Source organism: Stegostoma tigrinum, chromosome 6, assembly GCF_030684315.1.
Source record: "Stegostoma tigrinum isolate sSteTig4 chromosome 6, sSteTig4.hap1, whole genome shotgun sequence".
In the NCBI taxonomy this organism is placed as follows: domain Eukaryota; kingdom Metazoa; phylum Chordata; class Chondrichthyes; order Orectolobiformes; family Stegostomatidae; genus Stegostoma; species Stegostoma tigrinum.
In genome coordinates, this window is record NC_081359.1 from 61,461,070 (window position 1) to 61,679,494 (window position 218,425).

The 218,425-nt window shown below is 42.2% G+C and overlaps 3 protein-coding genes across 4 annotated transcripts; all 3 read left to right on the forward strand.

The window, feature by feature from the left end:
• The first annotated feature begins 13,510 nt into the window (after positions 1-13,510).
• LOC125453256 (interleukin-18 receptor 1-like) lies at positions 13,511-37,756 on the forward strand. The gene is made up of 7 exons (XM_048532578.1): positions 13,511-13,532; positions 16,188-16,253; positions 18,857-18,989; positions 24,158-24,303; positions 26,400-26,543; positions 29,418-29,579; positions 36,866-37,756. The coding sequence occupies exons 1-7, from the start codon at positions 13,511-13,513 to the stop codon at positions 37,174-37,176; spliced, it is 984 nt and encodes a 327-aa protein (XP_048388535.1). The 3' UTR covers positions 37,177-37,756.
• Positions 37,757-49,917: 12,161 nt separating this feature from the next.
• Positions 49,918-112,869, forward strand: LOC125453616 (interleukin-18 receptor accessory protein-like). The gene is made up of 11 exons (XM_048533390.1): positions 49,918-49,989; positions 53,493-53,593; positions 55,937-56,192; positions 59,484-59,655; positions 62,504-62,678; positions 68,441-68,509; positions 70,987-71,113; positions 84,190-84,335; positions 95,615-95,764; positions 99,104-99,286; positions 112,229-112,869. Exons 1-11 carry the CDS (start codon positions 49,943-49,945, stop codon positions 112,570-112,572), a joined length of 1,770 nt encoding a protein of 589 aa, XP_048389347.1. The 5' UTR covers positions 49,918-49,942; the 3' UTR covers positions 112,573-112,869.
• A 9,805-nt stretch (positions 112,870-122,674) lies between these two features.
• On the forward strand, positions 122,675-216,169 carry LOC125453493 (sodium/hydrogen exchanger 2-like). Of its 2 annotated transcripts, none has more exons than XM_048533173.2 (12): positions 122,675-123,369; positions 144,458-144,921; positions 154,057-154,307; positions 177,878-178,095; positions 178,696-178,898; positions 183,826-183,915; positions 188,952-189,022; positions 196,798-196,959; positions 197,984-198,080; positions 205,269-205,391; positions 206,799-206,886; positions 212,376-216,169. In XM_048533173.2, exons 1-12 carry the CDS (start codon positions 123,075-123,077, stop codon positions 212,750-212,752), a joined length of 2,439 nt encoding a protein of 812 aa, XP_048389130.1. In that variant the 5' UTR covers positions 122,675-123,074; the 3' UTR covers positions 212,753-216,169. The 2 variants fall into 2 exon arrangements, with proteins under 2 accessions (XP_048389130.1, XP_048389131.1); XM_048533174.2 differs by lacking the exon at positions 122,675-123,369 and adding an exon at positions 123,919-123,976.
• Positions 216,170-218,425: the final 2,256 nt, after the last annotated feature.

Sequence of the window (218,425 nt, forward strand, 5' to 3'; positions counted from 1 at the left end):
GATTAGGGTAGGAATAGGGGCAGTCAAAGACAGAAGTGGGAAGTTGTGTGTGGACCCTGTGGAGATCGGAGAGGTGCTAAATGATTATTTTCCATCTGTTTTCCCTGAGGAACAGGAGAATATTGTAGAGGAGACGACTGAGTTATGGGCTACCAGAATTGAAAGGATTAGGGTTAGTAAGGAGGAGGCGTTATCAATTCTAGAAGGTGTGAAGGTAGATAAATCCCTTGGGCCGGATGGGATTTTTCCGAGGATTGTCTGGGAAGCTAGGGAAGAGGTGGCGGAGCCTTTGGCCTTGATCTTTGAGTCCTCATTGTCTACAGGTTTAGTGCCAGAGGACTGGAGGATTGCAAATGTTGTGCCCTTGTTCAAGAAGGGCAGTAGGGATGACCCAGGTAATTATAGACCTGTGAGCCTTACGTCTGTTGTAGGAAAAATTTTGGAAAGGATTATAAGAGATAGGATTTATAATCATCTAGCAAGTAACAATTTGATTGGAGATAGTCAGCATGAATTCGTCAAGGGCAGGTCGTGTCTCACAAACCTCATTGAGTTTTTTGAGAAGGTGACCAAGCATGTGGATGAGGGAAGGGCAGTTGACGTGGTGTACCTGGACTTCAGTTAAGCCTTTGATAAGGTTCCACATGGTAGGCTATTGGAGAAAATACGGAGGCATGGGTTTGAGGGAGATTTAGCAGTTTAGATTAGGAATTGGCTTTCTGTAAGAAGGCAACGAGAGTGGTGGTTGATGGAAAATATTCAGCCTGGAGTCAGGTCACTAGTGGTGTGCCTCAAGGATCTGCTTTGGGTCCACTGCTGTTTGTCATTTTTATAGATGACTTGGACGCAGGCATGGTGGATGGGTTAGTAAGTTTGCAGATGACACTAAAGTCTATGGAGTGGTGGACAGTGTGGAAGAATGTTGCACGTTGCAGCAGACTTGGATAAACTGCAGAATTGGGCTGAAAGGTGGCAAATGGAGTTGAATGCAGATACATGTGAGGTGATTCACTTTGGGAAGAATAATAGGAAGGTAGAATACTGGGTCAATGGAAAGATTCTTGGTAGTGTGGATGTGCAGAGAGATCTTGGTATCCATGTACATAGATCCCTGAAAGTTGCCATCCAGGTATATAGTGCTGTTCAGAAGGCTTACGGTGTGTTAGGTTTTATTGTTAGAGGGATTGAGTTCAGGAGCCGTGATATCATGCTGAAACTGTACAAAATGCTAGTGTGGCCTCATTTGGAATATTGCGTGCAGTTCTGGTCACTCCATTACAGGAAGGATGTGGAAGCATTGGAAAAGGTGTAGAGGAGATTTACCAGGATGTTGCCTGGTCTGGACCCCTATGAAGAAAGGCTAAGGGTCTTGGGTCTGTTCTCACTGGAGAGAAGGAGGCTAAAAGGGAATTTAGTAGAGACATACAAGATGATCAGAGGATTAGATAGGATGGACAGTGAGAGTCTTTTTCTGAGAATGATGACTTCAGCTTGTACAAGGAGGCATAGCTACAAAGTGAGGGGTGATAGATTTAAGATAGATGTCAGAGGTAAGTTCTTTACTCAGAGAGTGATAAGGGCGTGGAACGCCCTGTCTGCCAATGTAGTTAACTCAGCCACATTAAGGACATTTAAACAGTCCTTGAATAAACATATGGATAATGATGGGAGAGTGTAGGGGGAGGGCGTAGATTAGTTCACAGGTCAGCGCAACATTGAGGGCCGAAGGGCCTGTTCTGCGCTGTATTGTTCTATGTTCTATGTTCTATGTTCTAATAAGCTGGGAAGTACTAATCTAATTATGTATAATGTAGATATGGGAAATGCTAGTCCAATTAAACAACATCCTCGTAGGCTTAACCCAATAAAGGTGGAACTGGTTGAAAATGAGATTGAACACATGATAGTAGACACTATAATCAAAGTGAGTTGCAATGAATGGAGCACACCCATAGTAATGGTGCCAAAACCAGATACTATCCAATTGTCATGTGTGAAGTATTGCAGTGTCAATGCAGTTACAAAATCTGATTCATATCCTATTCCATGTTTGGAAGATTATATTGAGTAAATTGGACAAGGAACTATATTTCAAAGTTGGACTTACTTGGAAGACACTGACAGGTAGCTTTGTCTAAAAGGTGAAGGAAATTTTGGTTTTCGAGACCCGAATGGACTGCACCAGTTTAAAGTCATGCCATTTGGTGTGAAAAATGCGCTAGCCACATTTCAAACACTAACTAATAATGTCATTTTGGGATCACATGATTGTATGGTGTGCATCGATGACCTGGTGATTTTTAGTCGCACATGGAAGGCACATTTGGTGCATCTGTTGGAATTGTTTGATTGACTTCAGGAGCCGAGTTTGATGATTAGCCTATCTAAGAGTGAGCTCACAAAAGCCCAGGTCATTCGTGGGCCATGTGATTGGACATGAACAGAAGGCCCCACAGGATGTGAAACAAAGGCTATTAGGGAGTTTCCTGTACCATTGACAAAGAAGGAAGTACTACAATTTCTAGGACTGAATAGTTATTTTATTGGAAGTTTGTACTGAATTTTAGCAGTGTTGTTGCTCCACTGACTTGTTGAACAAGTGCAGAAAATTTCACTGGACGGAGGAATGTCAGAAGGTATTTGCTGGCCTGAAAACTGGCAGGTATCTTTATCTGAAAGAGTGAAGGAAATTTCACTGGACAGTTTTGGTTACTCTTTCAAATGTGGCTGGTACATTCAAACGATTTTAAACTGGTAGAGCCCATTTGTGTTAACCACTGCTCCAGTGTTAGCCACACCTATTGTGCAGAGCTTTTTAAAGCGGCTATCGATGCGAGTGTGAGTGTTGAGTGCTGTACTCTTCCAAGAGGATGATGTGAAGATAGAAAGACTTAGTGGGTATTTTTTGAGAAAATTGAATAATCTTCATTAGAAATATTCCATAATTGAGAAGGAGACTTGAATTTAGTACTCGTGCAGCAACATTTGAACATTTCAACAGTTATATTGCCAGTAATGTGTCTGAGACAACTGTATATGCTGATCATAAATGCTTAAAGTTTTTGGAAAAGTTTTTAAGGGCAAAATTTCCAGACTATTTAGACGGAGCTTATTATTGCAGCCATTCAATTTGAAAATTATACACATGGCAGGATGAGACAATGTAATAGTTGACATGTCACGACTTTGAAGGGAAACAGAGGCATTCAGTGGCAAGGAAAGATGGGTTAAAATGACTGTAGTTGTGAGTATTTGCATGCTTTAGAATCAATATGATATATATGTATTTTAGTGTACTAATAGTGTAAAATTACAGGCTTATAGATTAAGCTATCTTTGTATATTGATGGTTCGTTTTTAAGGGGATAAGTGTGACAATATTATGGCTTTAACTTTAAGAGGTTTTCCCCTATTATTTATGAAGACAGGCTGAAACAGAAGTATTCAGCTGTCTGCATCAAGCCAGTAAAGTAAACTGCTTGTGAGGATTTGCTGTCTTTTTCTTAAAGTTGGAACAATAGAAGCAGCCTGAACGATGAGTCAAGCTCCCACAGTACCAGGATTTTTTGTTTTGTCTTTCAGTAGTAGTTGCTGGAGTTTTGAGGCTGGATGTGGAAGCACTTTTTCCTCCCTCTGTTACAGCTAAAAGCTAGGGTTCCCTTCCTGCCACTAGAATTGCATGTGAGACAATCTATTTTCATGACTTTGCCAAGGGTATGCTTATGGGACGTTAGTATATTAGATTAGTAAATAAGTAGTTTATTATTTTGTTAAGTATTTTGAAAGAGTTATTGTTAATCCTATTCTTGCCTGCATTTTAACTGTAGTGTATGAATAAAGTGTGTTTTGCCTCAAGTCTGATCAGTCGATCAATTGAATTGCATTCAGAACCTAACACCTGGCATTTGCCTTTAAAACAAAAAAGTTAGGGTCTAGACTATTTCTTTGACATGTTTTGATGGAGCTTGGCCTGGTCCATAATAATAGTCAAGGAGGCTGACTGAATGCTGGCTTTCATATCTAAAGGGCTGTAGTATAGGGATGTCGACATTATTCTGTAGTTATATAAAACCCCACTTAAGAGTACTGTGAGCAGATCTGGGCACACCTTAGGAAGGATGTTTTGGTCCTGGAGGGAGTTTAACACAGGTTTACAATGATGGTACCTGGTCTTCTGGATTAAGTTATGAGGAGAAATTAGACAGCATAGGCCATTATTCTCTAGAATTTAGAAGGATAAATGGTGATCTAATCAAGGTTTTTAGCATATTAACCAGGGAAGACAGGGTGGACAAAGATAAACTATTTCCACTGGTTAAAAATTCTAGAAATAGGGAGCATAGTTTAAGAATTAAAGCCAGGCCATTCAGGAGCAATGTTGGAAAGCACATCTCCATGCAAATAGTAGCAGAGGTTTGGAACTCCCCTCCTCATTATTAATAATGTGCGGCAGTCAATATTTATTCAATTGTTAAATTTAAATTTGAGGTAGACTTTTTTTTATTAAGCAAGGGTTTCAAGGGATGTGGGCCCAAGGCAGACAGTATGGAGTTAGGCCACAGTTCAGCCATGATCTTTTTTGAATAGCAGAGTAGGCTTGAGGGCTGAATGGCCTGCTCTTTTTCCCTAAATTGGCACCTGTGCAGTATTAGCACCTGGATAAAATTTACTACTAAAGAAAATAAAATCTGTGCTTCACAAATTTTGCAGTCAACTCAACTAAACTGGGATTGAATGGAGCTGTCGTAATCTCACAATATTAAGCACAGAGACCAAACCTCTGTGAACAAAGCCTAGATGCTGTTCATAGTGCTTTACTCTTGTTTCTAACAAAGATTTTCCACTTCTGGTTTTAGGCGATCTGGCTAAATGCCGTTTCTATGGGTCTACAACAGTACTTAGTCATGAAGGGGAGCATGCACGTTTAAGGTGTAAATTGTGCAATGCTTCCACTCCACTTGCCTTGAGTGACCTTCAAACACATGGATTTAACATCTCCTGGTTCAGCAACGCATCCAAAGTTGGTCATGTGCAGTTTTCAGGAAATGGAAGCAGAATTACACTTGAAGGAACCTCATTAGGATTTTGGCCTACATACGTGAATGACTCTGGAAATTATTTTTGTTCTGTCTCGTAAGTAGCAATAACGCACAACAGGCCTTACATTTGCCAGCCAGGCATCTGTTGGAGAGCGAGGTGTTTGATCTCAATGGAGCTCCAATTATTTTGTAGTACAATCCATTTTCTTTAGCCTGGATATTGTGTCCCTTGGAATTGTAAAACAGGCATCTGCTTCATATACAGTCAGATTATGGATACCTTGAGGTCCAATTCTATTGTCAAGGATGTTCCTTGTAAAGGAAATCTGTGCACAACATTCCTAGGGAATATGATGGCCGTTGATTTGCAGGGGATAGTTACATATTTCTTGAACTGTCTGAAATAATTTCTGTGAGAAGGGGTGCTGCTGGCACTTAAGACTCAAACTAGTAAGTGGTAAATTCAGCACAGAAATCAGGAAGTATTTCTACGCACAGAAAGTGATGAATGGTTGGGGTTGCCTTTTGGTGGCATCAGAAGATCTTGAATTATTCCAGAGATTTGGGCTGGGATATTCCCTGCAAGCCTCAGAATCCTGTTGTCAGACTCCAATGGGGAAAAAGCATTCCATTTTTGTTTCTTTTCCCAATTTAGTCAGTTGGCCAGGCTTGATGTGGGATGGCAGGCAAGCTTATGATGAATGGGAAACAGAAGGTCTCCTGTTAGAAACAATACCTGCCATGGAATGTTAGTAGGAAGCAGATCTACCCCAAATGGAAGGCATCCTCTCTCCAACCTTCCGATTTGGACTCTGATAAGCAACTGTGCTTTCGATGGAAGATTTGAACATGAACTTATAGACCCTTATTCAAGCTGCCTCAAACCTACCCGTGTCTGCACTCAAGGGGTGGGTTGGACACTGTAAACATTTAGACTGAAAACTTCCATTTTCACAACATTTTTGATTTTATTTTTTGTAACTGGAAGTTGGGATTCCTGGGCAGATAAAAGCCAAACAGCCAGATCCATGAGACGAGTACCTTTTATTGCACTGTTTGAGGGAAAGGAAGAGCAAGAGTACGTTTCGTGATGAGAACCCAACCCCTTCTCCCGGCTCCCTATACCCACTCCCTCCCCTCCCCACCTCTGCTAATGTAAACTTTCCTGGTACTTGAACTGTGCTGCTCTCCCAACTCAACACCTCAATGCCAAGCTGTGTTTGTCAGATGTTGAAATGTACTTAAAAGATGGCCTGTGGTTACTTTCTGCAAGGCTTGAGGGATGGATAGGATTTCACGTGCAGAAAGCCCCAGCCACTTTGGCCTTCCCTGCACCAGCTTTCCTACCTTGCCCTCCACTTCTGTTCCAGGCTCGAACTCACTATTGTGGGCACTCTGCGTGAATTAAAGCTGTTATCTAATGCTATATAAACAAGCATGGGTAGAAAGGAATGATCAAAACTATTCTTCAAACAGTGAACTTTAAATGCTCGTTGCTTTATTGGTCATATATTAACATGGCTACTAAACTTCTGAATATTTCGCATTTACAGAAACGGAACTTATAACATAGTGAGTGCTGCCACAACTTTGAAGGTAAAAAAAAATAAAGGACTGTGTAATGATGATGTGTACCCTTTCAGTCAACATATTGGAAGATCAATTACGTTGCCTTGTCCAAAACTAGAAGATTATAGTGACAAGAAAGAAAATATTATATGGCTGAAGGTACTGCATAAACGTTCTTATTTATATGGTGGGTGAGTTCAAACTAGGAGACATATTTTTATGGTGAGAGGAGAGAGATTTAAGAAGGAAATGAGGGGAAACTTTTTTGCACAGAGAGTAGCTAGTGTGTGGAATGAACTGCTGAGGAAGTGGTTGATGTAGGTACAACTACAAAGTTTAAAAGACGCTTAGATAAGTGCATGAATAGAAAGGTTTAGAAAGATATGGGCCAAGTTCAGGCAGATGGGACTAGTTTAGTTTGGGATTACGGTCGGCATGGACTGATCGGACTGAAGGCTATGCTTCATTGCTGTATGACTCTATGACTGCATTTGAAGTTTTAAAAGTTTCAACAATGTACATATTGAAGTTATGTAAAAAAAATTAAATGTTTTAAGTAACACTGAGTTAACTCATAGCTGTTTTAGTTAGGTAAAAACAATGTTTGAAATAATTAACTGACTAGTGTACTCAAATTGTGGAAGTACAGGGAGTCCCTGGTTTATGAACATCCAACATAAGAATGCTCATACTTAACAAACGCAGTCTCACACAGGGGTGTAATTTTAAAGATCTGACATATGCGTATTTCCCGTACTAATGAGTGACTATCTTGTATTTTCCTACAACGTATTCCAATTTACATCCAAATCGTTTTGCAAAGGGACTCAAGAATGGAAAGCATTTGCCGCACAGGGACTGCTTATAACAGTTTTTAGAAAATATAAACAGCACAATTTTTGTTAAACTCAAAACTGAGGGTCTAATAAGTATATTGCATTTATAAAAGGCAGAAATTAGTCTGGTAAAAAAAGGGAAGGTAAATGATCAGCAGTCACGGATGGCTGCTCCTCCATTTTCCTGCGTTGTCATTGCATCATGAAGTGTAGTGAAAATAACCCCTAGATTTGTCAGTCATGGTTCCAGTGAACCTGGGTTGGGAATAACTGAATCAAAACAGATGCTTAGTAATGTGAGCAGTCAGTGTTCACATTATTCACAAATGACAATTGGCATAATCCTTGCACAGTGGAACATAGAGACTGTCACAAGGAGGGCCACGGAATGCCTATGCACAAACCTTTAACACAGGGGCATTATTACAATGAATGCAGCACATCATATTTTGTAAATGCAGTAGGCGATTGTACAATGTACTTTTATGAATTTATGATTTGCATAATTATGGAAGGCAATGCAGGCTGTGCTTGGCGCAATAAGTAGCAAGCCTAGCCTAAACATCTAAGGGACACCCCTGAACCCCCATGTTCCTTTCTTCCTTGCATTCCTATCAATATTGTGTTGACTTTGTAACAATGTCCCCTCATTCTTGTTCCTCTTATGAGTGGAAACAGGATCTCTATATTTACTTTATCCAGCATGCTCATGATTTTGAAAGGCTCTATCAACTCTTCTCTCAGTCTTCTTCTCTCCCAGGAGAACAGTCCGAACTTCTTCAAACTATCCTCATAACTAAAATTTTTCATTCCTTGAGCTACTCTTGCAAATTCTTCTGCACTCTCTCCAATGCATTCCTACCTTTCCTTTAATGTGGCACCCACAACTGTACACAAAACTCCAACCGAGGTCTAATAAGTGTCTTGCACAAGTTCAATGTCACCTCCTTGCTCTTGTACCCTACGGCCCTTTCAATAAACCCAAGGCCACTGTATGCTTTATTAACGTTTCTATCCATCTGCCCTGCTATCTTCAATGATCTGTGCCCAGGTCCCTCTGCTCCTACACCCTCTTTGGAATCGTAACTGCCATTTTAAGCATGTTCTTCCTACCAAAGTCCATCACCTCTCAGTTCTCTGCACTGAACCTCATCCACCACCTATCTGCCCACTGAACCAAGCATTAATATCCTTTTGGAGTTCCACACCGTCCACCTCCAGTTTAAAATTCTTGCAAACTTTGTATCATCTGTAATCTTTGAAATTGTCTCCTGCACACCAAAATATAGAGATTGTATATATCAGGAAAAACAAGGGTCTCAATACTGATGCTAGGGAGCCCCAGCCCAAAAAATATCGACCAATACTCTCAGTTTACTATCGCTCAGCAAATTTTGTATCTATATTGCTTCTGTTCCTTTTATACCACGATTGATGATTTTCCTCACAAGTCTGACGTGTGGTGTTAATTAGAATTCCTTCTGGAAATCTGTGTATACCACATCCATGTTGTTACCCTCATTGAGCCTTTTCTGTTACCTCCTCAACAAACTCCAGCAAAGTAGTTAAACATGATTTGCCTTTAGAAATCCATTCTGACTCTTCCTAATCAACTCAATATTTTCCTCATGACTACAAATTCTATCTGGAATAATTGTTTTAGAAGCTTCACCACACTGAAGTTAATTGTCTGTGTTTGCTGGGATTGTGCTTTCAACTTTTCTTGAACAGAGCCAGAATATTGGCAATTTTCCATTCTTCTGTCACCTACCCCAATTCCAGTAAACACCAAAAGTTGATGGCTAGTGCACCACAATTTTTAACCTCACTTCCTTCCATGTATTTCAATATTACCCCTTGGCGTGGCACTACTGCCTTGTCATGCCAACCATCATGCTGCACTGTTGCCCCACCATGGCAAGGGTGGTTGTGCCAAACAATGACCCCATCCCTGCTGACATCAATGTCCACCAACATATTACAATCTCCCCCTTCATAACTATTGTATTCCATCTGCATTCCATCATGAATACACCAGCTTCCCTACCACAGCAATGGGCCCCAATGTACCCCCTCTTGACTTTCATTGGGCTGACCACCATGGACTGACAGTGGGTCCCCCACCCTCATCCTCACCCTGCACAAACCGTCAAGACAGATAAGTGAGCAGGCCTTTGACTGAACTCCCTAAATTTTGACTTAATTCCATTCTTCAGACTGATTGCCCTGGACCTGCAGGACCAACCAGGCCCACTCCCTGGTCTGGAGTCACAACCCCAACTAAACTAAATAAGTTGGGGCTCTACTCACTGGAGTTCAGAAGAATGAGAGGTGATCTCATTGAAATATGTAGGATTCATATGAGGCTTTGCAGGGTAAATGCTGAAAGGATGTTTTCACTCTTGTGGGATTCTCGGACCAGAGGGCATGGTCTCAGAATAAAAGAGCACCAGCTTAAGACTGAGATGACGAAGAATTTCTCATCTGCTTCAGAGACCTTGGAAGACATTGCCACAGAGAGCTTTGGGGCAGAGTCCATGTATATATTTAAGGCTGAGATAGATCCCTGAACAGTAGGGAAATGTAGGGTTGTGGGGAAAAGGCAGGACATGAGGAATGTCGAATCAGATATGATCCCATTGAATGACAGAGCAGGCTTGAGGGACCATAGAGCCATAAAGTCACACAGCATGGAAACAGACCCTTCAGTCTAACCAGTCCATGTTGACCATAATCCCAAACTAAACTAGTTCTGCCTGCTTGCGCTTGGCTCATATCCCTCTAAGCCTTTCTTATTCATGTACTTATCCAAGTGTCTTTAAAACATTGTAACTGTACCCGTATCAATCAGTTTTGCAGTGTTTAATCCATACGCAAGCCACGATCTGTGCAAAAAAAATGCTCTCCATGTCCTCTCTAAATCCTTCGCCTCTCAATTTAAAGTTATGCCCCCTAGGCTTGAAATTGCCTACCAAACAGAAAAGACACCTACCTTTCACCTTATTTATACCTCTCATCATTTAAAAAACTTCCATAAGGCCACCCCTCAACCTCCTATGCTCCAGTGAAAAAAGTCCCAGCTTATCCAGCCTCTGCCTATAACACAAACTTTCCATTCCTGGCAACATCCTGGTAAATCTCTTCTGAACCCTCTCCAGCTTAATAATATCCTCCCTATAACAGAGCAACTAGAACTGGACATGGTACCCCAGAAGAGGCCTCACCAACGTCCTGTACAACCTTACCATGACTTCACAATTCCTATAGTCAATGATCTGAACAAAGAAGACAAGCATGCTAAATGCCTTCTTAACTACCCTCCCAACATATGGTACAAACTTCAAGAAAATCTGTACCTGAACCCTAGATCTTTCTCTGTTCTTCAACACCACCCAAAGCCCTATGTTCGAAGGCACTTTACCTGATGAAGGAGCAGCGTTCCAAAATATTCTGATTTCAAGTAAACTTGTTGGACTATAACCTGGTGTCTGTGACTTTGTCCACCCTGGTCCAACACTGGCACGGTTGCTGCTCATGGAAAATGCCCTCAGATATTAATGATTCCTGTCCAGGATGGGGGTGTGGGATAGCGAGCGGTAGGCTGGAGTCACCAGGTACACCATCTGGCATTTAATGTTGGGAATTGTCATGTCTAATTTCTATCTGACAGGTGGGAGAATACCAAATTGCAAACTAGTGAAGGTATGATTAGGTACTAAAGCATGCTAATTCATGCACATGAACTTCTCACCATGCACTAGTCATATTCTCATCTCGTCCGGCATTCAAAATATGGTTGGAGAATCAGACCTTTATTTTTTCTCTCTCAATGTCAAGAATCTAATTTATGCCAATGTCACCTTTTATCCTAACTCATTTTGATAATGCCTGCAACATTGAGAGACTGAGACAATTCTGCCCTGTCACTCTGAATATTTATTTTTGTCATGATCCACCAGATTAGTGTGCAAGAAATCAAGTCCCATGATATTTGGAGTCATCATAAATGTGAAAAAATGTAGTCATACTTTCCAAAGTGCCCAGTTTACCTGACTGATGAACTCAGATTAAAAGATAATGCTCAACAGGTTTCTGTACTTATAACAAAACAATTATTGATTTAAAACAGAGATTGTAGGAACTGCCAGTGCTGGAGAATCTGAGATAACACAGTGTGAAGCTAGATGAACACAGCAGGCCAAGCAGCATCAGAGGACCAGAAAAGTTGACGTTAAGGGTCTCGACCCGAAACAGCAACTTTCCAGCTCCTCTGATGCTGCTTAGCCTGCTGTGTTCATCCAGCTTCACACCGCGTTAACATTGATTTAAAACAGATTGTTTTTAACCAATAGGAACAGAAGAAGGCCTTGCAATCCCTTAGGCCTGTTCCACCATGCAATGAGATCATGGCTGATATGTGGCCTTACTCCATATACTTGCCTACAGCTCATATCCCTTAATTCTTTTGCCTTATGAAAATTCATCTATCTCAGGTTTTAAATGTGTATTGCGTGTCGAGGTGCCCCCTAACTTCTCTCCTGAACAGCCTGGCCCCAATTCTCAAGACTATGCAGCCTAATTCTAGAATTCCCAATCAGTGGAAGTAGCTTGTCTTTCTCTACACTGTCTTTTTCTGTTAGTATCTTGAAGACTTTGATCAGATCACACCGTAACCTTCTAAATTCTGGAGAAAATGGGCCTAATTTGTATAATCTCTCCTCATAACTTAACTACTGACAGGTAAGAAACATGAGGAACTCTTTAACTTAAATTCTACCCTTTGAACTTTTCCCCTTCACAAAGAGACACACAAAGTCAGACAAGAAATTGACATTAAGAATGGAAAATAACATTAGACAAGCACAATTCAATAGCACCAATCTGGATCACAGGAAGTTTTCTTTCAGTTTCTTCCAACTTCTTTTAGTTCCTTTTAACATTGTTTGCGCCCCAATGTTTATTCTTTCACTTACACGTTCAGAATCATCCTTTTATTTATTTTTCAAATGCATTTTATTCATCCTTTGACCGGGAGTTGTGAAGAAAAGTGTTTGGAAGCCAGCGAGCTGTTACAGGAGATTTTCTGGTATTTCCACACCGGGGAGAAACAGAGAAGAGAGTTTTTTTTTCTAGATGTTTCTGCTGTTCTAACCTCATACAAGTCATGGTCATGTGGCCAGGAGTCCATCAAAACCTTGCTGTCAAGCAATTGTCCCTTAGTTCAGAGCCCATCAGCTCTGTTCTGTCTGCTTTTGCTCTGTTCCAGGAAACATCATTATTGTAAACAACTCACAATGTGCTCTCGTGATATTGAATTTTAAAACTGCTGCCATCTCTTTGTGAGTTTAAAGCAATATCTTTATTTGTTGTAACCAAAGTTGCTGGAAAAGCTCAGCAGGTCTGGCAGCATCTGTGAAGGGAAAAAACAGACTTAACATTTCAGGTCCGGTGACCCTTCCTGAGTTCTGAGGAAGGGTCACCGGACCCGAAACATTAACTCTGTTTTCTCCTTCACCGATGCTGCTGGACCTGCTGAGCTTTTCCAGCAACTTCTGTTTTTGCTCCCAATTTACAGCACCCACAGTTAATAAAATGTGAGGCTGGATGAACACAGCAGGCCAAGCAGCATCTCAGGAGCACAGCACCCACAGTTCTTTTGGTTTTTCTTTATTTGGCCCACAGGCTAAATATAAAAGAAGTGGAAAGCTGTGTAATTTTCACTCAGATCTGGTCTTAAATTTTTACTTCCACAGCTTGCATGCAGGTTTGGCAGAATTGGCCTTTCTCCTGTTTTAGAACCTGCTCAATTTGTATTCTCTTCAATGCAATGGGTTACAATTCTGGTCTCATCCACAAGGGGCAGAAGACCAGTTTAATCAGATATCCACTGAACTACTCAAGTGGAAAAAAAACCCACTGGTGTGTTTGCGTATCTTTCAGGATTGCATGGAAAACGTTTACACTGGGGACATGTATACTATTCAGAAAGTGCAAGAAGAAAGCACTGGACTCTACATGTGCGTACTGCCTTTAGAAAATGATGGAGTTCAGTATAACATTACGAGGATGCTGAACCTGACAGTTAAAGGTACAGTTTAACTTATCAGTAGTACATTATAAATCTAACTGACAGTTTCAATGTGCAAAATATATTTGGGCATGAGCTGGAGCCTCTCCAGTGGGAGTTCAAAACTTTGTGATAAACAAGGATTCTTTTAATTCATTTGGGCCAAGAAAGCTGCGCTTCTTCTTTGAAGGCCACATTAACTTGGGCAGGGACACCTAGCACTGAGGATCCTTTCATAAGCTAAACCTAGATGATCCTGTCATGTACTGTGAATGTTCTTTTTACATACATCTGGGAGCAGGTAGTTCTGTGGAACTGAGAAACTAGGAGAATGATAGCAATGGAGGGCAATATTTCCAGAAAGGGTAATATCAGCAACAGTCTGGGAAATAATGATCCGGATATAATCAGGGTGAGTTGTGCAGTTGAGGGGAGAGTTTTAGATAAGGAAGCTTAGGTTTATCTCCATGTTGTAGAGTTTTCCTGTAGCAGCTGGAGCCATGCCAGTGCCAGCAGGAGGTGTCCCAATGGTATACCCTGAGGTTGGATGCCATGAAACACACTCTACTTTGATGGTTGAGCAGCTGCGGTCATTTTTTAAAAAATTCTGTAAGACATGCTGAGGGCAGCTTTCTCTTCGTCAGTTACCAAGGGCTAAAATTGCATTTTGGGGTCTGAATCCTGATATCAGAATTAAATTCAGGTCCCACCCTTGTCATCTGGCACATTTTCCAGGGAATGGCCAATGATCCCCTCCCTATCTACGTTAAGAAAAATGGGCAGGTTCCTGATGCTGGCTGGTCAGTAGAAGGCCTCCCAGCACTGCAGAAGCTGCTTCCTGCTGATATAACTCACAAGTGGAAGTTTGATGTGATAAGGTCGGAGAGAGAATGAAGTGTTCTAAGTTCACATTCAGTGGAAGTGCTAGATAACAGGAAGTGTGTGGACTGGGACTTGAGAAAAGACTCAAGGCAAAAAACAAATCATTCTGTTGAGTGCTTTGTATCCCTTTGCAGACAGTACCAACTCCTCTGTAGAGTTCAGATGACGTAGACGTCTTTGCCTCGTGTTCTGCTCTCTATTTTGTGCCCTGTTTGAGAGAAATACAATACTGCAAAATCATCAAATTTTATCAGGGTGAGGAGCCTGACAAAATGCTGGAGTATATGAAGGTATTGACATTGGTTTGAGTTTGGCAGTTGTTGGTTTGTGAGGTTATCTGACCAAAGCAGCTGGGACCTCAGTGACCAGGAGTGGTGTTGGTTATATTATACAAATATGATACATTGAGCAGAGTTGGAGGCTGTTGGATCAATTGGTACAAGATGACAAATGAAGTTGTACCTTCTAATATTGGCCACCTATGAGAGGTCATTAGCTTTTTAATGGCACTGTTGATCATCCTTAGGTCCACACTTGAGGAGTTGACCTTCCTAGCCACCAGCTCTCACTCCCTCTGAAAACCTTTTCCAGACAAGATCCACCATAATGTCCATACCAAATCTAAAATCATTGATCAATAGATAATTGGTGACTTTATCAGTGGAGACTGATGATTCTGCTCAGGGCTTTTGTCTGGCCATCTCCTTGCTTGGAAGGATATGTTGTGGCCTGGTCAACTTAGAATGGAGAAGTGAAGCTCAATTTTTCAAATTATTCCCTTTCTGTGGTTTGGGATAGGATTTGCATCTTGATAAGAAGGTTATGCCTTTCCAAGTGCCCGATTTTGCAGCAGGAGGCTTTCAGTAAGGCAGAAAGTTGAGGGTTGGGACTCTGCCACCTCCTCATGTGGGGACGACATGTGGGCAGCATTCCTATTCAGGCTAGAATTAAGGATGTTAACTGGATCATTGTCACAGGGGAGCCCATAAAAGAAAATTCCTTCAGGTGTACTTATGGGCTTCCAGATTGGTTCGCCTTTTTCAAAGTCACTTAAGAGCTTGGTTGATAGGAGCAGGCTAAGACTCACCCATATCGTCTTCCTTCTCACTTCATGCCTAACCATGGCCAGACTCCTCCTTGTGGTCCCACATCCTTCCCTTCCTATCACTTGGAGCCCTTGGCAATCCTAGACCATTGGTGGCTACATTGCCAGCAGGGGCCATTACTCCGGATGATGCTGGCAAGCAAGGATGAGCTTCTGCTCTCTGATTGGCCAGAAGCACTAGGTTGGTATAGGGAGATTGAGATTTCTGCCCCAGAGCCCTAAATCCTAGGGACAACCTGGCAGCACTCAGGTAAATGTGTGATGGACGTAAGAATGTAGGTGCTAGGCCCATCAAGCCTGCTTCTCCATTTAATATGATCAAGGTGATCTCATCTCAACATCAACTCCACTTTCCTGCTTGCTCTCCATAACCCTTTGACCCATTACTCATTAAAATCTGTCGATATCATCCTTCACTTTACTCAATGACCCAGCATCCACTGCACTGGAATTCTCCAGCGGTAGCATTGCAACATACCCACTGGCACTCTAGCTGCCAATTGAGACCCCTATCACCAACATTCAATTCTGCCCATTGTGGATGGTTTTCTCCTCCAGCGTAATTACAGCAGGAGAGTCAATGTGTCGGAAGTTCATTTTTCTTTCCTTGGCGTTTTCTTTTGAAATGTGCAATTATTATGTAAAAGTTAAATTCTCTGAATAAATTTCATGTTCCCCTTTCTTCACAGAATATGTCGTGCCATTCGTACCAAAATTAATTTATCCCATTGATGAACAAATTGAGCTTGAACTTGGTATGTATGCTTTAGAGTAGCTTTAGAATATTAGGTCACTGAAAATTTTCTTCCTTCGTAGGCCAGTGATGCAATTCCTGCTGGTGTACAGTTCCACAGGTTTCGAAAGCTTACTCAAATAGCCATTCCTCCTGTGTAAGTCAATGTGGTTTGAGTCAAGCTTGTTTCTCCCCTATCTACTTGGGTGCATTTGGTTCCAGGAATGACCAGAGAACAATCATGAGCAAGATTCCTGAATCTTCTTCCAATTCCAGGGTATAAAGTCCAACTGAAGTATTCTTAACACTGCCCAAGCTGAGATCTTGTAGTACATCATTGATTGAAAATCAAATTTTGGAAATTCCTTGTGGTTTAGTATCATTTGACCTCAGTTTCCTGTTTGTTGTTTAACAGTGGTATTAGTTCATTTATTTACCCATTCATTTTAAATGGGTTTTGCATTTGCTTTAAAATTGGATCATTCAGAAGATGAGAGAATTATATATTTGTAAGAAGGAGAAATTTCCTAGCATGTGTACTATTAACTCACCAGATGCCCCATACCACATTCTTCTTAGCAGTAACACAGAAGAAACAACTCTGAAGACTGGCATCTCAATTTGTATCTATGAATATAGAGAGAGTGTACATTTACTCATGCTAATGTTTCTTAATACCTGTGGTCACAAATGGGTTGGACATTGAGCGAACTGCCTTCCTAGCAACGTAATATCTAACTGATCTATTGTGTCATTAACAACTTTAGATTTCATGCAATCAGTCCCCAGGTACAAGTCATTACTTTAGACTATAAATAGTTGAAGCTCCAGCACTGAATCCTGACAAGTTGCAACTTGTCAAACTGAAAAAAAAAGAAATCTTCCTGTGCTGTGCTTCCTGTTATCTAACTAATCCTTTTTCAACACTAAAATTGTACCCCTGATGCTGCAAACTATTATTTAGTCTAGTAACCTTCAATGCGGTACCAAATCAAATCCCTTTCAAAAATAACAGTATTTGAAAACAGTTTTTGAAAATAGCTACAGTGTGCCAAATACAGGTTCCCTCTTACCCAACCTGCTAGTTATTTCTTCAAAAACTCTAATAGATTATTTTAACACAATTTTCTGTTAACAAAACCGTGTTGAGTCTGCCTGATCACAGTGTGATTTTCCAAGTATCCTGCTATAAGTCCTATAATAATGGTTTCTAATGATTTCTCTCTGACAAATGTTAGGCATCTGATCTATAGTTCCTTGCTTTGTATCCCCCTGCTTTCAAGAAAAAATGTGTTGAGATAATCCTTTCAGAATCTAAGGAATTTTGGAAGATTTAAGCCAATACCTCCAAAATCTCTGCAGCCATCTCTTTTCAAACCTTAAATGCACAGCACCTAATCCTGATAACTTATCAGACTTTTGGTTTTCAAAGCACCTTTAGGCTATTAAATTTTTAAGTTTTTCCATCCCTTTTGCCTTGTTGGTTTTTGGCAAGTTTCCTAAGTCTTCTACAGTGAAGGCAGCAACAAAATTCCTCCTTCATTTTTCCATTATCAATTTTCTCTGTCTAGAAGCGATTCTAGCATACTCATTCTTTCCCTATTTAAATATTTGTAGAAACTCTATTATTATGTTACTAGCTAAGTTTCTCTCATACTGTACAATTTGCCACTTTTTTCAGTTATTTTTTATTTAGCCATGGATAATGCATCCTTCTCCATTGAGTATGTATTAACAGGGAAACATTTCAAGGCTCTGAGGAAAAAGCAGAGGAACCTAAGACATGTATATCTTTTCAAAGAGCTAGTATATCCACAATAGACCGAGATTTATATCTGTGATTTATGATTCTTGCATTGAAACGTGAGTGATTTAATGATAGAAACGAGCCCTAATGAAAATTACTAACTACATATTGTATTTCCATTAAGATCTAAACACTGCCCGACAAATGCGAATTTTCAGGGCTCCATTCTTTACTCCTAACCATGATCATAATACACAATCATCCTATCAAAAGTATTTATTTCAAGTATTAATATTCACCCACAATTAAGGATAGTGCAGACTGAAGGAAATAACAACTCAGAAGTTGAGGCCCTGCTCCTGAGCTGACAGAAGAAAACTGCATCTGGATTTTTGGTCGCTTTTTGCCCTTCTCCTTAACTCTATCTTGTTCAATGGAGACATATGAACATTGGGTTAGGGGGAGTGGGGAAAGATTGCCTACCACAATAATAACATTGTTAGCACCAGTTTCTGTTCTATAAGGTGCTGATTTTTAATTTTCAGCTGCTAATTTTTAATTCTGATTGCAACTAAAATAATCACCGATGCACTTAAGCTGAGATCGCAGCCATTGAGGATCAATACTAATTGTGCCAACTTGCAAAGTCTGAGGCAAGGCTCTGGCGTAATTTGTAGTCCTTCTGGAAGACCCGCAGGCTTTTAGTCACAATGTGTATCTTTGATCTGTCTGAAGTCTGCAGGGATCTGGGAATTTTTGAAACCATTTAGATTATTTGCATAGTTTTTTTTAATGTTACAAATAGTAAATAATTATTTTACTGGCCACACACCCCTAAACAAAGTAATTGCATTATTGAGTTTCTTCTTTTCTAATAGGTGGGAAAATAGAAATTGAATGCAAAGCTGTTATGGGCGAGGAAGCAGCTGACTTCTGCCAGCTATATTGGAATTTTAATCACAATTGCTTAAGTATCAATGAAGATGAAGAAGTCTATGAAAGTCATAATAGGTAAGAGATGTACTGATTTGTGCAATCTGTGTGGTGCATTGTTATTTTGCACTGAATTGCTTCCTTATTTGTTATTACAGTGGGCAGAAATTCTCCTCCTGAAACAGGTAACAGAGATCTGGACCATTTCAGAATCTAGACAATGCTGCCCTTCTGGCCCCAGTCCCAATGAGAAACAGTAACTGTTCCCAGTTTCCACAGGACGCTCCTCAAATATTAATTTTATTAGCTTGCAGATGAGTTCTCTGTCCAATGAAGGATGGCCAGTGAACACTTGAAGCAGTGTAGCGAGAGGCTGTCCAACTTGAAATGTGCAGCAGTCTGCTGTACAAAGTTAGTGAGGGAGAGCTGCTCTGACTTCAGTTTTTTGCACAAAAAATGGATTTTGTGCCAGGTCACCAGTATGGAGGATCCCTCTATAGGATGGCCTTTGGTTGTTCCTACATGCAGGCATGGAGGACTTTTAGGCCTAACTGGAGTGCTGAATCTCCTTAGATAACAAGGTGTATGGCTGGATGAACACAGCAGGCCAAGCAGTATCAGAGGAGCAGGAAAGCTGACGTTTCGGGCCTAGACCCTCCTTCAGAAATGGGGGAAGGGAAGGGGGATCTGAAATAAATAGGGAGAGACGGGGAGGTGGATGGTTAGAGGAGAAGATAGGTGGAGAGGAGACAGGTTAAAGAGGCGGGGATGGAGCCAGTAAAGGTGAGTCTAAGTGTGGAGTTTAGGAGAGGATAGGTCAGTCCAGGGAGGATCAAGGGTCAAGGGGGGGTGGGAGTTGGGTGATGCGGTTAGTAAGTAGAAGATGGGAGTGGGGCTTTACATGGGAGGAGGGGATAGATGGGAGGAAGGATGGAAGGTTAGGGAGGCGGGGACAAACCTGACTGATGTGGGATGCGGTAGGGGGAGGGGAGATTTTGAAGCTTGTGAAGTCCACATTGATACCATTGGGCTGCAGGCTTCCCAAGCGGAATATGAGTTGCTGTTCCTGCAACCTTCAAGCGGCATCGTAGTGGCACTGCGGGATGCCCAGGATGGACATGTCGTCTGAGTAGGAGGGGGAATTGAAATGGTTTGCAACAGGGAGGTGCAGTTGTTTAGTGCAAACTGAGCGTAGGTGTTCCGCAAAGCGCTCCCCAAGCCTCCGCTTGGTTTCCCCGACGTAGAAGAGGCCACAACAGGAACAACAGATACAGCATACCACTTTAGCGGATGAGCAGGTGAACATCTGCTTGATGTGGAAAGTCTTCTCTCCCTAACTCCCCACTTACACTCACCTTTACTGGCTCCATCCCCGCCACTTTGACCTGTCTGTCTCCTCTCGCCCTCTCTTCTCCTTTATCCATGTTCTATCCTCCTCCCCCTCTCTCCCTATTTATTTCAGAACCCCCTTCCCCTTTCCCATTTCTGAAGAAGGGTCTAGGCCCGAAACATCAGCTTTCCTGCTCCTCTGATGCTGCTTGGCCTGCTGTGTTCATGCAGCCTTACACCTTGTTATCTCAGATCCTCCAGCATCTCCAGTTCCTACTATCTACTGCTGAATCTCCTTGTCTGGTTCTGGAAGGTCACCTGCAAGTATATAAGAAGACATAAATTAGGAACAGAAGTAGGCCATTTGCCCCCTGAGATTATTCTGCCATTTAATAAATAGTAGCCTGTAACCTCAAATCGACTTTCTTGTCTACATCTCATAACATTTCATCCCCTCACTTACCAAAAGTCAATCCATTAAGATCAACTTAAGCTGTCTTTGTTTTAAAAGTATTCAAAGATTCTGCTTCCACTGCCTTTTCAGGAAGAGAGCTCCAAAACTTCTCAACCCCCTGAAAAGAAATTTTACTTATCTCTGCCTTAACTGTGTAATTCCTTATTTTTAGACAGACCTTTGGCTGTGTTTTCTCCAGTAAGAGGGAATGTCTTCTTCTCTACACACCCTCTCAAGACCCCTCACAATCTTTTATCTTTCAATCAAGTTACTTCTTTTAAATTCTGGCAGATACAAGCCTAACCTGTCCAAAATGTCCTCATAAGGCAATTGATCCATTCAAAGAATTATTCTGGCACAATTTGCCTGAACTGCTTCCAACACATTTAAATCCATCCTTAAATAAGGTAAATAATATTGTACACAGTACTCGAGATGTGGTCTTATCAGTGCCCTGTGTAACTGAAGCATAACTTCTCAACTTTTGTGTTCAGTTCCTCTGGCAGTAACTATTTACATTCTTTTAGCTTTCCTGATTAATTGATGTATCTACACATTAGCCTGTTGTGATTCATACACAAAGACATTCAGATCTCTCTGCATATCAGGCACCTGTAACATATCACAATTTAGAAAATAGATTTTCTTCTACTTCTTTCTGCCAAAATGCACAATTTCACATTTTTCCACATTTCACTCCATTTGTCATATTTTCCTCCACTCATTTGACTAATCTCTATTCCAAGTAACCTCATTATGCCTTCTTAAATGCATAGGGCCATACAGCATGGAAACAAAACCTTTGGTCCAACTCTTCCTTGCTGACCAGATATCCAAATTAATCTAGTCCCATTTGCCAGCAATTGTCCCACACCCCTTCAAATCCTTCCTATTCATATACCCATCCGGATGCCTTTAAATGTTGTAATTGTATCAGCCTCCATCACTTCTTTAGCTCATTGCATACACGCACCACCCTTTGCATGAAAACATTGCCCCTTAGGTCCCTTTTGAATCTTTCCACCGCACCTTAAAACAATGCCCTCTAGTTTTGGACTCTGCTATCCCAAGGAAAAGACTTTAGCTATGTTCCGTATCTATGCCTGTTATGATTTTGTAAACTTCTACAAGGCCCCCTCTCAGCCCCTGACCCTCTGGGGAAAATAGGCCCAGCCTATTCAGCCTTTTCCTGTAGCTCAAACCCACCAACCCTGGCAACATGCTTGTAAATCTTTTCTGAACCCTTCCAAGCTTCACAACGTCCTTCTCATTAGCAGGGAGAACAGAATTGAATGCAACATTTCAAAAGTGTTCTTACAAATGACCTCTCAACTCCTGTACTTAATGCACTGACCAATGAAGGCAAGCGTACCCAATGCCTTCTTTACTATCCTGTCTACCTGCGACTCTACTTTCAAGGAACTATGAACCTGCACACCAAAGTCTCTTTGTTCAGCAACAATCTCCTGGACTCTACCATTAGGTGTATAAGTCCTGCACTGATTTGCCTTTCCGAAATGCAGCACCTTACATTTATCGAAATTAAATTCCATCGGTCACTCCTCAGCCCATCAGCCATCTGATCAAGATTCATGATTTACTTTGCAACATTGCATTGTGTCATCAACAAATGTGACAATCATACACTCAGCCCCATCATCCAAGATTAGCTCAGTTGGCTGGACAGTTGGTTCATGTTGCGGAGTGATACCAGCTCTATGGCTTCAATGCCCATGCCTGATGCTACCATGAAGGACACTCCTTCTCAACTGCTCCCCTTGCCTGAGGTGTGGTGACTTTAGGTTAAACTGACCATCAGTTATTTCTCTGTAATGAGAGAGCTGGTCTATGGTGACTTCAGCTTTATTACATAAACCGCTGAGGTCACATTACTGATCCCTATTGTGGACATTACATTTTGCCAACCAGAAAAACGATCCATTTACACCAACTCCGTGCTTCCTGTTATTCAGCTGATCTGCTGTCTATTCCAATACCCCGATAACGCGCACCATTCGTTTTTATTTTCCTCAATAACCTTTGATATGGAACTTATCAAATGACATCTGGAAACATAAGTATAGTGCATCCAACGGTCCCACTTTATCCACAGCATATGTTACTTCCTCAAACAACTCTAATAGAATGGTTAAACATGGCATCCATTTCGCCAAGCCATGTTGAATCTGCCTGATTGTCTTGAACTTACTCAGTGCTGTCTTATAACTTTAAAAATTGTTTCTAAAACTGCCGTTATAAGAGAAGTTAAGCCAACAGGCCTGTAGTTTCCTACTTTCCATTTCCTTCCCTTTTTGAAGAAAAGTATATCATTAACTGTCATCTCACGGTCTAACGGGACCTTCCCTGAATCTAGAAAATTGACTCAGTCGTCACATTCAGGAGACAGTGATGAAAGGCTAAAGTAACCTATGCGAGAGTTACAGATTGGAGATCAGTGTTATGTAATATACTGCCTACAAAAAGGTGCTGAAATCTTACAGAATTTGACCATTGTAGGTGAGGGAGAAACAATTAGGAAAGAAGAGAAAACAAGGAGTACAAGATAGCAACCTGTCCAAAGTGCAGGACAGAACCTCGCTTCCAGCAATGTACACCATGAGGACAGGGCTGGAATGCTCCCTTTGCATTGTTGTGCCTTTCATGAGATCTTCTGATTGCTTGTCTGTCAAGATTTCATGAGATCTTCTGATTGCTGCTGCAGATGCTTCGTATTCTTAAAGTGGTAATGCTCTTAAAGCGCTAAGTTCACTTAAAGTTTAAGATATTTTTATCCTGGGTCAAGTGGAATATTTTTCACAGTTTTACCTTGACATATTTAAGCAACAACACCATTGCTGATCACCACATGAGATCTTGCAGAACTGAACACTACCAGCTACTAGTTGAACAGAGTGCTGCCAATGGTCCACCTTTATCAAATCTATAGGTCAATTTGGTTAACCATGGTAGGGGATAAATTGCTAGTGAGTCTTAAGAATAAGAGGCACTTGACTGGCAACACTTACAAGGTAGCAATAAATAAAAGTTACATTGACCAGTTATACATAATTGTTTAGACTTTCAGAAGATACTTATTGAGATCTGGAGCTCAACTCCTCTTTATGAAATCATCTTATTGGGTAGAGCCTTGAGCAGTCTCCAACATTTACACTTTCAGAATTGTTACCTTCCTTAAGCAACAATGTCTTGTATAATGGGGAAAGTAATTTGTCTATTCTATTTGAGTCTTATTTCCGTGACAATAAGACATCGTTCTTATGAACATTCCTTGAGAGGGAATGGGCGGGGCAAATGTAATCCTTCGACTTTTAATTATTGCAGTCAGTAATTATTAGCATTTCCCTTCTGTTCACTGTTTGGTGAAGTGGAAACTTTATTATCAAAATATTTATTAATTAATATAATTCATTTTTTCCATTGTTCACACATTTTTGAATTTTAGGATTATTACTGAAGATAAAAGAGCATCTATGATCAGAACACTTGTAATTGTGAGAATTAAAAGAGAGTATTTGAATAAAACCTTTAAGTGCTTTTTAATTTGTCCAGACACGCAACAAATCGGTAACATCATTCTTCTGGAAAAAGGTATTTCATCCTGTAGTACTGTTGCGGTTTTGTGTCCTTTTACTTATGCTTTTGGTGGGCCAGAAGCTGGTTAATGCTAACTGTGTAAGTCATGAAGTTCTAAATTCACATCCAAGTCCATGTTAACACTTATGATGAAGTAAGACCATAACAATAAGAACACGAGTATGCCATTTGACCTCTCAAACTTGTTCTGCTGTTCAATGGGATCTTGGGTGATCTGACACTCCTCATGCCCACTTTGTTGCTCTTTCCCCATTATCCTTGATGCCCCCATTGATCAAGACCCTATCTCAGCCTTTAATAAACACAAGGATTCTGCCCACATAGATCTCTGTAGCAAGGAGTTTCAAAAACTGTAAATCCTCGAAAAGAAGAAATTCCTTCTCACCTCAGTCTTAATTTGGCCAAACCTTAATTCTGAGACCGTGCCCTCTGGTCCTAGACTCTCTCATGAGGGCGAGCATCTTCTCAGCATTTACCTCTTCAGAATCCCATATGTTTCAATGTGATCACCTCTCATCCTCTAAAGTGCAGGCTGGGTTATTGAATATATTCAGGTTTGAGTTAATAGCTTTTAGATCTACAGAGGAGTTGGGAGTCATGAGGGTAAGCAGGAATATGAAGTTAAGAACACAGTAGGATCAGCCACGATCTTACTGAATAGCAGAGCAGGCTCAATGGATCAAATGATCTATTCCTGCTCTTATTTCTTATGTTCTTGTGTGATATAGACAGGGGAGATTAGGTGTCACAAGGAAAGAGATGAAAGATGAGGACATGGTGGCACAGAGCTTAGCATTGCGACCTCACAGCAGCAGGTATCTGCGTTTGATTCCAACCTTCAGTGACTGTCTATGTGGAGTTTTCACATTCTCACATGTCTGCATGGGTTTCCACTAGGTGCTCTGGTTTCCTCCCACAGTCCCAAGATGTGGAGTTTAGCTGGATTGCCTATAGTGTCCAGGGATATGCAGTCTGAGTGGATTAGCTATGGGAAATGTGGGGTTACAGGAACAAGGTGAGGAGCTGAGTCTGGATGGGATGCTCTCCAGAGAATTTCCACAGAAGGACTCTAAAGATTATTAAACTTCCTCTTTCTGCTGTTCCAAGTTAAATGCAGTTTGTTCATAGTGTCTTCTAGTTTGCATTAAAGTTCACACCTGAAAAATCACGTCTGTTTTTCTCACAGATATTGTTTGATGTGTTGCATATTCCCAGCAATTCCATCACTTCCAGCAGGATACAACTGTCACTGCCAACAAACACATCGACCCCCTCCACTGTCAGAATTCTGCTGGTGTCTTTCCGCCCATGTCAGCCTGGTTCATTCCTCCATCACTCCCGAAAGTTCATCACCACCTCACATCCCATTGGCACATTCCCATGCAATTGTAAAAGGTGAACGCTTATCTCTCTACCTCCTCCTTTCTAAGTTGCCAGGATCCAAACACACCTTCCAGATGAAGCAGCATTACTTGTGCTTGTTTCAATCTAGTTTACTGTATTTAGTGCTTGCAATGTGGTCTCCTTTTGGATTAGTGAGACCAAACACTGACTGCATGACCCTCCACTCTGTCCATTAGGCATGATTCCAACTTTCCAGTTGCTCGCTATTTCCACAATCCAGCTCGCACCCATGCTTATATTTCCACCCTGGTCCTGCTTGCAGTGTCCCAAAGAAGCTGAATGCAAGCCGGAGTAACAACACCTCATTTTCCACAGTATCTCAGACCCAACTTCACAACGTAACCTCTGTCTTCCAGCTTTGTTACTTTTCCCTCATTTTCTTCCGTAAGTAAGAAGATCTTAGGCGTATAACGTAACTATTGCTTCTCCAGCACTTCTGGTACCTGCTGCAAGTTATGCGAATCTCCAAAGAATATTGAATTGCAGCAACCACTCCTGCCTGATACACTTTAGTCTTGGGTTTGAGGTTTAATCATATATTCAGTTAACACTGACATAGTGGCAGGAATCACAGTGTTTTGTATTATAATATTTATACTATTTGGAAAATACAGGCTGCAACATCTGATTGATGTTCTGAAGTTTTGGTAACCATCACAAATGTTATTTAATTTACTTTCTCATAGGCAAGGGTGACGCTGCTCCAGTAGTCCTACTATTAATCATGGCAGTGGCTGTTTGCATCATTGTAACAGTTGTATATGTCAAGTTCAAAATTTATTTTGTCCTTTGCTTCAGAGACTTCGTTTCCAGAGATGAATCTTTAGAAGGTAAGATTTTAAGAATAAAACCTATATGTCGATTGTATTTTGATTCATGTCAAAGCATACTTCCTACATTCTCAGAAACAGGAACACCTGGACCAGTCTGTGATAGGGTTGCCACCTTTCTTCTTGTGAAATGCGAATGTTGCTGAACTACGTAGCCCAGAAACCCTGGAGCATTGTTTCAAATCCCACTGTGGTATCTGGTGGAATTTAAAATTCAATTCATGAAATCTGGAATTAAAAATTATTCTCAGTAAGGGTGACGCTGAAACTCTCATTGTTGGAAAACCCATCTGTTTTATTATTGTCATTTATAGAAGGAAATCTACCATCCTTACCTGGTCTGGCATTTGCCTGAGTCCACATCTATAGAAAATGATTGTTTTTTCACTTGGGCTCTGAAATAGCCAAGCAAGCTATTTAGTTCAAGGGCAGTTAGGGATGAGGAATAAATTGTAGGCCTTTCCAGTGATAACCACGAACCACAAATTAATAAAATGCCTACTCAAAAACATTAAGAAAAACAAAACCAAAGTCCCCATATGCCTTAAAAAGATGTACAAAGTGGAAAAACACCAAGGTGATTTTAACAGTTCTCTTAAGCTAGCTAATCCTTTTCCTGATGAGAGGTCATCGACCTGAAACAATGGATTGAATTCTCTACCACTTTTTGAACTGCAAGGATAAAGTTGTGAAAATACAATGAAAATGGAAAAATCAGATTCTTGGTAGTGAAAAGAGTGCCAGACTTCCTTTTAGGGTTTAATGGTGTGGTCGGAATCTCACTAATCAGATGCAACTGTCTTATGTCCATATATTTGCATCTGATTATTAGGCTAGTGGTTGGGCCAAGATTTCCTGGTGTGATTCAAGGGGTGTGATTGAATATGATGGAAGTGTATGGAACAGTAGTTAGTTGTGATACAAGAGCAGGAGGGGAGATAAAGGGATCCCAGTGAGGGAGTAGGATGTACAAAGGGCAGGAAAAGATAATAGTTTGGGAGAATGAGGTGTGTGAGAGACATGGCATGGACATGATGCATGCAATATTGAGAGTTGATACAGAGGTATATGCAGTGGCATAGTTAGTGTGAGAGGTAGTCCTGAGTGTGTGATGTAGCAGAGAGAAGACGGTGGCACCTACCCTTACAGAGCACGGGATCATTAAACTGGTTAGAGACAAAAAAAATACTGCAGAGGCTGGAATCCAAGGTAGTCAACTAGGAGGCTGGAAGAACACAGCAAGCTAGGCTGCATCTGGAGGAAAGGAACAGTCAACATTTTGGGTATTACCCTTCAGAACTGGCTGTGTGGGTAGGGGGAGCTGCAGATAAAGAAGGATGGGGATGGTAGTAGAATGGTGGTTATTGGTGGACACCCAACTTCACCTTGCCGAACTAGTCCTCACCCTCAGTAACTTTTCCTTCAATTCTTCTCACTTTCTCCAAATCTGGGGGATTGCCATGTTCACTTGTATTGGCCCCAGCTACACCTGCCTGTTTGTCAATTATGTCGAATAATCCCTTTTTAGTACATATTCTGGTACTGTTCCCCAACTCTTCTGCTGTTATATCAATGACTGCATTGGTGCTGTATCCCACACCCAGGCTGAACCAAACAGCTCATCAACTTCACTAACAACTTCCAGCCCATCCTCAAATTCACTTTGTCTATCTCGGACATCTCCCTCCCCTTGCTTGACCTCTCTGTTTCCATTTATGGACCAATATTTACTATAAACCCACAGACTCCCATAGCTACCTGGACTTCACCTCCTCCCAGCCTATATCCTGCAGAAACTCCATCCCATTTTCCCAATTCCTCTGTCTCAGTTGCATCTACTCTAACGAGGAGACGTTTCACTCCCAAGCATTCTGGATGCCTGCCTTTTTCAAACCATGGTTTTTTCCCCCTCTGTCATCCAGACAGCTCTCTACCACATCTCCTCCATTTCCCGCTCTTAACCACCCACCCCGTTCTCCAAACATAATAAAAATAGGGAGCCTTTGTCCTCTCTTCCCATCCCACCAGCCTCCACATCCGATGTATCATTCTCGAACACTTCAGCCAACTCCAATTAGATCCCACCACCCAGAATATCTTCCATTCCCCACCCCTTTCTGCCTTCCGTAAGGACCATTCTCTTTGCCACTCCTCAGATCGTGCCACAGTCCCTACCAACCAGGTCTTTCCTACGAACAAAGTACAACTATCTCCACCATTCTGTTATCACTCCCTCCCCCTCTCTTTATCTGTAGCTTCCCCTAAACCCCACATCCAGTTCCGAAGAAGGCTAATACCCGAAACATTGACAACTCCCTTCCTCCAGATGCTCCTTGGCTTGTCGTGTTCTTCCAGCCTCCTGGTTGTCTACACAGGCCATTAACCCTCTTCTTGCATTGGTACTGTGGAGCATGAGGAGAAATTCTTGCTTTTCCTAACCATACGTGGGTGAGCAAAGTTCACTTTTGTTATCCCTATTCCGAGGATAGCAAACTGGTACTGGTCAGAAAATATATAGTGCATACTTCCTGCCAAGTTCAAACCAAGAATCGCAAATGGCATCCTACACATGTCATTAGACCCTATCAGCATTTTAAATTATTCTACCACATTACCCAGTGTTGTCTAGCGTACACCTGGGAGAGTATTTCCATTGCTATGCACAGCAATGGTGAACATGGGTAGGTTAGTATCCATTGCCATAAGTTGAGTTTATTTGGGGCAGGAAACTTGAACTTTTTCCAACATTCAAATATTTTCAACTGAAATTTCTACTTCATGCCTTGTATCCATTTATGAAGATATTATTAACGGTCATCTTGTTCTTTCCCTAACTGTACTGACTAATGCTGATCTTTTGAACTTAATGTTCAGACAGTAAAGAATATGATGCATATGTGCTGCTCCTTAAGAGTAATGATGCTCTTCTCAGTGCTAAAGAAGAAACATTTGCATTGGAACTATTACCTGCAATTCTAGAAGAAAAATTTGGTTACCGACTATGCATTTTTGAACGCGATGTTCTTCCAGGAGGAGGTAAGATGGATTTATTACCTTATATTTAATGATAATACTCAATGAATATGTACAGAATGAAAAGTATCTACCACCAGTTTTTCTATTGCCAATCATCAATATCCCTCAATACTACTTTATATTTAATCTGTCCTTGGAAATAGCTGTCCTGAAACTTGTGTTCACACTCCCAGGTGTCTAACTTCTGGCCCTCTGTTTGATGCTTTTGTAGCTGTTTAATTATTTAGCAACATCTCTGTTTTCAAGGCGTTTCTCTGAGCAAAAAAGCTTGACTGTATTCCTTTGTTTCTGCTGTGCTGACACCCTCTTTCATCCCTTGAAGAGCAAGTGCAAATTCTGTCCAATCCAAAAGAAGGCTCACACCTACATCCCTGTGTAATGAGTGCAGCAAGAGATGGGTAACAAATCCTGGATTTTCTATGATGCTCACATTGCATCGAAGCATGAATTTAAAAATATAATCTTTATTTCTCCAGATTCTTTTCTATTTCGATATGTGTTCTCCAAGTTCATCATGATCATGAAACTCACCTCATTTCACATCAGTGATAATGGGAACTGCAGATGCTGGAGATTCCAAGATAATAAAATGTGAGGCTGGATGAACACAGCAGGCCAAGCAGCATCTCAGGAGCACAAAAGCTGACGTTTCGGGCCTAGACCCTTCATCAGAGAGGGGGATGGGGGGAGGGAACTGGAATAAATAGGGAGAGAGGGGGAGGCGGACCGAAGATGGAGAGTAAAGAAGATAGGTGGAGAGGGTGTAGGTGGGGAGGTAGGGAGGGGATAGGTCAGTCCGGGGAAGACGGACAGGTCAAGGAGGTGGGATGAGGTTAGTAGGTAGCTGGGGGTGCGGCTTGGGGTGGGAGGAAGGGATGGGTGAGAGGAAGAACCGGTTAGGGAGGCAGAGACAGGTTGGACTGGTTTTGGGATGCAATGGGTGGGGGGGAAGAGCTGGGCTGGTTGTGTGGTGCAGTGGGGGGAGGGGATGAACTGGGCTGGTTTAGGGATGCAGTGGGGGAAGGGGAGATTTTGAAACTGGTGAAGTCCACATTGATACCATATGGCTGCAGGGTTCCCAGGCGGAATATGAGTTGCTGTTCCTGCAACCTTCGGGTGGCATCATTGTGGCAGTGCAGGAGGCCCATGATGGACATGTCATCAAGAGAATGGGAGGGGGAGTGGAAATGGTTTGCGACTGGGAGGTGCAGTTGTTTGTTGCGAACTGAGCGGAGGTGTTCTGCAAAGCGGTCCCCAAGCCTCCGCTTGGTTTCCCCAATGTAGAGAAAGCCGCACCGGGTACAGTGGATGCAGTATACCACATTGGCAGATGTGCAGGTGAACCTCTGCTTAATGTGGAATGTCATCTTGGGGCCTGGGATGGGGGTGAGGGAGGAGGTGTGGGGACAAGTGTAGCATTTCCTGCGGTTGCAGGGGAAGGTGCCGGGTGTGGTGGGGTTGGAGGGCAGTGTGGAACGAACAAGGGAGTCACGGAGAGAGTGGTCTCTCCGGAAAGCAGACAGGGGTGGGGATGGAAAAATGTCTTGGGTGGTGGGGTCGGATTGTAAATGGCGGAAGTGTCGGAGGATAATGCGTTGTATCCGGAGGTTGGTAGGGTGGTGTGTGAGAACGAGGGGGATCCTCTTGGGGCGGTTGTGGCGGGGGCGGGGTGTGAGGGATGTGTCGCGGGAAATGCGGGAGACGCGGTCAAGGGCGTTCTCAATCACCGTGGGGGGGAAGTTGTGGTCCTTAAAGAACTTGGACATCTGGGATGTGCGGGAGTGGAATGTCTTATCGTGGGAGCAGATGCGGCGGAGGCGGAGGAATTGGGAATAGGGGATGGAATTTTTGCAGGAGGGTGGGTGGGAGGAGGTGTATTCTAGGTAGCTGTGGGAGTCGGTGGGCTTGAAATGGACATCAGTTACAAGCTGGTTGCCTGAGATGGAGACTGAGAGGTCCAGGAAGGTGAGGGATGTGCTGGAGATGGCCCAGGTGAACTGAAGGTTGAGGTGGAAGGTGTGGGTGAAGTGGATGAACTGTTCGAGCTCCTCTGGGGAGCAAGAGGCGGCGCCGATACAGTCATCAATGTACCGGAGGAAGAGGTGGGGTTTGGGGCCTGTGTAGGTGCGGAAGATGGACTGTTCCACGTAACCTACAAAGAGGCAGGCATAGCTGGGGCCCATGCGGGTGCCCATGGCCACCCCCTTAGTCTGTAGGAAGTGGGAGGAGTCAAAAGAGAAGTTGTTGAGTGTGAGGACGAGTTCCGCTAGGCGGATGAGAGTGTCGGTGGAGGGGGCCTGGTCGGGCCTGCGGGACAGGAAGAAGCGGAGGGCCTTGAGGCCATCTCCATGCGGAATGCAGGTGTACAGGGACTGGACGTCCATGGTGAATATGAGGTGTTGGGGGCCAGGGAATTGGAAGTCCTGGAGGAGGTGGAGGGCGTGGGTGGTGTCACGGACATAGGTGGGGATGTCCGTGACACCACCCACGCCCTCCACCTCCTCCAGGACTTCCAATTCCCTGGCCCCCAACACCTCATATTCACCATGGACGTCCAGTCCCTGTACACCTGCATTCCGCATGGAGATGGCCTCAAGGCCCTCCGCTTCTTCCTGTCCCGCAGGCCCGACCAGGCCCCCTCCACCGACACTCTCAACCGCCTAGCGGAACTCGTCCTCACACTCAACAACTTCTCTTTTGACTCCTCCCACTTCCTACAGACTAAGGGGGTGGCCATGGGCACCCGCATGGGCCCCAGCTATGCCTGCCTCTTTGTAGGTTACGTGGAACAGTCCATCTTCCGCACCTACACAGGCCCCAAACCCCACCTCTTCCTCCGGTACATTGATGACTGTATCGGCGCCGCCTCTTGCTCCCCAGAGGAGCTCGAACAGTTCATCCACTTCACCCACACCTTCCACCCCAACCTTCAGTTCACCTGGGCCATCTCCAGCACATCCCTCACCTTCCTGGACCTCTCAGTCTCCATCTCAGGCAACCAGCTTGTAACTGATGTCAATTTCAAGCCCACCGACTCCCACAGCTACCTAGAATACACCTCCTCCCACCCACCCTCCTGCAAAAATTCCATCCCCTATTCCCAATTCCTCCGCCTCCGCCGCATCTGCTCCCACGATAAGACATTCCACTCCCGCACATCCCAGATGTCCAAGTTCTTTAAGGACCGCAACTTCCCCCCCACGGTGATTGAGAACGCCCTTGACCGCGTCTCCCGCATTTCCCGCGACACATCCCTCACACCCCGCCCCCGCCACAACCGCCCCAAGAGGATCCCCCTCGTTCTCACACACCACCCTACCAACCTCCGGATACAACGCATTATCCTCCGACACTTCCGCCATTTACAATCCGACCCCACCACCCAAGACATTTTTCCATCCCCACCCCTGTCTGCTTTCCGGAGAGACCACTCTCTCCGTGACTCCCTTGTTCGTTCCACACTGCCCTCCAACCCCACCACACCCGGCACCTTCCCCTGCAACCGCAGGAAATGCTACACTTGTCCCCACACCTCCTCCCTCACCCCCATCCCAGGCCCCAAGATGACATTCCACATTAAGCAGAGGTTCACCTGCACATCTGCCAATGTGGTATACTGCATCCACTGTACCCGGTGCGGCTTTCTCTACATTGGGGAAACCAAGCGGAGGCTTGGGGACCGCTTTGCAGAACACCTCCGCTCAGTTCGCAACAAACAACTGCACCTCCCAGTCGCAAACCATTTCCACTCCCCCTCCCATTCTCTTGATGACATGTCCATCATGGGCCTCCTGCACTGCCACAATGATGCCACCCGAAGGTTGCAGGAACAGCAACTCATATTCCGCCTGGGAACCCTGCAGCCATATGGTATCAATGTGGACTTCACCAGTTTCAAAATCTCCCCTTCCCCCACTGCATCCCTAAACCAGCCCAGTTCATCCCCTCCCCCCACTGCACCACACAACCAGCCCAGCTCTTCCCCCCCACCCATTGCATCCCAAAACCAGTCCAACCTGTCTCTGCCTCCCTAACCGGTTCTTCCTCTCACCCATCCCTTCCTCCCACCCCAAACTGCACCTCCATCTCCTACCTACTAACCTCATCCCACCTCCTTGACCTGTCCGTCTTCCCCGGACTGACCTATCCCCTCCCTACCTCCCCACCTACACCCTCTCCACCTATCTTCTTTACTCTCCATCTTCGGTCCGCCTCCCCCTCTCTCCCTATTTATTCCAGTTCCCTCCCCCCATCCCCCTCTCTGATGAAGGGTCTAGGCCCGAAACGTCAGCTTTTGTGCTCCTGAGATGCTGCTTGGCCTGCTGTGTTCATCCAGCCTCACATTTTATTATCATTTCACATCAGTGGTAGGTTTGGAAATAATTCTGAGAGAGAGAATTAATCTTCATGTGGAGAGGAAAGGTTTGATGAGGAATAATCAGCATGGCTTTGTTTGAGGGAAGCAGTGTCTAAAAAATTTGAATTTTTTGAGGAGATGACCAAGTGTGTAGGTGAGGGTAGTGTAGTTCATGTGGTTTATGTGAATTTCATCAAAGCCTTTGAAAAGGTACTACATGGGAGACTGACGGACATGGTAAAAGCACGTGGGATCCAGGATAACTTGCAAGGTGGAGACAGAGGGATCATGGTAGAAGGATGTTCATATGACTGGAGGCCAGTGTTCATTGGTGTACCACAGGGATTCGTGCTGGATTGCTTATTGTTCATGATATATATTTATAAATAATATACACAAAAATGCGGAGGGATGATAAGTTGGTTTGCTGATGACACAGATTAGCTGGGTGCTTGATGATGATGAAGAAGGTTTTAGTTAACATGGAGGTTAGCCAGATGGGCATAACATGGAATTTAAACCTGAGAAGATTGAAATGGTGCATTTTGGAAGAGGGAACAAGACAAGGGAATATTCACGGAATGGCAGGCCACTGAGAAGCTCAGAGGAGCAAAGGGATCTTGGGTGCTTGTCCTCAGATCCCTGAAGGCAACAGGCCAATTCACCGGACCCAAAACGTTAACTCTGATCTTTTTCTTCACAGATGCTGCCAGAGCGACTGAGCTTTTCCAGTAACTTCTGTTTTTGTTCCTGATTTACTGAATTCACAGTTCTTCCGATTTTTATTTGGGCAAATTAAGAGAATGGTTAAAAGCGTATATGGGGCATGCCTGTCAACCATGGCATAGATAGTAAGAGTGGGATGGGGGGGTTGGGGACGTTATTTTGGAGCCGTACAGGACTTTGGTTATGCTCCAATGGTAGTACCTTGTGCAGTTCTGATCATCACGCTAAAGGAAGAATGTGCTTGTGCTGAAGAGGGTGTGGAGGAATTTCACTAGGGGGCTACCTGATTTGGACCATGTTGTGAAGAGAGGCTGAACAGGCTTGGGTTGTTTGAAAGGTCAAGAATGAATGAACGTAATGTTAAGATAAAGTGCAAGAAGTTTAGAGGGAATTTGAGGAAAAATCTTTTCTGCCTGAGTTTCCTCTGGGTGCTCCAGTTTCCTCCCACAGTCCAAAGATGTGCAGGTTAGATGGATTGGCCATGCTAAATTGCCTGTGGTTTTCATGGATGTGTAGCTTAGGTGGGTGAAAGGGGATGGGTCTGGGTGGGATGCTGTGAGGGTTGGTGTGGACTTGTTGGGCCGAAGGGCCTGTTTCCACACTATAGGGGTTCTATGAATCCATGAAAGGGTGTTGGGAATCAGGAATGCGCTGCCTGGGAGTCCATTCAAGGCAGGAAACCGCACAACCTTAAATGCACGTGGATGAACACTGGAAATGTCATAACATTCAAGGCTATGAGTTGGAAAGTGGGGTTAGTGTAGACAGGATGGCACAAACTCAATGAACTGAAAGGCATTTTGTGTACTGTATGATTTGTGACTATGAGTCCTACTCCTTCACCCTGACTGCTAATCAGCTAACTTCCCCTCCTGCTTTCCATGCTAGATAATATTTATGGTTCTCTCTTCAGGACAGCCTGCATCTCTCAATATTTTGGTAAATAATTGCTCCATTTTAAATCTCACTTGCCTTTGCATAGTCCTAGAGCATACTGTCACCTCCCAATTCTTAGCCCAAAGCCCCATGTTTGAATCCCTTCAGTTAGATTTCTGCCCCTCCCACAGTGCTCAGTTGGCTCTTATCAAAATCCCAATGACATCCAATGAAACCATGAAAAAGATAAACTATCCTCCTTGGTCCTTCTCAATCTGACCATACTCTTCCAATTTTCTTCCAAATTAATCATCATCAGTGACAGCCCACCCTTCCACCACTCTCCCTGCCCCACCTTCTATTCCTCATTGTACGCTGTCTCTTACAGACATCCACACCAAAATACTGCTGCAGTTTTCACATATATTCTGAAGGCACTCAGCTCAGCCTCAACACCAACTTTCTCAATCCCTCACTATTGTCGAGCTGTCAGACTGCTTTTCTGATGGGAAGTACTAAGCAGAAATTTGTAATTTACTGATTAAATATTGGGAAGACTGACACACTCTATTCCCAGCGACCAACTCCATCCCTTTGTCTGAAAGCTGTCTGAGGATAATCCATGATATTCATTGTTTGATGTCATATTTGACTGTAAATTGAATTCCCAATCCTACATTCATTAATCCATCATTTCCATCGATGTAATATACTCTGACTGCATTTCTGCCCAAATCCTCTGCTTCTGAAACCCTCCATATCCATAGGTTTGCCTATTCCAGTGCATTCTGACTGGCCTTGTAAGCTCTACCCTCCATAAACTTGAGGCTTTCTGCTAGTGTCTTTATACTCAAACCCAGACACAAGCACCTATCATCCCAGTGCTCATTAATGTTCATTGACTCCTCGTTAAGTATAAGGGTCTTACTCCTCTCCACCCTTGTAATCTCCCCCAGCCCCACAACCTTTTGAGATATTGGTGTTGATCTTAATCTGGTCTCTTGAGAATCCTTTCTTTTATTAATTTCATCACGGGGGCTATATCTTCATTTGTCTCAGCCCTAACCTCCTAGGATTCCTTCAACAACATTCTCTGCCTCTCTTCCCTTTCATTTTCCCTTAAGATACTTCTTAAAATCTACGGCTTTGGCAATCTTTTGACCGTTTATCCTATTTTCATCTCACCTGGCTTGGGGACACATTTTGCTTCATCAACTTCCTTGAACTACCTTGGCACATTTTGTTCCATTAAAATGTAATAAAATCCGATTGTTGCTAGTTTATTTAAATTATTTGTTCATCTAAAAATGTTTATTTTGCGTTACAGCTTCTGCAAATGATATGTTGTCCTACATCATCAAATCTAGAAGATTGATTATAATACTTTGCACTGAATGTCTGGCAGAAAATAGTTCTATGTATGAACTGATGACAGGTCTTCATCAAGCTTTAGTCAACAGATTAATAAAGCCAATCCTTATCGAATACAATCCAGTAAGAGACGTTAGATTTTTGCCGCAGTCGCTTCAGCTTATTTTGAGATCAAACAGGAGAGTGAAGTGGAAGAGTACATCTTTCTCACAAAATTCATACTTTTGGAAGAAGGTACGTTACCTCATGCCAGCAAAACATATTTAAACATCTCTCTATTCCCAAAATGGAGGAATCATTCTTTGACAGCAGAATCTGAAATTGCAGTGACCTTGTGGTTATATAAGATGGGAGATCATGAAGATCTCCTAGTGTCTGTTATTAGAGAAAGAATATCTGCTATACTGGAGAAAGAACACTGCTAATAGCCAAATTTAAGATTTTGAACAGTACACTGAAATGAAACCACAGGGGCAATTAACTAATGTGAAAATAATCTCACATGCAAGTGTAAGGAAATAAGGATTGAAGCCTAGAACAAGAAACTGTAATTGAACACATCCTGTTGTTAAAGCAGATTTCTCTACAATTTACACTCTCATGGTCTCTACTGAATAACTTTGATCTCTTAAGGAGATGGACTGGTGTGAGTGAAATCTTCAATTTCCTGAGCACCTGACATGACTCACAGAAATGTTTCAAAGCATATCAGTCAGACATTGTGCAGTTGCTGTTGATTTTTGTGTGAATAACACCATTTTGTCACCAGCATAGTCCCACAAGCAGTGAAGTGGATAAATACCAGGTGGCCTACTTTTTGCAGTTGTAGCAAGAATGTAGGCTCTAACATCAGAAAACCTTCCAGGTCTTCATCGAATAGAGCCATGAGTTTTTAATATCTAACTGAACTAATGGATAATTGGATCTTCAGCTAAGCGTAATCTTTAATTTCATTCTTAACTATTTACCAAGGACTTCAGAAAGAATTACTTGATTTGTTTCTGATGTAAATAAAATGATCCCAGTTCTTGAAGCAAAGATAGGAAGTATTATTACTGAGCCTACAAAATGCTCCTGTGGCATTTAAATATTAATTGCAACATTTTAAGGTATGTAATGAATTGACTGCAGTATTTAATGGTGATGTATGTTTAAATGAGGGATTTCGTTGAAAATGGGTGGTGTGATTACAATGGAAAGTTTTATTCAATTAACAGGAGACTGAACATATGGCTCTCTATCGTTTCAACCAAATCACCACTCAAAATGTGAATTGTTGAAGTGCCAATACTCATCCCTCTGTCATACAAGTAGCTACATTCTGGTAAATTTGAACACCTTGCCAGTATCAGACACACTGTCCTTTTGGGAATAAGGCAGACTGGATTGCTTTCCAGAGAGCCTGTGTCAACTCAAAGGACCTCCTGATGAAAGGGAGTTTATATTGACTGTCTCTAATTATGTATAAAATGACATTATTTAACAATGATTAAAAAGATATTGTGCTCCAGAATTAATTTGCAGATTCATTGGGATGCTTCCTCTTTTGAGGAAATGCCAATAGTCAAGTCCAGATCATTTATCTACATTGATCAATCTTTCATGACATTGCACAGGGCATCAAACCCATTAAAATGGGTTAATTAAAATATTTTGTTTTGATGGGTTATATCATGCTGTGCTGGTTATACCTGTGCAAATGCATTGATTAATGTGAGAAGAGAGCAAAAGTAAAAATGCAGGGATTTAATGCTGAATCTTCATAATAGCGGATATATTACTGGCATCACTTCCAGTCCTTTAACAATCCAGCACTACAAGGAAACTGTTTGATAAAGGACTGCTCTGAGTTTCTGAAGAAACTAGGATCAGACCTTCTCCAGAGATGTGGAGCTATATTGCAACACAGCAAAAATAAAAAGCAATTCTTTGAGAACCCACCCAAGAATAATTGTCACAGGAATTAACTTACTTAGTTTGTGCACCTTCAGACTTACAGTTACACATATATAACAAAGTATAGAGCTGGATGAACACAGCAGGCCAAGCAGCATCTTAGGAGCAGAAAAGCTGACATTTCGGGCCTAGACCCTTCATTCTGATGTCTCAGATTCTCCAGCATCTGCAGTTCCTATTATCTCAGTTACTCATACATGTTGCTTTTGGTTAAGAACGATACTTGAATAAACATTTTACAGTGTTTGTTAATTTTAATAAAAACTTCACCAAACCTGTCACTAGTGCCTCTGTACTTTTTACTGCACTGTAACGATTACTGTTACAACATTTACAATAAAACCGGGTTATCTTAGGTAGCTAGAATGCTGCCACCAATCCTCCTTTTACTAGTCTGAGGTGTTGGACGAAGCATGAATAAGTCTCATCAGAATATGGTCTTGGCTTGAATAATAAGATGAGGTTTTAATCATATATATTATATTGATGGTAATATGAAGAACAGAAGATACGACTGTCTCCATCTACAACTGAACAAGACTGCATTATGCTCCACCAAGTGGCTGCTCTGTAAATCAGAAAGGACAGTTTCAGACTGGTTCAGATTAACCTTTCATATCCCCCATTGTCTTGCACAACATTACTGAGCATTTCCACCTTAGTTAACCCATTATACAATGATACAAATAACTGTGATGAATTTATTACCACTCATTCTCTTTCAAGTTTGACCTCACAAATTCAAATAAACTGGTGATTTGTCAGCTTTTTGAGAATGCCTTCATTTCAGATTTGAAAGATTTGTAGTCTCAAGAATTGCTGACTTTGATGCTGATCACTCCTTTGAGGATCCCTTCATCTACAAATTTTTTTGCAGAGGAACTGGTTGACCACAGATATTTATGTTGTTGTGAGTGGACTGTTAACTGGAGAATGTTTAATGTCATGAATGTCTTTCATGGAAGAATTCTGCTGATGAAAGAAAGTGGTTTCTTCCATAGTGCTACATACTGGACATGTGACTGATATCGCACAAGTGGTTGCATATTGTGGCTGTCATCCATCATGCTAGTTGTGCTGTTTGAGGTCACTCTGTGCTCTCACATTCTTGTATACTGACCTGTCAGTGATATACCGACAAAAATCCATTAATCTTATAATGGCTTTCTATCCACTGTTTCTTTCTCAGAGCCTATCTCAACGTTAACATGAAACACTTGGGCTTTTCATCCAGATAGAAGTGCTCATTTTCTCTCCTTTAGACCCTCAACTCTGTGATAACTTGAAATTAAATGAATACTTTAAAAGGATGGCTGTGTCATAAATCTGATATCCTTAACATCCTTTTTGTCGTGGAGACTGAGTCAACTCAAAGTCACCATGAATGCCCTGCTTTCTCCAAAGTTGTGAACATTGTTCATCATCTTCCCTATAAATCAATCTGGGTTTCACTGTTGCGATAGTAATGAAGCTTTGCAGTCAATAAGAATTTGAAGCAGGTTACATGACCCTCATGTTTATTCCCTTTTACCTGAAGTAGACAGATCCAAAATGAACAAACTTATAAAATTCATGTTTGTAAAGGTTGTACAGATCTTAAGGTCAGGAATGATCTCCCTAAAGCTCTTTAACTTTCTGCTTCTTTTTCTACCTTTTTAACACACATGAAACCTGCCTCTTGTACAAAAATTTTGGTAATCTGACATAGAAACTCCTAATGTGATTCAAGATTACATCTTATTGATTACATTTCTGGTCATGCACCCTGCCTGATTTTCATTTCCATTCATTTCAGTTTTAAATTAATATCAGTATTAGTGTGGATTAAGTTGAAAGCAACACAACTTATTCTGATGAAATTTGTTGAGCTGTTTTTAAGACCTCCCTAATGTACCATCAGGAATCCAAACATGTCATCTGGGTTAATCTGCCAGTTTTCAGCTTCTATCAGAGATTCTGACATGTGTTCGAGTTTTGCCTGCTATAATAAAACCCTTTGTTTTGCTTCTGAGTAGCTTTCTTTTGTAAAATAATGTAAAGGTTGATTCTTAGTTGTAAACTAAATTATATGTTCTGCTGTTTGTTATTTCTGGTGACTAATGTTGGCTTAGACAGCAACACCTGGGAGGGACTAAATGAGTAAGAGGTATATTGTATCACTCACACTAATGTATATGACATCACGCTTATTATGTTATCTCCTAGATTATTATATTTTGGTTCAAAGGAATCTGAGCTCACTTTGAATTGGTCTTTTCCACAGTGCAAGAGAAAAGGTTTCTAAAAATTTCCTAAATTGTAACATTTGCTAATGAATTTGTAATTTTAAGGATAACTATGCTCATAAAACTAGAAGTAGAGAGCTTTTGGCACATCAAGGTAATGGATGCCTGAGAACAGCTTTAGAGATTGGATCATGGTTGAATTTAATCTAGGTGATGGAAGTCTCACTTGCTGGCTGGAGACTTGGTGAGAGCCAGGCTTTACCTCCCTTCAGGAAGGCCTGGCATTGTAAGTTAGAGACAAAAAAACTGCAGATGCTGGAATCCCACATAGACAAACAGGAAGCTGGAATAACACAGCAGGCCAGGCAGCATCTAGAAGAAAGAAGCAGTCACATTTCGGGTGTTACCCTTGCTCAGGAGTACTGAAGAATACTTGAAACGTTGATGCTCCTTCCCTCCAGATGCTGCCTGGCCTGAGATGTTCTTACAGCCTCCTGCTTGTCTACTTGGCCTGGTAAGTGCCCATCTGGCACTTAATAGGGCAGTGCTAGGCTATCCCTGGGATTGGGCAACTGTGTATTGCTCTGATAGCTCCCAGGTGAAGGCTTTCTAACTTGTGATGGTTCCAGGTAGATACCACAGATATTTAAGCTCCTTGGTACATCTACACTATATAAACTTCCACTTTCCCAAGGGCAATTAGAAATGGGCAATTAATGCTGGTCTTGCCAGCTCTGCCTATATCTCTTGAATGAATTTTTAAACAAATGTTGGAGATGAAATTGAGCTGTTTGATGAATTTAAATTTGTATCTCTATTTGTTCTGCTTTTGATGTTGGTCTTAATATTAGCTAAGGTTATGTACCAAAAGAGCGCAATTTGAATGCGATTCAATCGCTGCCAAAATTTGCTATAATATGCCTTGGCTCTAGAATTCTCTGGGAGAAGTCAAGTCCCCCATGTTGACATTAAATAAGTGCGTAGTTTCTGCCCATCATCTTTGACATCTCTTGCACACATGCTGCATTCATAACATAAGTCTGGCACAATTGAATTTCATTGAGTGCTAGTGAAGGATTAAAAAATGCCTGTTAGCTTTGGTTTACAGGAAATGCTTGGCAAGTTCTTCCAGGTTAGGAGATGCAGTATTTCAGTGGAAAAACAGATTTAGTCAGTGACAGTACATGTCCATTATTGGACACAGACATCAATCAGTGAAAGTAAAATTTAATGTCAGTGATGATGTAAATAGGTGACAGTACATTAGCTGCTAACCTATGCACAAATCTGCCTTTCACTGAAGTCACACAAATGAGAAATAATGAGAAAAGAATATCTCACCTTGCAGAGACAGTAAATCTCCATATTTTCCAAAAATGATTATGTCTATAGTTACATTGTCAATTTCAGAGATAAACATAAAGATGAATTTCATAATCCCTCCATGTAATACAAAGTTCAGGTAATTGTTTCTTTGTTGTTTGTGTTATTTTCTGTTCTTTTGCTGATGTTATTAAACTCCATTTGAAGTGCATGGATTTCACCTGTATATGGATGGAATGTTTTATTGAATTAACACAACCAAAACTTGAAACAGAAGATAACACCATTCAGGACTCAGTGTTGATCAAATTACAGTAATACAGTTGTCAACATTTAACACTTTGGCAAATTGTTAGTTTTTTTGGTTCAGGATGAACCAGGGTGCAGATTGTACTTTCCAGGTGTGTACTCCTTACCCAAGAATAAAACCAAATGGATGTCAACGTCAATATAAAATTGGGAACCACAAGGGACAAAAAATACCCAGTGGCCGGTCTTGCAATGTCCTTCTCAATAACACCTGGGCACTGGTGCCACAATTTTGGAACTATCTCACAGACTGGTCATGCAACAATCTGACATAGTTATACTTCCTGGATCATAACTTGCAGCCAATGTCTTACCTCTGTCACTTATGTGTCTGTGCAGGATAGACATGCTGGAGGTGGTGGCACACTGTTGTACAATTGGTAGCAACCTACCCTGACAGTAATCATGAATGACTCCAGGCCTCATGTCAAACATGGCCAAGTTAACCTCCTGCTGATTATCACCAGTGCCCCTCCTCAGTTGATAAGTCATTAATTGGTCCTCCATATTAAACACCAGTTGGTACAAAAACAATGTAATTTCTGTCACCAAAAAAAAGCCTCTACTGATTAAGTTGGCCTAGTCCTGAAGAACTTATCTACCAGACTGGGCTTACAGCAGGTGGTGAGAGGACCTGCAATATGAAGTAAGCTACTTGACCTCACAACTAACAGTCACACAATAGTATCTGTATCTGTCTATGATCTAACTGTATCAAGTATCTGTGACTGACTCCCCTCTTTGAGTCAATTTCCTTTCACCTGAATTACCCAAGAGCCAGCACAATCCCCAATAATTTTGAAAATAGATCACAAAGATCTTTTAAACAATCTTAATTACAGTTATTACAAAATTAGGAGCACTCTCAGGACTGTGCTCCCCTCACCCTGCCAGAGCTGTCATTAACTCTCGACCTCCATTCGCAACCTTAGCAGGGCCTAAACCCTTTGAGTTAGTGACCATGTGGCTGGGTCTGCATCGTCTACTAGTATTTCAATGACCAGATTGTCATACTCTCAAATTTCAAAATATGTGAAACACTAACAGAACAAGTCTGCAATCTTTTGAAAGTAGGCTTGATACTATAAGTCGTCAGCAATTGTAACCAATACACTTACTGCCAGAGCTGGAGATCGGAATGGTTTCGCAATTGAACTGTTCCAGAAAGCAATGATAATGGGAACTGCAGATGCTGGAGAATCCAAGATAATAAAATGTGAGGCTGGATGAACACAGCAGGCCCAGCAGCATCTCAGGAGCACAAAAGCTGACGTTTCGGGCCTAGACCCTTCATCAGAGAGGGAGATGGGATGAGGGTTCTGGAATAAATAGGGAGAGAGGGGAAGGTGGACCGAAGATGGAGAGAAAAGAAGATAGGTGGAGAGAGTATAGGTGGGGGGGTAGGGAGGGGATAGGTCAGTCCAGGGAAGACGGATAGGTCAAGGAGGTGGGATGAGGTTAGTGGGTAGGAGACTAACCTCATCCCACCTCCTTGACCTGTCCGTCTTCCCTGGACTGACCTATCCCCTCCCTACCTCCCCACCTATACTCTCTCCACCTATCTTCTCTCCATCTTCGGTCCGCCTCCCCCTCTCTCCCTATTTATTCCAGAACCCTCACCCCATCCCCCTCTCTGATGAAGGGTCTAGGCCCGAAACGTCAGCTTTTGTGCTCCTGAGATGCTGCTGGGCCTGCTGTGTTCCAGAAAGCAAGCCTGTTTTGTATGCTGTCAGTGGGCAGTGACAATTTCTTAACCGAACAATTCCGTTTCTGACAATCTGCTCCAGTAATATTTTAATAAAATAAATTCCTTCAAAATTAAACTATCTTTTTTTATGAAAGTTGATGTATTTTAAGAGAGCTACGCAGCGGAAGAACTGACAGATTTTGTGTGTATCAGCATCTCTTTATCAGTTGTATTCCAGTGTCACTAAGAGTCTTGTGGTGCAATGGTAGCGTCAGAAGTTGAGACAGAAAGTTCAAGTTCCAGTCCCATGTGAACTAGAGGTGCACTTAACAGTAGGCTGACTGAAAATATTTTCTCCCCCCATTGTTGCTGTGGAGAGAGCAAAAGATCAGCTGTTCTTCCAGAGGCCAAAACACAATATGGTCCTTTTGATCTAAATGTATTGTCATTCAGAGGCGACCAGAGAAACCAACAGAGAAGGGTCTAGGCCTGAAATGTCAGCTTTCCTGCACCTGAGATGCTGCTTGGCCTGTTGCGTTCATCCATCTCTACACCTTGTTATCTTGGATTCTCCAGCATCTGCTGTTCCTGCCACCTCAGGTAATAAATAACCAACTGTTTATCTCATTTCATTGAGTGAGTAGCACCTCTTTTCCAGGTCATCAGAAACCTGACAACTGATCTACATTCTGACAAATATTGTTTCAGACTGACCATTATGTGTCTCCTTTCAAACAACCTCGTGACACGCAAACTCGTAGACAATTCAACAGCTTTAAAACAATATGGCATTGGTTCTCAAAATGATTGCTCTCAATTTGCTACATGTCTGCGGTTGAGTCAACATCTGGCAAATAGTAAGTATATTGGATAACATTGAAATTGGCTGGATTAGATCTCCTGTCTGTATAGATAGCCAGTATATTTCTTCCAAGCAACTTATCTGTAGAATGAATAAATTGGTTGTTTCGTAGCAGTGCACTCTGAGCCATCTGATTTTCCTATCTTTGTCACTCCCTGCGACTCCTGTGTCCAGAATCAGAAAATCTGCTCTTCCAGAGTTTAATTGCTTCAATATTCAATTAATCCCATAATTGGTGTGCTAACCCTTGCTGATTCATTTTTATTTTTCCTGGTAAATACCTGCTAGCTCTTTCTCTCAGAGTTGATTAATCCATAGCTGTTGTTAAAATTTCACAGGCTTCACAAACAACAAGGGGGATTTTTAAAGAAAAGTTTTGCTACCAATTTCATTCATCTTTTTCTGAACAGAATGCAAGGTATGTACTGCAGGAAGGAAAAGCCTGGCAGCTTTGGTTTGTGATTGATTTCCTGTCTGTTTTAACAGCCCCCTCTGACAACATTACAGTCAGATAGTATTGGAAAACTCACCCACATTCTCACCAAGCTTTGAGTGTGGAAATCCCTGGTCAACTATTTTAACAAAGTCCTTAAACCGAGAAGATCAGGAACACTTACATTCTTAATTATCATGGTCAAAGAGGCAATTGGGAAAACAACAAATGGGAAAACAGAAAAGAATTTGACAGGAGAGGAATCAGGGTATCTCTAGCAAAACAATTTGTTATCATATCTCTTAATATTGGGAGAAAGTGCAGTAGGGCAGATTTTGTTGGTTGATGAAGGAGTTTCTCAAGCAGGCAGATTTTTAGTATTTTTAGACATTTTAACAAATAATGATGGTATTAATACCAGACATCCAGTGAATTCATAGCTTGTGTATACTGTGTACTTATAGATGTGTCCTTGATGTCTTTATTCTTTGTATTTGTTGACGGCGTCCAAAAGAGTTTGTGCTTCATGGTAGAGGCCACATGACAACAGCAGATCAGGAAGGAAATTTCTACATCATTTCATTTCAATCCAAACGTTCTCCTTGTCCCAACCAGCAAAACAATTTGTATGCGTAGTTTTTAACAATGAGTTAACCAAATTATGTACAATACAAATAACAGTTCTCATGTATGAGCATTGTTTATCATTTTAGCTATTCCCACTTTCTCCGTTTAGTTATATACGTGGCTTGCATATTCTTTAAATAGTTAGTGACAACATACATGCAGATTGTCATCCTTTTTTCCAAAATCTGCTGGCTCAATTTAGTGCATTAGTTCAGCTTTGAAATATTCTCAGTAAACATTGCTAATTTATGCCATTACCTTAGATGCCTCTTTACATCAGTTGTGGCCAGTAAAGCAATTTTGTTTCATTTTTTGACACTGACATCAATTTTCCTGTGCGGCCCTGCAGTCCGACTCTCTCTGTGCAGGGCTATATTTTGTCCATTAATTAAAGTGACCTGTGAAACATTACAAACTTCTTCTGAAATATCTGTGTTCATTAATGAGTCCGACCTTTTGACTTCCTTTTGCTGAGATGAGTGGCGTTAGTTTCTTGCCTAATACTTGGAATTCCAGAATTTCAGTCTTGTTGTTGCACTGGGCTATAAGATCAGTTTGTTCTTCAGAAGGGAGCAGTGATCCGTCACAGAGAGTCCACCTTCCCTTTGAAGGTTTTACTTTTGGGTTGCTATCTGGTGCGACTTTACGCCAATCTGAAAAACTTAAGATGCTACAGGAAGTAACAATCCATAAGGTCACAACATATTTATTTGACTTGATTTGTTGTTTCCACTACAGTAGTTACAAACCATTTTTCTCTTTTAGATTTGACATTATCCAACTCTTTAAGATCTAAATGGAATGATCTTAAATCATCGTTCAACAATTCGCAAGTAGCTGCACTTGATTCATCTGAATAATCACTCAACGGGCTTCTCCATAATTTTTGCAGGCATAGTTTTCTGTTTGCTAGATAAATACTGACATGCAAAGGGTTTTAGGTTTTTGCAATTAAAATACTGTTTTCACCATCCTGCATATGGCTTTCTTTTGTTTTGTTTGATAATTTCTGCAATACTTGCAGCTCGTCCTTCAACTTTTATCTCTCTACTGGTGTTTCAGAGGACACTTGTTGCCTTTATCCACAGTTATGCTTGAAAGGTACTTTGGTTTGGATGAGAAAATAGGAGGCTTGGTTAGTAAGTTTGCGGATGAGACCAAAATTGGTGGCATAGTGGACAGTGAAGAAGGTTATCTAAGATTACAAAGGTATTTGATCAAATGAGTCAATGGGCTGAGGAGTGGCAGGTGGAGTTTAATTTGGATAAATGTGAGGCATTTTAGTAAAACAAACATGGACAGGATTTATACAATTAAAGGCAGCGCTCTTGGTCGTGTTGTAGAGCAGAGAAACCTAGGGGTTCGGGTAAGTAATTCTTTGAAATTTGCAACACAGATAGACAGGGTAGTTAAGAAAGCGTATAGCACGCTTGCCTTCATTGCTCAGATTTTTGATTGGAGAAGTTGGGACATCATGTCTTAGGTTGCACAAGATGTTGGTGAGGTCTCTTCTGTGCACAATTCTGTCATAGTATAGGAGAGTTCAAAGAGCCATTGAGCCATACAGCACAGAAACAGACCCTTCAGTCCAGCCAGTCCATGCCGTACATAATCCCAAACTATACTAGTTCCACCTCCCTGCCCTTGGCCCATATCCCTCCACACCTTTCTTATTCATGAACTTGTACAGATGCCTTTTGAATGATGTACTTGTACCTGCATCTATCACTTCCTTTAGCAGTCCATTCCACATACTAACCACTCGCTGTTTAAAAAAAGTTGCCCCTTGTGTCCTTTTTAAATCTTTTTACTCTCACCTTAAAATCTTGGAAAACAGGGAAAATTCACTTAATCTATACCCCTCCTGATTTTATCAACCTCTATAAGGCCACACTTCAATATCCTATCTCCAGTGAAAACAGTCCCAGCCTATTCAACCTCTCCTCCTTTCCTGGCAAATCTTTTCAGAACTCTCAGCAACTTGAAAATTTTTTAAAGTTACAAAGCAGACTCAGGGATGAGTTCACAGTACAGTCTATCCTGGGCTGGGACTAACCTGTACACACCATGAGTAGTGGCTCTATTTTGGTGTTCAACAATAAAGAGCACTCTATTCCAGTAGGGCTTCCTGAGTTATTGCAAGTACAGTCAGGAACATAAAGATAAACAATTTATAAGTGCTAAGTATCCTTAATTTGTTACAACCTGAAACCACGCACTGGCAGAACCTATAGGTATCTCTGAGTTCTTCATGTGTGACTATTTCCCTGATATCCTTCATTCTGAGATGATGGTGCTCGCAAGGAGAAATTCTCCCTCTCTGCTGCTCAAATATGTCTGTTGAAATAACTTTCAGTATGTATTCTTGAGTTTAGCTTCACTGTCTTTCAAGTTAGCTATCTAGCAGATGAGCCTTTCATTTCTCAATATGTAAAGTTATTGTACATGTGCAAATTAAACAGGAGATACTAATTTAGTTGCTTTCGATGTTTTTAAGTAAATATGGTAATCTCGGTACAGATGGTTTTGTTTATTTCACATGCATCTCCTGAAGCTTGGTTCAAACTGTCATCAGATGACCTCAGCAGTTATTTTAGGTCCATATCTTTTCCCTGCTAAAAAAAATCTTCATCCATGAAAGGTCTCAGGCATAACCAACAAATGCTAGAAATTAAAAAATTGATAATCCCTTTTTACGACTGTCATAATAGGATGGAATAGTGGCTATGTTACAAAGGCCAGGAAAGGAGAGAAAATCAAAGGTCGGGGAGTAGGATTGCATTACAAATCCTGATGGGGTTATGTGCGCCATGACATCCATAAAGGAGGAGTGCCCACATTTGGGCCAATTATTTGAGGTTTGAGACTAGTTTTCTTTTGTCAGTATCTTCTTCTTTCTAATTTCTAATTAACATACCAAATAAAATGGAAACTAATCAAAAATATGTGGAGGTAACACAATGCAGAGTCCCGTATTTCACACAAAATGAAAATGGAAAAGTGATTCTCTTTGTCTGGAGTTCATGTTCACTTAGCTAACGTAAATTAGGCTGCTGTCTGATTGGCTTCCCTTTCTTGTTTGTTGTTTGTCACATCATTTAGCAAAATTAACGCTGTAAAACATTTTTGGGGCTTTTGTGTTTAGAAGGTGTAAAGCTATCACAGGAAACTGCAACTGTATGGCTGTAACTGTTTTTATCCCCCTTTAGGTGTTATTTTACCAAAAAAAACACACCTCAGAAAGGTACTTTTTTAAAATTCAACATCTTCTTATATGGCAGGGAAATCAAGCAGAAAATCTTTTACTTGAGTCACTATTGATGGAAAAGGAAAGCAAGATGAAGAATGAACATGATTCAGTATGTTTGTTTTTATCTCTGTCACCTTTGTCACCTCCTGGTCTTTCATATTGCGATAAATTTATAATTACTGCTATTACTGAGATAAAGAATGACACACCTAGTTTCATAGTTTTGTAGAAATGTTGGTCAATTCTCAGATGCAATTGTCCTGATGAGATAGAAGCCACGCAGAACTATTTTAAGAGATTGTGGGCAGGAGGATGATTACGTCAGTCAAAGTCAATGTTCATTGGGAGGAAATAAGCTTTGATGAATGTTCGAAGTGATAATGCTTTCAGTGAAAAAACAACAGAAATGTAAGTGTTCTCCATTATTTGAACATGCTTAAAATTTATAGGCAAGTATATTTTATTCTTAAGTACTAAATAGTTGAATGAATCTATAAAAATGCTCAATTCCTATTTTTGTTACCCTAAATATTGTTGCTGTTAAGGTTAGAACTAAATGTTATTCACTGTTCTGGATATAACTAATTAATGTTACTGTTGTTGATTGTATAAGAATTTCAATAAATATCTCATTTTCGTGAAACCAGACTGAGGCATTAATGAGGTACTGTGTTTAGAAATTGAAAATACTTGATGAATTTATTTATGCTTATAAAAGCTATTGGAAATAACATTTTCCCACATTGTTGTGTGACTAATCTGTGAAGGTACTGTACAAAAATGTTACATCGTGTTCCAGCTCTTTCTTCCTTCCCAAAAAAAAGTTGCCAGAGTATTTTTTATCGTAATGGCAATGCCCCTTTAAACAAACAGATCATGAAGCTGATAGATGTTATTCTGACTTATTCTGATGCTGGAACCATAGCAAATCAAAAGCCCGTCATGCCCACACTTTTTGGTGATGACATTGTTTGCTCGTTCCCAATGCTAAGCAGCCTGCCATATCCAGAAGTGTCTTGGAATTTAAGATTGGAATGTTCAATGCCAGAATTACAAGGTGGCTATTGGCATTCCCTAAATCACCGTGGTCTATATCTTAAGGTAAAAACCCTTTTGATAGTACTACACAGGTAAAGCACCATTTTGACGTATAAGGATTGTATATCCTAATGTGGTTAGTGATTTTCTATATGTTAGCATCCATAACATGTACCGCAGAAAACAAGTTCATATTGAGTCAGATATCCAGAAGTTTATTGAGAACTATCTATATACACTAAAAGACATCTCAGGTATTTATATACAGTTTATATTATTTATATATATGTTTACTTAGAAGATTATTATTTTACATCTGTAATTGACTGACTGCGAATGAACTGTATGGAAAATAAGATCCTCTTACAATGTCACATGTTATAATGTCATAGAACAGTACAGCAGAGGATCAGGCCCTTCAGCCCACTACATCTGTGCTGACCTTGATGCCATTTTAAATTAATCCCATTTGCCTGTACATGGTCCATATTCTTCTATTTTCTGCCTGTCCATGTGACTGCCTAAATGCCTCTTAAAGTTTGCTAATGTATCTGCTTACACCACCTCTTCTGGCAGCATATTCCACACTCAGTGTAAAAACACTTTCCTTGCACATCTCATTTGAATGTTTCCCTGCTCACTTTAAACCTATGCCTCCTAGTAATTGACATTTCCCCCATGAGAAAAAGACTCCAACAATACAGCCTGCCCGATGTCTGTCATCATTTTATACACTTCTATCAGGTTGCCCCTCAGCCTCTGATGCTCTACCAAAAACAGTCCAAGTTTTCCAATCTTTCCGTAGAGCTAATGCAGTCCAGTCGAGGACAACTTTCTGGTAAACTTCTTTTGCACCCTTTCCATAGGCTGCACGTCCTTCCTAAGTGCCCTGACCAGAGCTGCAAACAATACTCCAAATGAAGCATAAATAGGTTGGAATATAAAAGCAGCAATGTGCTTCTGAGGCTTTATAAAGCTCTAGTTAGGCCCCATTTAGAATACTGTGTCCAATTTTGGGCTCCACACCTCAGGAAGGACATATTAGCCCTCAGGAAGGACATATTAGCCCTGGAGCGTGTCCAGCGGAGATTCACAAAGATGATCCCTGGAATGGTAGGTTTAACGTATGATGAACGGCTAAGGATCCTGGGATTGTATTCATTAGAGTTTAAAAGGTTGGGGGGGGATCTAATAGAAACTTACAAGATAATGTATGGTTTAGAAGGGGTGGAGGCTAGGAAGTTATTTCCGTTAGGTGGGGAGACTAGGACCCGTGGGCACAGCCTTAAAATTAGAGGGGGTAAATTTAAAATGGAAATGAGACAACATTTCTTCAGTGGGTTTGTGGAATTCATTGCCACGGAGTGCAGTGGAGGCCGGGACGTTGGATGCCTTCAAGGCAGAGATCGACAAATTCTTGATCTCACAAGGAAGAAAGGGCTACGGGGAGAGTGCAGGCAAGTGGAGTTGAAATGCCCATCAGCCATGATTTAAATGGTGGAGTGGACTCGATGGGCCGAATGGCCTTACTTCCACTCCTATGTCTTAAGGTCTTATGGTCTTATAAGCAAAGTCTTAAACAGTTTAGCTGTCTGAAAGGTATAGTGCCTTTCTGAGAAGTATGCAACGTATTCTGACTGACTTACTTCTTTATTTTAAAGAAAAAGTGAACGAAATTGTCTTTGGTAACTTCAGTAAAGAAATTAGGTTTCGAGAAAGCAGCTGATCCTGTGAAAAATGATATTAGCTGAAAGAAACATAATGGGCCAGAGCCAGTATCTATTAAAAAATACTTTGTGGAAACTTTTTTCTGAATACATACTTGATGAGCCAGTTCAAATTCTGAGTGTACTTTTCAAATTTCGACTGTCACTTATGTTTTACTATTATTAACAGTTTCCTGCATGGCTCCAATGGTTTTGCAATCATTGTGAAATATGGTACAGTTTGCACTTAAACTGTCTCTGAGTTTGTTCCAAAATGTCCTAACCATCGAGAAATCTACTTCACTGTGCTCCTAGCTCCGTTTCTTTTATTGAAGAAGCAGCAATCAAATAAAAGCAGTTTTAAGATCTGATATTGCTTACTTGGGTTTGATTCAGTTTAACAAGTTTCCACATGTGGGGGTGTCCAAAACTAAAGGTCATAAATTCTGAAAGTATCACGAATAAATCCAATTGAGAATGCAGGAGCCTTCACACAGAGTAATTGGAACGTGGAATAGACTGCTACAAAGAATGGCCAAGGCAAATTGTGCAGATGCTTTTAAAGGAAACATGCAAACAAAGGAGAAGAAGCAACAAAGGCTACCCCAACCAGCAACACACACAACTTGTGAACCAATAAAACAGAAATAGCACTAATAATCCATTGTTTCATGATTCAAGTGATGCCACCTCCCAAGCATGTATTTTGGATTATGTGCTCTGTATTCTATTAGATTTTATCAACGTATTAAAATCCACAAGAGATGGTATGTTCAATGAGAGAAAATGCCTCACACTTTCCAGCTTCTTAAACACACAGAAAGCACAGTGACTCGATGGCTAGCAATGCTACCTCACAACACCAGGGACCTGGGTTCAATTTCACCCTCAGGTGACTGTGTAGATTTCCTCCTGGTGCTCCAGTATCCTCCCACAGTCCAAAGATGTGCAAGTTAGGTGGATTGGTCATGGTAAATTGCCTGTAGTGTCCAGGGATGTGAAGGTGGATTAACCATGGGAAATGCAGATTTACTGGGATAGGGTGGGATGTTCTTTGGAGGATTGGTGTGAACTGAATGACCTGCTTTACACTGGAGGGATTGTATATATTCTACATATACCAAGGTTATTTGTTTCTTAATTTTTCTATTTTTGCCTTAAATACAGGAGTAATTGGAACTTTTGGATACCCTTCTTTACATTCACTTCATCAGAATTGATGGGTGGGAATCCCATTGTGTTTCCTTTAGATTCTTCAAATTATTCAGGTTAGATGTTTATATTTCCTAGAAACTCAAGCATCCTTCAATAACCAGATAGAATTTACAACTTTACCGCTTTGCAGAACACCTCCGCTCGGTTCGCAATAAACAACTGCACCTCCCAGTCGCAAACCATTTTAACTCCCCCTCCCATTCCTTAGATGGCATGTCCGTCATGGGCCTCCTGCAGTGCCACAATGATGCCACCCGAAGGTTGCAGGAACAGCAACTCATATTCTGCTTGGGAACCCTGCAGCCCAATGGTATCAATGTGGACTTCACAGGCTTCAAAATCTCCACTCCTCCACTGCATCCCAAAACCAGCCCAGCTCGTCCCCTCCCCCCACTGCATCCCAAAACCAGCCCAGCTTGTCCCCGCCTCCCTCACCTGTTCTTCCTCTCACTATCCCCTCCTCCCACCTCAAGCCGCACCTCCATTTCCTGCCTACTAATGTCATCCCGCCTCCTTGACCTGTCCATCCTCCCTGGACTGACCTATCCCCTCCCTACCTCCCCACCTATACTCTCCTATCCACCTATCTTATTTTCTGTCCATATTTGGTCCACCTCCCCCTCTCTCCCTATTTATTTCAGAACCCTCTCCCCATCCCCCTCTCTGATGAAGGGTCTAGGCCCGAAATGTCAGCTTTTGTGCTCCCGAGATGCTGCTTGGCCTGCTGTGTTCATTCAGCTTTACACTTTGTTACCTTACAATTTTACACACTCGGTTTAAGGTTTTGACCATCAAGAACGTATCTAGGCACAGAGATCTGATTGCCTGAGAAAATGTAAGCCATAGATCTGTCTACTAGTAGTTATCCATTGCCTTCAAATGAAAAAGCACATAACTGGAACTCAGGTAGAGTCACATTGGAGTAGACAGGATACCTGTCAAGTCAACAAGCTGCCTTATACTCACAATTTAGATTCAGAAGTGAGGAATGCTGGTTTAGATTATGTGGTTGAAGATGGCATACACTTCTGGAACCAATATCTGCTGTCAGTCAATGGTTTTAAGGCAGGATGGGTGGCAAAGTGGATATCCTCTTTCGGCTATAGGATAATCCCCAAGTCAGGAACCAGAATGTCCAATCAATAGTCACTTTATGATCCCATCAGCATTTCACTCGTAGGAATACTCTTCCTTCAATACTCTGCGATGGGGGGAGTCCAACAGCTTCAAAGAGGTGACCTCTCAATGTCTTCCCAGGGATAGAAGGTCAGTGGATCGGGTCTTCACTGTGGATGTAAGACAACTTCCAACAGAATGACCATCTATGTATCTCTGCAGCTGGAGCAGGAGAGTAAACCTCTACCATTGCTGGGCCAGTCCTAATATCACCTTGTGTGCCTCAGCGAATTGTTAAATGCAGATTTGAAATGCAAATTGTAATTATATTTCAACTTTCCTTTAATCTCCATATGATACTACTGCGCATTAATATGCCAATGTTGAGTTCATGGAATCATAAAATGGGCCCAGTACAGAAGGAGGCAATTCGACTGCCCCAGCTGCGCCAACTTTTCTGCAAGAGCAATTCAGTTATTCCATTACCCCCACCCCCAGTTTCCCTGCAATTCTGCAAACTCTTTTATCCTCAGGTCTTTAGCCAGTTCTCTTCTGTCAATTGTGCAGGCATCCTCTAAATTGTCACAAAATTTAGAATGAGTTTGCATGATATGTCATGTAATGCTGTGCAAATATAGAATATTTGAATGAAAGAGATCCATAGAATCCCTACAGTGTGGAAACAGGCCCTTTGGCCCAACAAGTCCACTCCAAATCTCAGAGCATTCCACCCAGAACACCACCCTCCGCCCCCCAAACTACACATCCCTGAACACTTAGCATGGCCAATTCATTTAGCCTGCACATCTTTGGATTGTGGGAGGAAACTGGAGCACCCAAAGGAAACTCATGTAGACACAGGGAGAACGTGCAAACTCCTCACAGACAGTCACCTGAGGGTAGAATTGAGCCTGGGCCCCTGGCTCTGTGAGGCAGCAGTGCTAACCTCTGAGCCACCATGCCGCCCTCTTTTCATGTTGTTTCCTCCAACGTGCAGATCAGAAAGACTTGCAGGGCTCAGTTAGTAAAAAAGAATTAATGAATTTGCCATAGAAATGTCATGATATTCACAGTTGCAATTATAAATTATTTCTTTCTCAATTATTCAAGTGATTCAAGTGGCTGTGCTAGAGGTGTCGTAGGTACAGCAACATTTTCTGAAAGCAAACATATGCTATTGAGAGTACTTTTTGAATGTGCATTGTTCTACAGAGAGCAATGATTTATAAAAATCTAATATCCAGCTGAGTAAGAAATCTTCAACATTATTTTTAATGCAGATTGTTTCTCAAGAGCACCCCAGAGGTACTATTATGCATTTGTGGGCGATCCCTTTGAATTGGCATGTGAACCTGATTATCTCACTCGTGACAACTCCGTACACTATGCGAACGAATCATTATGGTACAAGCAAAACATGCAAGTGAATTCTGAAAACATAAGTGGCTGGCGTGAAGTTATTAATCAGAGAGGAGAGAACTTTTCGCTTTCCTCAAGCAGCACTGCTGATTCTGGCACTTACCTCTGTTTCCTCAGGTATGGGAATTAATCTTAAAGTTCTGAGATCCAACCCATCAGTACTCACCAGCAGGCTTTTTAGCATTCTGTTATAAATCAGATTTTCTGAAAAATGATTGCAGTTTATGTCATACCAAGTGGAGCTTAAATGTATGTCAAAGAAATTAAATACAATATATGACCTTTCCCATTAATCATGATTTGACAGGTTTGTTCCTGATTACATTCTGCAGAAATCATTAAGTGTCAATAAAATATTTCCAAACTGAGTTTTAATGGGGAGGGAAATTCACCCTTGTGCCAATAATGAGCTAATGGGAAGTTTGCTGGGAGATTTTCATAAATGAAAAGAGGGCCTGCAGCAATTTGCAGAAATAAAGTAGAGGCTAAAATAGCTGCAAATGTGAAATTCTTTCAACAGATGATAATTATTAGGTTCCAGGCTTTACAGTAGTGTGTAGGGCTAAAGCTTAGAGGGATTTGGGCTCATAACCACTAGATGAAAAGCCAATGCCAGACCAATGGTACCCCTCTTTGAGAAGGACCACTGAAGCACACCCCTGGGGGTCTTTCCCCAGGAATCAAGACCCCTGGAGCAGAAGGTCTACCCAGTGAGGATAGTAGTCAATCAGAACAGTATTTGCAAGCAAGTGCCACACTAGATGTGAGCAGGAACATTCAGTTACACACCATACTGCTTCTTCCAGAATAAAGAAAATGAACCCACCCCCTTATACCCATGCTTGCCAGTACATTTATCTCTCTGATAGTCTTAACAAATAACAACTGTTCATCGATAAACTGAGGCCAATGTAATATGAAGTACTTCAGAAATGAAATTTAATTTTGAAAGACACCTGTGTTACTGTTGTGCTCTGATGTTAATGGCAATGGAGTGGGGCAGATGACTTGCAGCTGTATTGAAGATCCTCTCTGTTTGTCCATGACGTTCAGTTAAGCCCATCCATAGCTGCTGTTTTTTTTAAAGTGACAGTGTCTATCATCACTGAAAAGGTTCAACCTCCGCCAAATCACACATGTCTCCCATGCATGCCACCAGAATGTCACATTTTTATTGTAATTATTTGAGAAATGCAACAGCAAGAGTAGAAGTGACATATACCACTGGTTCCACTATTGCGAATTGCACATCTCTGTCAGAATTCCCCCCATGGTGATTTTTTGGAGGGGGTAGGGTTGTAGGAGAAGACAATCAATGACTAGGGCAATGGGCACGTTGTGGAGTTTGGAGAAATGGAGTTTGTGGTGGCCAGGAGGGTGTAAAGTGAGTGGAGACAGGAATGGAGGTTTGTGAAGACTATCATAGAGTTAGGGAAACAGGGCTAATGCAGGTGCGGAGGCTACGGGGAGAAGGGTCACACAAGTCACAGACTCAGGGAAATTTATAGAAACATAGCAACTCAGGAATATAGGAGCAGGAGTAGACCATTTAGCTCGTGAGCTTGTACCATGTTGAAAGAAATGAGGGTTGACACGTGGCCTAACTCCATAAGTCTGCTTTTGCGTCAAATCCCTTAATACCTCTGCTTAACAGAAAGTAATGTTCCTCAGATTTAATGTTGACAACTGATTTAGCATCCACGGATGTTTGTGGAAGAGATTTCCAAATCTCTATCACCCATTAAGTTTAGAGATGCTTCCTAGCATCCCTCCGAAATGGTCTGGCCCTAATTCTCAAACTATGTTGCCTACTTCTAGAATCCCCAACAGGTGAAGATAGTTTATCTTCATCTACCTTATTGATTCTGGTTAATGTCTTGATGACTTCAATCAGTTCACCCTTAGCCTTCTAAATTCTACAGAAAACCGTTTTGACTTGGAAGATATATTCTTCCCTCCCCTAGCCAAAGCATTGTTGTAAAGACTCTCAAACAAATGTAATATGAATGCAAAAGATTGGAATTAGAAAACAAAAGTGCTGGAGAAATTCAGGAGGGCTGGGAGCATCTGTAGAGAGAGAAAAACAAGGTTAATGTTTCAAGTTTGTTGTGACTCTTCTTTAGAACTTTGTTTCCCTCTCCAAGGAGACTGTCGAGTTTCTCCAAGATTTCATATGTTTTTAAATGGATGCAGACTCTCCTCCATTTAACCAGCTGAGTGTCCTGTTGAGACCACTTTTCTCCTCCCCAGAGGGAAAGCAGAGAGTTGCATATGTTAGATTTTGCGTGTGTGTGAAGAAATGGGAAACACATTATTTGAGGACGATGACTGTGAAGAACAGTGATGGTACAAAGCTGAGGGGGGCGTGTCGGCTGTTGGGGATGTGAAGAGTGACAGGAATGGATGAAGCTGCGAGAAGTATTGGTATAAGCAGTTCTGGTCAGGAGAAGGCCGGGAAAGTCTAAGCTTGGAGGGTGACACCTGCAAGTATTTTCTCACTCATCACTCCTGCCTTCCTGAGTTCTCCAGATCACTGTCCTATGATGAAGGGATCCCACTGTTTCCACACTTGGGAGATGTCACCTCATGCAGAACCCACTTCATGACCTCCAGGTAAACCTGAGAGACCCTGCACAGCCTTTTCAGTTGCCCTCCTATTGCTGTGATTCTAGCTGTCCACGAATCCATATCAAGTCAAGACTTCCTGACTCAGTATGTGATTAAGAATCTTTCCGTTGACAAATTTGGTATGCCATCTATGAAGTTAAAATGCAAAAGACAAGTCAAAACATTTTCAGTCATATTCACCCTTCTTCAGAGGCTCCCAGCCTCTCAGATGCCAGTTTTTAGCCAATTCAATTCATACCACATAATATCAAGAAACAGCTGAAGACACTGGATTCTGCAAATACTGTAGACCTTGATTACATTGCAACAATATTACTGAAGGCTTACACTCAAGGGCTTGCCATGTTGCTAGCTGCTCCAGTACAGTGACAGCACTGGCATCTGTACAGCAATAAGGAAACAATCCTAGGTATATCCCATGCAAACCAATGTCCTGACTTGTCCCTTCCTGATGATGATGTGGGAAGGTGAACATCCTTTTCAGGCTAAAGTCAATAGCAACTCTCTGAAGACTTAAGAGCTCCCATACCTTGGCATTTGCTAACCTGCAAATAATTTCACAATGTTTAAGGAAGTGTGCCATATTCCTATGAAATGTGTTACTTTTCTAATCAAGCAACTGGACAGTCCATTAATAGCTCCTATGCAGAGTGATGGATTTCCATGTGTCAGAGACTTAAAAGACTGGTGAACAAAGTACTGATTAAGAAACAAAAGCAATCCAATAAATAGCATGATCCTTTGTCATTTGACTTAAATCTGCTTGTGTTTAATCAACAGAAATACTTGTTTCAAGGTTTATGTATTAGTTGTACAGACGCAGAATGAAACAGACTGTCAAGATGCTAGAAATTGTGAAGTTCTCCTAATTCAGAATACTGCAGATATAATAACATGTCCAGGAATTGAACATTTCAATGCCTCAACAAGATCTCCAGTAAAGTGGTACAAGGTACGTTGCTTGCGTCAGGAGTATTTGAAATGATGCTTTATTCTGGTTATTCTTGGGGAGGAAGATCTGAGAATGAATTCAAATTTTGGAGACAAGAATTCAGAGAAATTAAAGCCCAATTAATCAAAATTAAAATGTAATGTTTCAAACACTCACTAGAAAACAAAAGAGAAATTAAAGCTAATATATTTTTATTTATCTACAGTTGCTGAAAATAATGCAGGAAGTCAAAAACTGTGTGTTAATTGTACTGATCGATTAGTTATGCAAGAAGACAGAGATGATGTTAAGTGATCTCAACTAGATGCTAATGCAGCAGTGTAATTGACTTTAGGTTTTCTGGATTAGAGGAGAGGGCACATTCATTATTTTCCAATAATTTATGGTAATAATTCCAATACAAGATAGGGATACATTGCAATGATGGAGAAACCTAGCCCCATGCTCTGCAAGGATCACACAATTCATTTGAATGAGGTACTGAATCATTGTTGATGATGCGGAATTATAGTCCAGTATAATTCAATAATTGTACAAACAGGTAAAACAGAGTTTACAAGACTAATATTTAAAAATTCAAAGTAATGCTTTGGAGTTTGATAACTCGTCTTAATTTGGTGATCGTATGCCAGGCTGTAGGGGTATATGTTATTGACTGCTGCTTTTGTCTGACCACTTGGTTGTCTTGCTGCTGGTTGCTTATACTCAATGTCACCATTCAATCATCTTTGTCAGAATGTTCTGCTGCACTCTCGCTGTGAATGATTAGTTAGCTGTACACAAGTCCGAATTGGCTCCTGTTCCTTCCTTTTCATGTTCAGTAAAGACTTTGCATGATCTGAGTGGGTGAACTATTTTAGAAATCTTTGCTGTTATGCAAATGTTTGTATTTGTACTTCTAACTTTCACTCTCTGTCCAATGCATAGCTTTGTCAGTTGTCTATCTGCTCACTCATCATGTGTCTGTCTCATTTTCCTCTGCATTTGAAGAAGAAAGTACGTTTCTAGGATGGTTAGACATTTGGTTGCTGAGCAACGCAGTTTGTGCTTGCCTTCTGAGTATAAATTGTGCAGAAGATGGTCATCTCTTCTCCATTAGTGTTGCATGAAAATGCAGCAATGCAATGTGAAAAATCAGGTTTTGTTCCCTGATACTTAATGATTATTCATATGATAGCACGTACCATTTACTCTGCTGTACTGTTGAAATGGGGCTAGTGTGGTAATGATATGATTATCGGTCACTCCCCACTCAGTACATGCCTTCAAACTGTTTGCCAGCATATTGTGGTCCATTGGTGGACATTATCTGATTTGAGACACTAAATGAACTGCAAATAGTGCTCATTGTATCAACGACAGTCATACTTGTTGCTTTGCAAAGTTGTCAAATACAGGATAATACAGAGAAGTAATCCATAAAGCATCCTAAGCCTTCCAGCTGTCTGCTTGCACTGCACTGGTCTTGTGTCCCAGCTCGAGAGTGTGCATCGGACATTTTGCCCCTTTTGCTTTGTAATTGAGGCAAGCTTAGAAACTTGGGTCAATACAGTGTGGAGCTGGAGGAACACAGCAGGTCAGCAGATTCAGAAGAGCAGGAAAGTCAATATTTCGGGTCGATTTTCCTGCTCCTCTGATGCTGCTGGACCTGCTGTATTCCTCCAGCTCCACACTGTGTTGACTCTTAACTCCAGCATTTGCAATTCTTGCTATCGCTGAAGCTTAGAAATTTCCTTTTATCTTAAAAGAACTGACATTCTAATCCTATGCTCCAGTGAAATAAGTTCCAGCCTATCTAGCCTTTCCTTGTAACTCAAACCCTCTATACCCAGCAACATCCTGGTAAAGTTTATAGTTGTGAGGCTGGAAAAGCACAGTTGGCCAGACAGCATGGGAGGAGCAGGAAAGTCAACATTTTGGGCCAAAGCCCTTCATCAGTCCTGCTGTGCTTTTCCAGCCTCACAACTACAGACTCTGGCTTCCAGCACCTGAAATCATTGTCTCCAACGTCCTGGTAAATCTATTTCGAACCCTCTCCAGCTTGATAATATCCTTCAGATAACTTGATCAGAACTATACACAATATTTCAGAAGAGGCCTCATTAATGTCCTGTACAACCTCAACATGACATTCCCAACTCCTTTATTCAAAGACTGAGCAATAAAGGCAAGCGTGCCAAATGCCTTTTTAACCACCCTGTCTATACATGCCACAAACTCTAAAGAATTTTGTACCTGCACCCCTAGCTCCCACTGCTCTACAGCACTGCCCAAGGCCCTACCATTAATTGTATAAACCCTACCCTTGTTTGTTGTACCAAAATGTGATACCTCACATTTATCCAGGTTGAAATTCATCCGCCATTTTTCAGCCCATTGACCCATTTGATCACAATCCATTTGTAATCTTAGGAAACCTTCTTCACTGTCTACAATGCCACCAATTTGATGTCATTCGCAAACTTACTAACTGTAACTTCTATATTCGCATCCAAATCATTTATGTAAATAACAAACAAAAGAGGACCCAGAACTGATCCCTGTGGAACACCACTAGTCGCAGGCCTCCAGTCCAAAAAGCAATCCTCCACTATTACTCTCTGTCTCCTGCCATTAAATCAATTATACTTTAAAACTGCTTATATTTTCAAAAGTACTTTAGCATGTCTCAAGGTTGTGAAGAGCACTATATTAATGCAATATTTGTTTTTTACTTACTGAGCTTGTTTTAAAATAGATCTCACAGGTAACCAAGCTAGTAATCAGATTCACTATGATTGATAACAGCACAGCATTGTAATTACACCGTAATTTCCTGTTATTTACTATTGGCTTTAATTTCTTTCAGAATAAAAGGATATTTGAAGAATATTTTGAACGAGTATCTCTCAAGATAAAAAATGGACAAATTCATCTAAATAGAATATACGAATCTGATGCTGGTATTTACACATGTACCTTTAGGTTTGTAGAAAATAATATCAAATGGGTTGTGAAAAGAACATTTACAGTAAAAGTTATAGGTAAGTCACAAGATTATAAATTATCTTGAATTGATTTGTTTTGTGCTTCTTCTGCTCACCTGCAGAAGCTTAATATGCCCACCCACGCACGTTCCATTATCTACACTCAAACAGCAATCAGCATTATGGGTCAACACTTTGAGGAGGAAGCAGAAAGGAAGGAAAGCAGTACTTCTTAAAAATCTAAATTCAATATATGACAAAAACTTCCCACTTCTGAACAACCCTTCTAATGTTCATTGGGCACAGTGGAGTTTCAATGGTGAAAGTTCTGCGATAAGCAATGTCGTTTTTTTCAGTTTGTTTTAACCTCAGCCTAACCTGAAGACTGTTTGATATAAAATGCAATATATTTTTCTTTAGGCTTGGAGTTGCAATTAGGAAAGGTTTTCAAAAGTATAAGAAACAAAAACCTCTGAGTTGCTTCATCTCCAACAGAGAGAAAGCAAAGTCCTCTTAGTTAAGAGAAACAGATTTTTTGGTGCTTAAGATTAAAGGTTAATGATCACATAGTTTATCTGCCTGGTCCTTCAGGTTACAGTTAAACCATTTCTGGCCAGGACACAGTTTAGAGTCACTGTCAGGAAAAGATTTACTGTTTAATGTTGGAATGAAAATCAATACTCAGTCCAGAATCACATGGACTGAAACTGGCCTACAGAGACATACCACTGCATGATCAGCACTTAAGCATATGCTTTAATAAATTAGATTTGCAATCCCAGGATACATTTTCAAAGCTCTTTTCAAGGCCTGGGCTCCCATCCGACTGAAAAATGGAACTGACATTTGACCATGGATAGTAGCACTCAATTTTCTGGTGATTCATTTTAATGCTTAATTCCACATCCAATTCTTCGCTATCTGCTAGACAAATGAGACGCTACACCAAGAGCAAAACCTTTGACATTTACCCTCTATTTCATGCGGACTGGAGTGGAAATAGATGAGAGGACATTTACCTAAGTTATTGAACACCTGTGGTGTATGCAGTTTGCCAAACTTCAAACTCCTCCAAGTGGATCTACTGCAGGAAAGCCACTCAAGCCAATGTTTTTTTTTCTTTTCCCTGCAATATTCTTCTGTGTGTAGGCATGGTACCTCCATGCTAGTTGGTACAATCAGCCATGCTATTCAAAGCCACTGCCTCTGTTTCTTATGGGGCCTGTCTGTACATTGGTGTTCTAATTTACCTACACAGCAACAATGATTATGGTATGAAAAGTAACCCACTTAAAACATGTTGAAGATGTGATAAGAATCTATATAAGTGCAAGTTAATGTTTTTAAAGCAGAGGGAACTTATGTTTGTGGTTATGTTTGTGGATCTCAATAATCAGGTTGTGGTTCATTTTTCACCCCTCCTTCTTAAGACACACAAACACCAAAATCGGTCTTCCAAGTGTAGTTGCTAGTGACTGGGGAGAAATGGTCTTGTATTGTGCCACTCCTTCATTTGCATTGACCTAGACATAATGGCGGACAGCTAAACTATGTTGTCTTTGCCTTGCTGATTATTTCATTACTTATAAACGCACTGTTTCATTGTCAGTTGTGTGAATGATAACATCAGAAGTAATAAAAGTCATCTAGAAACTCTATGGGCAGGATTTTATGACCTTTTCGCTCAGTGCAAGTTGCATCATATATTTTGGAGGGAATTCCACTATGAGGCATCACACGTGCTCTTGTTATTTCTTATCAAACACATCTCATCAGGGGCCTACCCTGCTCCTGTGGCATGCCTCATGTCTAACCCAGACCCTCTTATCTCGTGCCATTCTTGAAGCAACTCACTACTCACCAATGAACATTCACTGCACAGGGAGAAACGGGAATGGGACACACTAGCAGTGCAGTGAGTCATGCCATCATCTGGTTGTCCCTCATTGAACAGGCTAGCAGGTCCAACAAGAAGCCAGGGCCAGCACCCTCAGAATTTGCTGAACAGATATTGAAATCTGCACTCCATCACTCCAGCCATCTGGTCCTCAGCTCTGAGGACGAACCACACTCACGCGGAAATGATTCTTGGAAGCTAATGCTGAGGAGGGTCCAAGTGCCTCCAAGGCCTATGGCTTCATTGTGGAGCAGGACTCCATCCAAGCAGCGGAATCTTGGACAACGCTAGTGGGAGTGAAAGTCTTCTGAGGGCACTTTCATGGCAGAGGTTACAGTCCACTGTTCCCATGTTTGCATAAATTTTATTTGCACTACATCTATCACTGTAGCCTCAAATGAAACCATGCCAGCACAATGCCTCACTCTATGCCCACACTGGATGTACCATGGGTCAATGTTTGAGTTGAGAGCACTGTGAAAGGACCATGAACAAGGGATACATAAGGGCATAGTGTTTTATTGGCACCATTACCCTTCATGGTCAACTATTTCTGTTCTTTCCCTGGCTCCTGTGGGCGCCTGTCCACTTTCACCCCAGCTAAGTATCCATGCCACATGTGGTTATTTCACTGCCCCTGCCATCCCTTGAAGCCCAGGATGTGGCTGACCATGGCAAACTTCCATCCCACATGACCCCTCCTCATCCAATATTGTTGCCCATTTCACTCTCAACCCTTATCAGCCTCAGCCTGTACCCATAAGTCCAAAAGAATAACCTTTTGAAGTTCCTTTCTGAGGTAGTGTCCCACTAGTGAATCTCCCAGCCCCTTTCCACTTGGTTAATATAAAGGTGCCAACAGATGGGCCAAGACCTACTCGATTGAGCGAGGACAACATGAGACAGAAAGAGTCCAGACCTCTGACTGGTGCCTGTACAACCCCTTGACGATGTTAGTCCTACCCCCACCAGATTGACAGTTATGGAGCGATGAGTTCAACCATGAGGAGGCACGAATCCCCTGATGGAGAACATCCCGACCGGAGACTTAGCCATGGCCAGTCCTTGGAATGGTATGAGAGGCTGCCCCTGACTTACTGTGTTGATGACGGTTGACTCATTGGATTTCAGTGATGAAAAATGGAGCAGTCAGAACACCAAAAGTAAGATTGCCCCAAACCACTGACATTACCTTGACTTTAGAGTGTGTTCATGCTGAATGGGGAAAAAAAAACACAATTGGCGAGAACATATCCTGAAGCAGCAACGATTTCACTCGGGGGATCTCTTCGTGACACCCCTGAGTCTCATTGAGACAGGGGTGCCTTCAGAGTAGCTGCACAGTCAGATTCAGCATAGAACGAGGCATTGTTAGGATTATCAGCTCGGCGTGGCAGGTTCGTGGCCTGTTATGTGGACTCTCGGCACAGCGTTGGTATTCTCTTGATCAGGAGGGTTGATTTCTCAGTGGTCCAGTGTGGCAATCTCTCAGCCCGGCTTGGTGATCTGTCAGCAGTACATAGTGATCTCTTGGCCTGGCATGGCCTCAGGGTGGATCTCTGGTCTCGAAGTACAGTTCCACCGTGGATAAGCACCTCCAAAAGACTGTAATGTTTGAACTTTCAGCGTTATTTCTTTATTTTCTACCGAAAGTTAAGAATGTCTGCAATGTGTAACTTTTAACCTTATTGTGTATGTTCAATGCTATACTATAATTACTGCAATGGTTAACTTTTAACTTTGTTCTTTCTTTCTATCTTGCTGTTAAGTTTCTATACCCAGGTACTTGTACCTAAGATGGTGCCATGTGTGGTGACATTTTACGCTTTTCACTGTACTCCTGTATTTTAGTACTTGAGCATATATGACAATAAAATCAAACTGAAAAAAAATCAAAATCAAATCCCCTAAGAAGTTAAGGATTGGATAACTGCTGCCCATGCTATGTGTTTGCCAACTACAATGCTGGCACCTATTGCAGTTGTGAGTTTGGTGTAGCACACTAATGTATAGCAAGATGTGTGCCCCCTTGACTGAGGACTGCTGACCAGCAAGGCAAGAGGCACTATCCTATAACTCTGCTAATAGGCAATGCAGAGCCAAGCAAGGCAAGACACGAATGAATGTGGCCAGCATGTAGGTTGGTGCAAAGTGAGTGAGAATTAAGAGAGCAAGCAAGTGGCCCTGAGATATTAGGCTGGTCCAATCTGAGAGCTGGGTGCCTGTCCCTCTGTGCAGAGATGGCCCTGCCTCAGCCTTTCAGTGTTTGTTGCCATACTCCCTGAGCAGCCTGCAAATGGATTTGAGAGTGCCATGATGATCGTGAGGGGCTGGTGAGTGCTGATGCCAACATCTGTGGTTGAGGTGTGGGGCTCTGGCAGTGAATCATGCCCCGAGATCCTATTTGAACCTGAGCAACACGGAGGTCCTTTGGAGCAAGTGGTGAGCTGAAGATGCCAGGTAGCCACCCTGAGCTCCATGTTGATATTTCTTGACATCTAGCTTATTGTTGTAGCTCCAGACTAGTTTATGCTTAGCTGTTTCACTGTCCATTCCATACTCCAAGCAATCCTTGATTCCAACCCGATCTTGCATTATACAAACTGCCTATGGCCCAAACTGTTCAATCTGCAATCCAACATTACTAAAATTCCATTGGCCTTGGTGCTGAGGTTTCTGGATTTGAGTTAGCGTATCTTTATTAATTTTTTAACTTGCTGTGAATTGTCATAAAGTTGTACAAAAGTTTAGGAGTGTCTTAGTTTTTGAACCATTAGTGCTTAATTGCTTGATACTGCAGTGGCATCAGAAAAGTAACTTATTTAAATATTACTTTTCCTGAAATAATTTAATATTTTTCTGTTCTTTAATTTATAAATTATGATTCCATCTCATTGTAAAACATAAAATATTTTATTTGGAGTTAAACGATACTGAGACACACAACTGAAGTCTGTGCTGTAACATTGGGGAATGTCATGTGTATAAATGTCAAGAGATTACACATTGCTTGGATGGTTATCATGTAGTTGAATCCCATTTCTTCAAGGGTTCTATATTAAATCTTCAGAATGTTGGAATCCCACACTGAATATGAAATTTACTTTTATGTGTCATAATGTCTGAAAGTTAAATGAATGAGCATTAGATGTGAGTAGTAGTTTGACACCTCCTAAGTTTGTTCCCCCTAGTTGCCCTGAATGGAAGAATGATGTATGGTGAGTTCATAAGGGACACATCATCTTCACATTCTCAGAAAGGAAACTAATGGTAAATGTCAAGTTGAAATTGTGAATCAATTGTTTATGAACGAAGAGAAAAAGGGTGTTAAGACACGTTGAAATCAAAAACGCACTATTTTCTGCCAAAATCTGAAAAGTATCGTCCCCAATTGAGCAACATTGTTGCTCTCAGTGTCCACTTGCCTCCCTGTGCAATTTAAATCCTTATTAAACAGATTACCTACCTGTAAAAGTAACATATACTTCACATACATGTGACTTTGTAGTACATGTGCTGAACTTTGTAACTGGTACAGGTGTCTTTAACTTATGTTAATTTACTGTGAGAAGCTTGAATATTTGCCTGTCGTAGTTTCTGCCACAGCTTAAAAATATGGTGTGGACTCTAGGGAACTCGAATTGGCTTGGTTTATGTTGGTAAGAAAAATAGATAGTAAAGCTTAGACAATCAGGACTGAATGTTGTAACTTAGCAAGGCTAAACTGAAGTGTACATTTTGGCTGTAGAGAGGATCTTGGTTCCTGGTAGTTGGTACATTGTTGATATTGTGCTGGTGGGATAAGATGAGACACCTTCTATTGTAACAACCTGAAACAAAGAAACACAAAACTGCTAGACCATGACATTGCAGCACTCTGGGCGTGACAATTTTACAAATACAATGTGATTATTTATTTCAGCTGATGACACAAGGAGAGCTCCTACTGTTATTGACCCCCATCAAGTAAAAACAATTGAGGTTGAGCTTGGTAAGTCAGAAACATTTGCATCTCTATGCAAATAAATGTACACAATGTTTTAGATTCTGCAGTTTGACATGGCTAGTGGGGAGTGCAATCTGTAATGAGCACATTGTGATTTGGTGGGGGCAGGGGGTGACAAGTGAATGCACATATTTCCATAACTTGGCTGAGTGTCTGGTTTGCAGATGCAGGGTGACACCAACAGTATGAGTTCAATTCTTGTACCAGCTGAGGTCCTTCCTTCTGAATATCTCCATCTGCCTGAGGCATGGTGACCTTCGGGTTAAACCACCACCAGAAGTTTCTCTCCTTGAGAGGGTAGCTCTATGGTCTGGTAAGTCTATGGTGGCTTCACTGCTCCCATTAGGAATGCCAGATCACACATATCCACCGACTTCACCTGTATGTTATCAGCCTGAGTGTCTGAAATTGAATGAGCTGATTGGTTGCTGAACATGTTGTCTCAAGTTTCCATAGCTGTGCAATTGATGGAGAATCTGATAAAGATGGGTCAGTGAGCAGACCTTGGTCCATGGCTCCACCCATTTCTCTCTTCAAATAAGCAGTCTTGAGGCAAATAGAGATTGAGATTTTATCATTGATATTTGCAAGCTTCAGCTAAGAGAATGTTTTATGTAAATATGGCTCATCTCTAGAAATCCCCTGTAGCTGAGTGACTTTCCACTGTACATTTCTCAGCCATTTCACATGGGTTCGACTGGGACCTTGACACCTTAACTGCTGAAATTAGCTTCTTAATGCTGAATGCATGTTATAGCCATCAAAAAGCTGGTTTTAGCTAAACTGTATTGTGATACTTTGGCCAATACATTAGTTTTTTTTTGAACTTATGTTTTCCATTAAAAGATCTTCAGTTGTTGCAAATATTTAAAATATGTTGAAAAGTGACTAAGTATTAACATTCCTAAATAGATTCTGAAAATGCTGATTACTGAAATAAGGAAGAGTTTTGGAAGAACTAGCAAATGCCACACTTGTACTAAATGAATGGTAGGTGCTGTGTTACAAGCACGTCATAACACGCATCATTGACTGCTATCCAAGAAGCAAACATTACGTCTTTGTTGTGATGGTTGAAGGAGAAGAAATTCTGGAAGTGTTAGCCCAATAAGAGAACAGAGCCATCCTTCGCATCCATTGTTTCTTTATTGCACTGAATATGCCTCTAATTTCCTAGAAATACCTCAGCCTGAAAACCTCAACTTCTGCTTGCTGTCCAATGTAAAACATCTGGATCATGAGATCATAGGAGATAGATTCTATTCAGCTCCATGAGACTGCATTATCAAACAATAAGATCGTGGCTGATCTGACTGCAGCTTTAACTCCTCTTTTCTTCCTGCCCCATTACCCTGGCCCCTGTATAGGCCACAAATTTGTACACTTAGCCTTAACTATATTCAATGACCAACCTCCATTACTCCCTTATGGAGAGAATTAACAACCCTCTGAGAGAAGAAACTCTTTCTCATCTCATGTCTTAAATGTGAAATCTCTTATTTTAAAAATTGTAACTCTAGTTCTATATCTACCTGTTAAGCCCCTCAGAATGTTATATCTTTCAAAAAGATTGCCTCTCATTCTTCCAAACTCCAATGAGTATAGACCCAATCGCCTCACTCTTTCTTCAGAAGGTAACCCCTTTGTCTACGGAATCAGTCTAGTGAACCTTCTCTGAGCTGTTCCTAATGAAAATATATCCTTTTTTAAATAAGGAGACCAAACAGCACATAGTCCAGTAGCTGCAAAGTCACTAATGCCCTGTAAAGTAGTGGCAAACCTTTCCTATTTTTTGGGCTCCATCATCCTTGCAATAGAACCAGAGACACAGACTGTAGAGCTTTGAAGAGAACAAAGAATGCTTGAAAAAGTAAGGTACTAGATGTGTTATTTCACAATAGAGATTTTGACATCCTTGATGGATCTTGCAAGAAATGTCTGCAACAGTGAGGAATGCAATGATCTTCCCTCCAAGTATCAGTTCACATCTTTCTCGTTTGAAACCAGATGCAAGCGATGACTTGAAAAGTTCAATGCTCAATGCAGTCTGTGCCTGTGTTTTTGAAAGAAACTAATGCAGAGCCTTGAGTTGGGAGCTACCTCCTTTGCTGTAATTATTGAGAATCAAAAGCAATACTGATGAGTCCTCAACATAACTTCCCTTTTTGTGGCTGGAGGTACTGTCATTGCAAAGTTTTCTTTGCGTAGTCAAGTTTGACGTAAGCCAAATTAACTTGGTTTCTCAGTGTATATAATCTATTTAAATTACATTAAAGATTTCCCATTGAGAAATGAAGAAAAGGCAGTCTAGTGTGTTGCAACACATGTACAGACCATCCCATGCAATGAACCAGTTTACCCGTTATTATTGAGAGTAATCAGGCTCATTCAAGGTGACAGGAATTAGTTGAATACTTTTCACCAAATACACTATTTCTAACAATTTATGTGTTTAATTTTAGGACAATCTGTGCAGTTAATGTGCAAAGTTTATTTTGGGTTCGAAAGAAAATTTTATCCCGTGATCAAATGGCTAATAAATGGCAAAGATGTGACAGAAAATATGAGACTCCGGCAGGGTGAAGTTCAGTAAGTACTAGTTTCTGAGACAAAGTTGTGTGTTTCAATGATATGTATCATGGCTCTGGACTAAAACTTCAATCAATTACTCTTAACTCCCTCCACATGGATTTAGCTCTTAAGACCAAAGATTTCAGGAGAAAAATTCAAGAAAATTGTGTCTCGTGTTAGGGCATTTCAGTGTACTGATAATTTATGCCTGTTAATCATGATGCAATTAAACATTATACTGTCTGCTTCTTATATTGACAATCATGGGTAACTTTTCCTCGTGCCCTGGGGAGACCAGCATCGTATTGTTCTTTAATGTGGGGTCATCAAATTTGGGAAACATTTCAAAGCATTAACTTACATTCAACAAAAGCAAAGTTGAACAGAACGAAACACACTGAAGCTGCACTTCCCCCTTGAAACAGAAATAGACAGCTTTCCTTTCAAGCACCAACAAATTTACAGTCAACAAACGATCACTGCACTCAGTTCTCAATCCACTGGAACCAATTAAGCACTGTTTGGCTTGTAGCTGCCCTGATACTGCTACGCTTTTTCAAGTAGAAGGTGATGTTCTTCTTGCTCAATATTGTTGTTTTCCTTCTAGGGAAGTTGCTCCTGCTCACCCAAATGTTTGGAGTTCATCACATTTTCATTTTTGCTAGTTCCAGCTGTGCATAACACAACATGTTAAAAGTATATGGCACACTTTTTCTGGAGTGCAGACCTATCCAAGCATTGGAACCTCATATTCAGCAGGCCCACAGTCTGCTTCATGGTGGCCCTGGGTGAAGAATGGGCTGTATTGTATCTACGTACACTCAGTCAAGGAGTTGTATTATGGAATGATTAGCCTTGGCTACAGTGGGTAGCCCTTGTTCTCTCATAACCATCCTTGTCAGGAATCCAGCCCTGGACATGCTGCAGGAACCTGAGAATTCTCAACAATATGCATCCTGGTAGATTCCGGGGTGCCTGTCCCAGATTGGGTACAAATGACCAGAAATGACTTGTATATTAGTGGAAAGAATTCTCTTCTTTGGATGAACTCAGCTGCGTTATGAAATAGGTCTCATTATGTGTGTACAAAATATCATATCCTGCAGCTGAGGAAGCCAGATATGTTGCTGATTCTTGCTGCCCAGGATGCAGCGCAGATTTGGTCACTGGGAAATGAGATGAAGTGGTGTGTTCCGGCACAAACTGCATCAGTGACAGCCTTAGTGCACTTTTGTGTTGAGGATTGAAAGTACCACCACAGGAACTAGTTGCATAAAATATAATGTGGCTGTCGCCATGATGGCCACCAACATAGGGTGGCTACACATTCCTTCCTGTTGTCGCTCCCATTCCAGCAGCTGGCATTAGTTCTGTAAGTATGTCCTGGAATGTCAGCAGTTTGTAGCCAGTGTGCCATGCACCTCTCAAGAAAATGGCATCAAGGATGATAGACTCTGGTCCTCCCTGTACCTCCTCCACATTCTGAGGGGACCTTCAGTTGCAGGCTTTTCTGCATCTGCTGGAGGGTGTTGCTGGCCCTGGGTTTGCTGTTCCTGCCCTGTTTCTATGCATCTTTGTTGTAGCACAGCAACAATGACCATAAATCCTGCTTTGGCTGGTCCATCAGTCAGACTTACAATGAGCCTGGAAGTATCTTAAGAAACACAGCAGGCTGCTGGTCAGCATGAGCAGAGAGCATTCACATCATTCACAAAAGACGGTTAGCTATTCCTCTATCCAGTGGGACATGGAACAATCTGACAAGAAGGCCAAAGAATACTTCTACTGGAACTTTGGCATCGGACATTATTCCAATGAGTGCATCACCAGTCATGTCACAAAGAGACTGTAGGAGGTTGCAAATGCTGCATGAGTACTAAGACCCTATCCTAGTCTCACATCACCCAAAGAAGGCATCATTGCCTATATGGGTATGTTGGAGAATGTTTACTGTTCAAAGTGAAAAGGGAATCAGTTCTGTAACCCTGTGCAGCCAATGAGATATTGCAGTATCTTTGTGGCCTAAAAGTGCCACTTGCGGTTGCCGGTGGTTACTTCTGTTTTTCGGAGATGACCCACTTTGAATCTGTGATGACTAACAACAAGTCAAGATTGCTGGTGACCAGCATTTGCACTGTCGTACCCTGCAGGCATTTCACATGCATTCTCTTAATGCAGATGACTTCACCTGCTCTGTGAAAACATTCACTGAAGGATCTCCCATTACACACAGCCGTTATGCTGAGACAGCAACAAACTCTGGCTCCACCCACTCTGGGTGTGGGCACCACCATTTTCTATTTGCTGTGCACATTCTCAAGTCAAGCAAATATGGAATGCAATGCAGGTACACTTGGAAAAATCCTCAGGTTCAGTTTGGTTAAGTAAGGCCCTGTTCACTCCCAAACCCCCAAGTGCTCTTCCCAGACAGGCCATCAGTGCTGATCCTCCACATTCTTCCACTCACCACCTGGAATTACATCAGGAACCCTCATGAAAAGAAAACCTTGGTCCCACAGTGTTGTCATTGCCAACAATTGTGCAGCACATGGTTGAAGCCATTGCTAATAATGACCACTGATAATCCCCATCCTGTAGTAAATCACATCCCACAATGCAGTATCACCTGTGAGTGAGGGCCAAGAGAGTCAGTGAGCAGTCCTAAGATGCACCCTGGCCCAAGGGGTGCCTGTCTTGCTATGCAAAATGAGCTACCAGCTGTATTGCTGCAAAACCATATGGCAAATTTTTATAAGATAACAAAGTGTGGAGCTGGATGAATGCAGCAGGCCAAGCAGCATCTTAGGAGCACAAAAGTTGATGTTTCGGGCCTAGACCCTTCATCAGAGAGCCTCCAGCATCTGCAGTTCCCATTATCACTGGCAAATTTTTATGTTTTGAATTTCCTCCATCAACGTTCTTCGCCCGTCTGCATCCCAGCATGCTGCATCCAGTCCCCAGCAGTGTGTTCCCTAATTTTCCAAAGACAGCACTGTCTCCTGATATCCCATCTTGACTTTTCATTGAGCAGACTCATCACCCTGTCAGGACTGACCATAGACTAGCCCCTTGACCGACTTAGATGGAGAAACAGCTAGAGAATGGCCAATCTCCAGACTGATCACTGTGCAACTCTCTAACTGACTTATGAACCATACGTTACCTGAACTGACCTGTAGGACTTGCCATAGCCCACTCCTCAGAATATCGTGGACACCCTGACTGTGTCCACCCCAAGCCATCAGTGAACAAATGCAAGCTCCTAGACTGAGATGAGCTGACATCCTTCACTTACTGCATCAGGAAAAAAACCGTAGAAGACCCCTATTTTGACCTTCAGACGTGGTCAGTTACTTGAAGCACAAGCAGTGTGTTTGCTGCAAGGGCTGCTGGCAAATGCTGTAGGTGTGAGATTGATGAGGCACAGTGCTGTACTGCAAATTATCTACTGCCTTGAGTGATCACTCTTGACAACCAGGAGAAACTGCCTGGCTTTGTGTTTGTGCTAAGTTGCATAGAAAGACAGAAGTACAGTGATCTTTAAGCTCTGACTAATTGCAAAGGCCACAAGGCAAGGTAAGGCAGGGCTGCTGTGGGTATTGAAGCTGGCACAAAGTGAGTGAGGGCCAAGAGAGTCAGTGAGCAGTCCTAAGATGCACCCTGGCCCAAGGGGTGCCTGTCTTGCTGTGCAAAATGAGCTACCAGCCGTATTGCTGCAAAACCATATGGCAAATGGTTTAGAGATGATGATGCAGTGAGACTGATCGTGTCAGGTACAGAATATTATGACCGGGGCTATGCGTGTAGTCACTGACCATGGAGAGTCCCCTGAAATGTTAAGACCATAAGTCCACAAGACTAGGAACTGAAGTAGTTAGTCCAAAGGAATTTAAGTAGATTGATTTCAGGCACAAAGGGATTGCCTGATAACAATAGGCTGAGTTGGTTAGGGCTGTACTAATTGGAGTTCAGAACAATGAGAAATGACCTTATTGGAGCATATAAGATCCTTAGTGGGTGTGACAGGTTTGACAGGGAGAGGTCTAAAGATGGGCCACTGCACCCAAAACATAATCTCTGTTTTCTCTCCACAGATGCTACCAGACCTGCTGAGTTTCTCGAGCAATTTCTGTTTTTGAATCCGATTCCTAGCCGCTCTAGTTCTTTGCTTTATTTATTATAGACAGGGAGAGGCTATTTCACCTGTTTAGAGAGACTATGACCAGAAAGCATAATCTCAAAGTGAGAAGTCGCCCCTTTAAGATAGAGATGAAGAGAAATATTTTCTTTTTCACACAGTGATGAATCTGTGCATTACTTTATCAGAGAGAGTTGTTGAGGCTGGTCAATTAGCATATTCAAGACTGAGAGACAATTTTTTAAGCAGAGAAGAAATGAGGGGTTATAGGGATAAGGCAGCAAAGTGGAGTTGAGGGTTATCAGGTCAACCATTATCTCAATTGAATGACAAAGCAGACTCATTGGATGACCTCTGGCCCTCCAGCATAGAAAACCACACACCTATGTTATCTCTTCCTTAAAATTCCCAAAATGATAATATGCTATATAACCTTTATTATGAAAAGTGCATGGAGAGGAAACATCTCACTAGGAAATCGAATAATCCTGTCTATATGATGGAAGGTGATGACCTTGTGATATTATTGCTGGACTAATAATCCAGCGCCCCAGGTAATGTTTTTGGGGTGGGGTTTGAATCCCACTGTGGCAGATGTTGGAATTTGAAGTCAGTGAAAATCTGAAATTAAGAGTCAGATATGATCATTAAACCATTTCTGTCAGCAACAGAAAAAAAAAACTACCACGGATATCCTTTAGAGAAAGAAACTGCTGTACATAGCTGGTCTGGCCTACATGTGACTCCAGACCCATATAAATATGGTTGAGTTTCAACTGATCTTTGGGTTATAAATGCAAGTGGTTTTGAAAGAGTTTTGCGATATTCATCGGAATGGATGCTGCAATTCATTACGAACTGCTGTGTCCTGCTCAACCTGAGCTCTCTGTGAGTACAGGCCTTATCACCAGGTAGGTGGTGAGAGCTCCAGAGCTGGAAAAGGAGGAAATGGAGAAACATCAGAGGCAACCAGCACACTGTCCTTCTCATTGTACTATCCATGATCATTTCCGTCAACTAAGATTTCACTGAACACAACCCGAAAACCTTACTGTACAATAGTTCCACATATTGTATCATAGTCATCTGTGGTATCATGGAGTTCATCACCACTTGCACATTGGAAAAAACAATGGACTTCAAACTCTGTGAAAATTCCGAATTGGTCCCATAGTCTTCCATGCTCCTTGTTGGTGACAGAGACTTTCTATCTGGCTTAGCAATGCACCAAGCATTGTTCATGCCCATCAGTCAGCTTAAATATGGTATCCCAGAACCCATTGGCAACATTATTCCCTGGGTAAAGAATACAGTTGGAATAAAGTCAGGATGGGAAAGCAGTTGGTGCATGATTACACCATCGGCAGCTTGTATGTTAGAAGATACCATGAGATGAATGGAAACTGAGATGTGACAAGGTCAGTTAGGTAGTAACAGACCACCATTTCCAATAGTTTCAGTCCCTTCACAAGCCACGGTCTTAGTCATGGCTGCCCCAATAACTTGTCTCTTCAATGCTGATGAGAACAAGTAGCCATGTTTTTCTTTAGTAGTTAGACGCTGCTATTCACAGTTATGCCCCACCTTGTCCTACAAGAGAAGGGCATGTGTGTCAGTAAATGTTGTACAGTGTACATGGCTGATGTACCTGTTACAGTTTGCTCCAATACCAGGTATTAGTACTAGTAGATGATTAGTAATAAGGAGATGAGATTGAGAAATAATCTGTAGGTTTACAAAATCCCAACTTCTCTGTCTGTGGGTAATTAAAAAAAATTCTTTACAGTATGTGCATGTAGCACACTAATGATCTGCTCAATGATGTTTTGTGTGGCAGAATAGCTCTTATTTTACGCATGGTGGCCACTCATGGTTCAGCAGTACAGTCATGGTCCAAGCCAAAAAATGAAGAGTTCTTGTTTCCTAGGAGCCAACCTCTTGTTTGATGTGGTGGCTGAAAGACAGAAAAACCAACAGAATAAATACCCTCTGTTTGCTGCAGAATAGCAGGTAATCACCTAAATGGTGTGCTAAACCTGGTAGAAATGCTCTCACAAGTCTCCTGTTAAGAGCTCTCCCTTCTCATCTCCTCCCTCAAAGAATAGCTTGTATATCTCTCTGTGTCTCCTTTCTTCATATTCCCTCCTATGCTGCAGGTCAAGGCAGAGAGAAGCAATAGCATCCATAACTAGGAGCAGGTACAGAAGCTGTTGGGTCAAAACCAAGGTGTTTCTATATGTGGCAGCATCATCAGTATTAACAACTTTAAACAAATCTGCAAGCCGCAAAGCATTTCTAATCTAACAGAAGTTAACCCAAGAGCAATCAATGAAACTTCTAACTATTGCTGTTGGGGTCGGGGAGAGGCACTTCCTGTTGTTGAATGCATGCTCAGCTGTGTATATTTAAGAACCGGCACTCACAGCATGTTCGAGGTTGGAAATGGCAGTCACAACATCAAAGCAGAACTACATGCAGAGCTGCCTAATCTACATACTTCCAGTGAATGCTTGCTAGTGCCTGAGCAATAATACTGTCCTGCAGGGGCTGTATTGCAATTAAGCATGTGAGGAATGAAAGCCATTTTGGAACCAAACAACACTGCATTGAAAGCATTGTGGGCATTAACTAATCAGATTTTGTTGCCCTCATTTTTGAGTTGCCTACAATGGATACATTCTCACATGCAAATTGGCCTTCTGATATTCCATGCTTTTCATTGAAAACCTATATCAATTCTTTTTAAGATACATAAAAATAAAATGATGATTGCATCTCTCCGTAATAAAAGATGAACATCTGTTCTGAGTACATAGTCAGTATCTGATGATGACAGGGAGATTGTGATCAAAAGCTGTTTCTTTTTGCCGGAGGTTCTAACACAGTCAAATTGATTCACTTGCTCAGGATTAAAATTGGGTGAGTTAGTTATAGTTATTTTCACAATTTCGCATTTTAGGTACAAATTGTGTTGCATCAGAAACTCAGATGTTGAAATTTTTTTTAACAATCTGTCTGTTCCTAACTTTATAGATTTTTGAATGAAAATGCTTATGTGATTTTACATTTTATGGGTTGAACCTTATAGGCATCTGAGTGGTGTGGGCTAAGGCACAACGTGTGGCAGAACTGGGCGACATTTGCAATGACGTCCAACTTGAAATCATGACCATGTCACTCCATCTTTTATGCTTTTCACAAGCAACCGGGTGAGATGCCAATAATAGTGGATTAATGCTTATTAACAGCATTACTTCTTTCATTGAAATTCAACCAGCCATCTTAATAAACTCACCAAATCAGCTTGACATCCAGGAAACTTGACAAGTGAAACAAAGTATGTACCCATTGAATTTCACTGCTTGCTCCGAATGACCTCCATGATGTCCTTGACCAGACTATAGCTCAGGGTACAATCACTGGGCATCGGGGTCATGCACCCGAACTCCATTGGACGTTAGCATCTGCCAATTGGCAACCCATCAAGACCAGCCTAGTACTTCTCTGATGCATTGGCAGTGTGATCTGGAAACACAGTTTTGTATTAAGGAGTGACCCGGCACTGAAAAGCTGCAGTAGGGACACTTTGCATCAAACAGAGGCTCGCAGCTCACAGACTAGATCAGGCTGTGTCTCAGGAATGCTCATTTAGTGCTTAGTGCATGCTCACTTAGCATCTACCCGCAAGTTCACACCCTGCCTTTACTCATTATACCAATTAGAGCGAGCACTAGAACAGGTGCTTGCCTTGCTGCTAAGTAGTCCTCAGTCTAGAGGGGCTGTGGGCTATGTCAGTTTCACACCTACACCATTTGCCAGCAGCTTACTTGACAAACACATTGCATGGGCACCAAACACACAGCCATCTCTCAAAGCCCTAGGAGAGTCATCTCTGCTGAAATCCACAAGAATCTCCAATTAGTCAGAGGTTCCCACACATTAAATCAAGGGGAGGCCCCAGTAACAGTTCAGTACACTAAAAGGTGGGAGTAGGCCTCGGCAGGTTCGTCTTTGGGATGGGGGCTGGACATGTTGGGTAAGGGTGCAGAGCAATTATGAAGGGGGTGGCAGAATTTGCAAGGATGGAGACAAAAGTAAGGCATGACAGGGAAGAAGATAATGCAGGAGAGGGTGGTCATCATCAAAGGGGTGATTGGGAGTGAATGAATACATCAAGCATGGTCACATTATGCACCTTATGGTAGGGGCTGGGTGGGAAAGAAAGGCTGCTGTAGACCTGAAGTAGGTAGGTTGGGAGGAGATTTGGAGAAGTATGAGGGCTGCGGAGTTTACACAATGGGTCATATTGATTTATTTTGTGAATGGCAAGTGGTAAAATGGGACAGAAATCAGATGTGAGGGGCTTGGTAAAATATTTTTGAGATAAGGTGTCAACCTTCATTTGGCCTTTTGGCAAAAAACATCCTCCCAAAAAAATTAAACACAACTCAGATTTTGACAAAAAATTTTGGATTCAGTCCCATCTGTAGATTTTAGCCAAAAACACTTGAATTTTATCTAGGTGAGTTGGGTCATTTGAGGTTGAGAAATGCCAGTCCCAAGCCTTCACTGACCACAGCTTGGTAATTTTACCAGAGGCAGCCTGAAGAGTTACAATCTCAATAAGGATGCTGGGCGAGCTCCTGAGTCGTTCAGCTCAAATAAAGGCCAGTAGTTCCGTCAGCTCAGCAGCACAGGTTGGAGACATGGTCATTCCTGAAGCTAGCAGGTTGGGAAACAAGCTCCCCTCAACATGGGATCGAGAGTCAGAGGGGAAACATCTCCAGGGAGATTGTTGTGAGTTGTCAAAACTCCCTCTCTGCCTACGACCCCACCATTGTGTGTTGAATCTCTGGCTCCAGTGGTCCCCATTAAGTTGGTGGCTTTCCAATGCCATGGGTCACCTTGCTATTACTAAATGATGATGCCTCAGTAAAATGATTCTCAGTAGTGCCTTTTTAATTATCTGAATTGGCTGCTCGTGATCTTGGAATGGGCAACCAATTGGCATTACAGCTCACCACTAGGAAAGTTACCGGTTGCATTTGGTCCCATTTTGACTTGATTCCCCCGGAAACTCCCTCCTCCTCACACACTCTAGGGCTAGTAAAATTCTGCCCAAATAATCCTAAACAGTAATATATATTCTGTTACAAGCACCATCATATCACTGTCACACAAATTTCTCCTTCCTGTGCTCCACCGGGGTCTTTACTCTTACTCATATCAATCCATTCCCAATAATCCCAAAAAACATTACTACCATCACAATATAATAGATAATAAAATGTGAGGCTGGATGAACACAGCAGGCCAAGCAGCATCTCAGGAGCACAAAAGCTGATGTTTCGGGCCTAGACCCTTCATCAGAGAGGGGGATGGGGTGAGGGTTCTGGAATAAATAGGGAGAGAGGGGGAGGCAGACCAAAGATAGAGAGAAAAGAAGATAGGTGGAGAGGAGAGTATAGGTGGGGAGGTAGGGAGGGGATAGGTCATTCCAGGGAAGACAGACAGGTCAAGGAGGTGGGATGAGGTTAGTAGGTAGGAGATGGAGGTGCGGCTTGGGGTGGGAGGAAGGGATGGGTGAGAGGAAGAACAGGTTAGGGAGACAGAGACAGGCTGGACTGGTTTTGGGATGCAGTGGGTGGAGGAAAGAGCTGGGCTGGTTGTGTGGTGTAGTGGGGGGAGGGGACGAACTGGACTGGTTTTGGGATGCGGTGGGGGAAGGGGAGATTTTGAAGCTGGTGAAGTCCACATTGATACCATTGGGCTGCAGGGTTCCCAAGCGGAATATGAGTTGCTGTTCCTGCAACCTTCGGGTGTCATCATTGTGGCACTGCAGGAGGCCCATGATGGACATGTCATCTAAAGAATGGGAGGGGGAGTGGAAATAGTTTGCGACGGGAGGTGCAGTTGTTTATTGCGAACCAAGCAGAGGTGTTCTGCAAAGCAGTCCCCAAGCCTCCGCTTGGTTTCCCCAATGTAGAGGAAGTCACACCGGGTACAATGGATACAGTATATCACATTGGCAGATGTGCAGGTGAACCTCTGCTTAATATGGAAAGTCATCTTGGGGCCTGGGATAGGGGTCAGGGAGGAGGTGTGGGGGCAAGTGTAACATTTCCTGCAGTTGCAGGGGAAGGTGCCGGGTGTGGTGGGGTTGGAGAGCAGTGTGGAGCGAGCAAGGGAGTCACGGAGCGAGTGGTCTCTCCGGAAAGCAGGCAAAGGTAGGGATGGAAAAATGTCTTGGGTGGTGGGGTCGGATTGTAGATGGCGGAAATGTCGGAGGATGATGCGTTATATCCGGAGGTTGGTGGGGTGGTGTGTGAGAACGAAGGGGATCCCCTTTGGGCGGTTTTGGCGGGGGTGGGGTGTGGGGGATGTGTTGCGGGAAATGCGGAAGATGCGGTCAAGGGCATTCTCGACCACTGTGGGGGGAAAGTTGCGGTCCTTGAAGAACTTGGACATCTGGGATGTATGGGAGTAGAATGCCTCATCATGGGAGCAGATGCGGCGGAGGCGGAGGAATTGGGAATAGGGGATGGAATTTGTGCAGGAGGGTGGATGGGAGGAGGTGTATTCTAGGTAGCTGTGGGAGTCGGTGGGCTTGAAATGGACATCAGTTACAAGCTGGTTGCCTAGGATGGAGGCTGAGAGGTCCAGGAAGGTGAGGGATATGTTGGAGATGGCCCAGGTGAACTGAAGGTTGGGGTGGAAGGTGTTGGTGAAATGGATGAACTGTTCGAGTTCCTCTGGGGAGCAAGAGGCGGCGCCGATACAGTCATCAATGTAACGGAGGAAGAGGTGGGGTTTGGGGCCTGTGTAGGTGCGGAAGAGGGACTGTTCCACGTAACCTACAAAGAAGCAGGCATAGCTGGGGCCCATGCGGGTGCCCATGGCCACCATTTTTGTCTGTAGGAAGTGGGAGGAATCGAAAGAGAAGTTGTTGAGGGTGAGGACGAGTTCGGCTAGGCGGATGAGGGTGTCGGTGGAGGGGGACTGGTCGGGCCTGCGGGACAGGAAGAAGCGGAGGGGCTTGAGGCCATGTGCGTGCGGAATACAGGTGTATAGGGACTGGACGTCCATGGTGAAAATGAGGTGTTGGGGGCCAGGGAATTGGAAGTTCTGGAGGAGGTGGAGGGCGTGGGTGGTGTCACGGACGTAGGTAGGGAGTTCCTGGACCAAAGGGGAGAAAATGGAGTCCAGATAGGTGGAGATGAGTTCGGTGGGGCAGGAACAGGCTGAGACAATGGGTCGACCAGGGTAGGCAGGTTTGTGGATTTTGGGAAGGAGATAGAAACGGGCCGTGTGGGGTCGGGGAACAATGAGGTTGGGAGGCTGTGGGTGGGAGGTCCCCTGAGGTGATGAGGTCATGAATGGTGTTGGAGATGATGGTTTGGTGCTCGGGGGTGGGGTCATGATTGAGGGGGCGGTAGGAGGAGGTGTTGGAGAGTTGGCGTTTGGCCTCGGCGATGTAGAAGTCAGTGCGCCATACTACCACTGCGCCACCCTTGTCTGCGGGTTTGATGGTGAGGTTGGGGTTGGAGCGGAGTGCTGCCCGTTCTGCGGGGGAGAGGTTGGAGTGGGTGAGAGGGGTGGAGAGGTTGAGGCGGTTAATGTCTCGACGGCAGTTGGAGATGAAGAGGTCGAGGGAGGGTAGGAGGCCTGGGGGTGGTGTCCAGGAGGAGGACTTGTGTTGGAAGCGGGCGAAGGGGTCAGTGGAGGGAGGGTTAGGTTCCCGGTTGAAGAAGTAAGCGTGGAGGCGAAGGCGGTGGAAAAACTGCTCTATTGGTGCCAGACATAGCCTGTCCCATCCCAGTATGAGCAAAACATACTTCTGTGCTAGGGTACTCTGCTAGCATCAATTTAACCATTCATCTGCACTCCTAGAAATCTCCTGTGCTTCATTCACAGTGATCCCATATCCAAAAATACATCTCTGAGTTTTTTTGTTTATTGTACATTGTAATTTATACCCGTAAACTGCATTATGATATTCCCAGGCTCCAGGAACATCTTCCTAATACCATCCATCTTTATGGCTACACTCACTCCCAGTGATGCTACATGTCGTTCTTGTGATATTTCTCAACAAACATTTGGCTTTTGTATTTAATCATGGTATTCATGTCTGAATGTTATTATCCAGTCATGTCTGGCAGGAACACCAGATACAAATACAGCAAAGGAACAATGGTTAAATATGAATTAAAGGTTAACTGGGTGCAATATATCTAACATGAAACAATAATCAGTGAGGGTGAGTTGTGTTACATGGGTTGGAAGAAAACTCTTGACTGGAAAATGATATGCCTTGACTTTGTCAACCTTCAGTTGTTTATCACTGAATCTACCACTAACATTTCTATCATTCACTTAACAAATGAATATTATTTGTTTTCTACAACCCTTTTAAAATATTGGGGCATATTTTGCAGTTTAAATGCTAGTGCTGTAGTGTTTCAACATGTTGGATTGTGCATTTACACAAACAATCACAGCATCAGGCAAATTCCCATATAGGCATGTAATCATCTTTGTCTGATTTCACTTTGGCGTACACAAGTGATATGATACATCCAAAAACAATAGCAGAAAAATCTGTTCCTTACAGTCTTGTAGGTAATCAGATCACATTTCCATTTACTCATTGTGAGAAAGACTGACAAAGATCATGCTTAAAACTAAATATGAGTGAAATTCTGCTACGCATTAACACCAATCAAGGAGACAATTCATACAATTTGCTTGTAAATTTATTTTTTGAAAAGGTCCGTTATTTACAATAAAAGGTTGGTTAAAATAGTTTCCAACGCAATTTTGTACAACAGTATGATTTCAGCATATTGTGTTAAAGTTAATTAACCCAGTTTAGATTTTAGAATATTTGTGCAAAAATCAAGATCAAAATTTGTCCTGTCACTAAATTAAACTTGTTCTAATTTATCTTCTTTAGGAAGACTAATGATAATGAAGGGTTCATTTTAATTCGGAAAGCCAATTTGAGTAAAGTCACTGAAGAAGACTTTAGTACTAATTTCACGTGCTTCTCCCAGAATTCTCAGGGAAATGCATCTGGTGTGCTCAGACTGAAAGAGAAAGGTAAGAAACTAACAGCAAGTACATTTTTAAGGGGACAACATCTGCCTGAAGAATTCTATCTGCCATCTTTGGATAGGAGCTAATACCAAAGGAAGGGCGATTTTCAGGCACATTTACCCAGGCAGGACAGAAATCCTACTCTTCCCCCTTTTGAAACTCAAGAAAGATGCCAAAAGGCTCTTTCAGATTTTGTCAAGGCTTTAGGTTGTGAAAGAAAAACACATATGTTGCCCATATGCAGGAACTACCACCATTTTTTGGAGCTAGCTGCAGCTGACTGTTACTCAGTACAATAGACGATTGTGATGCTGCAAGAAGATAGTCACAGACATATGAGCCTTCATTGCCAGAGAGCTGTTTGCACCTTACAACACTTGTCGCAAAGCCCTGCCAGCCGTCATCAAAGTCAGCGGGATCTCAAAGTTCTTTGTTTCAGCCTCTTTTCAAGGACCTGCTGCCAGCCTGATTGGCATCTTGGCAACAACTGGAACCACTTGTGCCCTCTTTGCTGGAGATGGGCAGCACATTCATTTCACGACAGAGGAGGCTTCACAGGGACAGATTTTCCTCCATCACTGGATTCCCACAGTTCAGGACATTAATGATTGCACCCATGTGATCATGAGGATTCCCAATAAGCAGCCAGTGAAATCTATCAGCTGAAGTCTCCCACTTCCTCAATGTTCAACTGGGCCTGCAACCTTAACAAGAGGTTCCTACATGTACACAATCACTTCTCTGTCAGTTGCCATGATTCTCCACGAGCCTAGACTGCCTCAAGTCTTTGCTCCTAAGTCTGTAGAAAGATCCTAGGGGACAAGGGATATCACATGAAGAGATAGCTGCGGGCCACCATGTAGGAGCTCCAAACAGAAGTGAGACAAACAATATTGTATCAGAGATAATGGGAACTGCAGATGCTGGGAGAATCTGAGATAACAATGTGTGGAGCTGCATGAACACAGCAGGCCAAGCAGCATCTTAGGAGCACAAAAGCTGACGTTTCAGGTCTAGGCCCTTCATTAGATGATTGGGATCTAGGCCCAAAACGTCAGCTTTTATGCTCCTAAGGTGCTGCTTGGCCTGCTGTGTTCATCCAGCTCCACACTTTGTTATCTGAGACAAATAATACCACTTCTTCAGCTGAACACTCACTGAGCAGACCTTTGGGATTCGGACATGTTTTCCTTAGACCTGGACCAGTCCAATACTCACCCAAAAGGATCTTGCTGTTTGCAGTGGGTCACTGTTCTCTTTGTAATGTGGCCCAACAGGGAGGTTGGAACATTGAGTACAGTGAGCTCCTGTAAGGAGACAGTTGGCTGGGAGGGGAGAACAGAAGGTCAGGGAGAATGAGGACAAAGAAGGGGTAGAAAGAGATGATGCTGAACAGAGAGGTGCCACAGTTATACGATGGGGTGGCTTCCTGCTGCCACTCTCTATCAAGAGACCTCCGCCCATTCACCCTGGGTATCAAACATTCATTCCAGGTCAGCATCGATGAGGTGATAGGCTGCCCCGCTGTGTGCACCCGGCCTCTCACTACACTGTGACAATTTGATTCCATTTTGTACTGCCAGCAGTCTTTGTGATGGCTGCCATAAGGTGTCTAAATGAGTCCCATGCTTCAATTGATCCATCTCTACTCTCACTCCATTCAAAGAATGCAGGAAATCTGTTTCCATACCAATTAAGAGTTCACCTAATGTGGAGATCTTAACTTCAATTCGTTTCTAAGCAGTTTTTGAATTTCTTACACAAAAACAAATCAGCTTCCCATTTCTCATCTTTTTAACAGAACTTCAGCACTTGGACGATATGTAGAAATACACAATAAGGCAAATGTAAGGCCTATCCAGTGTTACCAAAAGACTACTGGCTGGGATTTAATATGGGCAGCTTTTGAAAATAATCACCCTGTGGGATCATATTGCCACTAGTACAGCTCCTGCCTCCTGGGGGCACTTGATCTCATTGGTTGCTGAGCTCACCTTCTGCTCAATTAGACTACACATATTTAGAAGTCATTGGGCCTGCAGCTTGCAGGTTGGTCACAGGGTCAAGATCCAGAACCCTGAGTTCAGGGGTCTTGCTGAGAATCTGGTCTGAAGTGTCAGTATGTGCAGAGATTCCATCATGTCTAAACCTGTAGAGCCGAGTGACCTTTGTATGTTGCCAAGGATTGGACTTTCCACCTTGCCAGATTTTCAAGGGATTTAAACTTGATAGCAATGAGTGTGGGCAAATATTTTGTTGGCATTCAGCAGCGTTTAACAGATTATAGCATCTGTAATTTGCCCTTCCACAGGATTGGTTCCCACTCAAGCTATGGCCTTTTCATCTTTGTGACTGACACATTGGACAGCAAGATTAGGCATTGATGACTCCCTGATGTTGGTGTTGGGAGACCATCCCCTAGCAGTCAGCCTCCAGGATCCATGTTAGCCCAATTCAAAGAAATTAATTTTCATCTGAATGTGTTCCTAACTGGGCCCTATGTAGCCAGCTGCTTTTGTGGAATGGTTTGCGAAGTCTCTTGCAGCTTATCCCAGGAAACCTGAGGGAGATGGAAGAACAGTGTTGTGGTCCTCTCCAGCTGGGGCCTTTCCACTTAATTCCTGTCCTCTGCTGCCAACCTTCTATTCTGGCCTCTGAAAATTCTGGCCAATAACACTAATTAATTCCAGCTTAATTCTGGTTTCCCTAATTACACTGTAAGATTAAACATCTTTATCTCAGTTTTATGAAAGCATTTTCTCCTCATATTCAACATATTTTAAATGCATCATTTTTTTTACACTTCCTGAATTGGCAACGTTTTACCATTGTATTATTATTGAACTTTTACAGAGAATAGAAACTGTTGATGTAGCTCACAGCTTTCGTTATAGTCGAAGGCATCCCTTTAAGATCATTCTGTTTTGATGGCGAGGTCTGCTCAAATGTGCAACACATATTGCAGAAGCTTTGAAAGCAGTGCATTACTAAAACGCTTTCCAGTTAGCCCTCTTCACAATGTGCCACAATCAAAAACAAATTTCTTCTTTGTAACAGATCATAAAATTAATCAGAAAAGCAGCTTAGAACAATTGATCCATGAAAGTCACAGTCAACACTTGAAGGAAAACACAATTTTATCAAATTATGTGACAGTCAGTGATGTCAATTTTGCTCATTCGTTCCAGGAAACATCTGTTCGTAAGCTCTGCTTTCTTTGCAGCAATTCACACTTTAGCAACATTTGACGTATCCTTTCTTTTACTTCATGTGGCAGTGCGCAAACCACAATCATTCTTCCATCAATTATTGCTGAATGTTATTTATTTTTAAAAAAACATTTATTTTGGCTTGCCATATGACCTGTCCCTCAGGTAAATGGTTTGTGCAGAAAAGCACCTTTCAACACAAGTTCATTGGGCACTTGTCCATACATGGCATCCTTGAGGCTCTGCTAGTAAAGGAATCAATGCATCCTTTCAGACGGTGCCTGAGCAAATTTAAATTTATTTGACAAAAAGGTCTCATTGCCAGAACTTTCAAACAAGCACCAAGACATAGCTTAGCTGATGATGAGAATGGATTGCCCTCTCAGATCCATCATGTAGACTAAAGTTTTAGTACCGTTGCAAATTATCATTGAGGTTTCTGTGGTGAGGAACATCGTTGTCTCTGATAATTTGAATTCTAACCAAAGTAACACGTTAACCCCTTATTCCCACGTTCTGAATATATTCAAAGTGGTAAACTTTATTGGTGATGGTGGTATATCTTAAATCAGTATAAGTGAATCTTTACTAAGTCTGTACAGCAATATCAAAGTAGAAATAGGATTTTTCATATATCCTGTGAGGAAGTGTGATCTGCACATCACGATTCCGTCCTTGTACAGTTATATGAGTCAAGGCAACTCCTAACCTCTGTAAAATTTCTGTTCTTGCAGCATCTCTATCTTTTTGTTTCACAGAGTCAATTGAGATGAATATAACCCAGTCATGCCCCCACTGTTATTCAACCAGCCCAATGACAAAATATTTTGTTGAATGTGTAACCACCCAAGCCAGGTCAAAGTTTCAATATCTCTGTCATTCTGTACTCATAAACGTTCCAATCCTAGTGCCTGGCTAAAGCAAGGAAAATGTAATGGCTTTGGTGCTCAACTATGAAGGTGAACATTACCACAGTCTTAGAGGCTACTCTCTTGTTAGAGAGAATTTGATTGGTGAATGTAACCTGAGGGTCACAATACCTCAGGTAAGGGACAAAGATTAAACCTTTATGGTGACCTAAGTCAGTACAGGAATTGAGCCAATGCTCTTGATATAATTCTGAATTGCAGACGAGCCATTTTAAGTAATTGACCTTCGCACTCAACTATTCTGACTCAGCTGTAGATATGAGTCTGCAAGATGCTACAAACACTTTAGCTTGTGTTTTCCACACATTAAGCTGTGTGTTTTCACATTGCCGAATTTCTACTTTTTGACCATTTGGTTCCTTTTACACCCTTCAGGCCAATTTTTAAAAAATTGATCAAGGGTAGCCCAAACCACATTTTCCCACCATTTCAACTTAACCGTTTTTATACACAATGTATCACAAATAAAAATAAAATAACACAGTGTAAGCTCTACCAATGAAATTAAAAGTACCACCAGTTTTTAGGTTAGTTTTCATCAATTAACAAGATAATCCAATGTGGAAATTTCCCACATTTCTCACATCATTTATTTTATTCATTCATGGGATAAGGCTGTTGCTGGCTAGGCAGCATTCATTGCCCTTCCTTAAATACCCAGAGGGCAGTTAAGAGTCAACCACATTGCTGTGGATCTGGAGTCACATGGAGGCCAGACCAGGTAAGATTAGATTCCCTACAGTGTGGAAGCAAGCTCTTCAGCCCAACAAGTCCACACTGCCCCTTGGAGCATCCCACCCAGACCCATCCCCCATAACCCACACACCCCTGAACACTTTGGGCAATTCAGCATGGCTGACCCACCTAGCCTGCACATCTTTGGACTGTGGGAGGAAACCGGAGCACCCGGAGGAAACCCACACAGACACGGGGAGAATGTGCAAACTCTGCACAGACAGTTACCCGAGGCTGGAATTGAACCTGGGTCCCTGGCACTGGGAGGCTGCAGTGCTAACCACTGAACCACCATGCCGCCCCAGATGGCAGTGTCCTTTCCTAAAGGACATTTTCGAACCAGATGAGTTTTTCCTAAATTGATAATGGTCATGGTCATCATCAGACTCTTAATTCCAGATATTTATTGAATTCAAATTCTACCATCTGCCATTATGTGGGCCTCAGGATTAACAGACCAGTGATAATACCATGAGGCCATTTCCTCCTCATCATTAGCCGTCTCCTTCTAGAATGTGCAATTGGAAAAACAGTCTTGAGAGAACTCAGATGGTTTTAATTTGGGTTCAACCTAAGCTACTGACAGGAGTCTTTTCTTCAGAATGTACACTGACATAAATATCAATTGCTGCCTGGAGACCATCAACTTGTTGAAAGATTTTCTTTCTTCATCCTGAAACTTGCTGGTCTTCCAGCTAGTAGGATCCTGGTAGAGACTATTTATATTGAGAGAAACTCAAACACACAGTGATCAAAGGGAGAAACTATGCCACAGGATTCCATGATTTAAAGTGAATGAGTAAACATAGCTAAAGTAATACAGTCTTAGGGAAATACTTACAGTTTACATTAAAAATCAGTCACAAATGTTTGTCACTCTTTGACTATCATTAATTGTGAGGTCCCAGCAATTCCAAAAGTGTAATGCTTTAATTATCTTGGCCTTATATCTTCAATATTTTGAAAATTTGAAATGACCTCTGAAGTATTATTATGAACAATGAGCTGGAGGTGATGCCCTTCAAGGACCATCTAAGTGATGTAACAAAAACAGAAGTAGCTGGTAAAACTCAGCAGGTCTCACAGCATCTAAGAACAAAATATCAGAGTTGACGTTTCGGATCCGGTGACCCTGCCTCAGAACTCATTTCTGAGGAAGGGTCACCAGAACTGAAATGTTAACTGCATTTTTTTCTTCACAGATGCTGCTGGATCTGCTGTGATACTTCTGTTTTCATTTCTGATTTTCAGCATCCACAGTTCTTTTAGTTTTTACCGAAGTTATGTAGACTGGCACATTCCAAGACCCAGACTATGTTTCAGGGGTTTCATTGAAGCTTGATACAAATCCCACAAAAACTCAATGAAGAGTGACAACCACTTAGAGCCTTCCCACCACAGTACACCAAGGAGCTGGAACCAGGTTACAGTCTCAGACTGTGCACATAAGGAAATAAATACTGCAGTGCTAAATACAACACACGTTACTGTCAAGGGAGAACTTTTGATAATTAATCCACTTTTGTAATGCAGAAAATATAGTAGCCAATGTGCATATTGCAAACGGTAATTTTTCATTGAGAGATCTATTCGATAAATATCAACCAGGACACCAGGAAAAGCTCCCTTGCTTTCTAATAGTGCTATCCCCACAAAATTGAGAGCACAGACATGGCCTCAGTTTAATAGAAGCAAAATGCTGCAGATGCTGAAAATCTGAAAAAGAAACAAAATCTATTGGAAATGCTCAGCAGGTCTGGCAGCATCTGTAAAGGGAGGAAGAGATATAATATTTTGAGTCCAGTATGACTCTTCTTCAGAACGTACTCGGTTTCAAAGCTCATCCAAAACATAACACCTTCAGCTGTTTGGTGGAGATTCTCGCACTAGAGTATGACTTGAACACATAGGAACATAGGAGCAGGATTTGCCATTCAGCCCCCACAATCCTGCTCCACCATATTAGATCATGGCTGATAGGCTACTTCAATGCCATATTCCCATTCTATCCCGATTTTTTTTTGCTATCATTCCTAATTAGAAATCTATCAGTCTCTGTTTTGAGTCTATTTAACGTCTTAACTGCCAGAGCCCTCTGGAGTAGAGAATTTGAAAGATTCACTTCCCTCCTCCTTATCTTGGTCTTAAATAGCTTGCCATCTATCCTGAGACTATGCCTCTAGTTCTAGACCCCACATCCAATGCAAACGTCCTTTCTGCATTTGCTTTAAGTATTTTGAACATTTCTAAAGGATCACCTTTCATTCTTTTAATTTCCTGAGAACAGAAGCCTCTGTCTCCCCAGTTTCTCCTAATAGGAATCAGTCTGACAAACCTCCAAAGCATTCCTTCTATAGGAAGTATATGCTTCCTTGGGCAAGGAGACCAGAACTGCCTGCAACACTCCAGGTGTGGTCTCATCAGTGTTCTATACAATTAAAACAAACTTTATTTGCTCCTGAGCTCAAATCCTCTTGGCTTAAAGGCTATTGTACCATTTGCTTCCTGAAATGCTTGCTGCAATTACATGTTAGCTTTCAGTGAGTTATTCAACGAGGTCACCTAAGTCCCTTTGGACATCGACAATTTCTAATACCTTGCGATTTAAAAGATACTCTGCACTCCCATCCCTCCTATGAAAGTGAATACTCTTACGCTCATTCACATTATTTTCCCTCTGTCACACTGTTAACCATTCACTCAGTCCACTTAAATCCTCTTGAAGTCTTTTTGCATCCTCCTTACAATTCCCGTTCTCAAAATAAATTTGTATCATCTGTAGACTTGGAAATATTACAATTAATCCCCACAGACAAATCATTGATATTGATTGTGAACAGTCAGGGGCCAAGCACTGATCCTTACTCTACAGCAATGGTTTGAGCCTGCAAACCTAAGAATTGTTCATTTATTCCTATTCACTGCTTCCTGTCAGGTAACCAATCCTCACTCCAAGATGTTACTCTCTCACACTTTAATTTTATTTACTAATCTCCTGCATGGTACTTTATCGAAACTATCTGAAAATCCAAATACGCCAAATTACCTAGTTATCTCTTATCAAATCTTTAAAAACATCCTCAAAAAACTCTCAGCAATTTTCTTAAACATAATTTCATCTTCATAATTTCATGTTGATTCTGTCCAATCAGAAAATTATTTTCTAAATACCCAGTATTCACATTCTTTATAATAGATTATAGAATGTTGCCTGCTACTGGCATCAGGTTCCTAACTTAGTAGTTCCCACTTTTTCCTTTCTTAAATGGCAGGATTACACATGAACCTTCAAATCTGTAGGCATCATTGCAGAATGAATAGAACTTTGACCGAGGACCATCAATGTTTTCATTTGTTCCACAGATATCAGTTTCAAAACCCAAGGCAGAAGGTCATTGGGTCCTGGAGATCTGTCTATTTTCAGTCCCATTAATTTCTAAATAATACATTTTTACTAATACTAATTTATTCCATACTCTCATTAAATTCTTGGATCTCAATTATTTCAGGGACTTTTTGTTGAAGATAGGCACAAATTACTCCTTTTTCTTTCTCGGCCTATAGTGGACCCATATTTATCTTTGCTAATCTCTTTCTTTTTACATACCTATAGAAGCTTTTCAAATTAATTTTATGGTTTTTTTGCTGCTTTATATTCATATTTTATTCTCTCTTCCTTTCTCAATTTTTTTGGTCTTCCTTTGCTGAACTCTAGAATCCTCCCAATGTTCAGGCTTTTTGCCAAATTTATAAGCCTCCTACTTTGATCTAATGCTATCTCATAATCTTCTGTCTCTAGAGATGAAGTGTGACAACAACTGAGTCAGAGCTGTTACTAATAAGTGCAGCTGCAATCTGCATTGTAGGTGAAAAGAGGCAGACTGAAGTGCCTTGTAACATAATTAACTGAATAGATCATTGCACTTGCACACTTACTGTTTTTTTAAATAATTCTTATGGATAAAGCGCAATTTTGGAGAAGAAGGTCACATACTTTCAACCTCAGTCCAATGCCTAAAATCTAGTGTTAACCAGAAGTGCAGAGTGAATAAAGAGTCCAGATAATTCTAACTCCAGGAAATCAAGTGCCAAAGACTGTCAGCTGCATGCCTGAGACTGCTGAATATAATAACAGGCAGGAGGTGACAGTGGGGTTTTTTGGGGGTTGAGGGTAGGTGTGGGTGGGGAATGTGGGGGTGTTGGGTTGGGGATGAAGTCTACCTGCTAGCAGCAAAAGAGCAATGCCCAGCAATAGAACAAGTTGTGAAAAGATGTATGAAGAAAACCATGGCCCATACACATAGGGCAATCTATACATCACAATCAACGGTTAATTTGGCTTAGGATTCTCCTCCACCACATTTCTCAAAAGTGATGGCAGTATACCTCTATTTCTGTTCTATTCCCATGTACTCCCATTCTCCCAGATTAATTCTACCCTCTGTGAAATTGACATCAGCTATAAGTCAATTATTAGTGCCTCAACTCACAGTGAGACTGCTCCCCAATTGCCCTCATTTTCTTTCCAAATCTACCAATGACCTTATCGCCCGAATAGTTTCTATAGTCATAGATAACAAAGTGTGGAGCTGGATGAACACAGCAGGCCAAGCAGCATCTTAGGAGCACAAAAGCTGATGTTTCGGGCCTAGACCCTTCATCATAAATCTAGGCCTGAAACGTCAGCTTTTGTGCTCCTAAGCTGCTGCTTGGCCTGCTGTGTTCATCCAGCTCCACACTTTGTTATCTCAGATTCTCCAGCCTCTGCAGTTCCCATTATCTCTGATCACAGTTTCTATAGTCATCTCTGGCCTCACAATCCACCAAGATATCGGCACTGAAATTCTAGCATCTTCAAATCCCTGATGTTACTAACCGGTGGCCACTCTTTCAGCTGCCTATGGTCTAATCTCTGGTGTGGTGAGAATGACTATCCTTAACATCAAGGAAACATTCAACTAAGTATGACATCAATATACCCCAGAAAATCTGGGCTCATTGGGAATCAGATAAAAAACATTCTGTTGGTTTGAATCATAACTATCACAAAGTATAATGGTTGTGGATGTTGGAAGTTAATCAGCTCAGCCCCAGGAAATCACTGTAAGAGTACCCAAGGATTGCATCCTAACCATCTTCACTTGCTTCATCACTGAGCTTCCCTCTATCTTAATGTTTGAAGTAAGAATATTCACTGATGGGTGCACAATGCTCAGCACCAACCATGATTTCTCAATTACTGAAGGAGTCTGTATCCAAATGCATCTTTACCTGGGCTGATAAGAGGCAAGTAACAATCATACCACAAACTTTCCAGGCAATAACCATCTCCAACAAGAGACAATCTAATACCATCAGTGGCATTTCATTGATGAACTTCCCGTTAATAATATCAGGGGATTACCATTGACCAAAAAGTGAAGTGAATACATCATATCAGTACTGTGACTACAACAGCAAGTCAGAGACTAGGAACTCTGAGTGGAATATCTCACCTCCAGCCTCCTCAATGCCTGTGCACAATCTACAGGCCACAAAAGCTGGAGTGTCATAGAATACTGGCCACTTGCTTAAGTGGGTGTGGCTCCAATGACATTCAAGAAGCTTAATTCTATCCAGGACAAAACCCACTTGCTTATCACCCCAACATCCACCTTTAATGTTCACCCTGTCCCTGTTCATTACAAACGCACAACAGCAGCAGTGTGCGCCCTCTACGAGAAGCTCTGCAAAATCTCGCCAAGGCTCTTTTGACAGTACCTTCCAAAACCTTTACCATCTAGAACAGGAAGGGTAGAAGCATACCAGAATACAGAATAAGTTCCCCTCCAAGCACTCCATCATAACCTGGAACCTCTTTGCTAGTCCTTCATTGTCACTGGTTCAAAATACTGGAACTCCTTTCCTAATGTCACTGTTGGTGTCCTTACACATCAAATATTGCAGTAGTTCAAGAAGGTAACTTCTGCAGAACAAATAGAAGTGAGCTGGCCTAGCTGGTGATGTCCACATGAACAAATAACCAAAAAAACCCTTCCAATTACCAACTTAACTCTCAACGTTGCTTTGTATCTTTAAAGTATTCCTTGAAACCTATCACTTGGAACAAGTTTTTGGTCATCTGACCTAATATATGTGCATCTGAGTCATATTTTTAATGTATTGTTCCTGTGAAATACTTTGACAGTTTTTTTTAATGTTAAGTGCACTTTATAAGTTGAAGTAGTAGCTTTTGATTAATGCATAAGACAATCTCTGGGTGTAGTCCTGGTTTTAAATTTCACTCATCTGTTTTAACAAACTGAGTTATCATAACAAGTCACATTCAAATATAAATAATGAAAAAAATGTTTGTCTAATTAAGCTGAATACCTAAATGCTAAAAGATATTCTTTTGTGACTCTTTCAGAGTTCAACATCTTTCAAATCAAAGTAATAACCATATCCATATCATTAATGTTTGTGACTTTTGTTTGTGGATGCGTTGGAGTCTTTAAATTTTGGATTGAAATATGTCTGCTTTACCGACATTATTTCTCAAAGGATGAAACCATTGGAGGTAAGGAAAATTCTAGGTTCTAAAATATTGACAGAATTCATTTCCACAAGAATTTAATTTACGTCAGTGGTAGGGAAGCTGCTGGCGAAGATACTGAGGGGTAGGATCTAATCCCATTTGGAAGAAAATGGACTTATCAGTGATAGACAACATGGTTTTGTGCAGGGAAGGTTATGTCTTACCAACTTAATAGATTTCTTTGAGGACGTGACAAAGTTGATTGATGAGGGAAAGGCTGTAGATGTCATATACATGAACTTCAATAAGGCGTTTGATGAAGTTCCCCATGGCAGGCTGATGGAGAAAGTGAAGTCACATGGGGTCCAGGGTGTGCTAGCTAGATGGATAAAAAACTGGCTAGGCAACAGGAAACAGAGACTAGTAGTAGAAGGGAGTTTCTCAAATTGGAGACCTGTGGCCAGTGGTGTTCCACAGGGATCTGTGCTGGGACAACTGTTGCTTGTGATATATGTAAATGAAATGGAGGAAGGTATAAGTGGTCTGATTAGCAAGTTTGCAGACGCCACAAAGGTCGGTGGAGTAGCAGATAGTAAAGGTGGACTGTCAGAGATTACAGCAGAATATTGATAGATTGGAGATAGATTGGAATATGGATAGATTGGGCAGATAAATGGCAGATGGAGTTCAATCTGGGCAAATGCGAGGTGATGCATTTTGGAAGATCTAATTCAAGAGCAAGATATACAGTAAATGGAAAAGTCCTGGGGAAATTTGATGTACAGAGAGATCTGGGCGTTCACGTCCATTGTTCGCTGAAGGTGGCAACGCAAGTCAATAGGGTGGTCAAGAAGACATGCGGCATGCTTTCGTTCATTGGACGGGCTATTGAGTACAAGAGTTGGCAGGTCATGTTACAGTTGTATAAGACTTTGGTTCGGCCACATTTAGAGTACTGTGCGCAGTTCTGGTCACCACATTACCAAAAGGATGTGGATGCTTTGGAGAGGATGCAGAGGAGGTTCACCAGGATGTTGCCTGGTACGGAGGGTGCTAGCTATGAAGAAAGGTTGAGTAGATTAGGATTATTTTCATTGGAAAGATGAAGATTGAGGAGGGACCTGATTGAGGTCTACAAAATCATGAGGGGTATAGACAGGGTGGAAAGCAAGATGCTTTTTCCCAGAGTGGGGGACTCAATTACTAGGGGCCATGAGTTCAAAGTGAGAGGAGGGAAGTTTATGGGAGATGTGCTTGGAAAGTTCTTTATGCAGAGGGTGGTGAGTGCTAGAACGCGTTGCCAGCGGGGTGGTACATGCAGACACAATAGTCTTTTTTAAGATGTATCTGGACAGGTACACGGATGGGCAGGGAGGAAAGGGATACAGACCCTTAGGAAATAGATGACAGGTTTAGACAGAGGATCTCGATCGGCGCAGGCTTGGAGGGCCGAAGGACCTGTTCATGTGTTGTAATTCTCTTTGTTCTTTGTTTAAATGCAATAGCATTTCTTAATTGAATATCATATTTATTTGGAAAAGAAATCCTGTTTCTAATCTCTGCAAATAAACAGTCCTAGAAATGTTCAGAAACATAATATTCTATCTGATTAACATCTTCTTTTAGATTATTATCAATTTTAAAAATAGGTTTCTATACTTTGTCAGATTAATTTGATTATATGAGAAAATAGAACATAGAACATAGAACATAGAACATTACAGCACAGTACAGGCCCTTTGGCCCTCGATGTTGTGCCGACCTGTTATACCAATCTGAAGCCCATTTAACCTACACTATTCCATGTACATCCATACGCTTATCCAATGACGACTTAAATGTACCTAAAGTTGGCAAATCTACTACCGTTGCAGGCAAAGCGTTCCATTCCCTTACTGCTCTCTGAGTAAAGAAACTACCTCTGACATCTGTCCTATATCTTTCGCCCCTCAATTTAAAGCTATGCCCCCTTGTGCTTGCCGTCACCATCCTAGGAAAAAGGCTCTCCCTATCCACCCTATCTAACCGTCTGATTATTTTATATGTTTCAATTAAGTCACCTCTCAACCTTCTTCTCTCGAATGAAAACAGCCTCAAGTCCCTCAGCCTTTCCTCGTAAGACCTTCCCTCCATACCAGGCAACATCCTAGTAAATCTCCTCTGCACCCTTTTCAAATCTTCCACATGTTGGTTTGCAAAGCAGTGTAACGCTAACAGCATGAGTTCAATTCCCATCACCAGGTGAGGTTACCATGAAGGACTCTCTTTCTCAAAATTTCCCCTCATCTGAGGTATGGTAGCCCTCATGTTAAATCTCCTTCAGTTTCTCTCCCTGTTGAGAGAGCAGCCCTATGGTCTGGTAAGACTATAGTGACGCAACTGGGCCTACAATTCAGTTTGCTACTTTTAATACATTTCTTTTAAGCAAACAATTGATATCCTCAGTTATTAATACTATTTGTTGCCATCATACCTGACTTCTTATATAATTGTCAGTGGACAAGGTTTGCCACCACCTTCACAAGGTCGATTAGGCAATGGGAATTGAACTCGTGCTGTTGGCATGACACTGTTTTGCAAAAAAAATAGGAAATATTTTTCAATAATATTTAATTTGCTATCATTTGAACTTCAGAGTGTTTGTGGTGTGATAATTTATACTTTCCAAAAGTTATCATATTTTTAATAACTCATGTCATAACATCCAGTTTATTGCTCATTGTTACAAAATATTTGATGGATAAGAAATAGAAAATTTAATCTCCCCAGGAAGGGAGAGAAGATCATTGCAATAATCAGGAAGGTTCCAACAAACATTGAGGATGACTTTATAATTAACAGAAGATTGAAACCTTCTCCTGTACAATTCTTTAAATGGCAAACCATTGATGATTGTGCAGCTTCAGAAATGAGAATACTTCTTAAATTTCTCTCTGTTGCATTAAGTCACGTACAAACAAATTGGGGCATCTTGAGCTTACTGCTATCCTTTTCACTCCAAGGAAGGGGAGTGGGTTTTGTTCTTGCTCACTAAGAGGATGAAATTGGGTTTAACTCTGGTGGCAATTATGTGGAATCAACAAGCATTATAATGCAACCAAATACCAAATTCCATTAAGTAGATGAAATGAATGTTGAGAATTTCACTGACACAATATCACCTGTTTCACTTTGTCTGCGCATGTCCAATTTAACTTTAACTACATCTAAAATTTCACATTAAATTTAAACAAATGAATCTTGTCCAAATTTACTCCATTTTCATTTGAAATAGCTTCAGAAAGTATTCAAAGTAGCTGAAAGATAGTAATCTCCATTCTCTTTGTTTTATTCCCCCTCATCACCAACCCTCTTACTCTACCACAAATTACTTGTGACCAGATGGGAAAGAATTTGATGCCTTTGTTTCATACGCAAACACCTCTTGCTTGGAGGAGGATGATGGCAGCAACAATTACATAATTACAGAGGAGAGATTTGCTCTGGAACTTCTTCCATCTGTGTTAGAGAAGCAGCATGGATATAAACTGTGCCTTTTTGAGAGGGATGTATTGCCTGGAGGGGGTAAGTGCTCCTTGTATTTGTTTGATTTGTTTAATATACATTGCATTTATTTTACACTGCATATATTGTGAGGACTAAAACCTCAATATTATACGAGACTAGACGAATGGTCAATTCTATTCTCACCTCCCTTAATTCTATTTGATGAACACCACCATAAAAATATGAAATAATCAATATCACTTTAACAAATATTGAGATCCCTACACATCCAACAGGTCCAAAGAAGCATCTATTCACCTCTAAATCATGGAAAATTCACCTTGCTTTCCACAGACATTTAAATACTGCAATAACTGCTGGAGGGTAGCTAACATGAACATTTCCGACTGAAAAACTTTTAGATTGTTAGTTTGCCAAATGTTCCCTAAACTTTAGATCATTATCATTTTTGGATAAGTTAATTCAGATGAGTTGCTATCATTGTTGCAGGAGATCAAAGCATTTTATGAAGATGCAGACTGACACAAATTAGTAGTCCGGAGAATGGGCCATATTCTATCCCAGAATGTCCCTGCTTTAACATATGCCACTATTTCATACAGTTGTGAGTTTCTTTCTTTGAAATGAAACAAAAATATTGCTGTAAAAGGCACCTATCATTGAATTTTTTCATTCTGCACTCATAAGGACAATTTGCAATAGAAGGAGAGGAAACTAATGACTTTTTATTTATACATGGGATCTGGGTATCACTGGCAAGGCCTGTATTTATTCACTTAGCCTTAATTGCCCTGCAGAAACTGGCCATGAGCTGATTTCTCAAACTGCTACATTCCATGGGTTCCAGGATTTTGGTCCAGTGATGATGAAGGGCAATAGTAAATTTTCAAATCACGGTGTTGTGTGACTTGATAGAGAAATTGCAGGTGGTAATGTTCCCTTGTTTTTGCCACACTTGCCCTTCTAGTTGGTAAAGTCGATGAAACTTGGTGAGTTATTGTAGTGCATGTTGCAGATGGCATAAACTGCTGCTGCTGTACATTGGTGGTGAAATTGATTCAAGGTTATCAAAATGTTGCTAATCAAATGAATTACTTTACCTTGGATGGCATTAAGCTTTTTGGGCATTGCTGGAGCTGCAGTCATTCAAACTAAGTGTACAATATTCGTTCACACTCCAGATTTCTGTTTCGAAGATGGTGGACAAGCATTGAGGAGACAGGAGATGAGTTGCTCATTTTAGAATTACGAGTTTCTGGCAATTTCTTATAATTACAGCGTTTATAAGGTTCATCCAGTTCAGTTTCTGGTCAATCATAAACCCCAGGACGTTGATAATGAGATATTCAGCTATGAGTACTATTGAATGCCCTTAACGTACTTTGCACGTAAATTAATCAACTGGAAAACATGAGTGATTTACATAAGGGTGTTAATGGATGAAGCAAATACCATGGGAGATTTGTTTATGGGAAAAAAGCATTCGGTCATGTTTAAGAGCACTTCTGGATATAAGAAAAAGCATTCCATGAAATGACAAAGAGCAATGGTCAAATTTTCTCTTGTTGAAGATGGTCATCGCTTGGGATTTGTGTGGCGTGAATACTAGTTGCCTTTTTTCTGCCCAAGCTTGAATATTGTTCGGGTCTTTTTGCATATGACATAGGCTTTAATTCCTAATTTCCTTGCTCTGTCGGGTTTATTTAGGATATCAGTGTATACCCAATTTTGCTTTATTGAAGTGTCCCCAGAAAAACTGCATAAATAGTACAAGCGAATGAATTCCATTCTTGAGTCCACGTACAAGTTGATTTGTATGCAAGTCAGAACACAAGTAGCACAATATTAAATAGCCTTTTGTAAGTACAGTAAATGTTCTTGTGTTGGATCTTTTGGAGCATTTGTAAGTCAGACATTTGTAAATCGGGGAACTCTGTAGAACATCACAGCGTGTTGCATCTACCACGGTCAGTTGATCTTTCACCCCTGTTAAGACTTATGTTCATTTTTCCTGGAACGGCTTATCTCACGGTTTTAATGAAACTTGGCCCCAGGGCAATCTGCTCATTGCTGCTCAAACAGGCTATTTCCTGACAGCTTTTGTGACATCCAATAAACCGTGTGATATTTACACACCACAGCCCTACCATCAACCACACTTTGTTTTGCTGACAAATGATTAATTATCACTCTGGTACCCTGATTTTGTGTTAACAGGACTTGACCCAGATTTTCCAGCAACTTTGTTTCTCTTCCTGATGTACAACATCCACAGTTCTTTTGGTTTTTATTTAGTATTTAACTCACTGGATTATCTCATGATTGATAGTGTAGGGGGAGGGGCTTAGATTAGTTCACAGGTCGGCGCAACATCGAGGGCTGAAGGGCCTGTTCTGCGCTGTATTGTTCTATGTTCTATGTTCTATATACTGTGTTACTAGTTCAGTCCATCGCCTACTTAATTGGAACACTTACTTTAAATACTCACATCCTTTCAGAAAACACAGGTAAAACTTAAGTTACCATCTGCTTGATCTTTCAATAGCGCAAGCTTCAGACTTCTTTTTCTCATTTTGGCCTACTTAGCTGAAGGGTGACTACTGACTATAGACATGGACTGCTTCAGTATCTGAGGGGTAGCAAATGGTCCTGAGCATTGTGCAATCTTTGGTGAACATCCCCAATTCTGACTTTATGATGAAAGGAAGGTCATTGATGAAGCTGTTGAAGGTGTTTGGACCTAGGTCACTACCCTTAGCAAATTCTGCACAAATATTCTGAAGCTGAGATGACTGATTTACTACAACTATGGCCATCTTCTTCTGTGCTAGTCATAAAACAAAGTCAGAAGTCACATGATAACAACAGGTTTATTTGAGGTCACAAACTTTCAGAGCGCTGTCCCTTTGTCAGGCGAAGTGAAGGAAAGCACACAGGCACAGAATTTAAAGGCAGAGAGATCAATGCACAGAAAGATCATAAAATCATACAAATGGTGCAAAAGGAGGGCTTAGTAATACGTCTCTGAAGGTGATCAAAAGTGTCAGGCGTGTTGTGTAAAGTATCGACAAATGAATAGTAAGTCAAGGGGATGACCTATAATAACCGAGATAGCCAAGTCCCGTGCCCATGAAGACGGCCTCAACAGGGATCTTGGGTTCATGTTACACTACATATTACCCCACCATACTGTTCTGTATCTGTAAAATCTTCCTTACTGTCCTGTTTTAACACCATCACCTTGATAATTTGTTATGGTCTCTCTACCTTAATTAGTTTGTACAGTTTTGGATTATTTGTTACTTTGGTTAGACCATTGGAATGTGACACTTCTACCTATCATGTTATTCCAGCCATTTGGTTTGCCTCCACACCACCTTATTTCCAATTTTTTGTAATTATTACTCTATCTCACTTAATCGGATTATCATCATCTCTTTGCTGGTTATTCAACTGTTGACACTATACTCACAGTCTGACACGTTTCATTACCTGCAGAGACTTATTATTTGACACTTCAAACCAAGTGTCAGAGAACACTTTATTGCTTTGCAAGTACTGCTTGATAACACTGTTGCCAACTCTATCCATTGCTTTAACGGTAACCAAAAGTAGGTAGGCCTGGATTTATCCTGTTTTTTGTGCACAGGACATACCTTGGCAATTTTCCATATTGGCAGGCTATACTGGAACAGCTTGGCTAGGTGAGCGGCAAGTTCTGGGGTGCAAGTATTCAGTACTATTGCTGGAATGGGGTCCATCGCTTCTGCAGGATCCAGCGCCTCAAACCATTTCTTGATATTGCATAGAATGAATCAGGAGCCAGAGACAGACAGCTATGATGTTGGGGATCTATGGTGGAGTCTGAGATGGATCATCCACTCAGCACTTCTAGATGATGATAAATATAGAAGCTTTCAGCCTTATCTTTTGCAATGATGTGCTGGGCTCCCCATCATTGAGGGTGGGATAATTGTGGACCCTCCATCTCTTGTTAGTTAAGTAATTGTTCACCACCATTTATGACCAGACACTGCAGGACTCCAGAGCTTCGAACCCATCCATTGGTCATGGAATCAGTCTATTCTCAGCCCATTACTCGCTCCTTTTTGGTATTTGCTATATAAATAGTCCTGTGTTGAAACTTTACCAGCTTGGCACCTAATTTTTATCTATGCCTGGTACTGCTCCTGGCATGCCCTCATGCACCCTTCACTGAAACAGGATTGAGCCCCTGGCTTGATGGTAGTGGTAGAGTGGAGTATTTGTAGGCATGGGTTTACAGATTACAGTCAAATATAATTCTGTCGCTGCAGCTGATCCACAGTGCCTCATGGATGCCAAATTTTGAGTTTCTAGACCGGTTTGGGGGTGGGGGTGGTGGTGGAGGTGAGGGGAAGGGGTGGTGTAACATACTAGGCTCTAACCAGCAGAAAGTAACCTTACAGATGTTTGGTGTTTCAGTTGATCTGAAGTCAAAATTCAGAACTCTGAGGTCAGCTGCTTTTGACCACATACCATTATGTTACCAGTCTTCAAGGATTTGTCTTTCCAGAAGGATGGGTCATATCCATAGATGGTCTTGGTCATATCAAGGACATTGTCGGACATGTATGACTACATTTGACTGTTGTTTGTCTAGTCTGTGGGTCAGCTCCCTCAATTTTGATATTAGTATCCAGATATGAGTAAGGCGGACTTTGTAGTGCAGACAGAGCTGTGTTTGCTGTTGTTGATTCCAGCACCTACATCAAAGTCAGGTGGTCTGTCCAGTTTCATTTCCTTGTAGCCATTTGATACAAACATGTGTCTTGGTGTGCCCTTTTGGAGGGCATTTGAGGTTTGGGTCAATTATCAGTCAAGCCAGTCAAACATTACACACTTCCTTCCTAAAGGGCATTAGTAAATCAAATGGGTTTTTGCAATAATTGATTATTGTTACACTGACACTATTTGATTTCCACATTTTATCAAATTCAGATTTCATCATCTGCATTGTGGGGAGGTCAAATCCATAGAGTCGCTTGGGTCGCTGGATTACTGGCCAGTGACAATATCACCATCTACTGCCTTCCCCAAGCATGTCAGTGAAAGGGCGTCACAATATGTTTATATTGTATGAGAAGAGAGGATGGAAAGTGGACTGTGATTGGTGGAGTTGCATCCGTGCAGAATGCACTAGTTAGACAACAACTGACAATTAACTGCCAGGCTTTATTTAAATGTATAAAGGCAGGTTCGTTCTCATTGATCAACTATGTCCTGAGGAATGAATGAGAGCATGGCTTTACTTTTCGGTTTGGTGGAGCATTTGATGCAGTATTTGCACAACTTTTTCTATGATCAGCGAAGATCGCGGACCTGACCGTTAATGTATGTCGCTTCCAGTACATGCTAGTGCACTACACTGTGCATTGGGCTAACAATCTTCACTTGGTTATTAATATAATTCTTAGCAAGCCAGCTAATAATTCAAGATCGGTTGGGAGAGTGGCACAGTTGCATGTACTGGAAAATATTTATCTTTTCCTTGCAGACGGAAAGAGCACAAAATTCACAGACAGCCACTGTATGGTTCATTCCTCAGGGCTACACCCTGACCAACTCATCTAGCAAATCTTGACAGTTAACAGTTAGTCATCATCTATTTAGTGCATTCCCCATGGTAATGCCTATGCCAATAGCAGTCCACTTACCAACCAAGCAAACACTATTTTCTCATACAGTATAAATATGTTCTTCTCTGACATTAGTATTTCTTGTAAATTGCCCTTAGTAACACAGGACAAAAAAGCTTTCGCAGAAGTGTCAGAGCTAGTAGGAACTGCCAATTCTGGAGTCTGAGAAAGGCATGCTTTCCTTCATTGGGCGGGGTATTGAGCACAAGAGTTGGCAGGTCATGTTGCAGTTGTATAGGACTTTGGTTCGGCCACATTTGGAGTACTGTGTGCAGTTCTGGTCGCCACATTACCAAAAGGATGTGGACGCTTTGGAGAGGGTGCAGAGGAGGTTCACCAGGATGTTGCCTGGTATGGAGGGTGCTAGCTATGAAGAGAGGTTGAGTAGATTAGGATTATTTACATTACAAAAATGGATTTAGATTGAGGTCTACAAAATCATGAGGGGTACAGACAGGGTGGACAGCAAGAAGCTTTTTCCCAGAGTGGGGGACTCAATTACTAGGGGTCATGAGTTCAAAGTGAGAGGAGGAAAGTTTATGGGAGATATGCTTGGCAAGTTCTTTATGCAGACTGTGGTGGGTGCGTGGAATGCGTTGCCAGCGGAGGTGGTTAGCATCTTTTAAGATATATTTGGACAGGTACATGGATGGGCAGGGAGCAAATGGACACAGACCGTTAGAAAGTAGATGACAGGTTAGACAGAGGATCTTGATCGGCAAAGGCTTGGAGGGCTGAAGGGCCTGTTCCTGTGCTGTAATTTTCTTTGTTCTTTGTTCTTTCTAACTAGGTGTGGAGCTGCAGGAACACAGCAGGTCAGGCAGCATCAGTGGAGCAGGAAAGTTGACATTTCGGATCTGGACCCTTCTTCAGAAAAGGGTCTGAAGAAGGATCCAACCTGAAACGTCAGCTTTCTCCTGCTCCTCTGATGCTGCCTGGCCTGCTGTTTTCCTCCAGCTCTACACCTTATTATTTTAGGAAAAGTGTCTTTTTCAGTGACATTCATGTTCTGTACTACCAACCTTGAACCATGTTGTGTAACCCCAAGTATTCACAATATGATAGATGGCATTACACACTGTTTGCTTATTTGCAAGGCTAGAGACGGTGGGTGCTGAGAGGTAAGAACTTGGGCTTTCAGTTCAGATTTTTCAAGATTAGTATTCAGGAACCAGTGCGTTTTCAGCATTGAATCTGACCCCATATACTACTTTCAGAAACACAGTCCCAGATCTTTGTATATTTATAACTCGTCTGTCTGTCTTTGTGAAAGTGAGCTAGGTAAAACTCCCATGTGGTCCCATATAATTTGAATAACTCCAGCAGTCACTTTTAAGGGTTTCTGGGGTTGTTCAAAAGCCGGAAATTCCTGAGGCCACGAGTTTCGAGTTGATGAGATGAGTGAGTATTTCCTCCTGTTTGAAAAGGTGATTAATTTGCATGTAGCCGCAGTACATCCTGTTTTGGAAGAGTAAATTTCACACTCTGGGCGAATCTTATAATTGAAAGCCCTGAGTGAAGTGGTCTATTACAGGATTTATGACAGAATTGAACAAATTCAGTGAAACCAATCTTGACGTCAGGAGCATCTCACTCCAGCTTTTATGCTTTTCACAAATGTGTGGTGAGTTTCCAATTACAAGGGAATTATTGCTTGTTGAACACCTTGTTCACACAGTATGGCTCATTAATATTCAGCTTCTTCCCAAAATTTCCCAACAATCTAGACATTGAGAAAACCTGAAATGGAAGTCAGTGCAGATAGCTGTCTAATTCAGGTCACTGCTTGTGCTGAAGGACCTCTATGTTAGACACCAGCCACACTATCTTATGTAATACAGTGTGGAGCCGGAGGATCACAGCAAGCCCAGGCAGCATCAGAGGAGCAGGAAAGCTGACGTTTTGGGACGGGACCCTTCCTCTGATGCTGCCTGGGCCTGCTGTGTTCCTCTGGCTCCACACTATTACCTCAGACTCCAGCATTGACATTCTTAGTATCTCTACCAATATCTTAGGGTTTGTTCCAAGGGTACTGGCCACATGCATCTCATGTCTACTGATGTTGGACATCCAATATGTGATAGCCTCGAGGAAACCTCATGACACATTTCTGATCCGCTTACAGTAAGCTACCCAGACTGTGCCAGGAATTCTTATTGTAATGCTGTAGCAAGGATACAGTGCGTGGAGACTCAGCCCCAGCTGATGGACTGGTCCAGGCTGTATCTCTAGGCTCTTTGTTCACTGTCACAGCACTCACTCACTCACTCTGAGCCTGCCTGAATACTCACAGAATCCTTGCTGTGAATTGCATTGCTCTTTGCCCACTCACTCAGAGAAACCAGGCTCCTTAACTGCTGTAATGACTTGCTGTTTAACACAAACACAAAGGCATGAGGTTTGCTGTGCTTGTCAGCAGGCCTCAGTCAAGTCAAAGAGGATCACAGCAGTAAGTCAAGGGCAGCCTCCAATACCAGTCTAAGGGCTTGGAGGCATTTGGTCTGCTGCTCAGGGGAAGGTACACATTCTCCATAAAAAGGATGAGGAGCTGAATGTAGGCAGCTTACCGCCCATCTTGATTCTTTCTGCTTTTCTGTGGGCTGTTTTTGCTTTTTCCCGAAACGACAGCGAGGCGGGTATTAGGGAGATGAAAGCTATTATTTTTGGTGCATCCTAGTGATCGATTTGGCAGCTCAGAAGCAAGCATAGTTAGTGGCATTGGGTGTTGGGGTGGGTGAAAGTAAGTGAGAGAAGATGTTGCAGACAATAATGGAAGGGGTAGATCATAAGTCTTGGTTTGAGATGGGTACAGGAGCAGAGATAGAGCAAGTGAGGTTTCAGAGGGAAAACGGTAAGTAGTCATTGATGTTTTTCCTACAGAACTGCAGATGGCTGAGAGTGCTTTAACATGGGAGACAACCATGGGCCAGATTGACACCGTCTGGTGTCATAGCCTTGACTGCTGGTCCTGAGAGAAAAGAAAGCCCAGTATATGTACTGCACTGTCCAGCAGGACCTCCAGGTCACATCCTGCAAAGGTGGGGTGACAATTTCCCCATTTTCCATTCCTGTGGTAAATCCCAGGAACCATCGAAGGCATCTGTTGGTTAATGGTGTTTGTCGCGATACAGAACGAGCTTTTGAAGATGGTGCCGGCACAAGGGATGCCAGCAATTCTGGGACTTCCAGTTGAGTGGCAACTTGTTCTGGGAACAGTGTGTGGCAAGATTGGGCCAGAATCAGACATGAGGGACTTCATTGGGATGGGTAGGTAGTTAATGAGATATATTTGGTAGGATATCACAAAAAGATTTGCTTGGCCTCATGTTGTAATTGTCCCCAGCATGCTCAACACACTTGGGTGTAGCCAAAAGAAAACCCTCTGTTATTCTGAAGGGAGAGTTAGTTATTGGAAGAATGTAAGGCACCACAATTAATATGGATATCATAAACAGGAGATCATTGGTTTTATGTTATACAGGAATAAGAATTTACATGTGCTTATCATTCTGTCAGCTACTGGATTTTAGGCTTGTGTATATTGTGAAATATTGTCATCTAGGAAAAGGTCCTCAGGACATTTGAAGCTGGTTGCACTTGTAATGTCTAATAAAGTGCATTAGTTTAACTCAAAATTTTGGATTTCAAAGTGAAAACAACTCAGTTCGTAATAATTTTGATTCTCATTTGGAAGCTGTGACGATAATTCCATCAGGATTAGTATCAAGACGCTATAGGAATATTAAATAAAATCCCCAATTTCTTGAAATCTAATATAAAATCAGAGATGGTGGAAATATGTAAGTCAGTTGGCAAACAAAGAGAAATACGAGTTATGAGATTTTGGCATCACTTTGTGACAGGTTCAGACAGGAGAAACACTTGATGTGGAGATTTTGCACAATTTCCTCCTAGACATCAACGTAATCTAAGTGGAATTGAACACAAAGTATGTGTACTGTACCCACTGGAGTACCTGATCTTATACATTTACTCAAAAGTCCATTCATCCCCCAAAGAAGTCTCCACACAGAGAAGTCCTCCCCAAGTCAGAGTGGCAAGTTCCTGCTGATTTCACATAATCTAGCATTATTCATTGATACTTAGATTGGTGAGCTGTTAACTAAATGCTGATTGAGTTCTGTATTTTATACTGCTGCTAAAGACACTTTAAATGACTTGCAATTCAGTTTAAGTTGTTACAAATTGAGTAAATTCCACCAGAGTAGAAGACGCCCATGTGGATTGCTTGTCAGTCTTACCCCTAGCAAGGGCAAATCGAAACAGTCAATTGAAACCAAGTAAAAAAGAAGGCCAAGAGCATTAAATCGTTCAGTTGAAGAATGATTCTGTTGTTTTGTTCCATGATTAATTAAGCTGCTTGATTGCAGTGCTCCATGTGAGATTTTACATTAGGGTTAATAGCTTTGCAGAGAAACAAGAATGTGATCTCATTTTCTCAAAATGAGCATCTAGGAAATTCTGGGAGCACCTTGTTGATTTTGTGCCAAATGGAACCTGCACAGATTTTGGTCCATTAATACTATCCTGGCTGCCAAAGCTATTTAGATCATTCCAGAATAATGCTGGAGGGCTCATGTTCAGTGCAATCATAATAATGTTTGCTGTTTCCTGTGTAAGCCTCATCAAGTCCTCTTTTATTATTCACAAGCACAGTGTTTAGGTCAATGGTACAAAGTTGTGAGTAGAAATGTTAGATCTGCTCAGCAATATTTATGGAGAAACAAAGTTAAAATTTTTATCAGTGGCCTTTCTTTAGAACTGGGACTTACGAATATAACATTATTTGCAGTGTAAAGCTAGAGAATGAAAAGGTAAGAGGCAAAATATCAAAGAAAGAACAAAGAGGAAGATCTGTAATCAGATAGATGACAGGACAGAACTTAAATAAAACAGAGCACAACAGTTCAAAGCAAAAAGGTACAGTAACACAACAATTTAGAAACAAAAGATTGGCCCTGAGGAAATGGTTACATAAATGGTTACAGCAGCAAAATGGGACACTGGGAGTTGGTTAGCTCACTTGGCTGGATGGCTGATTTGCAATGCAGACTGACACCAAGAGCACAGATTCAGTTCGCAAACTGGCTGAAGTCACAATGAGGTTCTTGTCCTGTTGACCTTATTTCTTGCCTGAAGCAGTTTGATTCTCAGGTGACAACACCACCAATCATTTCTCACTGAGAAAGAAGCTATATGGCCCTTTGGGACTATTACAGCACCATGAACCATAGATTGTTACTGAGCAGAAACAGGCCATTTAACCTATCATGTCTACATTAACTCTCTGACCTTTTGTCTTAGTGCTAACCTCTTACCCTTTCTCTGTAACTTGTATGTTATTTATTTTTAAATAATCATTTAATGCCCCCTTGAATGCCTCAATTAAACCAGCCTCGACCATATTTCCAAGTAGTGTTTTCCAGATCCTAACCACTCTCACTATGTGAAAAAATATTTTTCTTACCTTGCCTTTGTTTCTTTCACAAAATACTAAATCTGTGGCCTCTGTTTCTGCGTCCCTATTTAAGTGGGAAGAGTCTCTCCCTATCTATCTTGTTCAGACCCCTCATGATTTTGAAAACTTTACCTACTTGCTTTTGTACACTGCTTCAATTATTGAAGCCCATAATTCTGCATGCTCCATTAACTGCGTTCTCTATCTGTCCTGACATCTTTGATCACCAGGTCTCTATGCTCCTGCACACCATTTAGAATTGTACCCTTATCAGCGTTCCTGCTGATTTTATTTTCGTCTGCAGCATTGACTTCTAATTGGTGAAGTCTTTGGATCAGCCACGCAGCAAAAACAAACATTGCCCCTTATTTCATACTGTCTCTCCATGTTCTTTATAGCAAAATGTATTACCCATGAGAATTTGTGGAATTATATATGTCTGGTGGGAGCAATTTTCCAACAATCTTTTTTACCTTAAACTATTATCTGAGTTTGTGTTTGCTAATATATTGTTATAATATATTGCGTAGTTAATCTTCTGAATTGCTAACAATGTTATGACAGACTAAATTATTACGTGTATGATTTTAAAATCTCAGTAATAAATTAGAAATAGAAGCAATAATTAAAAACATGAAGCTTTTGCTGTAGTAAATTGAAATTACCTCTGGAACTGCAAATCACTCGAGAAAGCAAAACACTGGTGAATTATTGCTCGTACAATATTGATGGGGAGGGTAGATTCAGTCTTTTGTTGTATGAGCAATTAAGAAAGATATAGAAACAGTTCTAAATGCAAATCAATTTTTATAATTAGAATTCATTCTTGTTTGCTGTTGTATGTTTAACCTTGCTTAGAGTGAAGTGATAGAAAGAACTTTGGATGCTGGAATCCAAGATAACACAATATAGAGCCAAAGGAACACAGCGGGCCAGAAGGGTCCCAAAACGAAACATCAACTTTCCTGCTCCTCTGATGCTGCCTGGCCTGCTGTGTTCCTCCAGCTCCACACTGTGTTATTTTAGTCAATTGAATCGCTTTTTGTATTAATTAAATTATTTGTCCTGGAATGCTTTATTTTTGTTTTGTGTATATTGAATTTAAGCTTATTCAGTTGCTTTAACTTGGAGAATAAAGGCTTGTAGTGTGATAGTTTTACACCCAGCAGAAACAACAGATGTGTAAAGCAGTATCCTGTGTTGTTTTTAAAGTGAACTATTCCAACAGGGAAGGTAACTATTAATGCTCAGCCATGTTGCTCCCACTTATGGTATGTACACGTTTGGAAATTATAGCTCAGAAGATACACCAGCTCACAATGAATCTTCAGTTTGCTATGAACATGCTCCGGTTTCCTCCCACAGTCCAAAGATAGGCTAGGTGTATTGGCCATACTAAATTGCCCATAGTGTTCAAGGATGTGTAGATTAGGTGGGCTGTAGGGGGATGGGTCTGCATGGAATGCTCTGAGGGTCAGTGTGGACTTGTTGGGCTGAAGGGCCTGTTTCCACACCGTAGGGATTCTATGATTCTATGAAAAAAGTTGGAAGAAAAGCCTGAGAGATGTTAGCTCCTTGGTTCTTCAACAAAAATAAAGTGATGGAACATATCTGTAGAGTTATCTTCTCCTTTTAATAGGCATAAACATTGCATTGACATCATTGTGAATATTAAACAGAACCTTATCTGAGCCAGCTCCACCAAACATGAATTTACTTTTATTCCCTTCTGCTGGAGATCAAACAAAAGATGATGAGTGTACAGTACTGTAGAATTAAGTAAACTTTACATTGTCATGCATGAAATAGTCATATGTGTCATTGTTTCTTTTCTTTGTGCAGTTTACACAGAAGATGTTATTTCATGTATAAAAAGAAGCAGGAGAATAATAATAGTCCTCAGCCCAAATTATATTGCACAGACTGATTCAAGGGTTTTTGAACTGCAGACAGGAGTCAAGGGCATGCTTGATAATTACAAAACCAAGGTGATTTTGATAAAATTCCGCTCTCTACCTGACATTGTGGATCTTCCCGAAAGTGTAAAGAAAGCCATCACAGTGTTACCAGAGATAACGTGGAAAGGAAAGAAGTCTTTCCCCCCATCCTCAAAGTTCTGGAAGATGCTCAGATACCATATGCCAGTGAAGAAGAATGATATTGTTAAAAATCAGGTTTTCAGCTGAAACCTGCAGCCTAATTGACAAACTTGGACCTCACCGCAGTGTACAAGAACTGGAAGCACTGCAGATGTTGGAAATCAGAAAAATAAAATGGAACTTGCTGGAAAAACTCAGTAGGTCTGGCAGCATCTGTGGAGAGAAATCAGAGTTAATCGGTTAGGTCAAATGACCCAACTGAAGTTTTTGCGTCACTGTATGCCTTCTGTATTTCTATTTAATTGTATTATTGTATTGTATATATCTTGTCAAATGCATATGGAATACACAAACTCAGTCTTGCTCTTAGATTACATGGTGTGAAGTTGGATGAACAGAGCAGGCCAAGCAGCATTAGAGGAGCAGGAAAGTCGACATTTTAGAAGAAGGGTCTCGACCCGAAGCATCAACTTTCCTGCTCCTCTGATGCTGCTTGGCTTGCTGTGTTCATCCAGCTTCATACCTTGTTATCTCAGATTCTCCAGCATTGGCAGTTGCTATTATCTCTGTATTAGTCTTGTTCTTATTGCATTAAACTTCACAACGTCATTCATGGCTCAATAATGGGTCTGACAGTGTGGTAGTTATGTTACTGGCATAGTACTTCAGAGGGCTGGACTTGATCTGGCGGTTTTCAATTCAGATCTGACCATGGATGCCATGCTAAAAATCTAGCATGAAAAACTATTACCTGTAACCATGAACCTGGATTGTATTAAACCTTAATGTCCTTTACGGCAGGAGATCAGTTGTCTTCAACTGGACTATTTATGATGCCACATTCAGAGCAATTTGATTCCCCTTTGATTGTCTTCTGAAGTAGGCATTCAGTTGTCTTCAAGAAGGCAGTTCAGCACCACCTTCTCAAGGACGGTTAGAAATGAGCTAGAAATGCAGGCCTAGCCAGCAATACCCTTGGGGGAGAGTTTAAAAATTCAGTAGTGTTTATGCTCCTGAGTCTAAAGATTGTGGGTTCAGGTTGCACTCCAGACACCTGAGGACCGAGCTGTAGGTAGGTTGACACTCCAGTTTAGTTGCTGAGGGAGTTCTACCCTGTCAGATGTGCTGACGTTTGGATCACATGATAAATTGAAACCTTGTTTGCTCTGTCAGATGTACCTAAATACCCCATAAGGCTCTTTCAAAGAAAAGCCCGGGAGTTATCCCAGTTTTCTTAGTCAATGTTTCTCTTTCAATTGAAATCACTAAAACAGGTTGTATGTTCAATCTCACATTGCTGTGTCTCCTGCATTTGAAAGGTGCAGTTCAATGCTGTAAAGTGTATTGGGGTGTCTTGACGTTGTGAATGATGCTACATTGTTTGAAGACTTTCTATTTATAGTTTGAGATGCTGTGGTGACTTTACATTAGAATAAGTTAAAACGATTTCTGTATAGTTTTTGAGATTAGATTCCCCACAGTGTGGAAACAGGCCCTTCGGCCCAACAAGTCCACACCGCCCCTTGAAGCATCCTACCCAGACCCATCCCCCCATCCCCCTATAACCCACACACCCCTGAACACAATGGGCAATTTAGCATGGCCGATCCACCTAACCTGCACATCTTTGGACTGTGGGAGGAAACCGTAGCACCCAGAGGAAACCCACGCAGACACGGGGAGAATGTGCAAACTCCACACAGACAGTCGCCCGAGGCAGGAATTGAACCTGGGTCCCTGGCGCTGTGAGGCAGCAGTGCTAACCACTGAGTCACTGTGCCGCCCCAAGTTTTGTTGTATTATTGTATTCATTCTCAACTTCCTGTTGTGATATTTTGATTGTGTTCTGTTTTTGATGATATTTTTCTTAAAGCACAAAGCAACTTGATAAAATAATATTGTACAAAGTAAGTAAAAGGGCATGGTCTCAGTTGATTACTTTTCTCCATTCTTGTGAGATAGGAAATGACACAGAGACAAATAAATGCAATTGACTTTGGTGAACTTATATGTTCACTGATGTCTACACATTGAAGCAGATTAAAAATCTGTATCTGGCCCCATCTTACCAAATATTTTAGCCCAAATTTGAGAAGTTGGAATAAGGACATAGAAAGATGTGAAAAACGTAAGGCTGAATATTATGTTTTTTTAGCTGAGTCATGTTTGTTGAAGGGATTGTTAAGGCAGTTCTCTCACCAAACTTGCTGTATTAATTGCCTACCAGCTGTTATGGCATCTCTCACATTTGAGTTCTGTCCCATCTTTACATTGCATTTCCCAGAATAACTCACCAGATATCCACCCAAAGACTGGTGAATCTTGCATCCATGCCATCTTTGAAAGGCCACCATGCGCCCGGACAAGTAGTAGCAAACTAACATTTACCTTCACTGGTGATGTCATGGCCCATCAGCCCCAAAGCCATATAACTAGCCTTTATTTCAGTGATGCCCTGACACCATTGATCTATGCAGGGCCATGTCTTGCCATTGTCCAGTAGAGGATTAGCAAATAAAGACAAACAATCAGACAAATACAAAGACAATATCATGAGCGTTTATTTACATGTGGGAACCAAAACAAAGCCAACAGAGGTCCTACAACCAAATTTAGAAATCGTGAACAAAAAGATGGAACAGTTAACAACTGTCAGCTGCACCCAACTCTCTTCTACTGGAAACAGGTGCCAATAAGGTTCTGTGTGGCGTTTAGTGTCCAATGCAGTTGAGAACTGTAATGAACAATATCAGCTCCCTTCTCCCCAGTGTCTTTGTCTCCTTATGGGAAGATTTCTCCCATTTGCCCAGTTCTTCAGCATCCAGGACATTGCCTCATACATTGCCAACTCTAGTCGTGCAGAGCACAGCACACTAGGATAATGAGGCACAGTCTGTCAGGAATATACTGGAGGGTCACCTACCCCAGACTGATCCAAGCAGTGGATCTGCTTGAGGCATGAACAGTATTAGGCATGTCCTCCCCATCAGTCAGCAGGTAGCCCAATTGTGTCAAGAGCCCTTAAAACAGTCGATAGCCCATGTTCCCCTGTAACTAACCTTACAAGATTCCTGGTCCTTTAAATGCACCAGGTACATGAGAGAGTTCCAGGATGTAGGAATCATGGGAGGTGCCAGGGTAGTGCATACACATCTCCAGGAAGTGGTAACAATGAGTATCTGAATATTAATTAAGTGCAACCTTGCCCTGTTGATGAATCCAACCATCCTTGTCTAGGAGCAGCAAAATGAACTGATGTGACCTCACACGGATGGCTTCAGTTACTGTCCTGATGCACTTGTGCCTACAAGGTTCACTGATCCCACGCATGTCACCCATCACTCCCTGGGAGGAGCCAATCACACAGAACTTCAGTGCTTCACAGCCACTGGGAGATGATGATCTCCCACTTCTGCACCTCTCAGGTCCCATTCCAGCAACTGGCACAATGCCATCCCAACCTACTGGGCCATATGAAGCGTGCTTCATCACTGAGCCTCGCTGATGGCCAGGAGATGGAGCCAAGGCTAGATACTATATGCAGGCACTGGTTAGCTCAGTTGGCTGGCTTGTGGTGCAGAGGGATGAAAACAGCATGGGTTCAATTCCCACACCAACTGAGGTTATCATGGATGACTCACCTTCTCAAACTCTCCCCTTGCCTAAGGCATGGTAACCATTAGGTTAAATCACTACCACTCATCTCTCTGATAAGAGACCACTCTGTGACCACTAAATACCTGGAAACTGAATGCATAAGGAACAGGCAATGCAATAATTGCACATCCAATGTATTGGCAACTTGCAAAGAGCAGCTGCATGCTTTGGTGGTTATACCATACTATTGTCCAACAAACATGTTCCCGTACTTTCAGTCATCAACCTGACATTTACCCAGCTCACCCTGGGCTGAGTTCCAGCCAATTTCTAGTCATACCTTGCCTCCAGAGAAGGGTAAGTGGTGGCTGGAAACACAGATCATGCTGCATATCATTGGCATCAGGCCCAACCTCAATGTCATATGTCACCTTACATTACCTCCAACAAACCAGAACTACCACATTGAACTTCACCAACCATTATGTTCCTTGAGTCTCAACATTATACCTTGATGATGCCCACCCTGCTGCATTACACTAACCTCAGTTGTGGTCTCAGTCAATTACCCCTCTCCATAGTCTACGATGTCCTTGATGCTGTTCCTAGTTCCTCCCCATTCAATTTGAGATTGTCCCCCATCACCATTCTTATCCCCACACCCATAAATGCCTCTGCTTTCCCTGCCCAGTCGTGACTGACCCAACCCTTCTGTTATTGGTGCCCACAGCCCCAAACAGACTCACCCCCAACTCTTTAGAAATATTAATAGATGGTCACCCAGGACTGTAATCATCCCTGACCTGTGACCGATTCTGATGAGTAGTCCCTAGACATGTCTGAGCAGAGCCCTGGCTGCTGTGTTCTGTGCCCAGATTAGAGATACATGATTTCCATAACTGCTTGGGCTAGTCCCCCAGGACTGACCACTGAACACATCCACCCATCCTGAACTGAACTGGGACAGATCCCTGGACCTTGAGGGTCCCAAACAGATGACTGACCAGAATGGATTTAAAGGACAGTGTACAGTTTGTGCCTGTGACTGATGGTATGGCACCCCATGATAGACAGCAAGCCCCCTTTGACTTGACCGAGAACTCGCCTCCAGCAGGTTCTGCCATGTCCATTGGGTTTATGTTACTGTCTCTATGTGTTATATAATAAGATGGTGCAACCAATGCATACCAATTGTGGCAAGTGAAATAATCCACCGAGACCAGTTTCCCATCACAAAGTCACCTTTTGTTCATACGTGCATAGAACTTGATGCTGATGCAGTTTGCTGAGAACTAGCTCCCAGAGTGAACAGAACTCTGACACTCCTATTTATATCTGTCAGCCAGGGATCCCTGATTAGACTAGATAATATCCCCAATCAGGGAAGTCATATTCTATGAAGTCTGACCTTATTATAGTCACTATATCCCTTCACCATCTAAGTGTGGCCTGTTCATTTTCTTGTAGCCTTTTCTGGGGCATTTTTGCACAGGGTCCAGTTCCAACGAATCAGCCTCGGACACGGGCAGCAGTACAAGACCATAGCTTGCCTCTTGTGTCGGGAGCTTCAAGAAATAAATTCCTCCTCTTCTTCAGGTAGTAAAGGCATCAAGGCTGTGATATTCTCTGTATTCATCTTAGACTCCGAGGTTTCTTCAACAGTAGACAGAGAAGGAGAACATATGCATTCTGACAGCCTTTCTGGATATTCTGAGGTGCTGAGTACATTTTATCTCTGCCCTATTTGTGAGTTTGCAGCTTCCATATGGTTCACATCTTGTTCAGGACCACCTCACCTACCTGAACTTTGTATGTCATGGGACCTGATTTTGTGTCATCCATGCCTCTTACCCATGCAGGGCTATTTCTGTGGTTTGGCACCAAACTTCATCATCCAGCGTGCCTCTCTCACTTAGACGAGTCTTGTATCTGGCACTGAATTTCCTGATGCCGTTTCATTCTTCCTCCCAAGTCCAGGAAGCTCAGATTTAATTTGGTGCAGAGTCTTCTCCCCAACAACAACATTGCCGAAGCTATGCCTGCAGTTGCATGAGCGGTGGTCAGTAATTGAAAAGGAACTGGAGTAGTTTGGTATTGAGTGAAGCTGTAGGTTGTTTCTTTAGCCTACTTACAAAGTGATGGCCCTTAAGACTGGACATTTTTGCCTCCACTGTCTAGTATTGTCAGCGGTGACCAGAAAGTTTAAAATCAGAACAGATTCTTCCCATGACGGCACCACCGATGTTGCATCTGCCAGTGGGAGGCAGCTCAAGGTATCTGCATTTGCTCCTTAGCTTCCCAGAAGGTGCTCAACCTTGTAATTGTATGCACTTAGAGCCCATCACTGTTTTCAACCTGAAGCTATGGGTGGCACGGCCTTGTCCTCTTAGAGCAAAGTAGCAGGAGTTTGTGGTCTGTCACTATTACAAATTTACATCTGTAAACATGTTGGTGTAATTTGCTCACACCAAAGCTGACCACCAAACCTTCCTTCTCTATCCTGGCACTCTTACATCAGCCAATATCCAGGAATCATACATTATTGGAAATTCCTCTCCATCGGGCCATCTTGAGCCAACACTACCCTGATGCTGTATGGAGAGGCATTGCATGTCAGCACCAGATCTCACTTGGGATCATAGTGTGCCAACATCAAGACAAGGCTATGTCTCGGCTATAAGGCCATTTCTAAGGCTGACATTTTTCCAATTGTAGATATGAGGATGCCAGGTTAGAGGCCAGGTTACATATCAAATTTCTGTAATAATTCACCAACCCAAGGAAGGTCAGGCCCCTCCACTAGCTTTGTGTACAAGTGAGGGATTGGGTATTTTTCCAGCTGTGAGAAGCGGTTTACCATTAGTTTAAAACCCCCACAAGGGTGAGCCATGCATCAGGCTTCACAGTCAGTAGGACCCATTCCACAAACTGTTCTGGTTTCATGATTACTTCACTTTCCAGCTTTCTGATTTCTGCCCCTACTTTTGACATAAGACAAATGGCAATGGGGGGGCCTTGTAGAATTGTGGAATTGCTCCCTGGTCAACACGCAATCGAAAAATGTCGACAAAGCGAATCTTTCCCAACGAACTTGATGCCATCAGGCTTGGGCCTGAGCATTTTACTAAAATCAGTGGTAACTAAAACAGTTGCTTCTCATATGAGACTCGAACCAAAAGTTGTACCCTTAATCTGTAAAAGTTCCTCTGTATAGCTTATGGAATCATGGAGCCATTCCGCATGGAACAGTCCCTTTGCTCCAACCTGTCCATGTTGACCACAATCCCAAACTAACTAGTCCCACCCATCTGCACTTGGTCCATATACCCCCAAACATTTCTTATTCAAGTACTTATCTAAGTGTCTTTTAAATGTTATAACTGTACCTGTATCCACCATTTCCTCTGGATGTTCATTCCACACACGAACTACTGTCTGTGTAAAACAGTTGCCCCTCATGTCTTTTTAAAATTTTTCTCCTCTCACCTTAAAAATATGCTGTCTGGTCTTGAAATCTCTCACCTTTCGGTCTGCCATTCACCTTATCTACCCACCTCATGATTTAATAAACCTCTATAGGGCGACACCTCAACCTCCTATGTTCCAGTGAAAAAAGTTCTAACCTAGTCCTATCCCGCCTCTCCTCATAACTCAAATTCTCCCAGTAAATCTTTTCTGAACTCTCTCCAGCTTAATAATATCTTTCCTATAACAGAGCAACCAGAACTGGATACAGTACTCCAGAAGAGGCTTCACTAACCATTCAGATAGGATTGCAAGTAATTAGTGTATTGTATTGTTTTGTACAAGAATGGGACTAGATTAATTTAGGATGTCTTGTGAGCATGGACGAGTTGGACTGAAAGGTTTTTTTTTCTCAGTGCTGTACATCTCTGTGACTCTAAGAAGAACAAAGAACAAAGAGAATTACAGCACAGGAACAGGCCCTTCGGCCCTCCTGTGCCGATCCAGATCCTCTGTCTAAACCTGTCATCTATTTTCTAAGGGTCTGCACCCCTTTTCTCCCTGCCTATCCATGTACCTGTCTAGATTCATCTTAAAAGACACTATTGTGTCTGTGTCTACCACCTCTGCTGGCAACGCATTCCAGGCACCCATCAACCTCTGCGTAAAGAACTTTCCACGCATATCTCCCATAAAGTGTAGGCTGGCCAATTAGATACAGAAATTAAGAGATATGAAGCTAACGTTGAAGCAGGACACATGGGAAAGTAACTTCCAAATTCAAGTGTTCAGCTCTGGGGCTGTTTTTGCTGAAGCTGCACGGTGAAGCAAAAGATGTTAGGCTTCCAATTATGTTGAACAGTTTCAGGATTAATCGTTATGCATTCCTGTTGCCATTTCAAAACATAATGTCACAACTTTGCTTGCTGATTTCTTCACAGAAACACAATTTTCACACCTAAAATTCTCATCAATAGAATAAGATCCCTTCTGTCTTTATTAGTCCAGTCTTCTTTATAAAAACAAAAATCTGACATAAAAACAGAAAATGCTGTAGAAACTTGGCAGGTCTGGTAGCTGAGGATTCTGGGTAATCCAAGATGGAGGACAGGAAAAATATTGTGTCTTAAGAGCTGTTCCTTTTTTGAGATATTTTCAGTGTTGGAGCTGATTTCCTCAAATTCTAGGAACACTAATTAGTGTTTTATAAGGTGTTGCTTTGTTTTGGAATTTTGGAGGGGAAAAAGATCAAAGCAACAGCACTTTAAAAAAGGAGGAAAGCAGACAAATACAATGGCAGTGACCACATGGGAAGGGATTCAAACAGAGAAAGCAGTGCTGTGTGACCCTGCACTGAATCTGCACTGCGGTTGTGGCGGGGGCGGGGTGTGAGGGATGTGTTGCGGGAAATACAGGAGACGCAGTCAAGGGTGTTCTCGATCACTGTGGGGGGAAAGTCACAACCGTCCTAACAGGATCCCCCTCGTTCTCACACACCACCCTACCAACCTCCGGATACAACGCATCATCCTCCAACACTTGCGCCATTTACAATCCGACCCCACCACCCAAGACATTTTTCCATCCCCACCCCTGTCTGCTTTCCAGAGAGACCACTCTCTCCGTGACTCCCTTGTTCGCTCCACCCTGCCCTCCAACCCCACCACACCCGGCACCTTCCCCTGCAACCGCAGGAAATGCTACACTTGCCCCCACACCTCCTCCCTCACCCCTATCCCAGGCCCCAAGATGACATTCCACATTAAGCAGAGGTTCACCTGCACATCTGCCAATGTGGTATACTGCATCCACTGTACCCGGTGCGGCTTTCTCTACATTGGGGAAACCAAGCGGAGGCTTCGGGTGGGAGGAAGGGATGGGTGAGAGGAAGAACAGGTTAGGGAGGCAGAGACAGGCTGGACTGGTTTTGGGATGCAGTGGGTGGGGGGGAAGAGCTGGGCTGGTTGTGTGGTACAGTGGGGGGAGGGGACGAACTGGGCTGGTTTAGGGATGCAGTAGGGGAAGGGGAGATTTTGAAACTTGTGAAGTCCACATTGATACCATATGGCTGCAGGGTTCCCAGGCGGAATATGAGTTGCTGTTCCTGCAACCTTCGGGTGGCATCAATGTGGCAGTGCAGGAGGCCCATGATGGACATGTCATCTAGAGAATGGGAGGGGGAGTGGAAATGGTTTGCGACTGGGAGGTGCAGTTGTTTGTTGCGAACTGAGCGGAGGTGTTCTGCAAAGCAGTCCCCAAGCCTCCGCTTGGTTTCCCCAATGTAGAGAAAGCCGCACCGGGTACAGTGGATGCAGTATACCACATTGGCAGATGTGCAGGTGAACCTCTGCTTAATGTGGAATGTCATCTTGGGGCCTGGGATAGGGGTGAGGGAGAAGGTGTGGGGGCAAGTGTAGCATTTCCTGCGGTTGCAGGGGAAGGTGCCGGGTGTGGTGGGGTTGGAGGGCAGTGTGGAGCGAACAAGGGAGTCACGGACCAGTTCTTCCTCTCACCCATCCCTTCCTCCCACCCCAAGCCGCACCCCCAGCTACCTACTAACCTCATCCCACCTCCTTGACCTGTCCGTCTTCCCTGGACTGACCTATCCCCTCCCTACCTCCCCACCTATACTCTCTCCACCTATCTTCTTTACTCTCCATCTTCGGTCCGCCTCCCCCTCCCTATTTATTCCAGTTCCCTCTCCCCATCCCCCTCTCTGATGAAGGGTCTAGGCCCGAAACGTCAACTTTTGTGCTCCTGAGATGCTGCTTGGCCTGCTGTGTTCATCCAGCCTCACATTTTATTATCTTGGAATTCTCCAGCATCTGCAGTTCCCATTATCTCTGATAAGGTTTCGAGAATTATGGGCCAACGGGACTAAATTAATTTAGGATATCGAATTGGCATGGATGAGTGGAGTCTGTTCCCGTTCTGTACAGCTCTATGACTCTAATCATAATACTGAGGTTACTTTCTCGAAACTCGAAGCACTGGCTGTGCCAATGAATGGCCTTTGTGAACTGGTTCTATTATAAAGATTTCTGCATTCTCTGACTGGCATCGACTTCCCGAAAGCGGGAGTAGTTTCTGCCGCCACAGGTTGTTTGAACCTGAGGGCGAAACTGAGTCATGCAGTTGGAAAAGTGTTCGAGGTAATTAAGGGAGTGGTGTGCAAGATCTTCCCCAGTAAGGATGCATTACAAAGACTGCAACTGGTTATGCATCGCCCAGATTGAGCTTGCTGTCTGTTCCCGACGGAACTTGATTTCGCTTGTAGATTCTGTGAGGGACGATCAGGTATAATTGGAGCAGGGAAGTAACCGGTAAACACATTCATTGGCCGGCGCTAGTTGTTCTACCTGTTGAACCGGTTCAGAAGATCAAAACAGCTCGTGTGAGGCCTGGGAGATTTATCAGAGCATGAACTGACTCTAAAGCTAAGAACCCTTGTTTAAAATAATGTGCAGTCACCTGCTTGATACTTTGTGATAAAGAAGTTTTATTTTTAAAATAGTTACACTGTAGCTATGGCTGCTTGGTCTCGGGATATCCGGGAGCTCTGCTGTTTGTTACTCCCTGTATATTTTATTTTGCTTGTTTACCTTTTAAACAATGTTGTGGCCTCTTCTGGAAACGATTCGACTCTCAATGGTCAGAAGATAGAAGATGGCAACCAGCATCTAGATTCTTCCAAGAATCACCTTTCGAGAAGTTTTACAAACCAGGAAGAACGGCTCAGTGTGTTTTCTCTGGATTATTACCATGTGCAGATTCCCTTTGAAATCACCCTCTGGATACTGTTGGCTTCCTTAGCTAAGATTGGTAAGTCTGCAATATCAGAACCTGACACCACGGCTGGAATGCGTACATTTACCGTGTGATTTGAGTACATTACGTTACTGTTACACTGCTTATCCCTTTTAATATTAAACAAGAATCCCAGTGTAAACAGGTTAAATTCCATTCCGTTTTCATTAGCTAGCCATAAATCTACCTGTTACTTTCCGTTTAAATGTAACTTCGCCTCATTACACAGGTAAACCAAAGTGAATTATATTCCCGGAAATTTGCAAAGGGGAAAGTTGCATGCAAATTAAATAGAATAATTTTAAAGTCATAGCATTGGCATAATTCCGAAATTCTAGAAGAAATGCTACAGCACTGTAGCCATTTCTTTGAAGATGGGTCAAGGCCTGAAACATCAGCTTTCCTGCTCCTCTGATGCTGCTTGGCCTGCTGTGTTCATCCAGCTGGACACCATGTTATCTCAGGTTCTCCAGCATCTGCAGTTCCTACTATCTCTACAGCATTGAATGTCTTTTTAAAAGGAGGCTTCTCCCTCGCCCGCGCGATAAGACCATGATCACCACTAGAATGGATCTTTCAACGATTATATATTTGGGGAGAACAATGGTTCACCTACAAAAAGGTAAAACGTGTGTGTGTTAGAAATCTGAAGTGATAGTGTTGGTATCTCCTAATGGGAAAGGTAACAACTGTTCTTCTCTCAATACAGCAGAATTTGAGGTTTGATTTGTCAGTCTTAGAACTGGAAGATGCTATAGCACATTTAGAATGCACAGAGCAAGAATGAGGGAAGTAATCCCCAAAAAAGCAGGAAAATAAATACTGCAGGTGCTGAATGAAAAACAAATGGTGACTAAATGACAGAAGTACTATTACCATGAGACAAGAGGTTGCACTATTGAGGCAAATTTTTAAAAAAATGACATTATTAGTTAGAGGGAAGTAACTAGATGAATTGGAAACCTTAGAAAATGTTTTGAGCACCAGGAGCTTCTACAGTGACTCAGACATGTAGAAAAATCAAAAAGGCATGTCAGCAGCAAGGGCATCAACCATACTGACCTCTCTTTAGTTAATTCACAAATTCATCAGAAAATCAGTAGAGTGTGAGATTGGATGGGATGAAGTGAAGAGCCCAGATATTGTTGTAGTCAGATGTGGACATGTAGAGGGACTATAAACATTTATGTGAAAAAGTGATGGTTGCAGCTAGTGAACTCTGATGAACAGAGCATAAAAGAAAAGATCTCTCTCTCTATAGAAACATACACACTTTGTTAAAACCTATTCTGGCACAATGATGAGTACTTTTTGTGGGTGTTTAGTCTATGCAGTATTATACAATATAATGGACTGATTTTTAAAAAATTTTTAAATCTTAAAAAGTAAACCATAAATTGACCAGTCCTGGGCATTCAATATTTCCGTGCTTTAGAAACTCAATCACACGTCTTCCTGTGACAGTCATTTGGCATCAGTTGGGACAATAAACTGAATAGTAGGTCAGCTTAAGTCAAAATCAGAAATTGCTGGAAAAACTCAGCAAATCTGGCAGCATCTGTGGAGAGAAAGCAGAGTTAACATCTTGGGTCAAGAACTCCGTTCTGAGGAAGGGTCTCTCAACCAAAATGTTAACTCTGATTTCTTTTCACAGATACTGGCAGATTTGCTGAGTTTTTCCAGCAATTTCTGTTTTTGTTCCTGATTTACAGTTCCTGCAGCTCTTTCAGTTTTTATTTGGTCAGCTGAAGTCATTCATTCAAGAAATGATTTTTGTAAGCCACGGTAGCTCACCATTCTGATAAAGCCTAGATATTGTCAATGTTTTGCTGCATATGAATACAGACTGCTTCAGAACACAAGAGATATAAATTGATGCTTAACTCTGTGCAACCACCAGCAAACGTCCCTATTATGTTTGTGGTTCACTATAAACTATAAATAGAACAGCAGGTAGATGGTGCATAACATTGAACAGGGAATATTTTTTATGAATTTTCTCAGCTCAGTCCATTTCAGACTCTTGCCTTACTTGACCATCCATGTCACTTGACCCACTTTCTTAAAGTGGCAACAGAAACTCAACTACATATTATAACAGTCCTTGCTTCTGACGTTCTGATGGAGGGAAAGCCATTGATGAAGTAGCTGAGGATGGTTGGGCCTGGGGCACTACCCCAAGAAACTAGTCCAACGCTGTCCTGAATTACAATCATTGACTGTGATTAATCATAACCATTTTATGCATGTCCACCCACACCTGTTCTCCTCCTTCCCAGAGTGATGCTAATGTTCCCCTTGTCCTCACTTTCCGCCTCGCTAGTTCCCACGTCAAAGGATCATCCTCTGTCAATAATGCCATCACCAAACAGATCTTCCCCTCCCCTCCACTGTCAGCATTCCCCAGGCGCTGTTCTTTCTGTGACACCCTTGTCCACTCTGCTAATAATTCTAATAATCCCTCCCCCATGGCATCTTCTCATGCAGCCATGTGACCTTTCCAAGGCAACCTGTTCCAAACTGTACAGCACAGGGCTGCCATTTCTGATGGGTGCATCCTGTCAGTAGGACAAGGCATAACTGGGGACTGCCTGTAAGATAGGATTTTGTCAATCTGCCGTATGACTAGTCTAGGGTTACTTGCCACATTTTTGGACAAGCACCCAGTTGGGAGGATTATACAAAGTTGACTGAATGCAGTGTGCCCTTTTTTGTTTCCAGTGCCTGTCAATGTGAGGTGACCTGTCCACTTTTTCCTATTGAATTTATTTGTTTATTTTCACCTTTTCTGTAGCACTTTGTATGATACTGAGTGGCCATTTTAGAGGGCATGCTAACCCCTGTATGGGCCTAGGGTCAGATGTCAGCCAAATTGGCTCAGGACAGCACGTTTCCTTTCCTAAATAATATTCTACTCTTTATAAAGCCTGGGATTCTGTCTGCTTTGTTCAACCGTGACCTAAATCTACCCTGTGACCATCAACCAGTTATGTCCATGAATGTTCATATTTCTTTGCTCCACCACGCCCCTTATAGTTATACTTTTTATTTTACATTGGCTCCTCTCATTCCTCCAATAAAAATGCATCTGTTCACACTTTATTGTGCAAAATTTCATCTGCTACATGCCCGCCTGCCAATTTGTCCGAATCAGTTTACTTAATATCATTGCCAGTGTTCAGAATTGTTCTCAGTTTGGTATCAACAGCAAGTTTTTGAAATTGTGCTTTGCACATCCAAACTTAGGTCATTTCATCTAAATCAAGTAAAGCATGGTCTTGTAATGACCATGGGGAATCGCACTGTATGCTCTTCTGCAGTCTTAAAAAGCAACTGTTCACCACTACTGTCTGCTTCCTGTCACTCTATAAATTTTTTGTGTTGCCATTGTACATTTAATGAACTTTAACCTAACTTTAGACTCAGTAATTGATTTTTGGAAGTCCAGGTACACTACATCAACTGCAGCACATTCTTCAGCTTTTTGTTACTTTATGAAAAAACACAGGTGAGACTGTTAAATGTGTGCTTTTAATAAAACAATGTCCTGGCTGTCCTTAATTAATCTGCACTTGCCCGAGACATGTTTGTCCTGGTCTCTCATTTCTGAATGTGTTCCTCTGATCAAGGATAAGTTGACTGTAATTGCTAAGGCTATCCTTAATTTTTGTTTGAATGAGTTACTTCAGAGCAATGAAGATCTTCAGCTTGGCAGCCTGCACACATCTGTAGCAGTTTGAAGAAGTTGTATATGGGTGTGAGCTGATTAGGCAGAAGCAACAATTTGGCTCGAATCAGATTTGCTTCATTTGAGTCCTGAGAAGCCATTTTAGTTGCAACTGACACCAAAGTAGGTGGCATAGTGAACAGTGAAGAGGATTTTCTCCAAGTACAATGGGATCTTGATCATATTGGGCTAATGGACTGAGGAGTGGCAGATGAAGTATAATTTAGAAAAATACGGTGTTGGCTTTTGGTCTGGCAAACCAGGGCAGAAATTGCACAGTTAATTGTAAGGCCATGGGAAGAGTTCCCGAACAAAGAGATGTGGCATACAGGTGCCTAGTTCCTTGAAAGTGGAGTCGCAAGTAGACAGGATGGTGAAGAAGGCATTAGGTATGCTTGCCTTCATTGGTCAGTGCAGTGAGTGTAGGAGTTGGGATGTCATGTTGCACTTGTTCGGGTCAGGCTACTTTTTGAATACTGTGTACAATTATGGCCACCCTCCTTTAGGAAGGATGCTGTTAAATTTGAGAGGGAACAGAAAAGATTTACAAAGATATTGCTGGGAATGGAGGGTTTGAGTTTTAGGGAGAGGCCGAAGAGGCTGGTGTTTTTTGCTGGACTATTGAGGTTGAGGCGTGACCTTTATAGAAGTTTATAAAATCATGATGGGCATAGAAAAGGTGACTGGCCGAGGTCTTTTTCCCCAGGGTAAGGGAGTCGAAAACTAGAAGGCATAGATTTACAGTGAGACCGGAAAGATTCAAAAACGGGCCTGGGAGGTAACTTTTTCACGCAGAGGCTGGTGTGTTTTTGGCACGAGCTGCCATAAGAAGTGGTGGAGGTGGGTACAGTTTAAAGCATTTAAAAAGCATTTGGATGGGTAAATGAATGGGAAGGACTTAGAGGGGTATGGGCCAAATGCTGCAATCTGAACTAGATCAAATTGTAACATTTGGCCAGCGCTGATGATTTGTAGAGTTTGTTTTCGTGCTGAATGACGCTAATTTGGAGTAGCATTGTATATCTGATGGTTTAGTGTCCAATTTGCTCTTTTTCCAAAATTAATGTATTTTTTAAAAAAAATTCCGAGATCTAGATCGGCATCTTTGCTAAAAACTAATCTGTTCCTCCCTGGGCTGTGGGTGACTCAAAGGCAGGTAGAGGGGCAGGTGGTGTTGAGTAAGTCAGGAGGCTGCAGAAAGACTTGGTGATGCCTACGAGATGCAGGGGAGTGTGATGAGTTGTATTCTAAATTGGTCTGTGATGGGAAAACAAAAAGTAATGGTTGACAGATGTTTTTGTGAATGGAAAGTGGTTTCCAGTGGTGTTCCATAGGGTTCAATGTTTGTCCAGCATATTAATGAATTAGATTAAATGTAGGAACCAGGATTGGAACTTTGTGGACAACATTAAAATTGGTAAAATAGTTGGTAATGAAGAGGATGGCTGTCAAATACAGGATAATATCAATGGCTTGGCAGAGCGCACAGAAAAGTGACAAATCGTTCAATCCAGAGAAGAGCAAGGTTGTGCATTTGGTTGGGATCAAACAAAGCAAACAGGGTATTTTGAGGGGTACAGGAAGTAAGACACCATGGAGTCCTTGTCCACAGTTCCCTTAAGGTGGCAGCACAAATAGATCAATTAGTAAGTAAGGCATATGGGATATCATTCTTCAGTAGGTGAGGTGTGGAATACAAAAGCAGTGACTTAGTTTTAGAACTATATAAATTACTGGTGAGGTTACAGCTGAAGTTTAGTGTACAGTTTTGGTGGACGAATCAAAGGAGGACATGATTGTCTGAGGGCCAGTACAGAGAAAATTTGCAATCATGTTACTAGGGCCTGAAAACTGCAACTATGCAGAAAGATTGGATCGGCAGTGTTTCTGTAAGGACAGTGGAGACCGAGAGGTAACTTGATCAAGAAACAGGGAAGACCTGTTTCCCTGAGCAGAGACATCAATTACAAGAGGGTGCCAATTTAAAGTAATTGGTAGAATGATTAGATGGGGCAAGAGAACATTTTTTCACCCATAGGAAGGTGATGTATGGAATTTGCTGCCTTGTTTGCTGGTTAGGGGGAAATAGCCAACTCATTTCAAATGCATGTAAATTTTCACCTGAAACTCTGTGACCTGCATGACTACAAACATGTGCTGGAAAATGGGTTAGGAATAGGTGGCTAATTTATTCTGATGGTGTAGACTCAGGAGGCTTAATGACCACCTTTTGACCTGTGGCTTTCCTATGGTCATGAATCACCGCATTGAAAAGATCTTTATTTCAGAGAATTAAAGTTAGAACAGAATTGCTCAGTCATCTATTTTATTACCTCCATTCTTATCAGATTTCTGTACCATGTCCTTGATTATTGTTTTAACAGTGGTTTCACTTGGCTTCAGTCCATTTCACAAAACTTAAGTAATTGTTATTCTAATTTTGTTTTTAGACAGGCTGCAGAAAGGAAGTTTTTTATCGTTACTACTTCTGTTGTACATTTGGTTTGGATGTGATAGTTTTATGAAGGACTGTTCCTACTATCTCATAGCTTTATGAAGGTCAGCTGTGCTACTTAGCTTACTCCAATCGTTCCAAAGGTTTGCAGCTTGGCTCTTCGACAATTCCTCAATTCTCTTTTGCTTTGGTACTCTGTTTCTCTGTTCTGCTTTTGCACATCCTAATTCCCAGAAAGGTATTTGGTCTCTAGTTAATTACAATGTGACTCAGGTTGAATGTTTAACTGAGCAATGGACCTGACCCTCAAATCCATATCAATGACGTGGTTAAGGAGACTGAATGTATTGTGCAAATTGACGATACAAAGCCAGATGGTGAAGATAGTACATTAGTAACGAAAACAAAAAAAAAAGCTGGAAAAACTCAGCAGGCCTGGCAGCATCTGTGGAGAGAAAGCAGAGTTAAAGTTTCGGGTCCAGTGACCGTTTTTTTGTTCAGATACAAGTTAAGAGGTACAGCAAGCAGTTAGCATTGTTAATGGCATGTTACCTTTAATTACAATGGATTGGAGATGAAACAGCCAGGAAGTCCTGCTGTAGTTATTTAGGAATTTTGTAAAGTTGCATCAAAACTGTACAATTTTAGCCTGATTTCAGTGGTGCTTTTGGATATGATGTTAAACAAAGGGCCCTTGTCAACTCTTCCAGCTGGGTGTAAAGGTCTCAGTGTTGCATTTCATTGCTAGTCATGTCTGACCTAGAGAAGCTACAACGCAGGATACATGCCAAACAGCGCTATCTGCATAAAGTAGATTGGCGAGAAAAAGTTCATGTCATTTTTTTTTAAAAGCTCCCTCCTTGTGTTCTGATCATCTCGGGGATCAGTTAACTCAGTTGGCTGGATGGCTGGTTTACAATGTGGTCTGATACCAACACTGGATTTATTTCTAGCAGTGGCTGAGGTTATCGTGAAGGACTCTGCTATTCAACTCCCTTCCCTCACCTTTGCCTGAAGTGTGTTGGCCCTTTGAATTAAACAACTAACAATTATCTCTCCCTCTCTCCAATGAGAGACCGTCCCTATGTCTGGTAAGACCATGGTGATTTTAGCTTTACATTCTCAGCATCTACCAAGGGCCCAAGTCCAGCAGAAACATCCTTATGGATTTGCTCAGTAGTGAGCTCCTTGTGGTGGTGCATTTTGAAATTTTACATTCTGTGCCCTTACTACACGTGGTATGTTTTCCATGCAGCCTTCAATATGGAGGAGTACTGATGTCTCAGCTGAGGGATGTGCTGTGGTAGATTTAATTAGCAAGAGGTTTTCCTGTTCTTGTTTGGCTTGATGCCATGAAATTACTTTTGTCCGGATTCGACGTTGAGGGTTTCCCTCTATCCTGGCCGCAACCAAGTTCCTTAAGATCAATTCCCGGGGTGAAAGACCGAAAGAACTGTGGATGCTGTAAATCAGGAACAAAAGCAGAAGTTGCTGGAGAAGCTCAGCAGGTCTGGCAGCATTTGTGAAGAAAAAAAAATACATACAGAGTTAACATTTTGGGTCTAGGGATGCTTCCTCAGATTGGGACCCTTTCTCAGTTCTGAGGGAGGGTACCGGACCCATAACATTAACTCTGTTCTTTTTTTTCTTCACCGATGCTGCCAGACCTGCTAAGCTTCTCCAGCAACTCTTTTTTTGTGGCTGGGCTGAAAGGTCTGTCTAATGAGGCGGGTCTGAGTAGAGGGAGTCTACATCTTGAGTTAGACAGGGAAAATGTTGAAACATTCGAACTAAAAGAAGGCTTGCTGAGAGTATTTTGCATTACTGGAGAATTTAGAAATGGGACCCATTGTCTTAGAATAAAAGGGTTTTACTGTTTAGTTCTGTGAGAGAGAAATTAAATCGCTCAGACGGATGTGATTATTTTGGAATTCTGTACCCCAGAAGCGCTCGGACAAAGGGTTTGCACAATCTCCCTGGGTCTGTGTGGGTTTCCTCCCACAGTTCAAAGATGTGCGGGTTAGGTGGATTGGCCACACTATATTGCATGTAGTATCCAGGGACGTGTAGGCTAGGTGGATTAGCCATGGGAAATGCAGGGTTACAGGTTTAGAGTGGAGTGGGGGGCGGTGGAGCAATGGGGCGGCGCGGTTCCAGGTGTGATGCTCTTCAGACGGTCGTTGTGGGCTCAATGGGCAGAATAGCCTGCTTCCACACAGTAGGGAATCTATGATTGTCTTCTTTCAGTGAATGTGGGTGTCTCTAGCTGGGCCGGTATTTATTGTACGTTCTTAGTTGCCCTTGAAAGGTGGTAGTGAGCTGCCTCCTTGACCTTCTGCAGTCCATGCATATGTAGATCCATGATGTTAGATCATGAACTCCAGGACCTTGATCCAGTAACAGTGAAGGAATGGTGATAAGTTCCAAATCAAGATTGTGTGGAACCTACAGAGGAATCTGCAGACAGTGGTGTTCCCATGTGCTTCCTGTCCTTGTCTATCTTGACTGTAGATATTGTGGGTTTGGAAAATGATATCAGCAACCTTATTAGGTTACTGCAGTGCATGTTTGTAGAAATTGCCAACAGTATACATTGGTGTTGGAGGAAGTGAATGTTGAAGATGGTGGGTAAGGTGCCAATTAAGAGGGCTGCATTGTCCGAGGTGTCATCTTGCGAGATATTGGTAGTTGCACTCATCCAGGCAAGTGAGGGGAATTCTGTCACACTTGACTTATGACTTGTAAATGGTGGACAGGCTTCAGGGATTTAGGAATGGAGTCACTCACCATTAAGTTCTAGCCTCTGATATGCTGTGGTAGCCACGGTTTTTATGTGGATCCTGTTTAGTTCCAATGGTAACTGCTGGGATGTTAATAATGGGGGAATCAGCGATAGTAATGTTGTGGTAAGGTGATGTCAGATCGTACTCTAGCACTGGGGAGAGAATTTTCTGCAGGAACTTGCCCCTTTTAAAAGTTTTAAAGGATGTTTACAACATTGAAATGGATGATCCAGTCGATGCAGGTGATTGTGTTCTTCCACAATTCATTCACCTTGCCCAGTCAAACAAATTCTTCTTTCTTTCTCCTTTATTCAGCTGTCTCTCATGGAATTGCATTGATGCCCTTTGACAATTCCATTGTCAGGAGATCCACCATCTCTGAATAAGATTTCTTGTAAATTTTTTAAAATTTGGATTTATTAGCGGTGGTCTCATTTTAAATCCTGGTCAATTTTTGTTTTTTTTTTCTCTTCATCTCAGCCTTTATTCCCCAGAGAAAAGTATCCAGTCTTTTAATGAGTGTTATCTCCACTCAGTTCTGGACTCTAGAATCCCATAGAATTCCTACAGTGCAGCCCATTGATATGTGCTGACCCTCCAAAGAGCATTCCAACCAGATCCACCCCTATAACCCTGCATTTCCCACAGCTAATACATCTAGCCTGGATATTAAGGTGGATTGGCCATGCCAAATTGCCCCATACCAGCACATTTTTGGACTGTGGAAGGAAACTAGAGCACCCGGCAGAAACCCATGCAGACACTGGAGAATTTTTAAACTCCACACAGGCACCAAAGATTGGAATCCTGGTGCACTGAGGCAACAGTGCTAACCCCTGAGCCACTTTACAGCCCATAAATCTGGGTGGGGTAAATCAACAACAGTAAAAATTGGGCACAACAGCCATTGAAGGTTTGCTTTGATGAGACAAATATCTCTTTGTCACTTACTATCTTTCAAGTGATAATGGTACCTTGATTATTAATCTGAATGGAAATTGGCAGGAAAACAAGTTTCTTCATCATTTGTTCGCACTGTAAGTTTCACATTAACACAGCAGTTCTATTTTTGTATTGACGCGATATATGCACTGCAAGGTATTCAAGTTGCAAGGAGGGCCTTATTTCTTGTTGCACTTTTTGCCAGTATTCTGAGGGCTCTGACACTTAGTTCAGGGTGCATTTATATTGCAAGTGTACAGAGTCATTAGCTGTAGGGCACAGAATCAAACCCTTCCATCCAACCAATCCATGCTGCCTATAATCCTGAACTAAACTAGCCTCACCTGCCTGCACTTGAATCCAAGCATTCATTATTCATCTACTTACCTAAATGTCTTCTAAACGTAACTGTACCCGTTTTCACTATTTTCTCTGGAAGTTCATTCCATACATGAGCAACTCCATGTAAAAACAAAATTGCCCCTCATGACTTTTAAAAATCTTTCTCCTCTCACTTCTTTAAAAAAATGCCTCCTAATCTTGAAATTCCCTACCCTAGAGAAAAGACAGCTGCCATTCACCTTATCTATACCCCGTCATCATTTTATAAACTTGTTGAAAGTTACCTGCCAACCTCCTATCTTCCAGTGAAGAAGGTCCCAATGTTCTAAATTTGCTGTTGAATTGTTAGCTGCTACGTTACTTCTAATTTAGTGACTGGGGACAAGGCTAAACTGAAATTACTCCGCTTTTACTTTCTCTGGAAACAGAAATTAGTTTGGCATGATCTTGTTTGATATAGTTGTATAGCTTCCTGGCAATGGCGGAATCATGTCTTTTAGAACGCAAAATTGATACTTGCGTCACAGTGATGGCTGTGGCTTTGAAAGGTGCAGTGTAAATGTAGATTTCCTATTTTCTCTTGAATAGGTATATGAAATGCTCGAGGGGGTTGAAAAAGTTGACATGGTCATGTTTCCCCTTGTGCAGCAATCTATCATGAGAGGTCACAAGTGTCGAGCTGGATGAACACAGCAGGCCAAGCAGCATCAGACGAACAGGAAAACTGATGTTTCGGATCTGGACCCTTCTTCATTTCTGAAATAAAGAAAGGTCCAGATCTGAAACATCAGTGTTCCTGCTCCTCTGATGCTGCCTGGCCCGCTGTGTTCATCCAGCTCCACACTTTGTTATCTCAGACTCCAGCATCGGCAGTTCCGACTATCTCTAAAATGAGAGTTCATACCTTTTTAGGGTAAAGGGTAGCAGATTTAAAACAGGTGGGGTGGAATTACATCTCTCAAATAGTTGTGATTGTTTTTGTGTGTAGAATTCACTACCTCACGGTGCAGTGGATGTCGGGATACTGAATGAAATTGAGCAGGAGAAAGACAGACAGAATTTAAATAGTAATTGGTTAAACAACTCTGAGGAGCAGGCAGGAAAGTAGAGTTGAAGCCAAGGTGAGATCTGCCATGATCATATTAAATGGTGAAGCAGGCTCAAGGGCTGAATCCCTACACCTATTCGTGGCTGTTACCTCCTTAGGTGCCCAATGTATGGATTAGTACACTCAGCAATTATACAATGTTATTTTTGCATCAGTGAGAGAGCAGATTTGCTTGCTAGCTTTAGTGAGAAAGAGAATTTACTTTGGGAGTGAACAGCACTGGTGATGAGTGCAAATATTTTTATCCTCTGTTGATGAGACTTGGGTTAGGAATAGTTTATTTATAGCATGTTGTTAAATCCTGTCATTTAATAGTGTTCAGCATTCTGACCACTTTATCATAAAAGTATTTTACTTTACAGATATGTTGCTTTTCTTCACAAGCTTCTAGCATCAAAATATTAGTTACCTGAAGCATGGTGCCCTGTGCTTGTAAAGATTACATTGTACAAACCTCATAAGGCACTGAAAGGTATAACCAGCATAAGTATGGCCTAGATACAGCAATACGCCACACACTCTAAATTATTAAAATTGTGCCCTTGAGATAAGACAGTTACTAGCAAGATTGGCATATGTCAGACATTCCTATTTGTCCACCCTGAAAGATGGTAATGATTTACCTATCCACAGCAGTCTGTATGGTGAAACTACCCCACAGCACTGTTGGGGAATACCAGGATTTCAGCTGGGCAGTTATGAAGCAATGAGGAATAGGTCCAATCAAAATAGTGTGCGACTTGGGGAAGGGAACTTGAAATTATAGCCTTGTCCTTTTTATGTTAGAGGTCACAGGTTTGAGAGGTGCTATCAGACGTAATCTTGAAGATTTGCTACGATGTAGCAGTCCAGTGCTAGCATAGAATACAATCATGCGGAGATTTCCTTACAATTATAATTAAACATATAACTATGTAGCTTGAATTTTGGTATCTTTCCAAAATAATCTTTCACACAATGTTGGGCCAATTGAACCTTGAGCCAGAATAATGTTCTTGAATTCAAAGGTGATTTAGTGTGACGGCAAACAATGTGTTCTCTTGTTATCTGTTATGTTTGTAAATTTGAATAGCCAAATGGATGTGCCTGCCCACATTCGGGTATATTGTAACTGTCAATGCATGTAGTGTTCCTAATTCTAAAAACAAACTTGCATTTATGTAATACCTAGTCTCACAGTGCTTTGAAATTTTAAACGTGTGAGTTGCAAAGATTCCATGAACTCACATGATGAATGAGCAGACCACTCTTTCTTCATGTTGCTTGGAGGAAGAACACCAGTCAAGCCATCTCTTTGCTCTATATTTCCAATTTACTTGCTTGTCAGAGCACAAACAAAATTCAATAAAATGAGAATAATTGCATTTAGAAGCCTTTGGCGGGTGGAGGGGAAGTTCAGCATAAATTAAATATAAAGTTAATGGCAAAAAATAAAGGAAGCATTCAGAATCAGGCAAAGTGTGAAGAAGAAAAAGATGTAACATAAGAAATGATAAACGTTTTTATGAACATACAGAAATGAGAGGAGTATCTGGAGGTTTGCGAGGGTGGGAGAAGAGGATACAAAAAGTAAATTGATTGTCTCAGTCTTCACGAATGATTATGGGAGAAGGAATGTTGCATGCAAAGTATATCGGTTTTTTTAACAGTAAGTTGTAAAATGTTTAGGTACTTGGTAAATATTATGCAATTTGCTGGTAGTATTTCTGAGATTCGATTTAAAAGCTGCTTATATCAGGAGATGAGTAGATAAGGATCATAAAACTGACTTTCAGAACTGCCTTCTTTTTACAATGAGCATTATGATATAATGTGTTCCTCAAGCCATATTTCATCAGTGGTTTCAATTGGCCTCAGTCCATTTCCGAAACCAGGAAATCATTCTAAAAGTTCTCAAGAAACTAGAAAAGACTGTTGGAGACATTGCAAAACTATTTTAATGAGTTTACTTTTGGGGTGGTTGACAGGTTTGTGATGGAGTTTATAAGATGCCTGACTGTAGAAGTGAAACCTGACCCTCCATAAGACTTCTTTTACTGCTACTGTGCAATCATGACCTTGCAAAGATTACAGATTTTGTTTTGTCCATCTACCATCCTCCAATTTCCTGGCAAATTCATGTCCTCTCTTATTGCCTCGAGCTGAGATTATGTTTCAAAATGGCACTTGCACCCCACTCTATGAAACACAACTTTCTTCCCCCCCCAAACCTGTGTGCTCCATTTGCTTCTGTTTATTTTGTTTTATTGTATCTGCTGTACAATATTTCATAATGAATTGTATACCTACTTCAATAAACAAAGGGTATATGTATAATTTTGTGGTATTCTATTTCTTCAGATATTTGTAGGAGTGCCAAAACTGGTTATGCATTTTGCAGCATAGTCATTGTTATGAAGAAACTGATTTACTTGAATCTTATTTTGTGAGATTTCCTTTATGACCAGGTTTATTTCTGTTGATTTTAGGAAGATGTTTGGCCTCAGCGATTTTTTTTTTTTTAAAAACAAAACTCTGCTGTTTGACTATTCAAGGGGACCTTATTACATAGGCTTGTGAAAGCCGACACGTGATATAAGTAGGTTTTTGAGATTCTGGATGTGAGTTTGCTCGCTGAGCTGGAAGGTTAGTTTTCAGACGTTTCGTCACCATTCTAGGTAACGTCATCAGTGAGCCTCCCGACGAAGCGCTGGTGTTATGTCCCGCTTTCGATTTATCTGGTTAGGTTTCCTTGGGCTGGTGATGTCATTTCCTGTGTTGGTGATGTCATTTCCTGTTCTTTTTCTCAGGGGATGGTAGATTGGCTCCAAATCAATGTGTTTGTTGATGGAGCTCCGGTTGGAATGCCACGCTTCTAGGAATTCTCGTGTGTGTCTCTGTTTGGCTTGTCCTAGGATGGATGTGTTGTCCCAAGCAAAGTGGTGTCCTTCCTCATCTGTATGTAAGGATACGAGTGATAGTGGGTCATGTCGTTTTGTGGCTAGTTGATGTTCATGTATCCTGGTGGCTAGCTTCCTGCCAGTTTGTCCAATGTCGTGTTTGTCACAGTTCTTGCAAGGTATTTTGTAGATGACGTTCGTTTTGCTTGTTGTCTGTATAGGGCCTGTTAAGTTCATTAGCTGCTGTTTTAGTGTGTTGGTGGGTTTGTGTGATGCCTCTTGGCATCAGGGTAGCCCACAAACCCACCAACACACTAAAACAGCAGCTAATGAACTTAAAAGGCCCTATACAGACAACAAGCAAAACGAACGTCATCTACAAAATACCTTGCAAGAACTGTGACAAACACGACATTGGACAAACAGGCAGAAAGCTAGCCACCAGGATACATGAACATCAACTAGCCACAAAACAACAAGACCCACTATCACTCGTATCCTTACATACAGATGAGGAAGGACACCACTTTGCTTGGGACAACACATCCATCCTAGGACAAGCCAAACAGAGACAGGCACGAGAATTCCTAGAAGCGTGGCATTCCAACCGGAACTCCATCAACAAACACATTGATTTGGAGCCAATCTACCTTCCCCTGAGAAAAAGAACAGGAAATGACATCACCAACACAGGAAATGACATCACCAACCCAAGGAAACCTAACCAGATAAATTGAAAGCGGGACATAACACCAGCGCTTCGTCGGAAGGCTCACTGATGATGTTACCTAGAATGGTGACAAATCATCTGGGAACAAACCGGCAAGCTCAGTGAACCAGCTTACATCTTGAACACAATAAAGACCCACTCTCTTGTGTATCGAGAGGAGGAGAGTGCTATCTTGGAGGTGAAAGGAGGACGTCGGGTTGGCTGTGCACCCTTGCGACCAGTGGATCTTAATGCTGGCTTTGGCCTAACGCTGGTTCAGGGAAGCAGCCAACCTGCAACGATGGCTGCGGCAAGTGCTCGTGCCCCAGGTCAGGGGGTCCGGAACACCATCCGTGTTTCTGTAAAGAAGGTGGATGAAGGTGCACCTGTGGACCGCACCTTCTTCGTGAAGAGGGTTCTGTTGGACTGTTGTGGGTTCGCTGCTGCGGACATTTACTGCCTGCAGGATTTCCCCGGAGGAGGTTTTTACGATGTGACCTTCCGGAGTGCCAAGCTTTGCGAGCGCTTCCTGGAGGTTTTCAAGGAGAAAGGAGGTGAGGGCCCCCTCTCTGTATTGACCGCTGTCCCGCTGTGTGTGATGCCAGCGCAGAGGAGCCGTATGGTGACTGTACACATGTACAACCCGCATGTGCCAGCAGTTAATATCCTGACCTTCCTTGGAAGGTACGTGAAGGTGGAAGGGGACCTAACTGACATCGTGGACCCCTTTGGCATCTGGACGAGGAAGAGGCAGGTCAAGGTGACGCTGAGGATGGGCGCAGACAGGAATGTCGCACACCCACCGTCCAGCTTCGCGATCGGCGGGAGCAGGGGCTACCTGACCTATGCAGGGCAACCTAAAGTCTGCCATGCCTGTGGTAGGTCAGGTCACATGGCGGCTGACTGCAAAGCCACCATCTGCAGGGAGGAGGGACACCTTGCAAAGGATTGCCCACGAGAGAGAAGCTGCAACCTTTGCGGGGAAGCGGGCCACTTCTATAGGGCATGCCCGCGGCGGGGTACCACCTACGCCCAGGTTGCCGGCAGGGGAGATGCGGGGCCAGCCCCCCCGGAGGAGAGGAAGGCACCAGGGCCCAGCAAGGACCCCACTAATGTGCAGGAGGGCCAGGCCGTGCAGGAGGGCCCAGCCCTGCAGGATGGGCCCGAGGCCAGCAAAGCACCCCTGCAGGCTCCAATCCCCCCCGACAACCCGGAGCCAATGGAGGCGGCGACAGGCGACCCAGGGGAGTGGACAACAGTCCGGAAAGCGAGGAGGAAGGTGCGTCGACGGGCCCAGGAACCGCAACAATCAGGCGGGAAGAGGCAGCTACAGGGGGGCTATAAGAGCTCCTCTGACGAGGAGGATTCGGAGAGGGCCCACCCGAAGCAGAAGTTAAAGGTCTCGAGGGGGAAGGAAAGCAGCACCCCGCTTCCAGGTGACGGGAGGCGTCCTGAGGCTCACTCCGACACCCAGTCAAGTGCCGCTGGAGCACTGGAGGGCCCCCCGGAACTTCCAGGCGGGAAGGAGGAAACAGCACGTCCCTAGCCTGACCCGGAGCCGGACCCTCCTGCCTCCGCACCCCTGACGGGGGGATGCCACCCGGAAGGCAGCACGGACAGTTTCCTGAGCCCACAGAGCGTCCAGCAGTTAGCCCGGGCAATGGGCATGAAGGGACAGATGGAGGGGCTGGACCTTGGACTTGGGGGGGGTACGAATTGCGAGCATTAATGTGCGCAGCGTCAAGTCAACCGCGAGATGTGTGTCCACGTTGGCCTACCTGACCACCATCAAGGCGGACCTCCTGTTTCTGCAGGAGTGCGGGATACCGCACCTCGGCATGTACGGGAAATGGTCCGGTGCCTGGACCTGTGGGCCTTCGATCTGATCGGGGGGTAACGACTGTCGCTCCTCGGGCCTGGCTATTCTGCTGCGGGGGCACAACTTCACCATCTCTCAAGTTCAGGAGGTGGTGGGGGGGCGCCTCCTAGTGGCTGACATCACCTACAGGAATGCTCTCCTGAGGCTGATCAACGTGTACGCCCCAGCGGTACGGAGTGAGCGGTTGGCCGTCCTGCAGCGGCTTCCACCCCTGCTGGCTTCGTCCAGGCCGGTCATCCTAGGCGGAGACTTCAACTGCATCATTGATGCAGATGGAAGATCCGGTGTGGGGACAGCGGGTGGGGGGATTCAACTGGACGTCATGTCCAGATTCCTGATGGGCACGGTGAAGGACGCGAAGCTGCTCGACGTCTTCAGCACCCCTGCAGACGGAGCGCAGCAGAGGTACACCTGGTCGCGGCCAGACGGGTCTATCCGCTCAAAGATAGTCTTCCTGTTTGTGTCACGGACGTTCTCGGTCAGATCCACCGGTGTCAAGCCGGTGTTCTTCTCTGACCACTGCCTCCTGTTGGCCGACTGTCACTTACAGGACGACCAGCCGGCCGGCAAGGGGACGTGGAAGCTCAACACGACTCTGTTGACCCCAGAGAACGTCAAGGAGCTTAAGAGGGAGTACGCCGGTTGGAGAACCGTGAAACCCCTCTTTGAGTCTCCAGGCGACTGGTGGGAGACGGTGAAGGAGAACATCAAGAGGTTCTTTGTCCTCAAGGGTGTTCAGAAGGCAAGAGAGAGGCGGGGAAAGCTGTTGCGACTCCAGAAAAGGGTCCAGAACCTGCTCCTTCTGCAGTTGATGGGGGTCGATGTCACGGAGGACCTCCGCGAGGTGAGGGGCCAGCAAGCCTTGCTCTTCGCCGCGGAGGCCTCCAGGATAATCTTCCGGTCCAGGGTCCGCTCCGTGGAGCAGGACAAGACGTGCTCGCGTTTCTTCTTTCAGAAGGTGTACAAAGAGAGCTCTGTGCTTAGCCGGCTGAAGGAGGACGACGGCTCGGTGACGTCGTCTCGGCCCGACGTTTTGAGGATCAGCAGATCCTTCTATGCCGGACTGTACGACACGAAGCCCACGGACAGCACGGCCTCCGAGTCATTCCTGTCGTCTATCACGGAGGTCTTAGACGACGGCACGAGGGAGTGGCTGGACCGGCCGATATCCCTGGACGAGCTGGCCAGAGCCCTCAAGTCCTTGCAGAGGAATAGGACTCCCGGAAGTGACGGCTTACCGGTCGAGCTGTATTCTGCTCTGTGGGGCCTGGTCAGCCAGGACCTGCTGGAGGTGTACGATAGTGCGCTTCGGGCAGGGGAAATGTGCAAGTCCATGAGGAAGGGCATCATCACCCTCATTTACAAGAGGAAGGGGGAGAGGGAAAAAATTAAGAATTGGCGTCCCATTTCACTTTTGAACGTGGACTACAAAATCCTGGCCAAGGTCATTGCCAACCGGGTCAGATCTGTCCTGGAGTCAGTGATTCACCCTGACCAAACCTGTGCTGTGCCGGGCAGGAAGATCGCTGAGAGCCTCGCGCTCATCAGGGATACAATCGCCTACGTACAGGACAGGCGGGTGGACACCTGCCTCGTCAGCCTGGACCAGGAGAAGGCCTTCGACAGGGTCTCTCATGCTTACGTGAGGGATGTCCTCTCCAAACTGGGGTTCGGGGAGGGCATCCGCAATTGGATCCGGCTGCTCTACGCCAACATCGTTAGCGCAGTCTCGATCAACGGGTGGGAATCAGACAGTTTTCCTGTCAGTTCTGGAGTCAGGCAGGGCTGCCCACTCTCTCCTGCCTTGTTTGTGTGCTGTGTGGAGCCCTTCGCCGCCTCCATCAGGAAGGACGTGAGCCTGAAGGGCGTGACTATCCCAGGCAGCGGAGGCCTACAGGTCAAGACCTCCCTGTACATGGATGATGTCGCCGTCTTCTGCACCGATCGTCGGTCGGACATCTGCGGCCAGTTTGAACTGGCCTCGGGTGCCAAAGTCAATAGGGGTAAGAGCGAGGTCATGTTCTTCGGGAACTGGGACGACCGCTCCTTCATCCCCTTCACCGTCAGGACAGACTACCTGAAGGTGCTGGGTGTTTGGTTTGGTGGAGCTGGGGCATGCACTAAGACTTGGGAAGAGCGTATCACCAAACTGAAGCAGAAGCTGGGCAGGTGGACGCTCCGGTCCCTCTCCATCGCGGGTAAGAACCTGGTTGTCAGGTGCGAGGGGCTTTTGGTACTGTTGTATGTGGCACAGGCCTGGCCTATTCCCTGGACCTGCGCCGCTGCGGTCACCCGGGCCATCTTCCACTTCATTTGGGGGTCGAGGATGGACCGGGTCCGCAGAGACACCATTTACAAAGACCTGGGAAATGGGGGAAAGGGCGTACCGAACGCCACCCTCGCCCTGACGGCTACCTTTGTGTGTGGCTGCATCAAGCTGTGCGTAGATCCTCAGTACGCAAACACCAAGTGTCACTACTTACTGAGGTTCTACCTCTCCCCGGTGTTGCGAAGGATGGGCCTGGCCTCGTTGCTGCGGAACGCTCCGAGTAGTTGGACCGTTCCGTACCACCTGTCCTTCGTGGAGAAATTTTTGAAAGGAAACACCTTTGACCACAAGGCCGTCAGGCAGTGGTCAGCACGTAGTATCCTTGAGACCCTTCGGGAAAAGGAGCGGGTGGATCCCGTCGTGTGGTTCCCCACGCAGACTGCCAAAGTCGTTTGGCAGAATGCCTCATCGCCAGAACTTTCAAACAAGCACAAGGACATTGCTTGGCTGGCGGTGAGAGGGGCTCTGCCAGTGAGATCCTTTATGCATGCCCGGAATCTCTGCACCACCGCACGCTGCCCTCGAGGTGGCTGCGGGGGGGACGAGACTGTTGATCACCTCCTTCTGGAGTGTGCCTATGCGCAGGAGGTCTGGAGGGGGATGCAGTGGTATTTGTCGAGGTTCGTCCCGAGCAGCTCCGTGACGCGGGACTCCGTGCTCTACGGGCTGTTTCCCGGGACGCACACCGAGACCAACATCAACTGCGCCTGGAGGACCATCAATGCGGTGAAAGACGCTCTTTGGTCTGCCCGCAGCTTGCTGGTCTGCCAGCTGAAAGAACTGACCCCGACCGAGTGTTGCAGACTGGCGCACTCCAAGATCCAGGGCTACGTGCTGAGGGACGCGCTAAAGCTTGGGGCAGCCGCCGCCAAGGCGCGGTGGGGAAAGACCACCGTATGAGCCCCCTCGTCCAGAAAAGGGAAAAGAATCCTATCTGGTAACTGGGCCCAGCTGGCGCCTTCCCCAACTGGTCAGGGGGCCAACTGGGACTGTGCGGGGTGACGACTGCCGGGGCGGTTTCTTTGCTTTGTTTTTTTTTTCTCTGTTTTGTTTGTTTTCCTTTAGTTGGTGTACGTACCCCCGGGTAACCCGGAGTGGCTTGCATGACTGGGTAGGTGTATAAATGTTTTATTTTTTGTACATTCTATGAATAAAGTATATTTTTTCAAATAAAAAAAAAAGTGACGAAACGTCTGAAAACTAACCTTCCAGCTCAGTGAGCAAACTCACATCCAGAACCTCAACCTGAGCTACAAATCTTCTCAAAACTTGCTAGGGTTTTGAGATTTTAAAGACACTTCCTTTGTTTTCCACAAATAGCTGGCTGGCCGCAAGCTTTCGAATAAACTTAAGATCATTCATGAATTAGGAGCATAAAATGTCACTTGGCATTATTACCATTGCTGCAATATAAGGTTTTAGAACTCATAACCGTCAAATTCATTATATTTATTCTATCTCAGAAGACCTCCAAAGTAACACGGAATCTTCTGAATTTATTCTCTTAAATGATTTTCGGTTTGCCTTGGGCCACTTTTTACTACTTCAGCGAAACAAATGTATCATAATATCATGGGCTGAAGGACCCATTCCTGTGCTGTACAGTTCTATGTTCAATGTTTAACTTTATAAGTATCGTTTTGCAGAAGACATCTGTTCTTTTGTAGTGATTTGAGATCTTATCAATGCCTTTTTGAGTTAGATTGCACCACGCTCTTATGTTTGAAATAAGTCCTGATGCAAAGTTAACAGTCTGAAATGCAAACTTTTTGTTTCCCTATCCACAATTGCTATCTGAACAGTCTCAGCACTTCCTATTGACATTTCAGATTTCAAAAATTAGTATTTTGTTCATGGTTAAAATATTGTTAGCCAGACTGTTAATTATCATGTGCATTCATTGTTTGCTTTGCTTTTTCATAGCTGATGTTATATTCTGCCTTCTTTTAGGGTTCCATCTCCATCATAAACTCGCTACAATTGTGCCAGAGAGCTGTCTGTTGATTGTCATTGGATTGTTACTTGGAGGAATCATCTTTGGAGCTAAAGAGAGATCTCCCCCTGTTATGAGCACAGATGTCTTTTTCCTGTACTTGCTGCCACCCATAGTGCTTGATGCTGGTTACTTTATGCCCAGTAGGCCTTTCTTTGATAATTTAGGAACCATCTTGTGGTATGCAGTGGTTGGAACTTTATGGAATGTAATTGGTATTGGTATGTCACTGTATGGAATTTGCCAGGTTCAGGCTTTTGATTTGAGTGACATCAGCCTGTTCCAGATCCTGTTGTTTGGAAGCCTGATCTCAGCCGTGGACCCTGTTGCAGTCCTAGCCGTCTTTGAAGAAATCCATGTAAATGAGCAACTTCATATACTGGTGTTTGGAGAGTCGCTGCTGAATGATGCTGTCACTGTGGTGAGTAGCCCAGTTACATGTATCCTAGTGAAAGAAAATAAACTTGCATTTATAGAGTCATAGAGCTATACAGGATGGAAACAGACCCTTCAGTCCAACTCGTCCATGCCGACCAGATATCCTACCTTACTCTAATCTCATTTGCCAGCATTTTGCCCATATCCCTCTAAAAACCCATTCTATTCATATACCCATCCAGGTGCCTTTTTAAATGTTGTAATTGTACCAGCCTCCTCCACTTCCTCTGGCAGCTCATTCCGTACACACACCACCATCTGCCCCTTAGGTCCCTTTTAAATCTTTTACCTCTCACCTTAAACCTGTACTCTTTAGTTTTGGGCTCCCCTACACTAGGTGAAAGACCTCGGCTATTCGCCCTATCCATGCCGCTCATGATTTTATAAACCCCTATAAGCTCACCATTTAGCCTCTGACGCTGCGGGGAAAATAGCTTTAGCCTCTTCTCCATAGCTTAAACCCTCCAATCTGGGCAGCATTCTGGTAAATTTATTTTCTGAACCCTTCCAAGTTTTGCAACATCCTCCCTACAGCAGGGAGCCCAGAACTGAACACAGTATTCCAAAAGTGGCCTAACCAATGTCGTGTACAGCTGCAGCATTTACTTGCACCTTTTTATGGTGTCTGGAGGTCCCAAAGTGCTTTGCAGTCAATGTGGTAGCTCTGAAGTGTGGTCACTGTTATAATCTAGAGATTGTGGCAGCCAATTTACACACAGCGGGCTTCCACGATCTCTGTGCTCCTTTCCACATGGGCAGTGTAATGATGACTAGATGATCTGTTTTACAGTGTTTTTAATGTTAATATATTACTGTGTAGGGCAGGGATAACTCAACTGTCCTATTTCGTAAATCCTGTAGTAAGTGTTGCTGACCTAAGGGGGCCACAGGCCTTCATTTAATGGTCTATTAAAGGATGGTACTTCAGCAGTGAAGCACAAGTTCTGTTCCACACTGGGGCATCCGCATTTTGATTTCTGTGCAGAGGTCCTGCAATGAACCCACAGCCTCCTGACTCAGGTGAGAATGTTAGCAACTGAGCCATGGTTGACATTGGCTTCTTTAGGATTGACACAATTTGATATCAATCTCAATTGTTTTTTTTGCATTTGTAACTTGAGGACAGTTGGAGATATGCAATAAATGTTGGCCTAGATAGCGAGGCCCACAGTGAACAAGAATTTTTAAAATTTTGTTTATCAGCTTGATTGCAACACATGTTTCTCTCTTGATCCGGAATTGTCGACCAACAGTACCTTCCCCACTGCTTGATGGAGACCTACAATTTTGGCTTCTGCAGCAGCTTGATCATTAACAAAAACAATGGGTGGAATCTTGCCAGACTTTGAGCGGCGTGGGGTTGTGATAAGAGCTAGATTGGGCAAGATGTTTAACAAGATCAACGGTTTTCGTCTTGTTCATTTTTCTCAAGCAAAATGATGGGTTTCAGGTTCCAGTTTGATGCTCATTATAGCTTGTTAACGGTACAACTCATCATGAGTTGAGATCTTGTCAAACTCGCCATCGGGAAAGTTTGACATGGAAGCCAAAGTGTGCTGTTGGCAGTTTCAACTCACTGCTTCCTCAAAAAGACCCCTACCTTGCTCAGTTCACTGGGCCTTTACATTACTCTCCTCTAACACAAGATGTTGGCCATACAAACATTCAGGGTGCCTTTTCTGTGGCCATCCTGAATCATTGGCAGTCTTGGTTGCACCTTCCTGTCACACGTGCTGCCAGGGTGCACCCTGGGATATATGTTCCTGGGCACGCAGCCAAACAGCAGGCAATGATGCTGACAGGGCCAAGGTGTTGGAGTGAGCTGATGCCATGCATATGCATTGCTACCAATGCACCCATATGGTTTATTTGACGCTCATTAACAACTCCAACACCTTATTAATGGCCAAGGAGTGATATCGCTAGATGCTGCAAAGCATCGATAGGGCCAACCACGTGAATGGTGAAACGTGAGGGCTTCTGGCAGGGTAGGGGTGGAGGGGCCAGCCATCTCTGCAGTCCCTTAAGTTGAGGGGCTTGCAAGTAGCTGCTCCTTTGGCTAGATTGCTGTTGGCACTGCCCTGTCTCCTTCTGAGGGGGAAGCACCAGGACATCGTTCAAAGCTCCTTGTCCCACTCTCACCCTGTCTTTACTCCTGTGGACTAGTTTGTGGAGTGACGGAGTCCATGTGTTGTCAACTCTCTAGCAGCTGCTGGGTTTGTCATTGTTTGGCAACCAGCAACCCGACCACAGGGACAGACAGATGGCCGCAGTATTGGCTGTGGTGCTACAGAGTCTTGGTGACCCAGTGAAATTCACTACCACTGAAGGCTGTGGAGACTAGTCCCTAAATATATTTAAATTATCTGTCAAGATGTATGGGGAGAGAAAGAGGGTTTAGTGAAATAGAGGGTCAGCTGTCATCATCGTGGAGGGGGTTTGATGGCCAAATGGCCTACTCCTTCTCCTATCGTCTGTGTTTCTACGCTTCTGCTCCCTGCATCAGCTGAAGCCTTCCAAAAATGCTCTTTGAAATCAGGGAATTTGGAGCATTCTAAATCACCTTGAGCTTAATAGCTACCCAGGAAATGTTAGAGGAGTAGAAACTTGCTCCTACTCTTAGATAATTGATTAAACTAAACCCTGACTCACTAATGAGGCCCTTCTTGCCACCTTTTTGAGATTTGTTTTCTTTCTTCCATTCCACCTCCCCTCCCCCAACCCCCCAGACTTGATGCCCCCTTGCCCTGACCTAACAATCACGACTCGTTCCACTCCCCACCCCCAACCCCATGCCCTCGTCACTTAATTAAACGTCCTCAGTCTTACCTTTCTCCAACACTGTTACATTTCCTCAGTCACCAATAAAGTGTCTTTCAGATTTTAAACAGTGATCCCCTTTAATGCAGTAGCAATTGTCACAACAAAACGCTGTGTCTTGACTTGCAATTCTACTGCTGCCCTAAGTGTATTTTCCACTGGGTTTGTCTGATGATACCATTCAGGATAGGCCAGCCTTGACTATTTTCACCGCCAAAATTCCAAAATTTGAGTTGCCTTCCTTAAAAAGAATGGTCATTTGGTTGAATCTTTTCCAGTGGCAATTGAAGTTTCTGTAACTATACTCTTTGTCATTGACTTGACCTGACACCTCGCATTTCCTTTTACCTTAGTTCTCATTGAAATTCTACACCACTCTATTCTCCTCTAAGAAAATGTTGAAATACATGAAGCTGGACATGGTAAGGTCTCCCTACTGTAGGAAAGAGATTGTTAAGCTTGAGAGGCTGCTGAAAAGATTTACAAGGATGTTGCTAGGGTTGGAGGGTTTAAACTATAGGGAGAGGGTGTTTTCCATGGAGCGTCCGAGATTGAGGGCTGATCTCGTGGAGGTGGCATGTATGGGGTGAATAGCCCAAGGTCTCTTTATCCGTGTAGGAGAGTCCAAAGCTAGAAGACATAGGCTTACGGTGAGAGGGGAAAGATATGAAATAAACCTAAGGGTCAACTTTTTCATGGAGAGGGTGGTGCGTGGAATGAGCTACCACAGGATGTGATGGGGGCTGGTACAAATACAATGTTTAAAAGGCATCCTATGGATGGGTCCATGAATAGGAGGGGTTTAGAGGGATACCAGATAAATGCTGGAAAATGGGACTAGGTTAATTTAGGATATCTGATTGGCGTGGGTGAGTTGAACCAAAGGGTCTGCTTCGATGCTGTGCAGCTCTGACTCTAAGTAAGAAATTACCTTGAATATGCAGATTAAGGAAGAGAACACACTTATTGCAGGTTGCATTTGTTGTGGAGAAGTATGATGCAGATATTTGGATGCAAGAAGGTACTGTTTTCTTGATGATAATGAACTAGGAAGTTCCAAAAATCGAAGGGATTTGCTAATCTTATTTTCAGCAATCACAAAAAGAAGATAGGAAGTTGATACTTTTCTCTCCAAAGCTACCAAAGTTTTGTAGCATTGTCCATTTTAGGCATCGTATTTCAGACCAGAATGGATGTAGTGGCGATTCATCAGAATCATTCTGGGGATTAAAAGATTAAAATGTCAGGACAGATTGCCTACACTTATTTTGTATTCCTTAAGTTTTTACAGCGTAATTCTAATTGTTTAAGACTGAAGGAATTTTTGGAATATAGATACAGAGAAACAAATTATGAATTCAATTTCTAGGAATCGTGTTTGGCAACATCTGTGCTGACTGGCCTGTTGATTAAATGTCAAACCTTTTTTCTTCTAATCCGTTAAAATTGTTGGCTGTTTCCGGTCTGAACGAAACTTGTATTTTTCAGTTTGAGCCAGTCAGACAATGTGAGCTTTGGAAGCAGCATGTGAAGAAAGCTGTTGTTGGTGACAGTACGCAATGAACCACGTTCTCGGTATTACTCAAAGTGAGATTTCTTCGGTCCGCCTCCCAATCTCTCCCTATTTATTCCAGAACCCTCTCCCCAACCCCTTTTCTGATGAAGGGTCTAGGCCCGAAATGTCAGCTTTTGTGCTCCTCTGATGCTGCTTGGCCCCACACTTTGTTATTACAGTGTAGAGGTGGAAGAAAACAGCAGGCCAAGCAGCATAAGAGGAATAGGAAGGCTGATGTTTTGGGCCTACACCCTTCTTCAGAAATGAGCTTCTGAAATTTCCGAAGAAGGGTCTAGACCCGAAACATCAGCCTTCCTACTCCTCTGCTGCTTGGCCTGCTGTGTTCATCCACCTCTACACTGTGTTATCTCAGATTCTGCAGCATCTGCAGTTCCTACTATCTCATTACTCAAAGTAACACGTTCTCTGTGCGCCAACTTCGGTACCAATATTAATGTGATATTTAATAGTAATTTAATATTAAATTAATTAATTTAATATTACTATTTTCACATAAATCCCCCTGCCTCACATTTGTTAATTCAAAAGTCGTTGTTTTAAAATCAAAATTTGAGTAAATGTCAGTAGCCAGTGCTATACTATTAATTATGGGTGTGAGATCTTCGTAAAGTCATCATGAAGTAGGAGAGTCTAAAGCTCATTGCTATATATTTGCATTCCAATAAGCAAAGTGCAAAATGACAATGCTGCTAAATTCCATTGGCTTGAATTCTTAACATTCTTCTGTGGTCCTTTTTGCATTTTAAACACGATCTTTATTTCACCATGGGTCAGGAATAGTCAGTTGCCTTCAGGCAAGATCAAAAATGACTGGATGCCATACTGTGTAAATAGTATGGAGCCATTTATACCTCACATCCCAATTTGTGATCTAATGCAGAATCATCATCTTCCTCCTCATCCTCTTTGATTCCTTCTCTGATTTTATTAAAATACTAGCCTTGCTTTCTGAATCTTGAGGATGGGAGAAACTGGAAATATTGTTTTGTCTATTTTGTATTAATTCTCACTGTTGCGTTCTTTTGTCCACACTTTTGATTTTAATTCATTCACGAGAAGCGATATTTCAGTTAACTCTCTGCCACTCTGTGGATTTGCTTTCAAGCCTTATGTGATCCAAAATTTCTAACTTTCAAACCAATCAACTTCAGTAACCCCAGGTCACTGAGTGCTTCCTATTGCCTACATGAAGGCTTTGCTGGCTATAGCTATATAAGCATATAGGCATCAAATTAAGAAGCAAGCTGTCAAGAGCATTAGGTGACATTGTGGCTCAGTGGTTAACACTGTCCCTCACCGCACCTGGGACATGGGTTCAATTCCAGACTTGGGGCCATGTGCCCTTTCTCCCCGTATCTGTTTGGGCTTCCTCCAGGTGCCCCAGTTTCTTCCCACACTCGAAAAATGTGCAGGTTGTGTGGATTGGCTATGCTAAATTGACCATAGTGTCCGGGGTGTTCAGGATTAGGTGGATTAGCCATGGGAAATGTAAGATAACAGGAATGGGTGGGTCTGCATGGGATGTTCTTTGGAGGGTCGGTGTAGACTCTGGGCCGAATGTAAGGATTCTGAGATTCTATAGCAGTCACCATGGGGCAATTACTTGAACTATGTGCAAATTGGAAAAAGGTAAATAAGATTAGAGAAATTAATATGTGACAGTAGAAGTGGTGCCTAATTTGTCGAGAAACCAGCCTTGCAGAAAGTGAGGGGGTATACCATTGCATTGGCTACAATAAACCATCTTGGGCTGCTGCTTGTGTAAGCTGCAGAACTAGGAGTGGAGCAGATTTTGAACTAGACAGTAGGACAAGATATCAATACTTTGGGCAGATGTGGTAAATCAAAGAGCAGAGGTAACGCAAGAGAGAAAAGTATCAATGTAGAATAAAGATAAATTGCTGGGAAGGTATAGTGAGTATACATCTTTGAATCAACAAATAAATTTGCGGTTATAAACATAATAAAAGAGAAAAACACTCTGAATGCAAAGAGTATTTGAAACAAAACAGATGAACGAATGGTGCAAATAGACGTGCGGTCTGCCATTGCACAAATTTGGCTGCATAATAAAATAAATTAGCGCCAGAATATTCAAAACTCCAAGATATTTAGGACGGACGAGGAGTTAAGAGAAAGTGAAAGGGTGGCTTTGTTAATTAATGATGGTATTAACAAAATAGAGAGGGGTGAACTAAGTTTGGATAGAGATAAGTGATAAAGGTAAGAATTGACTGTGAGAGTGGTGTATAGGACCTCTAACAGTAACCATGTCCAAGGGTGGAATATAAAGGAATAAACAATGGGAATTTTCCAGAATATTATGCTGATGATTAATGGGGCGGTGGTTAATCCTACATTCTAAGCTGGAAAAATCAGACAAAGGTAGCATACTGGGGAAAGGAGAGAGAATTGTTCACTTTGTATTGCTTCTAGTGTCAATTCCCTGGGCACAGTCAGTGCCAGGGGCTTCTAGCTGCTCCACATCATTCTTCACAAATAGCTCTGAGGTAAATAGACAAGTAGTGACCCTCCTGAGTGAACCAATGCAAATCTGCACAAGAATGAATTTTGTCCTTCAGGCATCAGTCAGCATTAGGCTGTGGAAAGACTATTGTGTTATGAGGTGCTGATGTCAAGGGGAAACTTGTTGGGGAAAGTTATTTGAGGATGGAGGCCGTAGGGAGTAAATAGAAAGTGAAGATGCTCAGCAAAATACGTCTACAAAAATGTAACCAACTGAAAAATATAAATTTGATAATATAAGGGAGAATGTGTCTGGATATACAAAGCACAAGCGCAGTGCAACTAGATTGGCAGGGGATTCTTAGGCTTTCTAGACACAAACACATTAAAAGGGTTTCCTCACAAATAGATAAGGGACCAAAGTAAAGATCTATTGATGGACACAGAAGGCAAGTCTGAGTACTAGGTGAGAAGTTGGTATTGACGTTTACTAAAAATTTAGCCAAAGCTGTGGGAAATAAAGAAGTTACCAGGTTAAAAGATGAGATAAATATAGATGAAACAATGGTATTAGAAAGGCTAGCAATACTTAAAAGTGAATCTTTACTCCCTTTGAATAGGATGCATTGTGGATTGTTTTTAAGGAACTAAAAGTAGAAATGATTTTGGTGCTTCGCCACAATCTTCTAATCATTTTTTAAAAATTGGATATATTTAGGCAAAAGAGGAAGAACTGCAAGTTCTTCAAATGAAAGCAAATGGATCAGCATGGCAAAAATAATTGGCTAACTGTTATGAAGTAGAGATCTGCTGAATGGCTGGTGGTTGTATGGACTTGGATGTACACAGAAGCATTCCCAAGGTTTGGCACTAAGGTCACTAATATGATGATTGCACAACAGCAATTTGTAAGATAACAAGGTGTGGAGCTGGATGAACACAGCAGGCTAAGCAGCATCAGAGGAGCAGGAGAGCTGATGTTTTGGGCCTAGACCCTTCTTCCTGAAATGTCAGCTCTCTTGCTCCTATGATGCCACTTGGCCTGCTGTGTCCTCCAGCTCTACACCTTGTTATTGCAGATTCTCCAGCATCTGCAGTTCCTACTATCTCTGAAGTAATTTGTAGGTTCAGGGTTGAATTTAAATTTTCAGATAATTGAAGAGAGCACTTGACTTCAAGAAGACACAGGAAGAAGGAATGACAAACAAATGATAGATAAAATTCTGTGTGGGTAAATGTGAGGTGATGCATTTTGGTGGGAAGAGTTGCTGATTTAACGTGCTAAAAGGGGAATTTTAACAGGGGAGAGGAGAGACCTGGGACACTCTGTGTACATATTTTTGAAAGCTGTCTACAGGTAATGAACTGTTTGGGATTCTGGATTTTATAAAACTCTGGACTTTACATTAAAACAAGCCAGGGTTGTTATGCTGAACCAATTTAGAAAACCCTATTTCGGCTGCGTTGGGGGATCATGTACAGTTTGGGTCACCATGTTTTGGGGATGATTTAAAGACTTCGGACAGAGTAGAAATTTATTAGAGATGAGGGTTTGCAATTGTGTGAGTACAGTGGAGAAATTGGGATTTTTCTTGAAGCAGGGAAGACTACAGAAGAGGTTTTGGACTTTGCAAGTTGGAAAGGGTTGAAAATAAGTAAATGGTGAAACTGTTACTCGTGACTGAAACATCGATAACCAGAGGACACAGTTAAGGTGAATGAACCAGAAGCGGGTATAACTCTTAATGACTGGTTGTGTTTGGAATGAGCTACCTACGTTATTTTGGATATAGATTCAATAGTAGTTTTCGAAAGGGAGCTGGATAAATATTTGAAGGAGAAAACATTGAAAGGGTGCAGAAAACATTGAAAGGGTGCATGGAATGAGTAGGGGAGTAGATTAACCGGATTGCTGTTTGAAAGAGTTAGCTCAGACCCATAACGCATTGTTCTGTGATTCTATGAAACCTGGTTGTGGAGGATGGGATGAAGGAGATTTGAATGGCGCTGTACAGTTAAGTTTTTAATGTACTTTGGAAAGGATCATATTGGAGATCAGACAGTAATTTACCTTAAAACTGATTGTATATGGGCATGAAGACAGCATTTCTATGCTTCTGTTGTAGGATTTCACCATGGTTTGAGCTTATGAACATGCATACTAATTTCCTGTTCTTAAAACAGTCCAGCTGTTCCATTTAGCTGTTTGATTTAATAATCTCTTTTAATAATGTCTCTTTCTTTGGTCCCTTTTAGTGTCTGTACCACTTATTCAAATCCCTCTGCCAGATGCGCACTATTCTAACATTGGATGTCTTTGCTGGAATTGCCCAGTTTTTCGTCGTGGGCATCGGTGGCATAATTGTGGGGATTATTTATGGATTCGTTGCAGCTTTCACCACCCGCTTTACTCAGAATGTTCGTATAATTGAGCCGTTGTTCGTCTTCCTGTACAGTTACCTCTGCTACCTGACGGCAGAAATGTTCCGATTGTCCGGAATCATGGCGTGAGTATGCCACAGTTTCTGTACTGAGTGAATGGAAGATGTTTGTTTTCAAGTAACGTCCTCTTGATGTGCCTTGGTCAGCAGATGAATGGATCAATGTTGCTTTGATAGCTAGAGTGAGAAAGCACCGGTTCAAAGTCTTTTGCTTTGTTCATATACGTTAAAAAGCGGCACACTTAATTTGATAAAACAATGAAAATGTTGTTCTGAAGTATTTTCTTCCTGTTGCTTTTTCTCCTGGTCTTTTTTGCAGCAAGATTACTATATTGTATGTGTCATCAGTAATAGAACAAGTGATATTTGAGGTGCTTAGCAACCCAAAATAACTCAGATGCATGTGCCTCTGAAGGCTGTAGGGTCAGAACATTAGGGCAAGGCATTTGAGGGTCTTGAAAACAAAGATGGAAATTTTAAAATCCATTACAAAGAGGAAGGGTCACCGGACCCGAAACGTTAACTTTGTTTTCTCCTCCACAGATGCTGCCAGATCTGCTGAGCTTTTCCAGCAACTTTGTTTTTGCTCCTGATTTACAGCATCCACAGTTCTTTTGGTTTTTAAAATCCGTTAGTTGCCGGAAAGGGAGTTGATAGAAGTTGGTGAGTGCATGTATGGACAGGACTTGATGTAAGTGAAGTCATCGGCAGAGTTTTGGACAACCACAAGCTGGGGAAACGTGGAAGCTGACCAGGATGATATCAGAATAGCCAGGTCTCGAGGAAACAAGCCTTGCTGAAAGTTTCTGAAGCAGATCAGCTAAGGCGGATGCAAAACTGGGTGATTTTGTGGCAGTAGAAATAGATAGTCCTACTGATGTCTCAATAGTGATTGGATCCTACTTTTTGGTATCAAATATGAAGAAAAGGCAGGATATTCTCCAGACTTGCAAAGGAGGGGACTGAAGTTAATAGCTCAGGGGAATAAAAAATATGTAATTGTGGATCTCTTACATGTGGAGCAAGTTTGAGGTGAGATGGCAGTGTTCAAATGCATCCTAACTCTCCAACTCTCTATGTAAGTTCATGTAATGGTACATGGAAGTAATTGTGCTGCAGTACTGTAAAGTGTTTTACCCTCCAAGTTATTTGATTTGAATTCCGTGCTGCCTACCTGTGAAAAGTATCTGTGCATTGAAATGACCTGTTGGATTGCTGCTTTATAATTGAGGTGCTGTGTGTATTTTGGAGGAGCTTTAACGTTTAAATTAAATAACTTCAAAACAGTTTTACCATTACTTGTATTGGCATTAGCCAGTTGAATACTGTTGCGGAACAATGTGAATTTTGGACTCTGATTTCTGAGACAATAGGTTTCTAAATACCACTCAGAAGCTGCTTGGAGTTTTTCTTTACATGTGGGAAGAGAAACTGGTTGGTACTGGATCCTGCTGCATCAGTGTCGTTAACAGCCAGTTGAAAGTAGTATCGGTTTCATGAAACTAAATTTTATGAACCTAGTTTCATTTGTTCACATAAATATGGTCATTAACCTCCACAGTGGAAGGAGTTATGTGTTAATCTAATGCAAACAGTTTTTGAATACATTTAGTGAAGCCAATGTGCCTCTAAAAAGCAGGTGTTTAAAAACTTAATAGGGCATCATTTTTGATTGGGACATATGAATTGTGGAGTCGGGCAGTAACTTGATGCTTTGAAATGGTAGGAAAAAGGATAGCGTTTGGGGACTGTACTGGGGAAAGATTTGTCTGCACAGTACAGTTTGGTATTACAAGCCTTGTGTTTATCCCCAGGGTAAGTGAAACACTTGCTTCTCCACCATCCCTTACTTTAGAGATGTCACAGAAAACCATCTGTGGTGAACCACTCTGCCACAACTATGGAATTGAAGTCATCTGACAGTGCTGTTTGATGGGAACAGATTTCTGTGGAAAGACCACTTCTATTGGGTGGGTGTAGGAACAAAAATGTAAATTGAGGGAGAATTTGTGCCCAGCTTTACTACAAAACAGAATTTCCATTTTCATTTTGGAGTGTGAGTGTCAATGGTTAATGACCTTTTTTTATTACTGTTACTGCCTAATTTTTAAGCTGCCTACCTTGAAGAGGCCTTTTGTTAGATTATGTTTTTATTGCTTTTGGAAGAAGTATAAACATGTTATTATTAAGTAGCACAGTTTAAAGGTGCAGTCTTAAATATCACTAGAATGTTACACTGTATGTGCTCCTGAATTTGCCCATACCTTTTTGCATACTGTAACGTGAACATACAAATTAGGAGCAGGAATAGAGTACATGGTCCTTGAGTTTGCTTTGGTGTTCAATAAGATCACAGTTGATCTGATTGTTCCCCATTCTCCACCTACCCTTGATAGCCTTTCACCCTTGCTTATCAGAAATCTATCTATCTCTGCCTTAAAAATAATCAAAGACCCTGCTTCTACTGCTTTTCTATTGAGTGAATTCCCAAGAGTCTCGACCCTCAGGGGGAAAAAATAATTCTCCTCAGCTCTGTTTTTAAATGAGTGCCTCCTTATTTTTACACTGCCATCCATAGTTCTAGGTTCTCTGAAAAGAGAAAATGTTCTTTCCATCGCCACTCTGTCAAGACCCCACCTCGGGATCTGTCTTTGCAGTTGCATCCTAATCGTCTTAAACACTGATAGATACAAGTCGAGTTTAATCAACCCCTCGTTATTAGACAATCCATGTTTCCAGATATTTGTCCTGTAAGCTGCCTTTGAACAGCATCCAATGCATTTGCATCCTGTATTAAATAATGAGAGCAATTCTATGCACAGTAATCCAGAAGTGCTCTGTATATCATAATAAATTGTACTTGTTTTCCTAATTATCTGCTGTTTTTGTGATTCATGCTCTAGGGCAATCTGATCCTTCTGCACCTCAACACTCTTGTCATTTTCGTTATTCCTCCTGCCAAAATGGACAATTCACATTTGCCCACGTTACACTCCCATTTTCCAGATCCTTGCCCGCTCATTTAACTTAGCCTCCTCTACATCGGTGAGACCAAACACAAACTCTCTGAGACTGTTTGTAGAGCGTCTGCGCTCTGTTCATGACATATGACAACACGTTCCGGCCATGAACTATTCTAACCCCACCCCCTACTCCCTGGGTGACATGCCCATCCTGGGCCTCCAGTGTCACAATGACAGCAAACTGGAGGGGCAGCACCTCATTCTGCCTCAGGAGCCTACGGTCTGCTGGCCTAAATGCGAATTTTACCAGTTTTAAAATTTCTCCACCCCTGGCCTCCTCCCACGACCAACCCTCCCTCCCATCCCTGCCTCCTTGACCTGACACAACCTGTCCATCTTCTCTACCACCTGTCCACCCTTCCCACCTCACTGACCAATCCCCATCACTGCCAACTTGCACTCACCTATCGTCGTCCCCCCAACCTTCTCCAGCCCCACCCCTCTCTCTCTCTTTCTGAGCTCCCTTTCCCCTCCCTATTTCAGAAGAAGGGTCCCGATCCAAAACGTCAGCTTTCCTGCTCTTCTGATGCCACCTGGCCTGCTGTGTTCCTCCAGCTCTTCGCTACATTATCCCTGATTCTAGCATCGGCAGTTCTTGCTAGCCCATATCCCTTTGTTGCTTCCTTATTTCCTCTTCACGACCGTTATCCTGTGTATGTTAGCATAAGCAGGAAATTTGGCAGCCATTTGTACAAATTGTAAAAATGTTGGTTTGCAACAATGATTCCTGTGATCTGCCACTTGTTAGCATTATATTATTATTCACGTGAGGGATATTGGAGTCACTGGCCAGGACTATCCCTAGTTGTCCCTGAGAAGGCGGTGGTGATCTGTCTTCTTGACCAGTTCCCAGTTCCCTTCACAACTATGAAATGACTGTTTTATGGCTAGCTTCCTGGAAACAGGGATTCTTCTACACGTTTCAGTATGTTACACGCTACACCATGAGCTTTTATTCTCTGCAGTAACCTTTTGATGTCACACTGTCACGAACAAACAAGCCAATGGGATAAATTTAAATTATTAGTGTTTTTCCCATCATAAGCCTGAGACAGTGAGGTATTGTTCAAATTATTCCTTTCCCTTTTTGTTTGCTCCCATCCTTACTGAGGCAGCCCAAAGGATGATCCCAAAACTTTGATTTTTCGGATTCCAATTTTTGAAGTAAGCCCAAAGCAGAAACCTTTTAAGATTAAAAACAAAAGCAAGGTTTATTTGCAAAACATTCAAAATGTGGGGAGTTGCTTTGCTACTTGTGTATCAATCAAGCATTCTAAGTAATAGTTTATGAATGTCTTCAAAAATAAAAGATGTTAGTTTGGTTTAGGTGACTTCAGTGAACCGCAGTTCAGTTGTTGAGTCTGGCTGATCTATTACCAGATCTGAGATATTACCAGATCTTTTCCTGGGAACTGGAAGGCACATGACTGGCATTCACAGGTATAGCAACTTTCAGAAAATTTGTCAATTTGGTAGGAAAAGTCCAGAATTGTTTCTGAAAAGGAGCCTTTTCAGAGAGAGAGAAAGAAATAGAGCGCGTCTTATGATAAGATAATAAAATGTGAGGCTGGATGAACACAGCAGGCCAAGCAGCATCTCAGGAGCACAAAAGCTGACGTTTCGGGCCTAGACCCTTCATCAGACAGGGGGATGGGGTGAGGGTTCTGGAATAAATAGAGAGAGAGGGGGAGGCACACTGAAGATGGAGAGAAAAGAAGATAGGTGGAGAGGAGAGTATAGGTGGGGAGGTAGGGAGGGGATAGGTCAGTCCAGGGAAGACGGACAGGTCAAGGAGGTGGGATGAGGTTAGTACGTAGATGGGGGTGCGGCTTGGGGTGGGAGGAAGGGATGGGTGAGAGGAAGAACAGGTTAGGGAGGCAGAGACAGGTTGGACTGGTTTTGGGATGCAGTGGGTGGAGGGGAAGAGCTGGGCTGGTTGTGTGGTGCAGTGGGGGGAGGGGACGAACTGGGCTGGTTTAGGGATGCGGTGGGGGGAGGGGAGATTTTGAAACTGGTGAAGTCCACATTGATACCATTAGGCTGCAGGGTTCCCAGGCGGAATATGAGTTGCTGTTCCTGCAACCTTCGCGTGGCATCATTGTGGCACTGCAGGAGGCCCATGATGGACATGTCATCTAGAGAATGGGAGGGAGAGTGGAAATGGTTTGCGACTGGGAGGTGCAGTTGTTTGTTGTGGACTGAGCGGAGGTGTTCTGCAAAGCGGTCCCCAAGCGTCTTATGATAAGACAGCAACTGACGTGGAATTCCAGAACAGTACATTTGAAGCAATTCAACAAGCTCTGCTTTCAGTCATGTGACAAAGATAGGCATTTTTGGAGCTGAGGGCACAGCTTGCTAATTGGAAGCTAATGGGATAGTCTTTATCTCTGCCATTGGTGTTGCCTTGAGGTGACAAGATAACTTAAAGCATTCGTGCTCACTTAGCATGTTGGGCCTTGATGGTTTTCGTTGTCAAGAGCTGGGTGGGAGCAGACGGCTTGTCTCCAATTCTGTTATGCCTGCTTGAGTTGAAGTGTTTAAGACATTGAAAGGGTGTTCAGAGGTTTTCAACAAAAAAACTGTCATGGGGGATGGGTCTGGATGTGTTGCTCTGAGGGTCGGTGCGGACTTGTTTGGCCAAAAGGCCTGTTTCCATACTGTAGGGATTCTGTGATTTATGATTTGTCATTTTGCGTCTGGCAAGGTTATCCAGTTTAAAAGAGTCAGAATTTAAATTGAAAATATAGAAGAGAATACCATGCTCTCTGGGAATTTTTTCATGCTCTTTGGCCATGACAGGCACGTTTTATAGAATGCCTTTGGAAATCAAAGTACATTACAATCATTAGGTGAGACCACACCTGGAGTACTATGTGCAGTTTTGGTCTCCATGCTTGAGAAAGGATTGACTGGCACTGGAGGGGGTGCAGAGGAGGTTCACTAGTTTGATTCCGGAGTTGAGGGGGTTGGCTTATGAGGAGAAACTGAATAGATTGGGGTTATATTCCTTGGAATTCAGAAGATTGAGGGGGCACCTAATAGAAACATATACAAAATTATGAAGGGAATAGACAAGATAGAAGTAGAGAGGATGTTTCTACTGGCAGGTGAAGCTAGGACAGGAGGGCATGGCCTCAATATTAGAGGGAGCAGATTTAGGACTAAATTGAGAAGGAACTTCTTCACCCAGAGGGTTTTAATTTGTGGAGTTCCTTGCCCCGTGAAGTAGTTAATGCTACTTCACCTAAAGTTTTAAAGCTAAGGTATATATTTTTTTGAACAGTAAAGGAATTAAGGGATGCGGTGCCAGTGCAGGTAAGTGGGTTTGAGTCCACGAAAAGATCAGCCATGATCGTATTGAATGGCAGAGTGGGCTCGAAGGGCCTGTCGGCCTACTCCTGCTCTTTAGTTCTTATGTTCTTATTAGCTCCCCTTTGTCTGCAGCACATTAACTTTCTCAAAGATTTCTCAATAAATTAGTTGAACACAATTTCCCTCTTACAAAATCATGTTGACCCTGCCTGATTTACTTCAAATGCCATCTCTAAATGCCTTGTTATAGTGTTTTTCGTTGTAGTTTCTAACATTTTTCCTATGGCACACGTTCTAACACGCCTGTAGTTTCCTGTTGTCTCTGACCCTTCGGGTTTGGTTAGCTCAGTTGGCTGAATGGTTGGTTTGTGATGCAGAGTGATGCCAAAAGTGTGGGTTCAATTCCTGCAGAGGCTGATGTTAACATAAAGAACTCTGCTCCTCCAACTTTACCCCTCACCTGAGGTGCAGTGACCCTCTGGTTTAAATCAGTACCAGTCGTCTATCTCTGAGAGAGCAGCCCTATGGTTTGGTAAGACTGTGATGGCTTCATTAGGTAAGGGAAATATTGTTATTTATTGCAAGTGGAGCCTTCCCTGAATCTAAGTAATTTTGGAAATTTAAAACCAACTCGTTAATTATCTCATTAGCCATTTCTTTGAAGCGCTTAGGAGAATATCCATCATGATCTGGGGACTTGTCAGCATCTAGCATAACAGTTAACTCAATGCCATTTCTCTGTTTTTTTGTTATTTTGTCATGTTCCTTCCTCCCTTCAACTTCTGGACTTGCTGCTCCTTCTGAGATGTTACTTATGTCATCTGTAGTTATGAATTATGAAAAACACTTGTGCAATTCTCTCTTTTCTCACATTATTAATTCCCCATGTAATCTCTATATGATCAGTGCTCATTTTGTTAGCTGTTTTCATTGGTGTTTTAAAAAGAAAATGTCTGCTATCTGTTTTTATTTAAGCAGTCAGTCTCGCTTTTGGCTAAACCGTGCTTACTGTTAATTCCTCGCCAGAACAGCAATTTATTCTAAACACTGCCCCATCATTACTGTTGTCTATTATAAAACAGTATAAGCAAATCATCAAAAATTAATGGAACTATCTGTATTGTGAGCTCTTTCTCACAAGAAAAAATCTGAAAATAGTGTTCTTATATGAGTTAAACAGTACAGAACATATTGTGAGTGTATCTACTTAAACAGTCTTCTTGCACTTTGTGAAGTGTACATTCTTGATCTTGTGACTGAAATGGAATCACACATTTCTTGCATGACAAAGTTGCCACTGTTAATTTTAAAGAAGGCTTAATTTTTCATTCTACCTTGTTTTCCTTTTAACAATTCTTTAACTCTCTGTAAAGCCTAGCATTTACATTTTTTTCTCTCCATTTGCCCATACTCTCTTTTGTTATTTTTCCTCTTTTTTTTTGGTCACAGAACCTATACTGTGTTTTGGAAAACAGTCAGGGCTAAAACCTGTCTACTTGTTCCAGGGTCACAAAATTACACCAGCCGTTTTCAAAGCAGGGCCCTGCTGTTACGAGCCAATATGTGATATAAAACCAATATCAATTAAAACCGAGTAAACAGTCATTTTAAAGCACAATACAGAAATCTACAATTAAAAACACAAAATACTGGAAACTCCCCAGCTTGGTAGCATCTGTAGGGAGAGCAGCAGTTAATATTTCAGATTGACTTCTTTACCAACTCTGTCTCTGCAGATGCTGCCAGAACAGATGTTTTCTCCCCCCATCATCTTTTTTTTTGTAAATTGTAATTTATCTCAATTACTATTTGTGGGACCTTTTTCTGTGACACATGTGTTTACAAGTTTGCCTACAACAAGTAGTGTGTGAACTTGAAGTTCTCCAGATGCTGTTGTCAAGGCCTTATCTAGGGTACACTCTCATGGTGACCAAAAGAAGTGCTATGTAGACATGCTGAAGGCTAGACCTTTTGACGTCAACCCAGAATCTTGGGAGGTGTTCACCTAGAGGTGCTGCACTGAACCCAATCAGATCTTTAAAAATGATTTAGTCTTCCCTGAAAGCATATCTGAGGCAGAAAGAAAATTCAAGGAGAGAAACCCTGATTTTAAATGCAACTGTCTGCAACATGCTGTCCCATTTGCAGCACAGTCTTCTGGGTTCAGATCAACCTTACCCAGAAAAACTTTGCCAAATACTTGAGATAAAATCAGAATATCTTTGTTTTGATGATATTGGCTCATTACACCTTTAGAAGGATGAACAACAAAAAATAGCAATGAGTTTTAAATTCTGCTTCATTGGGACTTTTCCTGACTCTGAAATCTGATGTATGGTTGGAGATTTGCTTTTTTTTTTCAGTTTTCTCATTAGCCATTTGATCAGCCTCCTCCTTTCCAATTCAGCTGTGTTACGCCTTTCCCTGTGTCTGCAAACTTTTTGCAAAGTCCGCTTTCTTGAATTTCTCATATCTGCTGTCAATCAGTCTGCAGAGAGCTGTTCTTGAAAATGGATTGCTGAGAAAGTTCAGCATTGTGGCTAAAGGCTCCAGGAAATAATCTATGTACTTAAACCATGCAGTATTTACGGGTGATGGAAACATGTGCTCTGATTTTAAGATGCAAGTTTTATTGAGAGTGCCTGTTTAACTGCTGAGTGCAAATGATATCCATGAATATGTCACTTTGCAATTTCAGGAGAATATGTTTGTGAAAGCATCTGATGAGTTTGATCGGATTCTGTTGCATATATAAAATGAATAAAGAATGCAACTTTTGGATTTTTTTTGCATGGTGGCCTCTGATAATGCACTCCATTGATAGAATCATAGACTAGAAGCATGGGGTGACAAGGTGGCTCAGTGGTCAGCACTGCTCTGTTGCAGTATCAGGGACCCGAGTTTGATTCCAGCCAACTGTCTGTGTGGTGCTTGCAAATTCTCCTTCTATCTGTGTGGGTTTCTTCCCAGGGCTCCAGCTTCCTCCAGCAAGCACATGGAGTTATACAATTATTACAGGTAGATAAAGACCCCTTAGCCGATTTGTGGCTATATTGATTCTCCTATTGAGCAATCAGAGATGTGCAGGTTCGGTGGATTGGCCGTGCTAAATTGCTCCATAGTATCAGGATGCGTAAGCTAGGTGGATTGGCCATGAAAAAAGCAAGATTACAGGGATAGGATGGGGCGGGGGAGTGGGTGCTCTTCAGAGATTCATTTGTGGTCATGATGGGCTGAATGGCCTGCTTCCATGCTGCAGGGGTTCAGTGGTTCAATGGTTGCACTTGCTCCAGGCTTGTACAAAATATTTGATCCAATCAAGCAGTTGAATGCTGTTTGCACTCTCAAATTTGCAGTGGAATGGCTTTGGAAGGTTGCAATTAAAGCAGCCAGATTTATAGTACTTACAGAAGCTAAGTACAGCAATTTTTTTTCACAACTATTTGCATCCATCAAGTTTAATATTCCGACATATCTAACATTCTGAACTTTTTTCTCAGTCTATAGGACATGGGTTTTTAGAACCAGCAAGTACACGGAATTGTACAGTTATTACAGACAGATGAAGACCCCTTGGCCCATTGTGGCTATATTGGATCTCCTAATGAGCTATCAATGAGGGTCATTCTCCTGCCAGTTTTGTGTAATTTCAAAGCCCTATTTAAAGTGCCGGTTTGAACCTGCCCCTACCACATTCTTGGGTTATTCCAGATCTTGACCATTTGCTGCTTGAGAAACCTTTCTCCTCCTGTCACCCTTGCTGCTTTTGCTTTACCTTAACCTGTGTTATGGAGATTGACCCTCAGTGTAACTCATCTGTGCTGACCAGACATCCCAATCTGACCATCTGGGTTATTAATGTTCTTCAGGATGGCAGTTTGCTTCCCTAGCCTGGTCTGGCCTACATGCGACTCTAGGCCCAGAGCAATGTGGTTGACTTTGAGCTGCCCTCTGGACAATAAAGGCTGCCTAGCCGGTGACACCCCCTCATCCAGTTAATGTATAAAAAATGTTTAAAAGAACGCAGTCCTGTTTGCCAACATTTGGCCCTTATCCCTCTTAAACCCTTTACTTTCATGTGCCCATCCAGATGTTTTTTAGATGTTGTAATTGTACCACTTCCACACTTCCTCTGGCAGCTCATTCCATGCATACACCATCTTTTGTCAATGTCCTGTAGCACTGCTACATGACATCCCAACTCCTGTACTCATTACACTGACGAATAAAGACAAGTGTACCAAACACCATCATCTTCACCCTGTCTACCTGTGACTCCACTTTCAATGAACCATGCACCTGCACCCCAAGATCTCTTTGTTCAGTGACACTCCCAAGGGCTTTACCACTAAGTGTCTAAGTCCTGCCCCACTTTGCCTTATCAAAATACAGCGCTTCACATTTATCTAATTTAAACTCCATCCGCTCTCCTCAGCCCATTGGCACATCTGATCTGGGGGTACTCTCTGATAATCCTCTTCATTGTCCAACACACCATCCATTTTGGTATCATCTGCAAACTTATTAACCATACCTCCTATATTAGTGTCTAAATTATTTATATAAATTATAAATGTGGCTTAGTAGTTAGCACTGTTGCCTCACAGCGTCAGGGACCCAAGTTCAACGCCAGTCTCGGGCAACTGTCTGTGTGGAGTTTGCGCGTTCTCTGCGTGGGTTTCCTCTGGGTTCTCAGGTTTCCACTCACAGTCCAAAGATGTGCAGGCTAGGTGGATCGGCCGTGTTAAATTGCCTGTAGTGTCCAGGGGTGTTTGGGTTGTAAGAGGATGGGTCTGGGTGGAATTCTCCGCTGGTTGGTGTGGGCTTGTTGGGCCGAAGAGCCTGTTTCCACACTGTAGGGATTCTATGATTCTATGAAATGCAGTGGACCCAGCACTGATTCTTGCCACACCAATGGTCACACATCTCTGGACCAAAAAGCAATCTTCTACCACCACCCTCTGTATCCTACCGTGAAGCCAATTTTGTATCTAATTGGCTGGGTCCCCCCAGATCCCTTGCTATCTAACCTTGCTAACCAGTCTACAATGTGGAACCTTGTCGAACATGTAGCTGAAGTCAATGTAGACAAGGCACACCTCTCTGCCTTTATCTGTCACCTCTTCAAAAAAACTCAATCAAGTTAGTGAGACATTACTTTGACCACACAAATCCATGTTGCCGATTTCTAATCAATCCTTGCTTTTCCAAATGCATGTAAATCTTGTCCCTTAGAATCCCCTCCAACATACAAAGTACAGAGCACAATACAGCTCAGGAACAGGGCCTTTGGCCCATCATGCCTGTGCCGATTTTATCCCCGATTTAGACCTACCGCTTATTGCCTGTATGTAGTTTCTATCCCTCTATTTACCTCCCATTTGTATCTATCAAGATAGACCTTAAATGTCGCTAACGTACCTGCTTCCACCAACTCCACTGGCAGTGTGTTCTACGAACCCACCATCCTCTGAAAAATTTTCCCCATGCTTCTCCTCTCAACATTTCCCCCCTCACCTTGAACCTGTGCCATTTTGTAGTTGAACTTTCTACCCTGGGGAGAAGAGCAGCTGACTATCTACCGTATCTATGCCTCTCATAATTTTGTAGACCTCTATCAGGTCATCCCTCAGCGTCCATCTTTTCAATGAAAATAATCTGAGTTTATCCAACCTCTCCTCACACCGAATCTTTCCATTGCAATCTTTTCTGTCCAGAACCCTCATGGTTTTGAATATCTCTTGAGCCATTTGGAACCTTTTCTTCAAGAATCACAGTCCCACTTCTCCTCTGTCCTGTGTAACTGAGTTTGCTCATCCTTGGTACCATACTCGTTGATCATTCCTGCGCTCGAAAGTCTTGATATTTTTCTTGAAGTTTGACTCACTCAATTGAATACAATAATCCACTTGAAGCTAGAAGTAGTTTTTAACATGAGCTTAGTATAACCTCCTTTTGCTTTGGTACTCTATTAATAAAGTTCAGCATAATGTTTACAAGTGATTTCCTTTGTAGGTTTCCCATCGTCTTTAGACGGTAATGTATATGAATTCTATTTTAAAATCATCTCTTCTGCCTAACACACCTGATCTATATTGATCCCTCTGTTACCCAAAACCTTTAAAAGTCCTTTCCTTTTAGTCCCACTCTGACTTTGGGCTGGAAACTGATACGGTTGAAACAATATCACCAAGGAGACTTTGTTTCTGAAATTGACCTGTTATATGTTCCCCCCTTGTCTTATTTTTTACTATTTGGCAGAGACTTTAAAGGTTGATCTCAACCTTTCTTTTTGTCTTCCTTGTTTATAAAACAAAAATAACAATCTTTTGGAGCCAGTTTGAACTCTTTTTTTTGTTTTCTCTGCCTGCCCATGAAGCACTTCTACAACTTCCCTTGTGTTAAAGGGACTGTCCTGTATTCTTAGTATGTGCTGCTGATTATTTTGTTGTCCTCGTAATTTGCCTATTTAAGACATAATTTAAAATCAATATTAAGTACATGTATTAAATGCTTGTCCACTAATATTGCAGAGCACTTTTAGTTTATGGGAAACTTTTCATAGTTCATTTAAAATAGAAATTAGTTGCTTAACTCACCCACTAATGTTTGGTGTTTTAATATCTCACCCTCTTACAAACCTATGATTTTAATTGGTGATCACTGGCCAATTAGTGATGCAAATTGTCAGTTGGACTTCTTCTTAGGTACTGAGTTTTGGTTTTGGGGGAAAAAACACTTCTTCAGGGACTGTTTCCTTGAGGCCCCCCTGCTGTTTTTTTTAAACTTCTCAGAAATGCTCCTTGAAGAAATGTAGCCTTTGCTTGAGTTTGACATCAAGTTGTAAAAGCAAAAACCACAAACCGTTTCCTGAAGCTCCTGGTTTACCGACAATTTAATTTGTGTTGGGGAAGGGGAAGAAGAACGTTGATAGGACGTATATTACTAAAGAAACCTTGCTGAGGTGAGTGGGAACAGCACAGAGATAAAAACACTGGTTTAGTAAAGCAGGTTTTTCTCCTCTTTGTTATGTGTCTTAAAGAGAAACTAAACGGTGAGCTGCCCAGCATGAGATAATGTTGTGGTTTCGTCAACCATACTTGCCTTATGTCTCAACTATGTGTTAGTGAGAAAGTGACCTCCTGTGAATGTAATGTTGCTCATGTTGAAACAGTTGAAGTGAGGCGGCACCTGGAGTACAGTGTATAGTTCTGGTCACCCATACATATGGAAGGATTAGATTAGATTCCCTACAGTGTGGAAACAGGTTCTTCGGCCCAACAAGTCTACACTGCCTCTTGGAGCATCCCACCCCCACCCAACCCCCTATAACCCACACATCCCTGAACACTACGGGCAATTTAGTATGGACAATCCACCTAGCCAGCACATCTTTGGACTGTGGGAGGAAACCGGAGCACCCGGAGAAAACCCATGCAGCCGTGGGGAGAATGTGCAAACTCCGCACAGACAGTTACCCAAGGCTGGAATTGAACCCAAGTCCCTGGTGCTGTGAGGCTGCAGTGCTAACCACTGAGCCACCGTGCCACCCCAAATTCATGTTAGTTCATTGCAAGCACTTCAGACAAGGTTTGCTAGAGTAGTAACTGGAATGAGTGGATTGCCTTATGAGGAAAGGCTAGATGGTTTAGGCCTGTATCCTAGAGATAAAAGAGGCAGGAGTGACTGAATTGTAACATATAAGATCCTGAGGGGATTTGATTGGGTTGCTGTTGAAAGGATATGGGGGAGTTGGAGTGAGGCATCATAGCTTTAAAACTAAGGGTCATTTAAAAAGATGATGAAGAAGCATCTTTCTCCCTCCCAGAGGAGCTTTGTCAGCAGCTTTCCCTCTAAATTTCAAAATGGCTGTGTGGGTCTCTGAGGTCAATGCTCCACAGTCACCTCCTTGAAATGGAAGACAATGCCACAATTAGACCACAGTGCCTGCAACTTTGAAACGATGTATCGTTACATAGCTTTGAGGGAATGTTGGTTGAGAGTCTTTGGAATTCCCTTCTTCAAAAGGCAGTGAATTCACAGTCTTTAAATATTTTTAAGGCACAAGTTAATAGATTCTGCACCACCAAGGGGCTGAAAGATTATCAGGGATATTGCAGGAATGTACAGTTGATGTTAGAATCCGTTCAGTCGTGATTTTATTGAATCGCACAGCATGCTTAAAGGATTGAGTTGCCTACTTTTGATCCTTGCTGAAACATAGCTCTCAGGTTAACTGCTGGAAATTATCACATTTGCTTCTGCATTTCTGCAAATCTTGAAAAGAGATTCATTTTTTTGGAAAGTCAAAGGATGATAAATAATCTACTATTTGTACTAAATTTGGCTATAGCTAAAGTTCCCTGGCAGTAATTCCAAATGGATTTGTCTACAAATTTTGCATTGCTGTACTTGCAGAAATTGGCGTTACTTGCGTGAAGGATAGTGAAAGTCATTCTTTTCCAGAAGAATGAAATGTGGGCACTGCTAGTAAGGCCAACATTCAATGCCTGCCCCATACTGGGCTTGAAAAGGTGATGGACAGCTGCCATATGGAACCACTGCAGACCGAGGAGTGTAAAATCCCCTGCTGTTAGGTAGGGAGTACCAGGATTTCAACTCTGCAATCATGAAGGATCGGTGATACATTTTCGGATCAGGCTGGTAACGACTTGGTGTGCTTGGTACTTTAGTGCACCGGGTGCTCTTGTTTTTCTGGGGGGCAGAAGTTACCTATTAGTAAGCTGATGTCGATGAAACCTGATAGATGATAGAGAATGCAGCACTGATGGTGGAGGAGGGAGTGAATGTTGATGGCGGTGGATGAGACACCGATCAAGATGGCTGCTTTAATTTAGATACTGTCAAGTTTCTCGAGCACTAATCCAGGCAAGTGGAGAATATTCCATCACAATCCTGATTGTGCCTAGTAATTGATGGACAGAGTCAGAGTTGTACAGCACAGAAAACAGACCCTTCGGTCCAAATCGTCCATGCTGACCATATATCTTAAACTAATCTAGTCCCATTTGCCAGCAATTGGCCTATATCCCTCTCAAACCCTTCCTATTCATGTACACAATCAGGTACCTGTCGAATGTTGTAATTGTACCAGCCTCCTCCACTTCTATTGTCAGCTCATTCCATACACACAAAGAGTTACCCCTCAGGTCCTTGTCTCTCGCCCCCTTGAACCTATGCCCACTGGCTTTGGACTTGCCTACCCTGGGGCTTCACCCTATCCATGCCCCTCACGATTTTATAAACCTGTATGAGGTGACCCCTTGACCTCCTAATGTTCTAAGGACTAAGGACCCTCCAACTCTGGCAACATCCTTTTCTGAACTCCTTCGAGCTTCACAGCAGCTTTCCTATTATGGGAAGACCAGAGTTGAATACAGTATTCCAAAAGTGGCCCTAACCCATGTCTTGTACAGACACAACACGACTTCTCAACTCATATACTCGGAGTATTGACCAATAAAGGCAAGTGCGCCAAACACGACCTTCACAATCCTGTCTACCTGCGGCTCCAACTTCAAGGGACAATGAGCCTGCACTCCAAGGTCTCTTTCTTTGGCAACACTCCCCAGGACCTTACCGTTATGTGTATAAGTCCTAACGCAGTGTGGAGCTGGAGGAGCAGGCCAGGGTACTAACCCAAAAGGTCAACTTTCCTGCTCCTTTGATGCCTCGCCTGCTGTGTTCTTCCAGCTCCACACAGTGTTATCGCTGACTCCAGCAATGACAGTTCTTACTGTCTCTTTGTACAAGCCCTGCCCTGATTTGCCTTTATAAAATCCAATTATCTAAATTAAACTCCATCTGCCACTCTTCAGCCCATCTGATTGAGGTCCCATTGTATTCTGAGACAACCTTTTTTGCAGTCCACTGCACCACTAATTTTGATGTCATCTGCAAACTTAATTACCACTCCTTCCATATTCACATTCAAGTCATTTACATAAATGACAAAAAACAGTGGACCTAGCATTGACCCTCACAGCAGACTGCTGGCCACGCGTCTCCAGTCTGAAAAGCAATCCTCCACTACCACCCTCTGTCTCCTGCCTCCAAGCCAGTTCTGTATCCGAATGGAGAGCTCACCCTGTATGCTATGCAATTTAACCTTTGTTAACCAGTCTAACATGGCTTTGGGGAAGTGAGCTGATTCACTTGCTGCAGAAGAACCCTTCCTCTATCATTTTCTTGTCGTCAAAGTATTTGTGTCGGGTCCAGTTAAGTTTCTGGCTTGGGTGACCTCCATTGCGTTCATTTTGTTCAACTTTATTTCACAATCATGTGGATTTAACAAACATGCTGAAGGCCAGTATCTGTGTTAGTCTTTCAACATCATGTGGGATCTAGACAGAGTAGATATGGGAATTGTTTTTCCCCATGGGTGGAAGTATCTAGTGCAAGAGGGCACAGATTTAAAGTGATATTTGTTTCTTTTGCCAATAGCGACATGAGGAATCTTTTGATGCAACAAGTGGTTAGGATCTGAACTGCTCTGCTTGACAGCATGGTGTAGGCAAATTAAATGGAGGCTTTAAATTGCTTTCTGAAAAGGAAGAATGTGCGAGGCTACCGGGAACAGGGAGGCCAGCAGCAATAGGTCACTTGTTCCTGTGTGTTTTAAGGGTTTTGAGGTATAGAACACTTTTTTTTTCTTAAGATTTCTGAATTCTTAATTTATAACAGTGAGATGTTGAGTTGTGCCTGATCCAATGTATGTAGATATAGTCAGTGTTTATGAATCAAGTAGAATTTAATAGAATGACTGACCGTGATGACATTAATGTCGTGTTTGACTCAGCAGAGCATCAGTGATTCTTTGTAAATTCGAAGTCAGCAGGTGCTCGCTGCAGTGGCCAGGATCATACCAAGCAGAAAGGAAGATAATAATGGTTTTGGAAGTCAGTCATCTCAGACCCTGTTAACATTTTTATATCCAGAAATGTTCTTGCACGCAACTGATTTTGTTTTCTCCCCTATCACCAAACCACCCTTGTTATTTTTTCATCTGTTAACCACCACCAATAAATTACCCATGCTCACGCATAGATTAGTACTTCTGTTTAGTTTTTTTTAACCTTTTTGTGTATATATAGTTCCTCAGTTTGCTTTTTCTTTTTATTTAAATAAATTTTCAAATCAGGTTCAGAGATGTCATTATACATCGCTGACATTGGTGGGACTGGAACCCAGGCCTCCAAGTTCAGGGATAGGGACAGTACCACTGTGCCACAAGAGCCGCTCATTTGTTCAGTTCATTGCCATATGTTCTACCATTTACAGCTACTTAATCAAAAACCCTTCCTCCTGATACTGTGCACCAATGATTGCAAAGTGTTCGGGTAGTAACGGAGTTCATTCCACAAGAAGCAGTACCTCAACAAGATTTAGCTTTGGTTTGATAAATATTATTGGCAAATAATTGCAACACTGTGCAAAACGTTGACCATCTTAACTTGACATTCAGTAACACCACCATTGCTGCATCTTCTACTATCATCAACCTGGGGGCGCGGGAACGAAAACTGGTTTCGTTTGACCAGAAATTCTATGAGAAACTCGCTGCTCTCTCCCCAGACACCATCTCTTATCTAAAGTATGCAAGTCTAGTATTTGATGGAATGCTGTCTAATTGTCCCGCCCACTGTCGATGTCACTGATGGTGTCACTCACTCCGCCCCCACACCCAGCTCCAATCCAGCCATCAGCCCCAAACCCTGCTGGGTGTTCACCATTCCCCTCCAGACCTCCCCCTCACTGAGGACGCACAGTCAGTCTTCAGTAAAGGACACTACTTCATTCCCCTCCACTCACACATCAATGAATACCACTCACGCTTGGATGTCATACAGTTTTTCCTCTGCCTCCGCACCTATTTCTTTAGCTGCGAGTCTAACCCACCCTTTTACATTCCCCTTCTCCCTCATCCAACACACCCCATCCTCCTGGACACCACCCCAAGGCCTCCTTCCCTCCCTTGACCTCTTCATCTCCAACTGGTGTCGTGACATCGATCACCACAACCTCTGCACCCCTCTCACTGACTCCAGCCTCTTCTCCCACAGAACCTCCGCTCCCTCTGCTCCAACCCTAATTTGACCATCAAATTTGCAGACAAGGGGACGCAGTTGTGGTATGGCGCACAGATCTTTACATCGCTGAGGTCTGACACGCCAACTCTCTGACACCTCCTCCTACCGCCCCTTGATCATGACCCCACCCCTGACCACCAAAATATCATCTCCCAGACCATCCACAACCTCACCACTTCAGGTGACATCCCGCCCACAGCCTCTAACCTCATTGTTCCCCAACCCCCGCATCGCCTGCATCTATCTCCTTCCCAAAATCCACAAACCTGATTGACCCGGCCGACCCATTGTCTCAGACTGCTCCTGCCCCACTGAGCTTATCTCCACTTACCTTGACTCTATTTTCTCTCCCCTGGTCCAAGAGCTCCCACCTGTGTATGGGACACTACCCATGCCCTCCACCTCCTCCAAGACTTCCAGTTCTCTGTCCCAACACCTCATCTTCACTGTGGTCATCCAATCCCTATACACTTGCATTCCCAACACGGATGGCCTAAAAGCCCTCTGCTACTTCCTCCCTCTCCCACAGGCCCAACCAGTCCCCCTGCACTGACACCCTCATCCACATAACCAGACTCGTCCTCACCCTTAACAACTTCTCCTTCAACTCCTCCCATGTCTTACAGACTAAGGGGGTGGCCATGGGACCCACCCCCCATGGGCTCAAGCTATACCTGCCTCTTTGTAGGATATGTGGAACAGCCCTTTTTCTGTTGTTACACTGGCACTATTCCCCCACCTCTTCCTCTGTTGCAACGATGTTTGTATTGGTGCTGCCTCATGGCTCAACGAGGAGCTTGAATGTATAATGAAATTTACTAACACTTTTCACCCCTACCTCAAGTTCACCTGGGCCAACTCTGATATCTCTCCTTCCTGGACCTCTCTGTCTCCATCTCTGGTGACTGCCTCGAAACCGACATCTTTTTCAAGCCCACCAACTCCCACAGCTACTTAGACTACACCTCTTCTCACCCACCTTCCTGCAAGAATGCGATGCCTAACTCCCAATTCCTTTGCCTCAGCCGCATCTGCTCCCAAGATGGGGCCTTCCACTGTCAAACCACCTAGACATCCTCTTAATTCAACTGTGCAGCTTCACCCCCTTCGATGGTTGAAAATGCTCTCGACCACATCTCTTGCGTTTCCCGCACCTCTACCCGCCCATTCCCTCTCCCCAACCCAACAAAACAAAGATGGAGTCCCCCTTATCCTTTATATATCAGCCCCCTAACCTCTGTATCCAACGTATCATCCACCTCCACTTCCACCACCTACAATCCGACCGCACAACCAGAGAGATATTTCCCTCCCCACCCCCATCTGCCTTTCGTAGAGACTGCACTCTCTGTGACTCCCTTATCTGCTCCACACTCCCCCAACCCCACCACCCCCGCACCTTTCCCTGCAACTGCAGGAAGTGGTACACCTTCCCCTACACCTCCACCACCCCCTCTCCCCAAACTACATCTGAAGCCCAAAACAAACCTTTCATATCAGACAAGGGTTCACCTGCACGTCAGTCAATGGGGTCTATTACATCCGCTGTGCCTGATGTGGCCTTCTCTACATTAGTGAGACCATACAGAGGCTCGGAGACCACTTTGTAGAGCACCTGCACTTTGTTTGTGATAAACAACAATATCTTCCACCGTTGCAAACCATTTTAATTCCCCCTCCTACTCCCTGGACGACATGACCATCCTGGGCCTCCTCCAGCCTCACATTGATGTCACTCAGAAACTGGAGGACTAGCTCCTCATATTCCACCTCGGGAGCCTATAACACATGGTCTCAATGTGCACTTTACCAGTTTCAAAATCTTCCCAACCCTCCCTCTCATATCTGCCTCCTTGGTCTGACACAAACTGTTCATCCTTTCTCCCACCTGTCCGCTCCTACCACTCCCTGCCTGCACTCACCTATCACCGTTCCACCCACCTTCCCAGCTGTACCCCTCTTCTCTGTATTTATTTGTGAGCTCCCTCCTTTCCACACACTCCCCACCACCCCCCCACCCCATGCCATTTCTGAAGAAGGGCCCTGATCCGAAACATCAACTTTCCTGCTCCTCTCATGCTACCTGACCTGCTGTGTTCCCCTGCTGTGTGCTGTGTTATCTCTATGTTGCAGATTATTTTCTTTAAGTATTTTTCAATGAAAACTTCTGGCATTTTTAGGAGCAAAACTATGCATCTCAAGCCCATTAAAAATATTTTCTCTCTCACACTTGAAAGGTGATGATGCCAGGGGATCTCCTGATGGTAGAAGCTGCAGAGTTACAACCTGGTTTCTCTACAGCACATTAGCTTATAATTCAGAGCAAGAGTGTAGAACAAGGAAGGTATGTTACTGTTTGACCTGCTGCTCCCCCACATGATGCAAAATACGTCCATTCTGAAGATTTAACCTTTAGATGAAACTTCTAGGTATTGGCTTACCTCATGTAAAATATCCAAAAGCCTTGTAGGAGTTTGCTGATAGCTTACTAGGTCATATTCAACAAAATCTACCCAAAAGTGGTCAGTCTTGGGTAAGATGACTTTACATGACATTTTGTATGCAACCGTTGTTCCAGGAAATATTTTTGCAATTAAGGGCTTACATTTTCTTCTCTTTCACATGATGATGAGTTTTCTGTTCAACAGAATCTCTCCTGTTTCTTCAAAGGTATTTATTGACATGGGTGGGCCTGTGGGGCCAGAGGAGACAAAACATTGTTATTTCAGTTCTGTGCATCATCCTCCTGTGGGGACCAGCTATTTAGCGCATGAATATTCCTTTTGAGTCAATTATATCTGAAACTGCGCTCAGTATTCTGATTGTGTCCTGTCCACTGAATTCCACGTCTTTGTAAGGAGGTTCTTTTGATATTGGCAATTGCTCTACGTTTTGCAGCTAGATAATAAACTTAGCAAATTGCAAATCTTGGATATCTGAAACAAGAATAGAACATGGCAGCCAGAAAATTAAATGCATCCGCATCGAGAAAAGACGGGTAACCATTTAACGAAAGCTTCTTCTCAGTACAATAATCTGAAAAATAACATTACTAAAATCAGCGAGAGACTTTCATTTACACAGTGCCTTTGTATGTCCTCTGGGCATCCCAAAGCATTTTACACCAACTAATTTCTTTTTTGATTTTTTTTCATCACAATCGTAACGTAAATATAGCAACCATTTTCTGCACAGCAAGGTTCCACAAGCAGTGTGATAATGGCTGGACAAATTGTCTTTACTACCATGGACAAAGGATAAATATTGGTGGGAACACAAGCGACATCTGCAATTTCCAACTACAATTTGCCATTGAAACCTAAAGGTAGATTATTCCTTGGTTTAACATCTTCCCTGAAGGGCTGCATGTAAGTATCAACCTGGATTTTAGATTTAACACTGGTTTGGACCTGGGGCTTAAGGGTAGGATGAATAATTTAAGTCAGCATACTTTATATGTTCAAGAATATAGCTTTTAAATTGTGTTGTTCCAAAAGACAATCCATGAAGTTCCTCAGGTAGAAAATGAAGGCCATGCTGAAAATATATTTATTTACTTAAAAACCTTGCTTTGAATCTTGTGTGGTCATACACCAAACTGGATTTGCTTTCTTGGGCTCATTCCAGTTAACAAGAAAATGTTGTATTTATTTCATGCTACAAGAAAATACCCCATGGAGCTTCTTGGGATTATTTCTCAAAATTTGATACCTAGGCACTTAAAAAGTTGAAGCTTGTGACCAAAGGGTTTGGGCAGACAGTTTAGTTTATATGGAGATAGAGAGCGTGTGAGGTTGCAAGACAGAGAATTCCAGAGTTTAGTTTCTTGATAAATCAATTAAAGTCTTGGGGTATTCAAGGCCACTGTTGATAGAGCATAAATATATGGGACATTGGAAGGAATGATGTCATGAAGGGACTTGAAAACCAGGCCAAGAATTTTGTGGCATTGCATAACAATGTGACAACGTAGGTCACCAAACAGATGGGGTAATGAATGAATGGAACTTGGTTTGTGCTGGTATATTGGCAGGATAACTTAGTGGAGGATAGAACAAGGGGCAGGCATCTCATCACCATTCACCCTTTATTTACAAAGAAGGGCCTAGGCCCGAAACATCAGCCTTCCTGCTCCTCTGATACTGCTTGGCCTGCTGTGTTCATCCAGCTCTGCACCTTGTTATCTCTGTTTATGTAAGCATATGTTTTTATTTTAAGTGGCTCACTTCACACTGACTAGTCTCATAATTGTATTCAAGTTATATTGAACTCTTGATACTTGAAGGGCTGTTAGGATGAAAAAGTAAACCACTTCAGAATAAGTAAAAATAGGCTGGCTATGTTAACTGTATTGACATACTTACCAACTGGTGCAAAAGCAGGTCATTCTTGCAGAGAAAAAGAAACGAAAGTAATTGTGTGTGGCGTAACTAAATTCCAGAAATATTTTGGAGAATTTGTTATGGTTACATTATGACATATGCGATGAAATGACTAGACATCATAATGTAGACTAATTGATGCTTATTGTGTACATAGAACATAGAACATAACAGCACAGAACAGGCCCTTCAGCCCACGATGTTGTGCCGACCATTGATCCTCATGTATGCACCCTCAAATTCCTGTGATTCTGTGTACTGTGCCAAAATCTGCAAAGGTGGTACAAATAAAACAAAACCAAAAAGGAAAGAGATTTGTTGTAATAAATTAAATTTAAACCATTAATTTAAATGATGTACCTCACCTGAAAATTGGAATTGATTTTTAAAAGAGAATAGAATATCTTTCCAATTCCGTTTCTTTTGCAGCACCTTAGGCTGTAATTAGCCAACTCAGTAGAAAGTAAGTAATTCAAATCTCCATCACTCTACTGGACCATTTAACCCAAGGTGCACCGCACCGCGGGTGAATGGCAAGGTTGAGAAGGAGAGTCCTTCATGCAACCTCACCAGGTGAGGGAATTGATTGCACATTATCAGCATTACTCTGCAGAAAGTAGTCTTAAACTGTCTGTGAATTAATGCAAAGGAAAGTTTGTGCTTTTACCTGCTAAATTACTGGGGCTGAGAAAATCTGTCATAAGATAGGAGGTGGAAAAGTCATCATCGCCGTAGAAGAAGCAATCTCCAAATCCAGTGCCTGTGTGATATTTATTTAAAAATGAATTAATAAAATCTTTCCTCTTCAGATTGATAGCCTGCTCTATGAGCATGAAGTACTATGTGGAAGAAAATATTTCGATGAAATCTAGCACCACTATCAAGTATTTCATGAAGATGTGGAGTAGTGTCAGCGAAACTCTTATATTCATCTTCCTTGGTGTATCAACAATTACAAATACCCACGAATGGAATTGGGCATTTGTTTGCTTCACTCTATTGTTCTGTTTGTTTTGGCGGGCACTAGGTAAACAATTGCTCATTTTCTAAACCTCTAGATTGTCTGTGAATGGGAGTTTTTTCCCCTGGTTTTACACACACAAATGAGAATGTTTGAGTCTGAATATAGGATGAACAGGTGCAATTGTGAAAGAATTTAGTTATTTAATATAAATCAGTACAAAGAAAATTGTAAAATATTTAGAAGTATACACTCATTGTTCAATTTCGTAATGTCCAGTGCAGAGGTGATCTGCAATTGGTTACAAATCCAGGATGTTCTCCCTTTTTGTACGTTTTACATATGCATTCTTCTTGATTCCCTTCACTACATGACATCTGAGAAACTAGTCTTGTTTTGTGGATTTTTGTTGAGAGAATGCAATGTAAAAACGTCAATTTGATTTAGTCTTGCCTAGGCCAGAGAAATCTGTAATTACATTGCATTCAGCTCTTTATGGAAATGTCTAGGAAACCTTTTTTGGGAAGGGACAATACAAATAATGATGGGTGTGTATGCCAGTGATTTGCATCTGTTTTCAAAGAAGAAGACCAGTAGTGAGCGATATGACCATTTGATACATGTATATAGTTCCCAATTTTTAAACGATACCTGTTTTACTTTCAGGTGTTATAGTGCTGACTCAGATCATTAACAGATTTCGAAAATTGATTATCACCCGGAAGGATCAGTTTATCATCGCCTATGGTGGGCTGCGTGGGGCAATTTGCTTCTCGCTTGTCTTCCTGCTTCCTTCTCATGTCTTTCCTCGAAAGAATTTGTTCATTACATCAACAATCGTGGTCATATTCTTCACCGTGTTTATTCAGGTTAAAACTATCTGCTTATGTAACTTGGTTGTTGAAATTGTTTTGCAAAACTTTGTTCTTCCCAGAAAATAAGTTTTATAATTTCACTTATTAGTTATTAATGCTCTTATTAATGTTATTACACATTTTTAATCTGCAGTAATTGGCAAGCTTCAAAATATTGAGTTTATTTAAATTGCACGCTATTTTGCAAAGAATATTCAATAAGACTGTACTAGCTAGAGAGTTGATTTTGTTTTCTTGAATGTGGAAATGGCTAGAGAATTACTCCAAGTTCTCAATTGGACCGAAAATTGATTTGTCTATAGGATTTGGCTTTCATAAATCATTTTGGGCAACTTTTATTCCAGTTGATGTAGACCGTCTGATTTGTTATGTATTTTTGAAGTACATACTTTGGTGAAATCTTACACTAGAGTTACTAACTAAACATATAAGTACCTCTCTCATTGTTACAAAGCATGTTATTTGTGAATTTGATCAATGGAAAACCACCCCTCGTTGTCCTTTTTGAGCAGTCTGCAGGCTTTGACAGAATTGACTGCATCATCTTCCATTGTGCCCCAGAATAATCCGACAGTGTGGCACTGCTCTCACCAGGTTCTATTATTTCTCTACCTGTAACTACAGAACACTGTTAATGGTTGTTCTTTCTGCTGCTGTTATCTCTGGTGTTCCTCAGGATTCTAACCATGGCTGCTCTTCCTTCTCAACTATATGCTGCCTTTCTCACTTCTCTGCTGTAAGGAGGACAGTCCCTCCTGCTTCAGTAACAACTGATTTTCACTAATGCCCTTTTAGGAAAGGAGCATGGCCATCAACAAGCCACTCAGTTGCACTTAACTGCTAATAACGCCAGACAGGACTAAGCCAAGAAAGCTACCCAGCATTGACCAGGGCTGGAACTGCCTACAGCAAACCCAGCCCTGTAGTTATACTCTCCAAATTGTGCCTTATAGTCATCACCATAGTGTGAAGAACTCATTATTGGGCCTAAAATATTAATTCTGTTTCTGTCTCTACAGATGCTGCTAGACCTGCTGAGTTTCTCCAGTTTTCTGTGTTTTATTTCGGATTTCCAGCATCTGCACCATTTTGCCTTCATACCACCATTACCATCCTGCTCCATTGGCTGGATAGACCCACTAGTGGTGGGGACACATTGGTATACAATTGGGAGAGAGTTGGACACTCAGAGGAAGCCCCAAGTGTGACAAGGGCACATTGTATACTTTGGGTGGGGAGCTTTTCATGTTCATCACCAAGTGTGACTCAGTAGAATCACACCTGATCAGGGTGGCCAAGTCTTACAGAACCCAGTTACTAAACAGGGTCTGCAGCACTCACCCCTGATGGTCAGAGAGCAAACAAGAGGGAAGCAGCTACCAGCCCTTGACTTCACCAATCTATTATTGCAGATGCATCTGTCCATAATGGTATTGGTAAGAGGAACAGCTGTGACACCGATATCTGTCTGACAATGTGGAAAGCAGCACAGTTATATTCTGTCCACAAAAAGAGGATGGTAATTGACCAGGTTAGAATTGTCCTATCTTCCTATTCTTGACCAACAGCAGCACTGCAAAGGGGTGAGGAGCACTGCAAAGGAATAACTTGCTGATTGATGCTCTGTTCAGGCTTTACCAGGGCACCTCAGCTCCTGGCCTCATTACAGCCTCAGTACAAATGTAGGCCAAAAAAGCTGGACCCAAAGGAGAGATTGAGAGTGACTCTTCTTGATCCTGCAGTGTTAGACAGAATAGGACATTAAAGAGCCCTGGCAATACTGGAGTCGATGGGAATCAGTTGGGAGATCTTTGGAGTCACACGTAACACATAGGGAGATGATTGTTAGAGGCCAATCATCTCAGCACCAGGACTTCTCTGCAGGGGTTCCTCAGAGTAGTGACCTAGGTCCAACTGTCTTCAGCTGCTTCATCAATAACCTTTTCTTCTGTTGTTAGGTCAGAATGGGGATGCATGATTAAATGAAAAGCTTTCCACCCATTCATGTGCCCTTAGATACTGACACTGTCCATGTCCACGTGCAGCTGGACCCAGACAATATCTGACAGGTTGATAAGTGAAAAGTAACATTTGTGCCACTCAAGCACCAGGCAGTTACCACTTGCTGAGAGATTCTGACTGTTTCCCCTTGGCACTCAATGTTATTACCATTGCTTAATCTCCCACTATCAGTATCCTGGGGATTGATCAGGAACAGAACCAGCCCAACCATATAAATACTGTGGTTACAAGACCAGGTTGAAGACTGGGAATTCTGCAATGAGTCCCTTTGGTTCCCCCATGCCTGTCTCCCATCTACAAGGCTCAAGTCAGGAGTGTGATACAATATCCTGCACTTGTTTGATGGCTGCAGTAACACTTGAAGCTCTAAACCATTCACAATAAAGCAGCTTGCATGATTGGCACACCTTCAGCACCTTCAACATTCATTCTATTCCCCCATCTGTGCACAGTGGTAGCAATATGAGCCAATTACAAAATGCACTGCAATGTGTAACCAAGTTTCCTTCAAAAATATCTTCCATACAAGAGACCTCTGCAACCTGGAAGGATAAGGCAGCAGGCACATGTGAATACCACCTGCAGGCTCCTCTCCAAGCACACATTGCCTTGACTTGGAATATATTGAGGTTCTCTCTTTGTTGGGTCAAAATTCTGGAACTCCTTTCTTAGCAGTACTGGGCATTACACTCCTCAAAGACTGCAACAATTCAAGAAGTGACTTACCACCCCTTTCACCAGGGCAGTTAAGGTTGGGTAATATATGCTGGCCAAGCCAGCAAATGCCCATGTTCCATAAACTAATATTGCATGTCCTCATCCCTGTTACCTTTCTAGTGAATCTCATGTACATCCTGTCAAATGCTTTTGCCCTTATAAAATTGTGATGCACAAGAAAAAATTCCAGATAACTTCTACATGATTGCCAATTCATGCCAGATCTGTGGTAGTGAACGTTGACAAGAAATTCAGCTAAGTCTATATATTTAGGACTCTTGGGGCCCACAGATCAATTCATCACCTAAGACCAGTGCTTGGGCAAAAGAAATATTTGCCCTGCTCAACTGGCTATCCACTGGCTACTTTCCTACCTGCTTAATTAGTTTGAACACAACTTTTCTCCTTCACGCAACACTTACTTTGTTTTAAACCAGGGTTTTATGACTGTAGCACATGCTGACATCATTAATGACACTGTGGAAAGTACTGAAGTGTTAATGATCTTTCCATTTCTTGTAAAGCGTTAATATTGGTCAAGACGAAAAAACTATAAAAGTTAGAAATGTGCAGCCAGCCTGTCAACTTTGAAAAGGGGTGGCTGGGTGGTTGTGTGGTTAAAATAAGCCAATGCTTGAAATATAAAAGTTAATGTTTTAGTTGTCCTTCTCAGAAAAATATAGTTTCAGCACGTATCAAATTATCATTTTTATCTACATGACACTATGGCGTTTGCATGTTCTTCCAGTGTCTGTGTGTGTGTGTTTCCTCTACGTGCTCCAGTTTTCTACCACAGTCCAAAGTTGTTCAGGTTAGGTGGATTGGCCTTGGTAAATTACGCATAGTGTCTGGGGGAGATGCGGGATTACAGGAATAGGGTAGGGAGTGGAATCTGGATTGGATGCTTTTTGGAGGGTTGATATTGACTCGATTACCTGAATAGCCTGCTTCCACATGTAGGGATTCTCATGTTCAGTGAAATAAAATGCCACAAGATAGATAAGCTAGGATATTATAGGGCTTTTAGGCCAACATCCATTGTGGGCTAACTACTAGAAACTGACATTGGTCACATATTGACTAGATTATTTGGATGAATATGAGCTGACCAGAAAAGGAAAAAGACATGACTTACCCTTTACAAATTCTAAGGATTGAGTCAAATCTTTTTGACATAGCAGGGGAAAGAGTCTTTAAAGATGCTACTTATTGATTTCCTGAAAGCATTCGACGAGGTTTCACAAGACACTGTTAAACAAATTGAGAATACTTGAAATTGGATTCAAGCTAATGGCTTGCACAGGGAATTGAATGGGAAGTAGAAGACAGAATCAAGTTGATGGTTATATATTTGAATTGGCAGGATGTAACTCATGGTGCCTCCCAAGGAACTTTCAAGGCTCTCACTTTTTCATTGTGTTCATCAATGGCTTAATGAGGTGATAGAGACTCATGAATCAATATTTGCTGATAATACTAAGCTCAGTAAATTGTGTAGAAGAGAGCAATGGGATAGTACCAAACTATGTTTGTGGGCAAAACTGGCACATGAAGATTAATGTTTAGAAAAGTGAGATCAGTCAGTTTGGGTTTAAAGATATTTCGGAGCATTTTCTAAATGGTGTGGTACCAGGAATTGTTGACGAGCGGAGAAATTTCTGGCTCCAAATAAGAGAGGCTCTAAAAGTAAGGTACAAAACGTAATTTAAAAGGTTAATGTAAAATGTTTGCTTTTATCTTAACCAGCCCAGAATTCAATTAGTGAAAGTTGCTTTAAAAATGTAGAGCTCCTACTTGGAATGCAACATCGAGGACTGGACCACACACCACAGCAAGGATGTATTAGACTTGAAGACTGCAACACAGATTAATTAGCATGTTATTGAACTGAATAAAGTTAAATTATGAGTTTGCCCAAAAAAGACTTGTATTTCTTCAAGAACGTAAGAACTAGGAGCAGAAGTAGGTTATTCAGCTTCCCAAGCCTGACTTTCCATTCTATAAGTTCATTGCTGAATTGCCCCAAACCTTAACTCCTTTTTCATGCCAACTCTGCATACCCCTCAACTCCCGAATATTCCAAAAATCAATCTACATCCTTTTTATTTTGACCTGAAATCCTAAACGTGTGTGCTTGTATTTTTTTTATTTTGAAAGCAAATGTTCACTGTTGATCTTTTAGGGAATGACTATTCGCCCATTGGTTAACTTTCTGGATGTTAAAAAGACAAATAAAAAACAGCCAACAGTTAGTGAAGAGATTCATATTCGGGTAAGTGTCCCAATTATGTTCTTCAGCTTGATCACAATCTTACATTTATATAACTCCTTGTGGTTTAGAATTCACGGCGTTTGAGCAGAATTAGTACTGGGACTGATAAGCAGCATAGAGAAAGTTGAGCGGCTGAGTAATATGGTGACGAGACTTGGATGCTATCAGCATACATGTGGAAACTGAATGTGCTTACAAATAACAGATGAAGAGAAATAAACCCTCGAGGAAGATCAGTTGTTTAGTTGGGAAGGGAAATTGTTGCAGAAACAGGGAATGGAGCAGATGCTAGAGAAGTTATCTTCCTTAACCTCTCCTCAACCAACAATGTTTTTTGCTTAACACATCACCTTTCCATAGTGTTTCTGCCTACAGTGTTCAAGTCCATATTATTCTTTAACATAATTATGTTCATCTGCACTATCACCAGAACTTCATCCTGGATTGCTCCTTCTCATGTACTTAATGCTACTTAGCGATATTATCAACTAAAGTCAGGATATCTCTCTCAATCCTTTTTATTACAAAAACAAAACAAGCTTAGATGCATCTTAGCTTCCCCAAATGCAGCGTTAGAAATTCTTATCATAAATTGTTTTACTTCTGACTGCCAGTCTCTGACCTCTGTCCCACGTGGAATTTTACTGCTTGCAATCTTGCTTCATTTGATTCGGAGCTCAATGTTTACCACACATCATCTCTCTCATAAAAGTCATCCTCCACATATTCAGAACAAAATAAATTAATGATATGTATGTGGGTTATTTGGATATGATCTTGGGAGCTGTTGTGAGACATGGTTACCAGGTGATCAAAGCTGGGTACTAAACATTCAGAGCATGGGACTGTTCGAAGAGACAAGTAGAAGGAAAAGGTAGATGGAATAGTTATGATAGCAATAATGAACTTGGATTGGAAGATGTAGAATACGCAAGTGAAGTTAACAACAAGGGGAAGAAAACACTGGAAGGAGACTCTATAATTGCTCCTTAATATTTTTTTAAAAAGGGTGAAACGAAGAATAAAATAGGGCATGTAAACAAAGCAGAGCATTAAACATGAATGTCTTTAATCTTCATGTAGATTGGGAAAGTCAGATTGGCAAAGGTAGGTACGAGGAAGAATTCATGGAATATTTCCAGGATAGTTATGTAGAACAGTATGTTGTGGATCCAGCCAAGCTATTCATTCTGGTAATAGGTAAGGAGGCAGGTTGAACAAAGGATTTAGAGTGAGAGATTCCTTGGGAACCAGTGGTAGACAGGGTAAAATTTAACATTTAGTTTGAGAGGGAGAAACTTGGATCAGGTACAACTGTGCTACACTTGAATAAAGGTGATTACAGAAGAATGAGGACAAAGCTAGCTGAAGCTGACTAGGAAAGGAATTTAACAGCAAAGATGGTTTAAGAACTGCCAGATGTTTAAGAATGTATCAGTGATAATGGGAACTGCAGATGCTGGAGAATCTAAGATAACAAAGTGTGAAGCTGGATGAACACAGCAGGCCAAGTAGCATCTCAGGAGCACAAAAGCTGACGTTTCGGGCCTAGACCCTTCATCGGAGAGGGGGATGGGGAGAGGGTTCTGGAATAAATAGGGAGAGAGGGGGAGGCGGACCGAAGATGGAGAGAAAAGAAGATAGGTGGAGAGGAGAGTATAGTGAGGAGGTAGGGAGGGGATAGGTCAGTCCAGGGAAGACGGACAGGTCAAGGAGGCGGGATGAGGTAGTAGGTAGGAAATGGAGGTGCGGCTTGAGGTGGGAGGAAGGGATGGGTGGGAGGAAGAACAGGTTAGGGAAGTGGAAACAGGCTGGGCTGGTTTTGGGATGCAGTGGGGGGAGGGGACGAGCTGGGCTGGTTTTGTGATGCACTGGGGAGAGGGGAAGAACTGGGCTGGTTTTGGGATGCAGTGGGGGAAGGGGAGATTTTGAAGCTTGTGAAGTCCATGTTGATACCATTGGGCTGCAGGGTTCCCAAGCAGAATATGAGTTGCTGTTCCTGCAACCCTCGGGTGGCATCATTGTGGCACTGCAGGAGGCCCATGATGGACATGTCATCTGAGGAATGGGAGGGGCAGTGGAAATGGTTTGTGACTGGGAGGTGCAGTTGTTTATTGCGAACTGAGCGGAGGTGTTCTGCAAAGCAGTCCCCAAGACTCCGCTTGGTTTCCCCAATGTAGAGGAAGCCACACTGGGTGCAATGGATACAGTATACCACATTGGCAGATGTGCAGGTGAACATCTGCTTTATATGGAAAGTCATCTTAGGGCCTGTGATGGGGGTGAAGGAGGAGGTGTGGGGGCAAGTGTAGCACTTCCTGCGGTTACAGGGGAAGGTGCCGGGTGTGGTGGGGTTGAAGGGGAACGTGGAGCGGACAAGAGAGTCACGGAGAGAGTGGTCTCTCCGGAAAGCAGACAATGGTGGGGATGGAAAAATGTCTTGGTTGGTGGGGTCAGATTGTAGATGGTGGCAGTGTCAGAGGATGTAAATAGTTTTAAGACTCGCAACAAAGATGGACGGCAAATAGAAGAGCAAGGTTCTAGGATGGGGAAAGCCAATTAGGGAAGTTTAAGGATAGCATCAAATTGAGACAACAAAAAACAACTATTAATCCTTTCCAATTGTAATCCAGAGGGTTTGGAAAATTTTAATACGAACAGACAACCAAAAGAATGATAAAGAAGTAGAAGATGAACTTTGAAGGTAAATTTGCAAGTAATCTAAAGATAAACTGCGAGATCATCTGCAAATGCATGAAAATGACATGAGGCATAAGTGAACAAAGACTCCTTATAAATGAGGTTGGGGAAATAATAATGGGGAACAAGGAAATGGCGGAGGAGTTCATAAATACTTTGCTTTCTACAATTAAGACTAATTCATTGACAGCATTACAGACATACTAAATAATCAAAAAGAGGAGGGGAAGCAAATACAATAACTATCACTAGGAAAATAGAACTAGAGGAACTAATGGGGATAAAAAACTGATAAATCCCTGGACCTGTTGCATTGAATTCTAGGATGTTAAATAAAGTTGCTGCATGGGTAATGGATGTACTGTTAGTAATCTTCCAAAGTTGCGTGTACCCTGGCAAAGCCCCAGAGGATAGTCTGGAAAAGTGGCAGTTTTCAAATCCTCTGTAAATGTAACACCTTCTACTTAAAAAGGCAACAAGACAAAAACAGCTATCCATGTGTCAGTTAGATTAATGTCTGTTATTGGAGAAAATGTTAGAATCTATTCTAAATCATGTATTCCTAAATGCCTTGTTATTACATCATATGATCAAGAATAGTCCATGTGGCCACATGAAGGGGTAATCATGCCTGATATACTTAATGGAATTCTTTGTGGAGGTAACAATAGGAAGGGTTTGGAGGGACATGGGCCAAGTGCAGGCAGGTAGGACTAGTTTAGTTTGGAAACATGGTGAGTGTGGACTGGTTGGACCAAAGTGTCCATTTCCTTGCTGTTTGACTCTATGACTGTATGATAGGCAATAAGGATGCAGTGGATTTGATATATCTGGGTTTCACAGGTGTTTTGATAAGGTCTGGGATCAGGGAAGTATTTTCAGATGGCAACGTGCAACTAGTGCTAGGCTACGGGCTGAAATTATTTATGATGTATTAATGACTTGGATGAGAAAAGTAAATCTATGAACGCCGAGTTTGACGACGACACAAAAGTAGGTGGGAAGGCAAGTGGTAAGGATGATCCAAAACACTGTTGTGTGAATCAGACGGATTAAGAGAGTGGGCAAAAACTTGGCAGATAGAATGTAATGTGGGGAAGTGTGAAGTTGTGTGCTTTGGCAGGAAGTACAGAGCAGCTCAATATGTCATTAAATGAACCATTTACTGTAGCTTTCAGGGATTTGGGAGAGTCATCCATGAATCCCAAAAAGTTAGCATTCATCTTCAGCAGGGTCTAGGAAAGACAAGTAGAATGTTGGTCTTTATACACAATTTCCTTTCAAATAAGAGTAGGGAAATCTTGCTGAAATTATACAAGGCACTAGTCAGACCACAGTTGAAATACGTGAACAGGTTTTGTCCCTTTATCTACAAAGGATGCCAACAGTCACCAGGTTCACCAAGTTGATCCCAGGAATGAAGAGACTGTTTTATGAGAAGAGGTTGAATAGATTGTGCTTGTGCTCACTGGAGTTTAAAATAATGCCATTGCCTTATTGATCTATAGAAGATTTTTTTTAATGGACTCAATTGGATAAATATGGAAAGGTTGTTTCCTTTGTGGATCTAGGTCCAGAGGCATACTGTGAATAAGAGGTCGCTCATTTGAAAGGTGATGTGGAAATTTTCTCTAAGGATAGAGAATCTCTGAATTCTTCCCTGGGCAGGGCTGTTGAGGCTGAGTCATTAAATATATTTATTAAGTATCTCAAGGCGGAGATGGATTATTAAACAGTAAGTAGATCGAGGGTCATGGGGCAAAGATAGGAAACTGGATTTGAAAATTATCAGATTAGCCATGGCCAAATTGAATGGTCTGATGGGCTGAAAGGCCTGCTTCTGTTTCTATATTTTATTGTCTTATGATCTTATTTTCAGTACGTGACCATTATATTTCCCACGTCATCATCTGCTAAAGTCCTGATTTGTTTCACTGTCTTCAAACCTGATCACATTTTCCAGCTGTCTTATAATTCATATCATTCTCCAGTGACTCCTGAAATATTTGTACTGAAGTTTGAAATTTGGCAAAATCTGAAAAAGTATTTCATTGAGAAGTGAAAGCCTCTTTAAGACTAATATTGCTGTCATTGATTACATGCCTATTGCAAAGTGTCATCTTTTAGAAGTTCCATGATTCTGGTCCCTTGCTTTCACCATCCTTTTGACATTTAGGGTAACCAAGATAAAAAGCTTCACTCTGCTCACAAGGATCGGTTCAATAATATCAGACCTGGTCACTTCAATATAGAAAACTGATTACTTTTCACTTCGGAATTCTTGTGGAAAATGTATTTTCTGCTTTTACAATTAAAATGTTTTCTTTTATGTCTAGTTTTTTGACCATCTGTTGGCTGGGGTTGAGGATATCTGTGGACAGTGGAGTCACTACTACTGGAGAGACAAGTATGAATTTGTTTTGCATCTAAGTTTTAGTGATAAGTTAAATGCCTCTGATCAGTTACCCATAAGCAATCTGAAAGCCTAACCAGTTTGGTAACAAAGTATATGTACGCTTTTGGAAGACTGATGTTGATTAAGTGTCACCAAATCCAACTGCAAATGATAAAATTAATGTTTTTATGCCTCTGGTGTTGCCCATGAGTCATGATGTACCATGTTCCATGTTCCATCTTCCAATCACTTGAATGTCAAGTCAACAAATTTGACCCATGGTGTATATTTTCCTGCACCCAGTAGTCAGGTAGACTACAGAAACTGTGGTATGCATGGCCCTTTTGTACATACAGGCAAGTTAAATACACAATGGTGGATGCTGTGTCTGCTTAATAACTTGAGATTCATTGCCAACTCTGTTTAGTCATAGCCACTTTCCAACTGACCGTCTGAGTTTGTATTGACATTACCTGAACATGTCTGCTGTCTCCCTTTTAAAAGTTCTAATCACAAGTAACGACAAGCTCATATTTCTACTAGAGGAAATAGGGTTACTATGATAATTAACAGTCATTGTATAATAGTGACTGACAAAGATAGTATCAGACCTTTTTTTTTAAACTGCAGACAGGGAATCTTTCAAACTAGTGGCATGTTAAAACGCTTGTACTCTAGATCTGGCAGAATAGTATAACAATTTTCTCATTTAAAATAATCAGATAATTGATTATGTAATCAAGACTCTTCAAGAAATTCAGTATTAGAAAAGACAAAAGTAGCCTTTTCCTACACAGGAATTGTAGGCTTGCTAGCTGTTTAAAACTGGCACTACTTGCTAAAATATACAAGAGCGCAAAATAGAAACTTACAATGTGATCGCTGATGTCATTGGTTCCTAGCAGTTGGAGTTATGGTATCGGGAGCACACTAAAAATGGTGGTCAGTCTTTCAGAAAGTTAACACCCCTAAAGATTTTCAGAATAGCTTATCCCAAAGCAATAGTCAGGTAGAAGATCTATCTCGGCCTCCTTCAGTGGTTCCCAGCATTACAAATACCAGTCTTCAGCCAATTTGATTCACTCACTTTGAATACTGCAAAGGCTATGGCCCTGACAACATTCCAGCAATAGTACTGAAGATGTGTGCTCCAGAACTTGCTGCTCCCCTAAGCCAAGCTGTAGAGTTACAACACTGGCATCTCCCTACAAAGTGGACAATTGCCCAGGTACGTTTATACATAGAAAGCAGGACAAATCTAACGCAACCAATTAACACCCTGTCAGCCTACTCTCAATCATCAGTTAAAGTGATGGAGGATGTAAGCAACAGTGCTATCTAGCAGCACCTACTCAGTAAAAACCTGCTGTGACATCCAGTTTGAGTTCTGCTATGGCCAATTAGTTCCTAACCTCATTTCAGTCTTCGTTCAAACATATAAAAAAGAGCTGAATTCCAGAGTGAGGTGAGAGTGACAGTCCTTGACATCAAGGCCAGATCAAGGAGCCCTGGCAAAACTGGAATCAATGGGTATCGGGGGCGGGGGAATATCTCCACTTATTTTTTTCTGGGTCATACCTGGCACATAGGAAGTTGGTTGTAGTTGTTGGAAGTCAGTCATCTCGGTTCCAGGATATCTCTGGAGGAGCTCTTGGGGTGGTGTCCTAGACACATTATCTGCTGCTTCATCAACACCTTCCTTCTGTCAAAAGGTCAGGAGTGGATATATTTAATGTGCAGTCATTAACGTTCAGCACCATTTGTGACTCCACAGACACAGGAGCAGCCCATGTTCAAGTGCGACAAGATCTGGACAATATTTTAGGCTTGGGCTGACAAGAGCCAAATAGCGTTCATGCCACACAAAGGCCAGCCAATAACCGTCTCCAATAAGAGATAATCTAACCACTGCCTCTTGACATTTCAGTGGTGTTACCATCACTGAATCTCCCACTATCAACATCCTGGGGGTTACCATTGACCAGAAACTGAACTGGACTCACCACATAACCACAGTTGCTATAAGATCATTCAGATGCTAGGAATACTGTGGCAAGTAACTCGCCTCCTAACTTCTCCAAAGCCTGTCCGCCATCCACAAAGTACAAGTCCGGAGTGTGATGGAATACTCCCTACTTGCTTGGAGGGGTGCAGCTCCGATAACTCTCCAGTAGCTTGACACCATCCAGGACAAAGAAGCCTACTTGATTGGCACTGCATCTACAAACATCCACTCCCTTTACCACCAATAGTCAGTTGCAGCGGCGTGTAGTATCTACAAAGTGCACAAGAAAAATATCACCAAACCTCCTTCAACAGCACCTTCCAAATCCAAAAGCAATTCCATCTTGAAGGACAAGGGCAGCAGATATGTGAGAACACCACCACCTTCAAGTTCACCTCCAAGACACTCACCTTCCTGACTTGGAAATATATTGCTTTTCCTTCATTGTCACTGGGTCAAAATCCTGGAATTCCATCCCTAATGGAATAATGGGTCACCCCACAGGGGATGGCCTGCAGCATTTCAAGAAGGCAGATCACTACCACCTTCTCAAGCTCAACGAGGGATGGGCAATATATGCTGGCCAGCCAGCAACACCCACATCTCACAAATGAATAAGAAAAATCTATTTGACTTTTTTTAACTATTAAAAACAAAACACTGGAGGTTATTAGAGAGAGATGGTGTATTAAAATGGCAAGCAAAGTTGGAGTCATGCGTGTGGACTGAGGGGCAAGTGTTCCACAAAGTGGTTATTGCACATACGTTTGGTTTCACCAAATGTTGAGGAGACTGCATCGTGAGCAGCAAATACAACAGTCTGGATTGAAGTAGTACAGATAAGTCATTGCCTCACCTGGAAGATGTGTTTTGGGATCTTGGACAGTGAGAAGAGAAGAAAGGAAAGGATACATGTTATACTTCCAGTGATTGCACAACAAGATGCCTTGGGAAGGGGTGAGGTGTAGGGATGATGGATGAGTGGACCAAGCTGTGTTGTGGAGGGCATGATCTCTTCTGTTATGGAGGGAATGAGTGCAGCAAAAGTTCACTAGGCTGATACTAGGGACAGGAGGGCTGTCGTATGAAGAGAGATTGATTCAACTAGGCCTGTATTCATTAAAATTCGGAAGGACGAGAGAGAAGCTTATTGAAATGTATAAATTTCTAAAGACTGAATAGCCTAGATAGAGAGAGGATGTTTTCCTGGTTTAGGGAGTCTCGAACCAGGTGTCACACTCTCAGGACATGGGGTAGACCATTTAGAAAAAAATTCTTCACTCAAAGGGTACTGAACCTGTGGAATTCTCACAGAGACTGCGGATGCTAAGTCATTGAATATATTTAAGAAAGAGCGAGAGAAACATTTAAAAATTTTAAGTGAAAATTTAAAGGCATTGGGACAAATGGGAGAAAATGGGAATGTGGCTTCAAAGTAGAGGATCATATTGAATGATGGAACAGACAAAGGGACGAATGGCCTATTCCTGCTCCTAGTTTCTCTGTTTCAAAATGCTGAGTTGGGAGGGATGGAAAAACATACTTGGTTGTGTTATACTGCTGAAGCTGGTGGAAAATAATCCTTTGACTACAGAGTCGGGGCAGAATCTGAAGACAAGGAGAACTTTATTGCAGCTCAGTAAGGACCAATTGAGGACCTTGCCCAGTGCAGTCATTGAGGGTGGGACTCTAGTCAGGAAAAAGAAGTCATGTTGGAACCACCACTGGGAAAATGGGGCTGTTGGAGTAGATGAGACAGTGAGAATAGGAGAATAAACCTGCCAAACGCTCTTACCTGCTTCCAGTCTGCTCCACGTTCTCTCCCTTTCTCCATGCTCCCTCCCCCCAAAACAAATCAATGTTTTTGCTCTCCAATATAAGTCCCAGCAATTTTCCACTCCTCTCTTTTCAGTTTTGAACAAACCATATTGGTTTCAAATGTCAGCTTTTTTTTCTCTCCACAAATCCTGCCTGACTGCTATGATTCTTGAGTATTTTGCTTCTGTTTGAGATATCCAACATCTATAGTTTTAACCTCCCACATAAACCTGCATTTGATATGGTTTTCCTTCATTAATCACTGTGACAGTCATACAGTATCGTCAGCCAGCATCAAAGATATGCAGGTTAGGTTCGGTGCATTGGCCATGCTAAATTGCCTATAGTGGCCAGGAATTTTCATACTAGGTGGACTATTCATGGGAAATACAGGGTTACAGGAATAGGTAGAGGGTGGGACTGACCGAGTCGGATGATCTTTGGAGTGTCGGTGTGGGCTTGGTGGGCCAAATGGTCTGCTTCGACACTATAGGCATTCTGTGATCACCACTTGATTTATTCTGGTATCTCACAATGTCTTTGTTGTTTCACTATTTTAAATAGAAGAATCTCCCTTTGAAAATCTATATGACCATCCCCAAAGGTCTGATTCTTATAATCGATAATTGAGCAAAAATTTATTTGAGTTATCACACCCTTCCTTGTTAGTTTGAGGGAACCTCTATTTGTATTCCTTTCACAGTTTTAACATCCATTTCCTTACCTGTGGTACCCTTTTCTGAGTGTTCCTTAGGCATTTCTTCTACTACAATATGACTCCCATTTAAGTTTCAGTAGTTCGAGTCAGTATCATTGCATGAAAGCCTATTATTTTGTTTACACCTGCTTTAGGTTTTACCCTTTCCCATTTATTATTTTGGCATCCTTCTCATTGTTCTCCTAAAATTAATAGCTTCTTCCCCCAAATATGCTTTTCCTTCAATTTCTTTGCAAATTCTCATATAATCATTTCCCTAAATGTAGCTGAATGTGTGAGGTGTCATGATATCTGCCAGAATGTTGTTTCTTGGATCCTTGATATTTGACTTTCGACTACGTAAATCTGAAAGGTCACTGGAATAGTACTTAGTTCTTCAGTCAGCATGATTTTGCAATGATTATAATTTTTTTTCCTCTGACATTAGTTATTAAAACCATTTACCTTAAAGCATTTCTTTTTCTCTTGCAAGTTCTACAAAAGTCTGGCTAGCTTTCTGAAGTGATAGTGTAGTGGTATTTAGGTATATAATTATTGGGAGGCAAAGACCTAACTGCATTGTCACTAGGCTATTAATCCCAAAATTTAGGTAATGTTTTGAGGATCTGGGATTTAGTTCCACCATGGCAGATCAAAGCCTGGAATTAAGAGCTTAAGGATAGCCATGAAACCATTGTCACTTTTCAGGGAAAAGAATGACATCTGGTTCACTTCTGTCTTTACCTGGTCTGGCCTACACGTGACTCCAGGCTCACTACAGTGCGGTTGACTCTCAACTGCCCTCTGAAGTAGCTGAGCAGGCCACTCGGTTGTATCAATCGCTCTGCAGTTGCAACAAAGAAATGAAACCAGATGGATCTCCTGGCATCAACCTAGGCACTGGAAACAACAATGGCTAAAACAGCCCTGTCAATCTTTTTGGGTCATTCTTACTAATATCAGGGGGTGGGGGGCAGCTAGTGTCAAAAGTGGGAGAGTTGTCACGTAGACTAGTCAAGTAAGAGCCTGATGTTGTCTGCAAGGTGTGATTCTGTGAGTATGATTATGTTCCAGGCACGTCCAGCAGAGCTGGTGGTGCAGTGTTATACAGTCAGGAGGGAGTTACCATGGGACGGGGCACCATTGACTCTGAACACCATGAAGTCTCAAGACATCATGTTAAATATGGGCTAAGAAACATTGCACATACTGTTCTCCCTCAGCTAATGAATCTGTACTCTTGCATGTTGAATGATACTTGGAGAAAGAACTGAGGGTGGTCAGCATGCAGAATGCACTCTGACCACATCCAGTCATGAATGCTGCTGATTAATTGAACAGCTCGCTGAAGAAGGATGCCCTAAAAATATCCCCATCCTCAATGATGGCAGAGCCCAGCCCATCAGTGCAAAAGATGAAGCTGAAGCACTTACAACAACCTTTAGCCAGAACTGTTGAGTGGATGATCCAGCTTGGCTTCATCTAGAGTCCCCAGCATCACAGATGCCAATTTTCAGCCATTTGATGCATTTCACATGATTTCAAGAAATGGTTGGAGGCACTAGATACTGCAATAGTACGAAGACCTGTGCTCCAGAACTTGCCACACCCTTAGCCAAGCTTTTCCAGCACAGTTACAACTCTGGCATCTACCTGTCAATGCGGAAAACTGCCTAGCTACGAATCCTGTACACGAGACAAATCCAACCCTGTCTACTTTTGATCACCAGTAGAGTGATGGAAGAGGTTGTCAACATTGGGGAAAGGGCTGAATTAAGTTTTTTTCTTTATGCTGCTTGCGCCACAAACTTCCTAAATTGTTGAATTATGTATAGATTCTTTAGGCTTTTCTTTTCTTTTGTGTAATAGCTTGTAAACTTCAATTAGAAGTACATTGGCAGCCTCAGTTGAATGTAATATAGCAAGGTGTAGAGCTGGATGAACACAGCAGGCCAAGCAGCATCAGAGGAGCAGGAAAGCTGACGTTTCGGGTCAAGACTCATCTTCAGAAATAATACTACTACCTCAGTTGAATGTATATAGTGACTGACCATAATGGCAACCAAAAATAAAACTTAATTTCCACAGTGAAACCTGACTTGGTAGAAATTGTTTTGTATTAATTTTAATCATAAGCCAGGGGGTTCTTTGCAGATTGGATTTCCATTGGATTTAACAGGATGTATTTTCTCTATATATAGAAATGAGTGAAATATCATTCCCATCTTTCCTCTTTGAATTCTTGCTTAACTAACTTGTATTCAGTGATTTTTTTTGCCTTTGCTAAAGAGAGACAAAGGCTAACTCTCTGATTCCTCCCTTCCTGAAACAGTCTAAGATTTCTTTTCAGTTCTGGCTGTAAGGTTTCTTTGCTGCTTTCAGCCTGTAAACTTTTAGAAACTAACAAATAGCTCTTCTGATGGTACAACTTCTCTACCTCTGAACTTAATCTCTTAGTGGCCCCTGACCAACTGTTTGTAGATGATTCAAAACACAAACTTCTAAGCATTCAACAATTAGTTCCGGAGTGCTAATCAAATAGCTCAGCTTAATTGACATTCTTTCTTAGAATGATGTTTGAATTTGCTGTTCAAAAATTATTTTCTAACTGCTTTTTAAACAAAAGTCACCTTCATAGAACGAAACCCAAAATTTTATTTACCTTTACTTTAAAATCTAAATCCCCAAATGATGAGAATAACTTATGAACCTTTGTTTCAATACCTACTGGATACAAATACAAAACTCCAATACAAAAAAGGAGAAGCCAATGATACCACTCTTAAATGGATTGTTTAAAAAAGTCGTTAAATTTTTTTTCCAGAAACATTTTTCACTGAAAATTCCATTGTCTTGTTTTATTGATAATGTTACAAATTTACTCTGCAAAAACAAATTTTGGTGAAAAGAGCAGTGATAATGGGAACTGCAGATGCTGGAGAATCCAAGATAACAAAGTGTGGAGCTGGATGAACACAGCAGGCCAAGCAACATCTCAGGAGCTCTCTGATGAAGGGTCTAGGCCCGAAACGTCAGCTTTTGTGATTCTGAGATGCTGCTTGGCCTGCTGTGTTCATCCAGTTCCACACTTTGTTATCTTGGTGAAAAGAACAGTTGTTATGGTAACGTAGATGATGATAAGGGGAGATTTCTTGGATGTGAATCTATTATCAAATATTTCCAACTGGTTTCTTCCAGGAGATACTGTAGTTCATTGTTCTTCAACTAATGCACTTAAAAAAAAATGATTTCTGGCTTTACTTTCAGGGCCAAAAAATTCAATCGTAACTATTTGTCAAAGCTTTTGATCAGGGATAAAGAGCCAAAGTCCGGTATTGTTGCTCTTTATAAGAAGCTGGAATTGAAACAGGCAATTGAATTGGCCGAATCTGGTCAACTCAGTAAAGTGTCGTCATCTGCTTCGCTGCTGTGAGTAAAACAGTGTTCTCATTTTAGTTACATCAAAATTTCCTAGACAGCAACGGGGGACTTAGAAATGGACATTTGTCTTGCATGTTTTGGATTTGATGTGGACATGGCTCACGCTGTATCCAAATTTAGTGAATGAATAGCAGTGACACTGGAGAATGCAAGTTAAAAGCATTATGTTGTTTTAAAGTAGATTTCTAATGACTAGTTGCAGAGTCGATCATGTTTAATTTTGAATGTTGAGAGTTTTGAGTCTTTTGGATGGAAATACTAGAGTCGTCAATTTCAGAATCTGTTTTTTTTTTCATTATATTCACATACTTCTTATTTTCACTTGCATATCTTATCTACATCTCTGAAACCCATACCCAAACCTTTGTTAACTCCTGCCTTGGTTATTCTGATTAGATTTTTGTTATATATCTGCCAAGTTGGGGTTTGCTGAAACATAATCAAGTATGTCTGATTCACCCCGGGATCTACATACATATTCAAGCAAGGTTTACAAATTTTTAAATGATCTCTGTTTTCAAATTACTTCTTCTTCTCTCCACCTCCTCCAGCCTACCAACTTTCCTAGATACTTACACATCTCATCAATCTCATCAGTTTCTGGCTTCTTAAATATTTTTGATTTTATTGATCGTGATGCCTTTAGATGCCATGACCTTGAGTTCTAGATTACCCTCCCTATATCTAAGACCACAAGACATAGGTGCAAAGAGAGCCATTTGGCCCATTGAGTTAGTTCAACTATTCAATGAGATCATGGCTGTCCTGGTACTCAACTTTCCTTTCCTGCCTTTATTTACTTGATACCTCTGTTATTTTTTTCTTTCTTCAGGATACTTCTTAAAAGCTGACCTCTTCATCAAAGCTGTGGCCATCCAGCCCAGTATCACATTGTGTGTTGTTGTCAAGTCTTGCTCTGTAATTTCTTGCAAATGTCCTTACATTTAAAACACAGTATAAATGCAAGCTACATTTGTTTGGTCTTGACGTGTCTGCTTTTCTTAATTTGCAGAAATAAGAAACCTCAAAAAGTAAAGAATCTGTCCTCTGAGGAACTGAAGAACATCAAAGATATCTTGGCTAAAAATTTATATCAGATAAGACAGAGGGTAAGATTGACAAATTCTGAACATTAAATAAAATGTCTTTAAAATTCAGACCCAATACCAAAACCATAAATCTCATGTTTTCCTATTGAAATATTGTTACAGACTAATGGCAAAACTTTCTTTTTAACTCTCTAAGGGCTTTAAAATTTGGAGATTTTGTCACTGGTCTTGTCCTGTGGGAAGCACAGTTAACTAATTAAGTCAGTGTTATCCTGCTACATCCCCAAAAAAACTGTTCTTTCTGTATTCTATAATACTGATGAACCAACAATTATTTCAATTACTTCCATGATCTTTCTCACTGAATGTAACACAGTCTTGCAGAAAAGCTACCAAATTTTCATTACATGTGAGCAGTGCTGGCATTATTATATTGATTGTCCACTGATATTTTTTTCCTTTGAATCCATGCACTCCTTGTGCTGATGGTATTTTCTTGACTGCAGGAAAAAAAATCAAGAATTTTACATGTTATCAAGTAAAATTATCTCCAAGTAAGGCTACTAAATGACTAAATGACTTGGAAGAGCAATGGTTCCCATGATCTTACTGCTCTGATCCTTTATTTTGAGCATGTTGATAGTCAAAAGTAAATTTTTAAGTTACTCCAGTAAATTCTCAAAACATCTTTTGGCTTTCATTTTGAAAATCAGTCATAAACAAAATCAGCAGACACATTGATATCTTTTCTGGTAAGAATGTATTTGGATTGGCAATAAGACACAATTTATGTTCTAGTAAAGTTTTAGTTTCTGGTAGGGCAGAATGAATTTTTGCTTTTTTTGCAGAAAGTGTTTTATTTTAGTGTATTGCATTCATTAAAAAGTTGACCAAATGCCTACCCACACCTTGAAACTTCAGCAATTCAAGGCTTTTCCTTTTTAAAGACTCTAGTGCTTTACTTTTAACTTCTTGGGCATTAAGTTCAATTACTGGTGTTTTATGGTAGAGATTTTCCAGGGCAAATTATGCCATTCACAAGAGGAAAAGAATATCCAAAGAAAATATCTAATAATCCAGATAATCTGAGATTCAGCAACATGATTACACATGCAGTCTGTGCAATAGAACATTATTGATTGTTAAGGCAATGTAAACTAAAGCAGCATGGTGTGGCTTAGTGGTTAGCACTGCTGCCTCACAGCACCAGGAGCCATGATCTGTGAACTTTTGATCCTCCAAATATAGACTCCAGCAGTTCAAACTATATATGCTGAGAATTTTCAAAATCCTGGCAGGGTACTTAATTAAAATTTAGCTTGAGGTGCGAGGCCCTGGCTGATAACTGATTTTTGAATCTCATCCATGTAGCTCAAATAAAGTAATTGCGGTGTTTTGAGGATGGCGAAAGTAAATAATTAAAAGAAAGCCAAAAGGTCAGGGGAGGAGTGAGGAGAGGAAATGAGAAGGAAACAGAATTAGGAAGAACAACAAAATAGAGGCATGGGTACACTAAAGACTACCTAAGTAAGCTATGCAGGATCAGCAAAGAGGACTGAGTATGGAGTTCGAGGCAGTATGAGAATTTGAAGGTAAAGTGGAAATTCAGTGCAGTGAGAACTATTATAGGTTATTTTCAGATTGAAGTTAAAAAAGGGAAATATTTACAGGTTACAAATGAAAAGATCAATAGGAGTTGTTTAAAAATCAGATTAAGAACTAAGTCGTTAAAATACAGATGCAGGGCCAGGTGATGTATTGTACCAGCATAATGTTGGAGCTGTTTGGACTCCATTGTGGTTCATAGTGAACACGTCTAAAGCAAGTGTTGGTTGCTTGAGGAACTCCAGTTCACAGTTGATGAGCTGGCGTCTGAGTTTCAAAAACTGTGATATGTCAGTAGAGGCAGGGGGTGGTATGAGTTCCGTAGATACTGTGTTTCAGGAAGCAGACACACGTCTTAAAATATCTGCCAGGAACTCGGCCAGTGGCCAGGGACCACTGCTGCCAGAGGAAGGTAGACAGATCCAGGAGGAAGTGCTGAAGGACCCTCAGCCCTTGAGCTTATTCAATAGGTTTGAGACTCTTGCTTCCTGCACAGACGAGAGTGGGGATTGTAGGGAGGAAGAGCAAACTGATTGTAGCACTGAGGTAAAAGGAGCCATTCAAAAGAAGGGAGAGAAAGAGAAATGTAGTTGTATTCTGGGATAGTATTGACAGGGGAATAAACAATATTCCCTGTGGCCAGGATCGAGAGTCCTGATGGCTGTGTTGCCTGCCTGAGTTCAGGATATTTCATTTGGGCAGCAGAAGAACTTGGAGTGGGAGGGTCAAGATCCAATTGTTGGGGTATACCAATGACACAAGTTGAAACAGGACAGCAGTTCTGTGCAGGGAACATGACTGGCTTGGGGATAAATTACAAAGCAGAACCAAAATGGTAATAATCTCCGAATGACTCCCTGATCCATGAGAAAATTTGGCACAGGATCATCAAGATTAAAGAAGTCACTGATAGTTTAGAGATTGATGTGGGTGGAATGGATTTAATTCAGGGGACGTTTCCATCAGTATGGGGAAAGGAGGGAGCTGTTCCAGTAGACTGACTCCACCTCAATCATGCTGGGACCAGAGTCTGTGGACAGGCCTGTGGATAGGGCTTTAAACTAAGTAGTGGGAGGGTGGAGCAGGATTCAGTTGCATGGAAAATTAGGACAGAGGTTAAAGGAGGGGAGAAAGCTTAGCAGAAGTTCTTAAAATTTCCAGAACAAGTCATAGGACATAGAAAATGGAAAGGCTCGGGAAGCTAACTTCAGCGCAAAGGCGGATAACTGTGAGAAGGAGGGAGTCAACACAAGACTGACAGTGTTGTACTTAAATACACACTGTATACAAAACAAGGTAGAAAAACTTGTAGCACAGATTGAACTGTCAGTAATGATGTTGTGGGTATCACAGAGATGGGGAGACTAGGATCTGTGGGCACAGCCTTAAAATTAGAGGCGGTAAATTTAAAACGGAAATGAGACGACATTTCTTCAGCCAGAGAGTGGTGGGCTTGTGGAATTCATTACCACGGAGTGCAGTGGAGGCTGGGATGTTAGATGCCTTCAAGGCAGAGATTGACAAATTCTTGATTTCACAAGGAATCAAGGGCTACAGGGAGAGTGCAGGGAAGTGGAGTTGAAATGCCCATCAGCCATGATTCAAATGGCGGAGTGGACTTGATGGGCCGAATGGCCTTACTTCCACTCCTATGTCTTATGGTCTGATGTGGCTGTATGAGGGTACCAGGGCTAGAAACTAAGTGTCCAAGGCTTTGGGCCCTTTGAAAAGGGCAGGTAGATAGCAGAGGGGGCGGGGTTGCCTTGTTCGTAATAAATGAAATTAAATTGATACCAAGAAGAATGACAGAGTTGAAGGCATAGAATCTATGTGGGTAGAGTTGAGGAACCGCAAAGGATAAAGACCCTAATGTCAGTTGTGAGGCCTCCTAGCAGTTGTCACGATGTGGGGAAGAAAATAAATGAGGAGATAGTAAAGCCATGTAGGAATGGCACTATTAAAATAATGATGAGAGACTTCAATATGTAGGTGGACTGGAAAAAGCTGGTTGGTAACAGATCCCAAGAAAATGAATTAATGGAATGTGAATGAGATGGGTCTTTTTTTTGGAACTGCCCTTTAGGGAACAGGCAAGTGTAGATTTGGTGAAGCATATTGACGCTTAAGGGAGCTTAAGGTGAAAGACCTGCTAGGGAACAGTGACCATAATATGACAGAATGCATCCTGCAGTTTGAAAGGGAGAATCGTGAGCAAGGATCTGGCTAGAGTTGATTGGAAGGGGAGCCTGGCAGAGAAGATAGTACAGCATCAATGGCAGGGGTTTCTGAGTGCAATTCAGAGGCATATCAGAAGTTCATCCCAAAGAAGAAGTAATATGCTAAAAGCGGCGGGGGGGGGGGTGGTTAACGAAGTAACCATGGCTGCTAGAGGAAGTCATGGACAGCATAAAAGCAAAAAAACATTACAATGTGGTGAAGATCAGTGGGAAGCCAGAGGACTGGGAATCCTTTAAAGCCAGAAAAGGAGAGCTAAAAAAGAAGAGAGAAGAGGTGATTGAAATATGAGGGTAAGCTACCTAGTAATGTAATAGGAGATTGTAGGACTTTTTAAATTTTTTTTAGTGGACTTTAGACTGCTGGAAAATAAGGCTAGAGAAGTAGTAATTGGGAACAAAAATGATGGAGGAACTGAATCTTAGTCTTCACGTTGAAAGACACCAGTAGCATACCAGAATGTCGAAAGAGTCAGGGGTTAGACATGAGTCCATTGACCATCACTAAGGAGAAGATGCTGTGGAAGCTGAAAGATCTGAAGGTGGATGAATGCATCCCAGAGTTCTGAAGGAGATAGCTGAGGAGATTGTGGAGGCACTGGTGCTGATCTTTCAGGAATCACTGGGTCAGGGAGGGCCCTAGAAGACTGGAAAATTGCTAATATAACACCCTTGTTAAGAAGGGAGGGAGACAGAAGACAGGAGATTATAGACCATTTAGCCGAACTTCCGTCATTTTAAAAGATCTTAAAATACGTTATTAATGATGAGATTGCTTAGTACTCCGACGTGCATGGCAAAACAGAGCAAGTCAACACAGCTTTTTCAAGGGGATGTCATTCCTGGCAAATCTGTTTAGAATTCTTTTGAGGAGACGATGAGTAAATTAGACCCATGAGATCCAGTGGAGGTGATCTAATTGGATTTCTAGAAGGCCTTTGACAAGTTGCTACACATGGACTGCTAAATAAGACAAGAACCCATGGTGTTAGGGGCAAGATACTTACATGGATAGAGGATTGCCTGACTGGCAGAAAGCAGAGAGTGGGGATAAAGGAGTCCTTTTCAGGATGGCAGGTAGTGACTAAAAGAGTTCCACAGGGGTCAGTATTGGGACTACAGCTGTCCATGTTATACATTAACGAACGTGATGAAGGAACTGAGGGCATAGTTGCTAAGTTTCTAGGTGACACAAAGATACGTGGAGGGACAGGTTGAGTTCAGGAAGTGGAGAGCTGGCAGAAGGACTTGGACAGATAAGGGGTATGGGCAAAGAAGTGGCAGATGAGAAACAGTGTGGGAAAGCATGAGGCTATGGACTTTGGTAGACTATTTTCTAAGTGTGGAAAGGCTGCAGAAATCTGAAGCACAAAGGGACTTAGGTGTCCTAGTTTAGGATTCTTCTAAGGTTAACATGCAGATTCAGTTGGCAGTTAGGAAAGCAAATGCAATGTTAACATTCATTTCAAGAGGGCTTGTCATATGAGGAGTGGATGAGGACTCTGCGTCTGTACATGTTGGCGTTTAGAAGAATATGGGGTCATTGAAACTTAACAGAATACTAAGAGACCTGGATAGAGTGGATGTGAATAAGATGATTCCAATAGTAGGAGAGTCTCGGACCCTTGTGCACAGGCTCAGAGTAAAGGGATGACCTTTGAGACTGAGATGAGGAGGAATTTCTTCAGCCTGAGGCTGGTGAATCTGTGCAACTCATTGCGCAGATTGCTGTGGAATCCAACTCATTGATTGTATGTAAGACGAATAGGCTCTTGATTGGTATGGGGAACAAGAGTAATGGAGACAAGGCAGGAAATTGGGGTTGAGAAAGTTATCAGCCATGATCAAATGATGGAGTAGTTCAATAATGGGCTGAGTGGCCTCATTCTGCTCCTATAATCTTATGGCCTGATACGTTTATCCTTGGCTGAAACTTGTTATCCCATCAAGTGGAATAATTAGCCGACATTTATCTATGGAAAAGTGTGCTCGACTATGTTAACTCCACTAGATAAATTTAAGTTGCACGTACAATTGTTACAGTCAAATCTGGGGGAAGCAGGAGTAAGTTCTTCCCCTTTCATTCCTGAGGATGTAATAACAGTTTGAATTTTTAAAAAGATGTGCTTTTTCTGTTTTGGTATATATTTATTCATGCACAAACTTATGTAAAAAAACAAGCCAATCGTATCTCTTTAGTTAGCAAGTAGTGAACTTGTTATTATGGCTCCATCCTGAGAGTAAGAGAAACACAAGCTTGCAAGAAAATTGATCAATTTTTAGGAGAGAAATGAAAAATTGAATAAAGTTGTAAGTCAGTAAGTAAGAATAATTATATGTTCTAATGTTGTTCTTGAAGTTCTGATCAGGTTGCAGCCAAGCTAGCTATCTCCTGGAGATGGTTATTTCTAATTGACAATTAGTCCTTTTCCAGAGTGGTGGTATTGCATTTGCAACTTATTTTGTTTTTACATTATCTATCTTGGAAGAACTGCTGTCCTGTCCTGTGGACCACCTTGATGTTGACTTCTGTAACAAGCAGTCAAGCTTAGAATGCTAGCTGCTCCTATATAACAGCAATTGGCACACATCAGAGGCAATCTAGTATGGAGTTTTGGTCTATCATTGTTAGAGTTATCAAGATGGCATTGAAACAAATGGGGGTGGGGCAGTCCTCAGCTCCTTTTTTACAGTGAGTTTCAGTAGATTTTTGTCCCTGGTCAGTCCTGCAGATGAAAGGCCTGTTTATAATCTGCCTCAACTATCCTAATGAAAATCCGCTCTTTAGTAATGTTGTTGAGACATCTGTTTTGTAATCTGCTTTTGGAGCTTAGTTCACTTGTAGGTCTGGTGGCTTCTGCAGCCATTTTAAAAGCAGTGTACTGACTCATTTAAAAATGTTTTCTTCCAAGTAAGTCTCTGGTATTAATCATCAATGGATTTAAAATGTAATAATCCGCGCACGATAATTGCATGATACTGTGACTTTTAAACTCTATAAAATCATTGAATGATTAGCACTTCTTTTCTGTAGTTCAAAGTGCATATCTTGAAAACACAATTCATTGAAAAAGTGCTTAGCAAAGTTTTTTTAACAGCTAAATGTGCTTTATGTATATCAGTGTGAAACACTTTGCAATGTTGAATTTTACAGCCTGTGCTTCCAGCTGAAAATATAAGTTTCTCCTACATTACATGAAAATTGGTGTCTTGTCAGGGAAAAAAAAATGCAATCTCGTGTCAACATTTCCTGAAAGATTACAGCAGTGCTGGAAGGATGGAGTGTGTTGTGCAAGCTGCTGCGTAATCTTCCACTGCTCCATGTACTTGTGACATTTGAGACAAACACTTCCAGTACTTGCATTGATAAATATTTGAGCTCATATATGATAAAATTGTTTAATCACAGACACCATCATACAACAGACACAGTCTGCCAAGAGAGGCCAATGAGAATCAGGTCAAAGAAATCCTAATACGACGACATGGCAGTCTACGGGAAAGTATGCGGAAAACAACAAAAGCCCGGCAGGTAATTCCCCAAAATTTCCACCACGTTGTGTGTTAATTTGCCATTACTTGTAGAACATGAATTTATATAAGATTGAACTCTTGGTTTTCACCATTTAAGTGGTATTATTTCAGAAACTGTATGCTACTGATACCAATTTGGTTAAGCAATATTATTAAAAATTAAGCAATTTAACAAAGTAAGCACAGTGTATGGTCATGGATTCTATATATTTCAAACCTTTTTGGTAGGGGAAAAGTGTGCTCTAGTGACATGAGCAATTTATCCAAATGCTAACAACAAGCTATGTGGGGAGAAATGAGGGGATATTAGCAGGAAGTATGTAGGAGGCAACATCAAAAACACATCTTGTTCTCATTTTTGAAAAAAAAGTACATTATTCATCTGATTCAACCTCACGTTCAGTACAGGGGAGATTTATTTGCTTTAATTTTTACATGGGATAGCCCCTTATACATTACCTAGCTGTTAGGGTTTTTGCTTGATGAATAAGCTTGAGAATGAATTTAAAAACAAAAAAATCCAAAGTTGAAATTTCAATTGGCTCCCCCTCGCCCTGCTAGCTGTGCAATTGATGAAGAATGAAAGGGGGAAAATGCCAGTTTTAACCTGCTTTCTTCCCAGCCCAGTTAAGATGGTGGCTGAGTAGCAGCGCTGCGTTCGAGCTCCTGAGCTCATTTGCTTCTGCCTGTTTTTCTTTCTTTTTGCTTTTGCCGTTTCTTTTTCTCCCTTTTTTTGGTTAAAGTCTCTTGCTTCAGCAAGATGGGTCCTGCCCGAGGCATGTTCCAGGACCTGGTTGTGGCAGCTGTAGGAGGAGATCACAGGTAGTAGTGTCAGCAGTAGCAAGCCCTCAGCTACTTCCAAGATTCCAAACTGTGGCTTGGCTGGGTGCTTACGTGGAGATAAGACTTTCACATCTGGATATTTCTCCCTCCTTTTTGGCTTTACTTCAATTCTGTTGTTGTTTTGTAATCAGGTGTGTATCAAGATGGCACTGGTTATGTTGGTAGAGATGCATTGGCCTTGAAGAGTAGCAACTTTAGTTCCAACAGCAGCAGTGTTCCTAACTGCCAGGCCCAAACACTGAACAAGACAGACTGTATAGTTGGACACTTCATTATTTCTTTCCTTTTGCCTTAATATTCTATTTTTTGTTTTTTTTTCTGTGATTTAAGGTGGCGCCAGAGAGTGGCAACACTATACAACATTTTTCGCTGTAATTTGGAACATGATACACATGACAATGACCAAATCAAATCAATACACCAGATGTTGATTATCTTTTAAAATAACCCCACCGTTTGGTGCTTTTACAAGAACAAATTCTTTGGCAAATGTGAATTTATGCTGTGAGGCTGCCGGATTATGGTTGTTAAACGTATCTCACATTCGATTCTTTGTCCACAGTCAGGTGCTGTAAAGAATAGTCCATTTTCACAGCCTCAAAATGCCAGGACTACTTCTCGGCCTAGAAAAAGAAACGTTGCTTTCACAGGTAACATTGTCTACATTACAATAAGCCACTTTTAGCTTTGTGTCTTTACTCTGTATTAAAGAAACCAGCATCTGAAGTTACAGCATGGAGACGGTAGAGAAGTAGAGTTTGTTGTCATTGGAAGTCAATGGATCACTAATTTTAACAGGAAAAACATTTTTAAAAAATTCTTAGTTATAAGCCGTGTATGCCATCAAGTCTATGTTGGTGTCCAGTATACTGTGCATTCACAGCCCTGATATCTGAAATTATTGGAGTAGTTATTACTTCTGAGGATGGGTGTACTATGTAGCAGCATGCAAAATGCTAGACCCTTTAAACAAGCAAAGGGAAAAGCAGTTGTGGATATGGTACCAGAGATAATGGGAACTGCAAATACTGGAGAATCCAAGATAACAAAGTGTGGGACTGGATGAACACAGCAAGCCAAGCAGCATCTCAGGAGCACAAAAGCTGATGTTTTGGGCCTAGACCCTTCATCAGAGAGGGGGATGGGGAGAGGAAACTGGAATAAATAGGGAGAGAGGGGGAGGCAGACTGAAGATGGAGAGAGGAAAAGATAGGTGGAGAGGAGAGTATGGGTGGGGAGGTAGGGAGGGGATAGGTCAGTCCGGGGAGGACGGACAGGTCAAGGGGGCAGGATGAGGTTAGTAGGTAGGAAATGAAGGTGTGGCTTGAAGTGGGAGGAGGGGATAGGTGAGAGGAAGAACAGGTTAGGCAGGCGGGGGCGAGCTGGGCTGGTTTTGGGATGCGTTAGGGGGAGGGGAGATTTTGAGGCTGGTGAAGTCCACATTGATACCATTGGGCTGCAGGGCTCCCAAGCGGAATATGAGTTGCTGTTCCTGCAATCTACGGGTGGCATCTATGGCACTGCAGGAGGCCCAGGATGGACATGTTGCCTAGGGAGTGGGAGGGGCAGTTGAAATGGTTTGCAACTGGGAGGTGCAGTTGTTTACTGCGAACCGAGCATAGGTGCTGTGCAAAGCAGTCCCCAAGCCTCCGCTTGATTTCCCCAATGTAGAGGAAGCGACACCGTGTACAGCGGATGCAGTATACCACATTGGCGGATGTGCAGGTGAACATCTGCTTGATGTGGAAAGTCATCTTGGGGCCTGGGATGGGGGTGAGGCAGGAGGTGTGGGGGCAAGTGTAGCACTTCCTGCGGTTGCAGGGGAAGGTGCCGGGTGTGGTGGGGTTGGAGGGGAGTGTGGAGCGGACAAGGGAGTCGCGGAGAGAGTGGTCTCTCTAGAAGGCAGACAATGGTGGGGATGGAAAAATGTCTTTGGTGGTGGAGTCGGATTGTAGCTGGCGTAAGTGTCGGAGGATGATACATTGTATCTGGAGGTTGGTGGAGTGGTATGTGAGGATGAGGGAGATTCTCTTGGGGCGGTTATTGCGAGGGCGGGATGTGAGGGATGAGGCGCAGGAAATGCGGGAGACATGGTCGAGGGCGTTCTCGATCACTGCGGGGGGAGATGTTGCGACCCTTAAAGAGCGAGGACATCTGGGATGTGTGGGAATGGAATGCCTCATCCTGGGATCAGATGCGGCGGAGGCGAAGAAATTGGGAATAGGGGATGGAATTTCTGCAGGAAGGTGGGTGGGAGCGTGCTTGGCCGGCTGTGTTCATCCAGCTTCACACTTTGTTATCTTGGATATGGTACCATTCTAGTTTCCATCATTTACCCCTGACGTCAGAAAAATAATGTTTAAAGGTCAGAAATTCTTTTGAATTATCACTTTCTCAAGGGCAATTAAGGTTGGGTAACAAATGTTGGTCTTGCCAGTGATACTCCCATTCCCATGCAAGGATTTAAAAACCTGGACATAAGGCTCTGAAATGAATGAACAAGTTTATAATCAATATCAAACTGTTGATCAGAAGAGATGTGAAAGAGGAAAATAATGCTGAACAAAATGAGGGCTCTGAGTTTTGAGGTCTTGAGAATGAATGAGTCTTACAGCATTTGTAACGAAAGGGATGAATTGTTAGCCCAGATCTGAGATACATATGTATGACCTGATGGGCAAACAGTGTCATGTGTGAAAGGTGACCAAAAACTGGATCCTGAAGGCTGAATTAATAGTATATTCATTGCAAGGTGCTGTTTACACTGTTGCTTGCTCAAGTTGTGGGAGAAACTACTGCAGACAAGCTGGAGCCAGGGAGTGTATATGATGCGAGATCCAATTGGCGACAAGTATCATAGAATTGTAGAATCCCTTCAGTGTGGAAACAGCCCCTCCGGCACAACGAGTCCACACTGATCCTCAGAAATTCCACCCAGACCCATTCCCTATAACCCACCTAATCTACACGTCCCTAAAGAATATGGGCAATTTAGCATGGCCAATCCACCTAGCCTGCACATCTTTGGACTGTAGCTGAATGACAACTGGTCAACACTCTACAGACCAGTCAGAATGACAGAAAGCGAGGAAAAGATGGTAACATGGGTGATTTAGGGAAGGCAAAGTGTGGAGCTGGATGAACACAGCAGGCCAAGCAGCATCTCAGGAGCACAAAAGCTGACGTTTCAGGCCTAGACCCTTCATCAGAGAGGGGGATGGGGAGAGGGAACTGGAATAAATAGGGAGAGAGGGGGAGGCGGACCGAAGATGGAGAGAAAAGAAGATAGGTGGAGAGGAGAGTATAGGTGGGGAGGTAGGGAGGGGGTAGGTCAGTCCAAGGAAGACGGACAGGTCAAGGAGGCGGGATGAGGTTAGTAGGTAGGAAATGGAGTGCGGCTTGAGGTGGGAGGAAGGGATAGGTGAGAGGAAGAACCGGTTAGGGAGGCGGGGACAAGCTGGGCTGGTTTTGGGATGCAGTGGGGGGAGGGGACGAGCTGGGATGGTTTTGGGATGCACTGGGCGATGGGGAGACTTTGAAGCTTGTGAAGTCCACATTGATACCATTGGGCTGCAGGGTTCCCAAGCAGAATATGAGTTGCTGTTCCTGCAACCTTCGGGTGGCATAAGCTCCTTAACAGTAGATTAGATTAGATTCGATTAGATTCTCTACAGTGTGGAAACAGGCCCTTCGGCCCAACAAGTCCACACCGCCCCTTGAAGCATCCCACCCAGACCCATCCCCCTATAACCCACACACCCCTGAACACTATAGGTAATTTAGCATGGCCAATCCACCTAGCCTGCACATCTTTGGAATGTGGGAGGAAACCCATGCAGACACAGGGAGAATGTGCAAACTCCACACAGACAGTTGCCCAAGGCTGGAATTGAACCTGGGTCCCTGGTGCTGTGAGGCTACAGTGCTAACCACTGAGCCACCGTGCTATAAGACAGGGCATGCAGTAAGAAGCAAATTAGGCATGTAAGAAACATTTTGTAATTTACATGGCAATTGAGAGAATTGAATTAGCAGAGATAGGCTGGAAAATTAGTTTGTCCCAATGCTACAATCTCAATAGATTCTAGAGCCAGTGGGTAGTAGTTACTTCTAGACCTGGTAGTGTGAAGTGAGCAGGATTCATTAAAAAGCTCCTGGTAAAGGTAACTCTCAGTGAAAGTGATCACAACATGATTGAACTCGTGTCTATTTTGAAAGGAAGAAGTGTGGGTGCATGACTAATGTTTGAAAGCTAAGTAAAGTTAACTATGATGGAATGAAGGCAGAGCTGAACAAGGTGAAATGCAAAGCTAGAGTAAAAGGTAGGTGAGTTGAGTTCCTGTGGCAGACATCCGAGGGGATACTGAATATTCTCGGCAAAGATTTTATCCCAGTGAGAAAAAGAGGCTGTTTGAGAAGGGTGCATCATCTGTAGCTCAACAATTAAGTTAAGGACAGTATTAAATTGAACAAAATACTGTATAAATCTGCAAAGGTTAATAGTCGGTGAGAGCATTGGGCAGACTTGAAGAATCAGCAAAAAAATAACTAAAATGACAGTAAAGAAGCAGAAAACAGATATGAAAGGTAGCTAGCTAATGATATAAAAGCAGTAAGAATTTCTACAAGTATTACCATAACAAAATCTAGTGTTAGTTCTCAGAGTTATTCAGGGAATTGATTAATGCAAAACAAAGAAAGGGAAATTGTTTGGAATTCAAACTCCTCTGTGATCAAAGGTCAGACATGGCTCAAACCTGGGTTTGATCAGTTTTATTCAACCACTTCTGTGAAGGTGATGCACAAGTAACAATAAAATGCAGAGATTTTTATACAAAAACTGTTAACCGGTAATTACACACACTGCCCAATAGGACCAAAATAATTAATACTGTTAAACCAATCATCTCGGTACCTGAGTGTGCACAAGCCTCAAGGGCATGATCAGTACTCTGAGATAATAAAATGTGAGGCTGGATGAACACAGCAGGCCCAGCAGCATCTCAGGAGCACAAAAGCTGATGTTTCGGGCCTAGACCCTTCATCAGAGAGCTGATTGAAGGGTCTAGGCCCGAAACGTCAGCTTTTGTGCTCCTGAGATGCTGCTGGGCCTGCTGTGTTCATCCAGCTTCACATTTTATTATCTTGGATTCTCCAGCATCTGCAGTTCCCATTATCACTGATACAATTCATGATCAGTACTCTGTCAGGTTACTGCATTTTCAACAGTTACCAGTCAGAGCTCCTGTACCTGCTCCTGTGCTCAGCTGTCACATGATACAGTTGCGGTTTGGCCACACATCTTACACATGACTAGTGACTTACAAAAATCATGGGAGGCCTTGAGACTACTGCATCTTTGTGTCCTTTTCAATTGAATTTTTGATTCTCCCCCTTCAAAGGTGTTTCAATGGTCCCTGACCACTGAGGTGATTCTTTTTCTCTTATCAGAATTTGCTCTCCTCGACCTTCCTTTTTCAGGTACTTGCAGGAGGCACAGGAGAATTAGTTCACAGAGTATCTAGCTGATTGGAAATAAATTGATTTTCTTCAGGCTTGCGATGGCTGCTTTCAATAGAAGAAAGAACAGCTTGTTCCCTTCTGATGGTTCAGTGTCTTCTGACCCAACATTCACAACCCACAAGCTGTTCAGCTGTTGAGAACTCATCTCAGCAGAAGGCCTTGGTCATTGACACCTGATCGCCACTCCACACACCGATCTAGCGGTCAACCCGCATCTCCCTTCGCATGCATGCCCTGACTCCATCTTGACTGTCGTAACCTCTCTCCATCACTGGGACAAGCAGCAGTTTTAAAAAGAAACACACCGTACAATTAGTGTCATGTAACTTGCTCTTAAAAAGTGCAATAATCTTATCCATAGCCCTTGGTTTGTGTTAAATCCTTTACCGATTTCAGACCACAATCATAAATAGATGATTTTAAAAAAAATGTTATCTTTACACAGAACACCCTGGACGGGCCAGTTATTTATCATGCAAAATCTGGTCTATGATGTACTTCATTTCTGTTTCTTAAATGCATTCTCCAAATACAATCTTTTTAAAATTACGTCTAAATGTAAGAATGAAGTTTTAAATGATTGAGAGAATTTATATTGTACTCTTCTCTTCTTCAGTGGGAGAAGACAGCAATTTGGAAACTGATTCCTTGCAGTTAGATGATCATTTGCAATCCAGAATGGGACCACCATCTCGCCATCAAGAGCCATGTGGAATGGAGCGGAGGAATGAAGTTCACTGGGAGAAAGATAGAAGTCAAAAGCCTGTTTTTTTTGGTTATGATGATGGTGGTGGTGGAGTAGGCAGCAGAAACGATAGCAGAAGAAAACCTGCACTCATGCCAAGGACAAGATTTAATAATCTGGACATTCATAATGAATGCAGAAGGAGTAGGCAAGGATTTCTGGAATTTTCACCAGATAACCGGAGAGCAGAAAGTGCGCATGAGAAGGATGCTGAAGTTAACGATCCTTTGATAAGAAAACCCATGTGATTCCACAGAGAGATGACATGTTTATGTCCTGTGCACCAGTCCTTCAGAAACCAAATCAGTTATTTGTATTAAGTAATTTAACATTAATTAAAAGAAATTCATGAAGGGTTTAGGAGTTAAATGGACATGGATTTTTGCTCCTAAATTAATCCAAATTGCTTTTTGTTTTGTCAAGACAGCCTCAGTCTTTGTGTACTCGTTAACACTACTAATTATTAAAATAGCATAGCATGCTTTGAAGGCACCAGTGAACATGTGGTCTGGGTGTGCCTTCACCTGTCTCGTGGTATTTACTTTGCAGAACTGGCCCTTGGTTTTAATTTTCAACTGAAATGTTGCTTTTTAACAAATAAAGAAATAAAGATGTGCATCTTTTGTGATCTCTGGACATTCCAAAGCGCTTTACAGTCAACAAGGTACCTTTGTGCTATTTATAGTGTCATGTCAGAAATACTGCAGCCATTTTGCCCATAGTAAGCTCCTCTAAATAGCAACGTGATGATGACTAGGTTTTATTTATTCATATTAATTGTGTAACAAATATCAACCAGGGTATTGTGATAGCAGCTTTTTAAGAGGGGCAAGAGTTTTGGCACTCTAATACCTGTGAGAAAGCAGGGCTCTAAATGAATGTTTCAGTAAAAAGACAGCTCTTTTAGTTGTGCACCAAGCTCTCAGTAACTGCACTAGAGAGGCAGCCTGGGTTTTTGTACTCTGGTTTATAAGTGGGATATAAACTCTCAGCCTTTTAACTTGGAGAGAAGTGTTTCCGCGTGAACCATTGTTGATTACCTCAGGCCAGCACCTTCATAATGAAAGATAATCTGAGCTCTCCAACACAAACACACTAATTAGAATTCTTCAGGCAATATTATGGCCATTGTCTTCTCATACACTGTTATGTATCTCCAATTTGCTCAACTGGATTGTTCCTCAATTTAATATCCTTTCAGCATCATACAGTACTTTGCAATCCCATTGCATTAAAGTGTGCTAGGCTCTGAATACCCTCCTCAGTATTAACCCTTTAAGTTAAGTCCCATCCGAACTATTCATATGGACTTGGTAGGAGAAGAGCTTTGGAGACTTGAGGAAGTAACAACAGACATTGAGATCTCCCTCACAGACATTGTTACAAAAACTACCAAGCCAAGTGTAACTTGTATCAAGTTGCTATCATTCCATCAAACTGTTATCTTGCTGAAGGCAAGAGCATCTTCTCAGACTACTGGGTTGCTTTCCTCTACCATACTAAAGCAGCCAGATGCTGTAGATCTATGCCAGAAAAAGGATGGTAGCATCAAATTAGTGTGAGTAAACCACCATAAGCTACCTTTAATTTGGCTACTTATTAAGAAATCTCTCACAGTCAAATACTGAAACAATGACTTAAAATTTTATTGCATATAGCAAACAAAAGGAAACAAGTTAAACCCCACAATTCAATTTGTCCATTAGCCAATTAATGATGGAATTTAGCTACAATTTCAATATTGATTACTCTAATGATTTTCTTGAGTCTGCAGCTTACTTCCTTATCAGAAGTAACTCCTCTATTCCTTGTTACATTTAGCATTAACTATCTGTTTGAAGACCCAACCTGATTTGCAATTAACTCTTTAAATTCTTCACAGAACAGTTGGTTGTCTTTGTGACATAAAGCAAGTGTCGAAGCAGTTTTGTTTATTTCCTGTCAACTCCTCCTTTTCCCAGGCTTGGCTAAGTTGCTTTCAATTCCTGATGTAACAGCTTGTCTGTCATTTAACAGCTTATTCCAGACAGTTATTGCTGATCCCTTTGTGTGTAGCAGTTTATCCTCGGTGATTCTTTCGATCCATGCATAGTGGTTAAAGTTCTGATGTTTATAAGAACACAAAATCCACAAGATAGATTTTTCAATGAGCTGAAGGCTAGTGAGGATCCATCATGCAACATGGTGCCAGCGGTGGGCACCATTTCATCATATGACTAACAGCGGAAGTTGCTTGTGCAGACTGACAGCAGGTGAAAGATGAACTTTCAAGCTCCCTTCAGATGAGAAACTCATTGCAAGATCCCACAAGGCCAAATCTAGTCGATTGTAGATAGCACATGCATAAGCAAGTGTGAGGCAAGACATAAAAGCAACATTTGGACAGATTTTGTGAGGTGTAGACAAATCTCAGAGGGAGGTTCACTCTGACAGTGAACAGCCAATAGTGGTTCCATGAGTGAAGTTGAAATGCCTGGTGGACTTGCACGTGATTTTGTCCCAACAATTTACTATATACAGTATATACTATTCCTTTATGGTGCCCCATTTTGGTTAAATGGAAGCAGGGAGCAGGGAGACTGACAGCTAGCGTATTTACGGTATTTTCCTGGATAAGTCTGACTGTCTGCAGTTTAAGTTAATGTCTTAACTAATAGATTGCCAGCATTTTTATTTTCCAACCTTATTAGTCCTTTAGATTGTTTCTGTGACCCTTTGTTTTCCTAGGTTTTCTGCGTCATAGTGTTCTTCAGCTATGGCAATGACATGCAATATGAGCTTCAAATGCTTCACTTAATTCTAGCTTTTCAAGTCTGGCAATGCATAGTTCATTTTTGAAGTTTTTCCTCGCACACTCGGGATTTCACCTTTTACCCTTGGAACCTCCAGTGGCCATTCACTATCAGGCTAAACCCTCTGAGATCATTTAATGCAGTCTGTAACTGTTCAAGTATTGTTTGTATCATATGAAGTCTGTAGCTCAAACTTGCTTCTGCATATGTCCTGCCAGATTTGAAATGCTTTTCTACCATCGACTAGATTCGGCCTTGTGGGGAAGGTGATACTGTCTGGAGTTATTGCTTAACTACGAATCCACAGACCTAAGTTCAAATCACGTTTTGGTGGAATTTGGATTCAATAAAAATCTGGAACTAAGAGTCTAATGTTGATTGTTGAAAAACACATCTGATTCCATAATCTCTTTTTGGGAAGAAAATTGCTGCCTTTAACCTGTTTTGGCCTATATCTGACTCAACATCCACAGATTCTGAACTGCCGTCTCATGGCCTAGCAAGCTATTCAGTTGTGTCTACTGCTAGAAAGGAAAAGGGGAGTGGAAAAGGACTGAGTATTTGGTATCGACTTTAGGCACAGGAAATAAGTGTCAAAAATATCAACAGTGCAAAGCCCTGCTTAATGACATCTGGGGTCTAGTGATGCCTGGAATTCCTTGCATGGCATTGTGGGTTCAGCTACAGCCCATGGACTGTGGTGGTTCGAGAAGGCAGTTCACCACCACCACATTGAGGCAACTAAGAAAGACAATAAATGCTCGCCCTGTCAGTGATGCTCACATTCCAGAACTGAATAAAACAAGAACTTCTGTTTAATGTTGAAATTAAGTTTGAATTGTCAGTTCAGTGAATGGCCATTGTTATTAATCACCAGTGCAACAAAGCTGTAATCTACAATTCAGTTATTAGTTTGTCTGTCTTTGTGATATCAATGTCAAAGTATTCATTAAAAATAAATTCATTTTAAGGCTATTTCCTTTTTCTGCCAGCTTGCTGGCACTGGAACCTCTCAGAGTAATTCCGAAACTTTGTTTATTTGCCAGCCTGTAGTATTTAACTGGGGACGCAGATAATTTTAAATCAGTCTGTTCAGATGCATTATGACCCATCTGGAGCAGGTGAGTCTTGAACTCAGGCCTTCTGATTCAGAGATACAAATATTGCTACTGTGTCACAAGCCCCTCCATGGAATCTGTACATGTGACTTTGAGGTAATGACTACTGGGGCCATTAATTTTAGTGGTTTTTTAAGCACGAGCCTCAAAAGATCCAGCAGTTTCTGTTGCATTGTGACCACCCACTCAGCATTCAGATCACAGCCTGACTCCGGAACAAGCAGGGGATTCAACTTTTAACAGTTATCTGTTTGATTAAAAATAATTTTAAAAAGATATAATTCAACCATCAACTTTTTGGGCATATTATGATACCCCTGCTGCAGATCAGACCTAACCTGGGCCTTCTGGTCCCAGGATAGGGACCAAACCACTGCTTCCTTGTCCCCATTGAACTTAAATAGAGACGATATGCTACAACACTGATGCACGCTTTTTGCAAAGCTTCTGACACACATTTGAAAATTGTTGTAGACAACCAGATGCATAATGAAAGGATCAAGGATGAAAGCAACAACCCCTTCCTCAAATAGAGTTGAACACATTGTGAGTGAGAGAGATAAAGCTGAAGTAGTGGTGAGCTTCTTCAGACAAAAGCAGTGTGTAAAACAAAGAATTGTGCATTCTGCTGATCTGAAAAAAGAAACAAAAATTGATGAAAAAACCCAGTAGGTCTGGTAATGTCTAGCTGTTGCTGACTGCTACAATCCCTGTCATTCAAGGACAATGTTGAGAAGTAGCTGAATATGTTCAAGACAGAAATGGCTGGAAGCCCTTTCTAATCAACCTATTTAGAGATGTTATTACTGATCTCTTGAGCAGATGGGACTTGAACCCAGGCTTCCTGGCTCAGAGTAGAGATACTGTACTGTGCCACAACAGCACAGAACTAATGCTGATAATTTGCACATCTAAACTCACTAGGTTCACCAGTTATGCTCTTCTAGCACAACTATAATAGTGACAGTTATGTAAATGACATGGAAAATTGCCTGGGAATCAGGTCAAATTTAATGCAGCCAGCCACCATGCCCGGCTGACTGATGCACATTTAAAATTGAACCACAACCATCTGGCAGCTGAGCTCATCACAACCTCGGTCCAAAAATGGATACAAGGTGAATAGAGAGGAGCAAACAACAAAAGTAGACAAGGAAAGGGTTAGTCACTGGGGGAGTATAGTATTAATTAGCTTCAATATAAGGCTGCAGTTGAATCTAAACAGCCATGACATACAAAGCAATAAGAAAATTCTGCAGGGATTGGAGTCCTATTTCACACACAGGGAAGCATCTATAATTATCATAGACTGACCATTGCTTCTCCAGAAGATCACAATGGGGATTCCTTACAATTGCACCCTTGGGCTATCTATTTTTAATTGTTTAATTTTCAATGCCTTTTCCCGTGCTGCATGCTCATTGGAAATATTTACTGCACATATATACTATTTCAACTCTGCAACTCCTTTGAAAGTACTGTGGATGAGTCAATACAATTTGATTTCTTTTGCTCCTGCCTGTGTAGGATCTACTAACAATATGCAATGCACTCATCTTTCAAGGCTCTGTGGTTAGTGCTGCTGCCTCACAGCGCCAGGGACCCAGGTTCAATTCCAGCCTCGGGTGACTGTCTGTGGAGTTTGCACATTCTCCCTACATTTGTGTGGGTTTCCTCTGGGTATTCCTGTGTTCCCCCACAGTGCAAAGATGTGCAGGTTAGGTGGATTGGCTGTGGGAAATTGCCCGTAGTACCCAGCGATGGTTAGGTGGATTAGCCACTGGAAATGCAGGGTTACAGGGATTGGGAGAGATGCTGTTCAGAGGGTTGGTGTGGTCTCGAAGGGGCAAATGGCCTGCTTTCAACCTGTAGTGATTCTATGATTCTATTCTTCTATGACATTGAACATCAAAAGCAACAGTATCATGAGAACACATCCGTTTTCTCTTATTTGGACAATATTGGCGTTCATTCATTATCTCGAGTTAAAAATGCTGCAATTATACACGGT

What these genes read in the sequence shown, in the direction of transcription:
- LOC125453256 (XM_048532578.1), top strand. Translation starts at nt 13,511, where the DNA reads ATGCTGAACCTGACAGTTAAAG. An exon ending in CATCATTCTTCTGGAAAAAG is followed by an intron (nt 24,304 to 26,399) that starts GTATTTCATCCT and finishes ACTTTCTCATAG; the next exon opens with GCAAGGGTGACGCTGCTCCA. An exon ending in CAGAGATGAATCTTTAGAAG is followed by an intron (nt 26,544 to 29,417) that starts GTAAGATTTTAA and finishes CTTAATGTTCAG; the next exon opens with ACAGTAAAGAATATGATGCA.
- LOC125453616 (XM_048533390.1), top strand. Translation starts at nt 49,943, where the DNA reads ATGAATGTTCGAAGTGATAATGCTTTCAGTGAAAAAACAACAGAAAT. An exon ending in CTCCAGTAAAGTGGTACAAG is followed by an intron (nt 59,656 to 62,503) that starts GTACGTTGCTTG and finishes AATTTCTTTCAG; the next exon opens with AATAAAAGGATATTTGAAGA. An exon ending in AAAGGATGAAACCATTGGAG is followed by an intron (nt 95,765 to 99,103) that starts GTAAGGAAAATT and finishes ACTTGTGACCAG; the next exon opens with ATGGGAAAGAATTTGATGCC.
- LOC125453493 (XM_048533173.2), top strand. Translation starts at nt 123,075, where the DNA reads ATGGCTGCTTGGTCTCGGGATATCCGGGAGCTCTGCTGTTTGTTACTC. An exon ending in TGAATGATGCTGTCACTGTG is followed by an intron (nt 144,922 to 154,056) that starts GTGAGTAGCCCA and finishes GGTCCCTTTTAG; the next exon opens with TGTCTGTACCACTTATTCAA. An exon ending in TTTGTTTTGGCGGGCACTAG is followed by an intron (nt 178,096 to 178,695) that starts GTAAACAATTGC and finishes TTTTACTTTCAG; the next exon opens with GTGTTATAGTGCTGACTCAG.